At 40.4% G+C, this 244,700-nt stretch overlaps 2 protein-coding genes across 2 annotated transcripts; one reads left to right on the plus strand and one right to left on the minus strand.

The window, feature by feature from the left end:
- Window positions 1–714: 714 nt before the first annotated feature.
- On the minus strand, window positions 715–50,293 carry LOC124605396 (ER membrane protein complex subunit 8). The gene is made up of 5 exons (XM_047137040.1): window positions 50,051–50,293; window positions 31,788–31,864; window positions 19,049–19,115; window positions 6,856–6,950; window positions 715–2,972 (listed from the first exon to the last, which is right to left on the minus strand). The coding sequence occupies exons 1-5, from the start codon at window positions 50,258–50,260 to the stop codon at window positions 2,807–2,809; spliced, it is 615 nt and encodes a 204-aa protein (XP_046992996.1). The 5' UTR covers window positions 50,261–50,293; the 3' UTR covers window positions 715–2,806.
- Window positions 50,294–96,225: 45,932 nt separating this feature from the next.
- On the plus strand, window positions 96,226–222,017 carry LOC124605357 (regulator of telomere elongation helicase 1 homolog). The gene is made up of 16 exons (XM_047136983.1): window positions 96,226–96,695; window positions 96,781–96,997; window positions 98,985–99,151; window positions 100,811–101,065; window positions 107,876–107,989; window positions 110,482–110,688; window positions 110,810–111,001; window positions 125,263–125,393; window positions 135,669–135,875; window positions 150,297–150,459; window positions 170,657–170,914; window positions 182,496–182,735; window positions 202,760–203,296; window positions 203,550–203,694; window positions 211,191–211,318; window positions 221,734–222,017. Exons 1-15 carry the CDS (start codon window positions 96,594–96,596, stop codon window positions 211,268–211,270), a joined length of 3,015 nt encoding a protein of 1,004 aa, XP_046992939.1. The 5' UTR covers window positions 96,226–96,593; the 3' UTR covers window positions 211,271–211,318; window positions 221,734–222,017.
- Window positions 222,018–244,700: the final 22,683 nt, after the last annotated feature.

A 244,700-nucleotide genomic window follows, 5' to 3' on the forward strand; every position in this document is an offset into this window, starting at 1 on the left:
TCAGGTGCTCTGGCTTGTTACGTAAATAATGTTACAATAATTAATCAGTTTCTTTAGTGTTTTTCCTGTACAATGATAAATGACTCCCCTAGCAACTTGATGCACTTAGAAACCAATCCATCAACCTAATGCACTTAGAAACTCGTGTCCTTTGTGTGACAGAAACCTGGGCAAAGACCAAAGACATCTGTTTTTAATGAATGTTCAGCATTTTTGGGATCCTGCATGAACCACGTTCTCAATATGTTTTAGAATCGCAGCAAACTTCATTTCCGTCTGTATTTGATCTGTTTCAATCAGTGGCTATGATGGCACTACCACACCTCTAGACATAAAAATAACCACACACATTAGGAACTGTATTATTATGCTGATGACACATATCTTGCTACGTCACAGACACTATGGATAGTTTACTGAAGATGCCACAATTGCTAGGAGCCATGCCTACAGTCACATACTCATGTTCCAATGCATTTAACCAGGAACAGACAGCAAAGTGAACAAGATGCGCAAGAAATATGAAGAATACATGTCTCTAGTATGGAACATAATTTATATATGAGAAAAGGTCGGTCTCTCTCTCTCTCTCTCTCTACTACACACACACACACACACACACACACACACACACACACACACACACACACAGAGACTGAAAGAGGCCGACTGCATCTTCTTGAAAATTTTGTTTTTATTTTTATGAAAGTGTTTTCTTGTATTTGTACTCAATGTCTTATGTGATACAAAAACCATTACTGTAATTCACATACAAAAACTGCAAACTTGCTGTTTTACATGACTTTAAAGATAATCACTGCAGAAAAAAGTTCTTATTGCCAGCTTACAAATACAAATAAATTACACTTTTTCTACAGTAACTATGAGCATGCAGATGTGGGCAAGAAGACTTGCAGAGGATGTAGTGTATACATAGATGAGCAACTGGATAGTGGAGATATGTGATTGTAAAATAGTTACCAGAAACAAAGGTACACACATTAAAAGTTGAAGAGTGATGTGGCAAAATTGGAGAGAAAATATGAGGAAATGCCACTTAAAGAGACTGATCAACAGAATGAAACACAGTGAAATGGGAAGAACAAGGTGAGAAAGAATGGACAGCATTACAAAAAGATGATTATACAACTGTCAACAAAATAAGCTTCATTATAGGATATAAACTGCTGAGTGACGGGAGAATAGATATTAGGACTTATAAAAAAACTGTAGCTTTCACTGCTAAGTCTTGCTCTGCTGATTATGTTAGCTGGAGCTAACAATCAGAAATAAATGCACACAAAATTAATCACCAAAGAGACAACAATGACATGGGGGGTGGGGGTGGGTGGTAAGTGCAGAAGAGAACAGGTGTTGCAAAGCACAAGGCATTCAAAGGCACGAATGAGTGACAGAAGGGTGTACTGTGTAGGAATGATCTGGAGTATGGGGCAGGGGGGCAGGGACATTTAACTATCATGAGAAATAATCTTATTGTTTCCCTATGAGGATATATACAGTCCAAAGGCAATTGCTCCTGTGGCACTTTTATGAGCATATAACAATTTATAATTTATCTATGGGAGAAGAAAAGAAAACCACAAAAAATGTACACATCTCCTATTATTATGAAGAACTGGAAGAGTATGTTAACCAACAAGAGCAAATTCTTGAGTTTATTGTTGCATGTGTAGAAACATCAGGTATGCTGTCTGTGTAGTCTTCAAAATTTATGAATAAGCTTATGAGGTTCAGACAGTTAATTTTCATCTCTGAGAAGAAATTACTTGTTAGTAAGTTGATAAAATGTTACACTCACAGAAATATATCATAATCAATATGTTAACTGATTGGATAACCTGTGTCATCGTTTCTAGAAACAAATGTTCTGCTTGGGGCAAAAATAGGGTAATATTAGTTCCATGAGCAGATCAGACTAATTGTACTGAAAGTGACAGTAGTTGTATCTGTATGTAATAACTGTAGATAAATCTTCTCATTTTTATATAATCATCATGTCAAAATATCTACTATTCACATGGGGACAAAAAACTGTAACAATAGATTTAACAACTTTGAAATCTCAAGGTTACAAGGATCAATACAATAGGCATTTTTTTCTTACATTATCTATGAATGGTATAAATTTCAACAACTTACAAGTTTAATTTCAAATTCCTTCCTGTCAATTTAAAGTTATTTATACAATCCAACAAACCATACACAATAATTAAATCATAACAACACACACAAAATCTGAGTGACACACAATTGTTGGCTCTGGCAAACTGTATGTAAATTACAATAAAAGGTACAAGAAGTGGAGCTATTCACTGTTGCACATGCTAATGAAAACTACAAAATATTACAACATGTCATATGGTCTAACAGCAAACTCAACATTGAATATGCACATATCTTTTGCAAATGGTGCTTTTTGCAATTTAATGTCAGTGATAAACAACAAGAATGCCCTACTGTCAGCAGAAAATTAAATTTACTATCACTGACACCACTAAACACTTTAAAAAGGAGCACGACTTCCAGTCTTGGAATGCTTGCAGATGTGAAGAAGGTCATCACATTTTAGGTGCTTGTCACATGGAGAATATTGCCACAGATATATTCAAGATGTGCTTCATCCACAGTCCTTGGTCTGAGAACAACAAAACTGTCCAGCAGTTATATAAATAATAGAAATTTTCTGTTCCTCATCAACAAATGCAGAGGTATGAGCCTGAGATGATATATAATCTGGTTATCACCTCAGGGACTTTTTTAAAAATATATACATATATACAATCTCTTAACCTACCACCTGAACTGCATTATCTATTATATCATTTAATTGAGCATTTGTCCAGTCCAGTGAGATATCATCTAGATGATTGTCGAAGTCCACCAGTTCTTCATAAGCTCGTTGCTGCACTAAAACAGCTGCAGAGTCCAGCGAATTCGCCTCCACAGAAAAACTGAAAACAAAATCATTGGCTACCTTAGTTATAAGAATTACATGAATTTTCAAATATCTCCCCCTCTCCACCCCCTCACGATATACGAGTCGGCAGAGACTCTACCATTAAGTAAGAGACTAGAGAAGGTTGTTGGCCACTGACGGTCCAGAAGGTCATCTTTGTCCATACCTAGAAGAAAGATCCTATGCATTCCCAAAGAGGAAGCGTAGCATTCCCAGCATTGTTCCTTCCTTTGCTTAATTAAGCAGAGCCCCTGCATGCAAACCGCTTAAAGGTTAAACATAATAAGTAGGCCACTATGGAATGTTGCTTATATTGTTGAAGAGCACCTTAACAAGCTCAGGTTGTTGATACAATTTCTTCCAACCACCACAAGATTGACCATTGATGCGACAGTGCCCCTGGAAAGTGAGGCCAATGTTTTGGCAGCATGCATGACAGCAGCAGAGACGTCTTTGAGAACATCATGGATGGTTCCCAATGGGGAGGCTGCAAAGACAGCATCCTTGGTATAGGTTTGCCAGTGCGCCTTCTGAAGCAATGGTCGGCTTGATGAATGGTGGCACAGGAGTGACATGAACACTTTAAAATGGCCATTGTCACATAGGGATTTTTCAATATCTCTCTAGCACTTTGAAACAACAGCACATACAAAAATAGTATCCTGATAGTTTACTTCTCTTCTACAATAATAAATTCAGACAAATTTCCAAAGCAGAAACCATTACTATTTCTCTTATGTTCCTAGTAATTATTTGGTACTAACATCAGAGCTCGCGTAAGTTTCATTTACTACTTGTGAAACAAATTTCCAATTTTCCTTTATTATTACTGCAATTTTGAGGAGATTTATGTGTGAAAAGCCTATTGTTAGTAGATGCTCAGTCTTAGCATCCATTTCTATCAACCGAAATTTTGAACATTACTGATATAATGCTATTACATTATTCAGCAATCTCATCTCATAATGACAGTTCTACGATCAATTTTCATTGAACTGATTGTTTCTCCTGTTCCAAAATTATAAATCTCTTTTGAATTTACCACTGGTAACTGCAACACTATACAGTCCTTAACCCACAATTTATTTGCACGAAAGAAAATTATCAACAGAACTCAGTATGTTTCATATTTTCTTCACACTGGCTGTAGGCTTAACTTCACACCCATAATAGACACATATCGCAAATCTTAACACTGAAAAAAGAACCACAGCTACTTAAGGCAAAAAATTAATGGTGAAAAACTTTTATCTCAAATTATTTGAATACACAGTCATTTTTCTTTTCTGAACAGCACCTTACAGTATTACGTATTTTAATCTAGTACATAGAAATTTTGCTCTAGGCTTGCACATAAATCACATCATGAAATCGGGACTATATATAGCAAATAAACATAAAGCTAATGCATATTTTTCCTGCACTGATGAACATAGCAAGTATTTACATGTAACAACAAATTTCTGTTACACTGTATCACACTGCATGGAAAGAGTTACCTGTCCAAAAAAGTAGGTTTCAGGGCAAATAACACAAGAAGCAATACTGGACAAAGGCATACATGTTTATTGTTCCTCCATCCTATTATTGAGCAACAAATCAATTATAGCATTTTAACACTGATGATGTAATTTCTTTTTTATTTCCCAACCAGTTATTAAAGAGTTCCTGGTAATTTACGTCTTTGTCTTTGGAAATCACAAGGCGTCAAACTTTTGTTTGAGACTCCATTTATTCAAAATTGTAACTAGTTTCAATCTACAGTCAAAGCTATCAACTAAAGCCATAAGACATAAAATTAGCTGGAATAATAGTTATTACTTGACCTAAGATAGAACTTAAGAACTTATTTAAAAAATTTCACATATGATATACTGCTTACAGGTGCCATGCAGTAACGCAGATGATATTTTTATACCACTTTGTAGATTTCTGTACTTAGTCATTCAACAGTACTAAACATGGTCCTTAGTGAGTTCTGTTAACATTTTGCTCAGCAGTTAGATGAAATGCAGGCACGGAAATAACAATAAAAGATTATTATATCTTTACTAATTCTCATACATAATTAAAAAACTACTAATTATTTAAGTCATAATTAAACCATAGTTTCTACTCACTGACGATTAGTAAGCAAATTTTATATGGGAAAAAACAGCAACTTCTTATGTGCAACAATGCCACTGTCATCAACTGACTTATAATTTTCGTCGACAATGAGCCACAATACTCCATTAAATTAACAGGAAAGAAATATACCACTGGAAAAAAATGTTAGTACACACTTTTAGAGGCTTCCATTTTACTCAAGATTTATTGTTGCAACAGTGCATATGGAGTACATGAAAAGATTACATTTACAGATCAACAGCACAAGCGGATCTGAGGTACCAGACATCAACCCATGCTGAGGCACCCATATCAGTACATTGTGTAGCGTCCGCAGGCAGCGATGCAGGCACTGACTCTGGCATACAGTTAATCACACAGATGGCAAATACTGTCTTCGGAAATGTTATGCCATGCCTGCATGGCCTGTTCACATAGTACTGTAAGAGTTGTTGGTTGAAGAGTTGCACGAGTCACTTCTCATCCCATCATATCACACATGTGCTCCCCTGGAGACAAGCCCAGAGAGGGTGCTTGGCAGGGAAGTTGCTGCTCGTGTTGTGGAGCACACAGTTTCATGGGCAGGGAATGACACTTCACCCTCCTGTTGCAAGAACAGCAAAAGAACATATCTATAACATTCTGCACATACCGAGCACTGATTAGTGTCCCTTTCCAAAACACCAAGGTGAATGAGAGTTGTATCTTCTCACATCACAGTCCATAAGGCCTGAGGGGTGGGGGTGGGCGAGGGTGCGTCTTTGTTGAATTGAATGAATGCACTCTAAAAGACAGTGCTCACCAGATCTATGTCGTATGTGCAAATGACCGTCACTTGTGGGCAAGCAGAATCTGCTTTCATCACTAAATACCATGGCATGCTTTCCATGTTCCAAGTGATCCTCTGACAATAAATATCACTCGAGCCGTGCATGTTGATGCTCTGCTGTGAATGGAAAACAGACTATAGATCTGCATGCCCACGGCTGATAACCAACTCTCAACGGTTCGTGTTGACGCATCTGGTCTCAAAAAGCCTTCTTATCTGTGCTGTGGCAGCTGTACAACCTGTCATTGCTGCCTTTATTACAAAATGATGATCATTGCGGGTGTCTGTGCTGCATGGATGTTCAGAACTTCATCTACGGGTGTGAGAATGTTCACGTGACCACAACTGACACAGCACATCCAACTTGTGTGACAATTTTCCAGAAGAACCATCTGCCACTCTAAAAGCCATAATTTGACCCGTTTCAAACTCACTCAGTTGGTTGTACGAAGCACATGTGCATCTCCATGGCATGGTTGCCTGCCTGTTTCACATGTTTCCATCACACTGAGCCTTCAGGCTGTGAGCATTCCCTATTATATGGTAGACACAGATGGTGCTCTGGTAGCTGTTCCATTATGCTACCTTTAGCACATGACACTGAAACCAGTATCAGTACATCCACTATTCCTCAGGTGGCATATGTGGTCATCAGATCAAAACCAATGTTGTCTTTCCACATGTACTAATATTTTTTCCAGCAAAGCATATATGGTTAGGACATATACTGAAGTATAACTTGAAGAGAATTATGTTAACAGTTGATAAATTTTACTAAACTTTCTTGCTCTACACATGTCCAACTCTACCATGAGTCTGCAAAGCACACACTGCTCACAGATAATGCAACAACACAGATATGATTAAAACTTAATCTTTGTAGTGAAACTACCATAATCACATTGTATTCACACTATTTTCAAGTAATTTAATGATTTACCTTGATCTATCCTTTGGTTTCCACTTTCCATCAGCATTCTGTAATACACACAGTGCTACATTGTCCATCGTCACACTCAGCTTCTGATTGTTTATCTGGAAAATATCACCAAAAGATCCACACTGTGAGCAGGGTTGGAAAAATAAAGGAAAGATAAGTACAACTAGGCATATCACGGTAAGGAAGGCTAAAGTATAACAAAAATGGCATCTGAGAAAGAATCAGTATGAAATTATTACTCACTGTTTCTAGATACAAACAGAAGGGCCTCAAAACAAGATGATGCAAGTAATTGAAGTTTGATAACAGTTACACTTATGACTTAGACTTAGTGGGTGAGGTATGGAATGTTCCCAGGAAGTGCAGCACAGCATTGGACATCTACATGGTAGAAATATGCCTTATCAGAATGTGGATAATGTTACATTTTTTTCAGGTGTTTGGATACAACAACTAAGTACCTTAAAAGGAAAACCAACTACATTAATGACAACTATAGATAATCTCTCTTTGAACAGGTGGTGCTTTAACATTTCTTCCTGAATAATCTATATTAAGAAGTTCATACTGAAGGTGTATGTATACTTTCAGAAGTTTTGCAACTGTGCCACAAAAGCAACAATTCTAAGTGAGAAGAATGAAACAATATACCAGCCACCCAACAACAAACTAATATCTCCACTTTGTGAATTTAGTGATGCCTGCCCTCCCAACTCTGAACATGGAAATTATTTTCTTGCAGATTATTTTTCTGTTAACCTTATACTAATTTCTATGCTTTAAGCACATGATCGATCCTTTGCACAACACCATGGGAACAAAATGCTAACTAATTTAATCAATGTCCCACACTGTTTGCCCCATTACCTTCAAAGTAGGGTAGGGCGAGGGGGTGGGAAGGTGCAGGGAAGACAAATATCCATTGCAAACCAGTGTTGATAGAGCACTCATCTATCAATAAAGCTAATGCATTAGTTCAGAACATTAAGTGTCCTTGCCTAAACACGTCACCACAGATGGGTCCCCTTTTATCTTGAAGTTGGAGTGACCTGCACTTTTCTTTTAACCTTCTCCAAACTGTCTCTCTCTTAGCCCTGATGAAGTGACTATTAGTTACGGAAGCTAGGAAGTGTTTCAATTTTACTTTCTCTCTCTCTCTCTCTCTCTCTCTCTCTCTCTCTCTCTCTCTCTCTCTCTCACACACACACACACACACACACACACACACACACACACACACACACACACACACACACACACCACTGGAAGTGAGCACATGTCACCTTTTTGTGTCTATCAGCAGTGCTACAAATTTCACCTCCTCAAAGTAAGTATGATCAGCAACTCTTTGTTAGTTTTCTTCACTGCATTTTCCTTTGAAAATATTAAATTTCACATTTATACAGGTATTTAACTAGGAGGATACTAATGTAGTAGTGTGTGACAACAGCAGTTGTAGTGGGACGAAATTAAGCGTCACCCATCCACCAGTGTCAGCCCAGTTTGCAGGTGAATATAAGTTAATTTAGTTTGTTTATGTATTTTTCTTAATATTTGTAATAGCTGTAAATTATCTAAATGTTTTGTATATTTTTATGTTTCATGTACGGAGAGGGCAGCGCAACGAACGGAGACAGCATCTTCGCTGCCGTGACCAGAGAGGAAATTGCTGGCCACTATACATCGCGGGTCGACAGCCAAAGAGCAACGGAAGATCCTGGAACCGAGTTGTTGCGTCGCGCTTCTAAAAATTAAAACTGAATTTTTTTTGTACTCTTTTTGTACAACAATGACGTCACAGAGAGCTTAATCTTATTGAAAAGTCAGTCCTAGTTTGTCAACGGTCAAGTTCACATCTGTATGTGTAGGAAGCTAATAAAATAGTGGATGCTACTAAAGTTGAAACACGTGTTCTGAGGATTTATTTATGAAGAATTATGTGAACGGATTAATAATATATTTGACAAGATTATTGAATTCTGACAGCGTTCATCGAAACTTTGAATCTCAAAGGTTTATTCAATGTGTGATTCTGATATCGATTAAATCAAGATAACGTATGTCAATATAATTTCTGAGGAGAAACAAACGAAATTTAAATCGAAGAAGTTTACGAAAAAACCAATTGGCCCAAGTGATTTAATTCTTTGCATACAACTCAACTGATGTTTTACAGTTTCGTTCAAGAACCATTCTGTGACAATTTAAAAAAGAATATAAATCATTTTGAAGTGGGTTGTAACTGACGTAGGTGACGAAGTCTGCACATGGTCATGTATCAAACGAAAATCGGTTATAAAAAACTTACGTCGTTACACTACACAGTGAAACACAAATGACAGAGACTCGTATTAGCACACCTGGTATTGAAACACAATTACAGTAAAAAGCCCCTTTTTTAAAATGCAGGAAAGCATAGGAAACACAACAAGCGAAAATGAACAAATCACTTTTACTATCATCCGCTTTACATTGTTCAAAATATGAAATTAAAACTTCATTTAAATTATAGTTGAAATTATACACTGAAGCACCACAGAAACTGGTACAGGCATGCATATTCAAATACAGAGATACGTAAACAGGCAGAACACGGCGCTACAGTTGGCAATACCTATACAAGACAACAAGTGTCTGGTATAGTTGTCAGATCTGTTGCTGCTGCTACAATGGCAGGTTATCAAGATTTAAGTGAGTCTGCATGTGGTGTTATATTAGGCTCACGAGTGATGGGACACAGCATCTCTGAGATCGCGATGAAGTGGGGATTTTCCCATACAACCATTTCACGAGTGTACCATGAATACCAGGAATCCGGTAAAACATCAAATCTTCAACATCACTGTGGTTGGTAAAAGATCCTGCAAGAACGGGATCAATAACAACTGAAGAGAATCATTCAAAATGACAGAAGTTCAACCCTTCCGCAAATTGCAGCAGATTTTAATGCTGGGCCGTTGACAAGTGTCAGCGTGCACACCATTCAACGAAACACCACCGATATGGGTTTCCATAGCCAAAGGCCTACTCATGTACACTTGATGACTGCACGACACAAGCTGTATGGGTTGCCCAGGCCTCGTCAGGACTGACATTGGACTGTTGATGAATGTCATTACAAATTGAATCGAGTGGATGGACATGTACGAGTATGGAGACAACCTCATGAACCCATGGATCCTGTAGGTGGTGGAGGTTCGGTAATGGTGTGGAGTGTGTGCAGCTGCACTGATATGGAATCCCTGATACATCTAGATACGACTGACACATGACACATACGTAAGCATCCTGTTTGATGACCTGCATCCATTCGTGTCCATTGTGCATTCCGACGGACTTGGAGAATTCCAGCAGGACAATGTGACACCCCACACGTCCACAGTTGCTAGAGTGGCTCTAGGAACACTCTTGAATTTAAAAACTTCCACAGCCCACCAAACTCCCCAGACATGAACATTAATGAGCATATCTGGGATGCCTTGCAACATGCTGTTCAGAAGAGATCCCCACCCAATCATACATACGCTTAAGGATTTATGGACAGCCCTGCAGGATTCATGGTGTCAATTCCCTCCAGCACTACTTCAGATATTAGTCGAGGCCATGCCACCTCATGTTGCAGCACTTCTGTGGCTCTTCAGTGTAATAATAAAAATGTAATAATATAAAATTATAAAAAACATGAAATAATTGTTTCTGTTTCTATCTAAGAGCAATTAGCTCTAACTACCTCTCTCCACAGTATACACAGCATCAATCGCAAAGACAATGGACAAGTGCTGACACATACAAAGACAAGTGTGGGCCCTTTTCATTCTGATTGTGTTCAATGGTGTAAACAGAACAGTAAAGCAAACATCTTTCTTGAAACCATATTAAAAAGATTTTCATGTTCTAATGTGACATATTATTGATAATCATCATAAAATTATGGTAAATAAAACTTGTAGCACAATATTGGCTACAACACTAAAGTTGGCAGCCTTTGTAAACAGAAAACAATAGGCATGAAATCTACAGCTTGTTGCCAACAAGGATGTCACTTAGCTCAGGGGTGTCCTGGGTGAGAAAGAGGATGGAAATTGTCATGTTACAGAGCATCTTGAGGAGGAATGTTTATGTCTGACGTCAGATCACACCAATCTAAGACCGCCCACTTAATATGGACTAGTGTATTTCATGTGGAAGTAATGACAATTTGAAAGAGAACATCACAGAGACAGCTGTCTTCAAAAGTGGTGTTTATTTGTATAAATGACTGAAATTAAATTAGAAATGCTATAGTACAATGCAATGAGCATAAGGAAGATTACTACTAGAGTCACTATTATCAGATTGTGACTATCATTAAGGCTGTGACTTAGCATACTTTCCACACTTCCAAACACTGCGGATGGCTGTGATCCAACATACCGACAATGAAAATCTTGCTTACCATGCTAAAGCTATTTAACACAATCAATAACTTTCGTATAGTGTGCATTTTCTGCTTTATTCCAAAGCTGACTTTGAGCAGAAATACGAAGCACTTTTTACATAAATTTGTATAAAAATCAACACTGAAGGCCATGATAACAGCATAGAAAACTTAAAATTCTGGAAATGTTTTAACACAGATGGAGCTGTAACAGGAGTGACTGTTGCAGCATAAGATGACGTCATGCGCACGGGATGAAACCATTCAAATTTCCGTTTAGCCTCAGTGTAGTTCAGTCGGTCCAGGGCCTTGCATTCCATTATTTTCCGCTCCTTCTGTAGAATCTTACAGTCTGGCGAGCAAGAGGGATGGTGCTCTCAACAGTTGACACGGATGGGAGGCGGGGCACATGGAGTATCGGGATGGGATGGACGACCACAATCGCAACGTATGAGGCTGGAAGCACAGCGGGAAGACATATGGCCGAACTTTCAACACTTGAAGCACCGCATCGAGGGAGGGATATATGGCTTGACATCACAGCAGTAGACCATCACCTTCACCTTCTCAGGTAATGTGTCACCCAAGAAGGCCAAGATGAAGGCACCGGAGACAACCTGATTATCCCTCGCAGCCCAGTGGACGCACTGGATGAAATGGACACCTCCTCGCTCTAAGTTGGCGCGCAGCTCATCATTGGACTGTAAAAGAAGGTCCCTGTGGAAGATAATGCCCTGGACCACATTTAAGGTTTTATGGGGTGTGATAGTAACAGAAACATCCCCCAGCTTCTTACAAGCAAGTAATGCCTGTGACTGGGCAGAGGATGCCGTTTTTATCAAGACTGACCCGGACCGCATTTTTGACAAGCCCTCCACCTCCCCAATCTTGTCCTGTAAATGCTCTACGAATAACCGGAATGAACACAAAGGATTCCCTATCAGCTCTCATACGGACTAGATACCAGGGCAAATACGTCTCAATGTCATTCATAGCCTTTCGTTCCTCCCATGGTGTGGCCAGGGAGGGGAACGATTTGGAGTCATACATGTTTGCATTAAAGTGAGCCCTCGAATGCTTAGAGACTGCTGGCGATTGGCCACCAGCAAGAGAAGATGTGTCACGCTTCATTGTGTGTCATCCACCCTGATGCCACCTACTCCGACCAAGGGCCCTCCCCACAGGCACCACCCAGCCACAGCAAGGGCCACCTGGCAGGATGGCCATTGCCGGGCGTCCCGATGCCCCAGGGAGATAGGCATCTACTCCTTGGAATATGTGGGGAGTTAACAGTGCAGGCATCAGTAGAGCGATCCCTGTGTTGTCAGGGGGCTACAGCCAACAGGGTACATGGTGGCCCCACCACAACAGACTGGCTACCGTGCTGGATATTAGGTGGCAAGTGGTCCACGGTAGTCGTCAGCGCAGAAAGCAACACTGCAGAGTGCAGGCAGAAATCGCACCCAGGAATGTATCCTCGCCCAAAAGATGGAGAGTGAGCAGGACTACAATTCAACGACGAATAAGCTGGCTAAAGGTCTCAATGCACGATGGACACAATGCACCAAGTAAGGCGCCCTTCCCCAATTGACTCGCTCATCGGAATAATTTTGAAGTATGGTGGTCAAACCCAAGATGGGACCATCACATATGGGCCAAAACATTTGAGAATCCTTTTATTCACCTCTTACGACAGGCAGGAATACCAGGTAAAGGCAAGTGCTGGAGCTCAGAAAAGAGCGACTGAATGCAGGCAGCCACAGTAAGCCCACATCGTGGCCGCCGCCGCAGGAGGTTGATCTCCATGTCTGGATAAAGGAGACCATAATTAGGGTGCTTTGGGGTGCAGCGAATGTGGAGTGCGTAAGATATCAGCTGTTGTTGGCGCACAACTCACAGCAGCGGAATCCCCACCTCTGAAAGAAGGTGGAATAAATGTGTCAGTTCTGTTTGTCTCATTGCATATTTCTTTCAGTTGCATTCTGTACTATACAATAGCAGTTCTTTTTATTTAAGGGTCAAGTTTCATCGAGCTATGTTACTTGGCAGTGACACATCAGGCAAAAGTTACTTTCATCCTTAAGTTTTGCACACCAATGTATAAGACATGGCAGAAGTTTTAATCACCACTTTCTCTCTCTCTCTCTCTCTCTCTGAGGTTCTATTTACAAATTTATGACTACACCTCATACTTTATGCACTTAGCTCATATTTTTTTGAGGATAGGCACAGTAAGTAATCTGCAATAACTGGGGAAGAGCAAAGGTCACTTCTGTTTCCAAGTGGGTGGAAGATCAGATGTATATAATTACACACCAGTATTGCTGATGTCTGTCCATTTCAGGATCCTACAGCATATTTTATGCTCACAAATTATGTTGTTCTCTGAGAAAAACAAGTTGCTCTTTAAGAATTAGCATGGCTTCAAGAAAAACTACTAGTGTGAAACATAGCTTGCTTCATTCATACATGACATCTTTTGAATAGATGGAAGTTGACAGACACACTCAGTCTTCCTAGGTTTCCGAAAGCCTTCAACACTACCAAAATCACCAACTACTAACCAAGATATGATCATAATGTTCTCGACAAACATTGTACAGGAGAGTATTATCTTGGATGATAAGGATATGCAGAAAGATCTTAACATAAATTCCACCTGGTGTGATGAATCTACATTGTGTATAAATGTAAGATAATCCCTATAACAAAGAGGAAAAGTCAATAAGCATCCAATTGGAAGATTAATGGTGAACACCACGGGTATGTCAAGTCGTAGGTATTTAGGGATAATACTAAGAAGCAATTTGAAATGTGACGACCACATGCAAGCAGTATCCTAGAGGGCAAAGCGAAGACATTTGTTGGAGGGTTCTAGCAAAATACAATGTTTATGTAAAAAGTCTGATACAAGATGATACTGTGACCAATCTTAGAGTGTTAATCCATCAGCGGAAAATACTCCTGTCAGAGCACAAAGAGGTGAATATTTACCCTCTTTAAAAGATCTAGGTAGAGAAGTGCAGAACCAGCTGCCTAAATCCTCATTCTGCCTTCCTAGCCAGGAATTTTAGCATGCAAACATATTTATGATTTTTTTAACACAGAACGTTCTAAATCCTTTTGTCTTGTCTTTCTTGGTAGTTAAGCCTTCATACTCACAATCTCCCTCTCACTGCCACTATCCATATCATCAAGGGCTTATTTCAATAGTGGTACAAGTCCATTTTTGTTCATATTGAGATACAGAGTCCTAAAGTTAAATGAGCACTGAAAAATCTGCGGTTGAGACACCAGAGATATTCAAGCATATGGCTTCTTGCTAGAGATGAACCTTTCTTTCTGTTTGTTTGCCTCATTAATTTCTGAAGCATTACAGACAGAAAAGTGTAGGTAATGGACTTGTACCACTATTGAAATAAGGCCTTCATATATACCACTCTCTCCCACTGTCTCCTTTTTCTCTCCTTTGTCTCTCTATTCCACTGTCACTGTCTTCATACCTTACTCTCTCCCTCTTTCTTACCACTGTTCTCGTCTCTGCTGCTTTCAATGCCTCTGTTCCAGTGCCACTGTCTCTGTCCCACTCTTTCTCTCCCACTGATGTCTCCTCGCTTTTTTACATTGACCCCTTTTGCCTTTTTTCCCACTGACAATGGCTCCACCATACTTCACCAGCTCAAAAATTTAGGGGAATCCAACTTAGTTTTTCCCCTACACCCGCATATTTAAAATTTTGGTCCAAAAACCATCCCCTATACCTCTGTTTTAAAGTTTGCCAGTTTGGGATGGTCCAGATCCCCTAAGCCTATGTACGCTCTCCTGGCTCATCCCTTTTTTATTTTCACTTCCCCTCTCTTGCTTCCTGTGTTACTATGTCCATCCATCTTTATCTTTTCTGTCTCTCACTGGCCATCACTATGTCTGTCTTTGGCCCCCAATGCTATTGTCTTCATTCATCCCTCTCTCTTTCACTACCATTTCCCTCTCTTGCCATCACTGTCTCCTCTCCCCCTCTTCCACTGTCACTGTCTCTCTGCTATTATCTTGCAGCCAAAAAAAGATGAATATGCTTGCATGGCAAAATATCTGGTGAGGAAGGTGAATGGACTGAGGCAGCTGGTTCCCCACTTTTCTGTCAGAGGATTTAGTTATCTTTTTAGCACTCCAATAGGACCATTCTTCGGTCGGTTCTCTTCTTTTTCCCGCTACAGCAAGGTGTGCTGGTTATATAAACTAATTCTATAGGTCAGTAATATTTTGACACTTTACTTATAAACTTCAACACGTATAAACAAAAATATAATGTTAAAACAAAATTGCCTCCCAAACAACCCAAGTTCACTTTAAACAACTTTATATAAAAAAATGATTTTTAACCTACTCCTACGGTAGACAAAAAATGGGGTAATGATGGGACTCCAATATCTCAATAAAAATTTTATTATATTAGGTCTTTAAAAGATCTGTTGTTGATTTGCAAGTACAAAGAAATTCATATGACAAAATTTTGCTATGGTGGTTAAAACTACGTTTATGCCTCAGGCTGGGTATTACATGGCTAAGAACGGTAACTTTGAACCTCTGGATCACAGTGACGGATAACGATACTGAAAAAAGTATCAGGATTACCTGATAACATCTCCTTAACAAAATGTGGCAGAGATTTCAATGATTTGCCAGAATAGAAATTACAGAAGTAACCACCTGCACAACTGGCATTTCTGGTACCAAAAAATCATGGTTTTTTGGGTGTATCTTGATAACAGAGAAAGATTTTCGAAAATAGGAAAATGGTGCTTCTAGATAAACATCTAAGGAATAAACAATTAAATTTTGAGCCATTTGCTATGGTTAGTTATTTGCATTATTGCTGCCCACAGTGCAAAAAAGGGTAAAAACTGGTGTTCTTGAAAACAGCTCATTAACCGATTGTGCTTTTTATATGCCACCTAAACCCCACCTTAGACCACACCCAATGGAAAAGACCCAACCGATTAGCTCAATTTGACTGCACTCAAGGAAGTGTGAACATTTAAATTTTGACCCTGTACAGTAGGACAGCTACAGTATGCCCGTTCTTCCAATAGGTATACAAATGATCACTAGGCCAAGGGCTATCCGAACCTCTTGACCCCTTATCTCTGATTGATACTACCTGAGATACAATTCCCTGAAAAATCACATTTTTGCACTTGGCTTTTTGGAACACATAGATACTGTGCACTGTTAGGATCCTAACAAGTCAATACAGCTGATATGAAAGTGAAACACAAAATTTCAGGAAACTTAGATCTCACAACTTCCTGTTTGAGAAATTTAGGGAACATATGTTCAAGGACGAGAGAGTGCTTATTATGCTGCCACCAATATTGGGTAAGGATGATGAGAATAAGGTAAGTGAGCGCAAGGCAACTATAGAGGTAAATAAACAGTAAGTTTTCCTTTCCACTAAATACACAAAAGGAACAGCTTAGAAAATATATATTATTGGTATGATGTACCCTCTGCCATGCACTGTACAACCACTTGCAGAGTCCTTGTAGACAATTCTATCACATTGTGAAGCTGAATAATCTCATTTATTCATTATACGTAAGGTAAGTTACAATAGCTTATAACAAAGAATGCTATACATTTACATTGGTGTTTTGTTTTCTCAGATCATGAAAGAAGTTTTCTCCAGTCATTGGAAGTTCAGCTGCAAATGTACTTCCAAGAAGTGATGATCGTGAGAGATAAGCATATATTCAAGAAATTATTCAAAATGATAATGCCAACAAGTTTAAGGACACCAACAATTTTTTTCCATTTACTGAACACACCAAGATTAAAACTATTCAACTGCATCTTCAAAAAAGGGAATTCATTATTTGGGTCCTGTTCAAATTGCAATCTGTCACTCAGCTTGTGATGAAGCATGCTGGGATAATTTCACTTCCCCTCTTGTTTTGCCATCTGCCTCCTTAAAATTCATTTTTTTGTTCTTGACTAATTACTATTAACATACATGACTATAATCTGCATTTTCATAAAAGAGACAGGTTGACCCTCAGTTTTAAAGCATAGAGCACCTGATCTAATTTTGTGCTTAGTTTTATATCTTGTTTTGACTATTCCTAGTTAGTATCTTTTGTTATAGAGTGAAATCAGTAATTGTTTCATAAATTCAATTCTATTGTTGACTTATAAACAAATATAAATTCTATAATAATTATAAACATTTGGAGGAACAACTAATAGCATTCTTTAAGTATTTATTTGGCTCTATTCGGAAACACATTAGCAAAGCAAGCCCTTAATTAATTCGAAAGTAATGACCAATTTTGTCAGAAGTTTTGTTTTTATAATTATATATGTTAATTTAATCATTTAAACAAATAATTCGGCTAAATCCTAGTATTAGAGGAAACTGTTAAAAAGAACGAATTTTTTGATAGATTCAGTTCATTGAATGAGGTATGTTTTAACTGTAATATCTGTAAATTAAACATTGAACAATGTGTAGTTTCAGTGCCTATTATTCTGATGATATATATATACGGGCCCAATTTTTGGTCCCGAGACAGTCAGTCCACGGCCAAGTTTCAGACGAGGAACCAGTGTTGGTTATAGCAGCAACAATGCACCCACTTAACTGTGAAATACGTGTAATAGGCCATGTGCTAAAACAATAACAGTGTCTGTTCAACTTATGTGGCAAGAACTGTGTGGTTAGGTTTTTACTGCTCGTAGATGTTCAACAGTAAATTATCGTAGCAGTATATTGACTTCTGCTTGCAACCTATTAATGAGACTTATCAAAAGTTACACAGTAGTGCACTGGCCCTATAACTGTGTATTATTGGGGGTGGGGTGGGGGGGGGGGGGGTGTTGTGAACAGTGAAAGTATAGAACTGTGGAATGCAAATGTGCACCTGTCAGCTACATCATTTGAAGTAGTCAGTGTTCGACTTCCACACACTCATTTTACAGCCATTGTAGCAATACAGTAAGTCGACACCGAGGACAATCAATGAAAAAATAAAGCAGGTGAAAGTCAAAAGCTCACCAGCATATCTGTATTTAATTACCATAAATTTTATTTTGGAATGATATATGGCTACCAAATTCACTTTCTATCACATCCCTTTCCTGACCATCTTCAAAAGTGTCTGCCCATAATAGATCTGAGCTAATACCAATTTTACAGTACGATAAAACATAGTTCCTCATATGTGAATTTCTCAAGAAATTCTTTTGGGGTGATAGTTTGAGCACAAAATACATGTAACTTTACGAAATGTTGAACACATGACTAACACTAGCACCAAAAACAAACCCCTATGAAGACACAAGAAGTAAACAAAAGAACAAAGGAATCTTATACATGGCTACATATCTATTCAACAACATGCCAGAGCATATCAAATGCCTTATGAATAACATGGCAATTTCAGTTATTAAATAGTATTGCACTTAAGCTGAATTACATGTGAATTTTTGACTACTTTCCATGCCCCTGAGACTCCTCTCCATGGGATCTATGAAATACAAATAACATGATTCAAATTTATAAAATTCTCATTAAGTCTGAAATAAGCTTCCATTAGTAGCTGAAGGGTTACAAGTGCGTATTCTCAATAACATCATACTTTCAGTTGGTATCACTCATTTTGAAATATTTCATTAAAAAATAGAAATGCAGACAGATTCATGAGTCTGGTGAACTATATTTTCTCTTTTGAAACACAACTTTCTTCATGGGAATGCAATGTTGCATGCATAAATACTTACAACAACAAGACAAGCTGAGCTGAAATTCTCGGCAATTTTGTCTGCAACTCGCTGTCCTCGCTCATGACTGAGAACAAACAGGCCGAGGTTAGAAGGCTGCACCAACAGGAAATTAGTTTACATATAATATACGCAAAAAGCAAAATTCATTTGTGAGAGTTAGTGGCTTTGTACAAGAGGTGAACTATAACAGTAATAACAAAACATCTGTTAGATTAAAACTGTGCCAGACCATGACTTTGAATGTTTGCCTTTCACAGGAAAATGCTCTACTGACTGAGCTATCTATGCAAGCACATGTGCCACACTGTTGCAGCCTTGCTTCTGACAGTACCTCTTGTCTGCTTTCCCAAATTTCAAAGAAGTTTTCCTGCATATCTAGTGGGACTAGGAAAAAATACTGAGGAGAAATGGCTTAGCCACAACCTAGCAGACTGTTAGCATTTTCCTATGAAAGGCAAAGGTTCTGTGTAACTTCTTCAAATGACCTACACATGTAGATGTGCTATCCTCATCCAGCAAAGATATCGTAGGGAGGTATGATTACATCTACGCTGACAGGAAATTGAAGAACAAAACTATCATTTTTCTTATGTACCTCATTTTTTTTTCTTTTCCACAGATCTCTGTGTCTGTCAGTCTTTTGAGCTGGTGCATGAAAGGTGCATCTAACTGCATTACTTCAGTACTGTGTAAAGTAAAAGTTATAATAAGTGGAAGTTGCAAGTTTTTATTCTACTACCGAGCTACATCCTAATTTCCTTCTCCCGATGCAACGAGGACTTGCATTTTTAAATGGAGCTTATCAGAGATGAAGTCAACATGAAGAGAGAATACCCATCGCATCCACACTTGCATTGTTGTACATTATTGGGGAGACAAGGTAAAACAATAATTATTACAGATCTGGACAATCCACATTACCTCTCCCCAACCACTAAAGTTTCACATTTCAAAACAGTGCGAAAATTCATTCTGGAAACAACAACAACAACAACAACAACAACAACAACAACGAAACTTCCTGGCAGATTAAAACTGTGTGCCCGACCGAGACTCGAACTCTGGACCTTTGCCTTTCATGGGCAAGTGCTCTACCAACTGAGCTACCGAAGCACGACTCACGCCCGGTACTCACAGCTTTACTTCTGCCAGCACCTGTGCTGTGAGTACCGGGCGCGAGTCGTGCTTCGGTAGCTCAGTTGGTAGAGCACTTGCCCGCGAAAGGCAAAGGTCCCGAGTTCGAGTCTCGGTCGGGCACACAGTTTTAATCTGCCAGGAAGTTTCATATCAGTGCACACTCCGCTGCAGAGTGAAAATCTCGTTCTTCAACAACAATAATAATCTACATTCAGTGAATCAAGAAACCCCCCCCCCTTCCAGCTCCAGAACTGAGCCATCTCGCAACCCCTCTACCGCTCTACCGCTCTAAAGAGTTTTCTAGAAAATAAGCTTAAGATCGCATCACAAGATTCTTTGTCAGTGGTTCTTGTTTTAAACGCAAGTGTCTCCCAGCAATCAGAGAATTTACCCGCTCTCTCTGAAGTGTTTCACCAAGTCAATACTTGATGTAAAATGGCCAATAGCAGACTCAACGACAACCAAAAAATGCTGACCTGGTGGAAAAAATTGGTGCAGTTAAAAATTTTTTGTACAGTGATAGGGAGGAGTGTCATGAACAACATACTAAAAATCCCGATTGATGGGGTGTGAATGTAGGGGTGGAGGGGGAGGTGCATCTAAAGGTTACTCTTAGCCTTTTCTTGACTATCTCAATAACTGCAGCATCTAGTGGAAAGGTTTCCTAGCATGAAATTAAACTGCACTAAATTTTATACAAGAAAAGTACCATTCATTTTTTTCTCTAGCACTGATGGTTTTCACGTCACATGGGGTGGAAAAATAGCATGTTTTTAGAAACAATGTTTTAATAGTACAAAATTTATGTATCACATCTAAGCACAGTAGGACCATATTAAAAGATAAATTAAGCTTTTGGAGTGTAATAGGATAGAAAGGTGGAAATCGAGGTTAGAAGTGAGTGAAAATAGTTTGCCAGACTGTGGCCATGCACTTTCCTCCTCCATATGCCTGCAAACTTAGGAGAGAGCAGGCTATTTCCCAATCTCTCTACTGCACTATATCACAAAAAGCAACTAAATGGTATCTCACAAAGTTATACTGATCCTTCCGCAGCTAGCCTTATGAATCACTGGCGATGTAGTGCACAAACACTCCTGGTGGGGAGATGTTTATTTTCCATAAAGTATGTTAACACAACATTGAACGGAGATCAGTTCCTAACAATACAACCAGAAGAAAAATATGTGACTAGATTTTATGTAAATCTCTGCACACTTTTGTACACTGCTATAAGGTAAATTGATTCTTAGCCTCTCTATCCCACAGCTGTAGCGTTCTTCTGAGAAAGGTGACTTTCCCCACCACAAATGCTGCTCACTTTTCTGTTTACAGACATACTATCTCCCCAGCATTCCCTGTCCAGTTCTCTCCCATATGTAGACAAAATAACTTCTTTGAAATCATGTTTATAATAGTGGAGTTATTTTCAGTTTAATAAGTGAGTATTTATTTGCAGTTGTTGAGTAAAGTTATAAGTAAAATATGTTCCTATAAACAACAGCTGAAAAGTGTTTGGTCTGTAGGTGTGATGTTGTCAATGACATATGCAGTGTTGGCAGGAAAGTGGACTGGATTGGTCAGTTTGGCATTTTGCTGCCATCTGTCATTAACAGCATATTGTAAGGCCATGGAACCATGGTGTAGTCACTTTGCGTGAAATAATGAATGACTGGAAAGTTACTGTGCTTCTCTCATTAACTGCATTGCTGATAAGGCTGCAGAAATCTGTTCCCTTCTGCAACTGCTGACACTTGCAGAGTGAGCTGTAGTGAGTGGAGCCACTAATCACACATCCACAGTATATTACGGAAGGTAGGTGTCAATATTACGTCTGATGGAATAGAACTTATCACGGGTAAATCTAGAACACTAATCTGCTGTAATGCATTGCTTGACTTGTGTTGAAATATCTGAAGTTTCTTAACACCTAGGTGATTGGTTTGGTTTGGTATCGTTTGGTTTTGTTTTGCTTTAGGCCGCAAAAACAACTGAGGTCATACGAGCCCAAGTCAAAACTACAGAACACGAAGACAGACAGGAGTTAAAAAGCGACAACATGTCAGTCCCAACTGACATAATAGAAGGGAGCTAAAAACAGGCACATGGAGAAGGGACTAAAAAAAAAGACACCACACAGAAACGGAGGTCCAAAACTAAAAATTAAGTGGGCTTCGCCATACTGATTTGCTAAAACGGCCGATAACTCAGATGGCGAATCCAAGCGGGAATGCCAACAGTTAAAAAAAATGGGCATTCCATTAGGATGTGGGGGACAGTTAAAATTTGGGCACAATGTGTACAAAGAGGTGGGTTAGCATCACTTAACAAATGAGGATAGTTAAAAAGGCAGTGCCCAATACACAGCTTGCTTAAAAAGACCTCCCGGTTGGAGGGTCGAGAGGAGATCCCCCAAGCCACCGGGAGAGGCTTAATACGCCGGAGCTTATTCCCGTGAAGGGAGGACCATTGGCGATTCCAAAGGGACACCACCTCCTGACAGATGGCAACACAGAGATTATCTGCGGGAATACAGGAACTCGCGGGCTGAGTTACGAGGACTACAGTCTTGGCAGCAGCATCAGAAGCCTCGTTTCCTGGCAGACCGACATAACCAGGAACCCACAGAAACATCACACTGGCTCCACTAAAAGTCAGCAAGTGACAGTTTTCCTGGACCTGCTGCATTAAGGGATGGGCGGTATACAGGTGACCTAACATTACAGAAGGAGCCAATTAAAGCCTCTGAGCCTCTTCAGATGTTGGGTGAGCTGAGGCTGGGGTGATGCATTTGCTACTTTCAAGCTACAAAAAGTATTCCAGCCATTGATAGCAGAGACAATGAAATCGACACACTCAAAAACATATTGTCAGTGTGTTACACATGGTGACACAGTGTGGGAGACAGCAGACAGCTCCAGCTGTTGACCTTTTTTACATAATAGCTCATTTAACAATTTGTCTACTCATATGAGAGAACTGGACAGGAAATGTTGTGGAGGCATAGCATACCTGCAAACTGAAAAGCAAGCAGCACTCATGGTGGGGAAAGTCACCTCTCCCAGAATAACGCTACAGCTGCTTTACAGAATGACAAAGAAACAATTTCCCTCTAGCATTGCAGAACAGTACGCACAGATTTACGTAGATTCTGTTCATATGCGTTTCTTGCGCTACTATTATTAGTAATTCACATCTTTCTTCCAAGTAGTGCTAACTCACTTTGTGGAAAATAAAAATCTCCTGAGTGTATCTGCCCTCTGGATACCCAGTGGATTCACAAGACAAGCTTTGGAAAGGACAGTTTAACTTTGTGAAACATCCTATAGTTGCTTTTTGTGACAGTGCAGTAGAGAGAATGGTGAACTGCCTGTTCGCTCTTCATTTTGTAGACCTATGAAGAAGTGCAATGACCACAATCCAGTGGACCTACCTTCCCTCGTGCTTCTAACCACCACCACCACCACCACCACCACCACCACCACAACCCACCTTTCCACACAGTTACACACTCAGAACACAATTTATCTCTCAGTAACATTCTAAGGCACTTATCTGTGGTACAAACATTTAATATTTGGTCTTAACCCAGGTCATTTAACAATATACATTAATTTTATACCATTAAAACACTGTTTTTAATACTCGTGTGATTTTTGGGGAACTATTGCTCCATGAAAAAAAAAAAAAAAAAAAAAAAAATGAAAAGGACTTTTTCTGTAGGAAATTTAACACAGTTTAGTTTTGTATGTGAAACATTTTTGCTAGATGCTGTGGTTTGCAAAATAATGAAGAAAAAATATATAAAGTTTCATTTAAATGGTTTAAACCAGTGGTTCCCAACAGGTGGTCCTCGGACCCCCAGGGGTCCGCGAGCTATGCCAGAGGGGTCCACAAGATGCTATTAGAATAAGAAGTATATTAAATACATTTCGTATGATAACAGATTTTTTGTTTTGGCCACTTCCCGCATGAACGGAGCTTTAGTGAACGCTAACTTCTGCGTCTAGTGTCTTCCTAGAGCCAACTGACACTAGCACACCTAGCGCAAAACTAGAATTAGATAAAGGGAAATAGTTCTGCTGTATGCCCTTAGACTGCGCGTGCTACCTCTTAAGTTCAATATTTTTTTCAATAATGAATATGTCTGTTTTTTTCTGAGTACCAAAAATAGAAAACGTTTAAAAAGACTCTTAATTTGGCTTTTTTTAGGTACTTGATACTGTGGTATGACAAGGTACCAATCATTCTCGATGAGGGGGTCCTCGAGAAAATTTTGTTGGGAACCCCTGGTTTAAACCAACTTTCTGTTCCTATCATCATATTCACATTGTCACCAATAATGAAAGACACTCTGGGACCTTACCTGGATGCTTATGCAATTAACAAGTATGTAGGGACTTCGACAGTAAGATACACATCATCCCATACTAAGAAATTCGTGTAACAAGAGTGGTGCATTGTCAGAAGAGAGTACATGTTCAGAGTTTTCTGCTGACACAGTTCTGCTGCAGTACGTTTGGTTGGCTGGTTTAAAAAGGGGATGGGCCAAACTGCCAGGTCATCGGACCCTCTTTCTGATCAAAATAATTCCACAAGGGTGGGAGTAAAATAATCGAGACATAATACAAAACACAGCTGGAAGAAAGGAGAAAACCACAAGAATGACAGAAGGGCAACAAACACTAAAATGGACAAAAATCGGACAAGAAAACCACAGAGAGAGAGGCAAGAAAAATGGACAAGAGATTACAACAAGAGAGCAGATTACTATGGCTGGCTGACCATGAGAATAAAAAGGAGAAGTCAGCCACTCTCCAACACATTAAAACCTCCACCCTAAAGGCACTAGGATGGAGGACACAGAGGGACAAAGGACACGCGCCAAAGCTTAGATCAAATGGTAAAACCCACCCTCATGAATAAAACATAAAACTAAAGCTGCTGTTGAGGCATTGCCATCCAACACCGAAGGTGGGACAGTGGGAAAGTTAAAAGTACAATGCAGAGTGGTTTAAAGTGGGCAGTCCAGCAAGAGGTGGATGACCATCATTTGTGAGCCACAGCGACACCGAGGTGGGTCCTCGCAACATAGGAGGTAACCATGCGTTAGCCACGTATGGCCAATTCGGAGCCAGCAGAGGATAACTGATTCCCTGTGAGAGGACCGCATGGAAGACTTGCACACATTCGTAGTCTCCTTAATGACACACAGCTTCTTCTGCGTACTGTTAAGCCATTCCATCTCCCAAAGCCAAAAAACCCTGCAGCGTAAGAAAGAACACAGGTCAGTTCCAGAGATGCCCATCTCCAGAAGCGTTTTCTGCTTAGCCTGTTTGGCCAGCCTGTCAGCAAGTTTGTTGTCTGGGATTCCAACGTAACCTGGGGTCCACACAACCATCACTGAACGAAGGGACCATTCCAGGGCATATAGATGGACTCCTGAATGGAGGCTACCAAAGGATGGCGAGGGTAGCACTGGTCGATAACTTGTAGGCTGCTCAAGGAGTCAGTACACAGGTGAAAAGACTCACCAGGGCATGAACGGACATGCTCAAGAGCAAGAGATATGGCTGCCAGCTCTGCAATGAAAACACTGCAGCCATCTGGCAAGGTGTGGTGTTCAATATGTCCTCTATGAACATCAGCCATCAAGCCATCAGTGTAAACCACTTCATGGCCCAGGTACATGTCGAGAATTGAGAGGAAGTGGTAGTGGGGAGCCGCAGGGTTAACAGAGTCCTTAGGGCCATGCGAAAGGTCCAGAAGAATCTGCGTCCTAGGCGTACACCATGGAGGTGTACATGAATGGACCTCAAGAAGAGGTGATAATGGGATGGACTCCAGTTCAGACAGAAGGGACCGGACGCGAACCGCAATCTTAAGCCCTGACCTGGGCCACCGGTGAGGGAGATGAACCGCCGTGGTTGGGAAAAGGAGACGTTAATTCGGATGTGCAGGAGAACTACGAACATGTGCAATGTAACTGGTGAGCAACTGTGCATGCCTAACCTTCAATGGAGGGACTCGGGCCTCCAGGCAGGAGGACACTGGTCACCGGACTTGTTCTAAAAGCTCCCGTCGTTAGGCGAATACCACGGTCATGCATTGGGTCGAGTAAATGCAACGCTGAGGGCACTGCCGAACTATAAACCAGACTCCCATAGTCAAGGCGGCATTGAACAAGGGCTCTGCAGAGCTGCAGCAGCATAGAGCAATCTGCACCCCAGTTGGTGTTGCTCATGCAGCAGAGGGCACTGAAGTGCTGCCACCAATTCCGCTTAAGCTGAAGAAGGTGAGGTAGCCAAGTCAATCAGGTGTCGAAAACCAGTCCTAAGAATCAATATGTCTCCACTACAGTGAGTGGATCATCAGTAAGGTAAAGTTCTGGTTCTGAATAAGCGGTGCAATGCCGGCAGAAATGCATGAGACACGACTTCGCAGCTAAAAACTGGAAGCCATGGGCTAGAGCCCATGACTGCACATTGTGAATGGCTCCCCGAAGGTGCCACTCAGCAACTCCAGAATGGAGGAGCAGTATGAAATGCAGAAGTCATCCACGTACAGAGAAGGTGAGACCGACAGCCCTACAGCTGCTGCTCAACCGTTAATAGCCAGTAAAAATAGAGACACACTCAATACGGAGTCTGCAGAATGCTATTCTCCTGAATACGGGGGGGAACTAAGGGAGGCACCGACTTTGACATGAAAAGTACGGAGCAACAGGAAGTTTTGGAGAAAAATCGGAAGCAGTCTCCAGAGACCCCACTCATACAATGTGGCAAGGATATGATGTCGCCAGGTCGTGTCATATGCTTCACATAAGTAAAAAATGACAGCAACCAGATGTTGGCGTCTGGAAAAGGCTGTTCGGATGGCAAACTGAAGGGGCACAAGATTATCAGTGGTAGAGCGACCCTGATGGACCCAACCCAACCACCGACACACCACATGTTCCAGTAGCCTACAAAGAAAGTTGGTGAGGCTGATGGGCTGGTAGCTATCCACATCAAGCGAGTTTTGACCGGGTTTGAGCACCAGAATGATGGTGCTCTCCTGCCATTGCGATGGATAAGGCGCCATCGCACCAGGTCCGGTTCAAGGTGACAAGGAGAAGTCGCTTGTAGTCAGATGAGAGATGTTCAATCATCTGACTGTGGATCTGATCCGGACCAGGAGCTGTGTCGGGGCAATGTGCAAGGGCGCTAAGGAGCTCCCATTCTGTACTTGGGGCCTTACAGGGTTCATTGTGGTGTGTAGTGAATGCGAGGACTTTCCTTTCGATCTGCCATTTGAGGGTGCAAAAGGCTGGGGAGTAATTCTCCGACGCAGAGGCTCGAGCAAAGCGCTCAGCGAGCAAAGCGCTCAGCGAGCAAAGCGCTCAGCGAGCAAAGCGCTCAGCGAGCAAAGCGCTCAGCGAGCAAAGCGCTCAGCGAGCAAAGCGCTCAGCGAGCAAAGCGCTCAGCGAGCAAAGCGCTCAGCGAGCAAAGCGCTCAGCGAGCAAAGCGCTCAGCGAGCAAAGCGCTCAGCGAGCAAAGCGCTCAGCGAGCAAAGCGCTCAGCGAGCAAAGCGCTCAGCAATCGCATTTGCATCGGTAGATAACACATCATTGATGTTAAAGCCAGGGACGCCTGTTGGGTTTGGGTTGTTTGGGGAAGGAGACCAGACAGCAAGGTCATCGGTCTCATCAGATTAGGGAAGGACGGGGAAGGAAGTCAGCCATGCCCTTTGAAAGGAACCATCCCGGCATTTGCCTGGAGCGATTTAGGAAAATTGCAGAAAACCTAAATCGGGATGGCCGACGCCTGTTGGGGTCTGGTACCCAAAAAGACGTCTGATCTTCATCCAAACATCCAGACTTGGGATGGTGATGTACGGCACCCAATGGTCGACACATACCCCTCCCAACGCTCCTGTTTCCATCATTTTATAAGCTGGAGAATGTGGGCGCGGAGCCGCTTAAAGGCTATTAAGTGCTCTAGGGAAGGGTGCCATCGCTGTAGAGCTGGCCGACACACTTTCATTGCCTCAACAACTTCTGCCAACCACCAAGGGACTGTCTTTCGCCAGGGGCACCCTCAAGAATGAGGATCACGATTTTCCGCCACAGAGACAATTGTTGTAGTGACTTACTCAACGACATCAATGACACCATGTGGAGGAGATTCAGCGGTGACAGCAGAGGTAAAGGCTTCCCAGTCTGCCTTGTTTAAAGCCCATCTGGGTAGGCATCTGTGGGCATGATGCCGGGGAAGTGACACGAAGATGGGGAAGTGGTCACTACCACAAGGCTGCAAACCGAGAGATCAATGGCCAAATATGTGCCATGTGACACACTGAAATGTGTGGGAGCACCTGTATTTAAGAGGCAGAGGTCGAGTTGTGACAGTAAATTTTCGACCTCCCTACCTCTGCCAGTAAGCATGGTGCGTATTAAAATCTCCCAGAAGTAGGAAAGGTTTAGGAAGTTAATCAGTGCAGCCAATATGTTCAGGAGTTCTGCACCATCTGGAGGAAGATATACATTGCAGACAGTTATTTCCTGTGTCATCCTTACCCTGACAGCCACAGCTTCAAGAGGGCTTTGAAGGTCACAGGCCACATACAGAGTTCAGGACATAGACGCAAACTCCACCTGACACACTATTATAGTCACTACTGTTCCTGTAATATCCCTTATAGCCACGGAGGGCAGGGGTCTGCATTGCTGGGAACCAGGTTTCCTGGAGGGCAATGCAGAAAGCAGGTGTAAAGCTTAACAGCTGCCATAGTTCAGCCAGGTGGTGCAAAAAAACCACCACAGTTTCACTGGAGGATTACGTGACTGTGAGACTGGAAAGGCATGAAACACTCAATGAGGCAGTCTACGCCTCAGGGTCACCTGCTGCCACCAGATGAGTACCTGTGCAATCAACATCCATTGTGTCTGAGGGCCCAGCGAGATCTCGGTGGACGCCAGAATCTCCATCTCACCCGCCCAGACACAGAGCTTGTAGGTAGTGGTGGAGTGGGTGTCACTGCAGTGCCTTGGTTCTTGGGGGTCTTTTTCTTTTTAGTTTTCTCTCACTGCTCCTTAGGTTTGTCCAGCTGGGAGGGCTTCACTGATTCAGTCTCAGCTACCTGTGGTTGCTTCAGCCACTGGCGGGTGTCAGCTTTGTCACTGGTAGGAACTTGGGAAAGAAGTGACCCAAGGGATCCCTTCTTGGCAAGAGGAGCTGAAGAAGACTTACGCTTCTCTGGTTGAGAAGTGGGAAGTGACGTCCCTGACAGTGGGGGCGGGGGGGGGGGGGGGGGGAGGGAGAGGGTGGTGGTGGTGGTGGTGTTACTCCTGAAGTAGGTTGTGCAGGAGCAACAGGGAGGGAAGTCCCCCCATCATCAAGGGGGTAGGTGGAATCTGACGGCTCTGAGAGCCAACTGTATGCGGCAGAATGGAAGATGGTAGAACCGCTGTCGTAGTGGTGGCATAGGTTGACATCATAAGCACAGGATGTAGCCTCTCGTATTTTCTTTTAGCCTCCATGTAGGTCAGTCAGTCCAGGGCCTTGTAGTGCATTAGTTTCCTTTCTTGGCCAGAAAGATTCCCCATCAACTCTCGTACATATGATGGACCGGGGTGAATAAGCTTCGCTGCCAATATGGCAATTTGGTGTTGTATTTCTTAGCATTGAAGTTAAGACGTTGATTGACCACCAGCAAGAGATGACGTACTACACTTCATGGCATGTCATCTGCCCTGATGCCACCCACTCTGACCACGGGCCCTCCTCACAGGTGCCACCCAGCCTCTGCAAAGGCCACCTGGCAGGATCGCCATTGCTGAGAGTCCTGATGCCCCAGGGTGATGACCACCGACTCCTTGCGTGCTTGTGTGCATGTGGCACATCGTGTTTTGTGCCTTTGATAGAAGAATTTCCATATCCATCAGTTAAAGGTGAAAGCAATATAGTTCGCTGTTCACAGCACTCTTTGCTAGCTATCGGCAGATGTGCAAGACATGCTGAAGGATGTAATTGGCTCGATAAAAAAATCTGCTCACTAAGTTGCAGTAGGATATAAGTTATTACAGATCATAAGCTTTTGGAACTAGTGGCTCCTTCTGGCAGAAGGGTTAAAGAGGATAAAGAGGGGTAAAGGGAAAGACTGGTGAGGTTTAGGAAAAGAAGTTCAACAAAGTCATCCAGAATGTGTGTCAGGGGAGACTCACTGGTCAGAATGAGAAAGAAACACTGATTGATGAGACTGCACCAGATGAGATTTCAAAACCCAAGAGCTTAAAGGTAATACACAAAGCAAAGGTTACTGCCAAAACATCATGTATGAGTTAACCGGAGTAAAATTCCAAGTGTATTGTATGTGACGCACACGCACGCACGCACACACACACACACACACACACACACACACACACACACACACACACACACACACACACACACACACACACACACACACACACACACTAATCAGAGCAGAGTTGAGTTCAGTTCAGTGCCTTCAGTTAACTCAGTGCAGTTCTCTGAACCCTACATTCCGACTTAGCAGATTCCAGTTACAAGGGACTTGGGCCATTAACAGAGTACTGCACTATTACTTTCAGCCATAGCGACAATATCATCGACTGTCAAGAGACAACAAAGTTATTTATATGTATCACTGTATTAGGTACAGGGCATCAAGTGCCACGCATCAAACTCTACCAGAGTTTAACACTATATTACAATACACTCTTAATAAATGTTATTAGTTGTTTCTTATTGTGTTGCCCCATTTCTTTTCTAGTGCCATCACATTAAGAATAGTAAGCATGCAATTTGCCACCATTAAAAAACTATATCAGCAAAACCACTTTTTTGCTTCCGAGGTTGTTGGGGCTCAATAAGCGTTCAATTACAACATTCTCAACAATCTGATTCATCCATTAATCATCATTCTTCTGTAATATCACATTTCATAAACATTTATTATCTCCTTGTCCTTGCTCTTTTATCACACACATTTTACTTCCATATAATGGTACACTCTAGACAAATACTTGCAGAAAAGTCTTCATAAGACTTAAATTTGTATTCAATGTTAACAAATTTCTCTTTGTAAGACATACTTTTCTTGCTATTAGCAGTCTCCATTTTTTATGTGCTCTATTTCAGCTACTGTCAGTTACCACATTTTGCTCATCAAATGGCAAAAATCATCTAGTACTTTTAGTGTCATTTCCTAATTCAATTTCCTCAGCTCTTTCTGATTTAATTTGGCTACAGTCCATTATCCTTGTTTTACTTTTGTTGATATTGATCTTATATCTCCTTTCAAGGCTCTATCCACTCCACTCAACTGACTTGTTAAACAGAGCTCTCCTTGACATGGTACACTGAAATCAAGAAACATTGTTGCTCCTGGATCAAGAAACGCAATGAAAGTAGCATTCACAAACATTTTCTTGAAGAGGAGGCAGTGGATATCAGTGCTAAATAAAAATATATTTTAACAATAAATCCACAATAGTTTCCTCACAAATTTAACAAATGTTTCCAATAACTGGTTCTTTGCTTTCAAAATGATTTTATTTCACATTTGCCAAATTAATTTATTTAATGCTTACCTCATATCTCTAATGTTCTCATTTGCCATATAGTAACCAGCTATAACTAGTCCAGCTTTTGATGCCCAAAAATCTACCTAGAAACAAAATGAAAAATAATATAAATTTCTTACTTTCTCCAGTTTCCACTGCTGCAATGTATCTTATAATTAAATAAACTATTTATAATTGGTAATAACAAGCACTTCTTTATTCAGTTTCAGATTTTTACATACCACACTCATTGTCATTGGTGACAATTATAAGAATTTTCAAAATCACTGTGTGCATATAAATGTATTATCAGTGTGTTTACATAACAATATAAGTAATCAATATATTAAACATATCTTCACAGACTAACCACACATAATAGATTACAATGCAGTATACCACTGTATTGAAATCTACTGTCTAAGGGAACACATTTTTTCTAAACTAGCAATTTCTGACCCCATACTCACAATCTGCTGGAGAGAAGTACATACTTATGTCTTAATATCTAGATTACACTTTCCCTGAGTCTTAGCCATAAAATCAGATGAAGGTGTTATAGTCCAGTGAAACTGTCAGCAAAAAAGCCTGTACCTTGCAAAAGGTGGGGTAGAAGATTTTATTTTTTTAACTCGTTCATGTTATTGGAAAGGTTAGAAAACCAGGTTTTGCCAACAAATTTCTCTTGGGAAAACTTTCTGCAGTCAAAAAACTTTGAAAATTTCGGACTTTTTCAGTTTTTTCAAAATATCTCAGTTTCATTTGCTCTTATCACTTTGACGTCTATTTTCTTTTTTAAAGAGCACAAAATTCTCTACAAATTTGATTCTTACCATTTTTTTCTACTCCCAGTATCTAAGGCGCTACAGCACGTCAAAAAATACCAATTTTTCAAATTTCGAGCAAAGTGGCAAATTACCTAATTTTTGGACACTGTTATTTCAGTTTCTTTTTGTGTAGTATAAACATATTACTCATCATGTTATTCACTGGAATTTACCATCTCACTCTACTGCAGGGCCAGGACAAACAGCATCATATTCAGTAACTACAAACACATTCACGCCAGATTGCATGAAGTTTATTTGTGTTACAATATGTAATACGATTGCATGCAGGTGCCGTACATTTTCTACAGTTGACTGACGTTAATGATCAGTTATAAGAAAAAGTATGTAGGAATTGTTCTTTAGCGGACAAAAGCGTATTTATTCTTTGGCGGGCGGAAGGCGATTATCTCTGGTGATTGTTCACAGCGCGCTGACAGCTATTAGCACACAACAATAAGGGTCCTACAATTTGGAGTCGCTTCCATTCAGTATATGTTGTGGTGCTGAAAATGCTTGTTCCTTACCCAATGTCCCTATTCTCAGAAAAAGGCATGCGAAAAGGAACAAAATCTTCATTCTACAATGCCTTCATTCCAGTAGAAGATGTGAAGTCAGGTGGACCGAGTAAATTTTTTGTCATTGATGGAGGGTACCTTATCCACAAAGTGACTTGGACTCGAAATGTTTGCTTCAAGTCAATAGCCCAAAGCTATGTTTGTTACCTGCAATGTCATTTTGGATCTCAATTTGCCATTGTATTTGATGGGTATCCATGTGAGGGAGAAAATGTAGCACAAAGAGTGCTGAGAGGATTCGTAGGTCCAAAAAACATTCTTCGGTTGACATTGTTGTTGAATCAGAGATGGTGAACCAAGTCCCTCAGGACAAGTTCTTGCCCAACGAATGAAACAAGATGCGTTTGATCACACTTAATAAAAATGAATTTCTGAAGTGTAGCATTGAAGTGTACCAGGCACAAGAAGATGCTGACATTATGATTGTAACATCTGCCATTTCAAGAACCAAAGATTTTGGAAGTGTTGTCATTGTAGGAGAAGATGTTGACCTGCTTGTGCTCATGACCGGTTTGGGGCAAGGCATTGAAAACTTATTTTTCTTAAAGCCAGGAAGAGGAAATGCAGAAGACAAGTGGTTTTCCACTGCATCTTACAAGTTTGACAGTGAATATATCCTGTTCACTCACGCCTTTAGCGGATGTGATATAACATTCGGTTTTTTTGGTCAACGAAAAATTAAGTGCTGCAATATTGTTGCGAAAAATGAACACCTAACCTCAGCGCTTTGCATGATCAACAAACCACATGCTACCCGTGAAGAAATAATAACAGCAGGAGAACAGATTACAATCGCATTGTATAGTGGAGGTGTCAGCAGTTCCCACACACTAGACCATTTGCGGTACCAGCTATTCGCCAAGCCTGCCACAAAAAGCAAACTGAATCTTGCACGGTTGCCACCTACATAAGATGCTGCATAACATCATTCATTGCGGACTTACCGACAAGTCCAAAGTTGGCTGGGAAACTGGAAACCTCCTGAGAAATGGGGCTGGAATCACAGCGACCACAGTACAATACCCATTATAATGAGCCAAGATCCAGCACCTGAAGCACTTCTTCACATTGTTTCATGCTCATGCAAGCTGAACTGTGGCGGAGCGTGTTCCTGCAGAAAAGCGGGTTTGAAATGTTCTTCAATTTGCAAGAAATGTATTGGGGTCAACTGTGAAAACGTGCCAAAATTCTTATATGAAGACAGTGAAGAAGATGCTATGGAGGATGTTGAGGAAACCGCTGACGAAATCAACGAACTTGCTGAGGCTGACTCGCTGTTTAAAGAAGAGGTCAATCTGGGATCAACTCTATCTACAGACCCTGAATCCGTAACTCAGGGTATTTCTGGTGACACTGAGGAACCTGGCCCATCAAAACGTTGGAAGTGATACTCATATCTGTCTCAAGTGTGCTAAAGTGCGGTATTACAAGTATTACACACCTAGAACTGTCAACATTTTTTAGTAACTGACAATGCATTTTAATTGTAATAAAGCTACTTATTTTTAATGTCAACTGTGTGGCTTTTATACACAAGAATAATTAACTACCTAATTAGGTTGCCTATTGCAGCTAATAATATAGTTCAGTTTCCTGATACAATTTATTGTGTGTGTGTGTGTGTGTGTGTGTGTGTGTGTGTGTGTGTGTGTGTGTGTTTTAATGATGTATTTTTATATTTATAGTTTTACAAATACCAGGGCTGAGGTGGCCCATAGTGAACTTCAGGTAGTGATGTAAGAATCACAATAGTTGGGCGCCCAGCAATCCTCATGTTGCATACAGAGAAATTGAATACCTGAAAGTGAGGTGGTAAATTCTAACGTACAACACGATGTACACTCCTGGAAATGGAAAAAAGAACACATTGACACCGGTGTGTCAGACCCACCATACTTGCTCCGGACACTGCGAGAGGGCTGTACAAGCAATGATCACACTCACGGCACAGCGGACACACCAGGAACCGCGGTGTTGGCCGTCGAATGGCGCTAGCTGCGCAGCATTTGTGCACCGCCGCCGTCAGTGTCAGCCAGTTTGCCGTGGCATACGGAGCTCCATCGCAGTCTTTAACACTGGTAGCATGCCGCGACAGCGTGGACGTGAACCGTATGTGCAGTTGACGGACTTTGAGCGAGGGCGTATAGTGGGCATGTGGGAGGCCGGGTGGACGTACCGCCGAATTGCTCAACACGTGGGGCGTGAGGTCTCCACAGTACATCGATGTTGTCGCCAGGGGTCGGCGGAAGGTGCACGTGCCCGTCGACCTGGGACCGGACCGCAGCGACGCACGGATGCACGCCAAGACCGTAGGTTCCTACGCAGTGCCGTAGGGGACCGCACCGCCACTTCCCAGCAAATTAGGGACACTGTTGCTCCTGGGGTATCGGCGAGGACCATTTGCAACCGTCTCCATGAAGCTGGGCTACGGTCCCGCACATCGTTAGGCCGTCTTCCGCTCACGCCCCAACATCGTGCAGCCCGCCTCCAGTGGTGTCGCGACAGGCGTGAATGGAGGGACGAATGGAGACGTGTCGTCTTCAGCGATGAGAGTCGCTTCTGCCTTGGTGCCAATGATGGTCGTATGCGTGTTTGGCGCCGTGCAGGTGAGCGCCACAATCAGGACTGCATATGACCGAGGCACACAGGGCCAACACCCGGCATCATGGTGTGGGGAGCGATCTCCTACACTGGCCGTACACCACTGGTGATCGTCGAGGGGACACTGAATAGTGCACGGTACATCCAAACCGTCATCGAACCCATCGTTCTACCATTCCTAGACCGGCAAGGGAACTTGCTGTTCCAACAGGACAATGCACGTCCGCATGTATCCCGTGCCACCCAACGTGCTCTAGAAGGTGTAAGTCAACTACCCTGGCCAGCAAGATCTCCGGATCTGTCCCCCATTGAGCATGTTTGGGACTGGATGAAGCGTCGTCTCACGCGGTCTGCACGTCCAGCACGAACGCTGGTCCAACTGAGGCGCCAGGTGGAAATGGCATGGCAAGCCGTTCCACAGGACTACATCCAGCATCTCTACGATCGTCTCCATGGGAGAATAGCAGCCTGCATTGCTGCTAAAGGTGGATATACACTGTACTAGTGCCGACATTGTGCATGCTCTGTTGCCTGTGTCTATGTGCCTGCGGTTCTGTCAGTGTGATCATGTGATGTATCTGACCCCAGGAATGTGTCAATAAAGTGTCCCCTTCCTGGGACAATGAATTCACGGTGTTCTTATTTCAATTTCCAGGAGTGTATAATGTATTTATACTACACAAACAGAAACTGAAAAAATAGTGTTCAAAAATAAGGTATCTTGTCACTATGCTCAAAATTTGAAAAATTGGTATTTTTTGAGGCGCTGTAGCGCCTTAGATATTGGGAGTAGAAAAAAAATGGCAAGAATCAAATGTATAGAGAATTTTGTGCTCTTTAAAAAAGAAAATAGACATTAAAGCGATAGGATCAAAAAACAGATATTTTGAAAAATTGAAAAAAGGCCAAAATTTTCCAAGTTTTTTTGGCTGCAGAAAGTTTTTCCAAGCGAAATTTTGTTGGCAAAACTCAGTTTTCTAATCTTTCCAACCATATGAATGAGTTGAAAAAATAAACTCTTCTACCCCACCTTTTGCAAGGTATCTTCTATGAAAAAAAGTACCAAGAACTGAGGCCCAAATGCCTCCTTATATGACTGATCTGCACCTGGTATGTAAGTATGGAACACTGTTTCAAATTCATTAGTTAAGGGGCTAAAAGTTTTATTGACACTGTATGCCCTCACTTTCTTTAAGCAGTGCCTATTGTTTACAGAGCCAAAAGCCCTTCTCAAATACAGAAATATTCCAGTTGTTTGCATACCTTATTCTATATGACTGGAAGAATCTGCAACAGCAGTAGTTGTGATCAAATGCTTCCTATATCCATACTGTGACTCAGGAAGCTTTGCATTTCTTGAGAAGAGGGCGGTAACTGAGATAGAATAACAGTATCAAATATTTTACTGAAGGTGGCGAGCTGTGGCATTAGTCAGTAATTTGAAACTTCTGCCTACCTTCCCATCTTGCCTCTGACAATCAGACTTACTTTTAACAACACTTGGATATACATTTCTCCTAATATTACAATTTATAAGACAGTTAAAGCGTCTCGTCACTTCATTCACACTTTTTTCCCACCACACTTGAGATACCATCTTGTCCATATGTCTTTTTTTCTGTAGCTTTAAGTTAAATACCTCCTACCAGCGACATGTGAGTGCTGGTAACCTAGAAGACAAACCATCACAGCCCACCGCCAGACAAATTTCAGGTAGTTGAGGGCACAGATACAACACTTAAAATGTCAGTGCTCGCTGCCGATCACATGCTACAGGTAACTACCACTGTTGCAATGAGTGGAGTCCCCTTGACACAAAAGAAACTTATGGATAAGTCTGGTGTGGCCAATAGCCAACTCTCAGCGAGTTCATTTCCTGAAATATTCGCATGGCTTGGTGTACAGATAATGTTACTGTCACTCCAGAACTGTAGAGATCAACTAATAGGTCTTGGATGTTAGTGACCAAGAGTTTCTGGGGTAGCAATGAGATACTCACGGAGTAACTACAAACTAGGAAGAGTAACCCATAATATGGTGACCCTTTCTGCAGGCACTTTCCAGAGAACACTTCTCGTGCCCCTTGGTTGTGCAAAAACAAAACCTACAGTTTTCTTAGGGCCACAAAAAGAGATCCATCCAAATCAAAGATAGAATTGATTACACACCATGGAGGGGAGAGGGGGAGGGGAGGCAGCGCAAGAGAGAACTCTATGCTGGAGGAGGTCCTTGCATAGAGCTTCCAATTGTATCCTCCCAGTTGGTCTACCCATTTTGGGGATTTTTGTAAACTGTCTAATCGAGTAAAATGGACAGGTAGGCATCTAACAGACTGTGGCCACATCGTTTGACAACAGTTGCTAGTGTCTGACCCCAGTGGTGATATACCAGCTTCCATCAGGAGGCTGTAGACAGGACTCTTACAGAAAGTTCCAGCTGCCAACCGCACATCACACTGGTGGACAGGGTCCAACAAGATGATGGTGCTGTTGACCCATATGCAACATATCCATACTCCAGCTGGGATAAAACCAAAGCTTTGTTAAATCATACAAGCCTACGAGGTCTACACCCTTGGAGATGTTGGTGAGGAATCTGAGGGTACCAAGTTTTCTCACACAGTTTGGTTTGAGCTGGCATACAGGTGGTGACCATCTTCACTTACTGTCAAATAAGATCTAAAAATTTGAGTTTCCATGACTTGAAGTAACTGGTTTCTGAGGAAAAGTTCTGTGCACAGGTGTATTGCCCTGAGTCGGCGAAAAGCCCATGGCATGAGTTTTCATCAGAGAAAACTGATACCCATGATTCAGGGTCAAATTATGTACTTTATGCATGCCCACCTGAAGTTGGTGCTCAGTGATGTGCAATGATGGGGAGCTGTATACAGGCATATGTTGTTCACATACAATGAAAGTGAGACCATGGGTCACACTGCAATCACACCACCATTGACTGCACTGCAAAAGAGCTTATTCCTACAGAACCCCAATTTCCTGTATGTATTGGTCGCTGAGAGTCAAACCTATCCAGACCTGGGATCATCTAGGGGATACAGAATTCTTGATAAAAATGGATGAACAGCCTCAGGAGCCCCACCCATGTGGTGTAGATAGAACGATATGGTGCGAAGTATATTGTACCTCTTGTAGGTCAGAGAACACAACGATCAGCTGTTGGCAATACGCAAAAGCATTGCGCTTGGCACATTCCAGACAAATCAGTTGGTCTTTGGTGGGCTGTAATGCCTGAAAGCTGCTTTGAAATTGTGATATAGGTGTCCTTTGGCTTCCAGGCACCAACGCAAGTCATCAGTTGACCATTCATTTGAGTAATACACACAGCCCGTTCATTATAGAGATTGGTCAATAATTAGTCAAACTCTGAGGATTTGTCCTGCCATTGGGAGGGCAATCCACTTCCCACCAAATACAATTGAAAAACCTGAGGATCGGTTTTATGCAGTTGTTAAGATGTTTCAGCATTTCATTATGGATTTTATTGGGACCAAGGGCTGTGTCTGACACTCTGCTATAGCGCCACAGAAATCCCACTCGCTGAATAGAACACTGTACGATTCAAAGCCATGTGCATGGAAGGATAAGGAGTTTCACTCCACCAAGCATTTCTGGGTAAGGAAATTAGGATGACAGTTTCTACATGTGGACACTTTGGTGAACTGGACAGTGGAGTTTAATCCATAGTTGAGACAATGGGGTGTGGGCTCCCATAGATGATAAATACTGTTCGCAATACTCCTGCTTTCTCTTCGTTATTAAAAACCACGTCTTCACTAAGAGTCTCTTGAATTTAAATGTTCCATAGAGGGGTGGCACTTTTGTCACTGAAGTGCCCTGCAACACACTGATAGCTTCAGCTATTTCTTCAGATCACCATGGCACAGTTTAATAACATATCATTGTTTACGCAGCAAGCATGAATAGCATCTTTTAATACTCCTTCAATATCCTTCTCATGAGTGGTTTCACATGTTGCTTTGGAGGTAAACAGAGGTTCTCACTGAAACCATCACATTGAATGGGTGATCAAACTACTCCAGATGCCCTCTTGGCATTAATGCAATTCGAACAGTACGATTTATAATTTTTAATAGCACAGAGTTGGGTTTCTCATAACCATGTCTCCTGTAGTTTCACCCCAACTGCACAAGTCACTATCTGAGATCTTGTCATTGTACTGGGTGTGAGTTCTGACAAAGTTTGAGGCTGTACCGACTGCAGGGGGTGGGGGGCTTCACACTTTTTCATAGCTACTTGATAAGACAGGCAGTCAAGTGTTTTTATATTCCTGGATTTTCTTCTCCCTCTTGAGAACTGAACTCGACAGCAAATAACAGGCATGGTGTTTTGGATGGTTTACACATGTAGGGGTAACACATATTGATAACTTTGACTATTGCGTTGTTCAGCTTGAGACTATAGGAAGACAGCTAGGGACACTAAGATGGGAAACCAGAGATGTAAGACACTTAGCAGGCACACATGGTAGTGTTTACATTACACAGGGTAAACACACCAACAGAAATAGCTTGCAAATTGCGGATGCTCTGGACAGCTGTCCCAAGGGAGAAGTTTCAGTTCAAAGAATTAACTAGTAACTTCATATACTGTCTAGACGCTGTTGTAAGGTGTCACAGTAGATGGTGGTCACAAACAGACATATCTCAGCATATTCAGCAAGCATTATTCTTGCTCTTAAGTACAGCAACATCAACGGATTCACACTGTTAGAGAGAGATGGGAAATGAGTAAAACTGCTGAAATAGTGACTCCCAATTGTGAGACGGGAGTCTACACCCTTAGAGTGGAGCTAACTGGTGTAAAACACTATTGTTGCTAGCCAAACTAGGAAGGGCAGTGATGTTTAGCATACAGCTGAACACTGTTGCTATAAGCATGGAGTTTGTTAGTGTAAAGGCGGGCCACATCCTTACCTACAGAATACGAGAACAGAAAGTAGTTGAATGTGGTTGACCAGAAGTAGCCTGGAGGTGCAGAGCCAGATTGGCTGATGCTGCAACGTGACAACAGATTGACAGTCCAACTACAGATAGAAAAGGTACGTTGCCACAATCCTTTAACAGCTCCACATTTTTGTCTTTAGAAGAGTTTAGACAGAACATTTGAAAAGTAAATCTGTGTTGCCCTAGGTAAGCTCTGATTTAAGTGTTTTCCCACTTGGAGTGCTGCTCTCAAATGTTTGTACTTTATGATGTTCACAGGGATTTCTACTTCTGTTAGCTCTCACCCCACAAACTCTGTGACTTCTACTATGCCAACATTTGATTCTTTGCTTTCTGTAATGCTTAGAAATAGATTTAAGTGTATCAATTAGTCTGACTGTGTTAAACAAGTGATATTTAGACCACTGAGTTCGTCAAGTAACGTACACGTATCCTTATTGAGTCCCAAAATTTGCACCTCTCATAGCTTCGCTGTGGCAGTGCTTGACAGTGATGCAAACGATCACTTGTCACTGTAAGTTCATCTTTCTTCATTAGCTGCTAACTGCTCAGAAATTGCAGACCAATGTGAAACCATTTTTAAGCTCTAATACACTTCTTCTATCCTATGCCAGAACACGAAAGAGTTGTACACGAGTGCTGCCCTCAAATGTTGCCCTGCCACATGCCCAACCCATAACCTCAATTAGGACTGCGGGAGGACATGTGTCCGAATCACTGGCACTGAAGACACCTCACAGGAGGAGGAAAATTGGGCTTGGCATCACACCTATTACCTATGCCTTAATTTTCTCAAGGAAAACTTCCATCCATCTAAGGCTAGGATGAAAGCTCCAATGTCTACCCTATTATCCTTTGGACACAACAAACAAAATGGACTCCATGCTGTTAGAGGTTAGCACACAATTCTTCATGGGTCTGTAGCATTAGGTTTTAGTGGAAAATGAGAATGTGAATTATTTTGAGTTTGTTATGAGAAGAGATGGTGACTGGTATACACCAAAACTTGTCACAAGCCTGAAGCTGTGATCAGGTAGCACACAATGCTTTGATAAAAAAAGATCAATTTATCATCTTCTCTATCACAGCAATTTCTCCAAACCAATTTTTTTTTTAAAAAAAAAAGAGAGAGAGAAGAGGCTTCTTTGTTCTGAAAGATTCTCCATCAGTTCTGGAGCATACCAAGAATGGGTAACCTGCCACCTCCATTTTTCTTTGCCTGACTCTCTGCCAATGGTGTGGCCAAATACAGAAATGCCATGGGGTTGTAAATATCTGCTTTAAAAATCTTGTTTTTTGTTTGCTGAGATGGCAGTGTTGGTATGGCCATCGATATGGACGAGTTTAATTTGTTTTGTTGCGGATCATACACCCTGATGCCACACACACCAATTGGAGGCTCTCTCAACAGGCACCACAAAGTCATGACAAAGGTTACCTGCTCATTACTGTTGCCCACGAGTCCAGACTGCACAGGCACCTACTCCTCAGCGTACATTGGGAGGTCACAGCTCAGGCATCAGCAGTATGATCCCTGCATTGTCAGGGAGCTACAACTATGACAGGACAGTACATGTCACATGTACAGTACAGTATTTCCATTGCATGTGGGTTGTCAGACTAGATACTCAGTTTTTGGAGAAGAGTGCAAAAATACTTCAGATGACTGTATCTGTACTACACGCAGCAAATTCCTAGATGTCCCAGTCTACATTCTGTAGGTTAAAGTCGCCTTGAACCACTACAACATGCTCTGGATATTGCTGTACTACAGAGCATAGATTTTCTTTGAACGATTCTGAAACTGTCATTGCGGAATCGAATGGCTGACAAAGATATCCAATAAGTTATTTGAGTTCACCTATCCCTATTACTTGCATCCAACTTCACAATTAAGACTATTTCCACCTAAATAGACACAGTAGTTTTGTTGACTGCAATGAACACTCCTCCTCCTCCTCCTCCTCCTCCTCCTCCTCTGGCACCTCATCTGTCTTTTCGATATACATTTGACGCCTCATTAAATATTTCAGAACTTCCTACTATGGGTTTCAGCTTGTCTCATTTCCAAGAATAATTTGAGCATGATGGCTTTCCTACAGGGGCAGTAAATTCAGGAATTTCATTATGAATACTTTTACAATTTACTGTTAAAATTTTGACAGTCAAAGTATCTACTTTGTATGAGGTCTGATTTCATTCTCCAAGTATCGATTGGGGAGTGTTCATCAGAGGACCTCCAACTACCACATAGCCTAAAAAAATCCCAATAGCACTCCACATGTACTCTGCTACCTACACAGTTGCTTCTTCTTTGTGTAGTGCACCCTTGACCTATCACAGGGTGTACTACAATCCTCCACACCATACACAGGCTGAGAAATCTGCAGGCAAAGCTGTCACAGGATCGACAGAGCCTTTGGTTGACAACCCCCACTTGGTTCCAAAGCAAAGTACCCTGATAAACTCTGGGAATTACGCTACAAATTGTGAGTTCTTCCTGCACACTGAGTGAGGCCGGCAGTGTTCATCACTTCTGCCAGTTGCCCATATGAACCAAGGATGGCCTCTTATCAGAAGCAACAGATATCACTGGTGTTGGTGTGAGCCACAACTTGTGAACAACTGCCACCCTGCATTCTCAGAGGCCGACACTTTGCTGAGATGTGTAGCTGGCAAATATATATAGCTGCACCACTCTACACTTAATAGTGACTACAGTGACTGAAAAAAAATCACAACACCAAAAAATAATGCAGAGTAAATTTTGAGATAACCTTTGTCTAGGTAACACATTTATGTGATTAACATTGCAAGATCACAGGTTAATTAAGAGTGAGATACGTCATTGCAAATGTGAAAGGCTGGTACATTAATAACCAGTGTAACCACCAAATGCAAGCATGCAAACATGCATACATTGTGTTGTAAAGGTGCCAGAAGTCAGTTTGTAAAACGGAGTTCCATGCCTGTTGCTTGGTTAACCTATACAAGCAGGGTTAACGTTGTTTGTGGATGACACTGCAGTTATCGTCTGATGATGTCCCATGTGTGCTTGAACAGGCCAATACAACGTGTTAGCATTCTGTTGAGCATGTTGGGTTACAACAGCGGTATATGGGTGAGTGTTATCTTGTTAGAAAACACACTCTGGAATGCTGCTCATGAATAGCAACACAACTGGTCGAATCACCAGACTGAGGCAAAAATTTGCAGGCAGAGTATGTGGGATTACCACGAGAGTGCTCCTGCTGTCATATGAAATCAGACCCCAGACAATAGCTCCAGGTGTAGGTTCAGTGTGTGCAATATGCAGACAGGTGGATTGCATGTCCTGAACTGGACTACTCCAATTCAACACACAGCCAGCACTGGCACCAAGCCAGAACCAGCTTCCATCATAAAACACAATAGATCTCCAGCCTGTCCTCTAAGGAGTTCTTGCTTGACACCACCGAAATCGCAGATGGTGTTGGTTTGGGTCAGTGGAATGCATGCTACAGGATGTCTGACTTGGAGCTATCCTTGAAGTAACCGATTTGTAACAGTTTGTTGTGTCACTGTTGTGCCAACTGCTGCTCAGATTACTGCTGCAGATGCAATATGATGTGACAGATCCAGACACCAAACACCTGGAGTCCAATCTTTTTGTGACCGTACATTTTCGTGGTCACTGCTGCCAGCTGTCATGTACAGTGGCTACATTCCTGCCAAATCTCTTTGTCATATCGCAGAAAAAGTACCAAACTTCTCATAGCCCTATTACACGACTTCATCCAAACTCTGTGAGTTGTTGATAAGTGCATCTATCGCCTTAAAGGCACTGTTGATTAACACAAACTCACCACATCCAATCTCAAAAGTAGCTAACGTTCACGACTGTTATAGAGTGTATATAAAGCAAACCTGATTTTCGTCCTCATAGCGCCATTCTTATGCGACTGGTGCAAAATTTAAAGAGACATCTTTCAGATGTAGAAGCATGTCTACCAACTTTCATTTACGTCGCTCTACTCCTTCTTGGTGTTAAGATTTCTTTTCATTAATGGAAAAGGTGAGAGTACACCTCTTAAATTCTTGCATATGGAAGGAATTTAAAAATCTAACTATGAAAGCACTCGAGGAAAAAAAATTGGTAACCTGCTACTCTTCCAATGTGTGTCAGGCAACAGATGGAACCCCTAGATATTTACCCTTCCCTGGTGACCCAAATGTTTAATTTTTGTATTCATGTGGGATTTTTATGCGAAGGAGTATCTCACATGAGAGAGAAATTCTGGCTTCATTCACATCATCTGTCCTCTAAAATTACAGCTGAAGGAACCCAAATAAAATAACTACATATTTCATGGTTATAATAGTACCCATACAAGTATTAAAATGAAGACTTTACTTTACAAGCTCCCACCGAGGTGGAACTTGATGCAATGGTTCACCCATGCACAGCACAGGTATCTAAAAGCATGTGTCACCACTGCACCTGGTGGCAAAGAAGCCAGTTGGTTGATGGTCATGTGGTTACCATACAGCATTGAATGCTCTTACAGTTCCCAATGGCTATCTGGTTCAACCCAATGGACATTTTGCATGTCGTATTTTTGACTGTACTCTTTTTTCCATGCTGTATCTTATCAATGACTACAATCAAATCCCACTGGCCTCACAAGGTATACACAAAAGAACTAATATAAAAGTATCTGCCTACCTGTATGTCATAGGGGATGCACAACAGTGCAAAGACTTTCAAAAGGTCTGTTAAAAGACAAGTTAAGGAACCTAGACTTATGTTTCACCTACATTGATGAAGTAGCATCTTCATTGTCAGAACAACTTTATCTTCGAGAAGTTTTTCAAGACATCAGCATCTATGGAATACTACTGAATCCCGTCAAATGTGTTATAAATGTTACAGGAGTCCCCTCTTGTCAGATTCAATAAGTCTGCTACTAGCATATGCCCACCTTCAGAAATAGTTGCCACCCTGATGAAGTATCCAGTGCCAACAACTGTGCGAGAACTGCACTAATACCTACATATGACATATTGTCTTTTCACATCTTGTGCTGCCAAAGTCTAGGTGACACTCCATGTGGTACTATAGTAAGTCAATGACAGAAGATTGCTGACTGCTGCCAATGCTGTTGGCAGCTTTCAGCTGCAAAATGCACAATGACTGCAGGTGACAACAACAGTGTCTAGATAGCTGCAACAACACTGAGGTATTGACATACAGACGCGCATACAAAATCATGTTAGACAGGTGGCTGAGGTAGACATGCAAAGCAATTGTGCCAAACCCATTGCAGCTATCAGGGGTATTCTTTTGAAGACCCTTACCATATCGGGGCTCCCAGGATGTGGTTCCACAGCTTAAGTGGAAGAACAAGCTACACTAGGCATGCTAAGCAGGCTTTGTGTGGATTTCACTGCTTGCTCATCTTTTGCTACAGTCCCCTTGTGCAATCTTTCCAGATGCTTCAGCCTGCTCTGTGGATGGGGTTCTGCAGCAGCACAGCAATGGATTCTGGGAACCATCAGGTTTTTCTCTTAAAAACTGACAAACTGTGGTCTTTGCCACCATGATTGGTGTCCAATATTTCAGGTTTATGGTTGAACAGCATAATTTCACCATCTACAGCGAATGTTGACTACTGGCATCTGCATTTTTACAACTCCAGAATAATCAACTGTCAATCCAACTGCATTACCTGAATTTCATAGCTCAGTTTGTGACTGACATTTGGCACTTAAGTTTCAAATATTTCTACAGCAAACAGGAGACAGTAAAGAACTACTGAAAGTTATAGGCCAACACAAAGCAAAACCAGCTGGACACTTAATCAGACATGATATTCTGCTACAAAGCAATTTCATAGGCAAGATAATGACAGGATGACCAAGAACATCCTATATGAAAAATAGGATCAGTGAGGTGGGATGTTCTTCATACATGGAGATGGTGATGATGAGGCTAAAGAGAGGAACCAGTGGCTTCAGAGACAAGGCTTAGCCCTTTGAAATGCACAGTAGTTTCTAATGAGCTGCCAGGAATGTTGGCCCTTCAATTGCAGTTCATGCCCCCGCCAGCTGCTGATGCAGCAGCATACTGTGACGAAGTCACTGGCCAGACAAGAACATATTTACCTATATCGCTAAGCCACCGTTTATCTGAGTCCTTCATGGACTAAGTTATCCAGGCATGCACACTATGAGAGCACTGGTGCAATGCTTTGTATGATTTAGCATGTAGAAAGACTGCCGCTTACAAACCCAGGAATGTGCCCCCTGCCAGAAGTGCAAAGTGACTTACTATGTACAGGTACCAGAAACATTACTAGTGATCCATGTTTTACACATCTGCATGTGGATTTTGTTGGCCCCTCGATATTTCTCGTACTTGCACTATTGACTGATCTACTCCCTCATGCCATAATAGACAAGCCACTTCTTCACAGACCTCATCACAATAGAACACATCACCTTGTGCCGATTCCCAATTGTCCAGCTTTAGAACCACAATGTTATCGAGGCCTCTATCAAGTTGTACAATGCTGACACTCTAGGTAAATTTATAATTAGGTAAAATTTTACATATAAGAAGGTTCAAAAAGTTTCATGCCAGTACTGGATGGCATATCAATTATTTTATGGGCAGTCTGAATCCATTTTTAGAAACTGTGTGTGTGTGTGTGTGTGTGTGTGTGTGTGTGTGTGTGTGTGTGTGTGTGTGTGTGTCCCTAATTTTTCTAAATAAAACTTCTGCATTTACCTAAACTGGTCACCTGTACATAAATTTTCTATGACAAAACCTAACGATTAGCTCCAGATTGGCTTCATAATATCCGCAATGATGTTTGTGAATTTTTTTTTATGTGCCTTGTATACCCCCAGTATATGTCCTATTAACATGATAGTGTAGTTCAAGCAGACAACGGGCCAATGAAGATCCTAAACAAGGGGGATTACGGAAGTGTCCGATTCCACCTGTCTGCTTTGACCCATGATGTCATCAATATGGTGGAAATGGCTATTCTAAGCGGCTCCAATATGGTGACTATGCTGTCACTACATACACACAGCAAGAAACATGAAAATACATATAAATAAGAAGGACGACTGCAGGAAACTGTTTTTTTTTTTTTTTTTTTTTTGGGAGGACAAGCTAAATATATATAAAAAACCATGATCTCAAAACACACAAAATGATGAACAAAAAATAATTGCAAAATCTATAGGAATCTGACACTTCCTTGACCTATATAGGTCAACCGCAGCTGACGATACCAGAACACCAATACCTACATATAAAACTATGAAAATTAAGATCAGTCATTCCCCTTGACCTTTATAGGTCAACCACAACTATTGATGCGAAAACATTAACACCTACAACTATGAAAAACAAAACAAAACCACAACACCTCAAAAATTCAAAACTCAAACATCCCTACAGAAATTAAAACACATTAAATACACAGAACATTACAATTCGAGGAAGGAAAAAAAAAATTATTTATCACCAACAAAGAAAACAAGATGACATATACAAACACAACCAACTCATAAACTCCACACTATAATGACGTCATACACAGCACCCTTATGTCATGGGTCAAAGCAAATGGGTGGAATCTGATGCTTCAGTTGACCCAAACAAGGAAGCAATGAATGAAGTCAAGTTTTGTTCTCTGCCAAGTCTTGATTTAGTATCAAAGTACTAACTTATTCACATCTGGATACACCATGAACTACCTAACAAATATCTTATTTTCCACATTATAATATCGTTAGTGAGCCTTTATTTTCTATGGTTCAAATGGCTCTGAGCACTATGGGACTCAACTGCTGAGGTCATTAGTCCCCTAGAACTTAGAACTAGTTAAACCTAACTAACCTAAGGACATCACAAACATCCATGCCCGAGGCAGGATTCGAACCTGCGACCGTAGCGGTCTTGCGGTTCCAGACTGCAGCGCCTTTAACCGCACGGCCACTTCGGCTATTTTCTATGGATGGCAGTAATAACATAAATGGTGCTCAATCAATGGATGACCTGCTACCTGCTGAGGAACATTAAAATGTCATGGTCAGTGTGCTACTAGAAGTTGAGACTAATTAAATACATTTGGGATTTACTTGGAAGATTTATTGCAGGCAGGCTAGCAACAGTTGTGTATTAAGTGTTAAAGATCACTGAAATATTCCTCAGAAGCAGTCTGATACCAAACATGCTGGCAGATTAAAACTGTGTGTCTGGTCTGGACTCTGTAATCTCACTGAATCCATGCTCTCTGCATCAACACTAGCTGATTTCAGAGACCACATGCTGCATTAAGATGGTAATTTTGGTTACTATGCCTGGTTTTTTTTACTGTCTCTGAGAATTCACCATGTTAAAATCTATCTTTGTGCATTATATCTACTAAATGCCATGACTATGAATCAACGAGCCTGTTTGTGTTGCTACGAATTTCATTGCTAATAACAAATCTATGTATGATCATGTTTGCCAGAAGTTTTTAGTCCTGTAATATGACAGCCCATCTGATATCTGTTTGACCTCTCCTCTTTGCTTCATTATTTTGACATTCTAGCTCCTGGTCATTGAAACTTGGCATTTCAATTGCACAGACAAAAGTTTCTTGTGTAATAAATGGTCCTTCCTTTGCTTTTTTTCTTCTCAGCACCAAACACACAGTCACTTCCAATTAGTAAACTTCACTTCATTTTGTCTACTTCTGTATGAATGTGAATTAGTTACTGGTAACAGCACGACTGAATTCATTTCATAACTATCAATAAATTTACTTTTGGAGCGGCAGATGTGCATTAGTTGCTAGCTCCAAAAATGTTGAATCTAGAGGACGCACTTGAAAGATTTGTTATAAACTGGTTTCCCTTTTTCATTTGGAAAAGCTAGGGCTGCCAGCAAACGTTCATAAAAAGTAGATGTTTCAATAAACAAGATCATCAAGTGTTTGCCTGGTTAAATGTACATGATTTGAAATGTGTTTCGTATTAAATATTTTTCACTCACTAAGGAAATCATTCATCGAATATGAACTGAACTGATGATCCTGTTCGATAGAATTTTTTGGACGAAATGGCTTAATGATAAATTCGAACTGGTATTAAAATTCTGACAAAACACGTTTGTTTCTTTCAGCAAAATGACACCAAGTATGTAATGTTCCAACATCTATCATACTCCTGACAGGCAATACGGTGTATTTGCAATACATAGAGAAGTTTTTCTTAGCACTGACAATAGCGTGGCATTAGTAGCAGCAGTGAATTTACCTGCGTCAGTGCTACCTCCGTCATTGGGAACACTTGTAAACATATGTGAAATAATGGAACTGCATCGGTAATCACCAATCCTTTTGACTTCGCATCCTTCGACTTTGAATCTTCTGCTAACAAAAGACCATTTATAGCACAATGCGGATATTTTGCTGCATGAAGAATCATTTTACAATACGCGCGAGCAGAAAACTTTATTTCCGCCATTCTCGCTTGCAAAGATTACTACTATGAAGAAGTCATAGTTAAAACCACCAATCAGTAGTAATTTAGCAAACTCTGAATTTATGTCTGTAAAACCGGAATGTCATGTGCGCTTAAAACTGGCTCCACTTAATTGATGCTAATTGGTTTCCTCGCCAAAAGTGCTACGCAACAGTTGATAAGCGCAAACAGCAGTTACAGTTAAAAGGCATTTCATTGTTTGGTACTACATCTAAATCCACATCTATTCTCTGCTAAATGCCGTGAGGTGCATGGCAGAGGGTACATCCTATTGTACCAGTTATTCGGGTTTCTTCCTGTTCAATTCACGTATGGAACGCGGCAAGAATGACCATATCGAGACAGTTAACTGATTAAGTAATTACTGCAGCTCGAAATGTGACTAATTTGCTTTATACTTTCACACATTATTCGATTAAAATTGAGAGCCATATAATTTTTAGTGCTGGATCGAGTACTCGATCAACGCAGTTCCAAATACGACCGCTCGGTTTTACTTTTGTAGCGGCATAACATCTGTGACTTTGTAAAGTAGGATCACTGCCCCGCGGGGCAGTTGGAGTTAGTAATTAGTAGGGTCTGCACGCTCGTAGAGCTTACATATTACATTACTAATAAGTAGTGTGAAAATCGTATCTTCATGCTGTGTCACTATTCTACTACCACACTGCCTGTACCCTCTTTGCCACAGTAGAGACCCCGAATTTCCGCGTGGCGCTGCGATTTCGCTGTGCCGGTTATACCATCGAGACTGCTACCGTTACAAACGGTACATCACCACTTCTTCGGTAATGTCGACAATATCTCTCAACAAGTGCTCGTTAATTCCACGAACATCCCACGTGCAAAACTGCTGAATGTCCGCCAAGGCTTGGACGACACTACAGTGCCAAACGACATTGCGATAATGCCTTCATTGTTCGCCACATCTTCGGACCATTCTCATATCGCCGCCGATGCTAAATAGTGAAATGTGCCACGACGAGTGTCGAATTTCTCTACTGACATCACGACAATCATTCCAGATTTGGTCCTGAGCTCACAGCTCATTACCGACATGCGATGTGTTAAAAGTGCTGATAATATTGCAGCAATGCACACTACACGACGTGACCGAAACAGTTTGCTGTGACGTTTTGAACTTACATGTCCGACCAATTCTCCCAGGGCCATATCGCAGGAGAATATTTTATCTTCTCCATAACCTTGCACATCTGGGCATGTACCCTACCATACACCTCATAAAGGAACAGTTTGTCTGCCCTAACATTAAAAAGGGTTGTGTCATGTGGACCAGGACTTGCATTCCGTATCAGCAGGCAAAAACTGGCTGTCATGCACAACCCCCTTTGGTAAATTCCCGATTCCAAAGGGGCGGTACCAGCATGTCCATATTGACATCGGAGGACCACTTCCTGAATCATATGGTTATCATTACATTCTGTCAATGATAGCTTGTGTGACACTATGGATGGAGGCCAAGGCCATATCCGACATATCACCAGAGACAGTAGCAAAAACTTTCGTCAACTGTACGATTGCCAGATTCAGCTGCCCTGTCTCCTTAACATCAGACCAGGGTCAGCAGCTTAAATCCCAACTATGCAATGACTTTGCCACCTATACGAATGGCACTGGTTCCAAACAACCGCCTACCACCCCCAATCCATCGGACAATGAAAGCTGCTCTCATGTGCCACTCAAATCGTGGATGGAGGCCCTTCCATGGGTTCTCCTGGGCATTCGCATGGCACATAAACTAGATCCTGACACGTCGCTCGCCATAGTACATGACAAGCCCCTCACCCTGCTGAATCATGATGTGGTCCTCACAGAACAAGACTTACCAGACTTAGTCTCACGTTTACCCACAAATATACAAAACATCTGTGTGCCACTCCCTTCCACCACATTACACAACGAATTTTTATTCATAAAGACCTGGCGATATGTTTTCATGTGATGCTATGTACAAACAGAGTGAAACCCGCCCTATAACCGCCATTCACAGGACTAAACCGAGTGTTGAAACGAAATACGAATACTTTTGATATCGTAATTGCTGGAAAACAAACAACAGTGTCAGTGAACCAGCTTAGCACACATGCCACAACAGATGCTTCCCTCCCTACCGCCACCTATGCACCCATTAGTCAGTTTCCAAGTACATATGAATTTCCGCGATTTTTTGCCTTACGACATATCCATCACTTTACATGATACTGAGCTTGTGATTGCTATTACCTGAATTGACAGACAGTCGGGTGCAAGCACTGTCACACTCAGTAGTGTGCACACCACTCCTGTCCCACCAGAGGTTGATGTATCAGGACTTATCATCACCGCCCCAGTTTACACCACCACCAGCCCGGCAATGCCTCCAGTGGACACAACAACGCAAGGCAACACTGCCAACATGCCTCCGTCTTCAAACACCATCACCAAACCACTAACAATTAAAGATGCCACTAAGACTATGTCTATATTTACTAATGCTGCCAGCAGCAACCCATTAGTGGCTCTGCCGAAGTCGAGTTTTCGGCGTGCCCTGCGACCCCTGGTGCACCTTGCTGGCTACGACACGTCTTCCATTGCATCCACTGTCACACAGCTGCCCACATTACTTCAGACAGATAACGCACCACCACAGCCTCTCCTCACTTTCTGCTCACTATGGGGGGGGGGGGGGGGTCTCTGTGGCAGCACATCTCTGACTCTGTAAAGGAGGATCGCTGCCCCACAATGCAATAGGAGTTTGCTTGTAATGCTTACAAGTGTTATGTACATGTGCTTACAAATAAATAGTTTGGAAATTGTATCACTATGCTGTGTCACTGGTACCCCATTTCCTACACTTTCTACTTAGAAGCCTACTCATTATTTATGTATAACACATACAGGCAGTAAATACTATATATACTGTAAGACATGCTCCAATCTCCCTCACTGTGAATTTCTATGTCGTTTCTTTGTGTGATATTGTGTTTTTATTCGTCCTTTTAATCAGTAGAGCGTACAGTACTATGAAAATGAAACCTCTAAGTTGTAATAGAAAGACGTTTATACCACTGAACTGAAGCAAACATAGGAAAGTAACTCAAAGTCAGAGAATTTGTATGGGTTGTTAAATTCTGTTGCTAACAAAATCACTTGTTTTGCTGGTAAATAGTACATTTTATGTGCTACTCTTTCCAAGTACGCTTTACTTTTATGTACTTGTTTTTCCACTTCAAAAAGATGATGATGATAATGGTACTTGGTTTGTGGGGCACTCAACTGTGTGGTTATCAGTGCCCATACAAATTTCCACTCTTTACATAGTCCAGACTCTCCACTTTCACGAATGATGATGAAATGATGCAGACAACACTAACACCCAGTCCCCAAGCAGAGAAAATCCCCGACCCGGCTGGGAATCAAACCTGGGACCCTGTGATCCAGAGGCACCAACATACTTCAGAAAGTTGATAAGTAGGTTCAAAATGGCTCTGAGCACTATAGGACTTAACTTCTGAGGTCATCAGTCCCCCAGAACTTAGAATTACTTAAACCTAACTAACCTAAAGACATCACACACACCCATGCCCGAGGCAGGATTCGAACCTGCGACCGTAGCGGTCGTGCGGTTCCAGACTGTAGCGCCTACAACCGCTCGGCCATCCCAGCCAGCTGATAAGTAGGCATGTACTAACAAATTATAGGAGCTCATGTATTACATATCATCCAAATTAATTAAGTGATCACTTATTTAATCGATTAATTTATTTGTAATCTTTTATGACAAACCAGAAACGAGAGTAAACAACTGTAACCATGCCTACTGCGACAAAGGTACTTATAGTATGCGATGGTTTTTCTGAGTCGTTGCGTCGAAGTAGATTAGTAATGGCACCATATCAGTCTCCATTTTTTTTCACAGCGAGATGTCCCCATTATGTGGAGGAACATGCACTTAATGTGTCTGCCCATTCTCATGTAAACGGTTGGCACAAGCAAGTTGCTCCTGTTCTGCATTCATTTCAGCATCCTATTCCGGTACCGAGGGTTCAGAAACCTTGGTCTCCATGCTTGAGTGTGATGTGAGCTGAGTAAGGAGTGCACCCTTATCAATGTACGGGGGTTTCAGCTGTTCTATTGCAGCTGTCTCCTGTTTATCATCCAAATTCTGAAACTGTGACTTCCTCCAGTGATTGAGCTGTAGTGTCCATCATACGTCAAAACAAGTGTGGGCGCACTGAGCCACATGCGGGACTGTTTTTTCCCAGGTCTTTGTGTACAAACACACTCTACTCTCCAGATCTATCAATGTTGGAAGGCTGAATGTTCCTCATACTGATGATGACTTGTTGGACAAACTGTATACATAGCCCAGGAACAACTGACCATTTGAATGCTCACATGATTAATTCTACTGGAACCCTCAGCTGCTTGCCATAGACCAACCATGTGGGACAGTTTTGATGTTCTCCTTCACTGTCGTTCTTAATCTGACAAGAGGAGGCCACGACATTGGTATCACCGATTTACTTCAAACTTTTTACACCATTAGAAGGCAATTAAAAAATGTAGTATGAAAGTAGTAAGGTGTACTACTCCGATAATTCCGAGAAAATCGCAATAGAAATATTGCGCGTCCATTATGTAAATCATGTATCTGTGCAAAAGAAACAGCTGTAAGTATTCATTGTGGTCATGTAGTCAGCTTTTGCGCAGGGCAAGAGCGTTGTGGTCGAGGCTACAGTTCAAATGCCGCAAACACTTACATTTTAATGTATATTTTTTCTTCTCTGGTTTCATTATTTAATTTATATGACATTTAATAGGTAATATAATGAAAAAACGCGTATTTGCATGAAGTTTCAATTAATGTTTTCCATGTCTGAATTACAAATAACATCTTGCAATGTATGATGTCAAGAGCACATCTGGCAAGTAATTCTACATTACTCTTTTGGTCTGGCACTCTGTGACTTACTATAGTACTGATCGTGAATAGCAGCATTCGCATCAGTATTTATTGAGGTTTGAATTGGGCTTTCAAGCCTGTTCCTCGTCCTTGAAAATTTAATTACAAATAATAAATAGTCAAATAACATATTAAATTCAATCAACTTTATGAAAATGTTTGTGGTTTTTTTTCATTACGTTACCTCTCAAATGTCTTATAAATAAAATAATAAGACCAGTGATGAGATCAAACATAGGTTAAAAAATAAGAATTAGCAGGATTCGAAACATTGCCTTGACAATGACCTTTTTGCTATACACAAAAGCTAACTCATGACCATAATGAATTCCTATAGCTGGCCCCTTTCCGCAGACACATGAGTACATAACAAATGCATAAAACTTCTCTTGCGATTTTCTCGGAATTGCCAGAGTAGTACATCTTACTACTTTCACATTATGTTGTTTTAATGGCCTACTAAAAGTTCACGAAGTTTTAAGTTAATCCGTGATCCCAATGTCGTGGCTTCCCCTTGTGAGTAGGACTAGCGGTGGTGCTTCAGACCACGTGATAAGCTGCGCTTTAGGGGCAGCTATGAGCATGTGGTTGTTGGTTGGATGGTAACTTGCAATATGGAGGTGGCTGCCGCCACACATTAGTAAAAGTTTGTTGAAAAATTGGCTTCCAAATTGCCTCTTAAGATCTGCAGTTATGTCTTACAGTACACCAAACTTGGAGAGCCATGAGTGCACTGGCACCCTCACGACAGCCTCAATAGATATGTCTTCTATTTTGATGATTTCTGGCCACATCGTAAAACGATCGATGAACATGTGGCAATAACTTGGCCTCACAGAGTATGGTAGCAGCATTTCGATGTCCACATGTATTTGTGAAAAAGTTACCAACAGTGTTGGGAAGTAAGCTGTCAGTCGAAAACCGTGCCTGCCAATTTTGTTAGGCTGACATGTTAGGCATGCACATGCTCGTGCATGACAATCTTTTTACAGTCCAGGCCACATGACTTGGTGGAGACTAACTTGGCTTTGGGTCAGATTCGTGGGTGTACTATATTATGCAGTGCATAGAAAACCTTATGATGACACTATTATGGTATGTAGAGCCGCTGCTTCCGTTTCGCTATGTCACACCAAAAAATACCGTTCAGCATATTCAGAGCTGACAGACATCTGAGCTGTAACGCCTTTCGCTGCTCGTTTATAAGGCAGCCCAAGAGAGGATTTTCTTTTTGCCTCAATGCTAGCTCTGCCCAATGAATTAACTTCAAACTGGCACAATTCAAAGATAGACAGTCCGTGACAGTTGTCGTTTCCTGGTATGTAACACACATCAGTTGCGAGCTGTGCGATGTACATGACTTGCCTGAACTGACATGGGGAAACGAGGTCTGCATCTTGCTGAAAGACAGCTACCAGCAGGTTGTGGTCCGTAAAAACTGAAAAGTGTCTCCATTCAACATTTGGCACTTAAGTTTCAAATATTTCTACAGCAAACAGAAGACAGTAAAGAACTACTGAAAGTTATAGGCCAACACAAAGCAAAACCAGCTGGACACTTAATCAGACATGATATTCTGCTACAAAGCAATTTCATAGGCAAGATAATGACAGGATGACCAAGAACATCCTATATGAAAAATAGGATCAGTGAGGTGGGATGTTCTTCATACATGGATATGGTGATGATGAGGCTAAAACACTTAAAAACAGTTCATAGCTAAGTAAATAGCAATTAACTCATGGTCAATAGCACTCCATTTTCAGTTCTGTTGCTGAGTTAAGTTCTTAGTGAAAAATGTGAATGGCTGCCATTTGTCATTAACTTTTTTTTTACAGAGATGCTCCCATTTTTGTCCAGCTTCCATCTACCATAAACCCCAAAGGGTGCACAATCTTTGATACCCCAGCAATGTTGCCTGTGACAGATTGTAACAGAACTAGTCTACTACAAATCGCTAATGAGTCTATATTATGCCTCAAAACATCTGTATTTTTTAACTCTGCTGGGATAATGGACACATGTAACGACCGTTGGGGCTAAGTGACAGTATTTTTCTCTTGCCTGAGACAGCTTAGGCGAGTCAGCGACGTGCCTGGGAGGGCTGATCGCTTCAGAACATAAGACTCTTTCCCTAAGCCCCTCAAGGGTCGCAAAATTCCAAGATCTCACAGGATGCCAACGACCATTCTTGTTTGTTGGTTGGACAAAGGTCGCCCTTTGATGTAAGGAAATTCCATTGAGTCCTGGAAGTATTCGGAAGTGTAACGAATCTGTTCTCCCTGCAGTGCACTAAAGAATGTGACTCCACCATTTTGTGCATTCACCACCTGAGAACTTTCAGGTTATGGGAGCTCCAGCAGTCGCCTGCCACTATTTTTTGTTTATCCAATGAGCGACGAGACAGCAATAGTCTTGCCAAACTTCAGACAACTAAGGGGTTCACAGTGGGCACTGCTCAAGAATTAAAACAGATTCTCGCCTGCGATTTGTGCTGGAAAGAGAAATCCTAGGTTGTTAGGCTGGTAATTGTGATAGACTCTTCCCTCAAGGACGAGGTGCTCTGGAGCGGAGGGGTGTGGCCCTAGAGAGGTTGGAGAACAGTGTGGGTCTTCGAGGTCCGATTTTCGATCGCCGAGATGCTTGTCTCCAGCCTTGGACAGGTTTACGGTTTGAGCAAGTATCGCTATTTCGCAGTAGCGAGTAACAGGCAACTTGTACATCCTTCAAATCGCAGCTTGTGTTGTATTTGTATCAGTTCAGAGTTGGGCGTAGTATTCAATAGTTTCTTTTAATCGTATTTGTGAGCTGCTCTGACCTATAGGAACGCCACCTGCACTTGTGCTAGCAGTCTTTCTTGATATTAGTTTCAATTGCTCATAAATAATTAAGGTATTCAGAAATTTCAATTAAGGTATTCTCCATGCTAATTTGTGTGTGATTCAAATAATCACAGCCAAATGTTTGGTTTGATAAATCGTTCTTCTTTACGAAGAGTCTTTGTTAATAATTAGATTAAAGTGTTGCATACACAAGTTTGAGGATAGTTAGGATTCCATAATCTTAAGTTTAAAGCTAGCTTTTCGTTATTACACTATTCTTACAACAAATTTCGTTATGAGTATCATTATATTTTATATTCTACATCAAGAAAATAAACTAGAGTGAACTGATCCACCCAAATTATTTCGCCCAATTTCATGACTTGTATCAGGCGACCCTTCATTATTGAAAATTGTATACACATGTTTGGTCATATTTCTTTATCTTAATCTGTGCTTTCACTGTGCTAGTGAGCCATTGCAGTACAGGTATCCCCATGGAGATCAGTTTGAGGACTTTTCAGTGTTAAGATTTCATTGTTACATTCTGTATTAATGGTTGTTCAACGAGCATACATCTCTTTTTTAAGGTAAAAAATTGCTGGGAGGGTTTTCCTTTTTCTTGCTGAATCCTTGAGAGAGACAAGCAGATTCCACAATCGCTAGCGAACCCCAGATCATCTCACAGCAAAATACAACCAACATAAAAGGAGCAGATCAAGGAAAGGAAGTAACATTTCAAGATCTTTCTTTAGGTCATGGAAATCTGCTGTGACATCTGGAGTACACGGTATTTTACGATTTCTTGTAATATTTTTGCTCATGAGTAACACTGTGAGCGATTCTTGGAGGGCAGCTTGTTTAGGCATGTGATGTTGGAAATAGTTCAGCATGCCTGGGAATTTGTGGAGCCCCTTGTAAATTATGGGAAGGGCACCTGCTGTACTGCTTCAATCCACTCAGGCAGTGGTAACAGGCCTGCCATGGAGACCAAGTATTCCAGGGATTTAACCTCATGTTTTCCCAATGCACACTTCTTTTGTTTAAAATTAAGCCATATCCTTGTAGGCAGCATAAAAGCTGCTGCAAGAGTTCGACGTGCTGTTCTTCAGAAGAAGATAATACTAGAATGTCGTCCATCTATCAAAATATGAATGGTAATTCTTTAAGCACCTTATGCATGAATCGTTGCCAAGGTAGGGTGGCGTTTCTGAGACCAAATGGCATACGATTACACGCAAAAAAGCTGAATCATGTAATCAATGCTGTTTTTTTATGTCGGACAGTGCCGAGGAGTTTGGGAAAAGGCTTTGGCACAGTCTATCATAGAGAATATTTTTGCATTTTTAATGGTACTGTTAAAATCGGCCATGTTGGGTATGGGGTAGCGCTGTTGAATTTTGAGGGCATTGAGTGGTTTATAGTCCCCACTTTCTCTCCATGGATTAGCTTTCTTATGAACCATGTGAATTGGGAAGGCTGATGACTACTGGATTTGGCCACAGTATCTGCTCTCAGATCAGTCGAATTGTGTTTACACTATGAGTAGCTTCTCTGGAGTTATACGCCGCTGGCTGAATGAGATTGGGTTGACTTTGTCTTGTGCGAATGTGCTGCTGAATATTGTGTGAGCATTTCCTGGTGGCACTCCAGGTTAGGCGAGTACTTGAAAGTCTTGGCAAAGATTACGAAAAAGTCATTACTCAGGTAATGTATGATCTTGCCTACAGTACATGAATCATTATGACTCAGAGAGTTCTTCCTGCAAGACAAACATGTGTGGGCCCCAGTTCAACACAATATTCAGCCACAGTATTGATCTGAATTACCTCATGTCTTGGCGTTATGCTGCACTGCCTTGATCTCTACATGGCCAGAGGAGGGCTTCTTCATATAAAGCTGGACATATCTACCATAGATACTCTGAGCCCAGCCCTTGCAGTACATTGTCTTCAACTGCTACTGATGTCAAAACTTACTCCACACTAGCCAACACCCCAATGTGGGTCATCCAACTTCGACATCACATAGCTAGCTACTGCTTCTGCTGTCTGCTGGTCTATGGGTCACGGCTGAACCTAATGCTGCAGGGTTTGAACTAGTGCCATCCAGGTGAGTCCACCTCCAGGATGACGCCAACCAGACTCTGGGCATCTCCACAGGAACTCTGGTACAGAGCGTGTGCACCACCGTGTTTCACACCTGACCTGCTGCCAAGCCACAACCTGTTTGGCATATACGAATCCTGCTACAACGGACTTGCATCCACATGCCACTGACACTGCATCCTTTACCAAGGTGCTCGATTCAGGGCACTGTGCCACCTCATCTATTCTGCTGCCCAGTGTTGTGGCCTCACCTGCCAGTGCATGCCACCACTGGCCCGCATGTCCAGTACTCAACCAGTAATGGCATGTCAGCTTTTGGTATAGCACCACTGAGAAATCGTTTTTGTGCAAGGAAACTGCTCCACTGTGCTTTATTGAGCAGACCAGCTATTGTCATCATTACAATAATGTTCTCTATTATCAAGAGTCGATACCTGATCACACCGCTAAGTTACATAAGGATTAAGTAGTGTTCATAAAAGGGTAATAGTGTTGTGAATAGTAAGCCTTTCCCCTCATATCTTCCTAGCGTATTTTTCTTATTGTTATAGACATAGGCTTTTCAGTGAACAAGTAAGGGGAACAAGGGGTTACCACAACAGAACAAATAGCTCAAATGAGGGCAGATAACATAGACTTGCATAGGTATTGGATGCACTGGAAAATGACAGGACCTCGTCCTGTTTATTTGTTTCTGTCCTAGACACTTGTGTCGCTACCCTAGTTTTCTCTTTTTCAGGTAAGGCAGGGAAGAAAGTGATAACATTTGTGGAAAACCTATTGACAGCCATGAAGCTGTTGTTGCTCAGAGGGACAGTTGTTACATATGGTTGAGTTACGTTTAGTAATACATGTGAAAACATGTATAATGTATCTTGACAAGTTCAGAAATGTCCAAACGTTCGAAGTGCTGATTAAGGGTTATTGCATCACCATAAGAGTCAATATAGTTGTAGGATAACGAAGAACGGTTAAATAGTGAGTCACAAAGACAAAGTGAATCCATGGAAAGTCTTGTGGGTAGAATAAGAAACCACTATATTAGTAAGTATGTGTTGATGGGGAGTGAGGGTGGAATTTCCTAAAGATTTGGCTGGATCCATAGAAATGGCAACAGCTTTAGAACAGATAAAAGCGGTGATAAAAAAGGTAAATTTTCTGCTGACATCAATTGTTACAATTTTGGGCGATCACGCCACATATGGCATGATTACCACCTCCTGTGATGTAGGAAATGTATAAAGTTAGGGCATCACGTACAGGAATGTAGGTAGTATATGGAGCAAGAAACGAAAGTACAGAATGGTAATAACCAACCATTAAATGACAATAGCAGACCGAGATCCGCCAAACGGCGCTCCTAGTAAATTTTAGCACAACTAAAACAAGATTTTTTTTCTTTTTTTTTTGTCATCAGTCTACTGACTAGTTTGATGCGGCCCGCCACGAATTCCTTTCCTGTGCTAACCTCTTCATCTCAGAGTAGCACTTGCAACCTACGTCCTCAATTATTTGCTTGACGTATTCCAATCTCTGTCTTCCTCTACAGTTTTTGCCCTCTACAGCTCCCTCTAGTACCATGGAAGTCATTCCCTCATGTCTTAGCTGATGTCCTATCATTCTGTCCCTTCTCCTTATCAGTGTTTTCCACATATTCCTTTCCTCTCCGATTCTGCATAGAACCTCCTCATTCCTTACCTTATCAGTCCACCTAATTTTCAACATTCGTCTATAGCACCACATCTCAAATGCGTCGATTCTCTTCTGTTCCGGTTTTCCCACAGTCCATGTTTCACTACCATACAATGCTGTACTCCAGACGTGCATCCTCAGAAACTTCTTCCTCAAATTAAGGCCGGTATGTGATATTAGTAGACTTCTCTTGGCCAGAAATGCCTTTTTTGCCATAGCGAGTCTGCTTTTGATGTCCTCCTTGCTCCGTCCGTCATTGGTTATTTTACTGCCTAGGTAGCAGAATTCCTTAACTTCACTGACTTCGTGACCATCAATCCTGATGTTAAGTTTCTCGCTATTCTCATTTCTACTACTTCTCATTACCTTCGTCTTTCTCCGATTTACTCTCAAACCATACTGTGTACTCATTAGACTGTTCATTCCGTTCAGCAGATCATTTAATTCTTCTTCACTTTCACTCAGGATAGCAATGTCATCAGCGAATCGTATCATTGATATCCTTTCACCTTGTATTTTAATTCCATTCCTGAACCTTTCTTTTATTTCCATCATTGCTTCCTTGATGTACAGATTGAAGAGTAGGGGCGAAAGGCTACAGCCTTGTCTTACACCCTTCTTAATACGAGCACTTTGTTCTTGATCGTCCACTCTTATTATTCCCTCTTGGTTGTTGTACATATTGTATATGACCTGTCTCTCCCTATAGCTTACCCCTACTTCTTTCAGAATCTCGAACAGCTTGCACCATTTTATATTGTTGAACGCTTTTTCCAGGTCGACAAATCCTATGAAAGTGTCTTGATTTTTCTTTAGCCTTGCTTCCATTATTAGCCGTAACGTCAGAATTGCCTCTCTCGTCCCTTTACTTTTCCTAAAGCCAAACTGATCGTCACCTAGCGCATTCTCAATTTTCTTTTCCATTCTTCTGTATATATTCTACACACCAACGTGAATGGTCGTTTTGTTGCCACTTCCCCCAATGATTTTAGAAATTCTGATGGAATGTTATCTACCCCTTCTGCCTTATTTGACCGTAAGTCCTCCAAAGCTCTTTTAAATTCCGATTCTAATACTGGATCCCCTATCTCTTCTAAATCGACTCCTGTTTCTTCTTCTATCACATCAGACAAATCTTCACCCTCATAGAGACTTTCAATGTATTCTTTCCACCTATCTGCTCTCTCCTCTGCATTTAACAGTGGAATTCCCGTTGCACTCTTAATGTTACCACCGTTGCTTTTATTGTCACCAAACGTTGTTTTGACTTTCCTGTATGCTGAGTCTGTCCTTCCGACAATCATATCTTTTTCGATGTCTTCACATTTTTCCTGCAGCCATTTCGTCTTAGCTTCCCTGCACTTCCTATTTATTTCAATCCTCAGCGACTTGTATTTCTGTATTCCTGGTTTTCCCGGTACATGTTTGTACTTCCTCCTTTCATCAATCAACTGAAGTATTTCTCCTGTTACCCATGGTTTCTTCGCAGCTACCTTCTTTGTACCTATGTTTTCCTTCCCAACTTCTGTGATTGCCCTTTTTAGAGATGTCCATTCCTCTTCAACTGTACTGCCTACTGCGCTATTCCTTATTGCTGTATCTATAGCGTTAGAGAACTTCAAACGTATCTCGTCATTCCTTAGTACTTCCGTATCCCACTTCTTTGCGTATTGATTCTTCCTAACTAATGTCTTGAACTTCAGCCTGCTCTTCATCACTACTATATTGTGATCTGAGTCTATATCTGCTCCTGGGTACGCCTTACAGTTCAGTATCTGATTTCGGAATCTCTGTCTGACCATAATGTAATGTAATTGAAATCTTCCCGTATCTCCCCGCCTTTTCCAAGTATACCTCCTCCTCTTGTGATTCTTGAACAGGGTATTCGCTATTACTAGCTGAAACTTGTTACAGAACTCAATTAGTCTTTCTCCTCTTTCATTCCTTGTCCCAAGCCCATATTCTGCTGTAACCTTTTCTTCTACTCCTTCCCCTACAACTGCATTCCAGTCGCCCATGACTATTAGATTTTCGTACCCCTTTACATACTGCATTACCCTTTCAATATCCTCATACACTTTCTCTATCTGTTCATCTTCAACTTGCGATGTTGGCATGTATACCTGAACTATCGTCGTCGGTGTTGGTCTGCTGTCGATTCTGATTAGAACAACCCGGTCACTGAACTGTTCACAGTAGCACACCCTCTGCCCTACCCTCCTATTCATAACGAATCCTACACCTGTTATACCTTTTTCTGCTGCTGTTGATATTACCCGATACTCATCTGACCAGAAATCCTTGTCTTCCTTCCACTTCACTTCACTGACCCCTACTATATCTAGATTGAGCCTTTGCATTTCCCTTTTCAGATTTTCTAGTTTCCCTACCATGTTCAAGCTTCTGACATTCCATGCCCCGACTCGAAGACGTTATCCTTTCGTTGATTATTCAATCTTTTTCTCATGGTAACCTCCCCCTTGGCACTCCCTTCCCGGAGATCCGAATGGGGGACTATTCCGGAATCTTTTGCCAATGGAGAGATCATCATGACACTTCTTCAATTACAGGTCACATGTCCTGTAAATACACGTTACGTGTCTTTAATGCAGTGGTTTCCATTGCCTTCTGCATCCTCATGTCGTCGATCATTGCTGATTCTTCCGCCTTTAGGGGCAATTTCCCACCCCTAGGACAATAGAGTGGCCTGAACCTCTACCCGCTCCTCCGCCCTCTTCGACTAAAACAAGTACAGAGGTGGAATTTTGCTTAATTGGCTCAGAGGATGGAAGAGAACACATTTTTGTTATGCCTGTGTTGTGTTTCGACCTCGTTGGAAAGAGGTGGTTTAGCCCACAACCATATGAGTTATATGGAGTGTGTGTATGTGTGTGTGTGGGGGGGGGGGCGGAGGGAGGGGGAATGGCATGCATTCACTGTGATCGACGATATTGAGTTTCCAGGTGGGAGCAAAGCATTTCTAGGTTTGTGTGAAAGTTTTGCTTCATATAGGTGATGGCTACTGCACTATCTTAGGATTGGATTTCCACTATAACCATCATGCTAAAACTGACCTAGGGCAACATGTAGCAGAACTCGGTAGGACGTTGTTCTGTCTCTGAAAAACTGTTGTCAGTACCACATTGCTGCAAGGCTTGTCTCTTGCGAAAGGTGATCCAATCAACCTGCACGCAATGTCACGCACTAAAGTACTGTAAGGTATGTGAAAACTGCTGTGGGTGTGCATAGGGATTGAAAGACCGGTAAATGTATTATGTGTGGTTGAGTCACTGAGAGAGAATGCTGGATTTGTACACAGGAGTGTTGCACACATGTGAGAAAGAGACAGTGAGCAAGTGCTTTCCAGTGGGATAGATAATTTTAGGACCAAAGACATTGAGTTGTCTAAGGGTTTGTTGGTTACCAATATAGAGATTTTGGAAGACGACGATCTGGATAGAATGAATTCTAACCATAAGCAAAAGCAAGCCACCAGCATAACTGCATTACAGGAGAAAATGAAACAAGAAAATTAGGTGAGAGAGGAGTTGTTAGTAGAATTTGAAGGCTTGTTTAATCCTTGCTTGTCTATGCCAGTGTTGCCACTGTGCAACACAGAATCCCAACTGGGGATGAATCATCCATGTACGGTAAACCATATTGTGTATATCATTACCTGAAGCCTGTGATGGAGTTGTTCATTAAGCAACAGTTATGGGATGACATTACTCAAGAAAGTATTTGTCATTGGAGGGTAACAGTGGGAATCAAAACAAAGGCATGCATGATGGCATGAGCTTATGTGAGTATGTATATCATAATAGTCGTAGACTTACAGATGTGTGTCGAATCTCAAATAAAACATAACCTTAGAAAAGTTGAGGCAGTGCAAGTATTTTTCCACCAAGGGTCTGTGGAATGGCCGCCAACAGCTAGAAGATGCACCAGTATCACTAAATGCCATTTGGTTTTAAAATCTCCACTAGGAGATCGAGAGCTATTCATAAGAAAGTTTGACTCCATATTATGCTGTCTGTCAGACAAAATGATGAAGTTATCAATCTGTGGTGATGATGCAGAACAAACACATGCTTTATTGTGATAAATGGATTATCTGACCATCATTCACAACTGATTAACTTACAAAACGTAACAGGGTGTGAACTTCAGAAACCATTAAGGAAAAGTGTGATGGTGCTCAACCCGGTATCTATAGATCACTTCCGAGAAAGTTTAGGAAATGTAAACTGGGAAGATGTATATAATGAGCCAAATGCTAATTATAAATGCAGCATATTTCTTGATAAATTTATATCCCTTTTTGAACATTGTTTTCCAAAGAAAATTACTAAATGCAACACAACAAATTTTTCAAAGAAACCTTGGATTACTACAGGTATTGAGTGTCTTCAGAAAGAAAAAGAAAACTGTATGGGACAGCAAGAACTAGTAAAGATCCAGAAGTAGTTTTACATTATAAAAATTATTGTACCATACTGAGAAAAGCTGTAAGGAAGAAATTTGTATGTTAGAGAAGAAATTAACAACTCCAGCAATAAAATCAAATCAATATGGAATGTTGTTAGAAGGGAGACAGGGAAAGTAACCACTGGGGTAGGTAGTATTACCGTTAAAGAGATTGAGACCATCTTAACCAACAGTACACAGATAGCCAATGTATTTAACAATCACTTCTTAAGTGTAGGAGAAAAAATTGGTGAGAATAGTTCAAAAGAAAAAGCCAGGCAGTACATGGAAGAGTTGGTTCTGAAAAATTTTAGTCAGATTAAGTTTCACCTAACAACCTCTTGTGAAATAAGGAAATAAGGAAAATTATTAAATCTTTGAAAAATAAATGTTCTGTTGGAGTAGATGGCATCTCCATCAAGTTATTAAAACAATGTGGAGCAGTTACAGCTGATGTATTTTTCCAGACAGGTTAAAATATGCCATTGCCAGGCCTCTCTACAAAAAGGGGGAAACCACAGAAGTCAATAATTACCGGCCAGTATCCTTGCTTACAGCATTTTCAAAAATCTTTGAGAAAGTAATGTACTCAAGATTGGTTAGCCATCTCAACAGTAATGGGATACTTTGTAAATCACAGTTCAGATTTCATAAATACTGTTCCACTCAGACAGCAATATACAATTTCACTGTCCACATAATAGAGTCTTTAAATAGTAAAATGTCACCAGTAGGAATATTCTGTGACTTATCCAAAGTATTTGATTGTTTGAACCATGCCATTATGTTAGAGAAATTACAATTCTATGGTGTAAATATGAGTGGTTTAACTCATACCTACAGAACAGGAAGCAAAAGGTCTCCTTATATGCTTCAAGTGATTCAAAGGAGTTTGCCACTTCTTCTAACTGGGGTGAAATTACATTAGGTGTTCCACAAGGTTCGATCATAGGTCCCCCCTCGATATATGTGAATGACCTCCCTTCTTATGTGAAACAAGATGCTGAACTGACACTGTTTGATGATGATACAACCATAATTATTAATCCAATAACAGAAAATTGGATAGAAAATGATGCAAATAAGGTCTTTGGAAAAGTTATTAATTGGTTTTCTTTGAATGGGCTTGCTATGAACTTTGAAAAAACACAGTACATTCAATTTTATGCTGCAAAAAGTATAATTCCTTCAATAAACTTAACACATCAAAAGAAGTCAGTAGCCATGGTAGAGCATACTGAGTTTTTGGGTGTACATATAGATGAGAATCTTAGTTGGAAAATTCATATTTTGGATCTCCTAAAGCGACTAGGTTCAGTAACTTTTGCAATCAGAATAATTGCCAATTTTGAGGATGTAGAAATTAGTAAGCTTACATACTTTTCATACTTCCACTCACTAATGTCATACGGAATAATATTCTGGGGCAACTCAACACTTAGGCAAAAGCTATTCACTGCTCAAAAGAAAGTAGTTTGAATAATTTGTGGGGTTCATAGACGCACTTCTTGTAGGCATCTGTTTAAAAAGTTAGGAATTCTTACAACTGCTTCACAGTACGTTGACTCAGTAATGAAATTTTTTCTCAACAACATGGACCAGTTTAAAATCAACAGCAACATTCATAATTACAATACCAGAAAAAAGAAAGACCTACACTACCCTTTACTTAACCTATCTTTGGCACAGAAAGGGGTAAAATATGCTGCCATAAAACTTTTTGATAAATTGCGAGATGAAATAAAATGTCTGACAGACAGCAGTAATAGTTTCAAAAACAAATTGAAATCATACCTCCTTGACAACTCCTTCTATACCATAGATGAATTCTTGAATATGAGTAATTAAATCTGGAGATATAATATATGCATTTTGTGCCATTTAAGGGAATGGGATAGATAATATATATACTTAGGTATAACACTATAATGTAAACAAAAAAAAAGAAAAAGAAAAAAACTTGTTTCCTGTGTGCATTTCTTGTGCATCTGACATGTTCCACATCATAACGGTTTTTCTGTGCTATTGATCAATGGAACATGCAACTAACTAACTAACTAACTGTGCCAGCCACGTTCCAGCATTTCCTGGAAGGAGTTTTGTGAGGGTTGAAACTAACGCAGCGTATAGTGTATTTGGATGATGCAATTCATTTGCGGGAGATGTGGAGGGGCATATAGCGCGGTTAAGGGAAGTATTTAAGAAATTACATGCAGCACACCTGATACAAAATACAGAGAAGTGTCGCGTCAAATTGACCTCTCATTTACATGTTGAAAAATGTCTAAAATTTCAGTGGACGTCAGAGTGTGAAGATGTATTCACGAAACTGAAAGAATTATTGACACTAGTTTGGCTTTGGTTATTCATATTATCTTTTGATGCTAGCAATCATGCCCTTGGCTACATATTAAGTTAAGAAGTAGATGCAACGGAATATCCAATTATCTATGTCTTATATCAGTTGAGCAAAGTAGAGAGACACTATTCTACCCCACAAAGGAAATACTGAGCCTCTTTTATGGTGTGACAAACTTCTGATGTTATTTTTACATTAAGAAATTTAAAGGATAATGGATCACACAGCATTGAAGTGGTTAATGGGGCTGAAGGATCCAACTAGCAGACTAATGCATTGGGCATGAGACCAAACGACTTTGATGCTGAAGTAATTCATAAACTAGGCAAGTGTGTGGGTGGGTCCAAAATAAAGGTTGACCTATTGCAGACAGTAGGTTGCACCACTGTGGACTGGTGGGCAGTGCAAGCTGCTGACAAGGACTGTGAACTATTTGCAATGCAACCGCAGTTCAGTGTGCATGACATTGCATTATGCAAGAAGACAAAACTAGTACTGCGTGTAGTAGTTTCAGTCATGTTGCATGAGGTAGTTGGGACAATCACATGATCATGTTTTATCAAGTCACAGAGTTGTTAGTAGAAGAGCCACAGAATGGCATGTAGTTGAGCATTACTGGAGGGGTACAAATTGTTATGCCACAGAATAAGTTTGTTGTACATACCTAAATTTTTTGTGAGATGAGGGCAGAGGAAGCCAGCTTAGGGCCAGTGTGCCAATTGGAATGTCAGCACAGCATACCACTGATGTAGCAGAAGAAAGGCACCAGGCAAGCATTGCCAAACACTCTCTGAGTGAGAAAGGCAAAAACGTAAATGCCACACTTGAACAGAACAAGGCAGTATTAAATGATACTCCATAACTTCAAGCGCACCACTACAATAGTCAAACATTGTAGAAAAACCCAAGCTCGTCGACTCAGAATAATTTTGAACTACCACAGCAAGGCTAGGAGCACTTAGAAGGCCAATAAACGAGGAGAAATACGGCCATGTATCCAGAGCCACCACACGACATGTGCAGAGTTCGCTCTTTATGAACAGGGCTTTTGGGGCTCAAAGACACATCTAGTCATGCTGCCATTCTGCCCATTTCTCTAGAAACAGAGAGAATGAGGGTCTTCTGAGTTTCAAGGAAATCACGACAAGCTGACTGATGATGGTCCACCAGCTAGCTGCTTCCTGACTTCAACATCGAGACACAGCCAATCTAATATCAACCGCAACTGTGGTCTACCATTGCTGCCTACTGTGACATCACCGATGAGGAGAGGTCGGATGTGCAGTCAGTCCTCCTCACACTAAGGGTCACTCACGAATCACCTGCAAGCTGTCATCCCCAAACTGTCCAGATATGGTGTGTTCGCACAGCCCCTTGGCTGGCTCACGAACATCTACTGCAGTCTCGGTTGATCAGTGGTGGATGACTATTGCCTAACCTTCATGACAACTGGCACTTTGGATCACAGTGTTGGCTATCCTCACCTAAGAACACGAGACGCTGTCAATGAGAGTACTAAGGTGTAGGGCAGCACTGCACTCCAGAATGTCTGGGGTGGGTGATGCTTGCCCATCTCCACCCTGCTGTTTGCATGACAACACACGGCTGCCGCACAATGACCAACGACTATGATGTCACAACTCATGGACAGGGCACATCGGCACTTCTTCATGAAGCATGCTGATACCCAGCCACTGTACAATGTACTGAATCAGCTATGTATCTCTGTAAACTAAATCTGGCAAATAAATGTTATTACAGATACCGCTGTGTATCTAACACCTGTAGGCAATACTCTGGACTACTCTTCTGCACTTGTGCTCTGCTTCCTGCGTACAAAGCAAAACATTGGTGTCAGAAATGGCTGTCACCTCAGGACTTTGGTGACAGTGGAACCAAGTCTTCAGCATCGGGTGCTGCCCAGCAGTACCCGCACAGTATGGTGTGGTAAGTGAATATTTTCTTTGTTGATGGCCTTTTTAGTGTAAATGTGTATCTGGTTTGACCATTTCAAGTCGCAGAGTCATCAATTGCACCTTGAATGTGTTACTGGTTATTTCACAGAAACCTACAGACGTCTTTATTTAGAGTGTATGCCATGGAAATGTATTCGACGCCAGTGTGGTATAAGTTTTGCCAAGACATGTATTGCCATGTACCTAGGCTGCACCATTCGCATGTATTACTTGTGGACAATTTGAACATTTGAAATGTGATTCTTCTGAGTCCCCATGGCCAATGATACGATGAAAAGATCAGTGCATAATTCTTTTTTGTGTCTTTTGAGTACAATTTCTCTATTCGTGCTTGCTCGTTGTTGTAACCAGCAGTATTAGATTACACAAAGTGCCAGACACACATGCTGCTGCTATGGGTGATACTGTTACTGCACTGAAGGATCAGGTGCAAGCATTGTCAGGTTTTCTCGGAAAGAGCAGGAAAAGAAGAGCTACATGGGTAGGCCGAAGTTTTACAGGCTGTGGTTCAGTAATAGCAGTCAGGATCAAAGAAAGCTAAGACAGTAGTGAGTGTACCATCTCTTCCTCCTCTTGATCCACCAGCGGCTACGTTGATAACGCCTTTTTCTGGCAAATCGATAGAGCATGTAACCTAATTTTGACAATATTAGGGCTACCTCCACAGTGAGTGGTTAGTCAGATGAGACTTCTCTCTGCGTGGCAAATTTTCGATTGACAGAGAAGCTAAAACATAAGTGTAGTACCAAAAAGTTCTTAGTATAGTAAACCCATTCAAACAGTTAGTTGACAGCGTTATCAGAAGCAAAACAGCACAAGGTTCTTCTGGGAAAAATTGAGTACCTTAACCCGGAAACACATTGAATCAGTAGAGGCGTTTTTGAATAGGATCCAGATGATCAGTGCCCAGACGCCAATAGAGTCTTGCTGTGGGAAGCCGAAACTAGGGAACTGGATGCTTTGCTACTTGGAATCGCCGGAAAGACGTCACATAGAGTGAGGATGGAAAATCCCGAGGACTTGACCTTGACTCTTAATATCGCTACGCAATTAGAAGAAACTGACATTGCCCTAAGAATATGTATGGACTACAGTGTTTTCGATTCAGAGGTTAAGTGTTATTAGATTTGGGTGTAACTGTCATGTACAGAAGCAATATCGGCAACCTGAATGCTATAAGTGTGGATGAGTTAGATATCGAGCACTGGATTGTGGGAAGCAAAGATAGGAGAAACAATGTCAGCAAAAGCAGCTGTTAAATGCAAAGAGGAGTGCTTCAACCATCCGAAGGCATTCCAAATAGGACGTAACACTACACAGATAGATGCACAGACGAAATGCTACTGGGCAAGACTTGCGGGAGGCAAGGAACGAACATTCCTGGTAGATACGGTTGCACTTGTGACAGTCGTCAGTCTGGACCTCATAGGTAGGAGTAGACTTGTGTCTCCACATTGCACATTCTGTGGAGTTGATGACAATAATATAGAATAGTTAAGTAAGACATCGCTCAGTTTTGGTATCAGAAATAAGCATTTTCATGAATGGATGGAAGTGTTACCGTACGCTTGTGAAGGGTATCCAGCGATTCTTTGGCTAGACAAACATCATGATAATAACGGCCTTTCATAGTATACAGTAGAACACAGTAGGACTTAGTTTCCGTTGGGGAATATAGATGCAAGTGAGGCAATGTTGCAAGGCAAACTTCTTGTGAAGGTGTTGCTGACTGAACTGTGAACACACATGTTAAAGATTGGTTTCCATGATAAAATAAAAGCAGGTACGATGGGTGGGTTCTCGTTGGTACCGATTTACCACTTGAAGCATTACAATTATGTGGTAGAACCACTGCTGGACAAATAGTGGATTTATGATTCCTGTAACCATGGATAATTTCGCCATTGACATGTTTAGTCTGTAGAAGAGCTTTATAACTGCCACTTCAAAGATATTAGATGAAGAGGCTATTGATGTGTTATGTGATGACCAGAGCCGCAAGAAAACCGTTGATGGAGCAGCATGCAATGCAATGATCCTCGTTTTCTGATTATAGTCTATGAACTCCAAAAACCGTTAATTTGTTTCATATGTATCAATTCCCTTCTAGATGTAAATATAACACAGGATGAGTGTCGTTTGTTCAGAATGACTTGAATCAGGAGTTACGTCAACAATGATAGAATAATACTTCTCATTTTCTTTCTATTTCAAGATGACACCCCGACAAGATGGGCACAACTAGAAATAAATTCATTCTGGGTACCACCTGACGAATAATGCACTTGTAACCGCTATCTATGTTTTTGTTGGGCTTTGACCTTGCTATCGAGTTTTGTGAGAAATGGAACACAATGACTTCAGAGCTCTAATATTCCGAGGAAATTTCCATTATTTGGATCTCCAGTTTTTTGAACTCAACCTGTGAACCTAAGCCTCTTGCACCAATAGATAATGTCACATCAAGTAACATGAGAGTCTCCACATAAATTGGCTATTCCACAGATGAACAAAAGAAGGACATCACCTCTGTACTTCAGGGCATCAGCATTCCCAATATACCTGTTTCATGTCATTTCATTTCTTCACTTTCATCATTGTTGCAGGACGGCTATATACGGGGTGTTCCATTTATCTGATGACCGACTGTGCGATGCAGTAGATGCCAGGCAACGAGCCGAGCGGTTCTAGGGGCTTCAGGCTGGAACCGCGCTACCGCTACGGTTGCAGGTTCGAATCCTGCCTCGGGCATGGATGTGTGTGATGTCCTTAGATTAGTTAGGTTTAAGTAGTTCTAAGTTCTAGGGGACTGATGACCTCAGATGTTAAGTCCCGTAGTGCTCAGAGCCATTTGAACCACCCATTTGCAACGAGCGCTCCATTGCCCGGCGATCAGATGCCGTGTCGCCCATGTACTGCTGCGGTACGACATGACTACATTTAAAACATAAGCAAAATAATTTTGTACTCACCCATGTCATGCAAGGAGATGCTGGAACTGCTTGTCATTATTTACCACACATTTCTGACATCTACTCAAGAAACTAATAATCACACGATGTAATTCTCTCTGAGATACTGAATTAACTGATTCACGGATTTTATCCTTGAGTTCCTCTATCGCATGAGGATTTGTTGTGTACAATTTGTCCTTCAGTGCGCCCCACAAATAAAAATCGTACAAAGTTAAATCAGGACTTTTAGTGGGCCAGATATCGTTACTAATCATTCTTTCATCAAACACATCTTGAATTGCGTGCAAAGAAACGTTGGCCTTATGAGCCCTTGCCGAATCCTATTGACAAAATGCGAAGCTTCGTTCTCTTTCACTCAGTTCATTAAAAAACGGTCGCAAAATATTTTGCACATATCTTTCATTTGTAGCTGTGTCATTAAAAAAATTGGGCCTATTATTCTGTCACCACTAACTGCACACCACACCCCTATTTTCCGACCATGAAGGAGTTCCTCATGAAGCACAACAGGTCTAACTCCACTCCATTGTCGAGCGTTTTAGAAACTAACATTCCCTTGTAAAAGGAACCAAGCCTCGTCTGAAAACAGAATGAGGTTAGGATCCATTTCACCAACATGCACTTGTTTCAAAAGCCATTTGCAAAATTTAACCCGTGCGGAGGATCGCCAGGTCGAAGTTCTTGTAATACTGATACTTTATAGGACCTTCGCCTAAGTAGCTTAGCACCTCTTTGTGCAGAATCCACGATACTTGTGTTTGCTGCGAAAGACTTCTCAGAGACATTTTAGGAGAATTTTCCAGGTAGTATGCAATGTCATCGTGTCGAACTTCTGAGAGCATATACGTCGTCGTTTATGCTTCGTGTCTTGAGCACTTCCCATTTCACAAAATTTATTCACTAATCTGTGAACTGCATCACGTATGGGAACACGTACACCTGGAAACTTCTGTTCTACACTTGTGATGCCTGTTTCACTGCTCGAATGACGCTGGCTGACAAGGCGCGTATTTCCGTATGGCCTTCAGGTTAAAACCCACAAAAAAGGGGGCGCATAGTGCGGCCCCGCGGGACCCACTTGAGGTGCGGCTTCCGTGGCTGGCCTGTAATATCGTGGGCAGGTGGTCGTCAGATAAATGGAACACCTGTAGAAAGAGAAATATTTTTCGTGTAAAATGACTCCGTGATGGAATCATAAGTGCCTTATCTTTGAATGTTGCCAACAAACCTTCCAAATTATAACGATGATACACAGTTGGTGCCATGTACATTTGTTGGAAAAATTTTTAGTAGAATTTTCAACAACATTTAAAGATAGCGCATTTTCAACTCCATCAAAAGGGGATTGTAGTGCTTTATGTCTAAAGAAAATACAGTGTATTCAAGATTAAACACGAAATAGCGTTTTATGCAGCTATCCTGTAAGACTCACAAAACTAAAAAACGTAAGTGGAAAGGAGAGACAGATTGGTTATTCTAGTGCTGGAATAATGTTGTTTTATTTACAATATGATACAACATTTATTTCCCAATAGCAGTCTGGCATTTACCAAATTAGTACCTTGGGTGATACGAGACCTTAAGAGACTTGGGCCTCCCATAAGGCTTGGGCCCTGGGAATTATGCCCCCCCCCCCTGCACCCATCCTCTCATCAGGACTTTAAGCAGGACATTACTTTGTCATATGACAATAGCGTATAATATGTCAGAGGTCTCCATTAAACTGTAAGCATGTGTCTACTGACCACACAGTACACAAGCATAACTGGTTCTGTCAAGTTCATATAGGGCAGCTTCCCGATGAAGTACACAAACACTTTATATGTCGATATGCTTTTAGTGCTGGGTGCATATGATAACCAAGCTGCTGTTGCTGCTGCTACTGCTTTTATGTATGCTGCATGGTACTCTCAAAGGCGCCATCCCAGTAAAAATATCTTCTCCATGTTAGAGCAACGCCTTCAGGAACGCTAGAGTCTTCACCCACAGGTAATGAACAGAGGTTGTCCAAGGAATAGATGTACCCCACAAACAGAGGATGTGGTTCTTGAATCCATTCGCCAGTCACCTCATCGAAGTACACATGATATTGCAAGACAGTTCCAGATGCCTCAAAGACTGGCTGTTGAAGTGTTGCACGATAAAAGCTGCTTCCGTATCAATACACATTAACTGAACACCAGCGGCCAGAAGACTGCATTCGACAGGTACAGTTTTGTGAATGGTTTTTGCAGAAGATAGCGAACATTTTATAAATAAAGTAGTATGGAATGACAAATCTAGCTTCTCTCGTGAAGGTATTTTCAACCTCCACAACAGCCATTATTGTTGGAACACAACCCACATGTCACCCATGAATGTAGCTTTCATGCACGCTTTGACATAAACCTGTGGGCTGAAATCTTGAGAGGAGTGCTTTTGGGCCCTTACCTATTGCCAGACAAGTTGAAAGAGGCCCTGTATCGTACGTTTCTTTGCAATAATTTGCCTGACCCATTCGAATACGTTCCACTTTGTGTTTAGCGAGAGCTATACTTTCAGCATGATGGTGCCAAGCCACACTTCGGGATGAATGTGCATAATTATTTAAATGAAACGTTTACAAGGAAACGGATTGGTCACGGAAGTCCAATGTTCTGGCGTCCATGTTCCCCAAAACTTAATCTACTAGATTTTTATCTGTGTGTACATTTAAAGGAACAAGTTTATAGTAGTCCACCCATGGATATACACGACCTAATAGCTTGCATGCACGCTGCTTTGGCAGTTGCGGAGGCAGGTGCGTTGTGTAGGGTCCAGAAAAGTATGATCCAGAGAGTTGTGAATTGTTTACAAATACAGGGTGTTCCTTTTAACATCTTCTCTAAAGTGAACATTGCTAATACATGTACATATCGGCTGTAGCTCACCTGTCATTTCTTAGTGTTTAGGTTTCTTCCCTTAAGATTCCAGCAAATCAATATGTATCTGACATATGCATTCTCCTTCATCTTACTCCAGATCATTACTGCTATGCGTTTTACTGCAGTTAATGCTTCTGATGTCAGTGTATGTGATCTAGTTCTGAAATGAAATGATTGTTTGGCATTCATGGCCAGGAGTCCCCACCTGGGGAATTTCGGCCCCAGTTTGCAAGTATTTTCAGTTGACACCATATTCTGCGACCTGCTTTAAAGAATAGCGATTTTTTTAATGTCGAAACATAAAACTAACAGACTCTATCAGCATTCTGTCAACGTATGGGTCTTCCACTTTTGTTAAAAAGATATCGTTTCGTCCCCCAGCAGAGAACTGTTGTTAAATCTGTGCTACACAGTTGCATATGATCTGGTAACAAGTGCTTTGCGACATGCACATCCCACTAAGCTAGTTGCGACTAGATTCTATACTGGAGTGTATTGCAGTGTGAAAAAATAAGTCTGAGTACTGCCTATGCCCATGTATTATATTACTTTAGCAAAAAGCATCATATGGCAGATGTAATTGGCAGTAGAAGGTGCTTAGTTTCTTAATGTTTGCACTAAACGTCGGAGAGAAGGATGATGTCATGTATCATTAATAATAAATGAAAAGCACCAGTTTGCTTTTGTTCTACAATATTTATTATAATAATATTATATTATATATATATATTTATTATATATATATTTATTATTATTATATATATTTATTATTATAATGTTGTTCTACCAAGAACCGACGGAAGATTCTGTTAATATCATGTATCATTACTTTAATAGGAGGAAGTCTATGCACTCTAGAGAGACTGTACCATTTCCCACAGTCAGGAGTATCAGGCATATTTGGAGAAATCGGCATGGATGCAAAGGAACATAAGAAATCCATCTAAAACAGATCTGTTTGACATTGAAATGGACCATCAGCCTATACTATTACAATGGCCTTCTGTAGATGACTACTAGCTTATGGATACAGGTAAAATGTGACATTTTTTTTAACAGAATGGATATGTGCGACTACATAATGTCTGGCAGACATGAACAGCTGCAGACTTACAGGGTTGCTAGACAGCAACTATGCAGTTGCGAGCTGTTGAATCGTTGTTACTGTTCACCAGTATGTGTCACTTAACCACATGCATGTTAGTGTTGGGATAGCAGCTGACAGTGACTTCAGAGTTATAGTGAAAATAGTGAGGTGGGGCTCATTCAAATAGAGTGGGGGAAGCTGCACTGCAAACTGACATATATACCGAGGGACAGTTGATGGCTAGGTACGACACATTCTGTCTCGCCATTTCCATCTTCAACAGCACCAGTGCTAGTGCTTCAATACTCATCATGCTACGTTAAAATTATCAGCTCAGGAGTCATACAGAAAATATTTCTAAAGCAACAAGGTGCTGCGAACACATATGGTCTGCACAGGAAGTGGTATGTGTTGCAGTGGAGCGAGAGTAGATCTGTGATAATGTTTTTCTTAAGATAGGGGAGGGGGGGGGGCATTGAGATGAAGAAGTGCTGCTCGTGCTTTCAGTCACTCAATCATCTGGAGATCAACGAATATTCATCGCGAGATGGTGTACCTACTTCAACGGGTTTTGCATAAAATACGTGTGGAATTCAAAGCATACAAAAAACAGTTATTTACGAAATGTTGTCGCATAGATTCCAAACGTCCGTCAGTGCTATTTAAGTACAACGATGTTGTGGGTGGTATTCCTTCCCATCATTAACAAATGTTCCATTAAATCTAGAGACTTCCGTGCCATATACATCCATATACACTCCATCTTGATTTCAAAATGTAATTGGCTTATGCCGAAACTTCAGCTCATCCAGCAAAGCAATGGAATCTGTTGTCTGTAACACAGTTACCAAACTTTTGTCAGGGTTATTTAAGTGAAGTGATGCTGTGTGTGGCGCTCCCTTCCACCATTAACAAATGTACCATTAAAACTACAGTCCTCCACACCATATACATCCCATACTGATTTTTGAACTGTACCTCCATATTGCCAGAATTTGGACAGGACCAGACTCAAACAGTCCATTTCCATAGCTATAAATCAGAGCATAAATACCAAGTTCCTTTTAGCAGAGGACGATTTAAACATTTATCCCAAACATTATGTAGTCACACATATCCATCCTGATTATACGAACCCATCAGCTAGTAGTTATCTATAGAAGGGCATTTCAATAGTACAGACTGATGGTCCATTTCAACCTCAACTAGTTCTGCTTTAGATGGATTTCTTATGTTCCCCTTGCATACATGCCACTCTGAGTTTTTTTACAAACATTCGATATGCGAACCATGAGTGACTCGGCAGAAATCAATACACTAATCGAATTCTTGCAATAACCGTTCCAGCATGGCATCATCGACTGTGGCAGTCGCTTCCCTTATTCTCTCCCGGAGCTCTGCTACATCTCGTGGTAGAGGTGGTACATACACCAGATCTTTAACGTGCCCCCACAGAAAAATGTCACACAGCGTGAGATCTGGTGATCGGGGAGGCCATTTCATGAAACAGCTGTCCCCTTCTGTAGCACGGCCGATCCATCGATGCGGCATCTCTGTGTTCAGGTACCCATGAACTTAACGATGAAAACTGGTTCTAAACATCCGTTGAACAGTTATAGAACACTTGTTTTTGTCGAACTTCAACACACAAAAAGCTCGCTCCTCATCTGAACTCGCCATGTTTGCGACGAGCGTTGACTATCGGCAAATTACCAAAATGCGCTGTTGCGGTATACATGAAAAAAACTTTCAGGGTTTCTCTTCAAAATGACATATGTATGATATCTGTACAGTGTTTGGTTCTTGTGCAATAAATAACTGAAAGTGTTCCCGGACTATACGTACACCCTGTAATAAAATAATAGTGTCTCTTTAAACATCTTTACTTTTGTCAAAATGCTCTTACTGTATCTAAAACAAGTAGCTGACACACAGTACACGAGTAAAGGGTAGGACTACATTTCACACAAGCAGTATTATATCTGCAGGGAAATGTTACTCCCATTTCTTCCTGGAAGTTGATTTTATGCTGGCGAGCGTTGTCAGATGTCACAAGGCTGCCTGATAGTGCTTTCAGAAGATGTGATGGAGCTTTAACATTAGCTACATCCTTCACAATAATTTTTTCATGTTTTCCGATGGGTGTTATTCACAAAACCATTTCTCTTTACAAGAAGCATAAACAAGCACTTGGAAAACCACACAGCATGAACCTGTGGGTTGTTCGTTTCATCCCTACTTCAACCCTCCACCACAAAGGCACACATGGTGTCATCTCCATCACCAGTATCAAGAACCCAGCGGCTCTTACTTTGCCAGGATGTTGCTTAATAGCTAATGATCAACCATGAAAAGAGAGTGATCTAATTTGATCTCCTGCACATCACAAGTTGAATTGCGCAACGATGCTGATTCAGGAGATGAATCAGGGAGTATCTCTGTTCTGCACAGGTTATGAGTATCACACACAAGAAACAGTTCGACTCACCAGCGATACACATTTACAAGTATACCTCCCCAACACCCTCAGACATCCACTACATTAGTGGGAGACTTGCTTTCAAAGCTTCCGTTGTATATAACCTACTGTAAAGATCCAATGTGCTGACACTTCCGCTCAGATGATTATGACGTCACATATTGTAAATTTGCTTGTAAATATAGTACAATTGTATACATCTAGCTCAGCTGCGCTATTTTTCTGTGAGTGTGTATATCAGTTTCTACCAATGGGCCCGCAGACTGTACCCCAGACCTACCACTGGTGAATCCACCTTCATACACCATCATGGATGTATCACTGGTGGATTCACCTTCGAAATCCATCCAGGCCATAATGTGTGATGGATCCACTCTCGAACCCTGTCCTGGTCGTAACACATGTTGCGTACACTTTCTAACCCTATCCCAGGTATTCTGTCCCAGTCATAACCTGTGGTGGGTCCACCTTTGAATCCTGTTGTTGTTGTTGTGGTCTTCAGTCCTGAGACTGGTTTGATGCAGCTCTGCATGCTACTCTATCCTGTGCAAGCTTCTTCATCTCCCAGTACCTACTGCAGCCTACATCCTTCTGAATCTGCTTAGTGTATTCATCTCTTGGTCTCCCTCTACGATTTTTACCCTCCACGCTGCCCTCCAACACTAAATTGGTGATCCCTCGATGTCTCAGAAACTGTCCTACCAACCGAGCCCTTCTTCTAGTCAAGTTGTGCCACAAACTCCTCTTCTCCCCAATTCTATTCAATACCTCCTCATTAGTTATGTGATCTACCCATCTAATCTTCAGCATTCTTCTGCAGCACCACATTTCGGAAGCTTCTATTCTCTTCTTGTCCAAACTATTTATCGTCCATGTTTCACTCCATACAAATACTTTCAGAAACGACTTTGAATCCCATCATGGATTTAACACTGTGCTTTGGGGGTTAAATGATGATTATGTACTAAATGATGCTGGACAAATAGACTACATCTGCATCTACATCTACATACATACTCCCCAATCCACCATACGGTGCGTAGCGGAGGGTACCTCGTACCACAACTAGCATCTTCTCTCCTTGTTAGACTCCCAAACAGAACGAGGGAAAAATGACTGCCTATATGCCTCTGTATTAGCCCTAATCTCCCATATCTTATCTTTGTCGTCTTTCCGCGAAATATAAGTTGGTGGCAGTAAAATTGTACTGCAGTAAGCCTCAAATGCTGGTTCTCTAATTTTCCTCAGTAGCGATTCACGAAAAGAACGCCTCCTTTCCTCCAGAAACTCCCTTTCTAGGATGACGATTCAATCCCGCATCCGGCCATCCTGATTTAGGTTTCCCGTGATTTCCCTAAATCGCTCCAGGCAAATGCCCGGATGGCATTTAAAAAGGAATGGCCGACTTCCTTCCCCGTCCTTCCGTAACCCGATGAGACTGATGACCTCGCAGTTTGGTCTCTTCTGCAAAACAACCCAACCCAACCCAACTCCTACCCGAGTTCCTGAAGCATTTCCGTAACACTCGCGTGATGATCAAACCTACCAGTAACAAATCCAGCAGCCCACCTCTGAATTGCTTCTATGTCCTCCCTCAATCCAATCTGATAGGGATCCCAAACGCTCGAGCACTACTCAAGAATAGGTCGTATTAGTGTTTTATAAGCGGTCTCCTTTACAGATGAACCACATCTTCCCAAAACTCTACCAATGAACCGAAGACGACTATCTGCCTTCCCGACAACTGCCATTACATGCTTGTCCCACTTCATATCGCTCTGCAATGTTACGCCCAAATATTTAATCGACATGACTGTGTCAAGCGCTACACTACTAATGGAGTATTAAAACATTACGGGATTCTTTTTCCTATTCATCTGCATTAATTTACATTTATCAATATTTAGAGTTAGCTGCCATTCTTTACACCAATCACAATTCCTGTCCAAGTCATCTTGTATTATCCTACAGTCACTCAACGACGACACCTTCCCGTACACCATAGCATCATCAGCAAGCATCCGCACATTGCTATCCACCCTATCCAAAAGATCATTTAGGTAGATAGAAAACAACAGCGGACCTACCACACTTCCCTGGGGCACTCCAGATGATACCCTCAGCTCCGATGAACACTCACCATAGTGAGACTTTTCAATTCAATGTGCAGACTGTTTTTGTAAATTAAATGAAGCCATACACCTCTGAGGACGCTTTAAGGATGGATGCAGATTCGCGCATATGGTCTACTCGAGTACTTAGAGGGGTGGGGGAAGAAAATGGTTAAAGCACAATTTGTTATTCCTGATATGTGTGATAGTATCTCACAGAAGCTTGACTGAGGAGCTGGACAGTGTACCAGATCACATGCGGAGGTGGAGGGGAGATCAGCTGCACGCATCCGCTCTCAGTAAGTCATACAAAAGTATTTCTGTCTTTATGCACACAATATATGTGAGGGTGAGGGAATTCATTGCTCCTGCAGGTAGCTGCTCATTGAGGCACATCTTATTACATGCGAGTGCTGTGGCACATGTGGTGTCTGATGACACACTGCGTTCTGCAGAACTAAAGGGATCTCTGTATTGATTACAGAAATTTATTATTCTATATGTTTTTAAGGGAGCACTATGCGGATTTGTTTACATATACACATTGCAATTATTCGAATACTATCTCGCAGAAATATTAAAATGCGAACCGAGGGGTTGGTTCGATGTGGTAGGGGGCTGCAGAACCATAAGACTCTGCCAGTCTAGTACAGACTTCATGCAGTGGGGTGAGCCTGGAGTGATATGTATATCTCAGGAGCATACAAAAACACACCGGTATGCTCCCTCCCAGTCAAGTACCAGCTTCTTCAGGTCTGTAGCCATTATTTTTTTGCAAGTCCAGTATAATAATATGGTGTTGGGGACCTGACAGTTACATCATACATTAAAAGTGCAAGTGATAAGTTCATTTTAAGCAAAACATAAACCTGGAGCGTATTTTGTTGTTAAATAATTGTTTAATACTGAATATCCGTGTAATTTATTAGATTTCTTCGCTGTACTGATTATTACACTGATATTTTTCATTTGTATGGATATTGTCTACAGTGAAGAACATTACTTGTTTGCATGTCGCCCATCACTTGCGACACTTTCTTGTAAATACAAAGTTAAATATTGTCAATCTTCTTTATTGTAATAAAAATTATTGATGTGATTTGCTTGAATCGTTGTATAGCATTCCGAGAATGTAACATCCTTTAGGCACCCTATATGAGACGAGTGGGCAGGGCCCCACATATATCTTCTTAAAAAGTGCAGGAGAATAAGAGCTCCAGTGAAATCCACATTAAGAATGACAGTCTTGGGGACACTAACCAGGGGTGGTGGTGCTGGTGGTGGGAGCGGGATTACCAATAGCAGACTTCATTTTTTGGGTCATAAATTATCATCTTAATTAACATCACTTTAATCTAAAGCACTGAATTCCTGAATAAACATAAAGCAATCTTCCCCATAAAGTATAGTAATTATTATGACAGTTATTGCCCATTAATCATGCCCTAAAAAACAAAACCTCCACACAAGCGAACTGTATATTTGCATAAGGTTCATTAAATTAATCTAGCACAAGTGGCTAGTTTGTTTACAAAAGAGAACAAAGCTCCTCACTGAATTAAAACCCGCCTTCCCCTCAAAACTATTGTTGGATCCATGTACGATTTTAATTATCGATATATAGAAATCTCCAAATATATACACATTTTCTCCTTGACTGTTGAAACTGTACAGTCATTTGCTATGGTCTTACAGTACCTCTCACTTTACACTATAAAAACATATAATTAATTCTTACCCATTTCTTACAGTTGTGTGGAGTGCACATTTCGTATCTGAAATCAGAAGTGGAGAAAACCATGTTCCATAAATACTCTGCCTGTCAAAAAAAAAAAAAAAAAAAAAAAGTGAGACACATATACACCATTGAAGGTTATGTAAATGATTAGAATTGCAGTTCCCTGTGACAGGTAGAATGGTCACCAGATTGGATTACTATCATGTTTAGTTTTGTCATCATGCCTGGTAGGATATATGACAATTGTTAACAGTGTTGTATCTTTAGTGATCGGTATAGCATCATAGGGCCTCATTGTGGATCTTCAATTGGTTGGCTGGTCGAGTTCTGCAGTTTCCAGATTTGGGGAATTCGGATGTGACTGTGGCCCACTGCATGGGAATGTAAGGGCAGGCATACTCATCATCAAAGTTTAGATTGATGTCGTCTGACCACTGCAAGGGAGGATCGTCATATTGTGCCCCGAGCACATTTTACCCCATTGACATCTATGTATGCCAGCCGAGAGCAAGTAGTGGACTCCCTGAAACATTCCTTGGCATCTTTCATCATTAGTCGAAAACTAACAGCAGCCAGATTACAGAATCTCTGTCCCATATGAAGGCTTCTGTTAACACCTCAGTACAAATGGCTGCATTTGGAATGATACCATGACTGGGAAGCATGGGCTACTGATAAATGGCGTTTTACTCTGTTCAGCGAAGAATCACGGTCCTGTCTTATGACAGACGACCGTCATCAAATATCTTGGCGACCTGAGGGATGTCCCATTGTTCTGGTGTTTTGGAAAGACAAAGCGGTGTTATTCCTGGAGCCATGGTGTGGGAAACCAATGAATATGACTTCAGATTTGGCTGGTAGTGATTGACGGAATCCTGGCCGCACAACAGTATGTCACAGACATCCTGTGCATCCTGATATGTTACCTCTCATGCAACACTATCACGTTTCCATTTGTCAACATGACAATGTTCGTCCACATGTAGCATGTGTGTCTAGGAACTCCCTGCCTATGTTGAGACACTCCCAAGGCCATCAAGGCCTTAAAATCTATCTTCAATAGAACGTGTTTGAGCAGTTGAGACATCAGCTCAGACCCAGTGCAACTACCCAGTATATCAAGAACCAGGAATGTAGTGTGTGGACTATAAGTTGAGAATGTGGGTCTCACAGGGAGCGTGCCAGAGTTAAATCCCTGCAGTCGCACTATCTTCTGTGCCCTCGGTGGCTCAGATGGATAGAGCATCTGCCATTTAAGCAGGAGATCCTGGGTTCAAGTCCTGGTCGGGGCACACATTTTCAAATGTCCCCGTTGGTGTATATCAATGCCTGTGAGCAGCTAATGGTATTGAGTTGTCGGCCAGATTAATCAGGAGAAGATATAATAGTTTCCTAATGGAATCAGTCCATGCATCCAGGCCAGAGGGTCTCATAATGACAATTGGGCTCATACTGCCATCTTATTTTTAAAATTGGCTCGATTTTGCAGTCACTGATTCATTCATTCATTCTCAAATGTTAAGTTTCATTTCATTTCCTCCTTCCGTATTGGGTGGTGCACTTTTTTTGTCAGGCAGTGTAGATTTGAAATGAGTCTTTGCTGTGAGTAGGCTATAATATAAGCTGGCGATGTTCTACTCAATTATTTTCTAGTTGGAGGTGAGAAAACGCAGAACCAAAATTGAAATACATTTACAGATATTTCTAATCTGAAGCAAGCCAAGTGTTCCTCTTCGAAAACCCCACTTTCGTTATTCTCAGAAAGCATAGTCCCACCAGTTGTCAATAACTGATCATTTTATATCGAGCTTATCTGCATTTTCAAAGAACTAGCTCTTGGGAATAATATTTCTTTTAAGAAAACCACATGATGGAACCAAAACCAGGGGGCATTTTTGTCTCGATCATCTGATCACACATTGCCAAATTTTTATTTTCTATCTCTGCTTCTAAAGTGCTTCCATTTCGATTTTACTATTAAAACTGGAAGAACAATAAAATATAAAAACATATATGACACTCCAGATGACTATTTCTAAAGACCAAAAGGCTTTGCACTAACTAGAGTAACAAAAGCTCTCGGTGACACCATGTCTGAGCAGTAAATCTAACAATTTTTTCGGAGATGTCTGTCTAGAGAAATGTTCTATGAAGCATTAGAATCATCATTTATAGAAGGAGTACAACAGTGTCATTATTAATAAGAGAATCAACTGCTCCAATTCATTTAAAAACGCTGACTGTATGAAATTGTTAGCAAAATTGCGTGTTAAAATGAGTTTTACAAACTGTGTAGGGTGTATGGCTGGAAGAAATTCTGGGAGAATGTTCTGAAATGAAGAACAGTTTTTAATTTATTATAGACTACTCCAAGCAGTGGGCGATGTCAATCACAAATTTGTAATTATAGGTGTTGGTGCCAATAGTAAACAATATAATACAGATGTGTTCACACAAAGTATTCCGTGTGGGGTAGCTGCGCAGTCTGAGGCGTCTTGCCACAGTTCCTGTGGCTCCCTCAGTTGGAGATTCAAGTCCTCCCTAGAGCATGTGTGTGTGTGTGTGTGTGTGTGTGTGTGTGTGTGTGTGTGTGTGTGTGTGTGTGTATTGTCCTTAGCCAGGTTAGTTTAAGTTAGATTAAGTATTGTGTAAGCCTAGGGACCGATGACCTCAGTAGTTTGGTCCCATAGGAACTTACCATAAGTTTCCAAGTTTACAAAGTATGTTCTAGAGAAAGTTTACGAACGTTGGACTCTTACTACAGTCACTTACAGAATTTCAAGGAATGCATGATGAACAGCTACTAATCATTTTGGGAGCTCTCATGTTAGAGATGTTGAGTTGACCTTTTCATTGTGGACAACTGAACAATGAGAAAAATCTGTACAATTATTCTCAGCATAAGGAGATTTGTTGAATGCACATTGAGGATAATGAATAAATTCAGACTACTGAGGAAGGAAATAGATACATTTACTTATGTAGCTCATTATACAGTTAGGTGCATTTTCATACTACACTGTGTTATCATTGATAGGAGAAGTAGCAATGTTGAAACTGAACAGTTTTGTAGCAAAAGCTTAGATCCAAACATTTAGTACAACATTCAGCAGAACCTTCAAAGAAAGTCAGAAATTGTTTTGTCGAATATTTGTTTTGAAATGCAAGATAAATACTATCGTTAATCTATCAAGAACAGCTTCAAAATTCGAAAAAATGATATCTTAGCACACTGTTAATACACATAGTTCATTGAAAATAAAACAATTGATTTGTAATGTAAGATAGTTTATATTCATACTTAATATAGACTGAAGAGTCAAAGAAACTGGTACACCTGCCTAATATCGTGTAGGACCCTGCGAGCACACAGAAGTGCCACAGTACGACATGGTATGGACTCAACTAATGTCTGAAGTAGTGTTGGAGGAACTGACACCATGACTACTGCAGGGCTGTCCATAAAACCGAAAGAGTGTGATGGGAGGAGATATCTTCTGAAGAGCGTGTTGCTAGGCATCCCAAATATGCTCAGTAATGTTCATGTCTAGGGCGTTTGGTGGCCAGCAGAAGTGTTTGAACTCAGAAGAGTGCTCCTGGAACCACTCTGTAGCAATTATGCACGTGTGGTGTTGCATTATCCTGCTGGAATTGCCCAAGTCCGTCGGAATGCACAGTGGACATGAATGGATGCAGGTGATCAGCAGATGCTTACGTATGTGTCATCTGTCAGAGCTGTATCTAGATGTATCAGGGGTCCCATATCACTCCAATTGCACATGCCCCACTCCATTACAGAGTCTCCACCATATTGAACAGTCCTCTACTGACACGAAGGGTCCGTGGATCCATGAGGTTGTCTCCATATGCGTACACGTCCATCCACTAGATACAATTTGAAACGAGACTCATCCGATGAGGCAACATGTTTCCAGTCATCAACAGTCCAATGTCAGTGGTGACAGGCGCAGGTGACGCTTAAAACTTTATATAATGCAGTCATCAAGGGTACACAAGTGGGCGTTCGGCTCTGAAAGCCCATATTGATGATGTTTTGTTGAATGGTTCATATGCTGACAGTTTTTGAAAGCCTAGCATTGAAATCTTCTGCAATTTACGGAAGGGTTGCACTTCTATCACGTTGATCGATTCTTCTTCAGTCAGCGTTGGTTCCGTTCTTGCAGGATCTTTTTCCGATCACAGCGATGTCGGAGATTTGATGTTTTACCGGATTCGTGATATTCACAGTACACTCGTGAAATGGTTCTATGGGAAAATCCCCACTTCATCGCTACCTCGGAGATGCAGTGTCCCATCGCTCGTGTGCTGACTATAACAACATGTTCAAACTCACTGAAATCTTGGTAACCTGCCGTTGTAGCAACAGTAACCGATCTAACAACTGCTGCAGACAGTTGTTGACTTATATAGGCACTGCTGGACTCAGTGCCGTATTATGCCTGTTTACAAATCTCTATATTTGTATACACCTGCATATACCAATTTCTTTTGCGCTGTAGTGTATAAACCTACACCAGTGTCACTACTTTCTATACTCTGAAAACTGATATATACAAGCAACGTTCGTATTCAACTGGTACTTTGGTATTTCGCTGTATTTCCATATTGTGAGGATATTTCCATATGGCGAGGATGCTTACCACCAAATGTCTCTCTCTCTCTCTCTCTCTCTCTCTCTCTCTCTCTCCCTCCCTCCCTCCCTCTGTGTGTGTGTGTGTGTGTGTGTGTGTGTGTGTGTGTGTGTGTGTGTGTGTGTAGATAGAAAGAGATATTGATGTTAAAGTATATACATGCTGCTTCATGTTTTTTTGACTATGCTAATATTTCACAGTTGGTTCAAGATATTATAAAGATATTTTGGGACAAATGATAGCATACAAAGAAGAAATGAAAGGAAAACACAGAAATAAAGTACTTTTTGCGTCGTACAAGAGTTCTTATGTGCAGTGAGATAGCTTTCTCCACAGTTGAAAATTGATGGACGTCCTTCAGTGTATTTACTAAACTGTGATTATGGCACTGACTACTTGTACACTAGAATCTGGTACTTTTACAGCATTGCCAAACAGGATTAGTATATGGTTGCACTTAACATGTGGTCCCATTCAGATAAATATACTTGAGGATTGTCTATGATATGTTTGGAGTTTAACAGCAGTTGGTTTTCCTCCACTGACTATTTTCCTGGTGAATCTCTTCACCTTTATGAATATAACAGCTGATTCTCTTTAGGAAAGTATTTCGTATTATCAAATTCTAAAGATTTTTTCGAATAATAGCTTCCTTGTAGTCTGTACCATATGAGTAGGTATAAAAACTACGAAAGAATCATTTATGTTTTTAATGTCACTATTATGTGGAATAAGCGATATGACACTATTATATAAGAAGCGAAAGGTATTTGTTAAGATGCTGTTTTGAATGATAGAGAAAGATAAGTACAGTGGATATAATTTACATATTTGGTAGGACTTGTAAAACTTTAAGGAGAAAAAATGCAAATGTTATTAGTAATGCTGCAGATTGATTGGGATCATTGCTTCATTGCATAAAAAGGGAGATAGGTCTGATGTCAACAACCAGCACCCAGTCTCACTTCTGACAGCCTTATCCAAAATTTTTGAAAAAGTAATGTATTCAAGGGTAGCTTCACATATTTGTAAAAATGAAGTACTATCGAAACATCAGTCTAGTTTTCAGAAAGTATTTTCAACAGAAAATGCTGTATTTGCTTTTCATTGATCAAATGTCAAATGTTCTGAATAACTGAACATCACCCAGTGAGACTTTTTGTGATCTGTCAAAGGCTTTTGACTGTGTGAACCATGAAATTCTTCTAGTTAAACTTAAGATTGTGCTATGAGTAGTACATGGCCCAAATAGTTTAATTAGTATATAACTGGAATAATGCAAAAGGTTGAAATTAACAATACAGATAGTCTGCAGAAATCAGCAGGGTCCTCTAACTGGGGAGGTATCAAGGATGGTGTCCCACATGGTTCAGTCCTAGATCCCTTATTATTCTTAATGTATATTAATGACATACCACTCTATATTCATGAAAATAAAAAACTAGTTCTTTTTGCTGATCGTATAAGGACAGTAATCGCATACAACAAACAAGAATTAGTTGAGGAAATTGTAAATAATGTCTTCTAGGAAATTATTCAGTGGTTGTCTGCAAATGTATTATCATTAAATTTTAAGAAAACACAGTATATACACTTCTGTACAGAAAATAATATATCACCATTGATAAACATAGACTTTTGACAGAGGTCTGGTCCTAGGGCAGAATATTCAAAATTTCTGGATGTGAAAGCATGTAATCAGAATAGTAACTGGAGCATAGCCAAGAGCACCTTGCAGACATTTATTTAAGGAACTAGGGATGTTAACAGTACCTTCACACTACATACACTGATCAGACAGAACATTATGACCACCTACCAAATAGCCAGTATGTCAACCTTTGGCTAAGATAACAGTGGTGATGCATTGTGGCATAGAAGCAATGAGGCTGTGGTAGGTCACTGGAGGGAATTGGTACCACATCTGCAACAGAAGTCACCTAATTCCTGTAAACTCTGTGGAGGGAGCAATGAGATCTGATGTGTTTGGTTGAATTCTAGATGTGTTTGATCAGGTTCATATCTGGTCAGCTGGAGGTCAGTATATCAATTGAAACTTGCCACTCCATCACACTCCTGGCTTTGTGACACAGTGCGTTATCTTGTTGGAAAATGTCACTGCTGTCAGGAAACATGATCATCATGAAGGGTTGTATGTGTTCTGAAAGCAGTGTACGATACTCCTTGGCCATCTGGGCCTTGCACGAGCTCCAATAGACGTGTGGACGCTCACGTGAATATTCCCCAGAACATAATGGAGCCTCCAGCTTGCCTCCACCCCACAGTATAGGTGTCAAGGAGCTGATCTCCTGGAAAACGACAGATTCGCGCCCTCCCATCAGCCCGATGAAGAAGGTACAAGGATTCATCAGACTATACAACACTCTGCCACTGCACTGTCCAGTGCCAATGGTTACATACCCATTTCAGTCGCAATTGCCAATGTTGTGGTGTTAACATTGGCACATGTGAAAGTCATTGGTTGTGGAGACTCATTGTTAGAAGTATTTGGTGCACTGTGTGTTCAGACACGCTTGTACTCTGCACAGCATTAAAGTCTGGTGTTAGTTCCACCACAGTTCGTTGCCTGTCCTGTTTTACCAGTCTACCCCACCTAGGCATCCAACATCTGTACTGAGAGGTGGCCACCCTACCTCACGATGACTGGATGTGATTTCACCTTGGTTCGCCACATGTTGAATACACTCATCATAGCACTCCCCGAACTCCTGACAGGCGTGCAGTTCCTGAAATGCTTGTAATGAGACTCTGCGCCATCATAATGTGCCCTTAGTCAAACAGAGATAGATCAGACACTGTCCCCATTCTGCACACGTACAGCACGCTCACCGATACTACATGAACCATGTGTGTGTCTGACTAGGAGTCATTCCTCGCCAGGTAACTCTGCTGCCGCCTGGACGAGTCCATATTAATGACAGGTCAATGGTCACAATGTTCTGCCTGAATGGTGTATATTCACTGATGAGGTTTGTTATTACTAAACCATCCCATTTCAAAAATAATAGCTTAGAGCAAAGCTACAATACTAGAATAAGGATGGTCTTCACTATTCTGGGTTAAATCTGACTTTGGCACAGAAAGGGGTGAATTATGCTGCCACAGAACTCTTTGGTCATTTACCAAATAGCATTAAAAATCTAACAGATAGCCAACCAGCATTTAAAAAGAAATTAAAAGAATTTCTAAATGACAACTCCTTCTACTCAATAGATGCATTTTTAGATATGAAGTAATACTTGTACAAAGAATTATATCATGTAAAGAAATCTTATGTTAAACTGACATTCAATATCTTTACGACATGTCACATTCGTGATATGTGAAACAAGTATTAATGTAATGTAATGCCATCTCCATGATTAGTAATTTTAATATATTGCGAGTTTAGTCGCAGATGCTAGAAACTCCATCTTAGCTTACGCTACTACAGAAAGTTAGCCCACAGTATTTCATTGTGACGTATTGCTGGATAGGCCGGCAGTAAGAGGTAATGTTAGGTTAGGTTAGTGGTGTACGACTGTCGAAGTATCTAATAACTAGCCATAGATTATACCAGACGAATGCTGCACTCACACTACCAGTAAATCCGGGAGAGACTACAGCATTCAAGTAATCTTCTCAAAAGTTAGTGACTTTTTGCTTGCTAAAGAAGATACAACAGGGTGTGGCACGCAAAACCAGGCCGTCGAGCACAGCGATAATGTTCCGGTGCCTGCGCGAGTTTCAGTAATACTGGAAAACTATAAACGCCGTCCAACCAGTCGTGCAAGAACTAACCATTTCCACTGATGTACCGACACTGTGCGGACTTTGTTATTTTGTAAGGCAGCTGCAGCCGAAGCCAGTGAAACTGGCTGAAAACATCTGAGAAAAAGGCCTCTTTGTGTGAAACCAGGTTAGTGTGAGGTGTGATAATATCGTATTTGTTACCCGAGCGTGTTGCCATTGTCGAAGCCTCATTTGCCCTGGATCTTTTGTGAAAACAAAGAATTGGTTTCAGCAGAAATTTCCAGGATGTTCTGTGCCAGCAACATGCACCATACAGGAATTGATTGAAAAATGGCAGCGTACAGGATAGGTTCAAAATGCTCCCAGAAGCAGAAAACCACCTGCCTGCTCACCTGAATTAAAGAGGAAGGTGCAGGAGATAATGACGAGAAGTCCTCGTAAGTCAACCAAGAGACTGAGTCAACAGGTTAATGCAAGTGAGAGAAGTTGTAGACGTGTTTTAAGGGGACTGAAAACTGTTACTGGATAAGTGTTTTGCAAGAACAGAAGGAGCCTGACCTACAGAAGAGACTGCATTTCTGTTCATGGCTGTTGAGAAATGTTGCCAATGGTATCTTGGACCCACTAAGGTTCATCATGAATGATGAGGAGTATGGGTACACAAATTCCAAAAACAGCCGGTATTGATCTAAAGAAAATCCACACGCGATCTGCCAGGTATCCTTGAATGATTAGAACATTGGTGCTTGGTGTGCCATTTCCAGGGCATTATGGGATCCAAATTCTTTGAGATGACAGTGAACAGTGATGTGTTTTTAGGAGAAGAGTTTTATTCAAACTTGTCGGTCAGTTATGTTACTTTCAGTGGGATGGCGCAACATGCCTCACATCAGCTGCGTCATTGTCCTGCTTGCATGAGATGTTTACACCAGAGAGGGCAATCAGCAAAGAGTTGTTCACTTGTGGCTTTTACTTGTGGGAACTGTTAAATGGAAGAGTATACAAAACACATCCACATACAATTGAGGTACTCAGTACCAGGACCAATATCTAATCACTAGTGTGGCAACACAAGAAATGAGAAGGATGTATGTGAATCACCTGAAGCATGCTCACATGTGTGCTGAATTGGATGGAGGACACTTTCGGCACCTACTGTGAAGGCAAGTAATCATATCCAATACATTACATTTCATTTTATGTTCAGGTATTGACTTTACGGGTCGGTTTTACGTCCCACATCCAGTACTTCTAGAGGAATGTACAATGCTGTTGATAGCTGGCTACTCTCTATTCATTTTATTTATTTATTTGGAGTTGTGTAGATCCATATGCGAATTCATCTCTGGGTATAGAACTAGTCAAATTTTTACAAATTATTGTTTAGTGCACAAGTACATTGTTCTTATCATATAAATAACAGGAACAGGCGAGCTAACAGGTAACCTAGCATATGAGTTATCATATTTGCCCTCTGGCTGAATATACAGTTATACATACAAATATACATATGTTTCAGTTTTAAATGACATTGTAGATAGTCAAAGAAAGATGATTAGGCCAAGAAGGTCTCAACAATAGATTTAAGCATACTCAGGAGGTATTATGCATTTTGGCTCAGAAATTCGTCTACACTTTAATAAGATCCATCTAGAAGGAACTGCATCAGCTTTTCTTTAAACTTGGGTATGTTCCCAACCAGTTCTTCGATTATTGGGTGCCACTCTATAAACCCCCTTCTGGACCATGCTTTATGTTTTTAGATCATAATGAATATCAAGTTTTCTTTTGGTGTTACAATTATGGTACATACTATGGGTTTTAAATAAGTTGCTATTTTTTTAAAACAAAGCACGCAAGGGAAAAAATAGTTGTTGTAAAGGTTTGAAGATCTCTAAATAGATTTCTGCATGAGTGCCTAGGATATACTCCACACATAATTCTTACAGCTCTCTTCTGTGCATGGAACATTTTTCTTGCTATTGATTGAGTTCCCCAGAATATTACACCATAGGTCATAAGTTGATGGAAATATCCAAAGTATGCTGTTTTTATTGTGGCCATCTCCCTGCTGTATGATACGATTCTCAAGGCAAATGTTGCTGAGTTTAACCTTTTGCACAGATCTTACCACTTAAGTTTGCTCTCTACATGCAGACCCAAGAATTTGGAGGGCTCAACCTTTACACTCTCATGATCATCCATTTTTAGATTCATCTCATTGGCAGCTTTGTACTAGAGGGAAAAGGAACATAATTTATCTTTTTTAGACTGATGGAAAGAACATTAGTTTCGAACCATTTTTACATATCTGCAAAAGCCTTATTTACTATTTCATTTGACACATTCATCAGGGGACTATTATCTACCATGATAGTGCAATTTATGTGTATGGAACTTTTATTGTCGATCTCGTTTCTTTCCAGTGCATTCGAAAGACGGTCTATATAGTAACAAAGCGCTTTTGGGAATCTTCTCCAAAGTCAGTATTGCCAGAGATAGGGGCATCAATATTTCCCCATACCTAACTCGTGTTACGAGTTAGACATGGGAAACTATTGTTACATTATTAGTAAAAATATTGTTAGGAGTCTCGTAACAATATTTATGCTGAGACACTACTATGAATAACTATTATTCATACTTCACAATCAGCTGATCACTCTCTTGACTAATCTTGACACTTGCACTTCCTACAACTAGGACTTTTTACATATTCATTCTTCAGCCTTAATATTTCTGCTTCTGAATGTAAACTAGTTTCCTATTTGGTGAATAGTCCGTATTTATAACGCTATGTATTGAAGGTTCTTTGTACAAGGAAATAATAGAATATTCACTACTTTTCCCGAACAAATACCTGACAGAATAAGGTATCGAGATCACTAGAATGGCTGCGACTTTTCTCATAGGCATGTGTTAGCTATCTATGTGCCAGACAGAAACATATATAATACGACGGCGAGGACGCGCGTGCTACAAAGAAAAGTACAACTACTCGATAACTCGATTCAGTCGAGTCGACTGACGAAAGAAACGAACGAATATTGTGCGGGCTGAATGGCGGCACGGGCGCCAATGCGGGCGGCCCCACAAGGGGCCCAAATGTATCCGCCTCTGGTGGCAGATCATTTATAAGTATTAGAAAAAGAAGTGATCCCAATACTGAGCCTTGATATACCCAGCCTGAAGAATCCTGGCCACCATGCAGTCCTTACGTGACTACTTTCTACGACACAGATAGGATTCAAGCCATTTGCCTACTGTTCCACTCATACCTAGGGTGTTGGCTTTATTTAGGGGGATATGGTGACTTACACTGTCAAAAGCTTTTTCGAAACCCAAACTGGCTACTGCTGAGGGTGCTGTATTTACTAAGATGTTCAACCATTCGGCCGTGTATCAATTTCTCTAGTACCTTAGAAAGAAAGTGAGAGTAATGGGTCGATAATTTGTAGCATCAGTCTTTTCTCCCTTTTTATAAATGGGTCCTATAAGTCCATATTTTAGCCTGTCAGGGAATACTCCTCCCTCCAGTGACATATTACAAATATGGCTGAGGACTACTTATTTCTCTACAACAATATTTCCATAATTTACTGGAAATGTTATCAACTCCTGCAGAGCTTTTACTTTTTAAACACAGAATTACTTTCTCTGTTTCTTTCACTGCTGTTTTCCGCACAAGCATCTCATCTATTTTGTTAGTACCTACGTTCGTAAGACCACACAATACCAAACCATGTGAGATGAAATTAATGAAATACCAACAATGATCAAATATGTCACTTTGTCGCAGAGAGTACCCTTTGGCTAAGCTCCAAGTTTCATATTTATTTGATCTTTGCAAAACGATTCGCGCGGGTGACAGTTGTGTTTTCATTGGTAGCGAGCTTTGTTTGAAAGATGCGTTAAAGTTGTCAGTCGTATGTTATTGTTCATATATTGTGTATTTACCCCTATTCGATGTAGTTACTACGAATACCTTGACAGAAATTCTGTGCTAGCGTAAGATAACATACCGGCACGGACTTTCCGAGTAATGATAGTCTTGCCCTCGTTGGTTTCAAGTCGTTTAGATTATGCGCTGTTAGTGGGACTGTATTGACAGTGAGAAATGATCACGTGAAATATTAATGTTTTGTAAAAGCATGTGCTACACGCTGTCGTTTTCCCTTGTGGGCTTGTTGTAAGTCTAATTTTACCACCCTGACTAAAGCGATCACAATGCCGGAATATAATATAAGAGACGTTTCGGTGAACTTTCCATTTGAACCATATGCTGTGCAGAGGATTTACATGGAAAAAGTTATAGAATGCCTCCAGCACGTAAGTCTTATCGATATTGTTTGCTGCTTAAAGATGTTTTGCCGTATGTTGCATAGAAAACAATCGTTTTGCCTTCGTCTTCCAGAAGAAGAATGGTGTTCTGGAGTCTCCTACTGGAACTGGAAAAACTCTGAGCTTGCTGTGTGCTTCACTAGCATGGCTAACAGTAAAGAAAGCTCAGCTTCAAATGAAGGCGCAAGGTGGACTGTTTGAGCTACCTGGTGGGGACTTTGTGACTGGCCTTGCAGACAGTCTGAACACTGCAGTTGGTGGATCTACAAAAGGACAACAATCTGTGTGGGGTAAATAACAACAGTATTATAGCTGCAAGTACATCAGCAGATGTTGTTCCAAGCATTACACACGTCTCTGTTGTCTCATACTAGTTTGGATTTTATTATTCTTACAGCATCAACTTTTGCAGTTGACAAAGCAAATGTAATGGAATGATTGTGTTCTCATTTAACTGATATTGACGCCGATAACCACATTTGAAACTGATATGAAACAATTCAGTGGAAAAAAGCAGTAATACTAATACACTTTGTAAATTATTAAATTGCTTTGTATATAGCCTCAGTATAATATTTCAGATTTTTGAAAACAGAAGTTGTAGTAGCAAGTTGATGTTCTTTAATGTAAACTAAACTTCAAATTCAGAATGAATCCTTCAGTCTGCCATGGAACTGTTATATTAAAACAGTGTGCTATACCTTTCTCCTACCTTCAAAATCTCATAAACATTCTCCTCTATAAACCAGGCTGTGAAAGTAGATCATGAGTCACGCCAGGATATCTCACTTGGTAAGAGCATTACTTGCAAAAGGCAAGATTCTGGGTTCAAGTCCTGGATCAGCACACAGTTTTGTTCTGTCAGAAAGTTTCAATAGTTCAAATGGCTTTCTTTGCCATATAACAGTTGAAATAGCATCTCCAAGGTAGTATCTGAATGGTTTTATTTGTTATATTATAGCAAGAAAAATATGCTGATAATACTGGAAAAAATAATAAATAGTTCGTCAGTTATATAGACCAGTTTATTGAATAGAAAATCTGTGAAATTAGTTAGCTTCATACAAATAGAGTTATCACTTCCTATTCCCTATAACTAAACACGTGAAAAGGTAAATGTCTCTCCAAGCTTTTTAACATTAATTTAGTAGATAACCTGTTACTTCGATTTGGTGATTTCAGTCTTCTTGGCACGACATAGTGAGTCTGTAGCTCACATACAAACCTATGATATTTTCTTCCTCCTTCGGTATTTTCACCTAAAATAGACTTTTGATGTTATTTTGGAGAATATTGTTTTGTTGACTTTTCAGTTAAAGATACTTGTAGAATTTTACACCAAACCACATTACAGTATGAAAGCATCAGTTTTCTTCCTCCTCCTTGCTCACATGCATAGTTTTTGGAAGCTCTAAGCATTTATCAGTTTCATGATAGTTTGTTATGATGCTTCATTTAATAACTAGTTTAAATTAAGCAGCTTTTCCCAGATGATGCCTTCTTCTTAGTATTTATTACTTACATTGGGGGGGGGGGGGATTTGTTTTTGGTAGTTCTAATTTTCCTGTAGAAAATTATGGTGATGATGTTCATATGTTATGGAAAGTTCTGTGATCACCACTGCCACAGCAGTCAGTGAAATATAAATAAATAAATAGAGAGTATTCCCCCTTGTGGTAAAGAAAATCAATAACTTTGTTTTTACAGTGTGTTAAAATTAGCTCCTGAAACTCAAATACAAGCAGATTTCATTCCATTGTGAAGACCAGAAAATAACCTAATTAGTTGGATGAATTTTGTGATTGGTAGATCACAAAAGCAATCACCTGTTTCATATCTGCAGTGTAGAGGACATACAGTACGTATTTTAGATATGCAATATACTGAGCGATGTGGTGGAGCGGTTAGCACACTGGACACGCATTCAGGAGGATGATAGTTGAAACCCGCGTCCGACCATCCTGGTGTAGGTTTTCTGTGATTTCCCTAAATCAGTTCAGGCAAATGCCAGGATGCTTCCTTTGGAAGGATGTGTCCGACTTTCTTCTCATACTTCCCTAATCCGATTGGACCGATGACCTCGCTGTTTGGTCCCCTCCCCCAAATTGGGCAGACAGCTAGATTTGCAATAGAAGTTCAAACTTACATTCTGCTGTTGACATTGATGTTTTTGATAACATATCAAATAATACAAGGTATTATATTGCTCAACAAAAATATTAAAATTTTTGTATTGTTTTGGTTATTTTTGTGATTTATGGTTTACTTATTTACCAGGTGTTCCAAAAATTATTTATGCATCGAGAACACATTCACAGCTCTCACAAGCAATGCAGGAACTGAAACGTACTGCCTATAACCATGTTCGTGTAACAGTATTAGGGTCTCGTAACCAGCTGTGTATTCATCCTGAAGTATCCAAAGAACTTAACAGCAGTGCCAAGGTAGGATTGATGTTTTTCTTATATATTTGTTATAGTAGACCCTACTTCACTAGTTTTAATCATTTCAAAATTAGGAGCCACAGAACAGCTTCCAAATATGCAACACACTGTACTTCTATTATCTTTTGTGTTCAGAATGTCGTGCTTGCAGTGTCATTCAACCTTCTAGAAACATAATTTATGAGGGTCATCCCTTAAGTAAGTTTTCCTATTTTATTTCTCTGCAAAAATAAATGTGCCCATGACATATGAGGGCTGGTGAGTTTGACTGGTATGTGTTGACAGCACTTAAACTGGTGTATGCTGCATGCCACAGTATCTTGTTAGCACACTGCCAGTTAGCATGGAGTTGATATCCATCGTATGGGGATGCCTGTATGAGCATTCAAATGATTTGATGTTGGCATGTATAGTTTATGGAAGGGTGCAAAGATGTGCACGACGACAGCACACAGGGAGGCTTACTACAGTGATGTATGATGATGCCATTATTTCAATTTGTGTTATTGTGCAGGAAGATCATTGCATTACCATTCACAACATATTAATGTGGCTACATCTGGGGGCTACACTTGGAAGCTCATCCATCACAAAGATCCTGAAAGACACTCCTCGCTACCAAAATGTCTGTGCAAGATGGGCGCCATGTTTTCTGAATGATGTCTGCAAGCAGCAACAGATGGATTCAGCCAAAATGTTCTGGAAATGCATTGGAGAGAGAGGGAGAGGGAGATATCTGCTCTTCAAATGGCTTATTACTGGGTGAGACCTGAGACAGAATGTCAGGGCGTGGTGTGGAAGAAACCTAGCACAGTGCGTGAAAGAAATAAAGATCAAACATTCGGCAGAGAAAATTATGGCAACCATCTTTTGGGACTGTGAGGGTACTTCTACACAACCTGTCTTGCAACACCACAATGAATACTGAGATATACAAGTTGCCATCAAAAGGAAAGTCTTGGATTTTTGTCTTGCAGAGTTCTCTCCCTTCATGGCAGTGCTCATACAGCTTGGGTGACTCAGGTGGAGCTTGGAAGGTTCAATTGGGAAGTGTTCCTGCATCCTCCATATTCACCAGGTCTTGCCCCCAAGTGATTTTCACATGTTCTTGCAACTCGTGAAGTCACACCAACAGTGAACAGCTGGTTACGGGCACACGGCCAGCTCCAGTACGACACTAGTGTGGAAAAACGTATATCCTATTACCAAAAATGTTTGGAAAAACTGAACAGCTATGAGAAGACAGAAGCACTGTACAATGCCAATAAAATTATTTCAACATGATAAATTTTGTGTAAATTTTTTTTCTATAAAATAGGAAAACTTGCTTATTGGGTGCCCCTTGTGTATGTTTTTATTTCCATTTGTATTTTTCATTTTTAATTTATTAACTTTAACACATCCATTTATGACACTCTTATGTTTACTGATTACAGATTGCTAACAAATGTGATGCTAACTTTTATACACCAGTATTGTTTGTAATCAATATCAACAATTTCTTTTGTTTGATTATATATTGTTTGTACCATCATAAATCAGGTGATGGCTGGATTGTGACTGTTGTGTTGTTACAATAAATTGATCATTCGTAACTACGTTTGTGTTTGTGTGCTGCAAATTTTTAATACATGTTGTGAATTTACTGCATTTTCCCAGGTGCACATGTGCCGTGTTAGAGTCTCATCTCGCACATGCTATTTCTACAATAATGTGGAATCCAAGAAAGAAGATCCTGCCTTTAGGAATGAAGGTATTCTCGATATTGAGGACCTTGTTGTAGCAGGACGTAAGACCAAATGTTGCCCGTACTTTATGGCTCATGAACTCAAGCAGACAGCAGATGTAGTCTTCTTACCATACAACTACTTGCTTGATCCCAATACAAGGACAACATTTGGTGTGGAAATAAATGTACGTGTTATAGATGGTAGTAATAGTAGTACTGGGTATAACTGTGAATGAATTGTGTGGGAAACAGAAGTTTATTTGTAGAAATTCACTTATTTCTTGAATGAATTGTATTTGCATGTTCCTGAATTAAGTTATTATGTTTATTAACAGTTTTAGGCTTCAGATAATTCTGTGAGTATCAACACAGTATTACTTCCAGAAAGAAACAAAATGTTCGAATTATTTGCAGTACAACATAATTTACATTAGCTTGAAAATGGTTGTTACATTGTCTGTATTTAAGTCTGAATTGTTTTCTTTGTTTGTCTCTGCTAACTCAGGATAAAATTTTTTTTGTCTCATTATGTACAAATGTGTGTCTTTGATTTAATGTTCTCAAGACCTGTCAAGAATGAACAGCATACTGCAATGTGCACTAACAAATGAATAAAAGTTGTACATAAACATGCATAGCAGCATTGCCCCAGTCAATGTGTATATGTTTTTTTATTTTATTTTCTTTATTCATTGAAGGAACAACTCAAAACGTTACAGGATTTGTCAAGGTAATACAGTGCCAATTGGCAGGCCAAAATATGACACACAACATACATAACATGCTTTAAGAGGAGAGGACAGGTAGCCTGTGTTGGTAGGACAGGCGGTCGGCCATCACATTGATTAAAGAACCATCCCATCATTTGCCTTAGTGATCTAGAAAAACCCAAATCGGAATTGCCACACACAGCATCTCCATCCTTCTGACTATGAAGTCAGTGTCTTAACACATGCACTGCTTTATTCAGTAATTCTCTGTTGTATAGTGTCCCTTCATTTACACACAAATGGTTTCAGGTAAGTTGCAATGTAAAACATGGTTCCCTTCTTCACTGCCCACACACTGAGGGCACCCGCTGATGACTCCTGGATTGTTTCTAGCCACTTCAATGTAAAACATAGTTCGACTCTTCACTGCCATTCACACTAAGACACCAGTTGATGACTCCTGGACTGAGAAGATGCTTCTGTGCCCCTTGCCTCGATTTCGGCCTCCATATTCAACTATGTGCTACTGTCCACTTGAAAAACTATCAACTGACTTTACTGTTGTGCGTTATACATCGTGACACACCTTCCTTCTGAAATTAGTAAAGCATAATCGTGTATTGAAATGTTACAAGGTACTGTAGTTATCCCCTTTCTTTACTATCCACTACTGTGATTCCTGTAAGTCATATTTAATTGTTCAATATGCACTACTTGTGAAAAACATTTACCTGCCTTTTAAACAAATCTGTTTTAGTAATCTTTTTCAATTCTTTTGCAATTTATTGCACAATTTTGTCACCTGTTGTAAACTGCTATTCTGAGCTTTTTTCTGGGAAAACACAACTCCAAACTGACTCTTGTTCCACGATTATATGTAGAACTATTAGTGAAGTATTCAGTAATATTTTCCCTGATATGCACCACGGATTGATGTATATTCTCACTTGATGTAGTAAGGATGTCCAGCTTTTTAAATAGCTCTTTTCAGTGAGCCTAATTACTACTTCTATTTGTTATTATTATGGCCCTTTCCTGTGGTTTAAAATCCATTTCCTTGTTGTGTGCCATCAGTCTCCAGAAAAGAATACCAAGCTAGGAATTGAATGTATGTAAGCATAGCATGTTACCATAAGACAATGTCTGTTCCAAACAGATGCTAACACCCTAAGATTGTAGCGTGCTGATGACATTCTTTTGTGCCAGTATCTGTGCATATTCACTCTGTTAGCTGACAGTCAATGTTCACCTTTAAAAACAATGTGTTTGCTACACAGTCCTATATACACGTAGTCGAGAAAAGTCATGGGATACCTCCTAATATCGTGTTGGACCTCCTTTTGCCCAGTGTAGTCCAGCAACTCGATATAGGACGGACTCAACTAGTTGTTGGAAGTCCCCTACAGAAATATTGAGCCGTGCTGCCTCTATAACCGTCCATAATTATGAAAGTGTTGCCAGTGCAGTATTTTGTGCATGAACTGGCCTTTTCATTACATCCCATCATCATGTTGATAGTGTGGATCTATGAATATTGAATTCCCTAACAACTTCCGAAATGGAACATCCCATGCATCTAGCTCCAACTACCATTCTGCGTTCAGTGTCTATTAATTCCTGTTGTGCAACCATAATGCCGTTGGAAATCTCTTCACATGAATCACCTGAGTACCAGTGACAGCTCTGCCAATGCCCTGCCCTTGTATACCTTGTGTACGTGATACTACAGCCATCTATATATGTACATAATGTTATCTCACAACTTTTGTCACCTCAGTGTACATGTGTTTTGTTTGCTCTAAGAAAGGACAGTATCTGGGAACTTAGCAACAGTTTCAATCTTGTTTATTAGCCTTTCACTCTCTCAAGACTTCAAATGTATGGCGAGTTGATTTATTTGGGGGAGGGGACCAAGCAGCGAGGTCATCGGTTGTATCTGATTAGGGAAGGAAGTTGGCCGTACCCTTTCAAAGGAACCAGCCCAGCTTTTGCCTGAAGCAATGCAGGGAAATCACAGGAAACCTAAATCAGGATGGCCAGATGCAGGTTTGAACTGTCATCCTCCGTAACGTGAGTCGAGTGTGCTAACCGCTACGCCATCTCGCTTGGTGTATGGTAAAAGACTACCTACAGTTGTTCCACCCAGGACTCTTTGGTTTGTTCCAGTGAATAATAGCATGTAAGGACAAGGTTAGCATAATTTTATTTTTATCATTACTAAAGGCATGCTGGATGTCTCTGTTGTAATAGCTTATATGCAGTGCTTTTTTTCTCAAAAAAGTTGCCAGTACTCATGATGTCGTGTTGTTCCAGCTGCTCTAAGTAAAAAACTGGTTTAATCGAAATGGATTAAGTACAACATGGTGATGGCACAAAGAACACAATTTATAAGTACACAATCAAAATCTGATTACTTTCAAATTATCAGTATAAACAAGAAGCATATTCTGTTTAATTCCGAGGGGGGGGGGGGGGGAGATACATTTAGAATATAATCTGTCAAGGCCTTCACATACTTGGGATCACAGGAGGGGGGGGGGGGGGGGGGAGATAAGGGTGTGTAGAATAACAGCATTGGAATTGCACCAACAATATTATTCTGAGTAACTGTTGTGAACATAAAAAAGGTAGGTTACCAGTTATTTTGAGTCTGTTGTAAGGTCTGGAACTATCTTCAGTTGAATTGAAGTAATGAAAATAAAATATTAACACTATGAAAGATGATTATTAAAAATATGTCCAATGCAAAGGCTAGTTGTTTGAGCAAGCCGCTTATTAGAGGCACAAATATGAGCATTTTAACTATTCCCTGTCGTCATATTTTTAAACTGTGTATCTCTATATTCAACAACTCAAAAGTGGAAAACAGTTGTCATCACATGTATAATACAAGAACTAAAGAGATTTTGCATTGCCCTCTTAAAGATTACAACTCTATCCCCAGTTTCTGTAGTGCACCTTTGGGAGCCGCCACTTTTTTCAGTTTTCTTTGAATGCAATATACAGATGGAAATGGTTGTAGAGTTATAAAACAACTGGCTCCTATTGTAGCAACAATTCTGTGAAAAATGGAGCATTTTGTTTTGTTGGAAAAAGAGACATATGTTTCCGTCTGTTATGGAAGCGCACAAGGCTAAGTCACAGACATGTGGTCTATAGTTTGGGGACATGAAAACAGGATTCTACCTATTCTGTCACTCTAAGTTACAGTATATGTAAGGTACAGTCATATGTCACTGTTGCCAATTTGTTATATGATTATCAAAACGAAATTCTGCAAGCTGCACAGCTAGCAAAACACGGATGCTAGACTCATGAATGATATCCAGAAGGCCATAAGTGGTAGAGTACAGGCTGATACAGGTTTTATTGACTTCCAGAAAGCCTTTGATACTATTCTGCACTTGTCTGAGATACCAGACTTTGTATGCAGTTGGACTGGTACTAGTGAACATCAAGGATAGATAATGTCACACCAACACCAAAAGGTCTTGATAACTTTTTTGTGATGTATGGGCTTACAGCTGTCAGATATCTGGGGATATCCAACCAGATCATTTTGAAATGTGTTGTGACAACCCCATAAATCTGCATGTGTGGTAGGCAGATGCCAGACTAAGATTCACTAGAAAATGTAATTCATCCTTGAAGGAACTCACCTAGTACTACAGTATGACTGGTTCTTGAGTGTTGCTCAGTAGCCTGGAACTCATATAAAATTTATTTGACAGGAAAGAATAGGAAAATTCCAAGAAAAGTTGTATGGTCTGTATAGTCAGTATGTGAGCAGACATTGTCACAAATATCCAAACATCTGTCATCTCACTCTAGTTGTATTTTGCATATTGACGGTGAGGGTATAATTACAGAATTTTGAGCCTATACATGGTAGCATAGAATCAGTTGTTCTTTCCACACAGCATTCGCAAATAAAATAGGAAGAGAGGAAAATGATATTGATGCACCATGTAGTTACTGTGTGACTGTTAAGAGTTCAGTTATAGGTGTAACTGTAGAAGATCTCCTGTCCAGCCATCCGGATTTAGGTTTCTCATGATTTCGCGCAATCGCTCCAGGCATATGCTGGGGTGGTTCTGTTGAAAAGAGCACAGCCAGTTTCCACCCCCAACCCCCCCACCCCCATCCTTTTGTAATCCAAGCTTGTGCTTCATCTCTTATGATGTCAGTGGCGTGTTAAACTCTATCTTCATTCTTTCTGTGGATGTTCCATGCAACGAATTTTAATTAAGAACATTTTAGATGTTTTCTGTCTCAACAGATTTTGTGGAATAACATCGATGATAGCGCTAAACTTGTACCTGCTCAAAGTGAAGTCAAACTATGCCGTAGAATGTATTTATTGTATGTTCATTGAGCGTGTAGCAATAATTGTTGAGAAGTGTGAACTGTATTTTGAATTTTGTGTATTTGTATGTTCAGATTGTTCCACATCAACATTTGTATGTTTTTTATAGAATGGGAACCATGACATCAAATTCTGCAAGGTGAGCTTGCTTTAGATTATTCTGTGCTTTCTGGGAAGATCAGTGGCCGTCATAAATACATGGCCTTATGGCGACTACATTTGTAATGTTTTCTTGTCAGGTTTGTATAGAATTAGTTGGGCAATTCAGTTGTGGAATTTACACTGTGTGATCAGAAGCACCCGGACACCTATTGTGGACGTTAATATGGGATGTCGCCATCCTACACCTTATTAACAGCTTGAACTGTGCAGGGGACACTTTAATGAGTTGTCTATGCCAATATCTATGCAGTAAAGGCAGCCCATTCTTACTCGAGCTGAAACCATAGAAGGTAGTGATGTTAAACGAAATGGTTTGGAGCGAAGTCAAAGTCCTAAACTGTCACAGAGATGTTCCACTGGGTTCAGATTGGGACTCTGGGCAGCACAGTCCATTTGAGGACTGTTATTGTCCACAAAGCACTGTCTCACACATTGTGCCTTATGAATGTGTGCATTATCTTGCTGTTAACAGTCATTGTCTCTGAATTTTTCCTCTACTGTTTGCAATACAAAATTCTGTAAAACGTGATCATATACTTCCGCATTTAGCATTTCCTTTAGCACAGTAAGAGAAACGCACCGTAACCATGAAAAACACCCCCAAGCCGTAAAATCACCTCCTCCATACCTCACTGTTGGTACTACGCACAATGACAGGTAAAGTTTTCCAAGCATTTACCAAACCAAAAGCCTTTCAGCTGATTGCTGCAGGGTATACTGTGGTCATTACTCCAAAACACTCATTTCAAGTCATCCACTGTCACCCCAATATTTGACGGTCTCTGTCCATCAGCACATGAGCACTGCCTGGTCTTTGTTTGGCTGAGGTTGTTCCTTCTTCACGTTTCCACTTCACAATCGCATCACGAGCAGTTGACTTGGGCAGCTGTAGAAGGGTTGTAATGCCCCTGATGTATTTGTTACCTGGGTGACGCTCAATCACTAGTCCACTTATGAAGTCACAAGACTGATCTGTCCCACTGTTACTGCTTCTATACTGACAACACAATACTCCCTGCCTCATTTCTGCAGTGGCAGGTCCATCTCTCATGACATGGTGTGGTTAGTTCTGTATTACATAGGGGTAGCCAGATATTTTTGATCAGATGGTATATATGTTAAAAGTAAAGTAAGGGCACTTGGGAGTAATACAACTTTGTCTATGTTACAGAGAGAGAAAGGAAACGGAAGGGACTATTGTTGTCATCTGCATCAGGACTTTATGCAGAATCAGCGGTGATGAGTGAAAATATTTGCTGGAACAGAATTTGAACCCTGAATCTCCTGCTTACTAGGCAGTTGCGTTAACTACAGTGATACGTAGTCACAGTGTTTATTGCAGATGTGTGGACTATCTTGGCATGCTTCTCACCTGACCCACATTCTCACCTGTGCCGCTTATCTATAGTCCCTGTCCATGTCCTCCATCCTCACTACTTTCAGATTCCTGCAGGAGATCAGATGTAAATGTGCATCCGCACTGAAGATGGTAGATTTATTATCCATCGAGGCAAATCAGTTACATGGATGTGTGGTGTCTGTTCTTTTTGAACATGTCTGAAAGAATAGACACCGTGCATTCATATAGTTCTCTGTGTTACCGACTTGAAGTATGCATGCAAATTGCAGTGTCAGGGTTTTCTTTCCCAAGGTAGCTGTTGTTAATATGCACTGATGGTTTTATATACGAGATTGCTGTTGTTAAAGAATCATGTGTCTATCACAATACTGAACTAATAATCACATCTTCTTTTCAGAACAATGTTATAATTCTGGATGAGGCACATAATATTGAGAAAATGTGTGAAGAATCTGCCTCTTTCCAAATCTCAAGTTCTGATATTGCCCTGTGCATACAAGAGGTTACTCAGGTTAGTATCTGTGTGTTCTTTCCTTCAGTGATTAGCAGTATTTGCTTGGTAGGAATAAGAAAGGTAAGTGTGTCCATTTATTTTATCACCAGATCCTTACATGATTTGGGGGTTCTTTGCCTTCTGCTGTTGCAGGCTCTCTTGTATGTGACATGACTTATTTTATGACATTATTCATTTTATATAATAGTGTCTTCCTGCAATAGGCAACATTAATTTTATAAAATATATATGCACTCTCTCTAGCTACTACAGGGTGTATTCGACCCAGGACAAACAGGAGGTCCGGGAAAAACCCGGGAATTTTTTCATCCGGGAGAAAAGTGGGAATTTTTTTAGAATTCCAGGACTTTTTTTGTTTTAGTTTTCAGTTATGTTTATGTAATTTTGACTGGCAGAAATTATAATCTAACAAAGGATATTACTGCATCCTGCCACTGCAGAATGATACTGCAGCAATAAAACATGAACAAGAGGAAAAAACTAAAATAAAACTGAAGTTGCAAAGGAAATGTGCCATATACGCAGCAAAACACAGTGCTCCTTCCAGTAGCAAAATGTGTCAAAGTCATTAGGAGCTCTATGCTATGCTTCATAACAACAAATTGCCTCTGATGAGCATGACGTCATAACTGTTTACGTTAGATTCGTGTGAGGAGTTGCAAGCAAGCCCATGCGCATGCACAGTTGAGTCGTGCATGTACCTTCTCTCGCTTCTGGCTACAAATGTGTGGATGTTAGCTGTGCAAGATGCTACCCGGAAAAATTTTACTGGCGTGCGCAAGCTGCCATATTTATTGGCAGCAAACCGGGGCATCTGCCTCGGGCAGCATTTCCAGTTAAGCTTTAATCGCCTTGCAGAACAACGAAGTTATTTTTGTCGATTTGCTAAATAAATATGGCTTTATTAATCTTATCCACTGAGGCAGTCAATTTATTGAAACAAAGTGTTTAATTCCACACTATTGGCTAGTTTCAACTGTTCACTGCATTTCAAAAGAGCATGTTTCCATCTTCTAGCACATATGGCATTATGCTATAATAAAGAACCAAAAATGAGATATACACTGGTACTCCAAGAAAATTTACAACCGAATCTGAACATACGAATGTGCACTTTAAGCCGAATTATGCATTTTAGTTTGGTTCATGAAATTCCTCTGATGTCTTGTTTCTTTTATGTCATAACGTAAGATCTTCTAATATTTTACTTGTACGAACATACGGGCTTGCTGTGTCATCATAGCTGTGCAACTGTGGTGACGCCTGTTATCTGGAGCCCTCTGGCAACTGCTGAAACGAACCTCTTCCTGACAGGTTGCGGGAAAACATTGTGAATGATTGATTGAAAAATGTTGCTTTCAAAGTAAATTTCTTTTTACGCAAGATGAACTAAGTATGAGAATGTGTGATGAATTTGTTAAATAACAGAGAGTTTGACTCTCTTTTAATAATCACTTATTTGAGGATGACCATTTGGAAAAAATTTCGAGCTCAGAAGATCAGACATTTATGTCGGTATTAAAAATTTTACTGGTACATTTGTGTGACGTATCTTAAAGTGTAACACACACAAAAAAGATCAACATTATGCATGAAAGCTTCACTTCTCTTGCAGCTTATTATTCGTCGAGACCAGTATTATATGTGAAAGCTCTGCTTTTCTTGTAGCAACACTATGTATATTAATTTACACCATAAACTTTTCCTATTTGTGTGTACATGCTACTTAACAGTGATAATGCTATTGGTTGACTACATCGTGTGTCCTAAGCTCTGAATATCCGCTGTATCAGCTGGCGAGATCACGTGGCGTAAGTTATGACTGGCTTACAAAAGTGCATCGCAATCTCATTTTCAATGCTTCGGAAAGTAACATGCAGTGTTTGGTGAAATTCGAATTTGTACTTTAGCAATACGAAAATGTGCAGCGGACATGGTCTTTTTTGTCTGAGTTCTGTTTTCTAAAGGGCTGAGAAATTCTATGCCGGTGTATAAAACCATAACCATGACCATTCAAAGGACTGATAAGTTTTACAGTTATGAGGAAAAGTATAATGTCACTTAAAACGGAAGAAGTGTATTTTCACCTGGGAGATAGTGTGTTTTTAACCAGGAAATCCGGGAATATTTTTTTCCTTGTCCGCGTATACACCCTGTACTATGTCGCCACACCAAATGACTGTTCTCTATTATGTCTGTTTGTTTTCCACCACAGCATCATACCCACTCATCCCTACCCCCCCCCCCCCCCCATTTTCTCTCTCTCTCTCTCTCTCTCTCTCTCTCTCTCTCTCTCTCTCTCTCAATCCCAACCCCCTCCCTCCCGCTTTTCTCTCTCTCAGACTGAGTATGCTGAAGTGTTGTACAGAGTGTTACAATAATGGATATTATCAAACTTTTTTAACAGCAGATGTCTGTCTTACAATGTAACACATTCGAAAGTATTGTTATTTTGGTATGTAACAGACAGTACCTTTAATTTTTCCCAGGTAATGGAAGACATGTATGCTGAAACGCAGACTGGATTTACTCAGTCCGATGGTGATTCAACACCGAAGGACTTCACAGCAGATGATTTGTGTGTCCTTAAGACAATGTTCCTGGAACTGGAAAAGGCAGTTGATGCAGTTGAGGTTACTCCAGAGGGTAGCACATATCCTGGAAGCTTTCTTTTTGAGCTTATGTCTAAAGCTGAGGTGAATTGTTGAGAGCTTGTACTTTTCGGATGTATTTTGATATTTAGTTCTCCCAAGAAACAAATTTTATTTTATTTTGTCACTGTTTTTCATGATTCTAAAGTAACTTTCTTTTTAACAGATTACACATGGCAGAAAAAATCTTGTTGTTGACTTACTTAGTAAAATTATCCAGTATTTGTCAACAACAAGTACATCACCATTCCAGAGGAAGGGTACAGGTCTACAGAAATTTGTAGAAGTGCTGAGGATAGCATTTAGTACAGATGTAAATTCATCCCGACACATTGATCATGTTAAACGCTGCTATAAGGTGAGTTTCACAATGTGATAATACTTCCATAGCAAGTTCTGCACTGTACTGATGTTACAGATACAGTCATACTGGTAGATAAATGTTTTAGCTCCCATTTTGGGTAGTATTTCATTGACTTTGTGATTTTGGAGCTAGGTTATTTCACTATCACAACTGGAATGCAATTTATGTTAAATATGTTTTCCTTTCATAAACCTGACACCTGTGATTTGGCACATATTTAAACTACTGGAGCCCGAAAGTTCAAATTTCCACCCATCCTTCCAGTTTTAGGTCTTCAGTGTTTTCCTAAACAACTTAAGTCAAATACTGGGATGGTTCCTTTGAAAAGAAATGCTGATTTTCTTCGTACCCTACCCCCATTTGAGCTTAGGCTTTATCTATAATGATCGATCCGTTATGGAATATTACACCCTAGTCTTCCTTCCTTTTAAAACCTATTAATTAACTGTAGAGTTACTTGTTTGTGTGTGTTTGTGACATATTAAACTTGAGGTTATTACATATATGTGTTTGAAGAACTTGATGTCACCACTAACTCCTCCTCCTCCTCCTCCTCCTCCTCCCACGACGACGACGACATCAACAACTCCTTTCCCCTCCCCCTACCTCTACCTCCTGCTGCAACTAAAAGATGACGACTACATGTCTTCTTTGTGGAATAAAGATTTTAACAAATTATTTAGCAATAAAGAGATGACTCATGGGAAAGCAGAAGTGCTGCACCATCAACAGATACACAAACAAATGGCACAGAGGTTTGCTTTTCTAGGTTTCAGAATGAAATTCCTTTCTCAAGATGTAGGAGACACACACACAAACACACACACACACACACACACACACACACACACTCCCACTCTCTCTCTCTCTCTCTCTCTCTCTCTCTCTCCCTCCCTCCTCCCTCCCCCTCCTCCCTCCCCCCCACCCCCCCTCTCTCCCCCTCCCCCCTCTCTCTCCCCCCTCTCTCCCCCTCCCCCTCTCTCTCCCCCCTCCCTCTCCCCCCTCCCTCTCCCCCTCCCTCCCCCCTCCCCCTCTCTCCCCCTCCCCCTCTCTCCCCCTCCCTCCCCCTCCCCCTCTCTCTCCCCCCTCCCCCCTCCCCCCCCCCTCTCTCTCTCTCTCTCTCTCTCTCTCTCTCTCTCTCTCTGCCCCCCTCCCTCTCTCTCTCTCTCTCTCTGCCCCCCTCCCTCTCCCTCTCCCTCCCCCTCTCCTCCCCCTATTCACTCACATGCACGCACCTGTCTCCGTACATTGCGGGTCATTCGCCAGCTGAATGAGCACAGTGTAAGGACACAGGCATATATGTATGTGTGTGTGTGTGTGTGTGTGTGTGTGTGTGTGTGTGTGTGTGTGTGTGTGCTAGTGCCTTTGTCCCGCATTTTGCACAGGGTCAGCATGGTTAAGGTCGGATTTAGCTTGGTTAATTTTTAAGGGGTGGCCGGATGCCCTTCCTGTTGCCACCCCATACAAATTAATATGTACTTAAAGTGTTGGAGGGCCCTGAAGGGGCTCTTTATCCATCTAGAAGCTGCATGACACCACACTCTTGGTCTTTTGTACTATTTTGGGGCAGTTCAGCTGCAGTACCAATACAATACAATCGCGTAGGGTAAAATAGCTATGTAGGTATCTGTGTATTCTGTGCTAATTAGCTCCAAGGAAGTACATTGTCTGAAAGTTTAGCAGTGCTTTCAGTCTTATTTTTATGCCTACTGACCACTCAAGGACTCAGCAGTAAAGAGAGTTCTTACCTTTTGCTCCTTCAGTTATTTATATTCCACCAAGGATTTTCCGTTACCGTATTTGCTGACATGAAATTTAGAGTAGTTTTTAGTCATCTCATCCACGTCTTGTCATTTGTTTACATGTGTGTGTAATACTTTGCTAAGTATAGTGCAGACATACTGTACTTGCTTCCATGGTATTTCATTGGATGGGAATTACTAGTTTTGCCATCTTCCAAAGGTGCAATGTACAATAACACAGATATTCCAATGATATTAATGACTGTCTGTGTGTCGTGTTTCTGGTGACTAATCCACGTGGCACCAACATCTAGTGAATTGTGTTAGGTTCACCTTGACAGTTTGGATTCTGCTTAACATGACAAATTAATAATGATAACATCCAATTGTTAGTATGTAGAACAAACCACCCACACAGTTGGTGTGCACTGTGCTGAACAGAAGCACCATATAAAACAAAGAGAACTATACAATTCAGCCATGACAGAACAGTGCCTAGATATTGGTCACAGAATACTGTTTGAGAACACGATAATCTTGGCTCAGATGACTGTTTCGAGGTTTTACCATAAAAGTGGTAGTCAGTATTTGAATTTGGTGCAAAAACTTCTACAGAGAACATGGCTATGCACTTAGTAGGTCAAGGAGCAAACCTTGGGCACCAAACAGAAACAGAGGGAAATTCTTGTCACTTACATTTCTGCGGGATGAGCAGTTTCGAATGTGGGGCTGATTCCGTATGCTTGCTGATGTCAGTGCACCCATGGTGGGTCAGTGCTGTGATGGGCTCCTTGGCTCACCTTGTGAATATGCATTAATTCAGCCTATTTCCAGAATGTTGTTGATGCTGCTGCCTTGTGTGTATACAGTGGACATCTTACATACCCTGACAGTCAGAAATTTTAGCTCATGGGGATGGTTGTGGGGGCAAATGACAAAAGCTTGAAAATTTTATCATATTGACATGGCTTGAGTACCCAAGAACATTTTGTCCATTCTCCAACAGTATCAGATGCTATATACAGTAATAATAATAATAATAATAATGATAATAATAGAAACAGTAAGCAATAAAATTGATGATAAGTTAAAAATAATGGGTGAGATTTGCTGAAAGCGTTTAAACTGTAGCAGGAAAGCAAATCACAGCAATTGCATGATCCTGTTTAAATGTATGTAATTACCTGGCCCTATAAGGGTCCCTTTAACACTTTGAACCCAACATTGATGTTGAATGCATGGAAGATCAGAAGGTTTCGTGAAGACCGTGACCTGCATTTGTGCAGAGTTGGGTTGCAGCGAGTGTGCAGACCATTGGTAACTCAGGAAGACTACACGAGAGAGTTAAACATTTTATTGAGATTTGTGGTGCTACACTTGTAGCATGGTGACCCCCCTTTCCTCCCCTTTGTCATGTGGCATGGATGACACATGGTGCCCTGCGGTGGCCAGCTGTCAGACAAGAAGCTGGCCGTGACATAGGCATCCATGAAAGCTGTCACCCAGAAGCCCATTCAGCAGCACATGCCCCAGTCACCTATGGCATGGGCGTTTATGGAAGGTCACAGTGGTGCAGAAGTGTGCTAGAACTGTTGTAGGGGTGACAGCTTCCAGGAGAATTTGACCTTCTGAGCAAAGGCACATGGTGCCAGGACACCAATACCATTGTAGGAGGGCAGCAGCCGTATTGCCAGGGAAGGAGTATGGCTTCGGCTGAAGTGAGCCTGGAGGCGGCCCACCAATAGAAAGGTGCAAAGTCTAGTTAGAAAGACTTGGTGCTAGAAAATGGTCCAGCAGTGGCAAAGGTCCAAAGTTGTAGTGGCTGCTTGCTGACCTGTGGCTCCCTCCATAGCCCTCTTGTTGTAATAAGTGCTGCTTTTTTGTAAATGCCTCTGCTAGAATTGACTGTTGTTTATAATGGTTAAAAACTCATTTGTTGTGCTGATGTACTGCTTACAGCTATGTACGGAATAACTGATCTGTGGATCAGTGGTGTAGGAACTGCTTGGTGTGACCTGCAAGAGCCCCATATTTCTGCTGTTCCAACAGGATTTTGGTCCCCAGCTTGATTGGCCCTACAGTGCATAAACAGCCCTGTTCCTGTGACTGTGATGCCAGTGCCTTGCCCGCCACTTTCTGTTTATGGCTTCTTCATCTGCTGTGGCTGAGCTGCTATTTTCCACAGTATTGGCCAAAAAATAGTGACGGCACTACAGCAAAGTAGGAAATGGCTGTATGGTCCACCTGTAGGAAACGGCGGTATGGACCACCAGTAGGAAACGGCTACTTCCATTGAATTTCTACCGGTCTCTGGTGGCTCCACCGGAGACCAGTAGGAAGTCAATGGAACAAGAACTGAACTATATATGAAAGTAAAATGTTGAGTATGTATGAAAGTGAAATGTTGAGTAAATGACACACTAGACATGATCACCTCAGCTGTGGCATTAACCACAAGTCTGAGGAGGACAGGTCAGGACAGGACAGGAGGGGACAGGACAGGACAGGAGAAATCCAAACATGGAGAACTGATAGAACTCTAAAAAGTAAAGTTGTCATTAAGTGTTACCTTGCACCAATACAAATGGATTAAAAGCTGCAGGAAGACCTTTCTCTGTTGATCCTAACTCAATATGTTGTTGATGGAGGCAAGAAGATAAACACATGGCTGCAAAGGTAAGCTTCGAATCTTTCCATGGGCTTCAAACAGGGAAATATGCTGAAATTTATAGTGATGTAATTGGTTATGTCAATGAACTTCAGAATGATGTTTGTGCTACCTCTTACAAAATGATTCAGAACAAAGCTTGTGAGATAGCTGTCATGCTCAGCATTGACAGAAAAGATTTTAAAGCAAGCGTTGGTTGGGTGATTTGTTTTATGAGATGACAAATTCTCGGTCTACGAAGGAGAACGTCTTTGCGTCATTGTTTAGCTTGAGACTACACAGATAAAATAATCGAGTTCCACCGTTATGTAATACAAGTGCAACAGCAATATGACTGTTTCCTCACCCAGGTTGGTAACACAGACCAGATGCCATTGTTTTTTGATACACCTCATAACACCTCTGTTGCTCCAACTGGCTCAGAAAGTGTCCTTGTGAGGACAACTGGAATGGAGAAACTAAGATGAACGGAGAAACTAAGATGCACAGAGATGATGTGCATTACAGAAGATGGCAATAAACTTCCACCGTATCCCATCTTCAAAAGGAAGACATTACCAGAGGAGACCATCCCACATGGAATTCATTTATGAGATCAGGAAAAGAGCTGTATGATAGTAGATTTGATGGTGGATTCGTTGGAGAAAGTCTGGGGAAGACGACAGTTTCTGGGATCACCTTGTGGAAGCTGTAAAGGGGAAAATGAAATGGATGAAATCTCATTCTGTGTGAAACTTGAAAGACTAGCACTCATGGAAGAAAAGATTCTGGCAAGACATGGCTTAGCCACAGCCTGGGGAATGGTTCCAAAAGAAATCTTCACTCTGCAGTGGGGTTTGCACTGATATGAAATTTCCTCCAGATTAAAAACTATGATCCAGACTGAGACTCGAACTCGGGACCTTCGACTTTCACGGGCAAGTGCTTTATCAACTGAGCTACCCAAGCACGACTCACAATCCATCTTCACATCTTTATTTCCACCAGTACCATATGTCCAGGAGATAGGGTACTGACAGAAGTAAAGCTGTGAGGATGGTTTATGAGTCGTGCTTGGTTAGCTTAACCAGTAGAGCACTTGCCTATGAAAGGCAAAGTTCACAAGTTTGCCTCTTGATCCAGCATACAGTTTTAATCTCCCAGGAAGTTTCAAGCAAATGGATCTCTGCACACACGAAAAACAAATAGGCTCTGTATGTAATGGCTTTCTTGTTGATTTTCAAAATGATGAGACAGATGTGTGAGAAAAAAATATGAGCAACAATATTATGAGAAGGAAATTTGCTACTCACCATATAGTGGAGAGATGCTGAGTCAGAGATAGGCACAACAAAAAGACTTTCACAATTATAGCTTTTGGCAATTAAGGAGTTTGTCAACAATAGACACACATACGCAAACGCAACTCACACACACGACTGTAGTCTCAGGCAACTGAAAGCACACTGCGAGCACTGGTGCTGCTGCTCCTTTATTTATTTGGAGATAAGCACATTTTATCTTTATAGATGGAATGAGATATTGGGTTAGTGCACAAATTTGTAGCATTTTCCCATAAGTTTAATAAACACAACAGGTACATGTAAAAGAGACACAGCCACCAGTAGTATATTCTCCTTCACTGTTTACAATGGTCTGCTAATGCTGGGAAAGTTTTCAATTCTGGGACTATAGAATTCACATGGTTTTGAGGTGGAGCGTGTTTTTATCTGGAAAATCAAGTTAATAAGATGTGTGCAGATGACTCCTGTGTAGTGTTTTTGGGTAGTCTAGCAGAATATGGGTGGTCGTTATCGTGGAGTAGCATCATTTTGTGCAGTCTTCCTTTTTCTTGTTCTTGGGTTTCATCTGCAAGACGTCAAGACTATAAATGTCAGCAGCAGTGGTTACACCTCAGGAAAGCAATTTATAGTACACTACACAGTCATCCTTTGGTGGATGTGCACTGGTCTTTGTATGGGGAGTTGCTGCTTTGTTTGGTCTGAACCATTCCTTTCTTTTCCTTACATTAGTATAAAGACACCATTTCTGGTCACCATTAACGATATAGGATAGGAATGGTTGGTGTTGTTCATGAACCAATTGATGATGAATAAGCAGAGATGCACTACGGCCACCCATTGATTTTTGTGATTTTAGCTTAAGCATGCAGTACCCATACACCCAATTTTTGAACCTTCCCCGTTGCATGTGAATGTTGCACGATGGTGGAATGATCACAGTTCAACACATTTGCCAGTTCTTGAGTGCACTGACATGGACTGTTGTGGATTAATGTGTTTAAATGGTCTTCATCAAACCCTGAAGGTCTTCCTGAATGTGGAGACTCACTAACATTGAAACAAACCTCTTTAAAATGAGAAAGCCATTTTCTTGCTGTGCTCTGTCTGATGACATTATCCCCATACACAACACATGTTTCTGGCTGCCTTTGCTGCTGTCACTCCTTTATTGAACTCAAACAGAAGAATAGGTCGGAAATGTTCCTATTTCTCCACTTGGCACTCCATTTTCTAGCATCCACAGCTCCACTCACTACCTCCAAATGACAAAACGACAATAGATGAATTCAAATAGCAACAGTGAACTATAAATAAAAAAATAACAATCAGTAAATAAAACCATGTTGTTGTTGTGGTCTTCAGTCCTGACTGGTTTGATGCAGCTCTCCATGCTACTCTATCCTGTGCAAGCTTCTTCATCTCCCAGTACTTACTGCAACCTACATCCTTCTGAATCTGCTTAGTGCATTCATCTCTTTGTCTCCCTCTATGGTTTTTACCCTCCATGCTGCCCTCCAACACTGAATTGGTGATCCCTTGATGCCTCAGAACATGTCCTACCAACCGATCCCTTCTTCTAGTCAAGTTGTGCCACAAATTTCTCTTCTCCCCAATTCTATTCATTACCTTTTCATTAGTTACGTAATCTACCCATCTAATCTTCAGCATTCTTCTGTAGCACCACATTTCGAAAGCTTCTATTCTCTTCTTGTTTAAACCATTTATTGGCCATCTTTTACTTCCATACAAGGCTACACTCCATATAAATATTTTGAGAAAATACTTCCTGACACTTAATTCTATACCCAGTGTTAACAAATTTCTTTTCTGCATAAACGATTCCCTAGCCATAGCCAGTCTATATTTTGTATCCTCTCTACTCTGACCATCATCGGTTACTTTGCTCCCCAAATAGCAAAACTCATCTACTATTTTAAGTGTCTCATTTCCTAATCTAATTCTCTCTGCATCACCTGATTTAATGCAACTACATTCCATTATCCTAGTTTTTGTTTATCTTCATCTTATATCGTCCTTTCAAGACACTGTCCATTCCGTTTAACTGTTCTTCCAGGTCCTTTGCTTTCTCTGACAGAATTACAATGTCACTGGCAAACCTCAAAGTTTCTATTTCTTGTACATGGCTTTTAATTCCTACTCTAAATTTTTCTTTTGTTTCCTTTACTGCATGCTCAATGTACAGATTGAATAACATTGGGGATAGGCTACAACCCTGCCTCACTCTCTTCTCAACCACAGCTTCCCTTTCATGCCCCTTGACTCTTATAACTGACATCTGGTTTCTGTACAAATTATAAACAGCCCTTCAGTCCCTATGTTTGATCCCTGCCACCTTCAGAATTTGAAAGAGAGTATTTCAGTCAACATTGTCAAACTTTCTCCAAGTTGGCAAATGGTAGAAACATAGATTTGCCTTTCCTTCTTCTAAGATAAGTTGTTGGGTCAGTATGGCCTCATGTGTTCCAACATTTGTACGGAATCCAAACCGATCTTCCCCGAGGTCAGCTTCTACCAGTTTTTTCATTCGTCTGTAAAGAATTCGTGTTAGTATTTTGCAACTGTGACTTATAAAATTGATAGTTCAGTAATTTTCACACGTGTCAACACCTGATTTCTTTGGGATTGGAATTACTATATTCTTCTTGAAGTCTAAGGTACTTCACGTGTCTGGTTCGTCTTGCTCACCGGATGGTAGAGTTTTATCAGGGTTGGTTCTCCCAAGGCTGTCAGTAGTACTGATGGAATGTTGTCTACTCCCAGGACCTTGTTTCGACTTATGTCTTTCAGTGCTCTATCAAACTCTTCATGCAGTATAATATCCCCCATTTCATCTTCATCTACGTCCTCTACAATTTCCATGATATTGCCCTCAAGTACATCGCCCTTATATAGACCCTCTATATACTCCTTACACCTTTCTGCTTTCCCTTCTTTGCTTAGAACTGGTTTTCCATCTGAGCTCTTGATATTCATACAAATGGTTCTCTTTTCTCCAAAGGTCTGTTTAATTTTCCTGTAGGCAGTATCAATCTTACCCCTAGTGAATAATGCTTCTACAACCTTATGTAAACCATAGCAACCAACATGCAAAACAAAAACACTTTGAACTTATGCACCAACCTGTTACATAAATGCTGATATATTAAATTGGAGTGCAGTAATGTACCACCAGTGATCATTTCTCAGTTTTTCACAAAATGTGAGTGATGTAGGTGGTTGTACTAAGCAGTTTCAGATTCAGCAATCCATGTGGATAAGATTTTTAAACATCTTTCTTGACTGATCTTCTCCTCCTTCCTCCTTACATAGTCACTGACATCTGTAAGAGCATTATACTCTCTCTCTCTCTCTCTTTTCTTTCTTTCTTTTTTTTATTTATTATATAAAAGAGGAAGCTATTGAGGTATTGATTTGTTGTTGTTGTGTTAGTCATAGTTGTTGATCTGAAGACTGGTTTGATGCAGCTGTCCATACTACCATACTACTCTTACCGTGTGCAAGCCTCTTCAACTTTGAATAACTACTCCCAATGAAACCCATTTGAACCTGCGTAGCATATTCATCTCTTGGTCTTCTTGTACAATTTTTACCTCTCCTCCCCCCCCCCCCCCCCCCCCCCCACTCACACACAAATTTCCCTCCAGTACTAAATTGGTGACTCCTTGATGTCTTAGAATGTGTCCTATCAACTGATCCCTTCTTCTAGTCAGGTTGTGCCACAGATTTCTTTTCTCCCTAGTTTTGTGGAGTACCTCCTTATTAGTTATGTGATCTACCCATGTAATCTTCAGCATTCTTCTGTGGCACCACCTTTTAAAAGCTTCTATTTTCTTCTTCTCTGAACTGTTTTTGTCCACATTTCACTCCCATACATGACTACAATCTGTACAGATACTTTCAGAAAAGACTTTCTAATACTTAAATCTATACCCAGTGTTAGCAAATTTCTCTTCTTCAGAAACACTTTTCTTGCCACTGCTAGTATACATTTTACATCCTCTCTACTTCAGCCATCATCAGTTATTTTGCTGTTCAAATACCAAAACTCATCTGCTACTTTTAGTGTCTTGTTTCCTAACCTAATTCCCTCAGCATCACCTGATTTAATTGGACTACATTCCATTATCCTTATTTTACTTTTGTTGATGTTCATATTGTATCATTCTTTCAAGACGCTGTCCATTCTGTTTACTTGCTCTTCCAAGTCCTTTGCTGTTTCTGTCAGAATTATGTCACTGGCAAACCTCAAAAGTTATGATTTCTTCTCATTGAGCTCTAATTCCATCTCCAATTCTTCCTTTTTTTCCCTTTATTGCTTGCTCTGTGTACAGATGGTCTAAACCTGGGGATAGGCTACAAACCTGTCTCACGCCCTTCTCAACCATTGCTTCGATTTCATGCCGTTCAACTCTTGTTAATAATGTCTGTTTCTGCCACTTTCAGAATTCCACTCGAGATTACCAAGTGCTTTTTCTAAACCAGTGGATGCCACAAACATAGGTTCACCTTTCTTAACTGTTTCCTAGGTGAAGACGTAGCCAGTCAGTATTGCTTCACAAGTTCCTATATTTCTTCAGAACCCAAACTGATCTTCCTTGAGGTCAGCATCCACCAACTTCCCATTCCTCTGTAAGTAATTCATGTCAGTATTTTGTAACCAAAGCTTATTAAACTGATAGTTCAGTAGTATTCACACCTTTCAGCAACTGAAGTCTTTGGAATTGGAATTATTACATTATTCTTGAAGTCTGAGGGTATGTTGCTTGTCCCATACATCTTGCACACTGGATGGAATACTTTTGTCATGGCTGGCTCTCTCAGTGATATTGGTAGTTAATGAGGGAACATCATCTGCTCCAGAGGCCTTGTTTCGGCTTAGGTCTTCCAGTGCTCCATCAAATACTTCTCACAGTATTGAATTTCCCATCTCAACTTAAGCTACTTCTTCTACCCTCTCTAATATTGCCATAGAATTCATTTCCTGTGTGTAGCCCCTCTATACTCTTTCCACCTTTCACATTTCCCTTCTTGCTTAGTCTTGGTTTTTGCATCTGAGCTGCTTCTCTTTCCTCCAAAGGCCTCTTTAATTTTCCTATTGATGGTATCTATCACTCTCCTATTATACAAGCTACTGTAGCCATGCATTTGTCCCCTAGCAATTTTGTACACCCTGTCTGTCTCATTTTCTAGATGTCTGTATTCCCTCTTGCTTGCTTCATTTGTTGCATTTTTCTATTTCATCCTTTCATTAATTAGAAGTTATCCACAAATTGCCATCCAGTATCCTTGACATTGATTTGTTGTAAAATCTTGGACCATATTCTGAGCTCAAACATAATGAGGTATCTCGAATAGATCATGGATTCCGAAAACATTGATCATGTGAAACCTGACTTACACTTTTCTCACATTACATATTGAAAGCTTGGAATCAGGGCATTCAGGTAGATGCAGTATTTCTTGACTTTTGAAAAGCATTTGACTCAGTACCATACCTACATTTATTATCAAAAGTTCGATTATATGGGGGTATAAAGTGAAATTTGTGACTGAGCTGATGTCATTTTGATAGGAAGGATGCAACATATAGTCTTGGATAGAGAGTCACCGTCAAGTGTAGAAGGAACTTCAAGTGTGCCCCAGGGAACTGTATTCTGATTCATGCTGTTCATGTTGTATATTAATGACCTTGTGGACAATGTTAATAGCTACCTCAGACTTTTTGCAGTTGATGCAGTTATCTTATAATGAAGTAATGTCTGAAAGAAGCTGCATGAATATCCAGTCAGATTTTGATAAGTTTCGAAGTGGTGCAAAGATTGGCAACTTGATTAAAATGCTCAGAAATGTAAAATTGTGCACCTCACAAAATGAAAAATGTAGTCTCCTATGACTTAAGTATTAAAGAACCACATTGGGAATCAGACAACTCATACAAATACATGGGTGCAACACTTTGTAGGGATATGAAATGGAGTGCTCACATAGGCTTGATTGTGGGTGAAGCAGGTGATAGATTTAGTTTATTGGTAGAATACTGTGGGGAAGTGCAATCAGTTTACAAAGTAGATTTCTTACAAATAACTCGTATGACCCATTCTGTAATATTGGTCAAGTGTGTGAAACTCATACCAAATAGGACTAACACAGAGGGGGGGGGGGATGTTAAACATATACAGAGAAGAGTGGCACAAATGATCACAGGTTTGTTTGACCCATAGGAGAGTGTTACCGAGCTGCTGGAGAAACTGAAGTGGAAGACTTGTGAAAAGAGGCATAAACTAACCTGAGGAAGTCTACTAACAAAGTTTCAAGAAATGGATTTAAATAATGACTCTAGGAAATACTGCTATCTCCTATGCATCACTCACATAGGGATTTTGAAGACAAGATTAGAATAATTAGATCACACAGAGCTATTCAAACAATAACTCTTCATGCAATTCATACGTGAATGGAACCGGAAGAAATGCTAATAACTGGTACGATGGAACATACCATCTGCCATTCACTTCGCAGTGGTTGCAGAGTATTGATGTAGATATAGAAATTCAGTATCTCCTGTCGATGTCCAAGGATTTCTCGTAGTCTTGTGTTACCTGTTTGACTTCTGTTGCCTTCACTATTTCATCACTCAAAGCTACTCATTCATTTCTACTGTATTTCTTTCCCCTGATTCAGTCAGTAGTCACCTAATGCTCCCTTTGAAAGCCTCAACAACCTCTGGTTCTTTCAGCTTATCCAGGTCCCATCTCTTTGATTTCATACCCTTTTGTAATTTCTTCAGTTTTAATCTGCTGTTGATAACCAATAAATTTTGCTTAGAGTCCACATCTGCCTCTGGAAAATTTGCACAGTTTAAAATCTGATCATGAAATTTTCGTCTTACTATTATACAGAGTGATTAGAAGCATATGAAAAGTTTGTAAGGATGTTCAAGGGAGATTGTGCTGAGAAATAATCGTTAAGAAAAAAATTCGAAACATTGCAGAGTTTCTGAGTTATTTAGTGTTGAAGTTAGCCAGTCAGGTCAGTGAACACAAATTCAAGCACTTGCACATGCTAAAATGTGGTAATGCACAGACATTTGTGGATTCGTGAGTTACCACTTGTTATAATGCTCATATTACCAGTTAAAGCATGCCTTTTTAGGAAATGATAAATTTAAGCTAGGTGAGCAAAAGATATGTATGTTTTCTTTGAGGAAACCAAATAAAGAACATGTTTGCTGGCACTACCTCTGGCAGGCTGCTTGAATGTGTACAAGTTTCGACCTGACTGGCTAACTTCAATGTTAAATAACTCTGAAACGGTGAAACATATTGAATTTTTTCTTAGTTATTTCTCAGCACAGTCTCTCCTGCAACGCTGTTACAGACTTTTAAGGCTGTTTGTGACCACCCTGTACAATGTGGAACCTTCCAATGTCATAATTCTTAAGCCAAATGTTAGTGATGATTAAGTTATGCTCTGTGCAAAATTCTACCAGGCAACTTCCTTATTCATCTCTGTCCCCCAACCCTTATCCTCCTAACATTTTTCATTCTCTTCATTTTCATACTATTGATTTCCAGTCCACCATAATTATTAAAGTTTCATCTACCTTCTCCATTAGCTATCTGAATAATTTCTTTTGTCTCATCATACATTCCTTCAATCTTTTCATCATCTGCAGTACTAGTTGGCATGTAAATTTATGCTGTCGTGGTGGGTATTGGCTTTGAAAATACTGATAATCACACTTAATTTTACTGCCATAACAGGAACAGCTGATTAACAGATGAAAGTCGTGTAAAGCAACTGATTCTTGCAAACTGACATTTAATTCGACTAACAGAATTGATTCATGCCTAACATTTAAACATGAGAGAGAAAAAAAACAAGCTTCTGAAATTTGATTTTTGCCTCTGTGTCACATGTAAACATGGTGCCAGTAAATTTTCATTATTTTTGAAGTAATTAGTTGTTGGACCAAGCCTGAAACAGTCTGAAGAGTTCCAAATGTTGCTTTAAGAGTGATGAATATGCATGTATCTCTCTGAATGTCTTCTACCATGAGATATTGATGATTTATGCATAGCATATCAGCATGTGCCTGATTTGTGATCTATGCTACAATTTAGTTCTCTCTTGATAAAACTGCGCAACAGCTCAAAAGAAATAAATTATGTGAAATGGGTTATTTATGAATCTTGCTATTTGTCAATATTGATCTGTGTGTTTATGAAGCTAGCAGGCTTTGAAGTTTTCAGTAGGAAAAGATTGAAATCTCCTTTTATGGTAAATTTTGAATAATTTTTATATCACCATTGTTGTTTAAGAAAAATGTCTTGGTTTTTGCACTTTATTTCCCATTGATAAAAATGTAGTTTGTGATTGAGCTTTTTTCAGCTTGGGTTTTAATCATGGCACAGATTACCACTTTCATCTCTTTTCAGTTTTAAAGCACTCTATTGCTCCTTATGTCTGTTAGTATGTGACATAGTCACATGCATATGTTATGAGAAATGAGTCATAATGTAATGTTACCTTTATTTGTAGGTCTTTATAACTTATGAGGAATTCAAGTCAACTAAGAGCAAGACAGATACTTGGTTATCTAACAGAACAACGAATCTGACAAGTAACAAGGGAAAGCAGATAAATTATTGGTGCTTCAGTCCTGGATTTGGGTAAGTTTATTAGCATTTTTCAGAATAATTTGCTTTGTGAAAAAAACATCTTTTAACATTTGGGATTTTATACCTGTTTGGTTGTTTTGTCAGGATGATTTTAACTTCGAAGAAAGACATTTTGTGCTAAATGGATTAGTACTGGACACACCCATTAAATATCACTGATGGCATTTTGTGAAAGAGTGATCCAGAACAGTTTAGGTTTATCTGGTTAACATGTAGGTCATTTGAGGCAGATGTGGGTGGTACGAATTGGGTATGCCCTTAGCAAATAATTCACTTGAAGTGGCTTAGAGAAACCATGGAAAACCTATATATGTATTTGAACCCTGCTACTCTTAAATAGAGTCTAGTTCCTTAACTGCAACTGCACCAACTTGCTTCATATGTCTCATTCCAAAGGGGTAGAGAGAGAGAGTGGGGGGAAGGGAGTGGGGCTTGGGGAGTGAGGTATATGTCAGTGATTCAACAAAATAACAAGAGGGAGGTATGTAATTAGAGATTTAAAAATGTACATCAAGCTGCGGAAAGCTATTATATCTTCGTAAAAGTCTCTATCATAGCTGTCATTCTGCAAGTAGGCATACATCTAATCAGCCATCACTTATTTCATGCCCTCTCTTCATGTGAGATTCCATTTAGCATTCTGCATTAAATGTTAGTCCTCTTGATATGTAGAATTTTGAAGAAACACGCTGATAGTCATTAATTACAGTAAAATATTCAATTTTGGAATATTTGCAAAATATTTTATATTTTAAGGAAAATTCGCATATATTTTTATCTTTATAAGTCTGCTCTTACATCCTTACTACTGAGTGATGTGCAGTACTATTTTATGACACTGGGCTCTTAAGTTGAGAACAGGGGATTTGAAATTGTTCTCTGGCCATTGTGATGGAGTTCCTTCCACAGTTTCTCTGAATGTGCTTGCAACCACTACTGGCCTGTGGGATTCTTTCCAGAATATTACGGTATAGTAATAATTTTTACTTACGGACCGTCTGACAACAACTGAATAAAGCACAATTTTAGTGCCATATGCGTTTAGTCTTTATTTTCTGCAAGGCATGATCAGTGGCCTGGAATATGTACATATGTTAGCTATTTTATTTACATTTTTGTCATTGTGCCTATAGGTTATAAACAGTTCTGGTGGTTGGTATTTCCTATTAAGTAGTAATGTTTTGAACTGTACTTACAGGTTGCATGGACAATTTCCTACATATTACGCTCCTGTTGCATTTTTGGTGTTGTTCTTCTTCTTATGAACGCCAATTTGCGGTTTTTTCCCCATTCCACAACATTATGCACTGAACGCTTGTTTTAAAGCAATGTTTTGGTTTCTGTTGCCGACTGTCAAATGTTTTTGCCAAAGATCGAATGTTATTGCCAAACTTATGAGTGTAACTATTGAAGTATCTGTGGTCTGTTCGTGTATGCATTTGTGTGTGTGTGTGTGTGTGTGTGTGTGTGTGTGTGTGTGTGTGTGTGTGTGTGTGTTTTGGTGTGATATATATTTTTTGTGCTGTGTGTGTGTGTGTGTGTGTGTGTGTGTGTGTGTGTGTGTGTCTCCAGATGATGTGGGGAAGAGTTTTCTTTTTTTTAATTATTTTTTGTTTTATGTTATCATTTCCTTTACCAAGTGTAGTAGGGAGCCTGTGCTGATGTGTGTTTGTTCATTTATCACATGTTTGTTTTCTGCTATGGCTTTCTGGATGTGGAAGTTTTCTTGCATTTGTATAAGATGTTTGTCATGGTTGCTTATTCTCATTATTTTCATTTCTTGTTCCATGTTTGTAGGATGATGGTTGTAGTGTTTTAAATGCTCTGCAAATGTGGAATGGTTTTTCATACTTCCAACATCTGATATGTTCTTTGTATCTTGTTTGAAAATTCCTGCATGTCATGCCTATGTATACTGCATCACAACTTTGACATTCAAGTTTATATATTCCTGATTGTTGGAATTTGTCTCTCTTGGTAGCTGGCTGGCTTAGGTGTGATTGAAGGGTTTGCCCAGGCTTATATGCTATTTTGAAGCCCTGTCTCTTTAGGATGTTTGCAACTCTGTGTGTTAGTTTATGTGTGTAGGTCATGGTGTACCATCTGGTTCTTTTCTGTGTGGTGTTGTCATTGTGTGTGTTCGTTGAGTGTGTTTGTAAGTTTTCAGCTTGTGAGTTCTTTTGTATTGTTGAACTGTTGTGTTTGTTTTTTATTTGTATTTTTATTTTTTGATTGAGCTTGTGTACCACATGTGTGTTATACCCGTTGTTCCTAGCTATTTGTATGATTGTACTCATTTCTTGTTCATAGTTTCTCTTGCTGAGTGGGATTCTGTTTAATCTATGTAACATGTGTCTTAGTGCTGCAAGTTTCTGGCTGTGGGGGTGGTTGGATGTGGAATGTATTATTGTGTCTGTGGCTGTTGGTTTTCTAAAGATGTTAAATGTATGTTTACCATTTTCTTTTTTAGTTGTAATGTCAAGAAAATTTATTTGATTTTCTTTTTCTTTTTCAAGTGTGAATTTTATGTTCTGATGAGCTTTTGTTTATTTCTGAATGGAGTTCATCTATTTTTTCACTTGGCTCATCTACCAGACAAATAATGTCATCCACGTATCTGTACCAATATATGATTTTGAAACTTTCATTTGTGGTTATCTTATCAAATATCTGATTTTCTAGGTGACTGACGAAAATGTTTGCTAGTGTTCCTGATATTGGGGATCCCATGGGCAGTCCATCAGTTTGTAGATAATATTCTTTCTCAAACTGAAAGTAGTTTTGTTCAGTTGTCAGTCTGAGCGTATCTGTTATTTCTTTTATTGCATCTGTGGTGAGGTTGCGGTGGGATGAGAGATTTTGTTCTATGATTTCTGTTGTTTCTGTGATAGGGATATACAGATTTTCTATATCGAATGAAATCAGTGATGCTGTGTGTGGTACCTGTATGTTCTGTATGTTTTCTATTAGGTTTCCTGTGTTTATCACTGCTCTGTTGTTTTCTACTTTATAGTGTTTTGTAACTAACTTTTGGAGGTGTTTGGCTATGTGGGATGTTGGGGCTTTCTTGAAGTTGATAACAGCTCTCATTGGCATTCCATCTTTATGTACTTTCGGTTGACTGCGGAGTGTCGGTGCTTGTGGGTTTTTCTGTGTTAAGTAGTATTTCTGTTTGTCTGTGAGTGTGTGTTCAATGTTTTTCAGTGTTTGTTTCACATTTGCCTGGAATCGTGTAGTTGGATCTGACTTCAGTTTTTGTATGGCGTTGGTATTTATGTATTCCTTGGTTTTTGTGATGTATTAATGTCTTGACATTACAATTAAAAAAGAAAATGGTAAACATACATTTAACATCCTTAGAAAACCAACAGCCACAGACACAATAACACATTCCACATCCAACCACCCCCACAGCCAGAAACTTGCAGCACTAAGACACATGTTACATAGATTAAACAGAATCCCACTCAGCAAGAGAAACTATGAACAAGAAATGAGTACAATCATACAAATAGCTAGGAACAACGGGTATAACACACATGTGGTACACAAGCTCAATCAAAAAATAAAAACACAAATAAAAAACAAACACAACAGTTCAACAATACAAAAGAACTTACAAGCTGAAAACTTACAAACACACTCAACGAACACACACAATGACAACACCACACAGAAAAGAACCAGATGGTACACCATGACCTACACACATAAACTAACACACAGAGTTGCAAACATCCTAAAGAGACAGGGCTTCAAAATAGCATATAAGCCTGGGCAAACCCTTCAATCACACCTAAGCCAGCCAGCTACCAAGAGAGACAAATTCCAACAATCAGAAATATATAAACTTGAATGTCAAAGTTGTGATGCAGTATACATAGGCATGACATGCAGGAATTTTCAAACAAGATACAAAGAACATATCAGATGTTGGAAGTATGAAACAAACCATTCCACATTTGCAGAGCATATAAAACACTACAACCATCATCCTACAAACATGGAACAAGAAATGAAAATAATGAGAATAAGCAACCATGACAAACATCTTATACAAATGCAAGAAAACTTCCACATCCAGAAAGCCATAGCAGAAAGCAAACATGTGATAACTGAACAAACACACATCAGCACAGGCTCCCTACTACACTTAGTAAAGGAAATGATAACATAAAACAAAAAATAATAAAAAAAAGAAAACTCTTCCCCCCATCATCTGGAGACACACACACACACACACACACACACACACACACACACACACACAAATGCATACACGAACAGACCACAGATACTTCAATAGTTACACTCATAAGTTTGGCAATAACATTCAATCTTTGGCAAAAACATTTGACAGTCGGCAACAGAAACCAAAACATTGCTTTAAAACAAGCGTTCAGTGCATAGTGTTGTGGAATGGGGAAAAAAACCGCAAATTGGTGTTCATAAGAAGAAGAACAACACCAAAAATGCAACAGGAGCGTAATATGTAGGAAATTGTCCACGCAACCTGTAAGTACAGTACAAAACATTACTACTTAATAGGAAATACCAACCACCAGAACTGTTTATAACATATAGGCACAATGACAAAAATGTAAATAAAATAGCTAACATATGTACGAGGGCGGTTCAAAAAGTAACCTCCGATTGGTCACAGTGCGAGTTGTGGGGGGAGTAGCGACGCCATCTGTGCGTTCACGCACTCAACAGGTCAGTCGGCATCAAGCCGTGGTCGAGTGAACGTCGTACCTGCGCTAGTTTAGTTTTTGTGGCAGTTTGAAATGTGTGCTGCAATAGAAAACCCCGCCAAATGTGAAGTGCGTGCTGTCATAAGGTTTTTTTACAGCTAAAGGATATTCTGCAGCAGCTATTCATCGTGAGCTTTGTGCCGTGTACGGACCAAGAGTTATGAGTGAAGGAGTTGTCCGTGAATGGGTATGTTTATTTAAAAGTGGACGAGAAAACGTTCATGATGAAGAGAGGAGTGGTAGACCATCATTGGTGACTGACGAACTCGTTCAGACAGTTGATGCAAAAGTTCGTGAAAATCGACGTTTCTCAATGTCGGAGTTGTCTACTGGTTTTCCACAGATTTCTAAGACTCTCTTGTACGAGATAGTGACAGCAAGATTGGGTTACCGTAAGTTCTGTGCACGATGGGTGGCCAAAATTCTTACCGACCACCACAAAACTCAAAGAATGGCCTCTGCATTAGACTTTCTGTCACGTTATGAGGACGAAGGAGAACCATTGTTAAACAGAATCGTGACCGGTGACGTAACCTGGATTAAGTACGTGAACCCTGAGACAAAAGAACAATCAAAGATGTGGGCACATTCAAATTCGCCTACCAAACCAAGAAAAGCCTCGCAAGATTTTTCTGCCAGAAAACTGATGGCAACGGTGTTTTGGGATGCCAAAGGGGTGTTGTTGGTTGAATTCATGGAACGTGGTATGACCATTAATCAAGACGTGTACTGTGAAACAATAAAAAAGTTACGACGGGCTATACAGAACAAACGCCGTGGTATGCTGACTTCCGGTATTGTTTTTTTGCATGATAACGCCCGTCCTCACTCTGCTCGCAGAACAACGGCCCTTCTTGAGTCCTTCAAGTGGGACGTTATTAACCATCCACCTTACAGCCCAGACCTGGCGCCAAGTGATTATCACCTCTTCATGCATTTGAAGAAATGGCTCGGGTCACAGCGGTTTGATGACGACGAAGAGCTCAAAGATGCGGTCACAGGCTGGCTCCAGGCACAAGCGGGTGATTTTTATGCAGAAGGAATTTCAAAGCTTGTGAAGAGATACGATAAGTGCCTCAATCGCTATGGAGACTATGTAGAAAAATAGTGCAAAGATGTAGTTGTAAGATGTATATATTAAAATATTTTTATTTAACTTGGTGTATTTTTTTAAATCAACTGGAGGTTACTTTCTGAACGGCCCTCGTACATATTCCAGGCCACTGATGATGCCTTGCAGAAAATAAAGGCGAAACGCATATGGCACTAAAATTGTGTTTTATTCAGTTGCTGTCAGACGGTCCATAAGTAAAAATTATTAATATACCGTAATATTACATGCAACTGAGGAAGAAAGGACTATAAAAGTTGAATATGTCTTTCCAGAATACTTACTTACTTACTCCTTGGTGCTACAGTCCTTGTAGGGCCTTGGCTGAGCTGATGATCACAGTCCGATCCTGACAATCATGTAGGTACAGGGTTAAAGTTATTGAACTACATGAAAAAAAAAATCATCATAACTTCAGAACAGTTTGCATTAGGATGTTCAAACTGCACAGTTGGTCGCAGGGCAAGATGGAAAATAGTATGCGCTGTATTGTTTGGTTTATTGGCCAAGCTCACTTTCTTTTGGATGGGTTCATCAATAAGCTAAATTGGAGCATTTGGGGGACTGAGAATCTGCATTTCATGATTGAGTAGTCTGTTCATCCTCAACAGGTGAGTGTGTGATGGCCAATGTCCAGTCACAGAATAATTGGTGCGATATTCCTTGATGGCAAGGTGACTTCTGAAGGGTATGTGAAGGTTTTGGAAGACATTTTCATCCCCATTATCCAAAGTGACCCTGATTTTGACAAGATGTGGTTCATGCAAGATGGAGCTCGAGCCCATTGAAGCAGGAGAGTTTTGGATGTCCTGGAGGAGTACGTTGGGGACTGCATTCTGGCTGTGGGGTACCCAGAGGTGAATGCCATGAGCCTCGATTGGCTGCCATATTCTCCAGATTTGAACACATGCGGCTCCTTTTTGTGGGGCTATATTAAAGGCAAGGTGTACAGCAATAACCAAAAAACCATTGCTGAGCTGAAAACAACCATTCAGGACATCATTGACAGCATTGGTGTTTCAACACTTCAGCAGGTCATACAGAATTTTGCTATTCATCTGCACCACAGCATCACCAATGATGGCAAGCATATAGAACATGTCATAACCTAATTTGAATATCTGTAATGATGTTTACATGTTGAATAAAGTGAGTGCGCACTGTATTTTGCAACTAATTTATGTTTTTTTCATATAGTTCAATAATTGTCACCCTGTACATTCAGAGGCATACATGGATACTGTCTGTGAAATTTATTGCAAATAGCTTTAGTAACAAAGAAGTAATAAATTTAAATGTCGTGCTTGGTGTGGCAGATTTTCACATATCTCAATCTTTATAACATCACATCCTCTTGACTGTGTCACACAATGATATAATTTTGCACTTGCACTCATTGGATTATGTCTGTACTGTTTGTAAAATATGTCACAAATACAGTTAGTAGTAAAGAAGTAATAAATTATAACATCATGCCTCATGCAGTACTTATACTGCATGAACAGCGAAATAGTAGTAAGCAATAAATATTTTTCATCATTCTTATGCCCACAGCGATTGTTGCCTGACAATAGGGAATATGTGTACCAAGTTCTGTGAAATCAGTCCAGTGGTTCAGGTGGTAATATGGAAAACACACACACACACACACACACACACACACACACACACACACACACGTATTTATAATATGTTTGTATTTAATGGGTTTTGGTGACCTTACAATGCAGCTGGAAGCATATTAGATACATCTTGTAAGTAAAACAAGTTTGTGTAGGTACATAGAGAGCACATAGTAGCTGATAGTGGGTCATAACAACACATCATAGTGACAGGCAATAAATACAGTTAATTTAAATTACGCAGGAAAAAATAAAGAAGAGAGAGATACTCTGATTTGTTCCGAAGCAGTATTGTAAAATTATCTTCCAGTTATCCAATGGCTTCCAACATGGTAAGATTAAACGATTCATAGATATGGCACTATCACTCAACACATGAACCGCTAAAACTAATAGGCCAAGCTCAGACCAAGATCAACAGTTCCAGACCCTCTTTTCATCTATTCTGCAGTTGATTTAATCATTTTTCATTATAAGTTATATAAGAGGATTCTCTCTCCTCTATTGAATATTTTTGATTATATTACTTTAGTGATCATTTAATATTGTGTATTAACCTACTCTCCCAGTACTGCTTTCTAAATTGTTCAGTGTGTAGTTTCTCATTATGTGTACTGCGCTGTGTTTTAATTTCAACAAAATTGTACATTTAGCAAGAATGTGCACTACAAGGCAATTGGCAGAAATTCTCAAACAGCATTTTGTGAAACTGCAAGAAGGTAATGTACCATTCTGCGTGTGAGATGCACACACTAATAAAAAAAGAAAGTCTTGTGCCTAGCAGGCTTGGACAGATTCAAATGAAATTGTTCCTCTTGAGAGGCTGTCGTATAATAATGATTTCAAAATTGCATTAAACAAGACAAGCCCTATGTCAGTAGAAAGTAAAATTCTCTCAGAACTTGGAACATATACATGTAGATCATGGAAAAATTATGGCCGGCCGCGGTGGTCTCGCGGTTCTAGGCGCGCAGTCCGGAACCGTGCGACTGCTACGGTCGCAGGTTCGAATCCTGCCTCGGGCATGGATGTGTGTGATGTCCTTAGGTTAGTTAGGTTTAAGTAGTTCTAAGTTCTAGGGGACTTATGACCACAGCAGTTGAGTCCCATAGTGCTCAGAGCCATTTTTGAAAAATTATGCAGCCATTGAATGATCTCATAATGTGCATGATCTACTAGATATTGCAAGCAACATATAATGCCCAGTAAATCAGTAGCTGCTTAGTCCAGGCTGATCTCACTGTGCTTGTTGGGCTAGATTAGCCATGTCTAAGCTTGAAGGTAGTCTATGGACGCAGGCCATCTCTTGTATCGATGGACTATTATAAGATGCTATCAGAAGTGTGTGTTGTATAACTGCTGTTATCTGACCCCTAACCTGAAGTGATAAACGATATCTCTGTAACTAGGAGTAACACAGTTATGTGACTTGGTTGTTTGGTTTTGTGTCCTCTAAGTGATAGGTACATAACTTTTAGGCTTCTTCACAATATTACATACAGGGGTTGGACAGAAATGTGCAGACACCACAAGACATGCATGTTTGACATAAATGTAGATGCTAATCAAGCCTACAGGTTGCACTATTATTTTTGACCACGAAGGGCATCTGTACAATGCGCACAATACACTACAAGTGTCAGTTGTAGGCAAAACTGTGTTCTGTGTAGTTGTGAGTACTATATGTTAACATCTAAATGTATTCAAATGTGGGCAAATGGTTGGCACTCATATAGTGGATACTTGTGTAACTAAATGAGTTGAAGTGTTTGGTGCATCAAGAGGCACTGTACTGAAAATTTGTACCACATACAGAAAAGCATCATCTGCTAAGCCACATCACAATTGGAAGTGTGTGTTGAGTGATCCTGACAGACAGCCATTGAAGAGGATCTGACAAAAAATGAGAGTATGACAGCTGCAAAAGTTACTGCAGAACTGAACGTGGCACTCACAAGCCCTGTGTCAGCACCATAAGCAGGGAATTGCAAAGGCAAATTGGAATTCCAGAACCACTCATCAGTGATGCAGAGGCCCGTAACAGGAAACATTGTCTCATAGCCATAAGGACTGTGGAGCAATAGAAGAATCTCATTTGGTCAGATGTGTCTTGTTTCACAATTTTTCCAACTTTTGACCATGTTTATGTATGTTCCGAGAGTGGAGCATGGCTGGGGCTTAGTGATGATTATTTGAGCAGCCGTATCATTCCATGGGCCCCATAAGTACTCTGCAAGCACGCATTACTGCCAAGGATTATGTGACCAGTTGGCAGGACCAGGTCCATACCATAGTAATTCTGTGTTCCAAGATGACAGGGTCCTTGTTCACACAGCTCAGATTGTCCATGACTGGTTTTGTGAGCACTAGCATCAGTTATTGCATCTCCCCTGGCCAGCAGTCACCATATCAGAATATTGGTAAATTTTTGTGGTCTGCTTTAGACAGAAGGCAGTGTGATCGATATCCACCTACATTGTCATTATCTCAGCTCCCTCTGTTCTGCAGGAAGAATGTTGGAAGATTCCTTTGAAAACCATACAGAACAAGTATTTAACCAGTCTGAGATAGCTGTAAGCTGTTTTGAATGCCAACAGGTTTCCTACACCATATTAGGCAATGCAATGTGTTGTGTTTTTGGTATTTCCATATTTTTGCCCATGCTTTATAAAGTTATTGAAAGTAAATTAATTATTGCTGATTATGAAACAGGAATAATACTGGCATAAATTGTTTTATTTCTGTTACTTTATTTGCATTTATTTTTTCCATAATATAGGATGCAGGCATTGGTGGAGCAAGGTGCTCACTGTGTAATTCTAACGAGTGGAACACTTGCTCCTTTGAAGCCTCTAGTGTCGGAGCTGGCCATAGATGTTCCAGTGAGGCTAGAGAATCCACACATAGTGACTCCAGACCAAGTGTTTGTTGGCATTGTACATACAGGACCTGATGGCCATCCACTCAATTCTTCTTTTAACACACGGTAATGTATGATGGACTTTCTTTGGATTTACTGAAACGTGTCGACCACCAAGTGGTGGAACATGCCGCTCAGCGCAACATGCTTGAGTTCAATGGCTGCTTCACAACCTGTACCATCTGGATCCCTCACCCAGCACCGGCTGTTCTGTTCTATGCAAATGAGAATTACCCTTGCAACACATGCTTTGCTCATGTAATCCTCCTTGCCTCAATTTCCACTAACCCATTGCACCCACACAACAATCTCCTCCTCCTCTGTCCAACCACCCCTTCCCAATCCATGCTTTCACGTCATCACCACCACCATGTGCTGCACGAACTCATCTGCTCCGGTGCCTGTATCACACATTCCTATCCCGTACACCTGCTGCCTCCCTGTCCCACATTCCTATCCTGCACACCGGCTGCCTCCCTCTGACCTGTCAGCTACCCCATCCCTACCTGCCGTCCCACTTCCTGCCTCCCAACCCACACAACCTCTTACCCCAACCCACCTGCCAAAATGCAAACCTTTCATTGTGTGTCCTGCTGGGACAACGCAGCTGCACAAATTGTGTGTGTGTGTGTGTGTGTGTGTGTGTGTGTGTGTGTGTGTGTGTGTGTGGGTGGTTGCAGAGGGGGATGCAAACTGCTTACATATTTAGATACGTGTAGCTAAATGATGTTGCTTTCCTCAGATTAAAATCAATTATGTGACTTTTAATTTACATCATTCTACTCTTGGCTGAATATTTGTGTGTCTTGTGAAGAAGTGCGGTAGGATAAGAGACTGTTGTGTAAACTCTGTAACAATAATGTGGGATTGTAGGTCATATATGTTTGGCAGATTTAGGTTATTGGCAAGCCATTTTATTAGTTCTTTTCTGGAATTCCTGGAGAACGAATTAATGAAGGAATCAATAGAAGAACAAAATTGAGTTATCACATCATTTCTACACCAAAAAAATGGTCTTTTATTTCCTGAGTTCGCAGAGCCACATGTAATCTTTTCGCTACTATGCCCATATATGGAAATTTCTACAAGTCAGGTGCTATGGCCATATATAATGTTCACTTTTCAGTTTCCTATGCAGCCATTCCTGGTGCCGCACATGGGTTTTGCATCTGCTTTCCCGATGCCATTGTAAAAGTTAAACTCCTTAATAATCAGGTAAATATTTTTCAATATCAGTGTCAATATGAACTTATCCCAATTGGGTTTTGAACCGATTATTTGCTGAATCCTTCAAGTGCGTATATTTGCTTGAAACTCAAGCTCTCTTCCTACGTATTCCATGATACTTCAATTGGTTAATATGACTGCCAACGAATAACTGCAATTGTTCGCACTTGACCTGAATTGGTACAGTTTAAGAAAATTTCCTGTTCTTTCACAGAGATTTACCAGAGTTATTAACCTGACATTGTAAACTAACATTCTTTAGCAACCCCATTTGTTGTGACTCGCCTATCTTTCAAAGTGCCGCCACACAGTTACGCGCGTCCTCTACATGCGGTGCTGTCTGCCAGCCATGCAGCAGCAGCGCCACCTAAGCGGCCAGCCAGCGGCCGCTAGACTCAGACTCAGTTCTGATTTGACTGTTAAAGTGTACACACGTCTTACTCTGTTTACTTGATCTGTGACTTTCATGTATTGCGTCTTCCTTGAAATATATTTGTTCAACTTGAAGTTATAACAATTGGCGATGAGGTAGTGATTTTTCTTTTCCATCGTTGACCCACATGTTTCCATGGCTACTTTAGAGCAACTATTGCAAGGTCTCATAGAACAGCAAACGCTTCTTTTCGTTGCGGCATCAAATGCGGGGCGTCTCTCGTCGTTGCCTCTACCTCCGTTACCTCCTTACGATGAGACGGCGGAAGACTGGTCTGATTAAGAAAAACTTCTTCAACAGCACTTCTTGGCATTTCATGTCGCGGACAAACAAACATGTAAGTCTCTGTTCCTTTCATGGATTTCACCTCAAATGTATCGATTGTTGTCGCAATTGGCTCCTTTGAAAGATCCTGCGTCTTTGTCCTTTGCTGAAATGTGCTCACTTCTGTCCATCTATTTTCAAAAGCAAACGCATTTGGTAGCCTCTCGTGTTGCCTTTTATCGTTGTCAAAAACAACCAAATCAATCCTATCGCGCTTGGGCTGCTGAACTTCATGGCCTCAGTAGAAAGTGTCAATTTGTTACTGAAGTTCACAAATAATCCTATGCCGATTCCATGGTACGGGATGCTATTATCCGATTGGCACCCAACAAATAAGTTAGGCAATGTGCCCTTCAGTTGGCAAATCCGACTCTAGATGAAGTCCTATCCATCGCTCAGTCTTTTGAAATTTCTCGTGCCGCTGGAGCGCAAATAGAGGATGGGGCGACGTCGGGGAAATACAACCTCTGTGTGATGTTGACGAAGCGTGTGGCGTGTCCCCACCGGCCGACGTGGCCACAGTACGCTCCCAAGCGCAGCCTCGGCCTAACTGTAAACAAACCTCTAAGAAACTGCAGCAAAACCCACGGCAACTTCCTTCATGTCCGCGGTGTTTTATGAAACATTCACGAGAAGATTGTCCACAACGTTGGGCCGTGTGTCACAAATGCAAAAAAAAAAGGGTCATGTGTCATCCGTTTGCAAATCCGACCGCATTCATGATGTTCATGAACATGATGCTGATTCTGATTCTGTGTTGTCTGTCAATTGTACTTCTTCCCTTACAGGGAAGTTATTCCTCACTATCCAAATACTTGGTCGAGATGTTCGCATGCAGGTGGATACTGGTTCTGCTGCCACTATCATCAGTTCTCAGACGTATCTTCAGTTGGGTTCTCCAATCCTGCCACCTGTCACTAGGCAATTACGAACTTACAATAAAAAGAAGATTTCTCTCGGACAATTTGATGCTGAAGTATCTTACCAAACTGTCGTTCGCACTGTTCCCACATTTGTGGTCGACCATAGTAACGGGGAGAACCTTTTTGGTTTCAACGCCTTTCACATTTTTGGGTTCTCCTTAGATGACTCTGTCAATATTGTCTCTGATGCTATTCCTTATGCTCAACTGGATTCCTTGTCGACGACATTTTCGTCCCTTTTTTCTCCTGGGTTAGGCCGTGCAAACGATTTTGAAGCTCATATCACGCTCAAACCCACTTCACGGTTTTTGGTTTCAACGCCTTTCACATTTTTGGGTTCTCCTTAGATGACTCTGTCAATATTGTCTCTGATGCTATTCCTTATGCTCAACTGGATTCCTTGTCGACGACATTTTCGTCCCTTTTTTCTCCTGGGTTAGGCCGTGCAAACGATTTTGAAGCTCATATCACGCTCAAACCCACTTCTCGGCCTAAGTTTTTTCGGGCTCGGCCCATTCCTGTGGCCCTTCGTGATCAGGTCAAACGGGAGCTGGATCGTCTCACTGCTTCAGGGGTCTTGCTTTCTGTCACTTCCAGTGAGTGGTCCTCTCCTGTCGTTTTCGTTGCTAAGCCAAATGGTGATATTCGTCTCTGTGGCGATTTCAAAGCCACTGTAAATGCTCAATGCCTTATCGACACTTACTCTATGCCTGGACCTGAAGAATTGTTCACTAAACTTGCTGGAGGCCAGTATTTTTCTAAACTTGACCTGTCAGAAGCTTATCATCAACTTCCTCTCGACACTGCTTCCCGGCAGTTTCTGGTCCTTAACACGCCTTTCGGCCTCTATCGATACCAACAATGGCTACTCGGGGTTGCCAGCGCCCCTGCTCTCTTTCAGCAATTCTTGGAACAATTATTGCTCATTGTCCCTGGGTGTATAAATTACCAGGACGACATTGTTGTAACTGGCTCCACCACTGACGAACATCTTCAAAATCTCCACACACTTTTTCATGTCTTACAGACTTCCGGTCTTTAGTGTAATCTTCAGAAATCATAATTTTTTCAGGCATTTATCACGTACTTGGGGTTTCAACTCTTTTGGGATGGTATTCGTGCGCTTCAGCAAACTGTCACTTCGATCGATGATTTTCCTCGCACTACATCTGTTAAGGAACTGCAGGCCTTCTTGGGGAAAATAGCATACTATCACAAGTTTTTACTGTGTGCTTCTTCGGTGGCTCAGCCGTTGCATCGCCTGTTGCATAAAAACGTGCTTTTTCACTGGTCTGCGTCATGCGATGCGGCTTTCCAGAAATTGAAGACTATGCTGAAACAGGCCTCGTGCCTGGCTACTTATCGACCTGGCCAACATCTTGTTCTTGCCCCGGATGCCTCCCAATATGGGGTCGGTGCAGTCCTTGTGCACCGTTTTTCTGACTGTTCTGAACAACCCATTGCTTATGCCTCCAAAACGCTCACGGATGCCCAACAAAAGTATTCTCAAATTGAAAAAGACGCTTTGGCCATTATTTATGCTCTTCATAAGTTTGGTGTTTTTTCTCTATGGATCCAAATTTCATCTTGTTACGGATCACAAACCACTTGTTTTATTGTTTCATCCATCAACGTCACTTCCCAACAAGTCTGCACACCGCCTTCAGCGTTGGGCTCTTTACTTGTCTCGTTTCAATTATGAGATTCATTTCCGGCCGACGGCTCAACATGCGAATGCTGATGCACTGTCCCGCCTTCCCATGGGTCCTGATCTGGCATTCGATAGGGACGAACTTTTGTGTTTCCACCTGGATGTTGGCCAGATCATCCGTCCGCTAAGACTTCTGATCCGTTGCGGAACTACTACGCTTTGCGTTACTGCCTCATGGCTAGGGGCGGTGTTATCCTACTTTCCACTGAAAATGCTTCACTGTGTGTTGTGGTACCTGCGTCTTTGCATGCTTCGGTCTTGCGCTTCCTTCACCAAGGGCACTGGAGTGTGTCTCGCACAAAATCTCTGTCGCGCTGTCATGTGTACTGGCCCAGCATCGACTGAGAAATCGCACACATGGTTGCTGCCTGCAGCCCTTGTGTGTCACAGGCTGCCGCCCCGAAGTCATCTTTGTCACCGTGGTCTTCGCCTGAGAAGCCCTGGGAGCGTATTCATGCTGACTTCGCGTGACCTTTTTTAGGTACTTATTGGCTTCTCGTTATTGACACCTACTCTAACTTTCCTTTCATTGTCCGTTGCACGTCGCCTACCACTGCGGCAACCACCAATGCTCTCGCTTGCATTTTCCCTTTGGAAGGCCTTCCCTCTACTCTTGTTACTGATAATGGTCCACAATTGGCCTCTTCCGATTTTGCGGATTTTTGTGCTGTCACGGCATCATACATGTCACAGTCCCTCCGTTCCATCCACAGTCAAACGGTGTGGCTGAACGACTGGTCCGCACATTTAAGGCTCAGATGAGGAAACTCCTGACTTCTTCTGCTGATGATGCGATTCTCCAATTTCTGGCTTCTTACCGTTTCACCCCCATGGGCGACCACAGCCCGGCTGAGCTCTTACATGGCCGACAGCCCCGAACGCTACTTCATCTTCTGCGGCCTTCCACCTCATGGACGCGGGTGCCTTCGCTTGGCCGGTTCACCGCCGCCGACCTTGTATGGGTGTTGCAGTGCGTCATTCGGACTAGCTTCGGCCTCGTGTGCCGGCAACGCCCGTCCCGGATGCTGCTACACCACCTTCGGCTCTACCTGATGCTCGGGATACTGGAATCTCTCATTACTCACAACGCAGTCCTCTCACCATCATATCGGTGCCAGCACAAGAACTGATGCCACCAGGAGACGTGCCCATGCAGGAACCAGATGGCCATCATCTGTCGGAGCAACTCTACTCGCCTCCTACGGATGCGGACACATCGCCCATGTCTCCTGTTATCACAACCGGACTTGCCGCAATGGGCAGATTGGCGCACGGGCCCCCAGCAGATTCGACCCCCACGTCTCCTGTCATCTCGACCTGTTATCATCGGGGGCACTTCCGTCCGTACGGGAAGCCTCCTCCTCGATACTTTACGGCCAACCAAACAACACCTATGGACCAGAATGAGATTTTCACTCTGCAGCAGAGTATGCGCTGATATGAAACTTCCTGGCAGATTAAAACTGTGTGCCGGACTGAGAGCACGTGCCCGCGAAAGGCAAAGGTCCTGAATTCGAGTCTCGGTCTGGCACACAGTTTTAATCTGCCAGGAAGTTTCAACACTTATGGACGTTAGCAATCTACAGGCCACCTCCATCAGGATGTGTGCAAAAACTTCAAAGGGGGGAAAAGTGTTGTGACTCGCCGATCTTTCAAAGTGCTGCCGCGCAGTTACGTGCGTCCTCTACATGCGGTGCTGTCTGCCAGCCATGCAGCAGTAGTGCCACCTAAGCGGCCAGCCAGCTAGCGGCCACTAGACTTGGACTCAGTTATGATTTGATTGTTAAAGTGTGCACACGTCTTACTCTGTTTACTTGATCTGTGACTGTCATGTATTGTGTCTTCCTTGAAATATATTTGTTCAACTTGGAAATTATAACACCATTTCTGACACAACATCATCAAGACGTAAGCAGTATGTTGTTCATGGTGTAATGAACAGCGTGACCTTTTTGATTTGAACAGCGTGACCTTTGTAAGTAAACATGAAATCATAGGAAAATGTTTGTTATTTAGTTGATGAATTGTGTGACATTCAGATGCAGAAACTGATTTTCTGGAATATCCTGCTTCCTGGTTTAATTTTGCAGTTTCACATCTTGTGCAGTTATCAAACTAGAACTTGCATTCATCAGTGTTGTCCTCAAGTGCCCATACTTCCATCCATATGGATACAGTCTCCCTCTCCCTTTCCCCCGTCCTCTCCCTCTCCCCCGTCCTCTCCCTCTCCCCCGTCCCCTCCCTCTCCCCCGTCCCCTCCCTCTCCCCCGTCCCCTCCCTCTCCCCCGTCCCCTCCCTCTCCCCCGTCCCCTCCCTCTCCCCCGTCCCCTCCCTCTCCCCCGTCCCCTCCCTCTCCCCCGTCCCCTCCCTCTCCCCCGTCCCCTCCCTCTCCCCCGTCCCCTCCCTCTCCCCCGTCCCCTCCCTCTCCCCCGTCCGCTCCCTCTCCCCCGTCCGCTCCCTCTCCCTCTAACCCGCCCCCTCCCTCTCCCTCTAACCCGCCCCCTCCCTCTCCCTCTAACCCGCCCCCTCCCTCTCCCTCTCTCCCGCCCCCTCCCTCTCCCCCGTCCTCTCCTCCTCGTCCCCCTCCAGTTCCATCCTGTATTCCAGTTAATACTCATAGTTCATTCAATCTCCGTTAAATATTTAGTGTCACAATAATCAATTTATAGCAGAAGTATTTGCAGTCTTTCTCCTTGTCACTTTCATGTTGAGTAAAATAAAATGGGAGTACATTTTTACCAATTATGTACACCTACACCCATACTCTGGTAACCACTATGAAGTGCCTGAGTGTGGAAGAATGACTGCATAAATGCCTGTGTGCATGCTGTACTTAGTTTAATCTTATCTTCATGGTCCTTATGTGAGTAATACATTGGGAACTATAGTAGGTTTGTAGATCCTTCCCATAATACTGATCCCTGAAACTTTTTAAGTAGACTTTCACAGGATAGTTGATGTTTGTCTTTGTGTCTCGCACTTCAGGTTTTTCAACATTTCTGTGGTGCTCTGCTCTAAGTCAAATGAATTTTTTGCCATTCATAGTGCCCATCTTCGTATACATTCAGTATTTGCTGCTAGTCCTATTTCGTATGCGTTCCACATACTTAAGCAGTATTCTATGATGTGTTGCACAAGTGCTTTGTGGGTCATATAAATTGTTTGTAAGTTATCTCTTTTGTGGACTGACTCCATTGTCCCAGTATCTTACCAATGAACCAATGTCTGCCAACTGCTTTACCAACAACTGAGCCTATGTGATCTTTCCATTTCGTATCCCTAAAAAATGTTACATGTAGGGAAGGTGACTGATTCCAGTCAAGGCTCACTGATATGCAATCAATGGATTGCTTTTTGTGAAGTGCACAGTTTGACTGTCCTTATCATTTAGAGGAAGTTGCCATTTTTGCAGATCTTTGAAACCTTGTGAGGATCTGTCTTTATATTTGTGTAGCTTTTTCCAGATAGTTTTGTTATAGAAAACTACAAGAAATCCTTAATCCTGTCACTAATTTTGTTTGATACTCCATATAATTAAACTTTCATTAATAACCATTGGTGCAGTACTGAGTGAAATGCATTTTGGAAGTCAAGAAATACTGCATCCATCTGTCTGGCTTTCAGGATATCATGCGAGAAAAGAGGGAGTAGGGTTTCATATGACCAATGTTTTCAGGATTGACGCTGGTTGATAAAAATACAAGGTATTTGTTCGACAGTGCTGTGAAACTTGTAATCAAATAATAATTTCAACCTGAATAATTGTGAAAACATTTAGTAGCAGCCTCTTCCTTTTTCATTATTGTACAGTATAAAACTTTAGTGTAGTACAGTGTGTAACGATACAGGTATCACTGCAGTATCCACATTAAAATGGCACCAGCCAGAACAGTGCTGATGGGTGTAAAAATGAGTAACCTTGTTCCTTTAATTTCAATAAATCCATTCAGAAATTATTTTCTTCTCTTTCCATGCTCCCTGTAAGTTGGTTGCAATCAAGTTTTACAGTTACTTTACTGCCTGGCTCTCGGTTAAATCCTCTTCATTTCTCCTTCATCTTTGAAAAAAAAAAAAAGTTTTGAAACATAGCACTTTCTTTCTCTCTCCTTGTTCAGCCTCATTGAGTGCAGATAGTTAATATTTGATGCTCTTATTTTGTCAGTTGTGGAAGCTAGTTATGTTTCATGTAACCAAACTAGTAGCTAAAATGATTAATTGTCAGGCTATACACCATATAGCAGTGTTGAAGTTGAAAGGACAGTTCTACATAGGAAGAATTGAAGCATACATTAAAAGTAGAGATTAATTTTGTAAATGAATGAGCACTGGGAAATTATGCAGTAATTATTTATAACTGCTTTCCAATAAACCATAAAATAACCGAAACTTCCTGGCAGATTAAAACTGTGTGCCGGACCGAGACTCGAACTTGGGACCTTTACCTTTCGCGGGCAAGTGCTCTACCAACTGAGCTACCCAAGCACGACTCACGCCCCGTACCCACAGCTTTACTTCTGCCAGTACCTCGTCTCCTACCTTCATATCAGCGCACACTCTGCTGCAGAGTGAAAATCTCATTCTGGAACCATAAAATAACTGTTTATAACTGAGTAATTGCAAAATAATTGATTTTCGAGATAAGCTGACACAAAAAAGACTATTGAACTTATACCTTACAATTTGAAATATAATACTATTGCCTCATCCCATTTATACCAAAACAGAGAAGTTTAAGGTTTTCGGTATATGGGTGATTGGATCTTTCAAACACACTTAAAAATCAAATATGCTAATTTGAGAAACTGATTGTCTGATTTACTGTTAGCACAAATGTTAATGTTAGGATATGAAATTCATAATCGTATCTCCGTTGTCTTGGGGGGGGGGGGGGGGGTGAGAATAATTGCACATTTTTTGTTCTGAAATTAACAACATATACTGAATTTTGGCATTCATACTAAATCAGATGAATCTGATGCCTATTCCACTTTCATTGCTTCAGAATAAATGATAAACTACAAAATAAAGGTTGAATCAATAATACAACTGTAACCAACCAAACATACCCAAAGAAGTCTTCAATCTGCATGAGAGTACTCTTCAATAAATGGTTCATCCAGTGTGTGACAAACGGTTTCACACTCTACAGATTGTGGTAGTATTCATATTATTCTCAGGTAATCATCTGTTTCTCACGCATTATGATCAGATCCTTTAAGTTTTGCTGCTGCCATGGTAAGTTTTTTTGAGTATGCCTTGAGAATAGACGTATTTGCTGCAGATCATCTTCTTTCTTTTTAAGGTTACGTCTCACAGCTGTGTTTACTCTTACTGCCACACTGAACATGTAACAAGGATCACCCGTTTTAGTTATCTCAGAAGTTTTGGCCATTTATTTTTGTCTCATATCCATTTCTTAACAATTACTAAACAGGACTGCCTCTGGATGATTTGCAATTATTAATATTACATTTAGATTTTATTAAAAAAATGAAAATGATGCTCAAGAAAATTAATGAAGAACATTACTTCAACATGTTGAAGAGGCTGTTCCAGCAGTCATTGATAGAACAGGGTGCAACCAACTGCAGATTGTGACACTTTGGAGCAAATGATGCCTGTTGTCTGGTCCGAGGTCATTCTTGGGTCATTCTAGCAACTAGTAGGGAATGTTGAGAAGACAAGTCTGCACATGGACTTTCAACAAAGTTTACAATTTGCAGCATTGTCCACATAACTGATCATGTCCCTATGGTTCTGAGTCAAGTGGAAGGACTGAACTGGTGACTTCCAAGGTTCTGTGGCAAGTTAGGCTGCGACTTCCTGGACTTCCTCTATAGAATTGATAACTGTAGGGTCCCCCTAAATGCGTCAGGTGTGCCCTACACATCAGGGGCTGCTATCCAGGTAGCTGACTATGTGTGGTGTTCACACAAGGGTTTTTTAGATTAGGCGACTCTCCGCCCAATCCAGATAATGGTAGCTGTAGGAACCTAGAAGTATCATTGTCCCATAAGCATCCCACAGATGAGAGTATTAAAATCCAATGGTAAACTGTTGAAGCAACTCCAACAGTGTGCCAGAGTCTGAAGTACTCATGAGAAGCAGTGGAGCTCACATAATACTATGTACAGAAAGCTGGTTGAAACTTGAAATTGATTAGAGTGAGATTTTTGGGGCAAATTTAAGTAAATGTCGAAAGGATAGGCAAATGGGAAATGGAGGTGGCGTATTTGTCACACTAGACAAGAAACTCAAATCCACCAAGATAGAAATTGAAGGTGCATGTTAAATTTTTTGGCCAAGACTCAGTATCAGAGGTGGGCAAAAAATGATAGTTGGATCCTTCCGCAACAAATAGACCTGATATCTTTGAGGATGATCACATTAAAACTGGAATCAGAGATCATGATGTGGTTTGGCAACATTGTTTACCAAAGTACAAAGGACAACTAAAACAAGCAGAAAGATATACGTGTTCAATAACTAGATAAAGAATCAGTAGTGTCATATCTCAATGAGGAACCTGAAACTTTCAGGAAAGGGCAGGAGCATGTGTAGAAGTGTTGGCTCAAATATAAAAGAATAGTTGACCTCACTCTAGGTACATATGTACCCAGTAGAACAGTCCATAATGGGAGGAAACCTCCATGGTATACAGTCAATGTAAAGAAACTTCTAAAGAAACAGAGATTACTGCACAATAGGTGTAAAACGAAGCATAGAGCTATAGATAGAAAGATTCTGAATGAAACACATTTGGCTGTCAAGAGAGCATGTGTGATGCCTTTAATGACTACTGTTGCTGAATATTGTCAAATGATATTTCACAGAACCTAAAGAAATTCTGGTCATGTGTGAAGGTTGTTAGTGGCACCAAAATCAGTGTTCAGTCCCTGAAATGCTTAACTCAATTTTCAAATGTTCCTTTACAAAGGAAAACCCAGGAGAATTGTCCCAATTTAATCCTCACACCACTGAAAAGATGGATGAAATATAGTGCCAGTGGTGTTGAGAAACATCTGAAATCAGTAAAATTGAACAAAACTCCAGGCCCCAATCGAATCCCTGTCAGATTCTATACTGAATTTGGGGCTGAGTTGGCCCCTTGTCTAACTATAATCTATCATAGATCCCTTGAACAAAAGACTGTGCCCAATTCTTGGAAAAAACCACAGGCCACACCTGTCTACAAGAAGGGTTGTAGAAATGATACGCAAAACTGCCATCCAGCATCCTTGACATTGATTTGTTGTAGAATCTTAGAACATATTCTGATCTCATACGTAATGAGGTATCTTGAACAGAATGGTCTCCTCATTGCCAACCACCATAGATTGCAAAAGCATCGATCATGTGAAACAGAACTTGCAATTTTTTCACGTGACATACTGACTGCTTTGGATCAAGCCAGTCAAGTAATTGCAGTATTTCTTGATTTCTGAAAAGCATTTGACTCAGTACCACATATGTACTTATTGTCAAAAGTATGATTATATGGAGTCTCAAGTGAAATTTGTGACTGGGTTGAGGACTTTTTGGTAGGGAGGATGCAGCAAGTAGTCTTGGATGGAGAGTTATCGTCAGGTGTAGAAGTAAATTTGGGTGTGCCCCAGAGAAGTCTGTTGGGATCCTTGCTGTTCATGTTGTGTATTAATGAACTTGAAGACAATGTTAATAGTAACATCAGGCTTTTGCAGATGACACATTTTTCTATAATGAAGTACTATCTGAAAGAAGCTGCATAAATATTCAGTCAGAGGTTGATAAGATTTCAAGGTGGTACAAAGATTGGCAACCTGCTTTAAATGTTCATAAATGTAAAATTGTGCAGAAAAAAAGTAGTATCCTATGGCTACAATATCAGTGAATCACTGCTGGAATTGGCCAACTCGTGCAATTACCTGCATGTAATGCATTTTAGGGATATGAAATGGAATGCTCACATAGTCTCGGTTTTGAGTAAAGCAGGTGATAGATTTAGTTTATTGGTAGAATACTGTTGGGAAGTGCGATCAGTCTACAAAGGAGATTGCTTACAAATCACTTGTATGACCCTTTCTGTAATATTGCTCCCATTCTGCAATATTGCTCAAGTGTGTGGGACCCGTACCAAATAATACTAACAGTGGATATTGAATTATACAGAGAAGGGCAGCAAAAATGGTCACAGGTTTGTTTAATCCATGGAAGAGAGCTACATAGATACTGAAGGAACTGACCTGTAAGACTCATGAAGATAGATGTGATCTATCCCAAGATAGTCTATTAACAAAGTTTCAAGAACTGGCTTTAAACGATGACTCAAGGACTGTACTACAACTACCTACCTATCACTCAAATAGGGATTTTGAGGATAAGATTAGAATAATTACTGCATGCACACGACATTCAAACAATGATTCTTCCCGTGCTACATACATGAATGGAATGAGAAGCCACCCTAATAATTGGTACAATGGGACGTATCCTCTGTCATGCATCTCATGGAGGTTTGCAGAGTACAGATGTAGTTAGTTGTATGTACCTTGTTCTTCTACATATTTACTTAGGTGACTTTAAGCCTGATTGCTAGCATCTACGTTACGATCAAGATTAACAACATAGTCATGATCAGAGCTGATTGTCCCAGTACAATTTGAAGGTTGAAATTTGTGAGATGACACATGGAGATCTGATTCTGTGCTAGGTGAACCTCCAGTAGAACTACAGTTATCTGAAAAATGAAGAATTTTTTTAAATCTGAGAATGGCATGCCTGTTTATACTTTTCACAATTGAATAACAAAACAACATACTTTTGCTAAATATACTCTCATACTCTGTAACTAACAAAATGTTTCCTTATACCTAATGAATTAAAATTTGCCAAACCTTTCTCATGATGATGCTGGGGTTTTGTATATGATGTTTTTGTTGCAGGTTCTGCTTTCTTTATACATCTCCTAGACCAGTCTAAGTATATTATTCTTTTGCTCATACTGTGCAGGGTTACTGCTCACCACAAAAGGGTTGCTAACAATGTGCAGTCTTACTCCCAGTGACAATGTTTAAATGCAGTTTTGTCCAGTAATGAAATGATGTAACTGAAGACGAAATAGGTGGTCGTAATCACTTGAAAAAAAATTTGTTGGACGTCTAATCAATGCATGTAGCACATTCATGGTTGCACAGTACAATGAGGACTTGTACCAGAAAGTGAAAATCACTAATGAGGCACATTTGCTGTCGTAGCATTAGAGAGCTCACTCGTTTTATACTTTAGTGATAATGGACATTGAATTTTGTCATACATTACAATGACAACTCACTAGATTTTCTTTTTCAGAACAAAGAACATGAAAAATGAAATTCGTGATTGCATGTAAGCCGGAATAGCCGTTTTTGCACATTTGTGGTTTTAAGCATGAGAGTGACAATGTAATCTCACGTCCTCAAATAAGGAATGTCAGAAATATTTATCAGTGTATGGTCACTTCTGTTAAGTGGGCAGCCAAATGTATAGAAGGGAGGAGGAAAGACTTAAATAAACCAGTGTATAAGAAAATTTTTGATTCCCATCTCTTTATGCCAGTTGTTCAGTATTAAATTAAGTCCTATATTTGTAAAAGTTCATTTCTTTTTCTTTTTTTAAACCAAATGAGCTGCTTTCTGTACCCATCATTCTATGCCCATTCCAGTCAATTTTCGTATTGCAAAGCATTTGTATTTGGTCTTTCTTTTTTTCTTCCCTTTGTCTTTATAAGGACTACTCTCCTTGTCTCCAATCATTTCTGTAGCTTATGAAGATCATAAACAGTAATTTGGTATGTGTTAGTGTTTTAATACTATCTGGTGCAAATGTACTTAATATCTTGGCATGATTTATAGGAATGATCCGCAGTACATAACATCTCTTGGACGAACAATTCTTAATCTCAGCCGTATTATTCCTGGTGGGCTTCTGGTCTTTTTCCCTTCATATCCAGTGCTGAAGAAATGTCAGGAAGAATGGCAGCTGTCAGGAATATGGTCGCAGATATGTGTGTCAAAGGTAAACTACTGTGCTTCTCAGTGTACTGTGTGTTTAACTTTCTTGACTGTAGACTTGCTCTTAAACTTTCATGACTGTAGACTTGCTCTTAAACTTTCATGACTGTAGACTTGCTCTTAGCATTTGTTTGGAATTGATAAACAAAAGAAATCATTTGTCAGTGTTAGACTTAAATTGTGAGCTTCCAGAGAAGTCCATAATGAAAGGTATGCAGACAAACTGTTTTGTTTTATCTAATTTTTCTCTTTGTGAGACAAACGTTAATTTTTGAGCGTTTCTAGCTACTCGTGAAACAGTGCAGATTGTTAATAAGTGTTCATCTGTTGGTATAATTGTTTTGATTCTCGTCATGCTTTAACTAAACTACTACAGTGTATGTTATCTGATGCTTGTTCATGTTGAATGAAGATAGCAAGGAACATTTTCAAAGAAAAGAAAAAAAAGTATTATCTTCACAACAATAACATCTGAAAGTGTAAGACAGTAACTTCGTATGGTTATGGTATAATATGTCAAAGACTTTTCAAAAAATTCAAGACAAGCAGTCTAGTTTAGTTTTGTGAGGGACTAACTAACTAAGTAGGGAAGATCCTGATGTGGAGTGGTTGCTTCATCTGTAGGTTGAAATTTGTCGTCATGTTTGATTGCCAGCCAACAATGTGGAGTATTGCTTTTAGACCACATATCAAGAACGTGATGAGAGTATATCTCATATACTGAGCTTTTTTTACCCATTGTTAAGTCTGATAGATAGTGTCTCATTCGCTGACTACAAACCAAACACTGCATCTTACTTTCCGAAGCAATGAAATCGAGATTGCGACGCGCTTTTGTAAGCCAGTCATAGCTCATTTCACGTGATCTCAGCAGCTGATGACAGCACAGGACACGTAGTGTAGTCAACCAATAGCAAGATCACTCTTAAGTAGCGCGAACACTCAAAAAGAAAATTTAATGGTTTAAATTAATATACATAGTTTTGCTAGAAGAAAAACAAAGCTTTCACAAATAATATTGGTCTCGAAGATTAATAAGCTGCAAGAGAAGCTAAGCTTCCACGTATAATGCTGATCATTTTGGGCATGTTACACTTTAAGATACATCACACAAATGTGCCAGTAAAATTTTTAATAACGATGTAAATGTCTGATCTTCTGGGCTCGAAATTCTTCTAGATGGTCGTCCTCAAAGAGTTGATTTTTAAATGAGAGTCAAACGCTCTGTGATTTAAGAAATTCATCGTACATTCTCGCACATAGTTCATCTTGCGCAAAAGGAAATTTACTTTGAAAGTAACACTTTTCAAACCACCATTCGCAAAATTTTCCCGTGACCTGTTAGAAATTGGTTCATTTCAGCAGTTGCCAGAGAGCGCCAGATAACAGACGTACTGCGCCTGCGCAGCTACGATGACGCAAAAAGCCCGCATGTTCGTACGTGTAAAATATTAAAATATCTTGTATTATGTCATAAAAGAAACAAGACATCAAAGGATACTTCAGGAGCATCGGAATTACATGAACTATAGTAAAATGTATAATTCGGCTTAAAGTGCACAATCATATGTCCAGATTCGGAGGTAAATTTTCTTGAGTACCAGTACTGTATTATCTCATGTTTGGCTCTTTATTATGGCATAGTGCCATACGAGCTAGAAGATGGAAAACATGCACTTGAAATGCAGTGAACAGTTGAAACTAGCCAACACTGTGAAATGAAACACTTCGTTTCAAATAAATTGACTGCCTCAGCGCAAAATATTAGTAAAAGCCAAATCTCTTTAGCAAACAGACAAAAGTAACTTAATTGTTCTACAAGGTGATTAATGCTTGACAGTCAGAAAGGTGGAAATAAAACCAGAAACTATCAACATATTTTAGCCTTCCGTAATTATGCGAACGTATTTTAATTCATTTGGTAGCTCCCGGCCACAGAAATCCGTTTTCTTTTCATTTAATGTGAGAGCAATAAACGAAGAGGAAACGGCAGAATCACTAAATGTAAACACAGGTCACATGGAGACTACCCACCTCCCCACTACAACTCAGACTGCTCTATGCATCAGCCCTGGATCTACGATATTTCCAAACCGGAGAAATTTAGATAGTGGCGCCCAACCACACATCTGTAGCCAGAAGTAGGAGGAGGTACTACCCATAAGCGACTCAACTGTGCATGCACAAGAGCCTGCCTGCAACTGCTCAAATGAATCAAATGTAAACAGTTGTCATGTCACACTCATCGGAGGCAATTTGTTGTTAGGAAGCACTGCATATCCTTCCTAAAGCCTTTGACACACTTTGGTTGGTAGACGCTTGTATGAGCACTGTGTTTTGTTGTTGTATATGGCGCATTTCCTTTGCAACCTAAGTTTTATTTTTTTTTATTTTTTATTTTTTATTTTTTTTTTCTCTCTCGTTCATGTTTTTTGCTGCAGCATTATTCTGCAGAAGTGAGATACAGTGATATCCTTCGTTAGAGTATTGGTTCTTACCAGTCAAAATCACAAAAATTTGATAGGTAACTAAAACAAGGAAAAGTTCCCGGAATTCTAAAAAATTCCCGGGTTTTTCCTGGTTTTCTCCCGGATGAAAAAATTCCCGGGTTTTTCCCAGATCTCCCGGATGTCCCAGGTTGTATACACCCTGTTAATAAACACAACACAAAGGATTGCACTCAAGTGTTGACAGCTGTAGACAATAATGGAGTACTCAGGCATGATAGGAGGTCTAAGATAGATGAAGAGAGAACTGCCATGGTGAAAGTTCCCTACAGAAAAGCTTTTTGGTATATGCATATACAATCGCAGCTGTAAGTCGATTCAGCAGTGATCCGGATATAGTTCATTGGCAGGCGGTTAAAAGAATTTTGAGATATTTGAAAGGGACTGGGAACTTGAATCTGCAGTTCTCTAAGAAAGAGAAATACAGTGTCTCTGCGTTCAGTGATGCATGCTGGGCAGGGGACATAGAGGACAGGAGGGCAGTGACTGGTTTTCTGTTTAAATCGCAAGGAACTGTAATTTCCTAGAGCAGGAAGAAATAGCCGACGGTAGCTCTTATCAATTTCTGAAGCTGAATACTGGCCCTGACATTGACTTGTCAAGACACACACTGGCTACAAAGGCTAAAAAAAAGCCCAAATAAACTGTATTGTGACAATAAACATGCAGTGGAAAGAAAAAAACATATCAATGTCAGATACCATTTTATTAGAGAGAAAATAGATGCAGCTCGAGTTATAGTACAACAAATCCTGATGGAACAGATGCTTATTTTGACTGAGTCATTCTCAAGAGTACATCGTCATCAAATGATTAAGAAATTTGGAATAGTATGAAGTTTTTAAGGGCCTTGATTCTAGCAGGAGTGTTGTAAATGAGAATCTGTGCCTCTGCTGATACATATGTTCTTTGCTGTCAGTTCTGTGAAAGTTTTTATCCATGTTTTTTGGATACATGTGTTCTGTGTTTTTGGTGTCTGCATTAATGTAATAAAATGTTTCTTGTGTATTACTTCAAACCATTATCATTTTACTGAAAATTAGAGTAGAAACAACAAAAACAAAACACAATTTAGCACAAAATAAAACTCAGAAGTATTGAATAGTTATGTTTCTCACCATATAGCGGAAATGCTGAGTTGCAGATAGGCACAACTGTTGGAAAATGAGCTTGCGGTCAACAAGGCCTTCATCGGAGATGCACACACACACACACACACACACACACACACACACACACACACAGTCTCTGGCAGTTGAAGCCAAACTGTGTGTGTGTGTGTGTGTGTGTGTGTGTGTGTGTGTGTGTGTGTGTGTGGTGAGCAGCAACTATCCTTTTCATAATATTGTTGCAATCCATCCTGGATTTTCCATTGTTTGAATGTTGTTGTTGTTGTGTTCAGTCATGAGACTGGTTCGATGCAGCTCTCCAAGCTACTCTATCCTGTGCAAGCTTCTTCATCTCCCAGTACTTACTGCAACCTACATCCTTCTGAATCTGCTTAGTGTATTCATCTCTTGGTCTCCCTCTACGATTTTTACCCTCCACGCTGCCCTCCAATGCTAAATTGGTGATCCCTTGATGCCTCAGAACATGTCCTACCAACCGGTCCCTTCTTCTTGTCAAGTTGTGCCACAAATTCCACTTCTCCCCAATTCTATTCAATACCTCCTCATTAGTTATGTGATCTACCCATCTAATCTTCAGCATTCTTCTGTATCACCACATTTTGAAAGCTTCTGTTCTCTTCTTGTCCAAACTATTTATCGTCCATGTTTCACTTCCATACATGGCTACACTCCATACAAATACTTTCAGAAACGACTTCCTGACACTTAAATCTATACTCGATGTTAACAAATTTCTCTTCTTCAGAAACGCTTTCCTTGCCATTGCCAGTCCACATTTTATATCCTCTCTACTTCGACCATCATCAGTTATTTTCCTCCCCAAATAGCAAAACTTCTTTACTACTTTAAGTGTCTCATTTCCTAATCTAATTCCCTCAGCATCACCCGACTTAATTCGACTACATTCCACGATCCTCATTTTGCTTTTGTTGATGTTCATCTTATATCCTCCTTTCAAGACACTGTCCATTCCGTTCAACAACTCTTCCAAGTCCTTTGTTGTTTCTGACAGAATTACAATGTCATCGGCGAACCTCAAAGTTTTTATTTCTTCTCCATGGATTTTAATGCCTACTCCGAACTTTTCTTTTGTATCCTTTACTGCTTGCTCAATATACAGATTGAATACCATCGGGGAGAAGCTACAACCCTGTCTCACTCCCTTCCCAACTGCTGCTTCCCTTTCATGCCCCTCCACTCTTATAACTGCCATCTGGTTTCTGTACAAATTGTAAATAGCCTTTTGCTCCCTGTATTTTACCCCTGCCACCTTTAGAATTTGAAAGAGAGTATTCCAGTCAACATTGTCAAAAGTTTCTCTAAGTCTACAAATGCTAGAAATGTAGATTTGCCTTTCCTTAATCTATTTTCTAAGATAAGTCATAGGGTCAGTATTGCCTCACGTGTTCCAACATTTCTGCGGAATCCAAACTGATCTTCGCTGAGGTCGGCTTCTACCAGTTTTTCCATTTGTCTGTAAAGAATTCACGTTAGTATTTTGCAGCTGTGACTTATTAAACTAACAGTTCATTAATTTTCACATCTGTCAACACCTACTTTCTTTGGGATTGGAATTATTATATTCTTCTTGAAGTCAGAGGGTATTTCGCCTGTCTCATACATCTGTCTCGTACATCTTGCTCACCAGATGGTAGGGTTTTGTCAGGACTGGCTCTCCCAAGGCCGTCAGTAGTTCTAATGGAATGTTGTCTACTTCCGGGGCCTTGTTTCAACTCTGGTTAGTTTCTGGTTAGTCTTGTTGTTAGTAAGTATCTGTTCTGGCTTTGTTGAAACTGAGACAGAATGCGATTTTTTTTTGCCTTTACAAATGTCTGCTTGTGTCTGTGTATGTGCGGATGGATATGTGTGTGTGTGTGTGTGTGTGCGAGTGTATACCTGTCCTCTTTTCCCCCTAAGGTAAGTCTTTCCACTCCCGGGATTTGAATGACTCCTTACCCTCTCCCTTAAAACCCGCATCCTTTCGTCTTTCCCTCTCCTTCCCTCTTTCCTGACGAAGCAACCATTGGTTGCGAAAGCTAGAATTTTGTGTGTATGTATGTGTCTGTTTGTGTTTCTATCGACTTGCCAGCGCTTTCGTATGGTAAGTCACATCATCTTTGTTTATATATATAATAGAGGGAAACATTCCACGCGGGAAAAATATATTTAAAAACAAAGATGATGTGACTTACCATACGAAAGTGCTGGCAGGTCGATAGAAACACAAACAGACACATACATACACACAAAATTCAAACTTTCGCAACAAACTGTTGCCTCATCAGGAAAGAGGGAAGGAGAGGGAAAGACGAAAGGAAGTGGGTTTTAAGGGAGAGGGTAAGGAGTCATTCCAATCCCGGGAGCGGAAAGACTTACCTTAGGGGGAAAAAAGGACGGGTATACACTCGCGCGCGCACACACACACACACACACACACACACACACACACACACACACACACATATCCATCCACACACGTACAGACACAAGCAGACATATTTAAAGACAAAGAGTTTGGGCAGAGATGTCAGTTATGACAGCTGCCACCCATTCCACATCAAACGGTCCCTTCCCTACAGCCTAGGTCTTCGTGGCAAACGAATCTGCTCCAGTCCGGAATCCCTGAACCATTACACCAACAACCTGACAACAGCATTCGCATCCCGCAACTACCCTTCCGACCTGGTACAGGAGCAAATAACCAGAGCCACTTCCTCATCCCCTCAAACCCAGAATCCCCAACAGAAGAACCACAAAAGTGCCCCACTTGTGACAGGATACTTTCCGGGACTGGACCAGACTCTGAATGTGGCTCTCCAGCAGGGATACGACTTCCTCAAATCCTGCCCTGAAATGAGATCCATCCTTCATGAAATCCTCCCCACTCCACCAAGAGTGTCTTTCCGCCGTCCACCTAACCTTCGTAACCTGTTAGTTCATCCCTATGAAATCCCCAAACCACCTTCCCTACCCTCTGGCTCCTATCCTTGTAATTGCCCCCAGTGTAAAACCTGTCCCATGCACCCTCCTACCACCACCTACGTCAGTCCTGTAACCCGGAAGGTGTACACGATCAAAGACAGAGCCACATGTGAAAGCACCCACGTGATTTACCAACTGACCTGCCTACACTGTGATGCATTCTATGTGGGAATGACCAGCAACAAGCTGTCCATTCGCATGAATGGACACAGGCAGACAGTGTTTGTTGGTAATGAGGATCACCCTGTGGCTAAACATGCCTTGGTGCACGGCCAGCACATCTTGACACAGTGTTACACCGTCCGGGTTATCTGGATACTTCCCACCAACACCAACCTATCCCAACTCCGGAGATGGGAACTTGCTCTTCAATATATCCTCTCTTCCCGTTACCCACCAGGCCTCAATCTCCGCTAATTTCAAGTTGCCGCCACACATACCTCACCTGTCATTCAACATCATCTTTGCCTCTACGCTTCCGCCTCGACTGACATCTCTGCCCAAACTCTTTGTCTTTAAATATGTCTGCTTGTGTCTGTATATGTGTGGATTGATATGTGTGTGTGTGTGCGAGTGTATACCAGTCCTTTTTTCCCCCTAAGGTAAGTCTTTCCGCTCCCGGGATTGCAACGAGTCCTTACCCTCTCCCTTAAAACCCACTTCCTTTCGTCTTTCCCTCTTTCCTGATGAGGCAACAGTTTGTTGCGAAAGCTTGAATTTTGTGTGTATGTATGTGTCTGTTTGTGTTTCTATCGACCTGCCAGCGCTTTCGTATGGTAAGTCACATCATCTTTGTTTTTAAATAAATTTTTCCCGCGTGGAATGTTTCCCTAAGATGATGTGACTTACTAAACGAAAGCGCTGGCACGTCGATAGACACACAAACATACACACAAAATTCAAGCTTTCGCAACAAACTGTTGCCTCATCAGGAAAGAGGGAAGGAGAGGGAAAGACGAAAGGATGTGGGTTTTAAGGGAGAGGGTAAGGAGTCATTCCAGTCCCGGGAGCGGAAAGACGTACCTTAGGGGGAAAGAAGGACGGGTATACACTCGCGCGCACACACACACACACATCCATCCGCACATCCATCCGTGTCTGTGTATGTGCGGCTGGATATGTGTGTGTGTGCGAGTGTATACCCGTCCTTTTTTCCCCCTAAGGTAAGTCTTTCCGCTCCCAGGATTGGAATGTGTGTGTGTGTGTGCCATAGCCATTAAGGCTAGTTAGTTTCTTCCACACTGAAAATGTATAGTGAAAGATTTTTTCTGACATTCTTGATGGTGGTAGGAATCTTGCTGGTTAGTTGTAACTACCATATTAAGAATGAAATTGCTATACATGTAAATAATTAAAACTTTGGTCCTGTGTTGTGTTGAGTAATTTCTTGAGATTCACTGTTGACTCTTTAAGGATGTAAAAACTCTTATCTTGTAGCAAATAATACACCAAAGTTATTAGTGAGCAAAAAAATAAATATTTATCTTCAATATATGAAGTACCTGGTGCTTGTAGAAAATCGGATAGTAAGAAGAAAAAAGTGTCTTTGTACTAAAAGAAGAAAATCATTTATGATGGGGCCTTAAGAAAGCTTTTCAAGTGAAAGCGTAAAACCTTAAATAAAAGAAGGCAACAGCAAAGTTTGATCTCATGCAAAGTCCGCAAAATGCTGTTGAAGAGTAATTGGTTGAAAATAGAGTGGCTGAAGCGATGAGATATGGGGCAAGACAGAGCATTAGTCAAACCAAATATGTGCTGCAGAATTGAGTTCCATTTGCTACCTGCTGAGTTCTGAAATGCTGATTAGGTGATAGTCAAGATTGCTCAGATGTTGAAACTAGCAGACTGATAACGAAGTAACTGAAATATGTACATTGCACTTTATTTCCAGAACAACATTATTTATGTTTATTTGTGACCATTGTCTGTAGTGATTTTGTGGTGAAGGCAGATGCTCTGATTGTTATCTGCAAATTAGTTTTATTTATGTAGAAGTCTGGTGCACAAAGCACACCTGCCACTTGGTGGCATATGGTAACCATTATTGAGGAACTGAATTGCCCAGTTCTGTGCACTGTCAAGTCTCATACGCTCAGTGTAACAGTACATAAAGTGTTGTGTCTCTGGATAAAGTGCACACATTCCCATTGCGTGCAGAATCTTTTTTTCAGTAGCCTAATAGTGTCCCTGGACACTGCTAAGAAGTAAATGTCTTTAGGATAAGAATTATTGGGATAAAGAGGACATTTGTCAGTTTCGTCTTCTGAAATGCTGTCCCTTTCCCCTCCCTCCCCTTCATTGTACATTTCCAGAGCCTTGCGTTATGGAGCTGTTAATACAGAACTGACATAAACCTCACTTTCACATGTTGTCCCACAATACATGGACAATATGCAGAGTGAAGAGGTAAGGACCCAAGCCCCAAAACATCCACATCTCACTCTCACCCACATCTACATCTCTACTCTGCAAATGACTGAAGTCTACCACCAGCTTTACCCACAGCTGAGCCTATGCGATTGTTCCATTTCATATTCCTGCAAAGTGTTCCACCCAGATATTTGTATGAGTTGACCGATTCCAACTTTGACTCATTGATATTGTAGTCATAGTATACTACATATTTTTCATTTTGTGAAGTGCGCAATTTTACATGTGTGAACATTCGTAGCAAGTTGTCAAACTTCGCACCACTTTGAAATCTTATCAAGATGTGGCTGATTGTTCGTGCAGCTTCTTTTAGACACACATCATCATTCAACTTAGCTATTACAAGCATATTGAATTGCTGAAACATCAGTCATATTCTTCTCTGCTTATTTTTATGATGCTTCTGCTGTGCACACTCACAGTTGTCATGCATTCCATAGTCTTACTGAAAAAGTGAACTGAAGGGTACTTAAGACACTGGCCTTGAATTTGGTAGGACTGTTATTCAGTTCCCATCTGTTCAAGCCAGTATAAAATTTCTGTGGTTTTGCTATATTGCTCAGGACAAATGCTGATATAACAGTCAGAGCTTGTGTTCCAACTGACCTTGTTGTCAATGGGCTGTTGAATTCTAATCTTCCTACCTTATTGCTATTACGCATGATTTGTTTCAACTTTTAGCTTTTTAATGTACTGCTTTTCTGTTCTAGAAAAATAGGATTTAATTTATTATTATTAGTTACAACAGAACGTATATTTTTGGGTGCTTCCAGTTTTCCATTGGGTTTGGGCGCTCTCTCCATCATTGTTTTAGCTTGCCCTGAGTCCAAGTTTTGATTGTTTTGCAGGGAGGAGTCAGTATCAGTATCTTATGCATTCTGGGAGAACTTTCTTGTAACTGTCTTATCCAGGACAATAATTCTTCTGTTTCCATTTGCAGTCTCAGATTGTATTATTTGAAATATTAGTGTTTCATTCAGATGCTGAGACACATTCCTTCCCAAATCCAACTGTAGCACTATAACATACTGCTTGTATTTGTCTCAGATGTCCTCCTTCCTTGTGTGTCACATACTGTCTGTTGATGTTAGCCCTGGGGTGTGCAGCACCGAACATGTTAAAACAGTTTTTGTTTCTTATAGTCTGCAGATAAAATATTTTGTTGGATCCAGTTCCAAATACTGAAACTTTATGTAATTACAGGACCTGCCAGTGACCTTTAGTCGTAATTTTGCTTGTGAAGTTGAATTCAGTTTTGTGCCCCATAATACTATTGAAGAACTCTTTTCTTCACTGCTGCATCATTTGATTTGTTATTTATTTAGTAATTTCATAATTATTATTCATTTAATAATTTCATAATTAATCAGCAACTAGTCACATAAAAGAAACGTAATTTTTTAACCGATTTTGGGCACTTGGTACCCTTCTCCAGAAGATTATACCTGTCACATTATTTGCAAGTGTCAAGTAAGTCTTAACAGATTCTAGCTTACTATTACTAGTATCTTCACCCAAATGAATTTCCTTTGACTTAACAAGTTTTCCTCTAAACACACTTAATTTCAGTAGCAAGCAGCATGCAGATGTCAACACTAAATGTATTAACAGTACTTAGTATTTTGTTTAGGATTTTATCATTTCTTGTAAATAGTTTAAAACCATCCATATAAAAAGATGACTAATTAAGTTGTCACAAAGCTTAATAATTGAAATAGAATCTATTTAGTTAGAGGAATCTGACAAATGCAACATAAGAGATGAGGCAAAGAATCTCCGTGAAATATTCCCTTTTCTTACCCATATAATTCATGAATGAAAACATTGTTGTTCATTATTTTTGGATTGTCTAGTATTCCATTATTTCATTCTATACATACAGAATTATAAAAATTTTGGGTGAAATCCTATAGTTCAAACCAGTTCAGGATCTAGTCATTAGGTGCACTATAATATGCCTTTATGCAATCCATACACGCCACACTTAAGTTTTGCCTGTGGCAGTTGACATACTTTAGTATTATTGTATTGAGTGAGGAACTTCTATTATTATTTCTTTCCTTTCTCAGACATTATGTCTGGTTAAAAATGGAAAGTGACGCGGACTTTGATCAAGCATGACTTCCTTTTAACTGTACGGTATATGTTACATAGCATTTAGGAACTTTCGGGTAATTGAACATGTATCAATAATTACAGATTTCTGTAGTAGTATGTATACGTTTGGATGTAGCTGTATTGTGTTGATGTACTGGTGGATATTGTGTGGTATGACTCCTGTAGTTGATAGTATAATTGGTATAATGTCAACGATATCCGGATGCCACATGTCCTTGACTTCCTCAGTCAGTTGGATTTATTTTTCAATTTTTTCTCCCGTTTTCTTCTGTGTATTTGTTGTATTGGATATGGGTATTTCGATTAGTTGTGTTAATTTCTTCTTTTTATTGGTGAGTATGATGTCAGGTTTGTTATGTGGTGTTGTTTTATCTGTTATAATGGTTCTGTTCCAGTATAATTTGTATTCATCATTCTCCAGTACATTTTGTGGTGCATACTTGTATGTGGGAACGTGTTGTTTTATTAGTTTATGTTGTATGGCAAGTTGTTGATGTATTATTTTTGCTACATTGTCATGTCTTCTGGTGTATTCTGTATTTGCTAGTATTGTACATCCGCTTGTGATGTGATCTACTGTTTCTATTTGTTGTTTGCAAAGTCTGTATCTGTTGATGTTATGTGATCTAAAGGGTTGTAGAAGTGGTTATGAAATTGCAGTGGTGTAGCCGATGTATTTATATGAGTGATTGCTTTGTGTATTTTGCTAGTTTCTGCTCGTTCTAGAAAGAATTTTCTTAAATTGTCTACCTGTCCATAATGTAGGTTTTTTATGTCGATGAATCCCCTTCCTCCTTCCTTTCTGCTTAATGTGAATCTTTCTGTTGCTGAATGTATGTGATGTATTCTATATTTGTGGCATTGTGAACGTGTAAGTGTATTGAGTGCTTCTAGGTCTGTGTTACTCCATTTCACTACTCCAAATGAGTAGGTCAATATTGGTATAGCATAAGTATTTATAGCTTTTGTCTTTTTTCTTGCTGTCAATTCTGTTTTCAGTATTTTTGTTAGTCTTTGTCTATATTTTTCTTTTAGTTCTTCTTTAATATTTGTATTATATATTCCTATTTTTTGTCTGTATCCTAGATATTTATAGGCATCTGTTTTTTCCATCGCTTCTATGGAGTCACTGTGGTTATTCAATATGTAGTTTTCTTGTTTAGTGTGTTTTCCCTTGACTATGCTATTTTTCTTACATTTCTTTGTTCCAAAAGCCATATTTATATCATTGCTGAATACTTCTGTTATCTTTAGTAATTGGTTGAGTTGTTGATTGGTTGCTGCCAGTAGTTTTAGATCATCCATGTATAGCAAATGTGTGATTTTGTGTGGGTATGTTCCAGTAATATTATATCCATAATTTGTATTATTTAGCATGTTGGATAATGGGTTCAGAGCAAGACGGAACCAGAAAGGACTTAATGAGTCTCCTTGGTATATTCCACGCTTAATCTGTATTGGCTGTGATGTGATATTATTTGATTTTGTTTGGATATTAAGTGTGGTTTTCCAATTTTTCAATACTATGTTCAGGAACTATATCAATTGAGGATCTACTCTGTATATTTCCAATATTTGTAGTAACCATGAGTGGGGTACACTATCAAAACCTTTTTGGTAATCAATGTATGCGTAGCGTAGCGATCTTTGTTTAGTTTTAGCTTGATATGTCACCTCTGCATCTATTATCAGTTGCTCTTTATATCCTCGTACTCCTTTGCAACAGCCTTTTTGTTCTTCATTTATAATTTTGTTCTGTGTTGTATGTGTCATTAATTTCTGTGTAATGACTGAAGTTAATATTTTGTATATTGTTGGTAGGCATGTTATGGGGCAATATTTAGCTGGGTTTGCTGTGTCTGCTTGATCTTTAGGTTTCAGATAAGTTATTCCATGTGTAAGTGTATCAGGGAATGTGTATGGGTCTGCAATGTAACTGTTAAATAATTTAGTTAGATGTGAATGTGTTGAGGTGAACTTCTTTAGCCAGAAATTTGCTATTTTATCTTTTCCAGGTATTATTATTATTATTATTATTATTATTACTACTATTATTATTAGCTGAGTACTTGACGTTGTTGGGTATGTATTTATTCTAATCTTATTTTAGAACATTTCCTCCTCCTCCCTTCTCTCTTCCCATCTGCCCCCCTCTCCATCTCCTCCTGCCTCTCCATCTATCCATTTCCTCCTCCCCCCACTTTCTAACCATCTGCCCCTCCCCCTCTCTGTCCATCTACTCCTTCCTCCTCTTTCCCTGTCCATATGTTCCATCCCCCTCTGTCTATATCCTTCTCCTCCCTCTTTCTGATCATATGCCGTTTCCCCTTCTGCCATTTCCCCTTCTCTGTCCATCTACTTCTCGCTGCTCTTTCTTTCAACCTGCCCCTTGCCCCTCTCTCTGTCCATCTGCTCCTCCTCCTTTTTTCTGTCCATCCACTGCTCTCCTCTCCCTCTGACCATCTCTTCCTCTTCCATCTCTCTGTTCATTTCCTCCTTGTCCTTCTCTCCATCCATTTCCTCCTCTTCCCTCTCTGTTATTTCTCCCCCCCCCCCCCCCCCCCCCCCCCCCGGCGGTCCTTCTCTTTGTTCCTCTCCACTATCCTTCCCCTTTTGTTTCCTTTTTCTGGCCATCTGCTCTTCTCCCTTCTGTTTGTCTCTTCCTCTTCCTTTTCTGTCGATTTACCCACCCTCGTCCCCTCTGTCCATCGTGCCCACTCTTGTGTCCATCTCCTTCTTCTCCCTTCTCTCTGCCCGTTATCATCTTCACCCCAATAGGAGGTTGCTGGTACCTACCTCCACAGTATTTCTTTCTAGGTAGTAAGTAATATATGTACCATGTTAGGTATAGGAGGTTGCTGGTACCTACCTCCACAGTATTTCTTTCTAGGTAGTAAGTAATCTACATCTACATCTACATTGATACTCCGCAAGCCCCCCAACGGTGTGTGGCGGAGGGCACTTTACGTGCCACTGTCATTACCTCCCTTTCCTGTTCCAGTCGCGTATGGTTCGCGGGAAGAACGACTGTCTGAAAGCCTCCGTGCGCGCTCTAATCTCTCTAATTTTACATTCGTGATCTCCTCGGGAGGTATAAGTAGGGGGAAGCAATATATTCGATACCTCATCCAGAAACGCACCCTCTCGAAACCTGGCGAGCAAGCTACACCGCGATGCAGAGCGCCTCTCTTGCAGAGTCTGCCACTTGAGTTTATTAAACATCTCCGTAACGCTATCACGGTTACCAAATAACCCCGTGACAAAGCGCGCTGCTCTTCTTTAGATCTTCTCTATCTCCTCCGTCAACCCGACCTGGTACGGATCCCACACTGATGAGCAATACTCAAGTATAGGTCGAACGAGTGTTTTGTAAGCCACCTCCTTTGTTGATGGACTACATTTTCTAAGCACTCTCCCAATGAATCTCAACCTGGTACCCGCCTTACCAACAATTAATTTTATATGATCATTCCACTTCAAATCGTTCCGTACGCACACTCCCAGATATTTTACAGAAGTAACTGCTACCAGTGTTTGTCCCGCTATCATATAATCATACAATAAAGGATCCTTCTTTCTATGTATTCGCAATACATTACATTTGTCTATGTTAAGGGTCAGTTGCCACTCCCTGCACCAAGTGCCTATCCGCTGCAGATCTTCCTGTATTTCGCTACAATTTTCTAATGCAGCAACTTCTCTGTATACTACAGCATCATCCGCGAAAAGCCGCATGGAACTTCCGACACTATCTACTAGGTCATTTATATATATTGTGAAAAGCAATGGTCCCATAACACTCCCCTGTGGCACGCCAGAGGTTACTTTAACGTCTGTAGACGTCTCTCCATTGATAACAACATGCTGTGTTCTGTTTGCTAAAAACTCTTCAATCCAGCCACACAGCTGGTCTGATATTCCGTAGGCTCTTACTTTGTTTATCAGGCGACAGTGCGGAACTGTATCGAACGCCTTCCGGAAGTCAAGAAAAATAGCATCTACCTGGGAGCCTGTATCTAATATTTTCTGGGTCTCATGAACAAATAAGGCGAGTTGGGTCTCACACGATCGCTGTTTCCGGAATCCATGTTGATTCCTACATAGTAGATTCTGGGTTTCCAGAAATGACATGATACGCGAGCAAAAAACATGTTCTAAAATTCTACAAGAGATCGACGTAAGAGATATAGGTCTATAGTTTTGCGCATCTGCTCGACAACCCTTCTTGAAGACTGGGACTATCTGTGCTCTTTTCCAATCATTTGGAACCCTCCGTTCCTCTAGAGACTTGCGGTACACGGCTGTTAGAAGGGGGGCAAGTTCTTTCGCGTACTCTGTGTAGAATCGAATTGGTATCCCGTCAGGTCCAGTGGACTTTCCTCTATTGAGTGATTCCAGTTGCTTTTCTATTCCTTGGACACTTATTTCGATGTCAGCCATTTTTTCGTTTGTGCGAGGATTTAGAGAAGGAACTGCAGTGCGGTCTTCCTCTGTGAAACAGCTTTGGAAAAAGGTGTTTAGTATTTCAGCTTTACGCGTGTCATCCTCTGTTTCAATGCCATCATCATCCCGTAGTGTCTGGATATGCTGTTTCGAGCCACTTACTGATTTAACGTAAGACCAGAACTTCCTAGGATTTTCTGTCAAGTCGGTACATAGAATTTTACTTTCGAATTCAATGAACGCTTCACGCATAGCCCTCCTTACGCTAACTTTGACATCGTTTAGCTTCTGTTTGTCTGAGAGGTTTTGGCTGCGTTTAAACTTGGAGTGGGGCTCTCTTTGCTTTCGCAGTAGTTTCCTAACTTTGTTGTTGTACCACGGTGGATTTTTCCCGTCCCTCACAGTTTTACTCGGCACGTACCTGTCTAAAACGCATTTTACGATTGCCTTGAACTTTTTCCATAAACACTCAACATTGTCAGTGTCGGAACAGAAATTTTCGTTTTGATCTGTTAGGTAGTCTGAAATCTGCCTTCTATTACTCTTGCTAAACAGATAAACCTTCCTCCCTTTTTTTATATTCCTATTAACTTCCATATTCAGGGATGCTGCAACGGCCTTATGATCACTGATTCCCTGTTCTGTACATACAGAGTCGAAAAGTTCGGGTCTGTTTGTTATCAGTAGGTCCAAGATGTTATCTCCACGAGTCGGTTCTCTGTTTAATTGCTCGAGGTAATTTTCGGATAGTGCACTCAGTATAATGTCACTCGATGCTCTGTCCCTACCACCCGTCCTAAACATCTGAGTGTCCCAGTCTATATCTGGTAAATTGAAATCTCCACCTAAGACTATAACATGCTGAGAAAATTTATGTGAAATGTATTCCAAATTTTCTCTCAGTTGTTCTGCCACTAATGCTGCTGAGTTGGGAGGTCGGTAAAAGGAGCCAATTATTAACCTAGTTCGGTTGTTTAGTGTAACCTCCACCCATAATAATTCACAGGAACTATCCATTTCTACTTCACTACAGGATAAACTACTACTAACAGCGACGAACACTCCACCACCGGTTGCATGCAATCTATCCTTTCTAAACACCGTCTGTACCTTTGTAAAAATTTCGGCAGAATTTATCTCTGGCTTAAGCCAGCTTTCTGTACCTATAACGATTTCAGCTTCGGTGCTTTCTATCAGCGCTTGAAGTTCCGGTACTTTGCCAACGCAGCTTCGACAGTTGACAATTACAATACCGATTGCTGCTTGGTCCCCGCATGTCCTGACTTTGCCCCGCACCCGTTGAGGCTGCTGCCCTTTCTGTACTTGCCCAAGGCCATCTAACCTAAAAAACCGCCCAGCCCACGCCACACAACCCCTGCTACCCGTGTAGCCGCTTGTTGCGTGTAGTGGACTCCTGACCTATCCAGCGGAACCCGAAACCCCACCACCCTATGGCGCAAGTCGAGGAATCTGCAGCCCACACGGTCGCAGAACCGTCTCAGCCTCTGATTCAGACCCTCCACTCGGCTCTGTACCAAAGGTCCACAGTCAGTCCTGTCGACGATGCTGCAGATGGTGAGCTCTGCTTTCATCCCGCTAGCGAGACTGGCAGTCTTCACCAAATCAGATAGCCGCCGGAAGCCAGAGAGGATTTCCTCCGATCCATAGCGACACACATCATTGGTGCCGACATGAGCGACCACCTGCAGATGGGTGCACCCTGTACCCTTCATGGCATCCGGAAGGACCCTTTCCACATCTGGAATGACTCCCCCCGGTATGCACACGGAGTGCACATTGGTTTTCTTCCCCTCTCTTGCTGCCATTTCCCTAAGGGGCCCCATTACGCGCCTGACGTTGGAGCTCCCAACTACCAGTAAGCCCACCCTCTGTGACTGCCCGGATCTTGCAGACTGAGGGGCAACCTCTGGAACAGGACAAGCAGCCATGTCAGGCCGAAGATCAGTATCAGCCTGAGACAGAGCCTGAAACCGGTTCGTCAGACAAACTGGAGAGGCTTTCCGTTCAGCCCTCCGGAATGTCTTTCGCCCCCTGCCATACCTTGAAACGACCTCCCACTCTACCACAGGTGAGGGATCAGCCTCAATGCGGGCAGTATCCCGGGCAACCACAGTCGTAGTCCGATCAGGGGATGCGTGGGACGAGCTGGCCGTCCCCGACAAACCCCCATCCGGACCCCCACAGTGATGCCCATTGGCAACAGCCTCAAGCTGTGTGACCGAAGCCAACACTGCCTGAAGCTGGGAGCGAAGGGATGCCAACTCAGCCTGCATCCGAACACAGCAGTTGCAGTCCCTATCCATGCTAAAAACTGTTTTGCAAAGAACGTCTGAACTAATCTACAGAGAGCGCAAACAAATCGGCAAAATTTAAACGGTTATTAAAATACAAGATTGCCTAGTAAATGCAGTAATGCTACTACTTGCGCACTGCTGACACTGCTCGGCGGCGGAAGGAGACTACGCGAATTTACACTATTCAGGTACTAAAACGCGATGCTACAACTCTCAAATACTATAATACGCCCGAAATTTATGAATTAAACAATGCAAGTACCAAAAACACGCAAAGAAATTAAGAATTAAACTATGTAACAAATGAGTGAGCTAGGAGTATACGACTTGCTGCTGCAGCTGCTTATCCAACGGCGGCAGGGAGCACACTGACTGCGACCACCGACACTGGCCGTTCAAAACAAAACAGTAGACAAACGACAACGCGAATTTACACTATTCAGGTACTAAAACGCGATGCTACAACTCTCAAATACTATAGTACGCCCGAAATTTATGAATTAAACAATGCAAGTACCAAAAACACGCAAAGAAATTAAGAATTAAACTATGTAACAAATGAGTGAGCTAGGAGTATACGACTTGCTGCTGCAGCTGCTTATCCAACGGCGGCAGGGAGCACACTGACTGCGACCAACCGACACTGGCCGTTCAAAACAAAACAGTAGACAAACGACTACGCGAATTTACACTATTCAGGTACTAAAACGCGATGCTACAACTCTCAAATACTATAGTACGCCCGAAATTTATGAATTAAACAATGCTAGTACCAAAAACACGCAAAGAAATTAAGAATTAAACTATGTAACAAATGAGTGAGCTAGGAGTATACGACTTGCTGCTGCAGCTGCTTATCCAACGGCGGCAGGGAGCACATGTACCATGTTAGGTTGAAATCGATCCAGTTGTTTAGGAGAAGCATTTTACCCATGGCTTCGCGCATTTATGCACAACGCATACATTTCACATGTATTTAACATATTTCACACATATTTCTGCACAGACTTCATCTTTATCTTAGCGAATTTTGTCTGGCAGTTCCATTTTCAAGCAGCTCAATGTTTATGTCATATCTCCTGAATTGTTGGGTTCTGCCCACTCGTCTAATATAGAGTGCCTAGGAAAGCTGCTTTCTCGGATCACTAGATAACAATTCAAGCAAATCGTATTAATGGAGCTAATTACAAAAGGAAAGATTACAATACGTAACTTTGTGAGATATAGATGTGTCGCAAGCAAGGGGTGACAGACAAACATAAGCAAGCTCTTCAGCATATATAATTCATAATACAAGTGAACCAATACAGCTTCTAAGTCACTCCTGTAGTGTTCTTAGGTCAGCTCAACTTCAACTCTGGCCACGGCTAGGTGGCGCGGCGCTTGTATTATCATAGTATAGAGGGTGCTCTGGTCTCCGTGTCGCCCTAGAGAGGGCTCCATCAGCTTATTATTGTGTGATGTCGACTCTCAACCCTCTCTGCTGTAACATTCTGGCCATCATGCCGGCACTTGACATTATGGTGGAACATGATCTACGTGTCATATAAAGATATAATTTTGTAGGTTCATTCTTCAGCACATGTGTGTTGTGTCTGTAAAATATGTTGCGAATAGACGTAATAGTAAAGAAGTAATAAATTAGAAGGTTCTGCCTGATTTGGCAGTTTACTGTATTAACATGGAATATGTAATAAGCGATAAACTTTTTTTCTTATCGTCATTTCTTTGGGATTGGGGGGGGGGGGGGGGTGTAAAAGTGATAAAAAAGTCTCAAAAAGGTTTGAAATTACATGTAAAATTGGTTGCAAATCACAAAGTGCTGTATTCACAAATAGTGGATGACTATACTCTGGCTATTTGGAAGTCTTGAGGTACGCTTATTTTTCACCTCCATTCCTGTCCTGTTGAGAGATAGGTGTTCTTACCCTCACAGTGGTTCTTCCCAGACATTAAGTGATCCAAATTGATCCAGTGGTTTAGGAGAAGGTGTGGACCACACACATGTATGTACATACATGCATACACACTCATACATATACATATATAATCACATCAACTTTCGTAATATGTGTGGGTTATGAATCGCACATCTGGCACAGTGCTTGAGCATTTGTAAAATTGTTTAATCACATATGCTGTTGTAGGTCATAAGTGAAATACCTTTTCAGTAATTTTAATCTGTAGAACAAAAAAGTATACATATTTGAATTTGATTTGCATTTCACATTCATTTTCCATGAAGTATAATTTTGCTTTGTTATGTTATATTTTAGCCAATATTGGTGGAACCTCAGACGAAGGATGCATTTGTTGCAACAATGACTGAATACTACGCGAAGATCAAAGATCCAAATGTCAAGGGTGCCTGCTTTATGGCAGTCACAAGAGGCAAGGTATCTGAAGGCTTGGACTTTGCAGACATGAATGGTCGTGCTGTAATTATTACTGGACTGCCTTATCCACCTTTTAAGGACCCACGTGTTGTACTTAAACAGAAGTACTTAGATGAAAACCGAACAAAAGAAAATGAGGTAGGTTTATAAGTAACTTGTTACATAAAATTGTTTTTGCCATGTTCGTGTTATTAGATTAGATCAGACTTTTGCTACAGTATCCTCTGCAATATTTCATAGCAGCACTTCGTTTTGTTATGGTGTTTCATGTATTAAAGTTTTGTTTTGGAAGTGGAACCTCCTTGATAGATTAAAGTTTTGTGCTGCTTGTACTGAGGTCTTTCCTTTTCCCCGTAGTGGTGTTAGTCCAGTTGGAGCACCTCTTAGGAGTGTGGGAAAGTAGAAGATAGACTGAAATGTTGTCAGCCAATGATGTATGCTTGGATTGCCCAGATGGTAAACAGTGTATTGCAACCAGCATTAAGAAATTATATGCTACCAAACTTAATCAGTGCTGACAATTGGCACAGTATTATATAATACATGGGACGAATAAATGGTACTGACAGCAGCTAAGGCAGATAAATGGCAGTGTTGCTGCATGTGGTACTTGTACCCTGATCCCTATGTCTTGGGGGAAACATGGGGGAGGGGGGGGGGGGGATGCAAGAACATGCAGGTTGCATCTGCACAACTTTGCAGCTACTGGTTCTGATACATTAACTCAAAAAACTACAAATAACAGTATTCAGTATCTAGTATGCTGAAGTTGTTTGATATATACTACCGGGGGGGGGGACTGATCTCCAGGGCACCATGTGTATACTGAGTATGAGCATACTGAGGGGTTTTAGTGTTAGTGATTCATTTATCTGGTCATTAGCAATCAGATGATAATGAGAAGGCCTGTTTGTGCACCCCCTCTTATGACTCTGAAGGCAGTAATTGTGCAGAGTTGAGAGGTGAACAGTGTTTGCAACATTCGTTTTAGGGTACAATCATTCCCCACCAACAAGTACGTAATCCTGTTGATAGCTCCAGCCATTTGATAAGGGTCGCATTGGGGGCTATGGGAAGATGGATAGACATGTCAGCGGATTGCTGCACATGTTGGGCACCGTGTATTGGTGGTGTGTCACTGCTTTCAATAGTGGTCGTGGAACATTCTCACACCTTTAGACCGGGTTCCAGACATTAGCATAGTATAAACGCATTTCCAGATTTACACATTGTGTGAGCAGTGGTGGCTGACCGAACATATCCTGAGACGAAATCTGTGCACATGTTGCACCTGCTGTGTCATCAGGGAGCATTGGGAACCATCTTCTTGCAGCAGGATTAAGATAATGAGTGCTTCTGGCCAGACTCCCACTGACACCACATCATCGCCTGGCATGACTGCTCTGGTGTTGTCAAAGAGTTGACTGGAGAATAGAGTGGCACTCCATTGTCTTCAGAGATCAGAGTAGGTGCTGTCAGTATGTGGGTGAAGGACGTACTTGTGTATGACAGACTGAGCTGTCTATTCCAGAGTGCATTTGACATGACACATGGGTCCCATCCCAGGCTTCAAAATGTGGCGAACCACCAGTTACAACTTGCAGTCACATTTGCTGAAGGCTAACGTAACCAGCACCTGATTAGTTACACAGGCTGTTAACCCCAGGCTACTGCTGTTGCATCAGTAGGAAGACGTGCTTTTTTCAGCAGGACAGTGCATGTTCACATACAGCTGATGCAACCCAAAATCCTCTTCATAGTATACAACAGCTGTCCTGGCCAACAAGATCACCAGGTTTCTCACCAAATGAACACGCATAGGAGGTGATGAAGTGGGGCTTACTCATTCTCCAGGGCCTGGAAGAACCATTGCTGAACTGCAACAAAAGGCATGAGATGGTTGCGACAATCTGTTACAGGATGTCATTTGGCACCTTTGTGATCATTTGCATGTGAGAATACACACCTTTGTTACTGCCAGAGGTGGGTACACTGTGTATTGATGTGACTGTTTGGACAACTTGTAATGTGATGTGTTTCATTTGGTCTGAATGTATTAGCATATATTTGTGCAATGATGAACTACCTGTGCCGTAACTTGTGAATAAAATAACCTTTTCCTTGAGGGTGTACTCCCCCCCCCCTCCCCCCCCTCTGCAGTGCATTTCACAGTAGAAATGTAAACTGTTTGTCATTTGATAGAACATGATCAGTTTTTGCTTTCATTGTTAAATATGGTCAGTATCAATTTGTTCAATGTTTGTGTTATGGTGTAATCCATCAGTAGATTAACAGATATACTCATAAAAAGCTACTTACAATTTGAAACTTCCTGGCAGATTAAAACTGAGTGTAGAACTGAGACTCAAACTCGGGACTGTTGCCTTTTGTGGGCATGTGCTCTACTGACTGGTCTACCCAAGCATGATTCACGAACCAGCCTCACAGCTTCGCTTCCACCACATAGTGTAACATACCATTTTGTTAAAGTGATGTTGCACAATTTGTTTAATACTGGTGAATGGTGATCATTGACTGCTGAAGATGATTTTTTTATATAGTTTGGAAGGTGGGACTTTATTTCTTAATCTGTTACTATAGGTAATAACCCATTACCTAATACAATTAGTGGGTCCCAAAATTATTACAATAATTGTTGCAACTAATTTACAATGAACTAAAAGTAGTGCTGGTGTTCTGGCTATGATGGGCAAGCTATATTACCATTGCCATTAGTCTACTGCATCTTTAGTGATATACTAAAACTTAAACGTTTACACTACCTGCAGTGTTACAGGTGTGCCAGTCAGGTATAAACCTACTTCTGTGACGGTCTTGCGTACCGGGCTAATCCCGGTGACTGTGCCCTAGCACTGGGCAGGCCCAAGATGTCTTAACTATTCGCTGCAGGTTCCTATTGTCTATTTTCCTGTATCTAAGTCCTACTTACTAAAAACCTAATCTACATCAAATTTGATGCGTTCCTCTAGTTTGGTGATGATGTACCCCCCCACCCCCCCCTTCCTTAATTCTCGACATGGCAGATCTTGAATGTAACGGTGCTCAGTCTGTCCACGACCAGGCGGCACGGGATAGGCATATTGGAATACATTTCATTATTTGTTGTTAGTCACGATTGTCCTTCAGATACTCTAGAACAACTTTCTGTGATACCTCATTGGCCAGGTCATTCAGTACTTGAAATGTATCCTCATGTCGTAACAGGTTAAAGGTGTCATTGTGTGGTAATTGCTGCCTCAGTGCAGCTGCTACATCGTTGTGTAGGGGGCACTCATAAACCAAATGGTCTCGAGTACCCTCTGGTGCACCACAGTCGCATGAATGTGTAGCCCTTCTCCCAAATTGACACAAATACGTTGTGTAAGGCCCATGACCAGTGAGAAAGTGAAAGTGTCTCCTTGTTGCCCTTAAATATCCCAGACTTAGTTGTTCTCTTATATCTGGCAGGAATTGAAAAGTTCTACGTCCAGTGTCATCAGCTTCCCATACTTCCTGCAACAGCTCTACACCCCTTCTCTTAATTGTTCCCTTATCCCCAGCCTGAAGAGTCATGCAGAATATCCCCTGTTTTCCCAGTCTCTTCCTTCTTTGCCCAGAACCATGCAGCCTGTTCTCTAATTTTGATATCAAGGGGCCAAAGCCCCATTATTACCAACAAGGCCCCACCCAGGGATGTCCTGTAGGCCCCAACTGACCTTAATAACATATTTCTCTGTACCCTTCTCACGGCCATGGCAGGCACCACTGTCATGAGCCTGTGTGCCCAGACTCCTGAGCTGTAACCCACTATTGATGTTAATATACTGTTGTAGTATAACTTTATCAGTTCAGGAGGGAGATGGAATCTTTTGTGCCTGATGCATATCAGGATCGAGCACTTCTAAGGCTCTTTGGGTTACAGTTTCAGTGTGCTTTGCAAAGTTCCACCCTTCATCAATGATTCCCAAATAGTACGCCTCTCGGTGCCAGAGAACTTGTGAGCCCTCGATTGTGACTGTTGGGTTTCTAATTAGTTGTCCTTTCAGCTAAAGGTAGGTTGGCTTACTTGGTGCAACTGTTATTTTAGTTTTATGGCACCATTCTTGCAATATATTCTTGGCTTCTTGATCTTGGGCTCACTGTCCTCGCAGTTACAGCCACCTACCAGCAGGAGGAAGTCATCTGCGTAGGCTTTCACCTCTATTGCATTTTCATTGTGTTACATACTGTCCAGTAGTGTTCCGTATGGATGTCCCAAAACAAGGGCTCCAATGCAGAGCCCTTTGGGCATCCCTTTGTTGTTGATTTTCTAACTGTCCCACTAGGGGATGATAGCCAGACTTCCCGATCGTCGCAATAACTCCTCAGTCAACCATATAGTGGCCTTGGACACTCCTCCTCCTGTAAACAGGAGAAAAGTGAAGGCCACTAAAGGTGGTCAAAGTTGGAGGCTGAATCACAGACCTTGGCTGCCAGGGTGATTGCATCAGATGCCAACCGTCCAGACCTGAAGCCAAACTCATCCCGCACAGCACTCCAAGTGCAGCCAGTTTATCAGCCAATAATTTCTTGAACAGTTTTCCAAGAGATTGGTGTGTACGATTTGGTCTCAGTTGGGTCTTTTTCTGGTCCTTTCTTTATTATGACCACATTTTCTGTTTTCCAAATTTTAGGTAATTTTTGCAGCCTGAGACACTTGTTATACAATTTTGTGAGTGATGCTACCGACTGAGGGGCGAGGAACTGCACCACCTCTGCAACAATGCCGCCTGGCACAGGAGCTTTTCCTCTCTCCAAAGATTTAATCTGGGCAGCCACCTCCTCTTCAGAGAAGGGGTATACTGCCCTATCATTTGTATATCCTACAAGATCTGCTTCTCTTATTTGGTGCTGGCCCTCTGTTTCGCCTTTCTCATTGTCATCAGGCAACAGGGACTAGAGGAGGACCTCAGCAGTTTCCTGCCAAGACTCCGTCATCTGTCCCCATGCCAGACTGTAGATAGAACCATTGGAGAGTGGGTCTTCTCCCTCACAACTTATAGGGCACTCCCAGTGGGTCAGTAGCTAGTTGATTTGTGACATCTCTCTCCCAACTTCGAACTGGAACTGCCGAAAGGTCCTTCTGGAATGTCTCTTTTTAACTCTCTGTATTGTTGCAACCATCATTGCTTTTCCCACTGGATGACACTGCGCTGGTAATGCCTTCTCACTCTTCTGATCGACTGGTGCATTTGCTCCAGTTCGACAGACCATGGTCATGGTGATGGAGAGGCTGCTATGCCCCCCTCCTGGTTGGTACTGCTGCCTTCACTGCACTAGTGATAGCTCTCACTAGCTCTTCGACATACCCATCATTCCACATTTACATTTTGGTTTTGGTCATCTTCTGGTAATGCAGGAATGTCGCACTCCGTTGCTAGGCACTCCCAGTCCGTTCTGTTATAATTCAATTGGATCTTCCACCCCATGTCCCTGTGGCACTCTCTGCCACCCATTGTAAATGTAATCAAGTCGATCACTGAGAGAGAATTGTTATTCGTAATGCTTTATTCGTTATTATCATTGCCGCTTTCGGCTCGTTTCCACTACTGACTACCTGCCATGTCGCGGCTCCGAAGGCTATTTGCCCAGCTTGGGAGTACGGCTCGTGCAGGCAGAGCACACCTAATCTCTTCTTCTCCACCACCTTGTGCAGCTCCTGCATCTCGAGTCTGCTATTGTGTGTATTTAGCTGTCCAATAGTTATTGTGGTCATTATGGGAAGTAGGTATGTACATGATTTTCTGGCCAATTATTTCGGCAGTCGAATGCAATGCGTCCATTTGCCAAAACTGACTGAACATAAATTTCATCTAAATCAAACTCTTCACCTCTTGTTTCAAATACTTTCTTGACCACATCTCATAGAGTTCCAAAGTCGGTGGAGAGATTAATTGACTTAAACTGTATTCTGTCAACAGCCTCCATCACCAACTTTCGTGCCATATTCATACCCCACCTAGACCACATGCCACAACGCAGTGGTCAGGGTAGTTGGCTGCTCCAACCTGTCTAGTTACATGGCGTGTTCAAGATTTGGGTACGCCCTAACAGGGTGCATGGGTGGTACTCTAACAGGAGATGGTTCCTTCACAATTGGAAGCACACTAGTGCTTGTTATTGTGTTCTCCTGAATTTTGTATTGTTGCTCTCTGCACATTTTGCTCCTCTGCATAACTACTGGTCAGGCCACTACCACAGGACGTCCTTGTCGCCCTTGGTCTTCAGTTGGCCTATGTCCCCAGCTTTGGGAGGAGAAAGCTTCAGCTGGTGTGGGCAGCTCTGTTTGTATTCCAGTATCAACCATTCCTGTCTTCTGGGTGCCTGAAAGCATCCTCAAAAATTCTTTGAATTTACTTGCTCACATTGCGCCCCTCCTCCTTTTGCTCGGGGATTTGCTCTTTGGCATCCTGTTTCTGTTTGTGGCCTGAGCCATAATCAGTTCTTGAAATGAATCTTTATTCAAGCATTCTGTAGGTAGGGCAAGTCCTCCCAGTGACACCACATGATCTTTTACCCCTATTCCTGCATGGGACACATATCCCTATTGCATTACAGTCTTTTCTTGTGTGGTTTTCTGCAGCACACTGGGAGCAAGCTGACCCTCTGGTACAGTGCTTGAGAAGTGGTCCAGGTACCACAAAATAATCTCTGGCATTAACCTGAAGCCTATGTACAATTTGCCCATTGTGATTTTTCTCCACATTGCTCCAGTGACCTCAGCAACGTGATGGATGACATCATGCTCCTGAGGTCCCGTTTTGAATCTCAGCTTAACTCTTTTTGAATTCCTCATCCTCCCATCTCATCAAAATTATGTCTTTTTATCATTTCATACAGTTCCTCATCTTTCATTATAGTCAGTACATCATATAGTATGACAAGAGGATTCTGCTTTTTAGTTGGTTCACATTTTACTACCTTACATAGCTATTGGTTTTTTTAACAGCTTTTCCTTGTCCTCCTCTGTTGCCATGTCTACAATTACAACATTTTTACCTTGTTTCACCTTGTTAATTCTAATCTTGAACTTTGCGTGGTTCACTTCTGTCGTGAAAATCTCCTGGACCTTTTTTATGTCTTGGCCAGGCAGCAGTGTGAGAAAGACTACTGTGTCTGGCCACTTGGTGACCTTTGCTATCGTGTCCTTCATAGTTTGTGGTGTGGGTGGCGTTTGTGCAGCCACACCTGCCCAGGTCTTTACTGGCTGCTTGTGCAGCCTCTCGTTTTCCTTTCGCAGTTCTTTTACACGACCTTCGAGCCCTGAATTAGCAGTGGCCCATGCTGCCAACTCATCTTCAGTAGTCATCAGAGCAGCATGTCTTATTTTCCCATTTTTAACATTCTGCTCTAGGAGCAGTGTTATTCTGGTGTGCCTACTCATAACATTCTCGTCTGTCGCCTTTCCCAGCTTGTCCTGTGAGGAGGGATCAGACACCATAGATGCCCATAAAGGTGAACTCATGTTACTCATCTCTCAATCAGACATCATGAAGTTTGACAAGTGAAGAAAGGTGGAGGTCTGTCTCTTGCCCCAGACCGGCTCCTCTGGCATGGGCGGGGGACTACTGCAGCTTGCACACCAAAGTTGCCCCTAGGCCAAGGGCACTCCTGAGCTGCCGGGTTCAGCAAGCTGTCACCAACATACTGGTCCCCCTCGACGGCCCCGTAACCCACCTACTAGCCCAAGTTTCCACCTCTTGGTCAAGGACCCACTCCTACTCAGATGGTGGGATGGTCACCCAGTCGTTTAGCGGACTGGACCCTCTGGGTTTGGCAGAATATGCCCTGGCTACCCACGAGTGTGGTGAAGGATCCTTGCTGACCTGCGCTGAGATCCCATGCCGACAAACGAGGTCATGGGCATGCAGAGCACCTGGTGGTCTGTGCTCCATGCAAAGAGCGAGGGGAACAGCAGGTGCCTAGCACAGAGGAGTCGTCCATGAGGTGGCAACCCTCCCCCCCCCCCCCCCCCCCCCAGCCTAGCAGCCTGCTCAAACACTCTCCCCCTCCCCCCCCCCCCCTTTCCCCAAGAGACAGATCTTAAGTCCCTGTACACAGCTCCCCCTGTGCCATGCACCCTTTGCTGTCACATCGGGTTGCGTCACAACTCTCACTTCTGATGGAAGGCAACATCCAAGAGACAGCATTGCCACCAGCATTGCCCCTTTCATTAACAACACCGTCTCCATTGCCATTCAGCTAACATGCCCATATAGAGAAATCCCACATTCAACATGCAAGTCCCACCATGCCATATCAGTTTATGGTCAGGCATGCCGGCAACCGGCCTCACATGGGGGAGTGATGCACCATACATAGTCTCTCCTTCCCAAGTGGCTCTTTCCACCTTCCCTTGGTGCCAGATGTCAAGCTTGGTATTTCCTGGGCCCGCAGCTTGTGTGGCCACGCATGCTGTTCTTAATGTTTTCTCTCTGAGCAGCAAACCTCTCTCGGAGTTGCCCCAGACTCCATGGAAGAAGAGAGCCTTGACGATCCCGAAAAAGTCATGGAACAAAAGTAGTTCATGTTAGTAGACTCTGCTTTGAACTGTAACTCATTTCATTGCTAACGTAGTTAAGGTACACTTGTCAAGTAGACAGAGAATTGTTCAAAGTTGTTTCCTGAATGTAAAAAGTTGTTATAATGTGATTTTTGAAGGAAGAACATTGTCTGATTTAGAAGTGTGGAGAGAAATGATTGTTGTTGAGTTTTCAGCACTCAGCAGCATGCCAAAATGGAGAAGAAGTAGACAATACAAAGCATATGTGGTATTGGGACACCAATTTGGGGGGGAGTGAGGGTGTAAGAGAGAAAGAGAGAGAGAGAGAGAGAGAGAGAGAGAGAGAGAGAGAGAGAGAGAGAGAGAGAGAGAGATTTTCAAGTCAAGACACAGATAATGAGAAAAAGGCATGTTGACATTAGAAGCATATCCTGCAGCTAACATATTGCATTACTCAGCAAACTGTTGTGGAGATACCCAGGGAGGATTGCAGACAGACCACCTCTCCTGTCTTCCAAACTTCATGGAAGTTCTCCTGTGAAACTTACTGGTCTAGCAGTACTGGAAGAAAGGATATCATGAAGACATGACTTAGGCACAACCTTGAGGGATTTCCAGAGTGAAATTTTCATGCTGTATCGGATTGTGTGCTGTTATGAAACTTTCTGGCAGATTAAAACTTTTTGCCAGCCCGAGGCTCGAACTCAGGATCTTTGCGTTTCACAGGCAAGGACTCTACCGATCAAGCTACCAAAGCAAGACTCATAACCAGTTATCACAGTTTTGAAGGTAGGAGATGAGTGACGAACAGAAGTGAAACAGTGAGGACAGGTCATGAGTCATGCTTGGGTAGCTCTAGAATCTTTTAGAAAGTTTCATATCTGTGTACAGTCCACTGCAGAGTGTAAATTTCAGTCTGCTCACAGTTTGATGATTAGTTGATGGCATGTACTTCTTTTAAATTCCTGAGTGTACTGCCAGTATTATAATAGAAAAACATCACTCACATTGCTTTCAGAATCTGATTGCAAGTCTTTCCTTCTGAACTGCTTGAACTCTCACTGCTCCGTCATTGATTTGCAATCAGTTTTTCCACAAAGGATTCTACAACAGCTCATTTTCGGCTCCTTATCATGAAATCTGCTATGCTGTTCACCGAAGTCCTGCAGGTCTCACCACTCACTTGAGTCACATATTCCACAAGAATTTTCTCACCTTTAGAGATGCTAAACTTTTTGTTGTTTGTGGCAACTTATTGTTTTATGTAGAAGCAATAGCACTGAAATGTGGAGATATCTTTTGAGTCAATAGTTTCATCTTTCCGTGTTCCAGAGTTGGCATCTCATCATGACCAACAAAATGATATGGGTTGTTAGCCAAACAGTGACTGATGGGTTTCTGAGATTTGTCATAAAGACGGTTTGAACCTCTTGTGTTCTGTTTTTGTGAGTGAAACATTAACAGGCATTTGGCACAAAACTGCCCTATGCTGCTTGTAAAACGATAATTCACCCTCCTTTACCAGTCTCTGCTATTGTCGCCCTGGTGGCTCCAGCACTTCAACCTCTTTGTATGAATGATTAACATTGACACAAGTTTCAGCTGATCACAAAATATTATCAAAGGTCCCACCCGTTATCCTCTGCATAAATCTACATTGCTATGCAACAATATCTGCCCTTCCCTTAATATTTTTCATTTGTTAATAAATGACTGACTGGTTCCTATGGTCACTAGACAACGAAACAATGCTATTCACCTGTCAGTACCAAAGACTCTCTTCCAAGCGTACAGTTGAAGGGTATATGTGGTTGATACCATTGACCATCAGGTGTAGCCAAGAATTGACTGAGGTGGCTCATTTCATTACACACTCTGCTGTAGACTTATAGTTTCCTTGTAGACTAGATGTTATGAAATGCGGGGGAAGAAACCTATGGGAATGTTGGTTTTCAAAAAGAGGCTTCTGTATGTGATTTCTGGATTATAAAGATTCTGCTTGTAAAATGTTTGATCTTTCATAAAGCTTTCTGACTAACATTCACATTTTTTCTTGCATCCGAACCATAATGTGAAAACCTGTAGTCACGTTTTACTACTTAGTTCTTTGTGTGCTACTCAGATGAATGATGGTTGGAATGATTAAAGACATTCACAGAATAAAAACTGTGGGTAATTTCCAGGATAAATAAACAGAACTGTAGTTTGAGTAATTCTTACATTATTATGTAAAATTTCAGTTTAAAGAACTACAGAAAGATATAAGAAAATGCTGAGGGGAAATGGAGTCATACATTTAGTTTGTTTGCTATGCTGTAGCTGTAAAACATGACAGTAATAGTTATTTAGTGACAAAAAACTTAACAGCAGATGTTGTCTCATGTGAAAATAGTCATACACTTTCAGGCAGCTGTTTTATAATAGATCAGATAAAAATCTATTCTATTTTAGGACAGAGGTGTTAATTATTAAAGGGGAAAAGACTGTTCAAGCCTCCTCCAAGTAGTTGATAATGACCTGAATGCTAAATATGTGGAGTCAGCTTAGTGGGTAAATGTACAGTTTTTATGATTATACACTTAACAATAATTCCACCTCCTATGTCAGTGTGATGTCCCATTCAGGAACTTTTGAAGTAATTATGGTAACTTTACTGAAAAGGCAAAAATAAAGCAAATGTACATATGAAATGAAGAAATTCAAGATTTAGCATCGAGTAACTTCTGTAATTATATAATACTAATTAATTTTTTAAAATTTAAACATTTTTCACTTTGCCTGTCTGATGTGTCTTCAGTGGAATGTACATTATTAAATTCATTTCTTTAATTTGTTATAAAACCAATGTCATTTAACCCATTTCGGAACTAAGCCACTACAACCTTATTCAACAGAGTGCAGTCATCCATTAACAGCCATAAAAACTGTTTTCATTCAGCCTTGAACAGTTTCATATTTTAAGAAGCCTGCATGTATAGTGTATTATGTTGCAATGTTTGTAAAATATGAACATGAAAGGCTAGGTGAACAAGAGCAGATAGAAAAGTCATGTGATTCAGTCTCACTCATCATATCACTTTTTGATTCACAGTTTTATTTTTTTGTTAAACATTACTTTCAGTTATTGTTTGTATAGTTACTTTACCTTCAAAACCAGTAACTGAAAAATGTTTACAGATGTTGTCAGGTCGTGACTGGTATCAGCTGGAGGCATCAAGAGCTGTGAATCAGGCTATGGGACGTGTCATTAGACATGCCAAGGATTATGGTGCTGTCCTGCTCTGTGATTTGAGATTTGAGAATGCCAGTTTCAAAAAACAATTATCTGCATGGTTGCAACCACACATTAAGACTTTTCGTCAGTTTGGTCCCATTGTGAGGAATATACGATCCTTCTTTAGACAAGCTGAACTTATGGTACGTACAGCAATTATTTGTCTTTTGTCTAGGAGACAAGTGTAAAACACACACACACACACACACACACACACACACACACACACACACAGAGAGAGAGAGAGAGAGAGAGAGAGAGAGAGAGAGAGAGAGAGAGAGAGAATGTTTCGTGAATATATTATTTATTCTGTTAGTTCATTAATGGAAATTCCGGGCTGGAAAAATGTGTAAAATAAGGGAAAGGTAACCACTTACTTACATAGGACTTGTGCGTGGCAAACAGGAACACATAACAAAAAACAGTTAACACTAGCTTTCAAGCTCTTGCTCTTTTATTGGTAAGAGTGCACACATTCTCACACACAGCCACCAAAAGTACATGCCTGTGATAGTGGAAAGACTAATTATTGAATATCAATTACACTGGGCAACAAAAAAATAATTTTTGAATGTTTCGAGCACTTCATGAGGCAATTCCTACTAATTTTGGGTTGAGAAAAACAAATATGACAATGAAAAATTTTTATTAGCTCCAGTTTCTATGATATACACAAAGTGGAAGTATTACATATTAACGGATTGAGAGAAAAGGATACATTTTAATTACATACATGCTAACAACAGTGAAAGTGCATTTGACTTTTTTAACCAGTAATTACATGCTAAGAGTTCTAAATTGCTGGAAAAATACTTCGCAGATGGTCGTGTCTGAAGAGAATCATGTGGTGGCCTATTGACTTCGTCGTCTTTTAGCTTGCCTCTTGTAATGGAGTTCTGCAGAATCCCTACACAAAGACCAACTGTAATCCGCAAGCACTACTTCATTCCAATGGCCCTGATATCTTTGTTCCATAACAGAAATGTCCTGATGGACTCTCTCACCATGTTCATCACTAACAGCTCCACAACTAGTAGGGAAAGAGTCTAGGTGGGAGTGGAGAAAATGGCTCTTAAGGGACATGTTGTATCCAAGGTTACAGTATTTTTGCAGGAGCACTGTCACCAAATGCTTGTAGTTGTCATCTCTTTTGTTGCCTGAAATCCATGAACAATGCCCTTGAAGGCTTCCCAAGCGTCCCTTTCTTTCCCCTCCAAAACTTGGTCAAATGCAGGATCCTTTACAAGTTCTCTTATTTGTGGTCCGACAAAAATGCCTTCCTTAACTTTTGCATCACTTAATTTCGAAAATTTCTCTCTTATGTACTTAAAGGCCAGTTCTTCTCGGTTCATAGCTTTGTCAAAGTTTTTCATGGAACCCAGCTTGATATGCAGGGGTGGAAGAAGAACATCTTTTGGGTCCACAAGAGGCTTGGCAACGACATTTTTCTCGCTAGGGTGAAGATTTCTTGCAAGCCAGTCTTCTTTAATATAATGCAGTTTCCTATCTCTACTGTCCCACATACATAAGAAATAGCAATGCTTTGTCTAACCCAGTTGCATTCCTAAGAGTATGGCAATGACTTTTAGATACCACAGATTTTCCATTTGTGTTCATGATATTTAATTGAGTCCAAGAGAGCTGTCATATTTGCATATGTCTCCTTCATGTGAACAGCATGATCAACAGGAATAGATGAAAGAAGGTTCCCATTGTGAAGTAACAGAGTTTTCAAACTAAGCTTGGAGGAGTCTATGAATAACCTCCATTCAGTTGGATCATGACTCAAATTCAAAGATTTCATCAAGCCATTAATGTCACAGCAAACAACAAGATTATTTTTCTTCTCAAAAAAGGGAAGCAGTTCCCGGTGACGTTTTCTGTACTGTGAGATTCTCTCACATCACTGTGGAGAAGATTCCATTGCTGTAGTCAAGACCCAAGAATTTCTGCATTCTCCTTTGACAGGCCAAGGTCTCTAATGAGATCACTCAATTCCGCTTGACTCAGTCTGTGCGGTTTATCATCTTTTCCCTCAAAATCAGGGTCATGGGATGTGGAAGGCTTGTTTGGTTCTTCTTGTTCCACACTGGCTTCATTTTCTACTTCAAACACACAATTTTTAGGTGGAGTAGGAACTGGTAAACTATCCGAATGTGGAATGGGTTCAATAGCAGATGAAAGATTCGGGTACTGAACTGTTCTTCTTTTCTTCGTAGACAATGCTTTTATAGGTGGAGTCAGGCAGAAATAGCAGTCATCTGTATGGTTTGTAGGCTCCCACCAAATCATAGGCACAGCGAAAGCCATAGATCGTTTCTTCTTTTTCAGCCATTCTCGCAGTGTAACTGAACATGCGTTGCAACATATATGTGGAGCCCAAGACTAATCCTGGTCCTCTACTTTCATACCGAAATAATACTGATAGGCAGTCTTTACAAGAGGCGTCAGATTGCGTTTCTGTGAGGAAAATGTTATTTCACCACAAATATAACAAAAGTTATTCACCATATTTACACATTTTTGTGGAATTTTTACAAATTTTACTCTAAAAAAGCACTCACGAACCAGAAATTTTGCATTAATTTGAGTAGAAACTACATGTAATTCACAGTCACAGCAACAGTATTTGTGTTTCGTTATTTGACAGGTGTGCCAACTCCCAAAAAAAAAATTTTCCCCCAAATTTAAAATCTTCACTCTAAAAAACGAAATGTCACTTGATCTTCAGAACAAGAGTTAATCTGTCATTTTTATGGTGATTGCCCAGTGTTGTTGAAAGCAGTTGCCTATGTGGATGGAGGTTGGGAGGGAGTAGGGAGGGAAAGGTAACCACTTACTTACAGAGGAGTGGTGCATGGCACAGGACTGGTGCGTGGCACACAGGAACGCACAACAAAAAACAGTTAACACTAGCTTTCAAGCTCATGCTCTTTTACCGGTAAGAGTACACACATTCTCACACACAGACACCAAATGTACATCCCTGTGGTAGCGGAAAGACTAATTACTGAATATCAGTTATTGAAAGTAGTTGCCTATTTGGATGGAGGTTGGGAGGGAGGGAAGGACGCATGAGGCAAGGAGGGGGGGGGGGGGGAAGCAGGATTGTGTGAGGCAGATCTTGCACTAGATGACATGGCTGCTGCAGTGCAGTGATGATAAAGAGTGAGAGAATAAGAAAGAAGTTGCAAAAAAAAGGGGGGGAGGGGTGCGAATAAGGGAGAAGTTGCAAAAAAGGGGGGGAGAGAGGTGTGAATAAGGGAGAAGTTGCAAAAAAAGGTTGTGTGTGTGTGACAGAGAGAGAGAGAGAGAGAGAGAGAGAGAGAGAGAGAGAGAGAGGGGGGGGGGGGGAGAGAGAGAGAGAGAGAGAGAGAGAGAGAGAGAGCACCTATTGGTATTGGGGGGGTGGGGGGTGGGATGGCAGTGTTTCTGTTGGCCATATACCAGTCATCTATAGGTAAGAGGTAAGTGGTTGCCTTTCCCTTAACTTACATATTCTGTTATCTCAAGCTGATATTAAACAGTTGTTGCTATGAGGTAAGTTTCTGTTTACATAGTTACTTTGCAAATCAAGTAAAATAACAATCTGATACCATAACAAACAAAAAGAAGAATGTTACCACTTCTGAATCTATATACTCTGCAAGCCACCATATGGTGTGTGGCAGATGACATTCAGTGAGCAACAATCATTTCTTCCCTTTTTATTCCACCCGTAAATAGTGGGTGCAAAGAATGACTTGGGAAGCCTTTGTATAAGCTCAAACATATCTGATTTTACAATCATGATTATCTTGTAATGAGTATGTGAAACTATTATTGTTGCTTTGAAATATAGCGTATTAATTGCTCTTTAAATTATTATTAAAGTATTGTTCTTCTGTTAAATCACCTGTTGTCACAGGAGTTTCAAAATAATGCCTTCTTCAGGTGAGGGGGAGGAGGCATCACATTCTATTATTTCATCAGATACATTATGCTAACAAAATATGTATACAACATAAAAATTACAGAAACTTTCTTATTTGAATCAGATAAATTGTAACTGAACTCTTCATCCATGTCATCAACATCAAAAATATCACTAAGTTCATCTTCAGATTCTTTGAGAACGCAAAAAATCTCTGCATCACTGAGTGGATTATTGTCAAACATATTGCTTCAAGTACACAATGTGCTAACAGTGATGTCTTACATTCAACTTGCTTGTTTGAGTGCTTCGATTATCAGAGTGCCTTGTTATGAATCAGACTGCACAAATGTGTACTAGAATTGTTGATGTCCCTTCTCTTATTTGCTGGATAACGAGTATTACTCACAAGAAATAATGAGGCGCACTGCCTGTTATATTATGGTTGTGGCAGTCCTCACTAAGATGTGTGTGTAATATTATGGGCAGGGCACCCTAAGTGTTCAGAATGACATGCTGAGTTTTGTTACCTACATCTTCATTCCAATTATAAAGATGGTTCAGTGTTCCATTAGCTTGTATTTTGTGCGCTATATGAGAATACAGAACTGTGTTGAACGTCTTCCAAAATTCATGGAACTTGCCATGAACATGGACACACTACTGTGTTCTGTACCTCCTAGATGAACAGAACAAACTGTGTTCATGAGACTGTAGTTTGTGGGATTCTTGTTGATGGATGCAGCACACTATTCTCTATTCCTAAAAGGTCATAAAATGTGAACATAGAAAGCGTTCTGTAATTTTACAACAGATTGACATCTGCAGTATAGGTCTATAGCAGTTTATGCATTTGTTCAATTACCCTTCTTGAAAATATGAATCTCTTGCACCCTTTTCCAGTTGCTTGGAAAACTTTGTTGCTCTGGCAATCTAAGATAAACTGCTACCAGTAAGGGATTAAGTTACAAAATGTGAGGAAGAGAACACTGGACGAGGAAAGGTGATTAATTATATTGGGACTTCTTGCCCTGGGAGTCTTTCACCACTGTGATCTGAAGCTTTTCCCTTATTACAGTGGAGGGAGTTGTTACTTTTTTATCGGTGTACATCAGAGATAGGTTGAGTAATTAAAAAAAAAAAAATTAAGTGAGCGGGCAAAAGAATTTTGATAATTCATATGGAAAGAGCCTTCAATTTATTGTCACTTACAGTAGTGTGACAGCTAGTCAAAATTAATGTTAGATTAGGGGCAGCTCCTCAGGTGGGAGGTGCAATGGCAGTGCCAGCAGTTTGAGTTAGTGTGTAGAGTTTATCTTACTTCCGCCTTTATTTTCCATGAGCGTCTGCCAGGAAATGAATATTATCTGTGTTATTATCTGATTGTCTAGTTTTTATTTACATAAAAGCTTGCATATTTATTTCCTGCGGTAGCCTTTGTCTGAACTGAGTAGTGTAACTTCAGACCATCATTACTGCCACCATCGGCTGATTCACTTTGAATTTGTGATGAGTAGTTTATCAGTCAGTTTGGCGACAGCTAGACAGGTGATAGGAGTGTTCAGAGTGGCATTGCCAGTAGTTTGTGTTAGTACATAGCCTTTAGTGTTGTTCAGGATTTATTTTCCATGAGCATCTGTCAAGAAGTGAATATTTATCTGTGTTTTTATCTGGTTGTCTAGTCTCTGTGTACAGTTCAAACTTGTGTATTTACTTTTTGCTTTATCTTTTGTGTGAGCTGAATTTCTGGCAAAGCTGAGTTTTTTTTAAATTTCTGTTCTAAGAGCTTGCAGATCTTAAGATCTTTGTGTTTAGTGAGAACTCTACAGAGAAGATTTTAGTGTTTGTTTATTTCCCTCATTTATATTTAAGCACATCCCAACATCAATAGCACCACAGTTGGGTAATTTTCTTCCCTACAGGGGTCTTTTTGTTCTTTTTTAATTAGTTCCACTTCTTTTGCATTTTTGAGAATGATGTGGATAGGTGGATAGGGACTGTACTTGTTGTGTTTGTGTGACCCAAGGAGAATTTACCACTGTCCATAAACAGCTGTAAACTGCATTGGCCACTGTCAACAGGCTTTTGGCTACTGCTGGAAGCTGCAGTGACATTGGGTTCCAGTGACAAGACATGAACAGATTTGGTGCTGTTTGAATCCGCAGGTGACCTGGTTGTCGCTGCATCTTCAGATATGCAATAACTGAGTCTTTACTCAAAAGTGAATGGCGGGCAGTGATGGGTGTGCATGTTACTGTCCAGAAGGCAAAAGAAGGAATGGGACACTTAGCTGGCCCCTTACACCTTAACAACAGATAGAAAGTTGTACCCAGTGTTTAATACTTCTGAGCCAGTACGGGATGGCTCCTGCTGGGACAGTGGCCAACTTTCCTGCTCAGTCCAGGCAAGTGCAGAGGGCAGATACGCTAGTCATTGAGAGCTCCAATTTTAGGCAGATTATAGATCCTCTCAGGGAAATAGCAGGCATGTCAGGAAAAAAAAATGCTATTGTGCATTTGACTCAGTCTGTTGGCTGGTGGTGGGTGGAGTGGGGAGGAAGGGCCGGGTGGGTCATGTTGGAGATGTGGAGGAGATTCTGCTGGCAGCTGTCGAGCACAATGTATGCAACGGTTGCAAATCATGGCTCATTTTGTCACAAATGACATCTGCCACTTGGGTTCTGAGGCCATCCTGTGTTCCTTTTGGTGGATGGGTGATTTGGTGATGGCAGCAGCTAGCACCGCATGTGGAATGTGGGCTAAACTCACTATTATAGCATTGTATCCAGAGTTCGTTGGGTCCTCTGGTTTGCAGTAGAATGGGAGGTCTAAACCAAAGGCACAGAGAATTGGGTGGTGATATCAGATGTTAATTTCTCAATCTTCACTATAGGGTGGAGAATTGTAGGACCCTCCTTAATGCTTAGGCATGTACTACATGCAGTAATTGGGTGCTAGGGTAGCAGAGCAGGTGTGACTTGCACATGAACTTTTTTATTTTTATTTATTTATTTTTAAAATCAGAGTAGCACCCTGGCACATTATTCTGAGATAATGCCTGCCATTGGAGGTCAGAAGTAGAAAAGGTTAATGTGATATTAGTAAACTGCAGGAGCATCCAGGATAAGGTACCAGAATTAGAATCGCCGATTAAAGGTAATAATGCCCAAATAGTATTAGGATTCTAAATTTAGACTGGAATATTTGCTATAAGGATAGTTAAGACACCAAAAGTGGCGCAAATTTATTGCAGTAAGGAATTTGATAATATATGCTGAGGTTATCAGGGATTCTGAATTGAATCAATCTGGATGAAGTTAAGCATCACACGTGGGTCAAAAATAGTAATCTGGTGCTTGTAAAGACAGTCTGTGTTAGGAGTTGCAGTGGTAGAATATTTCAGAGAGAATGTCCAGAATTTCATGTGTACGAGATGTAGCCATAAAATAATGGGACTAATACTGTCACAGAGTAAGTACACATGTCAAAGATGAATGACCAATAGCTCTGAAGCATGAAGCCTTCATCTCTGGTTTCTGTAGACATTGCAGTGTGGCTGTGGTCTTCATTTGTGTAAGAGCAGTTATTTTGTTTTGCCGGAAAAATCATAAGTGTAATAATAAAGCAACAAATGGTTGGGAAGTTTCACATGAGGCTTGGAAAAACTGCTACTAAAACCTATCTTTTACTAAAAGAAATGTGTAGCAAAGACTGTTTATCATGCATGTGAGTTTTTAAGTGTTCCAAGCATTTCCCAGATGGCTGAGAAGACGGTGAAGATGACTCACACACAAGACACCCTTCAACATCAAAAATAGATGAAAATATCAAAGAAGTAAGTCTGATTTGATCAGATGGTTTGTTGAGTATTTGATTGATTGCTGAAACTATAGGAATTGACAATGCATGTGCAACACAAATTTTACATAACCAGTTTAACATGAAAAAAGTGTGCAAAATGAGTGCTGAAAATTCTCACAATTTAACAAAAAGAAACTCGTGATAATGGTTGTACTGACACTTTGAGTACTATTGAAAATGACTTTAATTTCTTGGAAAGTGTGACAATGTAATGAATCTTCATTTTTGATTTATGATCCAGAAACTAAGCCTCAGTCCATGGACTGGAAGGGCCCAACTTCACTGAGAGCAAAGAGGGCTCGAATGAGCAAATCAAGATTCAAAGTGTCGATATTCATGGAAGTGTATATCCTCACTGGGTTCCTGAAGGTCAGATTATAAAGCTACATTACTGCCTTGAGGTACTTGCTCAACTCTGTGAAAAGGAAAAAAATACCCAAATTTTAGAACAACAAATCACACACGCCATTTCACACTACAGTGTTGGTTAAGAGGTTTCTAGTGAAGTACTGCATTCCAGTATTTGACCACCCATAGTATTCACCTGACCTAGCACCATGTGACTTTTATCTGTTCCCCAAGACCAAATGCGCATGAAGAGGAACAAGATTTCAGTCGGTTGAAGCAGTGAAACAAACTGTGGTACACATCATCAAGGAGCTCACAGAGGAAGACTTCCAGCACTGTTTCCATCAATGGAAAATTTGCATGAAGTGTTTTAGGAGTTCCATTATATTGAGGGTGACAATAACTAAATATTTATGTTGTTGAAATAAAATGTTTTACAGAAATAGCCCCATTATTTTATAGCCACACCTTGTGCTATTGTAATAGGGGATGACTGGAACTTGCCAGGTATCGAATGTTAGAGCCCATGGTCACAACTGATATCCGAGACAGGGATTTGTGTGATATTAATCTGAATGTGTTGTCCAAAAATTACTTTGAGCAGATGTTGAGAGAACCAACTTTGATGTAATGTCTTAGATTTACTAGCAACAAACAGACTTGAGCTTTTCTATTCAGTTAATGTTGAGGAGGGTGTCAATAATAATAAGGCAATGGTAGCATCTGTGACTACAGGAACTGAAAAGGAATGTTAAGAAAGGTAGGAAAATATTTTTGCTCAGCAAGAGTGACAGGATACAAATTGCAGAATATCTGAGTAGTCAACATCAAATATTCAGTGCTGAGGATGAAGATGTAGAGCATCAGACAAGTATGTTCTGAGTAAGGTCTTAAGGGGAGGGAAAGACCCACTATTCTTTAATAACTGTGTTAGAAAACTGATACATAAACAAAGCAAGCTTCATCACAGAATCAAGAGAAGTCAAAACCTAGCTGCCAGACAAAACTTGAATGAAGTGAATCATAAGGAGAGCAACGAGAGAAGCATTCAGTGACTTTGGAAGTAAAACTTTACCAAAACGATGATATCATAGATACATAGGGAGGGACAGTTAAGAATTTCAGATTTTTAAATAAGGTGAGAAATGATTTCCTTGGATGCAAAGCACACATTTCCAATGATTCTTTTCTGTAATTCTGTATGTGCATTATGTTGTTGTTGTTGTTGTTGTTGTTGTTGTTGTGGTCTTCAGTCCTGAGACTGGTTTGATACAGCTCTCCATGCTACTCTGTCTTGTGCAAGCTTCTTCATCTCCCAGTACCTACTGCAGCCTACATCCTTCTGAATCCGCTTAGTGTATTCATCTCTTGGTCTCCCTCTACGATATTTACCCTCCACGCTGCCCTCCATTGCTAAATTGGTGATCCCTTGATACCTCAGAACACGTCCTACCAACCGATCCCTTCTTCTAGTCAAGTTGTGCCACAAATTCCTCTTCTCCCCAATTCTATTCAATACCTCCTCATTAGTTATGTGATCTACCCATCTAATCTTCAGCATTCTTCTGTAGCACCGCATTTTGAAAGCTTCTGTTCTCTTCTTGTCCAAACTATTTATCGTCTATGTTTCACTTCCATACATGGCTACACTCCATACAAATACTTTCATAAACAACTTCCTGACACTTAAATCAAGACTCGATGTTAACAAATTTCTCTTCTTCAGCAACGCTTTCCTTGCCATTGCCAGTCTACATTTTATATCCTCTCTACTTTGACCATCATCAGTTATTTTGCTCCCCCAATAGCAAAATTCCTTTACTACTTTAATTGTCTCATTTCCTAATCCAATTCCTTCAGCATCACCCGACTTAATTCGACTACATTCCATTATCCTCGTTTTGCTTTTGTTGTTGTTCATCTTATAACCTCCTTTCAAGACACTGCCCATTCCGTTCAACTGCTCTTGCAAGTCCTTTGCTGTCTCTGACAGAATTACAATGTCATCGGCGAACCTCAAAGTTCTTATTTCTTCTCCATGGATTTTAATGCCTACTCCGAACTTTTCTTTTGTTTCCTTTATTGCTTGCTCAATATACAGATTGAATAGCATCGGGGAGAAGCTACAACCCTGTCTCACTCCCTTCCCAACCATGCCCTTCGACTCTTATAACTGCCATCTGCTTTCTGTACAAATTGTAAATGGCCTTTCGATCTCTGTATTTTACCCCCTGCCACCTTCAGAATTTGAAAGAGAGTATTCCAGTCAACATTGTCAAAAGCTTTCTCTAAGTCTACAAATGCTAGAAACGTATGTTTGCCTTTCCTGAATCTATTTTCTAAGATAAGTGGTAGGGTCAGTATTGCCTCACGTGTTCCAACATTTCTACGGATTCCAAACTGATCTTCCCCGAGGTCGGCTTCTACCAGTTTTTACATTCATTTGTAAAGAATTCGCGTTAGTATTTTGCAGCTGTGACTTATTAAACTGATAGTTCGGTAATTTTCACATCTGTCAACACCTGCTTTCTTTGGGACTGGAATTATTATATTCTTCTTGAAGCCTGAGGGAATGTCGCCTGTCTCATACATCTTGCTCACCAGATGGTAGAGCTTTGTCAGGACTGACTCTCCCAAGGCTGTCAGTAGTTCTAATGGAATGTTGTCTACTCCCGGGGCCTTGTTTCGACTTAGGTCTTTCAGTGCTCTGTCAAACTCTTCACGCAGTATCATATCTTCCGTTTCATCTTTATCTACATCCTCTTCCATTTCCCTAATATTGTCCTCAAGAACATCGCCCCTGTATAGACCCTCTATATACTCCTTCCACCTTTCTGATTTCCCTTCTTTGCTTAGAACTGGGTTTGCATCTGAGCTCTTGATATTCATGCAAGTGATTCTCTTTTCTCCAAAGGTCTCTTTAATTTTTCTGTAGGCAGTATCTATTTTTTTTACCCCCCGTGAGATATGCCTCTACATCCTTACATTTGTCGTCTAGCCATTCCTGCTTAGCCATTTTGCACTTCCTGTCAATCTCATTTTTGAGACGTTTGTATTCCTTTTTGCCTGCTTCATTTACTGCATTTTTATATTTTCTCCTTTCATCAATTAAATTCAGTATCTCTTCTGTTATCGAAGGATTTCTACTAGCCCTCGTCTTTTTACCTACTTGATCCTCTGCTGTCTTCACTATTTCATCCCTCAAAGCTACCCATTCTTCTTCTACTGTACTTCTTTCCCCCATTGCTGTCAATTGTTCCCTTATGGTCTCCCTGAAACTCTGTACAACCTCTGGTTTAGTCAGTTTATCCAGGTCCCATCTCCTTAAATTCCCACCTTTTTGCAGTTTCTTCAGTTTTAATCTACAGTTCATAATCAATAGATTGTGGTCAGAGTCCACAATTTAAAACCTGGTTCCTAAATTTCTGTCTTACCATTATATAATCTATCTGAAACCTTCTAGCGTCTCCAGTGTTCTGTCATGTATACAACCTTCAATCATGATTCTTGAACCAAGTGTTAGCTATGATTAAGTTATGCTCTGTGCAAAATCTACCAGGAGGCTTCCTCTTTCATTTCTTAGCCCTAATCCATATTCTCCTACTATGTTTCCTTCTCTTCCTTTTCCTACTATTGAATTCCAGTCAGCCACGACTATTAAATTTTCTTCTCCCTTCACTACCTGAATAATTTCTTTTATCACATCATACATTTCATTAATTTCTACATCATCTGCAGAGCTAGTTAGCACATAAACTTGTACTACTGTAGTAGTTGTGGGCTTCGTGTCTATCTTGGCCACAATAATGCGTTCACTATGCTGTTTGTAGTAGCTTACCCGCACTCCTATTTTTTATTCATCATTAAACCTTCTCCTGCATTACCCCTATTTGATTTTGTATTTATAACCCTGTATTCACCTGTTCAAAAGTTTTGTTCCTCCTGCCACCGAACTTCGCTAATTCCCACTATATCTAACTTTAACCTATCCATTTCCCTTTTTAAATTTTCTAACCTACCTGCCCGATTAAAGCATCTGACATTCCACACTCCGATCCGTAGAATGCCAGTTTTCTTTCTCCTGATAACGACGTCCTCTTGAGTAGTCCCCGCCCGGAGATCCGAATGGGGGACTATTTTACCTCCAGAATATTTTACCCAAGAGGATGCCATCATCATTTAATCATGCAGTAAAGGGGCATGCCCTCGGGAAAAATTACGCCTGTAGTTTCCCCTTGCTTTTAGCCGTTCACAGTACCACAACAGCAAGGCCGTTTTGGTTAGTGTTACAAGGCCAAATCAGTCAATCATCCAGACTGTTGCCCCTGCAACTACTGAAAAGGCTGCTGCCTCTTTTCAGGAACCACACGTTTGTCTGGCCTCTCAACAGATACCCCTCCGTTGTGGTTACCCCTACGGTACGGATATCTGTATCGTTAAGGCACGCAAGCCTCCCCACCAACGGCAAGGTCCATGGTTCATGGGGGGCATTATTTTGCTCAATATTCCCCAAATAACAATACCACACATTATAACAGTAGAAGTAGCTATGGTATGCAATTTTCCTTGTGTCCATGTCAGTGGGATATGCAATTTTCCTTGTGTCCATGTCAGTGGCATTAGCTAATATTTGCACTGCAAATGTGAAGCTACGTAGTTTGTTTACTAGGTACAACTAAGAACCCTAAGAGGTTTTGGCCTTACACAAAATCAGTAAGGAGATTGAAATCATCTAATCAGTCACTAAGTGACCATACAGGCACCAAAATGGAAAATGACAGAAAGAAGGCTGAATTACTGAATTTAGTCTTCTGAAATTGTTTCATCGTGGAAGATCGTAATACAGTACCTCTTTTCAATCATCATGCGTTTATCATAGGACACTGGAGCGACGGAGGGTACTTGCGATTGGGAAAAAATGCAGGTCGTTTCTGTATCAAGAAGGGTAATACGTCAGATTCACGTAATTATAGGTCTATATTGCTGATGTCAATCGGTTGCCGAATTATGCTCACATATCATGATGTTTTTGGGGAACAAATATGGCCTCCTTTAAAACCAACATAGATTCCACATTCCATTTGACACCAACCCCGCACTGCTGGTTAGTGAAAAAGATCCGTGAGATATCAGCCCAGGTTTGTGACTCGATTCAAGACTTCTTTCCAGAGTGAACTCAACATGTCGCTCGTAAAGGAACATGTGTAGAGGAAATTTCAGGAATACCCCCAGAAAGTGTGATAGGACTGTTATGTGACCTACAGCAGCTCCGGAAAGATTCAAAATCATGAAATGTTCAATTTTTCCTTTTTTGCATTTTAAATATCTGCAGACTTTCCCCTTTCAATTGATATATAATGCATTCAGTTCAGAAGACAAGAACTATTTTTAAAATATTTTTGAAATATGTTCTGCAGGGTGTGGCCCACTGTGGTGCTGTTAAACTGCTGTCAAATGTTGTACTCATGAATCTACATGCTCATCATGTACATATTAGTAATGTGAGAGAAAATAAGTGTTACAAAATAAGTGTTGTGGCTAACGTGTGATAATTCGATATATATCACTCGCTTGATTGTCGTACGTTTTATGTTTATTTACTCTCTTGTAATGCTGAAAATATTCCTAATGTATTCTGTTCATTGAAGTCTCTGTCTTATTGAAGGAAAACCGTGGATAAATGTAAAGTGACTAGGGATCCTCTGAAGGCTTTTAAGAAAAGGAGAAATGTTGGAAAGCCAAAGGTAGTTGTTATTACCGTAAACAATAAAGATGATAACAAAGTGTGTGAACCTAATCTTGGTGGTACACCTGCCCATTGCCATGAAAGTGAGAAAGAAAATAATTTGCAGAGGAAGATTGGTTCCGTTAGTGTAAAGTACGAATATTTTATTGTCGAATCGGACGTGAATGAAATATTTGATATGTCAGTTCTCAACAGAATTTTTTCAAACTGTGTAAGATGTATTCAGTGTAGTGAAGTCTGTCTGGAACTCTCTGCAAAAAATCATGTAGGACTTTCCAGTGAAATGGAACTGAAGTGTGGTAAGTGTTCATACATGACCTCCTTTTGGAACTGTGTTGCAGTAATTCCAAATGAAGAAAATTGTAGCAAAATCTATGAACACAACATTAGATTTGTTTATGCCTTGCATACAATTGGTGAAGGTGCAGTTTTCTGTGGCATGATGAGTACTCCAAATCACCCAACCAAGTTTATGAACTATAATAGATTCATAGGGTCTAAAGTAGAATATGTCTGTATAGAACCTATGAAAAAAGCTGTGGAAGAGGCAGTAATAGAAAACAGCGGTAATAGAAACCTGATTGAGCATTCGATGGTACCTGGCATATCTTCATGGTGTAGTATTTGCCACCAGTGTGTATACAGGGAAAGTTTTAGATGTAGCAGTAATATCTATATATTGTAGGTGTCCACAAAAAAATAAAGGTACACATGAAAATAATTGCACACTTAACTATACTGTCAGCAGTGGAGGAACGGAGGTGGCTGGTGTTGCTAGTATACTTCATTATTCTGTTGCATATGATAATGTGCGATAAGTAAATTGCCTAGGTGATGGTGATTCTATAAGTGTCAAACATATTCAAGAACTGAAGCCCTATGGCGATGATGTTGTAGTGCAGAAATCTGAATGTATTGGACACGTACAGAAACAAATGGGATCAAGACTTCGGCAAGTGAAAGCTTCGTAACAAAAACAAAAACTCAGTGATAGTAAAGGGTTGCGTGAGAAGGTAAGGTTAACTGACAGTGTAATTGACAAAATACAGAACTATTGTGAAATAGCTATTAGGCAAAACACACACAGTCTCAATGAAACAGGTTTGGGCTCCTTTTTTTCCATACTTTTTCAACCGATGAAGGTCCCCATCAATACTTGTGTCCCAAAGGACTTAACAATTGGTGTAAGTACAACAAGGGATTGCTAGCTAGTGAAGTGTGCATTCATAAACATAGTCTGCGTGATGTGGTAATGTAAGTGATAAAACATAGTTTCAGAGACCTAGCAGCTCCTGAACTGTTGAAAAAGTGTGTTCGTGGAAAAACTCAAAACCCCAATGTAAGTGTAAATAGTGTTACATGGTCAAGAATCTCCACAACTGTGTTGGAATAGAAACACTCACTTTGGTGTGTATGATGCTGTTGCTACATTCAATTATGGCAATGTTGTAAGATGCAAAGTATTTCGAAATATGGGAATGTATATAGATTTCAACATGGTAAGAATAATGCTTGCTTTAGACAAAGAATGTCTTTGGGCTTCTGACAGGGCTATAAATAGTCTAGAGATACAAGTCAGAGTAAAAAGGAGGAGGAGAAAGAGGAAACTGGAGGAGTAGTTTGCAGCAGATGAAGATAATCCAGCCTATGGATTGAAATGCATGAAAAAGGTAATCCAAACTTTGTCACTTGATTCCCAAAAGTTTTATTTTTTCATACAAATTAATTTTTTTTCAGGATCTACCAAACCAATTTGCTTAAAATTTTTAGGAAATGTGACACAGTCCCTTCTGCATAACTTAACACTACGTTTTTCCAGAAACCTGTATATTGTTCAATTTATAAACAACAAATGGCACAAAAGTAGTGAATTTTCATTGAAATAGAAAAAATTAATCTCTAACTACTGAATTCAAATGGTTAAAAATCCATGTATTAAGTTGTAGCCAATACTCCAATAAATAACCTGTAAAAATTTCAACTTCTGAGCTCAAATACTTTCTGAGAAAACATTAATGTATAAGTGCTATTTTAACATTGGAAAGATAGGACTTTCTGGAGCCTCTGTAGTGGAATAGCAACATAACACAAATGTAGGAAAAGTAATCTTAAGGAAATGTAACACATCCATGAAAGAAGTGGCTTTCAACACTTGTTCAACTGATTCTTGAGTATTGCTTGTCAATGGGACCCTTACAAGGTAGGGCTAATAGAAGAAACAGAGAAGATCTAACAAAGAGCAGTTCTTCATTACAGAGTTGTTTAGTTGTCCCGATAACATTAGAGAGTTGCTAAACAAGCAAGTTCCTGTGGCAGTTGCTGCTAGAGAGGCTTGTGTGCCACGGAGTAGTTTACTGTTGAAATTCTGAAAGAATTCTGGCTAGAATAAGACAACAAATTAATTTCTCCCACATCTCGCAAAATGTCCACAATGAGAAAATTCGAGAAATTATGGCTAATACAGAGGTTTATCAACAATCATAAATCCCACACACCATTTGCGAATGGAACAGGGAAGGGGTATCAGATAGTGGTACCAGAAGTACCCTCCACCACACACTATTAGGTGGTTTGCGGATAATTGATGTAGATGTAGATATTTGGCTGTAAAGCCACATAGTGGATCAATCATCGTGAATGCCATAGAACAATGCCGATTTCTGAGTGATTTTGATATCATGAACTTTTCTGAAATGTGACATGTGTTCATCAAGGATTGTGATTTATTCACCTCATAGCTTACAGGCACTAATGATATAATTGTGGTACAGGAGACATGTGAAAATAAGATAATACGACTTCACTGATATTAACTGTAATTAATAAGATAGAGCAATATTTGAACATCAATGTAACTTTTTGTGAAAAAGACATCTATGTTTACATAACAAGATAGTTGATAACTACATCCTCCTACCACAGATATTCAGTTCATCCTTCATGAAATCCTCAACTGACTAGTAGCATTGCTGAAGTAGGGTACAGTGAAACCCCTATTGTACATTTTCGTGCGGTCCAGACTTAAAAAACCCAAATTGAGGAAAATGCAGAATTGAGAAAAATTTAACACAAAAAAGGCACATATAATTGGCAATTGGCATATATGATTAAAAATCTCAATCCTCTCCAATACTTTGTATAAAACCTGTCCAAGTGGAGGAAATTAAATGTAGAATAAAATGTTAATACAATAATTTTTGGTAATGAATTTCATCAGGACTTAAAACATCACAGATGTGTAACAGCAAGTAAAAATTCATCAAAAAATTGAAATTGGTAGCTGGGTACAAGGTAACTGAGCTATTTTCCAACATGCTATGACCACAAATTGTACATTCAAAACACACTTTTTTGAGAGATCATCCTCTGTGCTCACCCAGAAAAAGAAAAAAACTGATGAACGTGCTGAATTAAACCAAAAACATCACAGCAGCTAAGTGGTTAAACCATAAGCATATGTATACATCTGCTTCCTGACAAACTTTGTCAACATTGCTGTTATATTAATGCTTTTCTTACAAGCCGCACTTCATATACTCGCTGTCATTAAAGTGTAATTTTAGGCTTGATGAGAGAAACAGACACATGAAAAAATGAATTTGCTTCCCCAGTTGACGTGACAAGCTTATTATACATTGTTTCAGTAAATTTCTGTACACTGTATAAAATGTAAATTTGAAAGAAAGCTCAAGTGCTACAGTTTTGCTTTGTGCCCTCTACCACTGCTGCCAATCTTTATGATCTATAATGCATTGTGCAAAGTATATACATGAGCAGTATATGTAGTTTTTGCAACTCTATCATGTCATATTTGAACATGATGGTCTTCAAAATGTGCTATCGCCAAATCCTTGTTCAATTTCCATGTGACATCTCTATCATAGCATATCATCTGCACGAAAAGTATATTTTCAATACCAGAGAAGGAAAGTTGCCACTCACCATATAGCGGAGATGCTGAGTCGCGGTAGGCACAACAAAAAGATTCACACAGTTATAGCTTTCGGCTATTAAGGCCTTTGTCAGCATTTGACACACACACACACACACACACACACACACACACACACACACACACACATGCAAACGCAACTTGCACACACGTCTGCAGTCTCAGAGAGCTGAAACCACACTGAGCAGCAGCACCAGTGTATGATGGAAGTGGCAACTGGGTGGGGGTAAGGAGAAGGCTGGGGCAGGGAGGGGGAGGGATAGTATGGTGGGAGTGGCGTATAGTGAAGTGTTGCAGTTTAGACTGAGGTAGGAGAGAAGTTGCGGAGGGGGTAAATAGCGGAAAGTAGAGAAATAAAAAGAAATTAAAAGACTGGGTGTGGCGGTGAAATGACGACTGTGTAGTGCTGGAATGGGAACAGGGAGGGGGCTGGATGGGTGAGGACAGTGACTACCTTACTAGGAAGGAATGTAAAATTGGGAAATTTTTAGCACTGGGGCTACAAATTTTTGGTGTACAATCGTGAAAAGCGTTAAATCGGAGAATGTGAAATTCAAGTTCCACTGTATCATGTAGCTCACTTTTCAGTAAATTTAAATTCATTCTCGGAATGTTCTTGTCTTTTAGTTTGTTGTAAATTTTCTTTCTCTTATGCTGGGGAGTCTAACATAAAATTATTTTTGTCTCTTGTATTATATCTGTGATCAAAACATTTTTCCTTCCATAATTCTAAACTGCCATGTTAAAAAAAATAAAAATAAAATAGATAAATAAATAAATAAATGATAATATCACAGATATCTAGGGAGGGACTGTTAATAATTTAAGATTTTTAAATAGTGAGAAACATGATTTCCTTGGCTGCACAGCACACGTTTGTAATGATTCTTTTCTGTAAATCAGTATGTGAGTTATTTTGCTCAAAATTCCCCAAATAACAATACCATACTGTATAACAGGAGTTTAAGTAGCTATGGTATACAATTTTCCTTGTGTCCATGTCAGAGGCATTAGCTAACATTTGCAGTGCCAGTGCGAAGCTACATTGTTTTTTTATTAGATATAACTAAGAAACCTAAGAGGTTTTGGTCTTACATGAAATCAGTAAGCAGTTCAAAATCATCTAATCGGTCACTCAGTGAACATACATGCCAAAATGTTGACATTTGATGTTTGGATGGACGACATCACAATTATAGGTAGTCTGCGTAAAGCAGTTGTTGGCCACTGATACATCATATATATGGATTGCAATAACCCCTTCAGTGTCAACTAAGTCCTGAAGATGGTGCATTGAAATGCCGAAACTGGTAGCTACACAATAACTTAAGGATGGCTGTAGGTGTTTAGTTTTCTTACAGTGATGAACAGCCGTAGTCCCCCAGACGACCTGGCACAAGGATGGACGTATAAAAAAGTTTGCTGATGATGCTGTGGTGTACAGGAAGGTGTCAGTGGTGAGTGGATGTTGGATACAATACAACTTGGACACAATTTCTAGTTGGTGTGATGAATGGCAGCTAGGTATAAATGTAGAAGAATGGAAGCTAATGCAGATGAGTAGAAGAAATAATCCTGTAATGTTTGAATATAGTATTAGTAATGTGCTGCTTGACAATCACATTGATTAAACATCTAGGCATAACTTTGCAAAGTGATATGAAATGGAATGAGCACATAAGGACAGTAGTAGGGAAGGTGAATGGTCAACTTTGGTTTATGGGAAGATTAAAACTGTGGTTCATCTCTAAAGGAGAGCGCATAGAGAACACTAGTATGACCCATTTTCTGAGCCCTGCTCGAGTGTTTGGGATACCCACCAGACTGGATTAAAGAAAGACATTGAAACATTTCAGAGGCGGGCTGCTAGGTTTGTTACTGGTATGTTCTATCAACATGCGAGTATCATGGAGATGCTTCGTGAACTTGGATGGGAATCTCTGAAGGGAAGAGGAAGTTCTTCTTGTGGAACACTATTTTGAAAATTTGGAGAACTGACATTTGAAGCTGACTGCAGAATGACTACTGCCACCAATGTACATTCCACCGAAGAGGCATGAAGATAAGACAAATTAGTGCATGTACAGAGGCTTGTGGATAGTCATTTTTCTCTTGCTCTGTTTCCAAGTGGAACGGAAAAGAAAGTGAGTAGTAGTGGTACGAGATATCTTTCGCCACGCATCATACAGTGGCTTGCAGAGTATGTATGTAGATGTAGGTGTAAATGTACTTGTACTTGTAATTGTATTTGTACTTGAACTTGTGCTTGTTTAACTGTTGGCCAAGTATATGATTTTTTATTGTGCTTGTTAGTTTATTGTAATGGACTGTGGTATTTTGCTTTGCAGTTTCCATCAGCATCTGTGTTAAGTATTTCAGATGTTTCTTTACCACCTGTACCAGCATCATTTGGAACAGCAATTGGTCGTTTATTAAACACCAAGGAAGACAGTCATAAATCATCAGATGATAATGCGACTTCATGGTCAATGAATGAATATACAACTAGTGCCTCCACTACTCAGAGTCCAGCAATGAGTAACAATCCTTTCACAAATGGAAGCCTTTTGGATGCTCTTGAACCCCATACTACATGCATTAATTTGCTGAATGAAATGCCTGACAGTGTCTCCAAGAACAGAGGTACTATTGATATTAAAGGGAGCTGTTCACAACCTCCACCAGCCAAAAAGAAGAAGATGAAGATGGCACCTTTCACTTATGTGCTGTCTGAATCAAATCAAAACACTTCAGAAAATGCAATCCCCTTGCCTCTTTCTAGTAACAGGTTCAAAGAGGTGTCTAAATACAGTTCCTCTTCAAGAGCTGCACCTAGTAAATCTGGCACAGACAAACTGGATGATATTACAAACTATGTAAAGAAGGTAAGATATTTATATTTGTCTTAATATTTACTAAACATTACAACTACCTTTAATGGTTCAACAGCAAATTATCAAGTTGTTTCAGAACAGAGTTGTTTCACAGTCCTATTTTGTCACCATATGCCCATTCTCACCTCCCTCTCCATCTCCCTCTCTGCTGCCCCCTTCCCCCATTTTAGACAATTATACAGTTAAGTCTGTAACCACCTATTAAGTTTAGTTCGTTTAATTAACACTTGTTAAATATTTTCAGGTAAAAGGTGCACTTGATACTGAAAATTATCAGAAATTTATCTCTGTTGTGAAAGAATACAAGACTGAAAGTAATGTGAAAAAGCTCCTTCTGCAACTGAAAGATATTTTCTTACAGTCAAAGGAATTAAATCCATATTTCTTAGGTAAATATTTTTATGTGTGTATAACACTGTGAATTCTGAAAAAAAATTCTTAATGTTTCTATATTTTCTGTGATCTGTTTCATAATGTGAATAAAATACGGGTTGTTCAAAAAGTCTCTCCGCAGTGCCGTATGATTGTTAGCTGCGCGTGCTGTATGCCGCATTGAATATACCGAAATGAAAATCAGTGAAATAAAAGTTATTAATTTATTGAATATTCATTTTTACTTGCAAATTTTCACATTAAATGCTGAAAGTGTGGCCCCTGTTGTTGAATACACAGTTCAATTCCTGTAATTATATGGCACGTGTAGCTAACGATCATATGGCACTGCGGAGAGACTTTTTGAACACCCCGTACCTTAATTCAGCTTAGCCATGCAATTGCTTTTGTTTAATATTTATGCATTATTATGTTTGATTTATATTAATTTTTAGGCTATTACCACAACGTTTGTCACAAAAACTGAATATACATGCAACTTTTACAATTTTTTTTAACATCATTATGCCCAGCTGTGGTGCATGATTGTACTTATTTTACTGATATCGTTGCTTTCTTTTTTTCTCAAAAATCTTCATTTTCTCGCTTTGGTTTTTGCTATGTTCTTCTGACTGTGTTCTCTTCAATGTAATATTTGGTTTAGCTTTAAACTGATGCTTGTTGTTATAGATGCATTCAAGATATAAAGAAACTGCGCTCTCTCTAATTAATTTAGATTGTCAAGTGTTGTTATTCACATGTTCGTGTCTTTATAAATTAATGTAAGGTGTACCCAAATGAAAATGCAATTACAGTTATGTGGAAAGAAATTTTAATAACAATTATAGAATTACAGTTCACGTGGAACAGTATGACTATACACAATTGCCACTGACATTGATACACCGATCCCAGCATGTAGGAAGAGATTGGAAGGCTTCAGTGTAGGAAACTCCCGGGTCACTGATGGATCTGGTTTTTCCATAGTGTGCTGGACTTCCTTGCCATGGTGGACTTCTGAAATTTCGGAGATTGTTTTAAGGGGCCGAAGATATACAAGTCACATGGGGAGATGCTGGGGCTGTAAGGAGGATGTTCTAGCACCTCCCATTCATATTTCTGAAGGAGCTATCCCATTTGAGAAATTGCCCCTGTACTTGTTCTTGATAGTCTGCTTGAGCCTCAGAAATGTATTGCAATACTGCCCAACATTAACTGTTGTACACAATGTTAGCCAGTTGATAAGTAGGCAGTTGATAAGTAGAGGTCCTTCTTCATTGAAAAAGAAACTCAGCGTCTCCAGCCTTTGTGGCACAGTGAGCTTTTTTTGAAGAGGCGAGCCCAAATATTACCACTCCCTCCCTACTCATCTGTTTGTAGACAGGGCCAAACTGGTGACACCACCTTTTATCACATGCCACAATCTTAGCAAAGAAATCCATTCCTTGCTGTATTTATCTCAACAGAAGGGCGAAACTAACACCCATTTTCACTGTCTTCTGATCTTCTGAAAGATGCTTGGACATGCACTGTGCACAAACTTTGCCATAACAAAGCTTCTCGGAGAGTATGTGATACACTGTTCCTTTGCATGTTGACAGTTCAACAACAGTATCATGTGTGGTGATCCGATTTTTCATCTGTATGAACTCCTCCACAACCGAAATCATAGCACTGGTAGTGATAACGTGCATCTGCCCAGGGCATGGCATGTCCTTGAAGTTTACATTCCAGTCTCATAACACTGACACCACCAAAATACTGTACACCATGTGAGACACTGCTCTCTATACAGTCCTTTCATCCTGTTTTAAATTTGTGATGCATGCTCCTCTTCTGTGTGAAGAAATTGGATAACCATTCTTTGTGCTGATCGGGAGGAATTCGTCATGAAATGAAATATAGAAACAACTCTCTAGAAATGAGGAAATGGCTGCGAAGCCGTCAACTCCACATGTGCAACTGATAGTAGCATCATGCCACCCTTGGTAAATACATTCACCCACTGGAATTACAAATAACACCACTGCAGCGAAAGTCTCCTTTTCAATTAGGTGTACCTTTCCATCTGAACAAATGCTGCCAGGAACACCAGCTTTTGCAGCCATGTGTGTCTTTACTAGCCTAGTCAATGTCTTCAGTTTGAGGAAACAATGTAGGATTAAGCAGGAAAGTCACCAAGATCTCCAGCTCCGACAAGGACTCCTCTCCCCCTTCCTTCCTCTTGCTCACTTGTTACTTGGAACGGTCTACTGGCTTCTGTTTCACTGTGTCAGGGTACTACTATGTGGTAGGTTGGAATATTTTTTATTTTCCTTTAGTTGTAATATCTCTTTTGAAGATAGTTTGTTTATACAAAGTGACACCTATATACTAAAACTGAACACATACGGTCATAGATTCTACCGCACTGTCAGCCATGTCTGAGCTGAGACCTCTGACTTTGTTTATCTGCCAGATGTAGCCGTTAACATCATCAAAGGTTCGCAGGAGAGCTTCTGTGAAGTTTGGAAGGTAGGAGACGATGTATTGGCAGAACTAAAGCTGTGAGGGCGGGGCGTGAGTCGTGCTTGGGTTGCTCAGATAGTAGGGCGTTTGCCCGTGAAATGTAAAGGTTCAGAGTTCTAAAGTGCGCGTCATATATCTTGGCGGCCGAGTTCAGGTTCGTTCTGCGCATCTGACGTCACAAAACACAGTCAGCCAATGAACAGAGAACGACGTTGCCACATCTCGACTGCAGTGCAGAGCACGGACGAGTGTCTTCAGTTTTAGAAACGTTCAATCATAAATAAAGTAATAGAACAAAAGCAATGTCTTGATAGCAGACTTTCTTTTATAGAAAGTTTGGAAAAAGCATTCTTTATACCAATTGCTTCATATTCTATTAATTAAACCAAACAAGCAATAAGACTCCTAATTCAGGCGATAGCGAGGAAAGGTATTTGTTTCAATCTCACGAACTGCTTTTTCGCAATAAACAACAGCGATAATTGTTTATTTCCTATCGTACTTCGACGAAGCGTGAGTAGTTCATAGTCATACCAACAATGTTTATAAGTAGTTGCGTGAGATGTTAGAGTCCTTATGGAGTTACACTATCTGACGAGGTGAGATAGCGCAACGGTTAAGGTGTTGGGCTGCCATGTGAAAGGATATGAGTTCAAACCTTGTGTGGTGCTTAATATTTTCTTTATTTAAAAACAATATTGGAGTGGCTTACTTCACGAATTTTATTCGTTTGAATGAAATTTCTAGTGCTTTGCCTCTTCATTAACTTTTTCGCTGCTGCAGACACGTGCTCCCCGCATTCCGCGCTGTGCGCGATTTTGTCATCACTGCACTTCTCGCCTGTGCAGACACATGGTGTTCCCACTGCTTTGACACACTTATCATTCGATTTCCAAAAACTATTTGGCCAAAAAATTTGATTTTTACACGTCTTCTTGACTGATACCTTCCCCCCATAAATGACTTAATTTTGTTTTGATGTGCAGCATTAAATGTAGTAAACCATTGCACGAAATTTTGAAGAGTTTGCGGAGGTAAAAGTCCATAGCGTATACTTTCCGTATGGTCGATTTTAGTTGCCACAATGTGGAGAATGAAATGTGGACAAGATACCTAAATTTCATATAATATTTACTGTATAACAATATCTCATTTAATTTAAGCACCACATAGGTGTCGTATGTAATATTGAGAAATATTCCGTCTTTCGCGACTGTAATAAAAGTTTTATTTACACAAGGCGCGTTTGGCTTTATTTTAAAGCACTTCCATCGGTGAAAGGTATGGCACATACACAATGGTATTCATGTTCTATTTCTTGTTTTTGTTCCACAGTCGCAGTTTTACCAATGGTATTGAAATATATCCCTCTTCTGCAACTGTAATAAGCGACTTATTTAGACCAGACGCGTTTCTCTCTTTTGAAGCATCATGTATTTTGTGTCCTCCATTGCCAAGTCACCTTTCGTAGTTATGTGCTGCGGTAGCACAATATTCAACGTTTGTGTTGGCTCATCAGTGTTTTAGCAAATAAAAGCTGTTTGTATGTGCCACACACAAAATTATATTTGACATAGCTCTGAGCACTTCACTGACAGACGGTATATTCAAGTCCTAATGTTTTTGTAAGTCCACAGTTTCGTTTAATGTATTTTGTGTACTTCCTTTTGATTGATTGCAGTGCTTTAAAATAAAGCCAAACGTGCCCAGTGTAAGTAAAACTTTTGTTACAGTCGCGAAAGGTGGAATATTTCTCAATATTACATACGACACTTATGTGGTACTTAAATGAAATGAAATATTAGGTATCTTGTCCACATTTCATTCTCAACATTGTGGCAACTAAAATCGACCATCCGGAAAGTATACTCTATGGACTTTTACCTCTGCAAACTCTTCAAAATTTCGTGCAATGGTTTACTGTATTTAATGCTGCATAATAACTGCGTTGAACATCGAAACAAAATTAAGTCATTTATGGGGGGAAGGTATCAGTCAAGAAGATAGGTAAAAATGTAATTTTTGAGCCAAATAGTTTTTGTAGAATAGAATGATAAAGAGTGTCAAAGCAGTCGGAACACAATGTGTCTGCACAGGCGAGCAGTGCAGTGACAAAATCGCTCACAGCGCGGAATGCAGGGAGCACGTCTTTGTAGCAGCGAAAGGGTTAATGCGGCCGTGGTGGCTTTACTTCACGAACTGCGCGCTCCCCCCTAAACGTAAGCTTGCGAACTATGCTATACTATGGCGCTGCTTCTATTGGCGCGTGCGTCGTGTGCAACTGGCAACGCAGCAATCTCCCGCGTCTAGGCGGGCATGCGCGAGCCGCCAAGATAAAAGAATTGAACTATAGTCTCGGTCCGGCAACCAGTTTTAATCTGCCAGGAAGTTTCATATCAGCGCACACTCCGCTGCAGAGTGAAAATCTCATTCTGTGCATCATTTGTTTGTACATAACTGTATTTGTGTTTGAGCTGACAGGTAATACAGTTTTATCGCATTATCTAGATATTTTTTCAGTTTGACTGTTGAAGAATATTCTTTTTGTTTTCATTTATTTGTGATAAGACACATACAAGTCATGGAAGTGTTGAAAAGACATGTAGGAGCTCATACGAAGGAATCACAAATTTTACTGGTGCTACATATGATTTTTGTAGCAATGGAATCACAATTTCAGCTCGGTGTAAGCTGCTCATAGTCTGTTAAGAAGTAGTGTGTATGAATACTGTTAGCAGAAAAGGAGCACATCTCTGTCTAAGGTGCAAGATAATTGTAGGGGTCAAATTCTGTTATTACATTCATGCACTAGCCAGATGCAGGTGAATGTAGCATAGACATGTCAAATAACAACAAAAATAGAATGGTGAATGTAATCACTTTGTTAAGAAAAATATTTTTTGTCACAATAATAGTGAGTATCTTCGCAAAATAATGTATCTTTGAGTGAACAAAAATACTGAAATGGGAAACTGTTTAAATAAGCTTGTTTGTCAACAGTTAACTTATTTGATAACTGCTGACAGCTATCTGTCACCTCACATGCTCCTAACACCCCACTGAATGCTCAGTCTGTGACATAAGACCTTGCATTCAGGAACAATGCATTTATCACAACCACCACTACCACCACCACCACCACCACCACCATCATCATACAGTTGTTTCCTGCCAGAAGTCACTGAAGATAATCAAATGAATCTGAATAATACATGATCATAGGGGTCTATTAGGTCTTTCTGTAAGAGATTTCATAAGGTTTATAAGTGCTTAGGGCCACTGGTAGTGATGATGATGATGATGATGATGATGATGATGATGATGATAATATTGTAATGTGAAACTATAAAAGAAGCAATAAGCTGAATTATCATTGTGTGAGGGCTAAGAAATAATCAGTATGGATCACCAAAATCCAAAATATACTGAAAGAGCACCATTGTATATCTGTTGACTGTGGAAGAAAGTTTTATGGGGTTGAGGTATATGATGTGGCACTCAAATGAATGTGTGTGGTCTGCCAGGTGAACATATTTGGCTGTTATTCCTGGTTTGTTGTCAGACCATTACTTTTGGAAAATAGCAACGAAAACAGGTCTAAGAAAATTGTTATCATGTGATGACAGCATCCTCATGAATAGTCCCCATTGTCATTAAACCACGCAGTAGAGTAGCATGTCCTCAGAAAATTTAAAAGCTATGATTTTTGCCAGCTTTCAGGCATGTCACAGTATCACAGAGAGACCATGATGACTAATGTTGCAAGGGCTGATCAGTCAGGTGGTGTGTTGCACTTCATCTATTAAGATGACTGTTGTCTCTTTTCAGGAACTACATGTTATTTTGACCTCTCTGCAGATACCCCTCCAATTTGATTGCACCTGTCGTATGTGTCTCTGCGTTGTTGAGGTATACAACCCACCCCTCTGTGGGAAGGTTTACACTTCAAGAGTGCATATGTGTAGCAAGAAATGAAATACATGTCAGGATATTGAGGATGTATCAGACATGAAAAGTGTTTGGCATATAGATAACCTTATATTTAAACAGTGGAAAATCTAGGATGGAATAATGACAATATTATGAAAAAGACCAATTGCCACTCTCCTTATAATGGAGATACTGAGTCACAGACAGGCACAACAAAAAGATTGCTAAACAAATGAGCTTTTGGCCAAAAGGTTTTCTTCAAAAGTGCACACACACACAGACACACACACACACACACACACACACACACACACACACACACACACACACTACCACTGTCTGTGGCTGCTGATGTCCTACCTGGTTGTGCGTGGTGTTGTGCTTGCCTGAGTACCTGTGTGTGTGTGTGTGTGTGTGTGTGTGTGTGTGTGTGTGCGTGTGTGTGTGTGTGTAAAATTTAAATATCATTATTTGCAATTGAAGAATTCCTGCAGGATGTTTCCTTCTGATGATGCTTTGCAAATCTGCTGAAGTACATGTGCAAGTGAGCAGAGAGAAAATGTGAAAAAAAAAAAAAAAACAAAACAAACAAGCAAACAGAGAAACATAGCTTCCTTGTGTTCTTGGTGGCTGATTTAGAATTTAAAGTATCTGAATTCGAATGACTGATATTGCAATTTGGATCTTTCATTGAACAAGTTTCAGATGTGATGGCAGAGTAGTGAAGCTGCCCAGACAAGTACAAAATTTCTGCTACTTGCCATATGTATGATGTATTGTCACATTATTTGTCTGATTTCTTTTATGTACATGTAAATATTAATATATTAACAGAAAATTGTTAATTGAATACGAACAATAGTATAATGAAAGGCAACTGCACACCATGTAGAAGAGATGTGTCGTAGTTGACGGTGGGTGTATCTCAACTATAAAACCACAACAGTGGCTCCCCCTTCTACCCCCCCTCCACCTAACTACCCTCTTTTACCTTTCCCCTGCCTCCATTTTCCTCTCCTCTCCACCACTGTACAGCGTAACTTTATACGTACTCAGAATTAATTTCTGTTCACAGGTTTCCGAGCATTTTTAAAGGAGGATCATGAAGGTGAATTTTACCGAATGTGTGAACTTTGGAATGTGACAACTGTTTGAGATGCAAAAGGTTGTAATGACAAGCTGTGCTCAAGATCTGACTCTTAGGTTGGTATATTTAGCTGTGTGTATTTCAAATATTCTTTTTCAGTTGCTACCTGTTGCAGATGTCATGGACAGCATAAATGCTTTTGCCATGATGTGAGACAGCGTTTATTTAAACAAGACATGGTTTGCTTTAATGGATACTGAATTGAAGTTGTACTCTGAGCACAGTTGGAAAAGGCACAAATACCGTATTTACTCGAATCTAAGCCGCACTTTTTTTCCGGTTTTTGTAATCCAAAAAACCGCCTGCGGCTTAGAATCGAGTGCAAAGCAAGCGGAAGTTCTGAAAAATGTTGGTAGGTCCCACCACAACTAACTTCTGCCGTCAAATATATGTAGCACTACACAGGCATGCTTTGTAGGCACAAAGATAAATACTGGCGCCAAAACCTCTGCGTCAGTAAATGAATTTAAAAGAAACGGTAGAAGACGAGCTTTTTTTTCTCCGCCCCGAGTTTCGACCACTACATTTTCATACATTATCCAACGAAGTAAATACAAATTCCTTGTTGTTCATCTTAGAATGTAGCAGAATTTCAATGTACTACGAAAATCCGACTGGCAAGATTGTTTGGGATGTTTGTCAATATGGCCAACACTACGTTCTGAATTTTTTACAACCAGTGAGAAGAGATGGTTGCTAATAGGAACCTGATGAAATGTGAATCACATTCAGTATTCTCTTCACCATAAGAATAATACGAATATAAACATTTTGCCATGTATTCTTGCATGTTTGCTGCTATCTCATTTAAATCCTGTCTGCCTAATAAACTACGAAACTAGAGTGAGACAACAGCAAACGCGGAAGAATATACGTATCGTGTCATGTTTATATTCGTATTATTCTTATGTGTAATAGTGATACAGTCAGAAATGAAGCACAGCAACTGACTAGATTTTTAAATCTAAGATGACTCTAATTTCTTTGCAGAATTTGATGTACTAAAGAAGCGGCCGCAAAGATTTTCAAACGGTGAAAAATTTTCGCCTAACTCTCGTTCAGAACATGTTCTATCATACACAGTCTATTATTTGGTTCTTGTTGATCATTATCAAAGAGAGCAGCAGTGTAAGTAACAACAAATAGCAGTTTCTTTCCATTGTTTCGCTAATGAGACGATTCCTCTCTCTTTTTTTAAAAAAATTGTAAGCGGCGGTAGCGCGCACAAAAGCAAGCCATCCCGCGATCGGCGACAGGCCGTAAACACGCACTATCATAATGCGACAAACAATGCATGACACAGTATAGTAATGCATTTTCAGCTTAGAGTGACGTAAACACCTATAACAAAGAAGACGGCACTTATCATATCAAAGGAAAATAAGCAATCGATTCAAACCAGACGAAGCGCATGAAAAAGGAAGGGTACCCGTATAAATACGGACGGAGCGCCTGACACATAGCAGTGGCTACCTGGTAAAGCTTAACTGCTAAGCTCACGACTCGAACCAAACTACTGTAGCTGTATCGTCATTCATTCGACCTAAATTGTGTCTCATATTACAATGGACCAGCTTTGTTTCGATTTGGAGGTGCAGCCTAAAACTTTTCTCTCCCCTTGAATTTCGAGTCTCAAATTTCAGGTGCGGCTTAGATTCGGGAATTTTTTTTTTTTCTTTTATTTCGAGTCTCATTTTTCAGGTGCGGCTTAGATTCGAGTGCGGCTTGGATTCGAGTAAATACGGTAGTGGAACGTGACACTGTTAGGCAGATACTAGTACACACAGTTAAACAGGATGTAATAACAATATAGAATGGCATGACACTAAAGTTCAGAAAAGTGAAGGGAAGAAGCAAAGTCTGGCAAAAATATCACAGTCCAAGGTAAACAAGGACGATCAGTTAATGGAATCAGTTAATGGAATAGTTGCAAAGATGATACTTTCAAAGTAAGAAGGCTAATTTCCTGCTACAGGCAGCCTTTATTAGCTTTCCTTGGGTACTAGGGCAGCGATGTGGGATGGCTGAAGTTGGAGGTTGGCACCAGTGCCTGTTGAAACTTCAATAGGTTTGGAAGGATTTATATCACCATAGTTTTTATCATATCTGATTTAGCACTTTTCATCAAAAGTATGTTTTCTTTTGTGTGTGTGTGCAGCTTGTTGACTTCCACTAAAAGCTACTGTGTGAGACCACAAGTGTTTGGAAAAGGGTCATCATGTGAATATGAAATCACCTCGTCACTGCCAAAATAAGACCACTGTGACATCATTGCTTCAAGGAATCATCAATTTCAGCTTAGTAAATGTTGTTGAAGGCACAAACATACATTGCATATTTGCATACCACTAGAATGCTGAATAGTGTGTTAACTGCATTTGAGAATATTATCCTGCAAATGGTTCAACGTATCATAAATTTACCCATCCCCAAATCTTCAAGGTTGCTTAATAGGCAGCCATATACCAAGTAACAATGAATGTTCTTTATCATTAGTGACAGAAAAGTGACACTGCACACTGTCAGGATTGACAGTCAGTTTTTAATATAATTAATAGGGCTGATTGTACAGTGAATAATAATGAAAGCAAAAAATGCTCATGTAAGAGTTTGAGTTTTTTATCATCTTGCTTGAGCATTGAGAGTATGGGAGTGTTTTACATGACTGTGATGTGTACCAAACATCGTGGCACACACCAGTCTTATTACATGCCACAGGGTGACTGTGGAGATTAGTATGATAAGTTTTTCATGAAACAGTCTACAATAAACCAGAGAGCCTGAGCCCATGAGCTACAAAAATCGCATAATGTGGAACATTCATAGGTAATAAAAACTGGATATACTGGTCATAGGGAGTCACTTGCAGTCCTTCTTTATGTCAATTGCTGTCTTTATTTTTTACTTTTATTTATTTATTTATTTATTTTTAATTTTCAAAAAGACCTGTTACAGGCAATGTCAGCTATCTACAAATGTATACAAAAATAACAATAAATTACAATTGGTTTTTAATTTTGAATTTACATATTTTGTAATTACATAGTAACCCGTCTTAACAGCACTATCAGTTCACAGTCACATACTAGAACCATACTTGCATGGTATCATTTTATATTAGAGGGCACTCTTTAAAGCTCAATATGTTTTGCACCAATCAAATTTCTTTTAAAATTTTACTATAAAGCTACAGGATGCGAGTATGGCATTAGTACGTGAAAGTGAACTGATAGTTCTGTTTAGACTGGTTACTCTGTATCAGTGAGATAGGGTACAATATAAAACTTTTATATTAAAAATAGAAAAATTTTTAGTTTCATAATATTGCAGTCACAGGATTAGAACCCAATTGTAATCCATTTCTAATGTTTAATAGATGTGAAGTTGGGCAATATTACACGGAATAGGTCTTTCTAAAAAAAAAAAAAAAACCAACAGCCATTGACAGACAGAAAATAAGCCTACAGATAACATCACAATACAATGCAAGACACAGTGTGTTTGGTAATGTAATTATGTAGATTTGGTACAGTTCTGCCTGCACTGACAGTGATGTGTGTATGAGGTGTGCTTGATTGTGTGTATGAATGTGGTATGTTTCCCTTTTGCTGATGAAGGCTGTGGCCAAAAGCTTTTAATTGTGCTTGTCTACAACTACTTAACGTGTCTTCTTTACAGTAAGTAGCAATGTATCTTTTCTTATATTGTTGATATTTCTACATAGAGTTTTCAGTGCTTGTTTCCATGTTATTTTCATCACATTCAGGTCTAAAAATTTTTCTCGTATTGTCCTGCAAAATGCTGTTTTAGATAGTCAATTCTTCATCGAAGTTCTTCATTCTTTCGTATCCTCCATTCCATGTTGTTGTCATCACATTCAGATCTAAAAAAGTCATTAATATTTTTCTTTTGAATATTAATATTTTTTCTTCATCTTTGTTTCTAAATATTAATACTTCACATCCATATAAAGTGTTGTTGGTATAATAGTCAGTTTGTGCAAGTGAATTTTGAAGTTACTATTAAGTAATATTTTCCTTAAGATATTGATAAAACTGAAAAGTATCTTAATCATTATTGCTAGACAGGTATCTATCTCTATATCTGTCCTACTGTTGTTAGTAAAAACATTTCCCAAGTACTTGAAACAGCTAAATGTCTTGAAGTGAATACATCTACAGCCAAAGGTGCAGCACTTCAGATTTTCTTGGTTATAATCAGATATTCTGTCTTTTCTTCATTAATGTCTAATACTGTTTTCTCAGCAATTTTATAATAATTTTGCATAATTCAGATTAATTCTGTTTTGGAACCACATGTTAATGATACATCATCTGCATAGCCAAGTTTAGTACTGTTAACCCTGCAGGTGGGTCCCTTGTGGATTAATGTTAATAAATTCTCAATCTGTTGCCTCTGTGATGAGATTAAATAAAATAGGTGAATTGGCATCTCCATGCCTCAGTCCAGTGTACACACTAAAATTTTCAGGTTCTCCTACAGGTGTCTTTATACGATATAAAATGTATTCTATACACATTTTAACTAATCTGATCAACTTTGAGAGTATTTCAGATTCCTTTGTTATATTTAGGACTGTCAGTGTATGCCATGGTGGGTCTTTTTGAAAATGTGAACATCTACACTCAATTCCTACATCTTCTCAGTTATTTGTCTTGGAGTGAATAAATTATGTAGTATAGATCTACACTTTCCAGTCACATTAACGTGACCACTTGTCCAAAGCTGGAATTAACTACCTTTTGCAGCGGAACCGACTGCAAGATGTGCAGGAAGAGAGTCAGTGACGTTCTGGAAGGTGTTAACAGAGATGTGAGCCACGCCAACTCTAGTGCCGAGGCCAGTTGCACTAGGTTTCTCGGTTGAGGATCCATGGCACATACAGCTTGCTTGTAGTGTTCACACAGATTCTTGATTGGGTGTAAATGCCAGGGGAGCATGGTAAACTCATCCTGGTGCTCTTCAAACTATGTATGTACACTGTGAAATGTGTGACACATTGCATTGTTCTGCTGGTAGACGCCATTGTGCCGAGGGGAAACAAATTGCATGTAGAGGTGGACATGGTCCCCGAGGATAGATTTGTACTTACGATGATCCAGGGAATGCCACGAAAACATTCCCTAGACCATAATACTCCCCCCTCCTTCTGATGATTGTTGCAGGGTTTCTGATTTTGCACATTTCACACTGTACACACCAATAGCCATCTGTCTGATGGAGCTTAAAATATGATTCATCTGAAAAGGCCAGCTGCCACTCCCCACGTTACAACAATTACTGCACTGTTTTCCACGTCCCCCAACATGCTTTATATATCCTCCAGTGTTAGTTCTGCCACCTGATGTTGGACTGTTGTTATTGCACATTGACATTGAACATAGGTGGTGGTCACGTTAATGTGACTGGATCATGTTTTTCTGCAGAAACTGCATTGGTAGTCCTAAATTAGTCCTTCAGTTATGGGGATCAGCCTGGTTAATAGGAAAATCTGTAGGATTTTATAAGTGGCACCCAGTAAAGCAGTTGCTCTGTAGCTATTGAACACGAGGGAATCATTATTCTTAAATATGGGACATACACCTGCACTTTTCCAGGCTTCAGGTGTGGTTTCTGTTTTCCAAATTGTAAATAACTCAATACATATCTGGTCTTCACAAGTATTGTTATTCTTTATTACTTGCTGTACTTCATTAACTATTGGGGTGGTGACTTGTACATAAGCCGTACCTGGTTCTTCACGTTTAAAGTAAGACTGTCAATCATTACAGTAAAGTTGTTACAATAATTATAATTTTGTGTGGGACACTGGCCTGGTGCAAGTCTTTCAATTGGACGCCACTTTGTTGACTTTCATGCCCCTAACCTACCCCAGTTGTCCGATCAGGGAAAGGGGTCCTACAGTTTAATGTGGAATCTGAACCATGTGTTGTTCCTGGCAATCCTTCACATCATTGAAAGGTAAAGGCTAGGTTAAATCGGAGACTGAAAACTCCAAGGTCCAACCAGGAATCGATCACGTGCCCTTTTGGTTTCCGGTCAAGCACTTTACCACTAGACCACCAGGGCCCGACATAGTAGAGTAGTTGTGAAAAGTATGTTTTCCATCTTATTGTATGTCACTCTGTTGGTCAGTGTTTTCCTGTGCTGATCCTTTATAATCTGTTCTCTTTTAGTGAATTTACCTAAAGATTTTTTAAAAATTTTGATTCAACTGTCTTGCTTTGTGATGATTGAAATTGGACTCTAGTTCTCTTATCATATTATTGTAATGTTCCCTTTTCTCCTATCTTAGGATTCATTGTGTTTCACGGTGGATTTTGTAGTATCTTTCCTTCATTGTAATATTATTTCTTTCTTTATACCTTTACCTTTAAAAATTATAAGGTGGAATCTGCTCATCTCACTCGGATTGAAGATGCCACACAACTTGTAAATAATTAAGTATTTTCCACTTTTACAAAAATAATTGATTCTGTTACAAATTATCATTATTTTGAGAAACCAATGGCAAAAAGTATGTATGTCTGGTGAACTTTCCAAAACCAGGAAAATTTATCTTCACATTTAAAATTTCCATCCAGACAGGGACAGCGAAAGCAGTACCATAAGTGGTTACTGTCTCCAACTATAGCTAAAATCTGTTGTATATAGATAGTGCCCAGCTAGACCTTACAATCGTGAATGGTTTATAATATGGGATACAATACCGTTCTTTAATTTCAGTTTCAATCAGACAAAATTAAGCTATTTACAATAACAAAAAAATTCTTTCCTAACAGTAATTAATCCCTTGGCTTGCCTTTACAAAAGAATAGTTCACCAGTTATAGTAGGAAATAGGTAATCACAAAATTTGCCTCATTGCAGAAATGAGAAAGCCTTTAAAAATCTGATCTTGAAATATGTTTTTTATTCATAGACTGAATTTTTCTTCCCCAACGAAGGAGCTACTTTAAGTGCAATGGGGACATCGAGATATGACCAAATTTGGTTCAAGAATAGTAACTAGGTAATCAGAGAGGAATGCTTTTTGAGCCACAGAAGGATTCAGCCTGAACAAGATGTTATCATAGCACACCACAGACATTTTATGCAGGAAAGCTATTATTAGGAGCAATTAATTGCTGCTGGGATTTGTTTCATGCTCCAAATGAAAAATCGGATGACGTCTTAATAACCTGGCTCACAGATGGCTTTCCTGAAAATATCATTCTGTGATAATTCCATAAATAGAGGTTCTATGGACAGCTGCCAGATTTATTGCAGCTCTTCCTTCAACAGCAAATTTTCCAGTTCTTTGTTGAAGGTATACTGGGGCGAGATGTATTCATAAAAGTTATGTGAATGTGACTATACATGTGAAAACAAATAAATAGCACCACATGTACAGCTACAGTTCATTATATGAGGATGATTTTATACTCATTTAGTTACTCCACCAACTTTAATGTCAAAGCTCATGAGTTGCAGTTGATTCTAGGCCTGTTAGAAGACTAGATCCTAAAAACAGGCTTTGACCCCTTCTCAGTGCACACCACATATAATTATTTCATATGAGTTACTGGTTGTGTTATTGTAAATGAGTGAGCTAAGTTACAACCGATTAAGTTAAAAGTTTGATAGGATTCCTAGATCTCATATTTGGTGGGATGTGGCCGGATTTCAAAATGAGAGTTGTCAAGGTATTAAACATCTGTTCTTCTGATGTATAATGTGGTATACCAGATTGTATTTCGTAGTACAGTTTTACCTTTTAATGACTGTGCATTGACAAAGGCTGCAGTTGTTATGAGTCAGCAGGCCATAATATACAACGCAGATGTAGTGCACTTACGAACGTGTATGGCTGATGGCAGGTGCTCACAAGTTTAGTCAAATAGTTTGTTTGTGCTGACTCTAATGAACTGCCACTTTTGATCATGTGAATGCTGATTTCTGTCTGTGACTGCTTGTGAGTTGCCACTTTTTAGTCTGTACAGCTTTTCTGCCATAATTGGCAACAAGTAACAAGGCCATTATAGAATCAAGGAAAATAAATGCTTTATTGACTAGATGTGGTAGATATTAATATTTTAGTGGTGGAGTAAAAACCCCTAAGGTTACTCTGAAGATCCAGCGTAATAATCAGATCTCATCCTGTGCAGTGATACTAGTGTCCAAGACTGCTTACAACTGCACATTAGATGTTGTTGTTGTTGTTGTTGTTGTGGTCTTCAGTCCAGAGACTGGTTTGATGCAGCTCTCCATGCTACTCTTATCCTGTGCAAGGTTCTTCATCTCCCAGTACCTACTGCAACCTACATCCTTCTGAATCTGTTTAGTATATTCATCTCTTGGTCTCCCTCTATGATTTTTACCCTCCAAGCTGCCCTCCAATACTAAACTGGTGATCCCTTGATGCCTCAGAATATGCCCTACCAACCGATCCCTTCTTCTAGTCAAGTTGAGCCACAAATTTCTCTTCTCTCCAATTCTATTCAATACCTCCTCATTAGATACACACAGTAAATTCAGCTTATCATTAAGACTCCAAACAACAAGTTAGTTAAGAACAGGGGACAACAGAAGTTTTACAAATACTTTTGTGTTATAATTTATGAGTTTTTTATAGTGATCTCCATATTTGTTCTCCACAGGACAATTTTTTCGTTGCAAACATGCTTTGTTTAATGGTTTGATCATATTTTTCAATGACATTAGTCATGTGTCACAAGCATCTAGCAGATTGTGATTTTTTGAGGATACTGAATTTTGGTGAAATATTTGCTGCTGTACAGTCATTTTCAGTGGTTGTTTATAAATATAAGGGCTGGAAAAGGTGTATTTATATATGGAAAAGTTTTATGTTAAAGTCAATGTAGTTTTAGTGGAATATCAACATTCAGTATAACTGATGCCAGAACTGGCTGTACAGAGTGCTGATTATAATGACATGAGTTTTTTTACCCAAGTATGCACTTTGCATTATTTGAGAAAACTCCACACAGTAATTGGGATGTGATACAAATTTTTGCCACTAGAGGCATAATTTATCATGGAAACAATTATGGTATGCATAGTAGATTTTACATGACCCATTTTATTCCTTTAGAGTGTGTAAAAGAAGGTTTATAAATTTAAAACGACTAAACTTTGTGGAGATTTAATATGGTGCATTCAAGTTTGGATGATGTCAACACCTTTAATTTAGAATAGTTTGAAATTTTGTGTACACTCTCTGACTTGCTTAGAGTGGTATGTGACAACATTTTTAATTGGAATTATTGGAGACTTTGATAGGATTGCATTTTTACTGCATTCAAGATAGTACAGTATATGTTCATTCAGACTTCACTTGCCTTTCTTCAACAAAGGAACAAAATAACAGCTCACTCTTCCAGCAACACGTTTCTTGTGTGCAGAAAGCGCATCTGTCATTGGATCATCAGCAGTAAGCTGGGCCACTCGTATGATAATGTAGCCCCCAGATCTGTCACAGAAGAAAAATGAGAATGATCAGAATGAATGTTAACACTGATGCACTGTTGATCTATTGAGAATCATTTGCAACATCTGTAGATCAAGTTGTCTCTAGAGGCTCATTAATCTCGTTCAGAGTCACATTTAACCAGTCCCGAGAGAACTTTCCCATACTGTTATACTTGTAGAGAGAGCTCTATCGTCTGTTTATTGTACTTTTGTAATCATTCTACAGGATGATTCTTATAAATGTTTAAAAACCCCAAAATGATGTGGGGGACGCTAAGACAAGTAATTTAAAATAAGACACATGGAGCTGCAAATATCAAGAAATACCCCAGTAGTGGATGATAAATGTGGAACATTTGATGTCACCAGATGGTGAACCTCATCACACATGCAGCAGTTGGGCTTGTTGATCCTATCCTTGCTGGCAGGGACAGTGCTACTCACTGCTTATTAAGGTATTCTGCATTTGTTCTTGATTTATCTGATGTGATATTGTAGTGCTTGCTGTATCGGTAGACTATGATGAATTGGTACACATTCATTAAAACGGCATAGCCTGGCGGAGCGATGTGTTGCACTGTCCTAATAGCGAGATTAGGATTGACAAGCCCAACCATTGCACATGCGGTGAGGTATGTCATCTGGTGACATCCACTTCTGGGGTATTTCCTGACATTTGCAGCCCACTGTGTCTTGTATTAAATTATTTGTCCCAGGATCATCTACGTCACTTTGGGTATTTTTGAACATTAATAATGATCACTCTGTATAGTCACATATCCTATCAGTGTACGCAGACTCATCAATTTTTACCATTCTTGTTGTGTACTTATTTTTTATGTTACTTTTATGTTTTATAAGGAAGAGCTGCAAACATTGTTCTATTGTTGGCTGCTTGCACTGACCTGCAAGAACAATTTGCTTTTCCTGAGTCTTCCACTTTAAAAAAAAAAATTAATGATGTGGTTCATTTTATGCAGGTACCTGATTGGTTGGAAGCAGCGGAGAAAATGAAACAACAGTTGAACGTTACAACAATCATTTTGATCATTGGCTGAAGAGGACAAAAGAAGATAATATTTATATCTAGATCCATCAGTATTTCATACTTGTGATCAAAATGAGAATTACATGTAAACATATTTCTGAAATATTTTTAATTGCATATAATTCTCATTGAACCATAAATGATATTTTTGTATTATATATTTTGTAATTTTTTATATTTTTATAGATAATTTTTATATTTATGACATATATTGTTGTGCAGAATAAAACAGTTTGGTGTCTACAAACTAAATATATTCTTTTGTGTACACATTTGGAAAAGAATTTATCTGATGGACAATTAACATCATTAGAGCTGATGCCCGTACTGTGTGCAGGATGGTCATGGTAGGGGCCTGGATGCGTTGGCAGATTCAGTAACAGAAGAATCAGTTGTAAGACCTGTTTATTCAGTAATTTTACAATCTATACAGCGTCTTCCATTCTCCGCTAGGTCCTGGATGCGGGTCCTCATGTCCGTCTGTTACTGTGGCCCTCTGACTGTAACTCCAAGTGGATGTGGGAATGCTCGATCCGTTCCATGTCTTCTCTTGCCTTCCACACCACATTGTGGAGTCATTGGATGTTGTGGTGCTTGACACTATCGCCCTACCAGGCACTGCATGTTGTCATGTTGTCACTTGTCGTGATGATCAACGCTTCTGCCCATCATGTGACTGCATTGTCGTGATGTGCTGTTTGCCAATCCTAACCCGCCCTTCAGCAAGCTGGTGGTGGATCAGAGGCTGCAATGTTAGAGCAGCTTGTGCCCCTGTTTGGTGTCATTGTGACTGTTTCCTGAGTGGTCCATCAGTGGCAGTTGTTATTCCAGTTTTGAAGATGGCTCCCGGCAGCTCACAGAGATGCAGTCAACCTCGCCCAACAGTGTAGCAGAGATGTACTGGAGAACTGGAACATTCATGCACAAACTCTTACCTAATAGTAATCAGAGAGTTGAGTGTGAATGAGGTACACGTCATTGACGCTCCGATCGAGTCGCTACTGGCCTTTTGGTTGGTGTATTTGTTACAGCTGGGGAGGGGGTTTTGCTATTAGATGTCATCTGTAATGACTGAACTGCCCTCCTTTATTCCTAGCCTTCAGTCTCTCCCACTGCTACATTTTATTTTGGTATGTCAGCTTTCTCTACAAACCCGCGGAAAGTGAAGTTGTGAAATGAATTTTGCTTCTTGCATAACATTATGGGACCACACGTCGCACATTGCGTGCTGAACCAATTGCAGTCGCTCACTGCCTTGCTAAGATTGCTGTTTCTGCCAGCCTGCTTGCCAAGCCTACTTGCTAATAATACACGTCGTGGCCGTTGACACACTGCGGATGAATACTCAGTCAATGAACTTAGAAACTTTGTCTTCCCAAATTGAACTGTTCTGCAATGCAAAAATTTTGTGTAATTAGTTTTTGTTACATTTTGAGCAAAATGTGTTCAGTATGGGCAGTCAAGAACTACCAAAATTGGAAAAAATAGAATGTATTGATACTGAGGTATCATTTTGATTTGAACTTTTCTTCTTGTTTTTATGAGGAACCAACAGTCAAAATATTGCATATGTTTATTTTTTAAATACACAATGAAGAAAATTTGTTCTGTTACTGTTCAAAATATTTTTTTGTTATTACTAGATCATGTGGAAAAGCAAAATAGTCTATTTTGACACCATTTTTCTTACTCCCAATCCTTAAAGTTGTAAATAGGTTAATTCCGTGCTGTATTCTTAACTATTTTACCCAAAACATAGTTTAACAAAAGTAGCAAGTGTCCATCTCCCTACCAAACTACTTTTTTGACTTCAGACGGTTTGAGAAACATGCTTGAAATTTTGTTTTAGACTTCGTGCTGTCACTGTTACTCTTATAATCCCTACCTTTTATTCAACAACTACAATTTCTGACAGTATGTTAAGCCCATGAAGATGTATGAAATCCTATAGCTTTTAAAAATTTGTTAATGCAGAGATCTACTGTCTTCTCCTCAGTGTATAATATCTTATTAACATTTTCAGATTCACTATTTTTTCTCCTGTTGACTGGCCTTTCCACTATTCTCCTTGATTTTCTCCCAGTTTATGCTTGAGGTGTTCTAGGAAGTTTAAGATGGGTAGTAACAGGATCTTGTGTGTTAACTGAGAGTAATGCGATAACATGATAATGATTCGTAAATTCACTATTTCCTTGCTTATGCAGTGGAAGAGTTGTGGCCAATTTCCAATCATCTTATAGTTCTTCTTCTCTCATATGTTTACTATGGTTTTTTGGAAAACATCTACTGATGCTTCAGGCTCAGACTTCCATAATACTGCTATTATGGGATTTTCTCCAGCAGACTTGTTGTTTTTCAGTCTGTAAGTATTGTGTTTGTGTTCTCACCTCATTCCAGGGGAGGAGATGTTCCTCTTTTGCTCTCTTGGTTTGTTAGTTGTAATTGGATTAGCTGGTTTTCACAAATAGGGACACAACTTATAAACACTGAGTCCACGTTATAACCAAGAATGAATGACTCCCAGTGGACTAAACTCATCTTTATCATCTTTGTCTCGAAATTGAAAACAAGAATTCCCTGGTTCATGAATGTTACAAAGGATCTAGAGGAAGTGGGCATATAAACAGAAGACATACAAAACTGAAACGTCTGCATACAGATATAGTGAAAAATGTCTAATATGAAACTGAGGGACCAGTAAAGAATTTTGAGTTGAATGATGCATGTTGCATTTTTGACACTGTGCTATTCATTTTCTTGAAATATTCCAACCAGCTTGGATCTGCAGAAAATTTGATATCCATTTGTTTTGTAAGTTCATCAACACTCTCCAGCTATAAAGGTCCTGATTTGGCAACATTCTGGGATCTGGCTTGTTTGAAAGTAACAAGCAACACCGTCAAAACATCCTTGTGTGTAGTCATTCTCATATGTTTTCTCTCTGACTTTGAACATACTGTGCTCATGTAATTTGATCTCTGTTTTTGATATAACATTGGCAGTACAGAGTTACCAATGCCAAACTGCTTACAGATTTCTGTTTTTAAGCTCAGTTTCTTAAAACTGCCTTAAACACTTTCATCTTCAAGGAAAAAAAAAAAAAAAAAAAAAAAAAATGTTCAAATGTATGCGAAATCTTATGGGACTTAACTGCTAAGGTTATCAGTCCCTAAGCTTACACACTACTTAATCTAAATTATCCTAAGGATAAACACACACACCCATGCCCGAGGGAGGACTCGAACCTCCGCCGGGACCAGCTGTACAGTCCATGACTGCAGCGCCTTAGACCGCTCGGCTAATACCGCGTGGCACCTTCATCTTCATTTTAAACAAGACAGCAATTCATTTTTGTCATTTTCTCTGCCATTGTGCTTAAGAAAAATTTACAACACCAGTATTTAAAAACAAAGAGACATGAAACAATGCTGAACACAATTCACCAACTTTGTTACATCTTTCACCAAATTTGGAAGCTAGTTGAAGTGTTTCAGCAATGGTGGTGCCCAAAGACAAGCGCTGAAATGGGAGCAGCAGTAAGCAGTGTATACTTCGTATGACCCTGCACAAAAATAACCCTCACAACTGCAGAAGTCAGGTATATTTGTTGATCTGAGAAACTAAATCTTTTGGAGGGAGGAGTAAAAATACATAGTTTTTTGTCAGAACCACAATATTATTTCTAGAGATGGGCAGTCTAGTTCGTCTTTGGGAATTAGTTCTCGGGTAATGCCCTTTCGGGGCCACATTAATTCTCAGTGATTCACCATTCCTTTGTTTTTTATCTAATTATATAGTACTATTGGTCTGTGGCAAATTTTAATTGATCTTGATATGAATAGCAATTAAAAATAAAAAACCTCATTTTATTATGAAAATTAAAATTCAGTATTAGTTACTTAATGTTTCAATTTGTTAATACATACAGAATTTAAATAAAAGTTGTTATTGTTCCTAGTGAGATTCAAACCAGCAACTTTATGGGTACAAAACTTCTTCATATATATAAAAAACGCATATCTGCTAACTAAGGAAAGGAACATTTATAAAAGAAAAGTCCGAGAAGCAATTGTAATTTCTAATAACGAATTTAACTTCAATAGAGAGGTTGGCTGTAAGTTTCCAGCCTTGCGGCTCCCCATCATCAAGGAAGTGTATATGCAGCCACAATGAGTGAGGAATAAAAACATGTCCAGGAAGCCACCTCTGGGGCCAGTAATATTTTTGGTAAACATTCCCCCTCTCATGCTCTGTCTGGTTTACTTCTATCCAATGATGGGGGTCCATCAACAACAGCAGGAAGAATTTCAACCAATAACTCTTCTTCAGTATAAGTGTGGTAAAAATCCCTGTGTGTCCACAATGATGGTCCACCAGTGGTAGCCACAAGAATTTTATCCAATAACCCCACTTTTTCAGCAGCATTAGTGTGGGCTATTCACTTACTATCCAATGACAATGGCCAACCGATGATAGCCACAGGAATTGTACTCAATAATCCCACTTCTCAGGCATAAGTGCAGGAAGAATCCCGATTTATAAGTAATGCAAGGGCGGTCTTGGACAATGTTCAGTTAACCGTGGACACCACAAGACCCTGAAGAAGACCCCCCAGCAGGGAGCCTGAAGCTTCGATCATATAGATGCAGCCTAAAACCCCAGAAGATTTTACCTTATATATTCTCTATAGATGTGATGCCTGTTCCTTCAGACATGTCCAAAAGAACAGACGGCATTTTGATCCAACAGCCATTATGAATTAAGTTGCTAAGAAATTATAGACATTGTCTATGAGCTGCCATTAATTGAAATCAATGGGGAAAGTTGAAAATTTGTACTGGACTGGGATTCGAACCTGGCTCTCCTGCTTACTATGCAGATGCTCTGACCAGTCACCCATTCGCACACAATGGTCATTGCAGCTGTACGCCTCCCATCGAGCCCAAAGTCTCAACTTATCCACACACTACTAATGTAGTGCTCCTTGACCATTGCTCTGATTATAATTCAGGTGACATGGCCAGTGATCTCTTCAGTGTAAATGCACACCAAGTTCGAACTCTTAAGGGAATCGGTGAAATGGTGCGAGTAATGAGGATGTGGTCAAGGGGCACTACATTAGTAGTGTGTGGATAAGTTGAGAATTTGGGTCTGATGGGAGGTGTGGTAGGATAGTCCATGCAGTTGCAATGAACATTGTATTCGGATGCCTTAGCGGTCAGAGCATCTGCCTAGTAAGCAGGAGACCTGGGTTTGAATCTCGGTACAGCACAAATTTTCAGCTTTCCCCATTTTTTTCAGTCAGTGACTTCTTGCAGCCAGTGCCTGTAATTCCCTTGTGTCTTATGTATTCACGTTAGTAAATATAATTTATAAATTTTAAAGTGGAAATTATGACCTGGATTTTAAAAACATGGGCTAGCATATAAAAATAGTTCCAGCGAAATGGGGCTCCTTGTTAATTTTAACATACAATCATAAAAAAGGTATAAATTACCAATTGTGGATTCCGAACAGCATACACAAAGCACAAGAATTTGAGATTTCACCAGTGGTTTGAAACTGGACTAGAATGGGCAAATACAAGGAAGAATGGTGGAGCTGGAATAAAGAACAAATGACCACCCAAAAAAGAGCAAGACAGACTAAACAAGACCTAAGTGGTAATGAGGAATGGTGGAACTGTAACGAGGAATGAGACCGTGGCGAGAACAAGTAATTGCGGAACTAAAATGAGGAATGAGCCTAGGTCAGAATGAGGAACATCCTTTCACAAATACCCTACCTCTGATTGTTTAGTAAGCATTTTTTCTATTAAATGTTTTAGACTATATGAAGACCTCTAGGATTTTCTGGGGTGAGAGACAGATAACTGGTTCCAAATGATCAGGTGGATGCTGACAGGGGACAACAGATATGAGATTGATATGAGACATATGACTTAAACAAAAAGAGGAACATCTGCTGAATGGATACTATGGTCCCTAGATGGATGACTAAATGAAATTATAGTGTCTGCTTAGTGCCACATACTTTCACACTGGGGAACTGGCAACATGATGGCAGTGATTTAACTACAGTAAGAATGCCATTCTGGACCTGGCTAGTGATCTGGCCAGATGGTAGAGGTATTTTCTCCTGTGTATAAAATTAAACACACACAAAAAAACTGTGTCCTACCCTTTATAATGTAAGTGTATTTACCCCAAATTATTTTTATACTCTTCTGATCCTGCCACAGTCCATTCACAAATGCTTTTAATTGTAAATCGTGACTGGTTTCTGTATTTCATCATGTCCATATTTTGAAGATCGATAATGTCTTGATATGCATCACAGTGGACCATGAATATGATTTTTCATCTCCTCTAAGCAATATGGACACTTACTATATCTGTGTCAAAGTATATATAAATTCTTTGTTGTTGTTGTCTTCAGTCCTGAGACTGGTTTGATGCAGCTCTCCATGCTACTCTATCCTGTGCAAGCTTCTTCGTTTCCCAGTGCCTACTGCAACGTACATCCTTCTGGGTCTGTTTAGTGTATTCATCTCTTAGTCTGCCTCTACGATTTTTGCCCTCCACGCTGCCCTCCCATACTAAATTGGTGGTCCCTTGATGCCTCAGAACATGTCCTACCAACTGATCCCTTCTTCTGGTCAAGTTGTGCCACAAACTTCTCTTCTCCCCAATCCTATTCAATGCCTCCTCATTAGTTATATGATCCACCAATCTAATCTTCAGCAGTCTTCTGTAGCACCACATTTCAAAAGCTTCTATTCTCTTCTTGTCCAAACTAGTTATCGTCCATGTTTCACTTCCATACATGGCTACACTCCATACAAGGCTACACTCGATACAAATACTTTCAGAAATGACTTCCTGACACTTAAATCTATACTCGATGTTAGCAAATTTCTTTTCTTCAGAAACACTTTCCTTGCCATATATCCTCTCTACTTCGACCATCATCAGTTATTTTGCTCCCCAAATAGCAAAACTCCTTTACTACTTTAAGTGTCTCGTTTCCTAATCTAATTCCCTCAGCATCACCCGACTTAATTAGACTACATTCCATGATCCTCGTTTTGCTTTTGTTGATGTTCATCTTATATCCTCCTTTCAACACACTATCCATTCCATTCAACTGCTCTTCTAAGTCCTTTGCTGTCTCTCACAGAATTACAATGTCATTGGTGAACCTCAGAGTTTTTATGGATTTTAATACCTACTCCAAATTTTTCTTTTGTTTCCTTCACTGCTTGCTCAATATACCAACTGAATAGCATCGGGGAGATGCTACACCCTTGTCTCACTCCTTTCCCAACCACTGCTTCCCTTTCATGTCCCTCGACTCTTATAACTGCCATCTGGTTTCTGTACAAATTGTAAATAGCCTTTCGCTCCCTGTATTTTACCCTTGCCACCTTCAGAATTTGAAAGAGAGTGTTTCAGTCAACATTGTCAAAAGCTTTCTCTAAGTCTACAAATGCTAGAAATGTAGGCTTGCCTTTCCTTAATCTATTTTCTAAGATAAGTCATAGGCTCAGTATTGCCTCATGTGTTCCAATATTTCTATGGAATCCAAATTGATCTTCGGTGAGGTCGTCTTCTATCAGTTTTTCCATTTGTCTGTCAAGAATTCGAGTTAGTATTTTGCATCTGTGACTTATTAAACTAATTTCACATCTGTCAGCAACTACTTTCTTTGGGATTGGAATTATTATATTCTTTTTGAAGTCTGAGGATATTTCCCCAGTCTCATACATCTTGCTCACTAGATGGTTGAGTTTTGTCAGAACTGGCTCTCCAAAGGCTGTCAGTAGTTCTAATGGAATGTTGTCTACTCCCGGGGCCTTGTTTCGACTTAGGTCTTTCAGTGCTCTGTCAAACTCTTCACGCAGTATCGTATCTCCCATTTGGTCTTCATCTACATCCTCTTCCATTTCCATAATTCTTTAAGTTTTCTATTTAAAATGAAAGTAAAAAATGAATATTGATTAATTTTTGCCTGGAGAGTACCATTTTCTTACTAGCAGGCACAATCAGAACAAATCGGAATATAACATTGAGAAGGACAGATGAATTGCAGATGGCAAACTGGCATAACCATTTTTCCATAATTAGGCACTAAATTCAGTTTCGATGATCAGTTTGACTGTAATGTATTAACATCAGTTTCGTAACATAGATCAGTAAGCTACGTGGATTATGAGTGATTTCACAAATTTACTAGATGCAAAGACTGATTAACCCAGATGTTTGCTTAATGAGTGATAGACTTAACTTATTGTTGCTTTGTGTGTAATTGCTACAGGAAAACACAGAGATTGCAATATGAACACTTGCATTTTGGTTTGAGTGGTTCTATAAGTATAGTATAGGATGAGGTCCTGATTAACTTGGACAGTCTGGAGAGTAATCTTGTATCTAGACACAAAAGGGTGAGGAGCTCTGTCAGCAGGATGTGAGCTTGTGAAGTTTGTGTGACCTGATTTCTGGGCAGCAAGTTGCTGCATAGTACAGGTGTTGGGACTTTTTTGTCCAGTTCACGTCATTTGGATGTTTTCTATGAGTGTGGTTGTACAGGATCCTTAAAGTTTCCACTGGAAAGTGTGTTGATCCACCTTGTAGAATTAACAGTTTTACCAGTTATTCGTGACTTGCGAGGGACCCTTTGAGCCTGCTTTTTGTGAGTTTGGCTGCCTTCCAGAGTTTCTGAGATAACTGGTGTCACAACGAACATTTATATTTTGATAAATAAAATGCTGAAGTGCATAGGTATTTTGTGTGTCACCTAGCTCTTTTGATATAATCAACTCCAACTACATTCATTTACTTATATTGCATTTAGCAAAGCTACAAAGAACTCACTAATATTTTTTTTTTAAACCGAAACTGTTTTGCAACACGTGTGATGTGTGTCTAAATTACAACTGGTGGTCCAAAACTAATTCAAGTAAATTTGATTGCACATTTATGTTCCCCTCCCAAAGTATGTTTCTGAGAACAGGGTGGTAACTAGCAACAAAGATGGTATCAAAAGACGAAATGGTAAAATAACAAGCTATGAGGGGGGGGGGGGGGGGGGGTTCAAGAGGTAATGCAACACTTTTTTTTCTGAAAGTAAGTTGGTTTTATTTAGGATTGCAGTACACCCTATTATTATGCACTCTTTTGTTTATAAAATCCTCCTTTTCAACATAATCTCTGTTCAATGTGACAGTCTTATGCCTCCTTACTGAGAGGGCCCGTATACCCGCCTGGTACAACTCTACCGGTTGACATCAGAGCCATTGTCTTGCTGCATCAATAACCTTCCAATCACCCATATACTGTTTCCTGTGGAGTGCATCCTTCATTGGACCAAGCAGGTGGAAGTCGAAGTGGAGATCCAGGTTGAAGGATGGATCCCAGCAGGTTCACACCTTCGAGTACCCCAGCTCGTGGTTGGATGTTTAAGCACTACCAACAGAGACGTCCAGTTGTACAGCGAAGTGTTTGATTGTGATCCGTTGATCATCTTGAACGAGTGTGTCTGCACATTCTAACATTGCAGGAGTCACAGCTGTATGCAGCCAGCCAGCACACAGGAGATTGGACAGTTTGCTGTGACCTTGTTGAAATAATGACAGCCTAATGATTCACCATGCTTTTGTTCACTGCCATGTCTCCCTAGACATTCTACAAGTGTCTATGAATATCTGTGATGCTCTGGTTTTCTGCCAAAAGAAACTTAATGGCAGCTCTCTGCTTGGAACGCACCTCCGCTACAAAAACCGTTTTAAAGGCTATTTATAGTGCCGCCACCTATCAGAACTTCGTGAATCTATAGGGGCTGAAGTGGGAATATTCAAAAATGTTCAACAACAAATTTCGCGTTTTTCAGCCCAAATCGGCCAATAGAAAATATGTTGCATTACTTATTGAATACAACTCATATTACATTGTAAACATTAACACAATCAGTAGAGAACGAAAAATGTGAAAATAAAATAGGTAGTGCAGTTATCTTAGTTGACTATAAGCTGCATAATCAGAAAATGTCAAAATGATAGATAATATTTTATGAAGTGAACATTATAATGTACACTGGAATTTTGAAAGTCTGCCAAGAATTTTTTTAGAAAGTTACAACGTGTAAATTCGATACTTCATAAAATAATAAAATTTTATTTTAATAAAAGTACACATTTTTGGAAAAAGAGTAATTGTACTTATAAAACTATTACTTTAGAATTTTGATGGCATTGCAGTTTAGGATTGGAATGGTCTGGATTACGAAAGTTTTTAATACAAATAACTTTTGAAATATTAAGTACTCATAAAAAGTAAAATGTTTGCTTGAAAGAGAAGAATGAATGCTTTCTAAGCAAGCAGCTATGTCAATTGAAAAACAGTCAGTCTGTAGTAGGGTTGAATTTTGACATGCATATGGTTTACAAGTATCATATGTTATGAATATTTCTTTGGATAAAATGTTTCTACAAGCACTACTTAGGCTAGCATCATCAATTGACAGTAAATTGTGCCATTAACAAGTTGTGTTGAATAAGATGTGGATAAGAATTTGACGAAACAGGAAAAAATTATTTAAGGAGTAGAATTGTAGCAAATGAATATATGCTACATTTCAGTTGTACTTATACGGTATGGTATTGTGGGGCTGTGGAAACTGGATGATCATTCCAAAGAATTGTTCAACATGTTACTAAGCAAGATGGCTCACTGGTTAGCACAATTTACCCTCGTGCAGAAGGACGGTGGCTCAAATCTTCATCTGGCCATCTAAATTTTGATTTCCCATCATTTCCCTAAATCTCTCCAAGCAAATGTTGGATGATTCATTTGAAAGAGCCCAGTTTCCTCAGATGAAACAAGGACTGCAAAGGCTTATGATCTGTTACTAAGTAGAATTTTCTGCCAAACAAATAGTCGTGGATGTTGGTGACACCATACACAATAGCCAAAGCCTCTTTCTCAATTTGTGTATAGTTACACTGAGCTTTGGATAACACTCTTGAAGCAAAAGCAATAGGTCTGCCTTTATCACAAATTCTGTGTGAAAGCACTGCACCCATTCCGTAAGAGGAAGCATCAGCTTGCAATACAGATGGTTTGTCAAGATCAAAGTGAACTAAGCATCGATCACTGAGCAATGCATCTTTAAGTTTTTGAAAAGCTACTTGGCACTCATCTGTCCAAACAAAGGGGACATTCTCGTGATGCAATGGAGCTGCAATTTGTGCGGCCTTTGGCATGAACCGAATATAGTAGTTAATTTTTCCTAAAACTGACAGCAATTCTGTGAAATAGTGAGGAACTGCCAAATCTCATATGGCTAACAAATATGACTGAAGAGGATGTACACCTTGACTGTTTATGACACGACCAAGATACTGCAACTCAGGTTTAAAAAAATCACACTTGTCTAGTCTACACTTGAGTCCTGCATCAGATAACACACAAAACAAAGTGCGTAAATTTGCAATATGTTCTTGAGGCATACGACCTGCTACTACAATATCATCCAAATAATTTGAACAGTTTGGCACTTTTGCAGTCAGCTGTTACAAATACCTTTGAAAATGGTGGGTGTGGAAGCACTGCCAAAAGGCACACACAAATATTTAAACAAGCCCAAGTGAGTATTCGCTACTCACACATTTTGAGATTCTTCATTGAGCGGTATTTGAAGATACACACTGCGCAAATCAATTTTTGAAAAGTAGCGTCCAGCGCCTAATTTGTCCGTAAGATCCTCAGGGCACAGCAATGGATAAGTACCAATGACTGTTTGTGTGTTGGCCGTAGATTTAAAGTCAACACAGAGGCAAATGTGACCTGAAGGTTTGGGCAGCAAAACCAGTGGCAATATAGGTGCTATCTTGCAATTATTTAAGCTCAGCAGCTACTTTGTCCTGTAAAGGAATGGGATCATTTCTGGCTGGGCAAAATTTTGGCTGAGCATCGTATTTCAGAGTAAGATGTGCAACAAAATTGTTAGCTTTGCCTAAACCTTCAGAAAAGTGTTGCGGGAATTCTTTTAGCAAGCTTGCTACACTGCCTTTTACATTGGATGCAGACACTGACAACACATTGTTCTGAATGTTAAAGGCAAAACAAATCAAAAGAATCAAGACCAAAAATGTTCTCACACTCGCATGGTTGTAACACTGTAAAAGTCACTGTTTGCGTATGTGAGTGATACATGGCAGACAAAGTACATGTTCCGAGAATGAGAATGTCTTATCCATTATAAGCCGCCAGTTGCGTGCTAGTTTTAGCCAGGTGTGGGGAGCCTAACAGTTCACATGTGCAATGATTTAGCAATGTGGCAGAGGCACCCATGTCCAATTGAAATTTCACACGTTTTTCACAAAAAAGTGTACGAGCAAAAATATTATTAGACTGATGTCTCACTGACGAAACTGCTTACTTGCTAGTTGCAGTCTTGGAATATACTGCATTAATGACATGGGCCTTGTGACAAGAGTTTTGTGAGTGGGCTGAATTCTTATATTTGTTCAGTTGCAAATTTACGGATTGCACATGTCCTTTCCTACGACAAGCGTAACACTGAGCTTGTCAGGAGGGACAGTCTTGGCATTTGTGCCGTGAATAACACATAAGGCAAGACTTATTTCTATTCGCCTGTGTAGCGAACTGCTTACATGATGGGGGAAAGTTGTTTTCTCATGCAGTTTTTAGTTTCAGATGCAGCAAATATCTACACTGCTCAACACGGTGTAGCAGCCACTGGCCAACATTGCGCGCCCGACAGAACAACCATCACCTACTACAGCTGCTATATCACCTTTTCGACAGTTTAGTAAACAAAATGAGGAATGGCTCAAGTGGCTGCACCAGTTTGATGTGCATATGCTAGCCCACAATGTACCAGGTACTGTGAAACTTCCATATCCATTATCCATAATAGGAAGTGCAACGTTCAGATTAATTCAAAAACTCTTTCCTAACACCACTACCAGTGAACTTGTGTATGACAATGTTATCTCTTTGCTGACTAACTATTATGACCAACAAGTGAATGTGGTAGCAGCAAGGTGTCAATTCTTTAATTGCAAAAATGGTCAGAACAAACTTATCTTGAGTGGGTAACAGATTTGCAGGGTATGACAAGAAAATGCAGATTCAAATGTGCTTGCAGTGCTTTGTATTTAGATGTAATGTTGCATGATGTGATCATTTACAGTGTACCTGATATCAAATTCGGAGAACAAATTTTGAAACAGTCCAATCCATCATTTCAGTAGGTAGTGCAAGTACTAGATCAGAATGATTCCGGTGCTTTGACAGCTCATATATTTGAGCAGCCAGCTACTTGCTGGGTTGAGTCCCTTACTTGTGATCATCCCACTCTGCACCAGCGGTGTGCGCTAGCCACACTGCATTAGCTGTGGAAATGTCTGCAGTGCCCACCTGAAAACACATTAGCAAAAATGGCAAGAAACTGGTAAAGCAATTAAGCACCCCTGCAAAGTAAAGACAAGGAGAGAATTAAGGCACCAGCACAAAAAAACAGAAATGTTCATGACTGTAAGACACTGGGTTCAGATGATTCTTGGCACCAGTTGTGGAGTCTAGCCCACTCATCTTATATAGGGTGCCTAAGGGATGCTGCATTCTCGGAATGCTATATAACAATTCCAGCAGATAACATTAGTAGTTTTATTTCTATAAAGCTGATTGACAATACTTAACTTTATTGTACAAAGGTGTCACAAGCAATGGGTGACATGCAACATAAATCTGAGTCCTGGTTATACACAATGTTCAAACAAGCAGTGGATATGGATCACTACAATCTTATATCATAGCACTCTCTGCTAGGCCCTGCCAATACTCTGCGAATCCTGTCCACTAATGTCCGCCCGAGGCTGGCAGGAGCGGCGCTTATATTCCCTGCTTGCAGAGGTCGCTCCTGTTGTACCGCAGTCCTTGTCAGCGGGCTATTGGCTGACGCTGCTTCACCACCTTCTCTGGTCTTGTATTCTTCTTCTTCGTTCCAGCACTTGTGATAATGCCAGAACAGTGCCCTAGAATATCTACTTTTATGTAAGTTGTATTATTTACAGCTGCTTGTAACTTATGGATGGACCAGCTGTACACCAGACTAAAGCTTCATTACATTTAATTTCTATCTTTGCTCTGAAATCCCCTGAAACAATAGTCAAAAGGTCTTCTCCATGTGCCACAACTTCAGTATCTTCGTGACTTTCTTCTAGTAATTCAAGAAGGGGTTATGTTACTATGTCACAAAAGGTAGCCCTACAGATGGATTCCTGTGGACACCTCTTTGTGATGTTTCTTCATACTGCTGCCTGGGTGTTCTGCTGTACCTCCCAGTTCTGGCAGTAATCTAGCAGGCTCATGTAAAGGTATCTTGAAGTCACTGAGCCTGGCAAAAAGAGGGGTCCCCAGAAATGACAGTTATTTGGTGTAGACATCACACTCATGAGAAGTGCTAGTGTCTCTTTTATTTCATCCTTGATAGATTTTCTCTCCCAGAAGCCATTTTCTGTATGATCCAGTCCAGACAATTCTCAGTGTGTAAACAGCCATGTGCAAAGAAGCCTTTCTTGGACTTTTCTCAGAGCATTCAAATAGCGTATTGGCTGGTATGATTTCTCTGAAGTGGGGACCCGGTCCTCTTCTTGTTTGGAATATTACTACATCAGAAGTCATCCATCCGTCAGGTACCCTTTCATGCATGAGACAGTAATTAAAAACTGCTGTTATATATGACGCTAGCTGGCTCTGCTTCTTGCAGCTACTCTGCACCAATCCCATCTAAGCCAGGAATTTTGCCTCTCTTTAAAGACTGATTGCATCTAGAGCTTCCTTCTATGCAAATGGTTCTACTACTGACATATTCATCAACCTTTTAAGTAGCTGCTGTTGTTTATTGTCCTCTTCTGCATCACACACTGGTAGTAAGATGCTTGGTAGATACTGTCAGTGTGTTACTGCACCATTTTCCCTATCATCATCATTGTCAGCCCTTTGATTATGCATAAGAGATATCAGTTCTTCTTATGATATCTTATGACACATTTTGGAATTGCCCTGTTTTATGCTTGATGTATGGCTTGTTCTAAGTTCTGTGCTGCAATGTCAATATTTGAACCTGCCATTCGATGTCGTAATCTGATTTCGTTCCTCTTTGACCCTTTTGTAATTCTAAACCTGTTTGGAACAGCTTTCATAATGTTCTGTTCCCACAGGTTTTTTGAAATCAAACAGGATCATATTATGGTCACTAGTGGTGCGCCATCTTGTACTTGCCATTCAGAGACCCATAGAAATGCTCTGTTATTGACCAGAGTCATGTCTATGTTTGTTGCTGCTTCTGTTCTTCCATAGTTTGTATATGTAGGGCTAAGTCTATTCAGCCTGTGTAAGCTTAGTTCTTGTATCAGGTCTACTAGTTTGCTCTGTTGTTGCTCTGTTTCCCAACTATGACACCACACGGATTTGGCATTGACATATAAAGTAAAGACGTGGCATCTTGTCTTAAGTTATGACCATTATGTAAACTGTGAGCATGTCTTGGAACTGTTTTATTAGGTCACTAGAATCAACAGAAATGTTGTTAAAGGTTATATTTGCTGACATGTTTTGGGTGTAGCTGTGTAAAATGTTTCAAGATGTTTTGCCTTGGTGTTTGGCTAAATTTCATCTCACGTTATCTGACTAGTTCCTAGATGCATTCTTTTGCCCTCCTGTAAACTTTTATTTAATTATACCTAGTAAGTCTGTAATGTTACTATGTGCTTGATGATATGTAATGTTAGTATGCTTTTTACAGTTTCATAAAATGCATTCAATTTTCCATGTGCTTAGCTGTTCTATAGTATAAGGGTTGTTAAACATTGTCTTTTTCATTACTGCTTTGTTTTTGTAAATATTTTTATAAACACTTTTAGTTTATGTACTGCATATTAACACTGTTCGTTCAGCGGCATGGAAATTAATAAAGATGTTGGACTCCATGCCTTTTGCCTGTCCTCCAACCAGTTTATGGTACACTTTTGACTGTCCCCTCTCCTATCCTGACACTGCAATAATATCATTTTTATCCTATAAGATACATGTGTGTTACCTAACAAAACCACAGTATCTGTCCCTTCTATACTTCTGCAATTTCAGGTATTTTATTGTTTTGAAAATTTTCCTAGTACTGTAGCACTATGTACCAATGAAGATAGTTCTCCCCATACATGTTGCCTCCCCACTTCACTGCACAAGGTAGTCGCACGGTCTGGGGCACCTTGTCATGGTCCGTCCGGCTACCCCTGTCTGAGGTTCGAGTCCTCCCTCGAGTGTGGGTGTGTGTGTGTGTTGTCCATAGCGTAAGTTAATTTAAGTTAGATTAAGTAGTGTGGAGGTAAAGATGTTGCAAAGTTGTATTCAGTGATGAGAGCAAATTCAGTTTTGGTGTTGACCAGGAGAGTGACAAATATCCACCAGGAAGACAGTGGTGAGACACTGGACTCATATTCAGTGAAACAGCAGTTCAAATCCTCATTTACCCATCCATATTTAGGTTTTCTTGATTTCTCAAAATGATGCCAGGGTGGTTACTCTGAAAAAGCATGGCCAAAGTACACGCCCGGGTTCCCGGGTTCGATTCCCGGCGGGGTCAGGGATTTTCTCTGCCTCGTGATGGCTGGGTGTTGTGTGCTGTCCTTAGGTTAGTTAGGTTTAATTAGTTCTAAGTTCTAGGCGACTGATGACCTCAGCAGTTGAGTCGCATAGTGCTCAGAGCCATTTGAACCATGGCCAAAGTACTTCCCCAACTGGAGTTCGTGTTCCATCACTAATAACTTCAACATTGTCAGGTCTTTAAACCATAATGTTCTTTCCCTCCTTTTTCTATCAGGCTGTACCAAACGAGGTGGTGCACTGATAAGGCATTGGACTTACATTCGGGAAGGCAGTGGTTCCAACATCCGCTCAACCAGCTGGATTTAAAGTTGGCAGTTGATGATTGGATTGCTGACATCACTGTTACAGATAGCCTGCATAATCCAGTTACGTTGGCTATTGCAGCATATATTTGGATCGTAATAACCTCTTCAGCATCAACTATGGCTTGAAGATGGCGCATTGAAGCGCCGAAACTTGTTGCTATGCAATAAAGAAGATCATGAGGACGACTGTAGGCGTCTCATTTTCTTTCAATAGTGAGCGACCATGGTCCCCAAGACCTCTAGTCAAAAGGATGGACATATATAAAAAAAAATCTAGTTCTAAGTTATCTATTTTCTTTCCCTCACTTAAGACAAATGCTAGATTTATTTCTTTGAAAAGTATTTGGTTAATTTTCTTCTCCATCCTCCCCCAACCCAAGCTCGCGTTTTATCTCTAATGATATTAGGTGGGACATTAATCTTTTTTCTTTAGTTCCATCATATAGTGACATACAGAACGTAATCTTGGTATGATATGCTGTAATGCTACATACCAGATCCTGAAATTGTTGTCCAACACAGTTGATACTTACGGTGACGAAATTTACTCGGGTTAGCAACTGAGTAACAGCGTTGTCTTCGAAAAACATTTCCTACTAACAACCATGCCAGGAAAACTTGTCGAAACAGCGATTCAAGACAATGTTGCTTTTAGATTAATAACCTAAGATGATTTCATCAGTAAAATTCGCTGATGAAGCCTGCTTTCTACTTTCGCGATTTGATTATTTGCAGAGTGCAGCGTGTATTTGTATAATATGTGAAAAAATATATTCATTTGAGGTGACTGTTCGGGACAGACATTATTGAATGGGCACAATACAGGGTGGTCCACTGATAGTGACCGGGCCAAATACCTCACGAAATAAGCATCAAACGAAAAAACTACAAATAAGGAAACTTGTCTAGCTTGAAGGGGGAACCGGATGGCGCTGCCATAGGTCAAACGGATGTCGACTGCGTTTTTTAGAAATAGGAACCCCTGTTTTTTATTACATATTCGTGTAGTACTTAAAGAAATATGAATGTTTTAGTTGGACCACTATTTTCGCTTTGTGATAGATGGCGCTGCAATAGTCACAAACGTATAAGTACGTGGTCTCACCTAACATTCCGCCAGTGCGGACGGTATTTGCTTTGTGATACATTACCCGTGTGAAAATGGACCGTTTACCAATTGCGGAAAAGGTCGATATCGTGTTGATGTATGGCTATTGTGATCAAAATGCCCAACGAGCGTGTGCTATGTATGCTGCTCGGCATCCTGGACGACATCATCCAAGCGTCCGGGCCGTTCGCCGGATAGTTACGTTATTTAAGGAAACAGGAAGTGTTCAGCCACATGTGAAACGTCAACCACGACGTGCAACAAATGATGATGCCCAAGTAGGTGTTTAGCTGCAGACAAATTACGCGAGAATCGGGAATCTCAAAAACGTCGGTGTTGAGAATGCTACATCAACATCGATTGCACCCGTACGATATTTCTATGCACCAGGAATTGCATGGCGACGACTTTGAACGTCGTGTACAGTTCTGCCACTGGGCACAAGAGAAATTACGGGACGATGACAGATTTTTTGCATGCGTTGTATTTAGCGACGAAGCGTCATTCACCAACAGCGGTAACGTATACCGGCATAATATGCACTATTGGGCAACGGAAAATCCACGATGGCTGCGACAAGTCGAACATCAGCGACCTTGGCAGGTTAATGTACGCTGCGGCGTTATGGGAGAAAGGATAATTGGCCCCCATTTTATCGATGGCAATCTAAATGGTGCAATGTTTGCTAATTTCCTACGTAATGTTCTACCGATGTTACTACAAGATGTTTCACTGCATGACAGAATGGCGGTGTACTTCCAACATGATGGATGTCCGGCACATAGTTCGCGTGCGGTTGAAGCGGTATTGAATAGCATATTTCATGACAGGTGGATTGGTCGCCGAAGCACCATACCATGGCCCGCACGTTCACCGGTTCTGACGTCCCCGGATTTCTTTCTGTGGGGAAAGTAGAAGGATAATTGCTATCGTGATCCACCGACAATGCCTGACAACATGCGTCAGCGCATTGTCAATGCATGTGCGAACATTACGGAAGCGAAATACTCGTTAAGAGGAATGTCGTTATACTTGTTGCCAAATGCATTGAGGTTGATGGACATAATTTTGAGGATTTATTGCATTAATGTGGTATTTACAGGTAAGCACGCTGTAACAGCATGCGTTCTCAGAAATTATAAGTTTACAAAGGTACATGTATCACATTGGAACAACCGAAATAAAATGTTCAAACGTACCTACGTTCTGTATTTTAATTTAAAAAACCTTCCTGTTACCAACTGTTCGTCTAAAATTGTGACCCATACGTTTGTGATTATTACAGCGCCATCTATCACAAAGCGAAAAAAGTGGTTCAACTAAAACATTCATATTTCTTTATGTACTACACGAATATGTAATAAAAAATAGGGGCTCCTATTTAAAAAAAACGCAGTTAATATCCTTTTGACGTATGGCAGCACCATCTAGCGGCCAACCATAGCGCCATCTGGTTTTCCCCTTCAAGCTAGACAACTTTCGTTTTTTGTAGTTTTTTCGTTTGACGCTTATTTCGTGAGATATTTGGCCTGGTCACGCAAGACCAAGAGATTTCTGTAGGGTGAAATTACAATGAAATGAAAACCCTTAGCTACTTACAGGGATTGACATACGTCAACGGGGACAGATGAAAATGTGTGCCCCGACCGTGACCCGAACCCGGGATCTCCCGCTTACATGGCAGACGCTCTATCCATCTGAGGACACAGAGGATAGTGTGACTGCAGGGACTTATCTCTGGCACACATCCCGCGAAGCCTACATTTTCAACGTATTGTCCCGCACTACATTCGTAGTGCCTCCGCCCATTATACTCATTACTCGCGACGCGTTGCTGGTTCTCGTAGGAGTTCGGGCACTGTTTCCGATGGTATCTGTTCTTTCGGACATGTCCGAAAGAACAGATACCATCTTAGTATATATATAGCTAAGGATCACTGGCCAGTTGACCATCTTCTTCTTCTGTGCAGATGCACAAACATTGCCCGAACTGTTTCCAGAATGAGATTTTCACTCTGCAGCGGAGTGTGCGCTGATATGAAACTTCCTGGCAGATTAAAACTGTGTGCCCGACCGAGACTCGAACTCGGGACCTTTGCCTTTCGCGGGCAAGTGCTCTACCATCTGAGCTACCGAAGCACGACTCACGCCCGGTACTCACAGCTTTACTTCTCCCAGTTTCTCGTCTCCTACCTTCCAAACTTTACAGAAGCTCTCCTGCGAACCTTGCAGAACTAGCACTCCTGAAAGAAAGGATATAGCGGAGACATGGCTAGCCACAGCCTGGGGGATGTTTCCAGAATGAGATTTTCACTCTGCAGCGGAGTGTGCGCTGATATAAGTTTCATTGCCCGAACTCTTACGGGAATCGGCAACGCGCCGCGAGTAATGAGTATAATGGGCGGGGGCACCACTAATGTAGTGCGGGACAATACGTTGAGAATGTGGGTTTCGCGGGATGCGTGCCAGAGATAAGTCCCTGCAGTCGCACTATCCTCTGTGTCCTCGGTGGCTCAGATGGATAGAGCGTCTGCAATGTAAGCAGGAGATCCCGGGTTCGAGTCCCGGTCGGGGCACACTTTTTCATCTGTCCCCGTTGACATATGTCAACACCTGTAAGCAGCTAAGGGTTTTCATTTCATTGTAATTTCATTCTAACGAGCTGCTTGGTCACCGATGGTATCTGTTCTTTCGGACATGGCCGAAAGAACAGATACCATCTTAGTTATATATTTCTCTAGGGACTCTTGCTGTGTGCGTAGGATGCTCACTGGAACGAATACTGAACGCGTCAACAGACAGCGGGCTTTTGCGCATTGTATCCGCGCAGAGCGCCTGTTACGGTCGTTTTAAACGGCATTCAGCTGCCGTTAAGGTCTGTGAGCTGCCTCGGACTCCGGCCTAGGGTCATTCGTACGCCCGTTCGTTTCGCACCGCTTTTTCATTTGTCAGCAGTGGTGCCACCTCCACTCGTCTTGCTTCGAGAACACTGCGTATCATTGCGGTATTTCCGTCACAAATCCGGCACAAGGTTCAGGAAGCTTTTACGGACGCAGATCTAGAGACAAGGACGATACGCTTATCCTCTGATGACCCTTTGGATCAGTCAAACTGTTGCCGCACTTATTTACTCTTTTGTTCTTGAGACTTCGGATAGAATGAATTGTTAATGAATGAGTTGTTCGCCACGAGAGGGACATTAACTACTTGATTCTTCCATCAACTGCCATTGACACAGTTACATTTCTCCAATTCACTGAAATTTCTGATGACAACTGGGAGATCGTATATTTTTCACTTTAAAACCAATGGCGCAGCCGCAAAAACTTCTCACTAAGAACGACTGTTAACCCTGTTGGTAACTTTTCTGATCTATTTGTGCATGGGCGTTTCACAACGCGGATTAGTCTCATATTGGCTGCCAGAAAGAATTCAGTAATATGTACAGTCTTAGCGGTAATTTTTATACAAATGGACTAGGTTGCATCTGTCGAGCACCGTTTGAAAGGTACATAAGCATTAAGTCCTCTTAAACTGCTGTGCAGTGTGTGATGGAATGAACATAATGGTGTAGTATCATATTTCCTTTTTGTTGGATCCGCGGACGCTGCAGGAGAAAAAGGGACTGACGACACTCCACTACTGAAATCACAAATGTAACACATTTTACCGTCACGGTCTAGATTAACAATGTTTTGTAGGAATTGCGTACTTTCTTGATAAGTCTCGAAACTCAAGACTAAATCCTTTACATACCACGAAAGGTGTTTCCGAGTAATGTCTTCCACTAGCGCCTACTCTCCATTATCGTGTCAACCTTTCGTAGATTAACCAAACTTATGTCGCATCGCATAGCTTTTCTCTGAATTTTAGGTGCGTTCCATTAGGTTAATCCAGTCTAGTATGGTGAGAATACCAGAAGCTACGAAACAACAATTTTGACTTTGAAACTTAATATTAATAATGGAAAACATGCTCCATGGAATTCGAACCTCGAACTCTTTTCATCAGATTCGACTGCTTCTATCACTACACTACGACCACCTTCCGCAAGACCATACCTATTCTGTAAGATTTATGTTACATATATAGTGGAAGTTGTGGACATGGATTTCGTTGCGTAATGGAGATGGGCTCGGACTGATGGGATCCACTTGGCAAACCCAAGACGGCCGCGGGAGATTGAAACAGGATTTTTCCTGTAACTGTCAGTTACTTTAAGAAATTCTTATTTAATACCAGTACACTGTACATGACCAATGTTCAGCGAAACAACTGCATCAGTCACAGTCTTTTTGCACTTTATATATGCTACCACAAAATAACATGAATATGAGCTTCACTTGGCGATTCAACATTCACTAGCCCCTACACTCGCTTCTTCTATACGAAAAGTATACATAGGCTCTTTTCCTGTCACTGACAAAACTCTTTCACTCAGTGTCATTCCATATTCTGTCATATACTTTTTACAAATCTCAATTCTAAGAACGGTCCCCTTATGCTTCATGGCTCACTACTTACAAGTTAGTACAAGAGCTTCAGATGGAGTCTCCTGGTCAATAATGTCATTTCATTTCAGTGTTTCATATTCCCAACTCACACTCGTCTAAGCCCAAAATTTCACAGTCCCTTGTCAGTAAGCACCGAATACTCGCCAAGATAGCCCCACTACAAAAAATCTCCATCTTATCTTAGCTATTATTTGTCTTGTTCAAATGTTTGAGCGGAGTGAAAACAAGATTCTCTAGAAATTACCCAACAATGGATTGTTGTCCGAAACTTTATAACCAAA

Source organism: Schistocerca americana, chromosome 3, assembly GCF_021461395.2.
Source record: "Schistocerca americana isolate TAMUIC-IGC-003095 chromosome 3, iqSchAmer2.1, whole genome shotgun sequence".
Classification (NCBI taxonomy): Eukaryota; Metazoa; Arthropoda; class Insecta; order Orthoptera; family Acrididae; genus Schistocerca; species Schistocerca americana.

Excerpts from the sequence above, each read along its gene's own strand:
- LOC124605357 (XM_047136983.1), top strand. The coding sequence starts at position 96,594 with ATGCCGGAATATAATATAAGAGACGTTTCGGTGAACTTTCCATTTGAA. Across the intron at positions 110,689-110,809 it reads AGCTTATGTCTAAAGCTGAG|ATTACACATGGCAGAAAAAA; the intron begins GTGAATTGTTGA and ends TCTTTTTAACAG. Across the intron at positions 182,736-202,759 it reads TTAGACAAGCTGAACTTATG|TTTCCATCAGCATCTGTGTT; the intron begins GTACGTACAGCA and ends TTTGCTTTGCAG.
- LOC124605396 (XM_047137040.1), bottom strand. The coding sequence starts at position 50,260 with ATGGCGGAAATAAAGTTTTCTGCTCGCGCGTATTGTAAAATGATTCTT. Across the intron at positions 31,865-50,050 it reads CGGAGGTAGCACTGACGCAG|GTAGATTTTTGGGCATCAAA; the intron begins GTAAATTCACTG and ends TTTTGTTTCTAG. Across the intron at positions 2,973-6,855 it reads AAACCAAAGGATAGATCAAG|TTTTTCTGTGGAGGCGAATT; the intron begins GTAAATCATTAA and ends TTTTGTTTTCAG.